The sequence below is a fragment of the Camelus dromedarius genome, chromosome 23, assembly GCF_036321535.1.
Source record: "Camelus dromedarius isolate mCamDro1 chromosome 23, mCamDro1.pat, whole genome shotgun sequence".
In the NCBI taxonomy this organism is placed as follows: domain Eukaryota; kingdom Metazoa; phylum Chordata; class Mammalia; order Artiodactyla; family Camelidae; genus Camelus; species Camelus dromedarius.
The window spans coordinates 11,416,044-11,704,401 of record NC_087458.1 but is presented as its reverse complement, the minus strand read 5'-3'; the positions used below and the strand labels follow the sequence as shown (position 1 = coordinate 11,704,401).

The 288,358-nt window shown below is 39.6% G+C and overlaps 6 protein-coding genes and 2 long non-coding RNA genes across 12 annotated transcripts; 3 read left to right on the top strand and 5 right to left on the bottom strand.

The window, feature by feature from the left end:
- The first annotated feature begins 17,416 nt into the window (after positions 1-17,416).
- On the top strand, positions 17,417-53,779 carry OLFML2B (olfactomedin like 2B). Of its 4 annotated transcripts, none has more exons than XM_010984408.3 (8): positions 17,417-18,023; positions 20,476-20,739; positions 22,739-22,846; positions 34,908-35,084; positions 40,874-41,099; positions 42,914-43,450; positions 52,002-52,178; positions 52,695-53,779. In XM_010984408.3, the coding sequence occupies exons 1-8, from the start codon at positions 17,841-17,843 to the stop codon at positions 53,294-53,296; spliced, it is 2,274 nt and encodes a 757-aa protein (XP_010982710.1). In that variant the 5' UTR covers positions 17,417-17,840; the 3' UTR covers positions 53,297-53,779. The 4 variants fall into 4 exon arrangements, with proteins under 4 accessions (XP_010982710.1, XP_031291752.1, XP_031291753.1 ...); XM_031435892.2 differs by having other exon boundaries at positions 40,871-41,099; XM_031435893.2 differs by having other exon boundaries at positions 40,868-41,099; positions 42,917-43,450.
- Positions 53,780-64,312: 10,533 nt separating this feature from the next.
- Positions 64,313-118,232, top strand: LOC116148095 (uncharacterized). Its single transcript, XR_004131573.2, has 5 exons — positions 64,313-64,528; positions 106,491-106,665; positions 108,730-108,787; positions 113,764-113,845; positions 118,187-118,232. It is a non-coding gene; the product is annotated as an uncharacterized LOC116148095 (long non-coding RNA).
- On the bottom strand, positions 73,134-239,964 carry ATF6 (activating transcription factor 6). Its single transcript, XM_031436790.2, has 16 exons — positions 239,816-239,964; positions 229,669-229,745; positions 226,790-226,877; positions 224,691-224,797; positions 218,945-219,074; positions 218,159-218,362; positions 212,630-212,850; positions 201,101-201,286; positions 199,988-200,079; positions 184,855-184,986; positions 179,138-179,251; positions 177,991-178,090; positions 174,040-174,107; positions 171,952-172,066; positions 117,076-117,160; positions 73,134-78,541 (listed from the first exon to the last, which is right to left on the bottom strand). The coding sequence occupies exons 1-16, from the start codon at positions 239,865-239,867 to the stop codon at positions 78,333-78,335; spliced, it is 1,980 nt and encodes a 659-aa protein (XP_031292650.2). The 5' UTR covers positions 239,868-239,964; the 3' UTR covers positions 73,134-78,332.
- On the bottom strand, positions 138,652-145,436 carry LOC116148094 (proteasome activator complex subunit 3-like). Its single transcript, XM_064477933.1, has one exon. It carries the CDS (start codon positions 140,350-140,352, stop codon positions 139,612-139,614), a length of 741 nt encoding a protein of 246 aa, XP_064334003.1. The 5' UTR covers positions 140,353-145,436; the 3' UTR covers positions 138,652-139,611.
- LOC135318993 (uncharacterized) lies at positions 239,958-248,632 on the top strand. Its single transcript, XR_010377518.1, has 3 exons — positions 239,958-240,142; positions 241,182-241,346; positions 248,468-248,632. It is a non-coding gene; the product is annotated as an uncharacterized LOC135318993 (long non-coding RNA).
- On the bottom strand, positions 242,910-251,813 carry DUSP12 (dual specificity phosphatase 12). The gene is made up of 6 exons (XM_010984407.3): positions 251,449-251,813; positions 250,335-250,448; positions 250,124-250,242; positions 249,638-249,734; positions 248,854-249,040; positions 242,910-246,468 (listed from the first exon to the last, which is right to left on the bottom strand). The coding sequence occupies exons 1-6, from the start codon at positions 251,790-251,792 to the stop codon at positions 246,307-246,309; spliced, it is 1,023 nt and encodes a 340-aa protein (XP_010982709.1). The 5' UTR covers positions 251,793-251,813; the 3' UTR covers positions 242,910-246,306.
- Positions 251,814-267,175: 15,362 nt separating this feature from the next.
- FCRLB (Fc receptor like B) lies at positions 267,176-274,802 on the bottom strand. Its single transcript, XM_064478147.1, has 5 exons — positions 274,718-274,802; positions 271,167-271,421; positions 269,280-269,546; positions 268,369-268,659; positions 267,176-268,031 (listed from the first exon to the last, which is right to left on the bottom strand). The coding sequence occupies exons 1-5, from the start codon at positions 274,800-274,802 to the stop codon at positions 267,616-267,618; spliced, it is 1,314 nt and encodes a 437-aa protein (XP_064334217.1). The 3' UTR covers positions 267,176-267,615.
- Positions 274,803-280,110: 5,308 nt separating this feature from the next.
- Positions 280,111-286,186, bottom strand: FCRLA (Fc receptor like A). Of its 2 annotated transcripts, XM_010984405.3 has the most exons (6): positions 286,069-286,186; positions 283,122-283,136; positions 282,696-282,848; positions 282,111-282,377; positions 281,383-281,667; positions 280,111-280,574 (listed from the first exon to the last, which is right to left on the bottom strand). In XM_010984405.3, exons 1-6 carry the CDS (start codon positions 286,145-286,147, stop codon positions 280,273-280,275), a joined length of 1,101 nt encoding a protein of 366 aa, XP_010982707.2. In that variant the 5' UTR covers positions 286,148-286,186; the 3' UTR covers positions 280,111-280,272. The 2 variants fall into 2 exon arrangements, with proteins under 2 accessions (XP_010982707.2, XP_031291754.2); XM_031435894.2 differs by lacking the exon at positions 283,122-283,136 and having other exon boundaries at positions 286,069-286,183.
- Between the last annotated feature and the right edge of the window lie 2,172 nt (positions 286,187-288,358).

Sequence of the window (288,358 nt, the reverse complement as noted above, 5' to 3'; positions counted from 1 at the left end):
TATATTTATATATTTTTATTAGGTTTACTCATTCATTTATCATTGGAGGAGGCACTGGGAAATTGAACACAGGAGCTCATGACTGCTAAACATGTACTCTGCCACTTGAAATATACCCTCACCCCTCATATTTATATTTTACAGTAAATCTTTTTGTGGCTTGATTTATTTATTTGTTTTTTGTTGTATGGGACAATCTATATATTTTTCCATTAAGTCTTGAGCATATTTATGATATCTGCTTTAAAATTTTATCTACTAACTCCACCTGGGTCTGTTTCTATTGACTGATTTTTCTCTTTGTGACAAGCCACACCTTTTTGCTTCTTAGTATGTTTAGTAAATTTTATTAGATGCTGGACATTTTGAATATTACACTGTTGATTGTATTTTGATGCCTTTCTTTAAAGAAGGTTTAATTTTGCTTCCAGAGGCAGTTAAGTTACTTGCAGATCACCTTGAGACTTTTAAAAACATTTTTTAAGGATAGACTTTCAATAGGTTTTACTCAGTAGTATTGAGAGGTTTTTTCCTCCTGATACCAACCAATTCTGACATCAGCTAGGTGTCCTACAACGCAATTCAATTCTGACACGAATTACCTGCAGGTTATGTCAGACCCCACAGGTTTCAGGGCTCAGTCCCACAAGACTGTCCTCACTTCAGACACCAGTTGCAAGTATTGAGTCCTCAGGTTACCTACACTTATGTAAATTTTGGCTATAAAGTTGAAGGTTCCCATGACTCCTCCCCCTTCAGTTTCAATAATTTGCTAGAACAACTCAGAAAACCCAGGAAAGCATTTTACTTACTGTAACTGGTTAACTATAAAGGATACAACTCAGGAACAACCAAATGGAAGAGATGTATAGAGAAAGATAGTAGGGCCCAGTGGGGTGCATCCCAACCCCACCACATTAATATGTTCAGCAATTCAGAAAGCTCTCCAAACCCCATTGTTTAGGGTTTCTCAATGGAAGTTTCTTTATGTGGGCATGACTGATTCAATCACTGGTCGTTGATGATTAGCTCAATCTCCAGCCCCTCTCACTTCCCCAGAGGTTGGGTGGCACTAAAAGTTTCCATCAAAGCTTGGTCTTTCTGGAAACCAGATCCACTCCCATCCTGAAGCCATCTAGAGACCTGGTAAGAGTCACCTCATTAGAATGAAAAACACTCTTACTACTCTTATTGCTCAGGAAGTTCCAAGGGTTTTAGGAACTCTGCGCTAGGAACCAGAGGATAAAACTAAATGTCTTTCTATGACTCCACAGGTATGCCGGTAAATGTTTAACAACCAACTTCACAAGGGAACAGCCCAGGTTTATAGTGTATGCTGATTTCCCTGATGTAAATATTCCACAATGGCTGATTTCCAGCTACCGACATGACGTCACTGAAGGTGGAGTTGGGAGGAGATGTGCACAGTTGGCTCCCACCACCTGGCCTGAGCCAGCTCCGACACCACTGCCTTTACTCTGGTCTAGTTTACTCCTAATACTAAAGCATAATTATCCTGGGGCTCTACTGAATGCATGGATGTTAGACGAGGTCCTCCACTTTGAATGGTCAGAAATTACATATCTGCTCAACGTGTGTGAACTCTAGCAATTACTCATCTTATACCTCTCCAGTAATTGCTTCTTCTCTTATAATTTTATTTGCATAGCCTTCATGGAGTTTTATGCTACATAGGTACAGCTTTGTGTTCACCCAAGGATTCAAAAGGAAATCTTATGCATATTTCTGAATCTCTTTCTCTATATAGCTCCCTTGTTTCTGGTACGCTGCCTTGCACATTTAAGGGGTCTTGGACTCCCTGAATGCTGTCTCCTCAACTCAGACTGCTATGATTTTCTTGGGTTTCCCACCTCTGCATCACATTCCAGAAAGCGCCCCCAGGCAGGAAACTGTGTTCATTGTAGGGTTCACTTTATTTGTTTCCTTTCTCTCAGGGATCATAGTTCTGTGCTGTCTGTTGTGCAATGTCTGAAGCTGTTGTTTTCAAACATTTTGTCTCGTTTTCTAGTTGTTTACCATGGGAGTCCAAGTCTGTTCTCAGTTACTCCATTGCAGCCAGAAGAGGGAGTTGTTCTGTTTCCATTTAAGTAAAGCAGATTCCTTTCTTACAGGGAGAGATCACACTTCTGATTTGATTCTTTCCTTTTACCAAAAAGGAGCTTATCTTTTATGTCTGTTTTCTCAGAAACTATCAGCTGGCTACTCTTTTACCCTACCTTGCTTTCGTGAATGGATTGTCCATGCACCCTGGAATAAGCCTTGTGAAGCAGCATTCTCAAAGAGGTACCACTTATCTGGCTTGTATTCTCTGAGCAACAGGCCTTGACTGCTGTCCTCAGGTGGGGCCTACTGGGTCCAGAATTATCCATAACAATATCAGAGGAGTTTTTGACCTCAGGAGCTTATGAAAATAGCACAAGGACTAACTGAAAGTAACTGAGCTCACATCAACAAATGAGGAATCAAGTACAATTGATAACTGAGACATTATAACTGACTATATACTTCAATAAATTTAAAAAATAAAAACTAAAAATAAATAAAAATGAAATAGTTAAATCTATCCTTAGAAAGTTAAAAAAAAAGTACAATTGGTTATCATTAGTTAAGCATGAAATAGTCACTTCAATTTGATTTTTTTTTATATTAACTTCAAATTTTCCCTATAAGGGAGATAGAAAAATCTTTACCTGAGTATGCCTAAGGGGCTTGTGTCTGTTGTGGTATAATCTGGATTTCCCTTTTCTTTCACTGTCCAGACTCAGCTGATCCTCTTCTGAGTGGCATATGTGTCTGTGCTGGAATGGAGGGGTCTATTCATCACTGCATTTCTTACCAGAGGCACAACTGTTTTGCAGCCTCTGTCTAAAATTGTCGGAGTCTTGTAAACCAAAATAGCAATGGATTTTTCTTTCTTCCAGTATAATCAGCAAAATGCCCTCCATTTGGTTACTTGTCAGCAGGGAATGGCTTGTCTTTGTTGCAGCAAAGTGTGTTACAGCTCAGTGTTATAGCTCAGTTGTGGCAGCAACCTGGATCCAGGTGAGAGATCAAGCAGCACTTGGAGGGTTGGAGAACTCAGGTTTATTACTCCAGCCGGCCCAGAGGAGTTAACACTCCAAGCTCTGGACCCCATCTGTAGGTTTACACAGGCTTTTATAGGCTACCAGTCTAGACTTTGCAACATTTTGTAACATCGTATGCAAATAAGGTATAACAAAGGTGATTAATTAGGAACAAGTTTTGTAGAAATGGGCCAATCAGGAGTGAGAGAAATGGACCAATCAGGAGTGAGGAAAATGGACCAATCAGGAATTAGCTCAGGGAACCAATAGAATCTTAGGGACAAGTTCTGCTTTCCTAGAAGTAAGCCATTTCAGAGTTTAAAAAGTGAGATAATGCTGCAGGGCCAGAGAACTGAATGGTGCTGGCAGGAGGGTAGTGGCCCTGCCGGGGGGTCTTGCCATCTTTTTCATGGGGCTTCGCACCTCATCTTTAGTGGTGTAGTGTATTACTTTCCTGTGGCTGCTGTAACAAATTGCCACAAACTTGGTGGCCTAAAACAATAGAAATGTATTCGCTCACAGTTCTGGAGGCCAGAAGGCTGAAATCAGCTTCACTGGACCAGCATCAAGGTGTTGACAGGGCTGAACTCCCTCCACAGGCTGTAGGAGAGAGTCTGTTCCTTGTTTCTTCTGACTTTTAGTGGATGCTGGAATTCCTTGCCTTGGAGCTGCATTACTCCAATTTTCAAAGCCAACATCTTCAAATCTCTCTCTGCTCCCTCCTCACATTGCTTTCTCCTCTGTGTGTATCAACTCTCCCTCGGCATCTTTCCAAGGAGGACATTTGGGGTGATAATTACAGCCCACCCAGGTAAGCCAGGAGAGTCTCCCCATCTCAAGACCCTTAATAACATCTGCAAAGATGCTCTTTTCCAATAAGGTAACATTTACAGGTTCCAAAGATTAAGACGTGGATATCTTTTTTTTGGAGGAGGTGGGCCGTAATTTTTCAGCCTATCATGTGGGGAGTTTTCCTTCATGTCTAAGAGTTTTACCTCAATTACTGTTGAATTCTGTGAGGCAAGTCTTCTGGCTATGCCGTGTCACTTTAGGGGTAACATCTAAAGAAAGAAAAAAACAGAAAAAATGAACTAAGTAGAAATAAGGCTGTTGTGGGGTCCTTGTGTAACACTATTCAGTTAAATATCCTTTCTGTCTGCAGTAACTAAAGATTTTTCTTTTTATCCATTTTGGGCCCACTCTCGTCAAGGTCCCCCTATGTCTATAAGAAGTACAGTGACATATCCCCAAGGATGTTCAGATACATTACCACCTCCATTTGTTGCAAGATCTTCATTTACTCTAGAGTTGTTCTGCACAACCTCTTAGCCTCAAGAGGACCTTGATCAGCAAGTCAGTGCTCATGGCCACCATTAGTCACCTGAGAGTTTAAGCAGGAATTAAAAAATAGAAACAGCTAAAAGAGAGATTCTGGGGCACAGATAGAAAGAGATGGAAGAATAATAAGGGAGGGAAAATAAAGGAAAGAAGTAGCCCCACCTGGAGGGGAACAGTCAAGCGATAAGGGAATAGCTTTTAATGAGCAACTCTGATAAAACAGAATGTCCTTGGCCCTGTTGAGGGACAGAAAACTAGTATGACATCATCCTTGCCATTAGAGACTCTTCAATCCAAGGAAGACACACATGTACAAATCCAATTGTCATATAAGGTTATTAATATAAGGACCATACGAAAGTGTCAAAAGGATGTGGGAAAACTCACACCCTGTAAGAGGGATCAGAGAAGGTTTCATGAAGGAGACAGTATTTGAGTGATACCTAGAACTGGCATAGATGAGACAAGAGAGGGCACACACTGTGAGGTTGAGACCTTTATAAATCTGCGGTCTGTAACCTCTGTTAAGTGAGGCTGACTCCAGGCTCTCACAGTTACTCTTTAATTCCCCCACAGCAACTTTTTTAGGCTCTCCCTACTCTCCTTAAGCTCCTTACCACACCACATCCCCCTAATTCTCAACAGAGAACTGTTGGCAAGAACATTTCCAACTTCTTTCCTCCATCTATGATTCTAACTGTGGCATCCTCATCTGACCCTGCTTCTTTCCTGGCTCAGGGAAGAGGTGCTCCTCTTCCTGTGTAAAGCCAATGGATGACCACAACACCCCGAGCTGGGAATTATTCCTCCTTCCACCTCTTAAGGGACTCTACTCTGCTAGTTATCCACACTCTCTTGTATGAAGTGGTTAAGAGAGCATACTTGAGTTCAAATCTCATCCCTACTTCCTTCTGGCTTTAACTCATATATTTCCTCTCTGGGCCTCAGTGTCCCTATCTGTAAAATGGGAATAGCAATCTTACCTAGTTTGTAAAGTTGTTGAGAAGATTAAATGAATTATTCTTTATGAAACAGAGTCAAGTCTCTGGTCCACAGGTGGTGTTCAGTGGGTGCCACTGTAAATTTTTAACCTCCCCCTCAGTGGGCACTTCAACCTCTGCCTTAAACATGTTCAAGTCATTTCTGTTCATCAAATTAAAACTTCCTCTCTGATCACCTCTCTTACCATTTGCTCTGTCTCTCTACTTCTCTTTATAACCAACCCTCTTGAAAGAGTGATTCACATGGGTAAAAGCAGCCATCTGAGCTGCAGAAAGCCTGGAGTGGATTGAAGAACAAGGGAATAGTGGAAAATGCCAGAAGGGTAGCCAGGGGCCAAGTCATGAGCAGGTTGAGATGTTGGGCTTAATTCTGCGGGTCGTGGAGAACTATTGGCTTCTGGCAGATGACTGGTTTGTTGGAACGGTACTTTAAGAATATTAATCAGGCAGTGATGTGTAGGTGAGAACCCTTAGAAATCACTGCAGTGGGAGAGATGAATTTGTGGGCCAAAAAGAGGCAGTGACAAGAAGGCAAAAGACACATAAAATCAACCTAAGTCAAATTGATAGACCTTGGCAATGGGTAGAATGTGGGAGGAGAGAGAGAAGAAATTATTGGTGATGACTGTGAAGTTTTAAACCTGATACCAGGCTGCCTGCCCCCAAACAGGGGAGTAAAGGGAAGGAGGAGAAATGGTTTAGGGATGGAGATGATTAACTCAGACTGGGAATTGCTGGGTTTGAAGAATGACACCAGACACCAGGTGTCACTCTACTCCTATTTGAAAATTTGCAAAGCAGCCACTGAGCTACCAAAGGACCATAAAAAGCAGTGATGATTGCCACCTCCTGGCTCAGGCTCCAGTCCTGACTTCCTCTCCTGTGGGGCTGGTGCAGAAGCCCTACAAGCATTAGAGACTCACGGTGTGTTACAGATATCCACGCTGCCAATGGCTCCTTGGGAGCTCTCCGCTCTGAAATCCCACCATTGAAGAACCAGTCCTTGGGCCTTTAAGGATTTTGATCTTGGGGAAGGTAAGACTTTAAACCAGTGATCACAGACTCATGTGTCCTCAGCGGTCTGGAGTTATGAAGGATGATGTTATGTGAAGACACGAGATCTGTGCAAACTAGAGTATGTGCCTTCCCTCAAGACATGCAGATTCAGGAATTAAAAATAAACAGTCACTGTGCTGGCCTAACTAGATACATCTAGAGCCAGCCACTTTGCACCTATGCCTTAGGCTTCTCACGCAAGGCGTATGTTGAGAGATACCTGACAGCAAAGCCTTGGGTGCGTAGGAGACAGCGTGGTGGGGATGGAGTAGATACAAGAAGTGGGATAAACTGAGCCTGGTCTATCAAGTCCTCTGTATACACAACTGGTTTCTCTCCTATTCAAAGAGCTCCAAATGCCCGAGAAGTTGGAGACACAGTGCCAGAAGCTCAGGGAGGTCCTGCTCTGTCCTCATGGAACCAATGAGCTTATTATCTGATTCAGTCTCCTCAAACCTCAGTTATCTGTGAAGTTCCCACCTTCACAAATTTTGCCACATCACCTGGACTGACTTAGCCCTTTTCTTTATATAGACTTTAGATCAATTGACTTTTTTATTTGGACTCTTCTGAAATATTATCTATGAAATAGTTAAGTTTTATGTGTGTAATTTTTTTTCTAGCACAATTTAAAATTAAAAAAAAATAACAGTTAAAATTAGTAAATAAGTGGGCATCACCTAAAATATTCTGAAACACCCCTGGTATGCATGTCACTTGTGGAGAAGCACTGGTTCAAGCCCTTCGGTCCACAGATGAAGACTGCAGCCCTGGTTCTGAATAAATAAGCCCACGTTCCAACCACCACTATGATTTTGGTTGGATTACATACACTTTCTGAGCTTTTGTTTTCTTCACCTATAAGATGGAGAAAACTCTCTGTCTGCCGGCAATTCTTTAAGAATGAGAGACAGTGCACGTAAAGCCATGAACTGGTGCTGTCGTGAATGCTGCTATTGGCATGCCCTCCAGACAGGCAGTGGGTGGGGCTGCTTTATAGGGATCTGGGGGTAGGGGCAGGGTAGTAGTTCTCAAAGGGTGCACAGGTGTGCTGCTCATTGCTCCAGGTCTCTGCACACGGCCACTGCTGCAGTCCTGAACTGAGTGCCCCGCACAGCACGTTTGCACACAGCCCACTGAACTGAGGTGTCGGTGCAGCCCTTCACACTAGGATCTTTGGTCTGAAGTGCCAGGTGCAAGGCCTCTGCACACGATACCCTTTGAGTAAGTGAAAATATGAGCAAGTGAAACTATGAGCAAGTGAAACTAGACTAAGCACAAAGGAAAAGGAAAAAAAAAAGTTAGACTTTTTAATCCAGATTCTATTTTTATTTCCCAGGAACTGTTAATTGGCTTTGCCAGTGACATTATCACCACTTAGCTTGTCTCCATCCCAGAGTGAGCTGGTCTGAAACAGGACTGTTTCTTCCGTTGCCTAGGCCAGAATGCATGCTCCACAAGGAGGGATCCACCACTTCTGAGTAGACCAGCCAAACTCTCCTGGCAGCAAGCCCTGGGGAAGCCTGCTGCTCTTCCCTCCGCTGCCGCCTGCGTTCGAGGTGCAGACTGCCATGCTATAATTTGAGGAAACCCAGAATGCACAGTTACTGAGGAATGTGTCGTGAAAAGCTCAGAATGTCTACCCTTCTCACATCTCAAATATTCAGCACTTTCTAGAGAGACTGATGGCCTTACAGGAACATACAAAACAACTATTTTTTTTCCTGTGGGTATCTACATTCAAGCTAACTATGTTCCAGAACACAGTACAGAAGGATCAACAAATCAAGCTGCTTGCACCAAAGAATTCAGAATATTGGGGCTGAAAGGGATCACCTTGGAAATCACTCAGTCCTACCAATTCTCTTGGAAAATAGACAAAACTAAAGCCCATGACTTCCCAAGTTCACAATAACACATCTGGAGTGACAGTATTGGGACTAAATGCCAGATCTCTCAGATGGGACATCTTACTGCCCACTGCTTCTGCAGTTGGTTAATTTTCCATAGATATGCCACCTTGCACATAAGTGGTTGGAGAACCTAAATATGGAATTCCAGAAGGAGAGATGGCATGTGTGTGAGGAGCTGAAGTTGGATTTTAAAAGTTAAATGTTGTAGGGTGGGGCGTGATTAACAGCATGAGCTTCAAGTCAAACAGACCTGAGATCAAAGCTAGCTTGCTACTTACAAGCCGTGTATTTTTGTCCTTGGGCTATTGGTCAGTCTCTCTACTTCAATTTCCTCACCCACACCCTGGAGATAACAACACCGCCACTGCAGGATGGTTGTGAGGATAAACTGAGATGCTTCCACCTGGCCATATTAGGTACTCAAACTGTCCTTAACTCCAGAGGATGCTACTGACATTGTATGGTCCCCCTGTAGTTACACAAAGGCAGTGTGTTACTGGACATACAATTCTAGGTCTAAAAGAAGTGACGCTCAGGCACTGACACTCTTCAGTGAAGGAATGGAAAACCTCAACAGCACATGTTGTTCAGGAACCACACCTATCACTTTCAGACAGCAGAGCTCTGAATGGTGGCGAGAAGAAGGGAGGAAGGAGGAACAAGAGGAAAGCAGGGCAATATCAATGAGATGACGGAGGGTTAGGAATGGTGGGGGTGGGAAGATCCCAAGATTAACTTGAACGACTTGGATAGGCTTTTCAAAAGGAAGAAAGCAATTTTTTAGAGGAAGGGGGAGAAAGAATGTCGGCAGGAGTTGGAACCCTGGGGTGGTGCCTCTGTGTCTCGGTTGTGTGGCTGCTGTTTTAGCTGCATCTCCTTGGACTGGAGCATTGGCTCTCAGAGCACATAGCTGGGTTTCCTCCTGTCTGGAGTGAGGTGCCCCTTAGGTTTTCACTCAGGGCTCAGTGTCAGACCAAGGATGCTGTGGCAGCCTTGCTCTGCTCACCTCCTAGCTCTGGGCAATGCTGTCCGTCCTCCCAGAGAAGCCGCCTGCTCTACCCACCTCCGCCCCCTTCTGCTCCCCCACTGGGGGCAGCATCTCGCTGGGCAGCTGCAGCTGCCGAAAGTGCCTGGGCTTGCGCTGCCAACAAAAGCAAGGGGCTGGCAGCTGGCTCCAGACACCTCAGGAATTGCTCAAGCTTTAGAAAATTACCTTGTTAAAGTTTAGTCCCTGGAACAAAGCAACCCCAAAAAAGGGAAAAACATGTTTACAGAAATCACAATCACCAAATGGAAAGAACAAAGAATCAAAAATGACAGTTTCCTTTTTCAGATAAGTAAACTGAGGCACAGAGAGAATTCCTACTAAGTTCACATAGTGAGCCAGAAACAGGAATAATAATGTCCCCATTTACTAAATGGCTATTATTTAATCATTCATTCAACATTCAGCAAACATTTGTAAATGTGGCAAGCTATGAGTCAGGCATTTTTATACATCCCTAATCTCCACAACAACCTGCAATGTTAGAAAACTAAGGCTCAGAAGAGAAAAATTCGCCCAAGATCACCCACCAGATGGGTGGCAGGATTCAGATTTGAGCCCAGGTTTGTGGTTCTGAAGCCCTCGTGACACTCAGACTAGAACCACCACCCCCCACCCGCTGCCTACTAGTAAACCCCCAGCTTTGTGTCAGTGTCTGGGTTTCCTCTTGATGGTAATTCTAAGGCTTATCCTTTTATTAAGCCTTCTGTGATCTTTATATTCCTCATGATTTTTAGCCTTAGAATTGGGGTTGGGGTTTATTCCTGTCAGGGTAAAAAAAGGAACACGTGGTGAGCACATAGTAAGCAGAGGAGGATATTTGCATGATCCCCAGGTTAGAGTGAGGAGACTGAGGGTCACAGAGGTGACGTGACTTCCCCAATGTCAATAGTAAGTGTGGTAAAGCCAGGATTCCACAGCCCACCTGTCTGACCGAAAGCCCAGGCTCCCCCGCGGTTCCAGGCTGTCTAACAAAGCTAAAATTAAATGACATTCGTGCACCTCTGTGAACAAGAGTACCCTGAAGAACAAATGTATGGGGCAAATATTTTTGGAGGCTAGTCTACCAAGTGATCTGTCCACACTGAGCTGAGAGCTACATGCATATGCCAGGTTAAATTTATCATTGAGTCTGGTGGCTGTAGGATGGTGAGAAGTCACATCTGGGCTAGATTCAAGCCACGCTGGAAAAGATATCACCCGGGGATGTGGATACCCAGAAGAGTTGCCTGTGACACTCCTAGGTACCAATTTGGGTTGTCTCTTATGGGGAGACGTTTTCACTTTTCTCTAAGATGATTACTTTATGTTAAGTAACTGCATCTTTGGAAGTGGAGGGGAGACAGAGAGCCAGCCAGCCATGAGCTAGAACACAGTAGATGCCCATTGATTCGTCTAGTCTAGAAGTGGATAGAAGTGGGACCTCCCACTTCTACACGGTGACCTGACCCCCTCCACATGCACCTTATGTGATCATTTCAGGATGGGGCACCCGACCTATGTTGCACCAGAGTCCCTTCCCCAGACATTTGGAATTGGGTCTGAAAAGGAGACAGCTTCAGTCTCTCTTCCAGTAACTGTAGCCTGGACACCTTCTGTCTATTGTGTGAAGTCTTTAATGTCCCTACTGGCACTGGGGCCCTTGGGTTCTGTGAGACAATCCTATATCCTTATAATAAAGTTTCCTTCCTTATCCCTTTTCTTTGATCAATCTGGATAAAGTTGCTTTGTTACTTACAACCAAGAATTTTTACTCAAGAATACTTTCACCCTTCTCTCTTCCCCATATGCAGAGAGTCACCAAGTCCTATTATTTCTACCTTTTTCTGTACTCCCTACTCCCCCTCTTTCTATGCCACTACCTTCATCAGAGCCTTTCCTATCTCATGCCTGGATTTCAACAGCAGCCTCCTAACTGGTCTCCCTACTTCAGGCCGACCCTGCAAACCATCCTCTACACTACTGCCAGGATCATCTACCACAACTCAAATTTAATTATTTCACTCCCTTGATCACAGCAATTTGGGGGTTTCTGTCCCCAGAGCCTTTGGCTCAAATTCCAAATTCCCAGCATAGCACACAGGCCTGGTGTGATCTGGTCGTCCATCTTCACCTCGACTGCTTCCCGTCCTCTTCTGTCTGTTGTAACCCCTTGCTTCAGCTTTGCTTGCATTTCCCAATAACCCATCCCCGTCTTATCATCTCTAGGCTTCTACCTGCAGTGCTCCTCTCCCCATCTTCACTGAACCAGCTTCTATGCACCTCCTAATGATCAGGAATAAGCATGAGTCCTTAAAGTTCATTTCTAGTCTAGAAGGTGGTAAAGCGCAGACCACCTTTCTCCACATTCCCCACTCTGGGGTTGTCCTATAACATATCCTTTTGACTCTGCAGAGTTTTCCCATTGCCGCTTCCCTAGTGAAATCTGTTATCAGTTATTTATACCCTGGCATAGATTTAACGCAACGCATTACCTCTACTGGGAGTATTCGCACGTAAAGACTCATCACTGAAGGCAGAACGTATTAAAAGGAAGGGACATCAGGCATCTGTAAAAAGGCAGGGGAGGTATGTGAAAGTCCTGAAAAAGCACATCACATGACAGCACATAATCTGTGCCAGAGCTGCCCTCTGTGTGTAAACATGGAGGTCTCTTAGAACCAGGAGAGAGGGAGAGGGAGAGAAGGTATAGAGAGGGGTGGGAGGTTGGGGGAGAGAGACAGAGGGAGAGGTCGACTGATCATGGTGTGTGAAAGCAACAGGCTGTATGCAGTGTGCCTGGCCTCTCCCAGGAAAGTGTCTGGTGGTTGCAGGTTATGCCTGCACGATTCTTGGAGGTTCCACTCATGGAGCTATGATGGAAGTGGCATCTCCTGAAGTTCTGCCAGGTAGCAGCCATGGGAAATTCCTTGGGAAGGCAAAGGGCCTCTGCCTATCTATCCCTCCTTGGGTCACCACGAGTCATGGAGGGCAAGGGAGCCCCCCCTGGGTCAGAGCAATGACCCTTCCAGTGCAGGACTCTGGCTTGGGCAGAGCTCCCTGGGGAGGCCAGGTAGTCTGTGAACGAGATCTGTGGTTATTGTATTGCCTTTTTCTCTGCTTTCCACTCTTTACCACTACAGTGGTGATTCATCTAATCTGCAGATCTGACGATGGCATTCTCCGGGCCCAAATCTTTTAATGGCTCCTCATTGTCTACGAGACATTCTCCCAACTCTCATACAGTTAAGAACAACTTTGTTTTTGCTAAAATATCTTCAGAGAGGAAAAAAAGCTCTTCTGTATGCCTCCCCAAGATGACACATAATCTTTCTAACATGAGTTCATAAAGGCAGGGGTTTTGTCTTCTTCATCTTTTGTGTTCAGCAGGCCATAGGGCACCTGGCTCATAATATACATTCAATAAATGAATTAAACTGAATTAAAGGAGAGAGAAAGTAGAGATCAAAGGCAAAATAAGAAGCTGAGAAAACAGCAAAGCAGAGTGAACAGGGGAAAAAAGACCTCATTTTCAGCCATGCTTTCCATCATCCCTTTCCAGCATTTTATGGCAGTTCCCTGGCAGGGCTCCCACCCTGTAGCGAGCCAGGGAAGGGAGATGGCAGAATGATGTTGCTCGTGGGATTTTGCTCTGCTCTTTGATTCTGATGCTGTGCAGCAGGTGCATTTTCTAAATTACACACTAAGGTGGCAGGTCATTTCTAGCTGCCCCAGCCCCACCTGGCAAATGAAGCCTTGGTTTTCAACAGACAGGCATTTCAGAGCTAAGCCCGGAGGCTCCCAGGTAAACTGGAAAACAGATGCTCTTGCCAGAAGCAAACTTGGCTGGGGAGGCCTGGTGGGCCCAGCAGCCGAGGGGTCCCCAGAGCCTGGCAACCTGCCAGCTGGCCAAAACCTGTCAAGGTCCTGGGTCTCAGGTTGCTGAAGTGGCATGCTCAGGGCTTTCTGAGACCCTGTTCTTTGAACATTTCCACAGTAAGTGTATCCCTCTTCGAGCCTGTTTCCTTGTTTTTAAAAAAGGATGATACTACCTAGCTCCAGGCAGGGGTGGGAAGAGATTTGCACATCAAATGACGCCTGCACACAGTAAGCACTCAGCACAGAGTGGCCATCATACAGCTCATTGTCTTGGTGCCTCAGTGACTTCATCTGTTAAACATGGAGAACAATACTTATTTTACATAAATATGCTGAGGATCAAATGAAGCAGGATCTGTAGGCACTTAGTAAAGGATGCACAGAGTTTATGTCAACTTGGATTCTCTAATGCCAAACCAAACTCATCTCAGGATCTTCAGATCAAGTTATCAGACTGACAGGTGGGAAGGATGCCACAGATATTGTATCTTGATTTCTGAAAGGTAGGTGACAAAAGTCTCTTAGGAAATGCTCTTAGACATGATGAAGACATGTGGCCTAGGCACTAGCACCTCTGACTGCCTGAACTATCACCAAAACAGTTCATATCAATAAAGAAAGACTTTTCCTATTATGTGTAGGGCTCTAGAATCTATCCCTATCTGAATGAATATGACTTTTTAAAATCAGTGATTTGAGGACCTACTGTATAGCACAAGGAACTATATTTAATATCTTATAATAACCTATAATGGAAAAGAATGTGAAAAGATATATATATACATATATATACACATGTATATATATCTGAATCACTTTGCTGTACACCTGAAGCTAACAGAACATTGTAAATCAACGATACTTCACAATAAAAATAAATAAATAAAATTAGTGATTTGCATTAAGTCAGAAACTATGCTTATTGAATTTGGAAATTACCCCCAAACTGAGATAAGAGCAAAAACAGCCAGATTTCAACAGAATGAAAAAATGAGCCAAAACCATCATGACATTCACTAGGAAAAAATGTAAAGGCCTGCCCTTGGGTTAAAAAAAAAAAAAAAAAAGGAATATAGCTGGAAAGCACCCGATGAAGAAAACCAGTATAAAATTTACTTTAAAAAACAACAGGAAAAAACTGCATTAAAAAAAATAAATCAATGTGAATCATTCGTGCAATCTAACTGCCAAAAACACTAAGGCAATCTTGGGCTGTATTAATAAAACAACAATGGCCAGAAAAAGACAAGAAATAGTTTCAATATGCTCTAACATCTCCTCAAACTGGAGCCTTTCTAGAGAAACAATAACCGGAATAATAGAAGATCTGGATGGCCGTGGGCCTGAGAAAAAGATGAATAAAGTGGAGATAAAAGGTGAAGAAAGTGTGTATAGTTAGCTTGAGAAAGAGATTTAGGAAGTACTTACTTCCTATCTTTAAGTGGAAGAAAAGCTCTCTTGCGGGAAAGGTCTAAGACATATTCTGTATTAAGACCGTAGAATTGAACTTTAAAAGGATTTAAAAGTGGACTTTAAAAGGAGATATATTCTCAGTAGGAGAAAGGACTCATGGTTATGAGACAGCTGCCACACCTCCAGGGACCACGATCAAAGTCCAAAAGTGGGGGAAGGTTGGTACCAGAAAGCTCCTCCCTCCTATTTGTTTCTGTTATCAGGAAGCAAAATATCTTCTCTAAAAACTCTCTGCAGATTTGTTTTATTCTATTGGCCAGAAATGAATCATGTGGCTACCCCTAGCTGTGAAAGACTGGAAAACTGAACGTCTGGCAAAAGAGAATGGCCAAGCAGTAACTAGAACCAGCTTAAACCAATTACAATTAGGTCAAAAAGCCTGAGAATAATACCCTTTAAATATCTAAAATAAAAACCCTTTTAAAAATACCTTAAAAACTCTAAGAACAATAGAGTGGAAAATGGAAAGAACTTGGGGTCCTTGATGACATCACTGCACTGCTGAACCGAATTTCAAATAGCCACCTCTGGTCTTAGCGTGGGAGAAGCATAAACGGCAATTTGATTAAGCCATTGTTGATTTTCTGTTCCTTGTAGTCAAATGCACGCTAATGGATACAAAGATGGTATTTATCAAGGTAATTGGGAATACATCCAATTGGAATATTTGTAGTCCCCATGCATTCAACCAATTTAATTGAGTGTCTCCTTTGTTCCAGGTACTGGCTAAACTCTGAGAATGTAATGGTGAACAAAACCAGACAAAAGCCCTGCCATCATGGAGTTTATAGTCTAGTGGTGAAGGCAGGCACTACTGAAACAACCCACCAAGGAATATAAAAATGTAATTCCCATAATTCTGCGAAGAAGAGGTACATGGTACAATGGGAGCATATAACAGAGGACGTACTCTGGTGATGGAGTCAGGAAAGTCTTCCGTGAGAAGTGAGCACCAGTCTGAGATCTGAACATGCACATTCAGGCTGGTATCTCTACCTAGAATGGCCCCTCTCTTTTGCCTACATCTTGTTGATTTATCTACTGCCTTGTTGAAACCTTCCCATCCTTCCAGTCATCTTTAGTGTCACTCGCATGAAATCCTACCTTTCAATTTGAAGTGACCTATTCTTCCTTTAAGCCCCCTTTTAGCCCCTTCTTCCTTAAGCCCTTGGGATATGCTCTTACTTTGCCTTATAATTTGAGTACTTGTTCTGTTTACCTCCTCAGTCCCACTCGACTCCTTCAGAAGACATGGACTATCTCCTGTTCCCATTAAATATCCAGCAATCTGTTGGCTTGCACTTAGCCAACATTCAATACTTATTTTAATTGAATTTTAAAACTGTATTTGATAGACATTTACTCCCATCTAGTTTTGGAAAAGATTTGATAGCTTGCACAGAGTATTGTGTGTATGTGTGAGTGAGAGAGGTATTTTCACAAGCCCAGATAACCAGAACTTTGGGGGTTTGTCCATATACTGGGATTTTTTTTTTAAGTTTTAAGATATAATACTCTGAAGTCTTTACAGCCTAAAAACATATTAATAAGGGTTATTATACTTCTGTCAACTATCATCATTTATATGAGCTGAAGTCTCCTTAGATTTTTACTTAGATCATTACAACTCTTATTCTTTAACATAAAAGGCAAGGTGTTTGGATTTCCCAAAGATGCATAACACCATTCACATCTTCTAAGGGGTCTGGCTCTGTTTAGTATTTCCAGGGTGACAGTTGTCCCAGAAGGCACAGTAAATTTGCACGTTGTTAATCTTCACAGTAGGTTTATAAAAGGGACACTGATTAAGGGACATTGTAATATAGTCGTACACTGTTGAAAGTGGACGCCCTCTTAGAAATCATCTAGTGACAGAGACCCAGAGACTTGTCCCAAACCACGAAGATAGTGAGAGATGTTCCCTTTGACGATCATTTGCCTCTCAAGGCAGTAGCTTCCCCCCACGGGGACACACAGAGTGTCAGAGATTTATTGACAAGGCCCTCTCTTTGTATTTAACACTCCCACAACTTAGGACACACTCCAGTAAGGAGTTCAATAGTTCTCCTCTGGGTGGAGGTATTACCAGGTTCTAAAGCTGTGGCAGGCAAGCAACCTACCAGTGGCGCTAAGTTCAAAGCTGCCAAAGCTCTTGCTTGCCCAGAGTCAAGTCAGGGAAAAGAAAAGTCCAAGAGCAAACGCTCCTTCTCTCCTCCAGGTGCAATAAAAAGAGGATGCCGAGGATCCTTACGGGCTCGGGCTTGGAGAGAGTGCCAGGCGCCTGCCTCCCAGCCCAGAGGAAACGCGCTCCTCTCAGGGAGAATGGGCACAAAGGATCCCCAAACTTCAGGGACCTCGCTCGGGGTAAACGTCCCTCGCTTCACCATTTGCGGCCAGATGAAAGTAAAGGGGCGCCCTTTTGAGTCACCCCCGGAGGGCTTGCACAGCAACCGAGGCCGAGTGGGGGGCGGGGTTGGCCGCGCGCCCCTTTGCCCGAGTTCGGAGCGCCTCCTGGTCCTCCTCCTCCGCGCCGTAACTGGCTGCATCTCCGCGGCCCCGGCACAATAGAGGCTCCGCCCTCCCTCCGCGCCAGCCCTTCGCTGCGCCCTCGCCCAGCAGCCCTCGTCGTCGCCGCCGCCGCCGCTGCCCGCCCCGCGCGCTCACCGGGTCCCCTAACCCCGCAGGCTCCCCGCAGCCCGCCCCGGCGCGCACCGTCCCGCCCGCCCGCGTCCGCCCGGACCCCTTCCTTCCACCTGAGTCCTCTCCAGAGGACGACGCGCTCGGCTAGCCGTGCCACCTCCACCTTCCCCGTCACCCCCTAGCCTGCGCCCCACTCTCCACCGGGGCCGCACGGTCAGGGCTGATCGCGTCGGGAAGGAGATGACCGGGGCCTCTGAGGTGCACCCTCCTGCCTCACTGAGCCGCACCCAGCTTTAGAAGGCGCACTGAGTGGCCACTCCCGGGCTGCAGCCAAGACTCCCTCTCGCCTCAGTCCTTGCTGAGACACTCGCGACCCCCCTTAGCCCAGCTCTCCTCCGAAGGGGTTGAGCCCATTCTTGCCACGTCCCTCATGGCCAAATCTCTGCTGCTAGTTCTCTGCTTCGCTCTGGCTGTGGCTCCGGGATGGGGGTCCAGCACTCGCCCCACTGAGACGACTGAGCCCACTGAGCCCCCAGACGTGCAGACTGTGGCACCCACGGAGGACGAGATCCTGCAAAACGAGGCGGACAACCAGGAAAACGTTTTATCTCAGGTAGGCTGCGAGTCCCATGCCCCACCCCTCTTGCCCCGGGTGGTGGCAAGAAAACGGGTCCTCATTGAAGCGTTCAGAGGCAGCCGTTTCTCCCTCCATTACCAAAGGGAAGGGCATTTGTTTTTCATTTATCGGAATATTTTCTTAAGTGACAGGACATGGGTCCTCCTCTCTAAATCACGGGGTCTTTCAAGGTTACAGAATCGGGAGAAAGGAGAGGAGAAGGACAGGAAAACACCGCACAACTCCCTGAGAAGAAAGGAAAAAAACAGATCAAAACCTTTTGGTTCAAGGGTTTTGGAAAGTATGGCCATCTCTTGTCTGTTTGACTGTTTGTCAGAGCTGGAATGTGAAAACAGGCGGGCATGTTGGAAGCAGGCAGATGGCGTAACCCAAGGGGAGATATTTCATGACACAGAGTGAGACACCCAGGGAGAAGACAGAACAGCAACAAGTGTGATGAATGTGAGGTGACCTCCAAACAGAGAGACGGAAGAGCAGTCCCCTCATACGAGGGAGGCAGAATGGAAATGCAAATCCACTCAGGTCTGGCAGGTGGGGATTGGGAGAAATGACAGCTGATAAGGACAGGATCTGTAACATATTCTTTTACAAAGTACTTTCACTTACTTTATCGAACTCAATCCTCACACCCCCTTATTCCCATTCTACAGGTAAGGACCATAAGACTTGGAACAGTCAAGAACCCTAGAGATGGGCAGAGACAGGTCTTCTGACAGTCTTTAGCCCAGATCTCATGACTGTAAAAGATAGTTCTCTCTAGGGTGTTTATTCCAAGCTTTCCAGAGCCGGCATGAGGATTGTGTGGTGGGTGTCACCATAATCCTGAGGATGAGGGATGGCTGAGAAAGGATACCTGTGGTGCTGCCTGCACTTCCTCTAAGCCCCTAGACTGGGGTCATTGTCCCCCTCATGTAGAAAGAATAATCAGCTCCACTTTGGCATTAATCAAACACTAGTCTCCTTACCCTTCCTATAATAATTATGCAAATACTTGTCCTATACCCACCCATAACCTCACACTGACCCCCAAATCAAAAAGATAAAAATTTTTCACACTGGGGCTCTGGAGGACCATCAACAAAAGCTTTTCCTGAAACCTGAGCCTACTGAAGGGAAGGAATCCACCCAGGGTCTCAGAGCAGGGTTATGTAGGAATCTAGGCAGAGTTTCAGGGAGCAGACAGCTACAATTTACTGTCAGCCCATAAAGACCGGCCACTTAAGTCACCCTGAACTACACCTCCTTCTTCCACTGATCCATTCTGTGTTTAACAACAGTCCTAAAACAAATATTAGTATTAGAAGAAATCCAGGCTTTGCAAGAAAAACATTACAAGCCTTCTTCCCCCCTGACAGCATCCCAGGAACATATCCACTCCAATAAGCTCAGAGCCTGCCTGCCAGAGTCATTAGTCAAAGGAAGGGAACCCTCCTCTGTGTCCACAAAGGGAGTCCTGGCTTTGGGGATGCAGGGTCACTTGGAGAGGAGCTGGGGAGGAGCCTTTTCCCCAGCAAGTGCCTAGGATGGTGGTTCCAGAAAGCTTGCTATTGCGTGTTTTCCTGCCTGGGGAGGCTGGCACGACGCACGCTCAGAAGGAAATGCTTACACTGTAGAAGCAGCAAGTGCTGCCAGTTTGCTTTCCCGGCTTTGGCCTGGGGCTTGAGGGCAGAAGCTATTCTAGGAGCCAAATGAACCCTTAGGCCTAGAAAACCTTATTGACTTCTGGATCTGTCTCTCTCCTCCCACTTCCCTTTCTCCAAATCTAACCTATCCTTTGAGACCAGATCAGATTCCACGTCCTCCGAGAAGTCTTCCCTGGTGCCCAGCTAGAGCTGCTCTCTGTGGCCCTCTGTTTGAGATCCCACTGCACTCCCATTTCAGGGGCACTTATCACTCCCTACTTTTTGTGACTGCTCTTTATATACGTCCTGCCCTGTAAGCCCTTGAGAGCAGGCTCTCTGATGGCCCATTGCTTTACCTCTCACAGCACCTAGCTCAGTCCCAAGGTGGCACTCAATAAATGGTGAAAAATTGTAAAGGAGGACAGAAGCCAGTAGTCTTGAAATTGGAATGTCAATTTTCCAATCCCTCCATCAATCCCTTCTCCCTTCCATTTAAAATCTAAATCTGGATTTTAGCTAAGGCAGGGACTATTGGAAGAATGAAGGGGCTCATTTTTTTTTCCTTTAAATGATGAAAGGCTAGGTCCCCTTGAGAAATGCATAGCTTTCCAAGATAAATGAAGAGAGCTGAACTCTGAGTGCCTTCCAGGAAATGTTACAGTCAGCAAATTGTGTTGCAGTGACCTTTTCACTCCACATCAGAGTTGTCTGAGGTCGCTGGCTTTGCAGGACATCTGACAAAGTGCAGGGAACCTGACTGATGCGTGTTTGCACACCTCCAACCTGTTCTCTCTCTCCTTGTCTAGTTGCTGGGAGACTATGACAAGGTCAAGGCTGTGTCTGAGGGCTCGGACTGTCAGTGCAAGTGTGTAGTGCGCCCCCTGGGTCGAGATGCCTGCCAGAGGGTCAATGAGGGGACCTCCAGGAAGGAAGACTTCTACACCGTGGAAACCATCACCTCAGGCTCCTCCTGCAAGTGTGCCTGTGTTGCACCGCCATCGGCCCTCAATCCCTGCGAGGGAGACTTCAGGCTCCAGAAGCTTCGGGAGGCAGACAGTCGGGACTTGAAGGTAGGACCTGGTGTGCGACGATGCCTGCGTGAGAGGGTGCCTTAGGGATGCGTGAGTCTGGCAAGGCCATTGCTGGGGATCATAGGCCTTTGAATAAGTGGGATCTGTGGTAACGTTTACAGGAGGTCAGGCCCTGGGTCTGAGAGTGTTGCATGTGGACCCAAAGCTGGTGACCTGACAAACTGGTAATTTGCAACTCTGGTGTCTAAGGGAGATGCCTGGAGCAAAGTGTGCCCGCCTCTCTTGTAAAGCCAGGGAGGCAGGGCTGGGAGCAGCTGTCAGGCCCAGTCGGCCAAAAGAACTCCGTGTTCTTCTCCAGGAGAATTACTGCCACGATTTACTGTCAGCCCAGCAGGCACTCCGCAGTGGCAAGAGACACACAGAAAGCAATAAGCCTTCCAGGCCTCAGTACAAGGGCTCAGTGACCCAGGAAGGGGAGTTCTGGGGCCTGCTCTAGGTTTAGTCATCAAGTTGTGATCCTGTGATCCTGGTCCACAGGGTGTGGCAGCTCAGGCCCTACCTGCCCTATCTGATCCGTGCCCTCCCCTCTTCAACTGCAGCGTGGGGTCTTGGGATGAGCTTGGTTTGAAGTCACGCAGACTCGGGTTCAAAGCGTTGCTCTGCTACTACTTGCTGCATGATCCTACTCAAGTTATTCAACTGGTCTGACCTCAGTCTCCTTGAATAAAATGTGGGAAGACTAACATCGACCTCGTGGGGTTGTTTTGAGAATTGATGAGATGACAACTATTGAGTACTTGGCACAATGCCTGACACATGGTTGGGGCTCAGTAGACACCAGTTCCATAGTGAGTGACCATGTAAAGTGCTACTGCTGTGCCGGCAGAGGTACACACTTAGTAACTGGTCATCACTGATATCCCTTTAAGCAGAGTAGGGTTTACCAGTAAAATGAGTGTCCCAGGATTCAGCCACATTAGTCAGAGCTGCAGCTATGCTGTGAAACTATTTTCTGAACCAGAGAGGCACAGTCACCCAGTTTTACGATTGGACTCTTGGGGGATTGGAAACAACAGTAGGCAGAATGTTAGGAATCAGAAAATCATCCCAGTACATCCTAATCAGCGACCCTTCCATGGCTGTTGCCCAGGATTCAGCCATCTTCCTCTGGTGGGGAGGAAGGCGATTTTCTAAACATGAGCATTTCATACACGGAATTCTTCATCTAATAGCAAGATTGGGGAACAAAGATTGCACAAGTGTTTCCAGCAAACTCTTCCGGGGACAGTCCTTGGCAGGGAGGCTCCGTTTAAGCGTGTCTCACCTGCCCCTTTTGCCTGCACTCTGCACGCCCTGGATATCAGCAGCGTCTCAGCCACTTCCCTCCCAGTGGCTCTGTACTGGCAGGAAGGACAGTGTTGAAAAAACTAAGAGGGCTGGGCACCCTATGACATCTTGCCATCTCAAAGATGGGCCCCTGGGTTTCTTTTACCCCAGAGGCACTTTTGCTTTTAGAGCTAAGGAAAAGCTTGTTGGTGTCTTCCAGGGACTTCACCGGACAATGAAGCTGAGTGTTTCAGAAGCATATCCTCAAGGTGTTGATGTTTGTAAGCCCCTCTGTTGAGTGCTTATAGGTCTCTCGTTTCAGGCTAGGTAGTGTACTAGGTATCATGGGGAAGCAGAGACGAAGATGACACGGCACCATTTTCAAGGAGCTCCCAGTCTAGTAGGAAACACAGACGTGCACGCAACTGATAGACTTAATAAAAGAAGTGTAAACCATTCAGTGAAGGTGTCCAGACCTCAGCTGGCCTGGTCTTGTTGGATTCTCCTATTTTCTTACCCAAGTGACCCAGTAGGCAGAATACATCTACACCGTTGTGTCTGCCTGTGTGCCACCCACACAAGTGCCAGTTTCTGAGAGCCGCCTCTCAATTCCTGGCTCGTGGCTTCCCTCCAACGTGGAGATCTCAGAGGAAACATCTGCCCCTGGCCAGTCAGCCCCAGCCGTGGACTAACACCTGCCCTTGTTTCATAGCTCTCCACCATCATAGATATGCTGGAAGGCGCTTTCTATGGTCTGGATCTCCTGAAGCTGCATTCGGTTACCACCAAACTGGTGGGGCGAGTGGATAAACTGGAGAAGGTAAGGAAGATTCTGGGTTTCCATATCTTTCTCTTGATGAGGCCCCAAAGTGTATCAAACTTCCCATACTCTTTTTTCAGAATGCATGTACTCTGACTAGACTTAATTCATTCCATACGTTGGAAAGAAAAATATATAGATGAAACTCTCATCCGAAATCATGCCAAATTGTGGGTGACAAGGTGAAATGCTGAAACATAAATGTAAATGCCTTCTTTTTTCATTAATAAGAACCACAAAACCAGTGTATACCTATTTTTCCCTTGACTCCCAGGGAACTCAGAGCTAAATGAAGTGTAAAAGTACAAGTAGCATCTTACTTCTGGTTTTAAGGTGGAGTTATCTCCCTTCTGGGTATATGGTTGCTAACTTTTTTTTTTAACTTTTCTAGTGCATGCCTGTGTGTGTGTGTGTGGTAATCCATCTCAAATCCATTTTAGAGAAAGAAGACGTAAAAATGGTTACTATTAAATAATATTCCTTATTGGAAGACATTCAGGCTGATCACCCCCAGGAGGAATAGACTGGTAATGTAATTTTTGTAGACAGAGACACCACATTTGTATGATTGGGTTCCAGAGAGATGCACAGCCAGAGCTATGATTTCAGCTGGTGTGTGATGTGACGGTGGGAGACAGAAGTCGTCATAGACGACGATAATGTTGACATTGTTTTGCTGCTGTAATGCTTTAACATAGAGATAAGAAATCATTTAGTCACCAGAAAAGGAATGATCATCATTCAGCCTTACTGGTAAGAAGCTGATGGGTATGTTTCATCGACTGGCATCCAGTTCTTGAACAGATACTTGAAACTGTGACTGAAAGAACCCCTACTTGAAGTAGAAATATATTTAATTTTCAGCATGTTAATATAAGTGGCAAATTTAATTACGGGATGACTGTAAACATAGCAATATTCCTCATGAAAAAGTGGGCTTTGGGGGGTCTCTACTGGAGGAGCTGAGACTCCCTGATGGGTGATTAATAGATGCAGGTTGTGAAAAAGGTAAGGATCTTTAGTGTGGCAGAAAGAGCACTCATTGGACTAGGAATCAGGACAGAGTGAATTACTCTTTGTTTGCCACTAACCGGGCAGCCATCCTCACTCTCTGCCGCCGTGAAGTGGGAAAGGTTCCCTATCTACTTTGTATGATTGCTGAGGGCATAGAAGTTGAGCTAATCATTTTGTAAATACTTTGAAATGGTGGCATAAAACAAAGCACTCAGGTTATGACCAAGGAGTGAGTGGAGGCAAATTTCCTTCTGTTGCTTCACAGAGAGAACTGGGGCAAGGATGATGAAACAATGTGGTTTCAAATGTTGAATTCAGTACACTCCTTACAATCCTCAAAATGTTCGTAGAAAGTGAACATCAGCTCTTTCTCCCTGACCCTTAGCCTTAGCTCCCCCAGTGCTGTGATGAAGTGTTTTCCATTTGCTCTGGGAGGGTTGGCAGAACCAGTCACTTCCATTACAAGGTCTAATGAGCAGGGTTGGGACACTAGAGCCCAAGATTTGTAGGTCATGGTGCCCAACAGGACTATGTCAGCCCACTCGTTTCAGCCCGCTCTTCTTGGAAGGGCTCTGTAAGAGAATCAGGTCACTTGGCATCTTGAATCTCTTCTTTCCCAACATTGCCAGCTGGAATGATGGAATTAGGAATGGTCAACACCATCCGACTACCAGTGGACTTCACACAGACTTGGGATTCTTTCTCCTATTTAAAAGCACTTGCTGATGCTTTCAAACAGGTTCAAAAGGAATTAAACCAGGATCCAATGGGAACTTGGAAATTAGTGCCTGTTTTTCCTTTGGCCCCTAGAACCATCCAAATGTGCAATACCCCTTTAAAAACAAAGATTGCTTTTCTATAGGAACAGGGGTAACAGCCACCTCTTCTGCTTTTACCTGACCTTGGCAGCCACATGTTTTTCATTCTGTCTGGAGAACACAGCCTGGGAAAGATAGTTCTGGAGGTAGAACACAGTGTCCTCTGAGAAGGCCAGTGGGCTGAGCTCTGTTCAAGGGCTATGACCTCTTTCCAGCCTTGTCTAGCAGCAGAGCCCTCCCTGCTAACAAAGGCTAGAAGAGTGGGTGAATTTGGTGCAATGCCACTATCCCTGCAGGATGTATCTTCTGTGCAGTCGCACAATCACTGGGTTTTTGCCAAAATTAATCTTAGTTACATTGATGAGAGTTATTTCTTTTTCAGAACTGTGGAATGTTTAGTTGCAAAAACTGGAGCTTTACAAGCATCATCATCATCCATTATATTTGTATAGCATTTATAGTGTTAAAGCATCCCATACACATTTAGCTCATTTGGTCCTGTGAACTGGACAGGATGTGAGACCTTAGGAAATGAGATGGCTTTCCTACAATCACAGTGCTCAGGAAGTGTAGGCTGGAGCTCAGGCCTTCTGGTCCTTGGTCCAGAGCTCTTTCTAATCAAGCTCAGAAGTTTCTTCAAATCATTGTTGGCTGCCCTAGGAGCATCAGTTTTTCCTAACTAGAATTTAAAGCAATAGCTCTTCCAAAGGAGTTTCTAGGCAGAACCATGGCTATATCCTATAAATCCTGTTAAACAGGATTAAAGTTGAGTTAGGGAAGGTCCCATCCAGTGAGAGATTCCCCAAACAGGCAGCCCAAGATGACAGGGCGCTGTGGTGGACAGTAGACACAGATGGCTCTGGGCTCTGGGCCCACAGAGTAGAGCAATGTCTCTTGGCTTCAGGTCCAGCCAGTCATCTCCTGGCTCTTGCTGGCTGACTCTGTCTGCAGTTAGCAGGCATTGAAAAGGCAGAATGTTGGGTAAATGGAAAAAACACTCCTTTTCCATCATGGCTCTGCAGGAGGAATGGAAGTGAAACTCTGCTCCTGGTCTTTGGATATTCTTGAATCCCAAGGAGAGTTCTTTGGAGGTCAGACCAGACAAAAGGGGTCAGATTGGAGGGGCATTTTGCCCAGAGTAAGATCAGTTCTTGGCAGAAGAAGCGGGCACACACATGTGTGTACATCCACCTCAGGTCTGTAGGAGGATGGAAGAATGGAAACTCCATTTGCAGATGAAAGAGGAAGGAAGGAGAGAGAAATGGAATCTGAACTGTTGAGAACCTTGCCTCTTGGTGAAATCCGCTCTGGGAACTCTGCTTGGTGGAGTCATTTCTGCTGGGCTTTTAAATCGTGAAAATAACACATGCACAGAAAAGTGCATAAACAATGAATGTACAGCTTAGCAAATTATTATAAAACAAATACCCTTGCAACCACCACCCAGTTCAAGAAACAGAGCAATGCTCTACCCCAGAAGCCCCCTGCATGCCCTCCCTCACTCACCACGCCTCCCTGAAAGGAACCTCTCTCCTGACTTTTATGTTATCTTCCTTACTTTTCTTTACAGTTTTATCACTTAAGGATGCATCCCTAAATACAATTGTTTTGTCTGTTTGGAACTTTAAATATATAGAATTCTACAGAATTGTATGTGTTTGTGTGTGTGTGTGTGTGTGTGCGTGTGTGTGTGTGTATGTTGGATTTCTTTCACTCAGCTTTGTTTTTAATACTCACCTGTGTACTTTTTGTGGCTTGTAGTTCATTCATTTTTATTGCTGTAAGTATTCTAGTGTGTGAATAGACCACAATTTATTGATCTGTTCTACTGATGATGGATATGGGGGTTGTTTTTAGTTTTGGAATTCACAGTAGCCCCAGGAGCACCCCTGTATATTCATATCCCATACATGCATGCATTTCTCTATGATGTATAAGTAGGAACGGAAATACTGGGCCATTAGCTATGCTGATTGTCAACTTTAGGGGATACTGTTGGCCTTCCATAGCTATGTTTCACATCATCTCTGGATTCAACCAACTGTGGATCAAAAATATTCCCCCCCAAATTCCAGAAACTTCCAAAAAGCAAAACTTGAATTTGCCACATGCTGGCAACTATTTACATAACATTTACATTGTATTAGGTATTATAAATAATCTAGAGATGATGTAAAGTACCTGGGAGGATGTCCGTAGGTTAGATGCAAAATATTACACCGTTTTATATAAGGGACTTGAGCATGCATGGCTTTTGGTATCTATGGGGAGTCCTGGAACCAATCCCCTGCAGATACCAAGGAATGACTGCATCGCCCAACTGTTTTCCCAAGTGGTGGTACAGGTTTACATTGCCTCCAACAGGGTGTGAAAGCTCCACACACGTTCTTAACAAAACTTGGTCTTGTCAGACTTTTTAATTTTTATCAGTTTGGAGCGTATATCTTAGTAGGGCCATTTAACTGTGTACCAAAAATGTAACCTCCCCCAAACATCTTTCCTATTCATCTGTTGGAGGCCTGAAACCCCATGGGCATTCCTCCAGAACTGGGCCAAGTAGAAGTAACATCCCAGGTGGTCAGTGGCCCAAGAACCTTCAGTGTGGTAGGTCCAGACTGACACTCTCCTGACAATGACTTGGAAGGGGAGGGGATGCAGGAAGTATGGGTGTGTGCTGGAGCTGGGGGGCGTGGGCACAGAATATAGGTGCCAGAGGAGACAGGAATTGCAAGTCTAGAAGGAAAAGCTGTAGCTTCAAAGGCAAAGACAGACCCTATTCATTGCATGTAGGCCTGGCAGCAGCACAGATTGAGCTCAGAAGACTTTTCTGTGAGCTCTGATTACACCCAGAGACACAAAGACTCGTAGGCAGCCCCAGCCTAAAAACGGATTCTGAAGCAGCAAGACAAGAGGCAGGAGGTACAACCCTAATACCACATACTGCTTCCAGGAGCAGATTTATTATCAAAGTAAAGAAAAAGGCAAATAGAGGGACAGATCATTAAAATAATTGCTTCTAGCATCAAGGCTTTAGCTGAATGAAATCATGCCCATAAAAATTTCAAATCTTTGTGAAGAAACGCCCCACCCCCTCAGCTGCAGGACACCTGTCAATGCTTATAAGTACTTGGATATGACCGTGTACACAAGTGCCTTTGTATATGTGTGGGTGCATATCCCAGGCTCTTTAAATAGATACATGCCTGCAAGTTTCCCAAAGTGTGGTTTCTGTTGCCCAAGCCCTGCCCCTTCAGGCTGTGTGACTCTTTTTCTCTCACATCTACCTGTTGGAGTTTGCAGACCCCATCCATGAGTACAGATGGGCACTGTGGAACCTTGCGTGTCACCTGAAGCCTTTTCTCCTGATGCTGTGTCCATGTGCGATTTAGTCTACAATGGATTTACCAGACCCAGAACTGGCCCTCTCCCCAGAAAGTGCTGGCACAGGCATTGTTGAGGTCTCCTCCCCTAGACCTAAGGATTTGGTGACTTTGTGTTTCGGGTCTGGAAGGCAAGATCAAAGAATCCTTCCTGACTCTGGGGGATATATCTTTTTTACCAACTACTAGGAAAATGTAAGTTTTGTCTGTGCAGGCCTGGCCACGAGTCAGGGGAGCTGTCTCTTTCCAAGCCTCTCCCTTCTGCCCGTCCTCCTCTCTCATGGAGACACCCCAAGTGCTCACTCTCTCTCTTGATCAAATCTGCCTTCACAGAAGGGTTTGCTGTAAGTCATTTCACTCTTCTCCTTACTCAGGTGCATCCCCGGAGAGGAGTGTCATTCAGCCAGTCTGACCACAGTGTGAAAAGGGAAAGGGCTGGAGATAATATCTCTAAGATGCATGTCAGCTCTAATGTTACTGAATTTAATTTACGTCTTAATATGGGTTCAGGTCAATATATTACCTCTCCTGGGGTTAGATATACTTCAAATCTAAATTGTCACTGTGGCATGAAAGGTGTTCTTCATGGCTAAAGGGATCTAAGGTGTGAGTGTCGGCCCTCCACCTGCTGGCGTAGGAATATCTTGTAGGGTGTGAGGGAGTGTATGGCTGTATTTAAGGGGTTTTTCATCAGAGGCCTGGGACTTCTTGCCCTTTACTTGTTCGACAGTCTTCCAGGCTCTGGACTTCTTGAGGACAACCTGGGTCGAAGTCATCTTTGTTTGCCAGGCCTTAGCCGAGCATGGGATGTGGACTAGAGGCTCACAGCTGTTCAGCTGGGGGAGTGATTGAACACATCAGCTGGCCACCCTCCTGCCATCAGCTGTGGTCAGAGGGATTGTACTGCGTCCTGCCTGTCCCGACAGCTGGAGTACCAGCTGTTTCTAGCTGCTCTCCCCCTCCAGCTCTCTTACCAGGGGCTGGAGACAGCTGTCAGCTGGGGTGGCTGTCCCAGGCCACCTGGTCCTCATCTTGTCCTGGAGGGATCCGAGAGGGGAGGGACAGGGTGAGCGGATGAGGACTCCAAGCCCTCCCACCAGGTCCAGTTACCCTCATGCTATCTCACTTCCCTTCCACAGGGAACCCTGCTCCCTCTGCCCTCAGGCTTGCCATCTGCATCTGCGCCCTGTGCACATCCAGCCATCTACTGCTAGGGGTCTGGTGGCCTCTTGGATGCAGGGGCACACCCCTGCTGCATGACATGGGGCTACACTTTGGCCCAGCTGTGGTCTTGCTTAGTCCCCTCCTACAGGTGTCTGGTGTGTCTCTCTACAACACACCAGCCTTGGGTCCTCACCTTCCTCCCTGTCCCAGCCACGCCAAACCTGAGCTCCCCTCCCCTTTCCACCTGTGTATTTGCTACTGAGATCCCAAGGGTCTGTCCCACTCCAGCTTTGGTTATGTGTCAAGCCCTGTTTTGTGCCTGGCACCGTGCCACATGCAGCCCTTCGTTCATTTTCCATACCAAGCCTGGTGAGGGAGGTATTGCCATTCCTTCCTCCTCCATCTGGGGCCTGGAGAGGTCCCGTCACTTGCCTTATGTGGTTCCATAAAACCAGACGGTGACTGTGGTGTGGGTTTCATACCTGATCTGCAGAGTCAGCACCTTCCCCACCGCACCCCTACACCTGTTTCTGGTCTGGAAAACAAGACCACAGCAAGCTTATAAGAGCTTTGCAGGCTGGTCATCTTTCCCTCAGGTCTGCCCTTTTGGCTTAAGCTGCCCCATGGTCTCACCCAGGCATGCACACACTTGTCCAACAGCTGGGCAAGGTCAGGACACAGTGTGTACCCATGGAACAGCCCATGCCGATGGCACCAGTCTGCAGACCTGGTTGTGCTGGCCCTCCACAACTCGTTAACAGCTGTACTCTGACCAACAGTGCTACCCATTGCTGACTGCCAGCTCTACCCTCAACTCCACCTACATCCAGTTCCCCTTTGCCCGGGGACCTGCCTAGTTTGCATTCTTCCTCCCCTTGGGCATCTGTGCATCTGGCTGTGGTCAGCACAGGACACCCGTCCCCATCTGGCAACGCAGGCTTGCTCTCAGCAGGCACCCTCCAATGCCCAACTGCATGTCTCCAGCCCCTGGCACTTGTTCTGTGAATCCCTCTCAGTTCCCTGGCTCTGCCTAACCCAAGGACCCACGCACAATTCCCAAATCTTTAACTGCCATGTCTGGCTGTGTTCTGCTTTCTGTGCCAGCCCTCTATCTACCTGCTCTTCTTCCCTCCTCCTTTCCCTCCTCACAGCATCAGCATCCTTGGCAGGGCCCACGTGGCGTGCTCACCCCTGCTAGATAGGCATCCTTCCTGCCTCCTCCACCCCCTTGCCAGTTCTGCGCACAAGCCAAGTTGCACACACCATAAATGTCATGGTTGCAACTGTCTCAGAGGGGAAGAGCCAGAGGCATGAGGTCATGGGGTTCACCCTTCAGCCAAGGCAGGATCAACAGTATCCTGTGTGGGTGGCATCCCCAGTGCCTCCTGAGATGTACCCCCACAAAAGTCCCTTGGTATGAAGAAGGCAGAGCCCCAGGGAAGAGTGGGGAGCCCTGCAAGGCCAGCACCCCTGGGGTGGAGGTGGCTGAGTGGGAAGGGTGGCCAGGGAGGGGCTGCTGCTCCTGCCACCCCGGGGGATACCAGCTGGCTTGGCCTGGCAGGCCGATGGGGTGATGCCACCGCCAGCCTGGTGTTTATTCAGGAGGCTGGTGGGCTTTGCTGTTCCCTTGAGGGGAATAAAGAATATTGCTCCTCTGAGTTCTCAGGGCCAGGTCTGCCTCAAATCCTCCTCTGTGGAAACCCAGAATAATGACTCCTCACTAAAACTAGAAAGAGTATTGGACATTTATAAATCAATGAGAGGGGGGCCTTCCAGGGGCCTAGAAAACCCAAGATCTAGGGGACAGGGGCCAAATCTGTGGCATTGCCCTTTCGCCTCATAGTGAGTGCCAGGGCCAATGCTGACTCTTCCAAGGTGTCAAGGAATTGGGTGGGATCTTGTTTTAGTAAAAGGCTACTTAGGCCAAGCCATTGGGTCCACCCAAAATGGGGTCCTAGGGCCACAGCTGCACAGTAGATGTGGACATACCTCAATCCCCACCTTACAGACATGTTATCGACCTTGCTAATGAGTCAGAGCCTGCATCTGTCGTATCACCCTGACTTGCTTTCTACACGGCACGTTTCACTAGATGATGCTTTCTTGTTTATTTCTTGTTTATTGCTTACTTCCCCTCAATGAGGGTGGTCTTCATTGGAGTAGGATCCTTGCAGGTCTGGTTTACCCTCAGAGCCCAGAGCCGAACCCATGAGGCAGTAACACATCGAGCCCCTGAACCCGCTGGGGCTTCACTATAAGTCCCAGGACGTGGGAGCTACAGGGGACAATGCACAGGCTTTGCTCTGAGCAGGTGCTCATGGATGTACAGACATGCTTGAATCCCACTAAGGCCCCAGAAAGAACCTGGTTCCTGTAAAACAGCCTCTCTCACACATTTGGGCCCCCTTGCTAACAGCTATACCCTAAGCTTCCAACATTTAAGACAGTGCTTCTCAAACTTTCATGTGTATGCACATTGCCTGGGGGATCTTGATAAAATGCAGCTTCTGATTCAGCAGGTCTGGGGGAGGCCCGAGCTTCTGCATTTCTAACAAGCTCCCAAGTGATGCCTATGCTGACGGCCGTTTTGAGCAGCAAGGATTTATGGGAGTCCAACACTTCTATATTTCTCTGTATATGCATATACTATTGTATATCCTGAGACCAAACTGATGTATTCATTGGCATCTGTGATGTGCTCAGTGCTGCTTGAGAGCTAGCTGAGTGCCAGGAACCTCTCCTGGTGTTCTTTTTTTTCTTCTTTTTTAAATAGAAGTATAGTTGATTTACAATATTGTGTTAGTTTCAGGTGTACAGCATAGTGATTCAATAATTTTTTTCTGATTATATTCCATTATAGGTTATTACAAGATATTGAATATAATTCCCTGTGCTTTATATTCCTTGTTGCTTATGTTATTTTATACATATAGTTTGTATCTGTTAATCCCATACTCCTAATTTGCCCCTCCCTCCCTCTGCTCTTGGGTAACCTTAAATTTGTTTTCTATGTCTGTGAGTCGGTTTCTGTTTTGTATATAGATTCATTTGTATTACGTTTTAGATTCCACATAGAAGTGATAGCTTATAGTATTGTTTTCTGTCTGACTTACTTTACTACGTGTAATATTCTCTAAGTTCATCCATGTTGCTGCAAATGGCAATATTTCATTCTTTTTTGTGGCTGAGTAATATTCCATTGTATGTATACACCATATCTTCTTAAGCCAATCATCTGTTAATGTCTCCCAGTGTTCTTAGTGATCCAGCAAGTGAACTGAAAAGCAAGAGTCAGGAGGCTGGGCACTGGATTCAGTTCTGCCACTTTTTAAAATGATCTGGGGTAGATCACATCCTTACCTTGGGCATCAGTCTCCTCATTTATGAAATGAAGGGTTAGGCTTGAGTTCTGGGGTCCACTCCAGCTATGACATTCTAGGAAAAATTACAACTACTTAGTATGTCCCATGCACTTCCACACATATTAACTCATTTAATCCTCGTAACAACCCAGAGGGAAAGTGCTAGTGTTCTCCCCATTTCACACATGGGCACACTGATGCACAGGGAGTTTAAGTAATTTGCCTAAGATCACAAATCTAGCAATAGCAGCATTTCGATGTGAACCAGACCACTTCCTTCAGAATCCACGATCTAAACCACTGCCCTTGACTGACCCTGTACACTTATCAGCAATGACCGCACACCCAGGAAGACCTCTGTCCCATGGGCTTTAGCTGTCACAGTTAATTCTGTGCAATCTAGAGAGGCTGGCTTGGCCTAAGCCCCACAGAACACTTTGAGCCTTTCCAGTGCTCAAAACTGGCGTGCTCTGAAATGCCATAAGAGTGGCATGACCAGTGGTCTGCAGCCTGGTTAGTTTTAACAAGCACCTCGTGGGCTCCTCTGGGCAGCCCATGTAGACCCACTGGAGCCACAGTGTCTGGGTGTCACCATCTGCCTTATGCACTCCCTAGATCTGAGCCACCGTGGCTTCCCTCTAGGACATTAGCAGCAGCTTACCAGGCTGCAGACTGTGCCTGGGCACCGTCTGAGCTTTTGCACTTACCGTGTCTGGCTGTCAAAGAAAGATGGAAAGCAAATTCATCCTCTGTTTTGACATGGTTGCTTCCTCTATCACCCTCATAAACAAGGCCCAAAGGAGAACATCACATTTAAAAATTCAGATGCTCATGGAAACCTTAGAATGGGGGCCAAAGCTGGAGAATGTTAGATCTCGGTGCAGTAAATGTCTCTAAAAATAACTTAGAGGAGAAAGGAGACCTCTGAGTCTGCTGACAGCTGTCCATGATTCAAATCCCATTCAGCTTCACTTCTCTGTCCCTGGTGCCTATTGCCCACTCCCTCCCTCCTTTGAACCCACATTTGTTACTTACAGAAGCTGACATGGTTGGTCATCTTCCTCCTGCAGTGAGGACCCTCTGTCCCTTATTACAGTTGTCCTCCTACCACCCCCGCCCCATCCCAGGACAAGGACCCCAGGGGAATTAGAGGCTTTCTGGCTGCCACACTGTACCCTAGACACAGGAGGTACTCACCGGTGTTGGTTGACTGAAGTGAAGCTTTGGTTCTTTTCAGTATGAACTACATCTGGAATATGGCTAATTCGCCAAGTAGGGGTCATTTAGGGAAACTTTTTGTGGGTGGATAGGAAAGTTTAAAGCCAGTCTATCGACTTCCTATGTAAATGATGATTTTAAAAGCTGGTAAGCCATAAAAAAGAATGAAACATTGCCATTTACAGCAACTTGAATGAATCTAGAGAATATTATACTAAATGGCATAAGTCAGACAGAGAAAGACAATTATTACATGAAATCACTTATATGTGGAATCTAAAAAATAATACAAAGGAATCTACATACAAAACAGAAACCAACTCACAGACATAGAAAATAAACTTACAGTTACCCAAGGGGAAAGGGGGAGTATAAATTAGGAGTTGGATTAACAGAAACAAACTTCTATACATAAAGTAGATAAGCAACAGGGATTTACTGTATAGCACAAGGAACGATATTCAGTATCTTGTAATAACCTAGGGAAATAATCTGAAAAATATATATATATATATAACTGAATCACTATGCTGTACACCCAAAACTAACACAATATTATAAATCAACTATATTTCAACTTACATAAGAAAAGAGTAAAAGAAGTGCTGGGGAATAGTTTGTGCTCATTAGAAAAGCAGATTACGTAGATTTCTTTGGCCACCTCTTTTAAAATTGCTTAGAAAATCCTTCTTTCATTAATTGAGGCACTGGTTCACATGTGTAAGGGTGCAAGCAAGTGGAATTTTTTTTGTAGTGTTACTCATCACTGGATAAGGGCATACTGTGTACAAAGGATGGAAAAATAGCAGGTGTTCCAGTATCCTGGGGACGTGGCAGTGTTATTATTAGGAAAGCTGTGGTGGTCTTGGGAAGTATTTCCAGCAGTGGACATTCCAGAGCCAAGCTGCCCTGGAAATGCTGCCTGGGACCGAGCACCAGTCCTCAGCACAGGGCTGGACACACTCTAGGTCCCCAATTGCTTCCAGCTGATTTCTCAGTCTGTAGCGTCTCTGTGTTCTGAGCAGAACATGGTTGCCAGCTCCCTCCTGCTTGTCTTTCAAGCACTTTCAAAAAATCCTCTTTTTAAAATTTTCTCTCTTCTCAGGAAGTTTCTAAAAACCTCACCAAGGAAAATGAGCTAATCAAAGAGGACATGGAAGAAATTCGAACAGAGATGAACAAACAAAGCAAAGAGAACTGCTCGGATAATGTCCTCGACAGCATGCCAGACATCCGCGCTGCGCTGCAGAGGGACGCAGCAGCAGCCTACACCCACCCTGAGGTACAGCCCCAGCCTCCAGGGGACCCTGACCACAGAAAGTGTGCCACCTGCACCTCACATGTGCATGGAGCTTTCAGGCTTTGGTCCTTCCACGGGCATGGTCTCATTTCATCTACACAACAGTTTTATAGGTCTGATGGGGCAGGGGTTGACCCCATTGTACCTTAACACTGAAGCCCAGAGAGGGTCAGCGAGTAAATGTTGAAGCCAGGACTCAAATCTGGGTTTCCTGAGTCCCAGTCCCCATTCTTTATTATAGTCCATGCTGCCTTTTCAAGCATCCCTTGTATTTATAAGTTAGGTAGCTTGTCTGGGTCCATCCTGTTTCACTCCTGCTGTCCTGGCATAATTATGAATAGCTCCTTCTTTCACTCTCAAAACTGTCCCGGTTTGGAAACAGTAAGCGATATGGTCCTTCCTATGTAAGAGGTACTTTGTGATAACACCATGTACTTTCATCACTACACCATGTGGTCTTCACCATCACTCTGGAAGACAGCCTGGGGTAGAGATCAATATCCTCACTTTGCAGATGGAGAAACAGATCCAGGGATGCTCACGGTCTCCCTTACTCAGCCAGGAAGTGGTGGCTGGGGGCGTCTTGAAACTTTATCTCTTCCCACTCACTTGTATCCTGAGCACAAAGTCACCTGTGCATGAAATGAAACACTGTCTAATGTGATTTGAAGTGATGCCAAAGGACCTGTTTGCTTAAAAATACCTCCCCATTTGATACCTGTTTCTTTTGGCTCTGGTTACTAGGTTATGTTTATGTGCTAATGGTTACATGTGTTATTATTTAATGTGTTGGGTTATCTCCTAAGTTGATGCCTGAAAGGCAGGCATTAATTTGGGAGCTAACCCCCAAAAGTGGAAGAGGAAACAGGTAAATTTTGGTAGCAGGACTTGAAGATTGTGAATATTTTTGCAAGGCAGGTCTGGATGAAGTATTGTAAGAGGGGTCCCTGGCAACTACAGAATAGCAGCTGTTAAGGGGGGCCTTGCTTACTCTTACTGGGCCGGTTGTCAGTGGTGGATGGCGGAGTGTGGATTCCAGGTGAACCACTGAGGGACCCCCAGCCTGGGGCAGGAAGGCAGGGTGTGGGCGGAGCAGGGCCTGGGAGAGGGACAGTCAGGGCCCCTGAGCTGTTCCTCTTTGTGCTGTGATGTGAAAAAGGGCTGGGAAGCATTGCTGCGAAGGCCTCTGTTGCCTGGGTCATTGAGAACTTGGGTAAGAGAGGAAGTAAGACTAGGTATGTGGGCTTGGCACTCTTAGGTAGAGAAACTCACCGAACTGGTGCCAGGTAGGTGGCAGCTGTGGGTTTCAGGAACCCCAGGCACGTGTGTTCTGAAGGCAGGATAGCAGGCAGATTAGGACTCTGGAGGCAAGAAGCCCTGAAGGGAGTATGGTGCCTACACCCTGCCCAACTTGTAACTCAAAATAAAACCAATTCCAAACCGGAAAATAAGTACAAGGATAGCCAATAATTCTCTGGCTTAGCCCATGATGACTGCTTTGATGGTTATTTAGAAATATCATATTGCTTCAAGAATTATTTTTATTCTCATTTTTGGGTGTCCCCAACATGCCAGCTACTAAGCCTGTGTTTAGTCTGCTTGGTGGGACATCCCTGAGCAGGTCTGAGCTCATAAACCAAAGAGCCAGAGGACATTTGGGCTGGAAGGGAAGTTGGAGGCACCCGCGCATCACACCTGGGGTGCCGCGGCAACTATCGCAGCCCAAACGGCATCCCCTGCCGGCCCAGCTGCCCAGCGGAATCAGACACTCCCTGCCCTCTCTGGCTTCCAATTTCCCAGTCGGCTGAGCTTGAGAATTCCATCTGTTGTCTCGATGACACATTATGTGGTATGTTCAGGAACCCAGCTCAGATTTCCTGAGGGCAAACAGCAAACCAAATCAAACACACCAAACGCTTTTTCTCCTTGCTCAGCAAAGCTCTTCTCCCTCCTGAAATCCCCTTGCACACACTGCTGAAGTTAGCACAATCCACCCCAGCCAGAGTGGTGGGGGCAGATCTAGGGCCAGGGCAGGACTGGAAAGGGGGAAGTGGGAAAGGGGGCAAGGCTAGGATCTTCCTCTCCCTTTTCATCCGTCTGTCTCTGTAGTGAACCCAGTGTTGAAAAGGGGGTGTGTGCGGTGTCTGGGTTTGGTTGTGACTTTCAGGGTTCTAAGAGCTGGAACTGCGTGCAAGAGAGGGGAGAGTGCACTGCAGGAACAAAGCTAGCACACAGCACCAGGAAGCAAGGGGGGCACAAGGCGCCCAAGAGTGATGAAGGAAGACGTCCTTATAGAACATGGCTAGAGAGGCAGGAAGGGAGGTCTTCAACAAGGGTGATGGAAGATGATGTCGGCGTTCATCAGGTGGTCAGTGGCACTTTGTTGGAGGTTTCTCTTCAAGAAGGTCCTTGCCTGGAGGATTGGCAAGGGGCTCTGGGGGCTGGGTGGGAGTGGAGAGGGCAGGGTAGAATTGGGAACATCAGGACACTGGGAGTTGAAGTCATACAACAGTTTAACAGAGAGGAAATCAAAGCTTGGTTGGTGTTGGGGGGAGCAGGGTGGGGGGATCTCTGACGCCTAGTGCAGCCTGTCGCCAGTGAATCCAAGGAAATTACATGTTCTCTGGCAGAGGCTGTCCATGGTCTTGCTCCATCTCCTTGGCTGGGAGAAGGAAAACTGTACTTCCCGCTCGTCCCTGAGAGCCTGGAATTAAAGACAGTTCCTGGGGTTTGCCACGAAGAAATGACAACTTGCTTTTGCAATGCAGAGGGAAACCAGGGTCCAGCAATTAGATGGCCCGCAGCGTCTGAGTCAAGGGCTGGGGCCTCTTGTCAGCCTCTGGGGCAGCTCTTTCCTATGGGAAATGAGGGATCCCCATGTCTGCTGGGTGCGAGCCAGACCATGGCCCCGAGGACTTGGGGATGTTGATGAGTTTTTGGATCGCAAATGAGTTAGTCCCGTGATCACAGCTGAGGACAATGCAGCTTTCATATAAGGTAGAGCACAGGCTTTGAATGTAGGCAGCCCTGAGCCTATTTAATGGCCATATGACTTAATAAGTGCCCCCTCTCAGCCACTTAATTGATTGGCTGTCAACAAAATTGCTAATTGTCTCTGAGCCTCTCTTTCCTCATCTGTAAAATGTGGACAACAATATTTACCTTGTCCCATTGTTTTAAGGCTTAAAAATAATATAAAGGGACACATCGGACCATAATAGGTACCTGGTAAAATGCCATCACCGCCAGCCAGGTATTCCCTGCACCGCTAGTTGAGGTCACGTCGCCGGCAAGAAATGGGAAGTGAGGCGGGGCAGGCAGCAGGACAGGGGGCTGCCCAGGGCACAAATCTACTGTTTCTTCTGGGCGGCTCTCTGGCCTCAGCCAGGGGATGCTGGCAAAAAAAGTGTCCCCTGTCATCCAGGAGCCAGTCACTGCTGTGCGCTGGAGAGTGAGGAACACACATGTAGGAACTGCCATGTCTGTTGTGCTATCTGGATAAACTCTCTTGTCATGGGAAAACCAGTACAGGCTTGGGGTGTGGTTGGGAATGAGGACTCCGACTTTTCTCCAGGCCAGATTTTAAAGTTCACAACAAGAGCCTGATTTGCTGCTTCCCGTGCAAAGTGAGAAAGTTGGCCATGATAGTTGGATCCCTGCCAGCGAATGTTCAGTGAGCCCGAAGGTCCTGCTCTGCCCCTCAGGGCACTGGGCCTCTAGGGACAGAGGTTTTGTTTCCAAGTGAGCTCTGCTCTCTGGGCGGATTTCACCAAAGATTTAAAGGGGCCCTCCTACCTCCTCCTGGTAAGAATGGAGCTCTCATGGCTTAGGTGACTATGGGTAGCAGCCCCTTCGTTATTCGGCCATTGGAGTCCCCATGAGAGCAGGGCTGAGCCACACCCCATTAGGTCCCTGCATGCTTCACTAAGGGGCCACTGCCCCTCAGGGGCTGGACCCCTGTCAGGTAGCTCTGATTTTGAGCACAGCCACCTCCCAGGCCCTGCACCCAAGGTTCTTTGCTTTCAAACATGGCTTATTGCGACCCTGGGTGAGGGACATGACTAGATGAACCATGGCAGGACCAAGAGACCCTGTCACACTGTGTACACAAGAGGTCAATCCCTGGGTGGCAGCTTGGAGGACAGGGTGGTCCTTCTGTGTGACCAGAACTATCACAGAGGCCTTTTTGTGGTTCCATCAAGATGTCCAGTTCATGGGCTACCTACTTTAAGGCCTCATTTAACTGGACAAAAATCCTAGTGCCAGTCACAAATGTAGGCAGTTCCTTGGGATATTGTATGATTCAAAGGTTCAATTTAAGAAATATTAAGGAGCTTCCACCCAGGAGAATCAAAGATGAGCAAGAGGTGGTCTCTACTCTTCCAGTTGCTCACAATCTACAGAGACAACATTCTTAAATAATACCTGTGGAAGGCAGGCTGGGAGAGGTGCTATCATAGAAGTACAGACTTGTAAGCACTAGGAGTTATGTTCAGCTTTGAGTAAGAGACTCGAATATAGTGCTTAACAATAGAGGGGTTTGTTGTTCTTTCATTCAGAAGATCTCTGAAGGCAGTTGGTCCAGGGCTGGTATAGTTAGCTATAAGGTGTCATTACTGATGTCAATCCTCAAAATCCCCTCATGGTCACAAGATGGCTGCTCAGCTTCAGCCATCCTGTCCACATTTTCCTGGCCATAGAAATGAGGAAGAGTACAAAAAATTCCTTCCAGCTGAGTCAGCCCCCTTTTCTAAGGAACTTTTCCAAAAGCTCTTCCCACCTACTTCTACTTATATCTCACTGGTCAGAACTTAGTCCCATGACCACTCCCACAAAATCACTTTCTCATTAAGTCAGGAACAAGGAGACAGGGGATTTGGGTAGTCACTTAGAAGTCTCCGCCACAAAGGGCAAAGTGAAGATTGGGAAGGAAATGAGATAGTCTGGGGATATTTCCTTGGGGTCCAGAAATTGTTAGCCAGGCCTTGAGAAATAAGTAGATTTCATTAAGTAGCTTTGTGGAGGAAAGAGAATGGCCTTCTAGACAGAAAACAGTCTGAACAAAGTCCTAGCATCTCAGGAGAGCCTAGAGGCTCGGAAGTTAAAGTACCTGGAATACTGAGGGCATAGGGGCGGAGGGTGGAGCAAGAGAGAGTGCTGACTGAGCTGGGTCAAGTCAGTTTGAGTTCCCAGTGTCAGGCCAAGGGCTTTGGACTTAATTCTGGCTGCACTAGGGAGGGTGTGGGGCAATTCATTCTAGTAGCAGATGTCAAAGCAATCATGCCTCATCCTAAGATGTGCATCGTGGTCCTCAGCCTTCCTATCCCAGCCACATGGGCCTCACTAGAAACAGCCAATACCAGGTGTGAGTCTCCCAGCATCCCCAGGCCAGAGCTGGGAGGACAACCGCACCCTCTGAGAACTTTAGCATGGAGTTTAGAGACATTCTGGAGCCAGATGGTCTGGGTTCAAATCCTGCCTCTACCATTTACCTGCTGCGGGACCTTGGGCAATTTACATAAGCTCTCTGTGTCTCGGCTGCCTAATCTGTAAATGGGAATGATTAAAAATGGCTCCTACTTCACGGGGCTGATGAGAAGATTAAATTAGTTACCGTACGCAAGGCACGTAGAACTGTGCCTGGCTCTTAGAAACTGCTTTAGGACTAACCGCTGTTCTTAGTATGGCCCTGGTTCCAGCACTGCCTCCACCTGACCACGGCCTCTCTGACCAGCGGCCTGACCTTCCCTTGTGTTCCCTCTGAGGAGCAGTATGAGGAGCGGTTTCTGCAGGAAGAGACTGTGTCCCAGCAAATCAACTCCATCGAACTCCTGCAGACACGGCCGCTGGCTCCACCCGAGGTGGTGAAGCCACAGCGGCCCCTGCAGAGGCAGGTCCACCTGAGGGGCCGGCCGGCCTCCAAGCCCACTGTCATTCGGGGCATCACCTACTACAAAGCCAAGGACCCTGAGGAGGAGAACGACATCGAAGAGCAAAGTGAGTTGGGGTCAGCAGGGCCGCCCCTCAGAGGCAGAACAGGGAGGGAGTCACCCTTTGGACCCTGTGGGGGTTCACTTCCCATGAGCCAAACCCCCCTCCTGCGGTCTGGTTACTCCTGTGGCCCCGCAGAGCCAGTTGAGTCATCTGAGAATTTCCTGCAGTTACAAATTACCCAGAGTACTTGCTGCCTTTCCTCACAACTTGCTGAGTGGCCTGAGGCAAGTTGCTTGCCTTCTCTGGGCTGGCAGACGATCACATGGCAGAGCATGGCTGAGCCAGAAGGGACTTCAGTGCCCTCCAGTCCAGTCCTCCCCATTTGCCGATGAGGACACTGAGGCGTGGAGGGGAATGACTCCCTCAGAGACACACAGTTGGCTTCTCTCGCCTGCCCATTCCTTCTCCAGGAGCCCTGGGCTTCCTGACTGAGACTCAGCACCTCCCCTTTGATCTCTATCCCTCTTACCTTTGCACAGAAAATAGATGCTCCCTTTCCTCTCATCTTTATCTTCTTTCCCTAATACTCCTTCTTCCTGTTTCCCTCCCAGACACCTGCCCATACCTTTTCTCCCTTGTTTCCCTGCCCAGCATGCCAGGAACCCCCCTCCCCCCAACTCTCCGCGCTCAACCAGAGCCAGTGCCAGCTCCTCCCATCAGGTCCAGCTCAGCACCCGCCTGACTCATCTCCCTGCTCTGTCTCTGCCTCCTTACATTATGTTCGCCCAGTCACCGCCATAATCATTTTGCCCATTTTAAACTGTTTGTTGTCTTTTTAAATTATTGATTTGTGGGGTTTTTATTCTGGAACAACTTTTTCTGTCAGGCATATTTATTGCAAATATTTTCTCCGTGCCCATGGCTTGCAGTTTCAGTTCCTTAATGGTGTTTTGACAAGCAGATAAAATCCAATTTATCAGTTATTTCTCTTGTGGTTAGACCTCTTTGTGTCTTCTCTAAGAAATCTCTGCCCCCTCTCCCCCAACCCCCTGCCACTCCGGATATTCCTTCTCTGCTCGAAACCCTGCCAACTCCCCTATTTCACTTAGAATAAAAACTGAAGTCCAAACACAGCGGCCAAGCCTCACATGACCTAGCTCCTGTGCTCTCTCTGGCCTCACCTCTTGTTACTCTCTCCTCACACCCTCTGTTTTGTCCACACTGTCCACCTCACTGCTCCTCAGCCTCAGCAGACATGTTCTGGCCCCAGGACCTTTGCGCTGCTGCTATCCCCCCCCCCCGGAAAACTATTCCCCCTGACAGCTGCTTGGCTGACCCCCCTCACTCCTTCAAGCCTCTGTTCATCTCTCCATCCCACCAAGTCCCATCCTGACCACTTTATCCATTACTGCAAGTTTCCCTTCCCTTCTTGCTCTCTGGACCCTCCTCACCCTACTAGATTTCTCCTATAGCACCTTCAAGTGTACAATCTGTTTATTACTCAGTGTCTCTGCACTAGACAGAAGCTCCCTGAGGGCAGAATCTTTGTTTTGCTCACTGTCGTTGTACATGCTCCATAGATAGCTGCTGAATGAATGGATGGAGGACTAGCTGCCTCCCAGGTTTCGTAGCCTTTGGCTGTGCATCCTCCTGGTGGCCCCTGGGTCCCATGTGGAGGATAGTGGCAGTCTATTCAGAGAGATCCTCCAAGAAATGCTTCCATCTGTGCTCCTTTTTGCCTTTTTCTAAACCCCAGCCGGGCTCCATCTCTAAATCAAGGCATCACGTTGAGGAAGGAAACCCTCATTAATCTGCCCCATCCAAATGCTCCTGGTTCCTCTCCCTAAGTCACAAATGCACCTTTGTTTGTTTCCCAGAAGACGAGTTTTTCAGTGGTGAACACGGAGTGGATTTGCTGATTGAAGATCAGCTTCTGAGACACAACGACCTGCTGACCAGTGCCACCCAGAGGCCAGTAGCCACCCGTCAGCGTGCAGCTGTGACAACTGATGCTGGCACTCAGACCACAGCCCAGCCTTCCGGACGGCCAGAGGCCTCAACCGCAGCTCCCGGCCTCCCTGACCCTACCCTCTCTGCCTCAGTTGAACAATTCTCAACACCATTACAAACCACCTCAGTGTTGCCAGATCCCACACGGGAGGCAGTCCTTCAACCTTTCACTCAGGTACCAGCCACCACCGTGGCCCACACAGCCACCCAGCAACCTCCCGCCTCAGCTCCTCCATCAGTGGCTCCTGGGGATGCATTTGTGGAAGCTCCGCACACGGCCCCGGTCCCTCCCCCCACAGTCAGGACAGACTCACCAGGGAAAGATGCTACTGCTGGACAGGGCACAGCCCACGCCAGCCCCACCCTGAGCCCCGAGGAAGAAGATGACATCCGGAATGTCATAGGTAAGTTCATTCTACCTGGCTTGGATCCTCTGCTCGGGTGAAAGGCTGAGCCTAGAAATACAAACATTTGCCAAGTGTTGGTATACTAGGCTTTGTGATGGATACTGGGTATTTGGTTATTTGGTGATGACTAAGTTAAGTTTTCTGCAGTACATTTACCAGGCTGTGAAATAACAAGGGATTTTTATTGGGGCGGGTGTTGGGGAAGAATCCCAGAATAACAGAAGAATGGGAACAAGGGAACAACCAGTGCAGTGGGCCCCAGGGAACAATCTCAGAACCCTGGCCTTAGAGAGCATGGAAACATTACAGCATCATGTGATAAATGCTGTAACAGAGGAGTAGAGAAACAGAGAAATGGAAGAGGGAGCAGAAGCTTGACCTGGCTGCTAGGAAGGCTGGGGAAGCTTTTCTAAGGAGGTAGCCTTTGGGCTGGGTTTTGAAGGCTGAACGGGAGTTTTCTAAGCAGAGAAGAGAAGCCTTCTGACTATTGGGCTTAAAGGAGCAGGGTATGTTCCAGAAGCACAGAGAATGCAGCCCTATTCTGTGCCTGGGGGCTCCATAGCCACAAGATGACTCTGAGGACAGTGAGACATTAGAGTGTGGGGGAAAGACAACCAGAAAGAAATGGGAGCTGGCTACAGGCATCTCTTCCAAAGAAACTAAAGGGAATATTCATTAAGTCACCACCGATGGTAATTGAAAATTAACACTATTGAAAATAGTTTCATCAAAATACTTGTTGAAAAGTGTACTGGATTTGACAGAAGACACGGTCTCCCTCATACCTGTCTTCCTCTTCTTCCCACTTTCCACTCCCCTGGCAACCTCGTTTGCGATCCCTCCTCGGAATAAGGTGCCAGCTACTGCCAGAGACGGGCAGTGGAGGGACCACCTGCCAGGAGCCAAACCCCTGGTTATAGCCTGATCTCTGACCTGGGCCAAATCCCCACCCTTCCGGAGACCTCGGAAATTAAAAATTTGCTAAGGACTGTTTCCTCCATTATATTCTATGGTTTTGTGTTGTAAGTGGCTTCTAGCCACTTCTCTTCTATACAAATCATGGAGTAGGCCACAGGTACATGCACACCGCTTGTACACCCTCAGTGATGAGACTCGTCTTCCCTTGGAGACTACCTAGCCAGCAGTGGCGTTCTCCACTGTCTCCACAGCCCACCTCCAGCCTGGCTCCCAGCACCCGAAGCCTCTCCCCACCAGCCTCCCCTGGGTGTCGCCACCAGTGGGCTTTTCAGGCTTAACTCCTGACAAGCACCTTTCCTGGGTTCTTAGGACTCCACCCCTGTCCATCAGCCTGACTGAGATGCTGATGCCCAGAGAGGAGAAACCTGTGTCCCAGCAGACACTTGCCTGGCAGTAGGAGCTGGAGACGGGGATACATTTACTCTTGTTTTTCAGTATTCTGTTCAACCAGAATGATGTCGTCACAGAGGATGTAAGCTTCTACTTAAAGCCTGGCCTGTAGGATTTTTCAGAAGAGCTGGAGTTCTTGCCTCTTGTGTCTACTGCAGAAAAAAACATGGGGACGGGGACACAACTGTCACGTTTCTTCAAACACCAAGGGATGAAAAGAGAGGGTGGCACAGAGAAGGCAGCTATTCAGGCAATGTGGAGTCTTGGCAAGTTTTTTCAAGAATCACTTTTAATCATTTACCACTGTCAAGTGCTTCTCTCAGGCTGCTGTTAGTGTGGATAGTATTTCTTTTCTGAAACCTCTGCAGACTTCCCGATGGTCTGAGCCTAGCCAAGCAAGACCATGATGCCCTACATGTAGTCATCAGTTAAATAAGAATCATTTGTATGAAACCAACCCAGGCCGCTGATTTGCTGCCTATGAAAGGTTGTTTGCTGTTTAATGAGCCTGGCCATTTTGACTTTGAGCTATTTGAGTGGTTTTAAATGGGGCTGCTTTTAAAAGGAACATCCTATCCCTTGTTTCCAAACTTGGTTTTGTGATGCCCTAAAATGTCCATCATTTTCCTCTGGGGAATTGTAAAATGCTCAGAAAAACTCCAAAAACGAGCAAATTAGAATTAACTTTTGGACAAAGCACGCTAGCTCTAAGACAGGAGGAAAGACGCTGTCAGTGGGGGTTGCCAGGGCTCACAAAGGGAAGGGCGGGGAAGGGGCCGGTCACCACGCTCAGCGGCTTGGAGAGGTCTGCTCAGGCTACCTCAGAGGAAGGGAATGCTTGTGCCACGTGGCCACGTCTCTGCGGAGTTCCAGATGCTAAGGACTGCACCTCCTGCTGAGTGTTGTAGAAGAGGTTGGTTGGAGCCAGGGGCAGGGAGGAGCAGTCATGAGGACAGTCACAGGGACAGCAATACCCGAAGGCCTGCCTCGTGGTTGAACCTAGGAAGCTTGATCAGCTGAAGACTGTCTCCCCAAAAAGCAGACGACCTTAGCAGTGCCCAAGGCGTGGCCGGCCACTCCGCTGCGTGTCAGCGGGCCTGGTCTGAGGTGGCCTGAGGAAGGTGATGCTGACGGAGGCAGGGGCCAGGCTGGCCTGACCCCCGATGGCACCCAGACTCAGGGCCAAGAATCGTCACAGTCGGCCGCCCTGAGTCATTTGTCAGGCAGCTTCCCCGGCCCCCAGCTCCTCAGGCACACTCTGCTCTCAGTCCTTGCCCACCTCACCAGCCCCCTGGAACCACTGGGAACTCCAGTCAGAGCACCAGGGCCACTGGCCCTAGAGACAAGAATATAAAATGGAGACGCTCCTTGTAAACAGAGAAGGAAGAAAGTCTACGCCTCTCTACAGGGTTAAAGGGTCATTCAGCCCTATGCCATGCTGGCTGTGAGGGTGCGCGAGCTGTGGTCACTCCCACAGAGAGGTCACCGTGGGGGGGTGCAGGTGACTGAAGTGGCCAGGCCTGCCAGCAGCCAGGTGCATGGCCCTGTGGTCAGTTCTGAGTGTGGAGCTCCATCTCCAAGGGCGGGCACCAGGGCAGAGCTGACAGCCTGAGCCGGGGTTGGGTGGGGGGACTGAAGAAGGCCCCCTCGTCCTGGCACAAACTGGGAGTCCTAAGGAACAGGGGCCAGATGATGAAGGGAGTGAGAAGTCGGGACTTAATTCTAAGAGAGATAGAGAGGGAAGACTGACCAGGAAGGAAGGAGGCACTGCAGTGAGAAGGACCACAGCTGACAGAAGGACCAGAAGTGAACCAGTTTGGTCAGGGCCGACTGCGTAGTTTGTGGAGCCCAGTGCAAAATGAAAATGTAGGCCCCTCGTTCAAAAAGCAGGAGAAAAGTGCCACTTAAGGTAGTGATTATAAAGCTGTTTCCTTTCTTCTGCGGTCTTCCGCTTTCATTTGGTGTTTTTTCTTTGCTATTTCATGCCACTGTAAGCAAAGAAACATTAAAAATGTAAATAATCGGCAGGAATTTTGTCTTTCATGTTGATACTGTGCACTGCCAGTTGTAATTGCAAATGTAGGGTCACTTAACTCATATGTGGATTCCACCAAAGTGACACGATTCGTGTTTCATAGTTCCTACATTCGTATGTATTTTGTTCTCAGTAGAACAGAGGAAACACTGCACAAAACTAACTCGTCTGTTGCTGTGTCACTTCGTGGTATGTGCACATTTTACAAGCACCCCTGGGGCTTGCTAAGTAAGGAAGGCTAAAAAGAAAAGGAACTGTGAGTTGCGCAGTCTTTCCCTCTTCAGCACCATTTTCAGCGTGAGTTGTTGGCTAAGACAAGGAAGTAACACAAGTAAGAAAGAAATGATAGGGTTGCTTGGTTATTCTTGTTTCTTAGAACACCACCGCCTTCTTTCCGTGTTCGTAGCAAGTTCTGGTTCGAACAGCATGTGTGGCCTCTGGGGCTGTCAGGCGTCATTTACTCAATTGTAGAGACAACACACTTGCCTTGTCTTCACTTTGAGTCTCTTACAAAACAAAAATTGAAGATAAAATTATTAAGAATTTCAAGATGGTGACAGCAGAGCATTAAACCAAGGGTGGGCTCTTCTGAATGAGGGCCCTGTGTGATTGCACAGGTCACGTGCCCGCGAAGCCAGCCCTGGGCAGGGCACCCATGGGGAATACAAGCAGTTAGGGATGGAAGGAGATCTCAAAGCTGGCAACCTGAGGGCCAAAGTCATCCTCAAATTTCTTGACAGCCTTAAATTCAAATGTCTTCGGATCAGCTGCTGTTCCCAGCCACCAGTCTCTGTTGCTGCTTCTTATCTCACACTCAGCCTGCTTCACTCCTCTCAGTCCCCGCTTGGCCCCTGAAGGCATTTGAGTCTGAGAACTCTGCAGGAGGGGAGGTGGCAAGAAGTAATGGCAAATGCAGAAGGGGCTGAGGTGCTAGGGTAGAACTTAGGGCTTCATGTGGTGGTTGGTGATGGTGACTTAAGGATTTAAGCAGAAAAGTGGCTCAGGACTACTGGTGGGGTGATAGGTCAGAAGGAGGCAGAGATGAGCTAGAGGGACCACTGGTGTAATTGGAATGATCCAGGCAAGAGGCCATGAGGTTTCAACCAAGCCACTGAGGTGGAGGGGAAGGGCAGAGAGGTGCAGAGGTGGGAAATGGTGACCAACGGGCGTGTGAGTGGAGGAGGGGGCCATCAGGGAGGCCCAGGTTTCCTGGCTTGGGTAATGATGTGCTGTGTCTTTCTCCAGGACAGGAAGTACAGGAGGAATGGACTGTGAACTGAAATAAGTGAATTCCATTTTTAATCCATTAAATCTGAGGAACTGGGAGGAACCAGAGAATTGTCTAGTAGGCAGCTGGCTGTCCGGTGCTCAGAAATAAACTCTGGCTGAGAGTCTCAGCGAGAGCTGAGTTTGCCCAGGGGACGCAGGAAGGACATGAGGAGATGAGACTAAAAGTGGGGCTGTAAGGGGTACCATTTGAAAGGTGGGCAGAAAAGAGGGCCAGCCAAAGACAGTATGACCAGGGAGGTGGGTGGAGACTGGGAGAGGGGTGTGAAAGCCCCCTGAGCAAGGAGGTAGGTGGGTAGGTGGGGTCTGGGGGTGGTACCCAGGTTCAGAGAAGAGACAGGCTTGACAAGAACGAAAGGAGCAGAGAACCCCCCCTGGCGGGCAGTGTGTAAGCATCTAAGGCAGCAGTCAGGTGAGGGGCTGTGGGGTGTGTGAGCTCCCCGCCCCGTGCAGGGGAGCCTGCCCCATGACCTGAGAGCCCCAGAGGGTGGGGGAGCCGCCTGTGTGCTGATTTATTTTTGTTAGGTGGCAAGATTTGAGCAGGTTTACATGCTGAGAGGAAGAGCCCCTACTTTTCAGACCCTGGGGACCTTTGACACAGGGCTGGCTATCTCCCAGGACTGTAAATGATTAAATGAGTTAATATGTAGAGACAGCCCAGGGATTGTCCCCCAAGACCACGCTCGGGGGAAAACTTCTCAGATGAATTGCAGACAGCACTGACTTCTGTCTGCATTGCCTTTGAACTGTCTCCCTCATTTCTCTCATTACCCCTGAAAAGGAGTTTGCTGACAGTTTGCTGCCAAGGGTGGGAGCATCTGAACTGCCTCAGAGTCTCAGACGGTGGTGATGCGTCTGGGCCTCATGGTTTGCTGAACTTCTCCCTTGAACCTATCTTCACATGCTCTTAAACTGCACGTATCAGTCCCACCATACCTGCCTGTGCTTGACCGCCACCCTCCACACCCCCCTGCCCCGTGCCACCAGCGTTTGCTCTGTCTGAGGGCACGTGGAGATACGTCCTGAGGTCCTGGGTATCAGGGCTTTGAGGCTGCAAGCTGGGACTCCCCTCTTCCTCCAAAAACAAAGACTCCAGAAGCTGACTCTCTCTATTAGTCACCTGTGCCTCCTGTAACAAATTACAATAAACTTAAGGCTTACACAACAGAAATCTATTCCCTAACAGCTCTGGAGGCAAGAAGGCTGAAATGAGGCTTACAGGGTGAAAACCAAGGTGTCAGAGGACTGTTTCCTTCTGGAGGCTCCAACGGATAGTCCATCTCTTGCCTTTTCTAGCTTCAGGTGGCTGCCAGCATGCCTTGGCTTGTGGTATCATCACTCTGATCTTTGCTTCCATCATCACATTGCCTTCTCTTCTGTGGTCAAATCTCCCTCTGCCTCCCTGTTATGAGGACACTTGTCATTGTGATGAGGACTCACCTGAATAATCCAGGATAGTCTCCCATCTCAAGATCTTTGATGTAAGCACATCTATAAAGGCTCCTTTGCCATATAAAGTCATATTCATAGATTCCAGGGATTAGCACCTGGATATCTTTGGGAGCAATTACTCAGCCTACCACATCATCATCAGAGTGGATTCTCCAAGCACTCTTGTGAAGGAGATAGGGCATGTATTATACTTGTTATACTGTGGAAGAAATTAAAACTCAGACATTTTAGAGACAATACAGACTTCAGAGTCAGTAGCAGGGCCAAGACCAATGCCAGGCTTCTGGCTGCAAACCCGGGGCACATACTGTAGCCCCACATTAAGGCCCTGTCATTGCATAGCCTCAGTGCTGAGACAGGACCCTGTAAGGATCTGGGGGCTGCCTGGGGCAACCCAGTACATGGAAACACAGATAAGTCCTGCTTCCAGGAGCTCATCCGCAGTTCCCATGTCTGGGCAGAGAGGTGGCATTGCCATGGTGGCCCCCTGAAAGAAACCCTTCACCTCACACAGCCAATTTGTAGGGTCCTGGTCATGGGCTGGGGGCTGCCTCCCACAAAGGGAGTCAGTGTCCTTGCTGGGCTTTTCTGGGGGAAAGGGGCACATAAAAATGCCCCCCCAAGGATGGCACACTAGGGCTCACCTCAGTGCAAAGGAAGCACAGCTTGTCCACTGGCAGCAAGGGCCCCACTCAGGGCCAGGGAATGGGACATTTTCCATCAGACCTCTGTAGCCCGGGCTCAGCCGGAGCCTTCTATTTTATTGTCTTGAGCAGACGAGCTCAGTTGTGGGGAATGAGGCTTTGGCTGTTAGGCTCTGTTGTTTGTCTTACAGAGACTGACTCCCCCCACCTCTCCATCAGACCAGAACCTAATAAACCCCACACAGAGATGCCTGAATCCTGCCAATTGCACCCAACTGTGGGGCCTGCCTGGGAAACAGTGTTCATCCTACTTTCAGCCGCCTGGCTTCCCCTGGCCCAGGGCCAAGGGCACAGTGCCTGCCCTGTCCTGCCAGCTCAGACCACTAATGGGGAAGCAGAACAGATGAAACAGGTTGGAACAGTTTGGAGATGGGGTGGCCTGGAGTTTAGAGAACCTTGAATCTGAACTATCGGCCCTCGTTCTCTGGGTCCCCTGTGAATGTCAGGGACCCAGGACACACAGTGCTCTTGCCCATCTGGGTGCCAGTTTTGATGGCAGGTGGGGGGTGTTCTGCTGCTCTCAGCTGCCGGGAGGAGTAGGGGGAAGTTGTGAGGGCTGGATTCATCTGCTCCTCCCACTGCCCCCTCCACTGCCCTCTTCCCATCTCCTCCATAACCGGCTACTGTGGGGACAGAAAGAGCATGTGCTTTCAGTAGTCACATGAGATTTTAGTATCATTCATAGCCATGTTCAATGTTAATACTGCCTATTAAGCACTCAGGCAGGCTTTTGACTTGGTTTAAAATCCATCATGGTTCTAGTGTCCTTGAGGGCCTCTCCTGTCCACTCAGAAGGACATTGGTGAGTTCCTGTCCCATTAAAGCAGACTTGCCCTTTGAAGGAGGCTCCTACAGCCAGAGTAAGCTCCTTATGAGGGAACTTGGTCCCCAACCCCTCCAGTTCCCCAGAAGGGGGCCCTGGCATCCACAATAGTGATAGGGACATAGGCTTGAGGACAGCTCTCTGGAACCTGGCAGGTGGCCCTCAGGGACATGACATCCACTACACAGTCAGGGCTGGTGGCCTGGGCCAAGACCCTCTGGGCAGCTCAGTGGCTGGTGGGGCTCCCTGTTCCTGGTCACACCCCCAGAGTCCTCTCCTCTGGTCACATTTCTCATGCTACTGTGTATATATCCAAGTTTCAGAACATCTGCTCAGGGCCTGTGACCTGCCAGACACTGTGTATTCTGAGGACTGAGGACACAAAGAGGAAAGCCAGACTCTGCTCCCTGGGGTGGGGGTGGGCATGGAGGCAGGAGAGAGATGCAGAAGCATCACTGAGTGAAGATGGTAGGTCCTGTAATAGAGGTACATTCACAGTACTGTGGGAGCAGGATGGGATCCAGTAGAATGGAATGGGTTTTCAAAGGAGGATGTGGTGTCTGAAAAGGACATTGGAACTTAGATCCTTGAGGGATGATTTGTAGGATTGAGAAGTAAGAGGACAACAGGAGCAAAGCACGATGGCATGAAGGTAGCCCAGGATGATGACAGTAGATGGCTTTGTAGGAGTAAAATATAGGATGGATGAGAGGACTAGCAGAGGATGATGCTGAGCAAATGCCTGGTGTCAGGTTGGTTATACAGGGCTGCGGAAGCCCACCGAGGATTTTGGATTCTAGTTCGGGGAGCCAGCAAGGGTTTTAGGGGCAGGGCATCCTTCCATCATCTCAACCCTTCCGTCTACCTCTTCTTCATCAGGAAGGTGCAAGGACACCCTGTCCACAATCACCGGGCCGATTACGCAGAACACATATGGGCGGAATGAAGGGGCCTGGATGAAGGACCCCCTGGCCAAGGATGAGCGGATTTACGTAACCAATTATTACTATGGCAACACCCTGGTGGAGTTCCGGAACCTGGAGAACTTCAAACAAGGTACGTGATATGGGTTCGATTCAGGGGGTTCTTCCTTCCTCACTGTCCTCCGGTTTAATCATGGCCAGATCGCGTAGGGTGAAGACAGTGGACAAGAAGGACAACAGCTTCTTCCACTTTCCTTTACATTCTCTGCTCTCTCATCTCTCAGCCCTGCCCCTCCTTCCCAGCCCCTGGGACAGGAGACAGCCTGGAGTCTGGTCCAGGAGACAGTAGTCTTTCCCATGGTCCTTGAGTTTACAGACCATGCTCACGTGTGTTAGCGCTCTGGATCCTTGAAACAGCTCTTTGAGGGGAGTGGGAATTACTTCTAAATGACAGATGAGGATGCTGAGGCTCAGAAAGGTTAACTGATTAGCTATACAGAACTAGAAAGTGGCAGAGCCAGGCCACAAACCCAGGTCTCCAGACCCTCAAGGGGTTTGCACATCCCATCACGCTGGGCTGCCCCCTCCCTGCCTGGCAGGTTGTCTCTGACCATTGCCCTGAAGCCTCCTGCCCTCTCACCGCCCGCAGGCCGCTGGAGCAATTCCTACAAGCTCCCCTACAGCTGGATTGGCACGGGCCATGTGGTGTACAATGGCGCCTTCTACTACAACCGGGCCTTCACCCGCAACATCATCAAGTACGACCTGAAGCAGCGCTACGTGGCTGCCTGGGCCATGCTCCACGACGTGGCCTACGAGGAGTCCACGCCCTGGCGGTGGCAGGGCCACTCGGATGTGGACTTTGCGGTGGATGAGAATGGCCTGTGGCTCATCTACCCAGCCCTGGACGACGAGGGCTTCAGTCAGGAGGTCATCGTCCTTAGCAAGCTCAATGCCGTGGACCTGAGCACACAGAAGGAGACCACATGGCGCACGGGGCTCCGGCGGAACTTCTACGGCAACTGCTTCGTCATCTGCGGGGTGCTGTACGCTGTGGACAGCTACAACCAGCGCAACGCCAACATCTCCTACGCCTTTGACACCCACACTAACACGCAGATCGTCCCCAGGCTGCTGTTTGAGAATGAGTATTCCTACACCACCCAGATAGACTACAACCCCAAGGACCGCCTGCTCTATGCCTGGGACAATGGCCACCAGGTCACCTACCATGTCATCTTTGCCTACTGACACCCCTGTCCCCACAAGCAGAAGTGCAGAGGGGCTACTGGCACCTTGTGTGTGTTTTTGTGTGTGTGTGTATGTGTAGATGGGTATGTGTTGTTTAAAAATATATATATTATTTTGTATAATATTGCAAGTGCTAAATGACAATTTGGGTCTATTTTTTTTTTTATCTGGATTGTAGATCAATCCACACGTGTATGTGCTGGTCTCATCCTCCATGGTTTATATTTTTGTGCAAATGAACTTCTCCTTTTGACCAGTAACCACCTTCCTTCAAACCCTCAACCCCCTCCAGCTCCCGGATCTCTATCTGAGAAGGTTTCTTCATCAGGGTTTTGCAGGTCCAACGGCACCAGGAGCAGGAGTCAAGGAGGCAAGAAAGAAGTGCTAAGGGGCGGGAAAAAAATGTTTATGTATTGGAGAAGTTTTTTTTTTTTTTAAATCAGAAAAATGCTTTTTTTTAAATAAAGAAGAAATTTAAAATCACCCCTCTCCCGCAAAATGCGTTTTTGTTTAGCACTGATGTCTGGTGGGGTTGGATCCCTCCGCCAGAAGGAGACGTGGCCTGTGTTCCATAGAATCGTCCTCACGCTGAGCTGCTCCCAGGGACAGCATCTCCCCTCCTGATTAGGGGGTTCCTTGGAGGGTATTCGGAATGAGCTGACCCCTGTGCTTGCTTTAATTTTGTGGCATTGATCCCTTCCTGTCTCTTCCACCGTCACACCAGCTTCCTTGCTCTGTTTGGCTCTTTTCTGGTCATTACCCAAGATGTAGGAGCCTGTTCATTCCTCAGTTGTCCTCCACGTGGCTGGTGGTCGGCACTGCTGAAAACAGGAAGCTGAGTGAGTGTGACCTTGACTGTGTACTTCTTAAGAAGCTTTCAATCAATCAGTCAATCAATCAATCTCTCTCCTCCCTACAATCCTCTCCTCTGCCTCGTCCTGAACACTCACTTTCAGCCAGCCCTCCTTTCCTGCTTCCCCTCAGGAGAAAGGCCTGGTTCCACGACAAGGCCCCTGAGGGAAATGTTTGCAGGATGAGAAGACCCGCCACCCCTCCCCGGGCACAGCGGAGCCCTGTCCAGTGCCTGCTGCCCACAAGTGTGCCCTTTCCTCCACATGACACAAAACAGGAGACAGAAAAGTGGAAAAAGCTAGAACAGGTGTCTCCTAAGGTTCTGGGTAGAGAGAGGAACCCAAGGATGACGTGGGAACTGAGCACATCACGTCACTACACTGTCCACGCCCCACCTCACCCCACCCCCGCTTAGGGAGCCGCTGCTGCCTGGTGAGGCCCGCACAGACCTCAGACGCCTCCCCCTCCACACTCCCCAGTCGGTCCCTGTGCCGCTTACACCTCTCTGGGCGGTGGGTGGCTTCCACCCCTCACTCCGATAGCAGCTTTCTCTGCTTAGACGATTTCAAATAACAAATGTCCTAATGACTTCTTTCTGTCTTGGGGCTGTTTGGGTCCAGGTCTCCTGAGCAAATGGAAGTGCCTGTCAGGCTTGGTGCAGCAGCATGGTTAGAGGCAGGGAGATGGTGTGTCGAGGGTTCAAAAGGTCTTTGGTGGATGGTGGTGGTAGGGCTGCCTCCCTAGACCCTGGCCCTTCTGTCAGGCCTCAGCTGGAAACAGCAGAGTCAGCCTGAGCTTTAGGTAGGCTGCTCTGAGGGAGTGGGGTAAGCCACCAGGGGAGTTGCCAGTGGGGAATTCACATCTTACAGAAATGTTTATCCATCCATCGATCCACCCACCCACCCACCAATCCATCTATGTAAAGTGATATATTTACAGTTGCCAGACTCCTGGACCAGGACTTGTCCCACTCCTCACACGTCCTGGGACCTCACTGCTGGGCTGTGCAGAGACCAGTGCTGGATGTGCGCCCCTCTTCCACCTGTGCCTGGCCCCCAGCTTAGGCTCTTTGCTGCTGTCCATATGATGCCAGGGCCTCCCAGTCTGCCCACTCCTCAGGTCTCTCCGTGAACCTTCTAAAAGCTGGGCTGCCCTGCAGTGTCCAGGAAAACCTCAGACTTCAAGGTCCCAGGAACAAGTAATCAGGGTCAGTAGGAAGGGGTCAGGGCTCGGACAGGGCCCAAGGTGTCATGCAAAATAATTCATTCTGGGAGGCGTGGCTCATAAGGTGAGGGTGTAGGGTCCCAGGACATGGGTTGTGTCTCCTGAAAAGACAGAACCTGGGATGAGGAGCCTCAAGGCTGAAGTAGCACAGCAGGGGACCAGGCAGCCGTATTGCCTAAGCCAAAGGAAGCGACTTTCCTAACTGTCCATGGCCTGGATCTGTGGGTCCCAGGGCAGAGATGGTCAGCAGGTAAGGAAGGCAACTCCTCACCCCCTCGGTGACCCTGGGATCAGGGTCCTGCCTGAAAACTCACATGGCCACTTCCTTAAGGGTCAGTTTTTCTGCTGCAGCTCCTCTGAGCCTCCTCCCAGCCCCCTCTGTGGGGCACTTCCACTTCCTGAGCCCCCAGTGAGGCGGCTGTCAGGGAGCTCCCCCTGCTGGGAAAGCCACAGGGCCATGAGGAACAGCCCCTGGGATGCCAGCTGCAGCGTGTCTGGGTGATCTAATTGCCCTGCAGCCCAACGCCCACTCAGGAGAGGTGAGGACCTGCTTGCTGGGGGCCTCCCACATGCTGGAAGGAGGAAGCGGAAGGAGAGACCGTAGGCCTGCAACTGAGAGACGCCATCTCCCAGGGCACATTCAGGACTTCTCTAAGCAGCTTCCCTCACCATGGGATTCAACTTCGGAAACAAGAATTAGAAAACAGGTTTCTCAGAAAGCTGAAGAGGCAGAGCAACAGCCAGGTAGGAACCAACCCTCCCCGGCCTTTCCCACACCTGTAAAATGAAGGGGGATTTTCCAGCCCTTAGACTGGCTGACTGAGTCTTATCCGAGCGGATAACCCCTCACCTAACCTAGGGCATCTAAATAGCTTGATACCAGTAGGAAAATAGATTTCCTCTTATTTTCCTGTTAAAGTATGGCCAATAGTATAATTTTCAAAAGTGGAGAGAGAAAAGGACTAACAATTTATCTTTCATTCTTTTTACATTCATTTATTCATATGTACGTGTATTTATTCAACAAATATTCATGGAGTCCCCAGTGGGGGTTCTGAGTGACCAAGACGAAGTCCCTGACCTCAGGGAGCATATATTCTAGTCTGGAAGAGAGAAAAGGAATATATTTATGTGTGATATGATAGGAACCAATACAATCAAGCAGGGAAAGGATATAGAGAAATATGGGAGGGAAACAGATGGTGGCTTTTTGTGGGTGCCCATCAGAGAAAGCCTGGGTGATTTGGGGACATTTGGCAGAAGGTGGCAAGGGCTGAGCATGCAGATCTCTGGATGCTGACAGCAGGGGACAGAACCAAGCAAAAGCCCTGCAGTGCCCTCAACCACCATCATCAGCCCAGAGTCCTTCCAGGTACCAGATGAGGCTAACGCACCTGCAACCAACCCTGGGCAGTGAGCAAGTTCATTTGGCTGCTGCTTGCCGTGCCAACACACCTGAACACAATTGGGTGATGGCGTGCAGGCCTTGGTCTCGTTACCACCCAGTAAAGAGGGATGTCTCCTGGAGGAAACTGTCTCCAAGGCCTGGGTCTGAGTCCTGGCTTCCCAACTTGGCATTCCTGTGACCTCAGATAAGTCACTTAGCCCCTCTGAACCTGGCTGTCATCTGTTAAAAAAGAGCACAACGTTGTTTTAGGAGGGTGGTTTACGAAACATTCAAACAAGGCAATGCAAGGAAAAGTAAGTGAAAAACATTGGCCATTATCACTGTCTGACGCTAAAGCTCTTAATTCCTCAAGCCAGCTCCTCCTCTGGACTTCCCTGCTGGTCTCCTGGTTCCCTGGGACACAAGCTTAAGGATCCTTTTTTAACTCCTTCCCGAGATACTTTCCTTCTACCCGAGGCACTTTGGGAAGCAGTGGGTTCTCGTGGACAAATCTCAGCTCTGCCCTGTTCTGGCTGTGTGATCTTGGAAAAAATACTGAACTTCTCTGAGCCCTCAGTAATGAATCTGTCTTATATGGCTGTTTGAGGACTTAATAAAATAACATCTAAAGCACAAGGCAAATAATAGGCACTCAATTGTTTTTATTGTGGCAACTTTCAATCATACAGAAAAATACAGAGGAAAGTATGAGCCCCCACCAAGAATATAATAATTATCAATATTTCATTATATTTGCTTCAGCTTTAAAAAAATTTTGCTGTAATATTTTAAAGACATCATGAATTTTACCCAAACTTACTTACTTCAGGAGGTGTCTTTTTAAAAAGGACGTTTTCCTACAGAACCTCAATGTAACAAGATTAACGATGATTCCTTAAAATCCGTAACACCCGACTCTCATTCAGTTTCCCCAGTCGTCTCAAACATGTCTTGTACATTTGGACGTTTGAATCAGATCAATCAGTGAAACCAAGAGAGGTACAGTACTTTTATTTTTTTTAAAAAAAACACAGGATGGTACATTACTATTAACTAAACTGCAGTTAGATCTCTTAGTCTAGAGTAGCTCCTTCCTGTTCTGCCCCCTTTCTTTCATGCCTTGATTTGCTGAATAAAACCATGTTGGGTTTTCCACAGAATATCACCTTCTGGCTTTATCTGATTGCTTTCCTTCAGCTATCATTTAACTTACTCCTCTCTCCCTTGTTTTTCCTTTAAACTGGAAGCTGGATCAGAAGGCTTGAATAGATCCAGGCTCACCAGTTTTAGCAAGACTGCACAGTGATGCTGCGAACCTGTTGTTCAGTATCTTCCATATTTTCCCTACTACTTCCACTGCCCCGCTTCAGCCCCACCACGCCAGGATGGCGAATTGCGGACGCTCGCCCCGTTCCAGTTCTTGCAGCCTCCTGGGTCCCCTCCCACGGATCTGTCAAGACCATCGCTGACAAATGAATCTTGCTTTGATCATATCTTTGTAACTGTCAAGTTGAACAAGAGTGCCTCCAGGCCGGCAATCATTCAGCACCTTTATTTTTCCTACCAAAATCTCTATAAATTTGTTTGGTGGACCTTATAATAAAAAGTCCTCTGGTCATTTTAAATAAATTTTTTAAAAACAGATTCAGCTAAGCAATTAAAATTGTCCAGTCAATTTTAATAGTCAAAATGTTGAACACGATTTCAAGTTGCTGCCCCCACACCATCCCTGCTTGGGCCTGTTGGGGGCAGGAAGCCTGCTGCTGGTGAGGGGGTCATTGACTCCCCCAGATGGCTAACTTTGGTCCAGAGTTGATCAGGAAGGGGAGAGGAAATTGAAAGTTGCAGGGAAGTTATGATTCGACTGGTAAAGTCCTGGTGGCCCAGCTCTTGTGGGAGGTGTTTAAAATACTCTCAGTTTGTGGGTCCTTTGAAGAGGGTCTTCCTCTTTTGATACGGACACCTGGTCATTTTCTCTTCACAAAGACGAAAGCATCTCCATTCTGGCTGTTCATCTGCCCCATCCCCAGCTCCTAGGAATCTGGTGATACCTCCAGCAGCATTCTGCTGAAATCTCTGTCCCTCTAAAACTCTTGGATAAAACTTAAGATGACCCCACATATGGCCACATCTGGTCCACAGAAAAGTTTTACACATCATTTATCCTGACCAAGCCTGGGAGTGCAGGTTGGCTTCCACATAAGTAATCTCTGCTCTAAGGAAAAGTAGCCAGCCAGCCCATCTTCCCTCCCTGGGTCTCCCAAATGGATGTCAGTCACTTGTCCACTGTGAGCCCCAAACTACAAGGAATTTGGATTAAGTGTCCCATCTGGTTCCCTTAAAGCTCTCTTCCCTTAGCCTTGAGGGGAAGGGCAGGCACTGCCTGCCCCAGGGGGAGGGGTGGACCTCTAAAAAGCTGTCTCCAAAGGAATCCTCTTCAAACACTCTCTTTGAAAAAATCCAATTCATTTTTTAAAATATAATCTTAATATAGGTGAAGAGTTTAAAATTCTCTACCCTGTTTCTGGACACCTCTGTGGTGAATACAGTATACAGTCTCGCCTCCCCTTTGTGATGGGAGATCTCATGTCTCCTCGGGCTGCAAACTCCCACCTGCACTTCTTGTGACACTTCCCAAGGTCCCTCCTCCTAGAATGCCTTCCCAGCCACCACCCTCCTTTTCTTCTTGACACTTATACTGTCTTCAAGTTCCAGTCCAAGGGAAGTCTTGTCCAACACCCTAGCCAGAGTGGCTGTAGCCCTGAATACCATGCATGGCACTAAATACATTTGCCTTTTATTGCATTTCTCTGTGAACAGGCCTTGTCTGTTCAATGAGGCATCCCTCTTCTGGAGGGCAGAGGCTGCCCCTTATTCATCTGGGGCTCTCCATTGCATTTAGCATGGAATCTGGCTCATAATGCCTGCTCATTAAGGATCTGGCCACCTGGCAGAGTCACAGGCCTCCTGGCAGTATATATTTGGGGAGTTACTTTCAAATAGTGTTTTTCTCAAGGTTGTCCTGCCCATAGACTCTTAGTGCAATGCTCAACAGACCGGGTGGCCTGAATGTGGTTGTGCCGAAGCTCAGGGAAGCTAAGACTTGAGGAGGGCAGACTCCTGGATACCCTTAGAGAGGACCCCTGCTAGGGTCACCAGTCTCTGCCCAGTGGTCATCCTTGAGCCCAGGACATGTCCATTTCATCTCACATTGTAAAGGCCTCAGTGAGAATGATAGGCTGCTTTCCTCACTTGAAACCAAAAGATACAGAATTATACCCCGTTTCCCAACCAGTTAACAATTAACAGGAAATTTGGCCATCTGGGGTTTTTACTGAGCACTGAGTCTTGGAAGGTTTGATCCTGAGTAGGGTGGTGAGGACCTCAGCATCCCTGATCACAGAGCTTGCCCCAGCCGCCCAGGCACACCCACAGTGTCAGGAATCCTCCCCATCTCCTCCATTACTTGCTGGTTTTCTCAGTCCCCTCCAGCCACTCTTGTGAAATTACAACTGGACACCAATAAAAGTTGATTGTGACTTTCCAAGAAGGCAACTCAGGATGATCTTTGTTTTTTTTTAATTGAAGTATAGTTGACTTACAATATTGTGCTGGTTTCATGTGTACAGCATAGTGATTCAGTATTTTTGCAGATTATATTCCATTATAGGTTGTTACAAGATAATGGATATAATTTCCTGTGTTGTACAGTATATCCTTATTGCTTTTCTATTTTATACATAGTAGTTTGTACCTGTTAATCTCATACCCCTAATTTATCCCTCCCCCTTTGGTAACCACAACTTTGTTTTCCATGTTTGTGAGTCTATTTCTGTTTTGCACATACATTCATTAGTATTAGTTTTTTGATCCACATATAAGTGATATCATATAGTATTTGTCTTTCTCTGTCTGACTTATCTCACTATGCATAATATTCCCTAGGTCCATCAACATTGCTACAAATGGAAATATTTCATTCTTTTTTATGGCTGAGTAATACTCCATTGTGCCTATCTGTGTGTGTGTGTACACAGATATATATCATGATATATATCATGTCTTCTTAATCCAATTGTCTCTTAATGGGCACTTGGATTGCTTCCATGTCATGGCTATTATAAATAGTGCTGCTATGAACATTGGAGTGTATGTATCTTTTTGAATTTGTGTTTTCATTTTTTCCAGATATATACCCAGGGTCAACTTCATAGTGGCTGCACTAATTTACATTCCCACCAACAGTGTACAAAGGTTCCCCTTTCTCCACATCCTCTCCAACATTTGTTATTTGTAGACTTTTTCATGATGGTTATTCTGACAGGTGTGAGGTGATACTTCATTGTGGTTTTGATTTGCATTTCCCTAATAACTAGCGATGTTGAGCACCTTTTCATGTGCCTTGTTAACCATCTGTAGGTCTCCTTTGTAGAAGGGTCTATTCAAGTCTTCTGCCCATTTTGTATTTTTTTTAATATTGAGTTGTATCAGCTGTTTGGATATTTTGGATATTAACCCCTTATCAGTCACATTGTTTGCAAATATTTTTGTTGATGGTTTCCTTTGCCGTGCAAAGCTTTTAAGTTTAATTAGGTCCCATTTGTTTATTTTTGCTTTTATTTCTTTTGCCTTAGGAGATTGATCCAAGAAAATATTGCTATGATTTGTGTGTCAAAGAGTACTCCACTTATGTTCTCTGCTAGGTGCTTTATGGTTTCAGGTCTTACATTTAGGTCTTTAAACCATTTTGCATTTATTTTTGTATATGGTATAAGAGAATGTTCTAATCTCATTGCTTTACATGTAGCTGTCCAGTTTTCCTAGCACTATCTGTTGAAGAGACTGAAGAGATTGTATATTCTTGCCTTCTTTGTTGTAGATTAATTGACAATAGGTGCATGGGTTTATATCTGGGCTCTCTATTCTGTTCCATTGATCCATCTGTTTTTGTGCCAATACCATACTGTTTTGATTACTGTAGATTTGTAAAGTACAGTCTGAAGTCTGGAAAGGTTATACCTCCAGCTTTGTTCTTTTTCTTTGGGATTGTTTTGGCAATTCTGGGTCTTTTGTGATTCCATATAAATTTTAGTATTATTTGCTCTAGTTCTGTGAAAAATGTCTGGGTATTTTGATAGGGATTGCATTAAATCCATAGATTGCTTTGGGTAGTATGGCCATTTTAATAATATTAATTATTTAAATCCAAGAGCATGGGATATCTTTCCATTTCTTTGAATTATCTTCAATTTCCTTCATCAATGTTTTATAGTTTCAGAGTAGAGGTCCTTCGTCTCCTTGGTTAAATTTGTTCCTAAGCATTTTATTTTTTGATGTGATTTTGAATGGGATTTTTAAAAATTTCTCTTTCTGATATTTCTTTATTAGTATATAAAAATGCAACCTATTTCTGCATATTAATCTTATATCTTGCAGCTTTGCTAAATTCATTTATTAGTTCTAATAGTTTTTGGGTGGAAACTTTAAGGTTCTCTATGTAGAATATATATCATTTTTTCCAGATATATACCCAGGGGTAGAATTGCTGGGTGAGTTCATAGTGGCTGCACCAATCTGCAAATAGTGACAGTTTTACTTCTTCTCTTCCAATCTGAATACCTCTTATTTCTTTTTCTCATCTGACTGCTGCAGCTAGGACTTCCAATACTACGTTAAATAAAAGCAGCAAGAGTGGGCATTCTTGTTTTGTTCCTCAATTAGCAGGAAGGTTTTCAGCTTTTTACTGTTGAGTATTATGCTGGCTGTGGGTTCGTCATAAATGGCTTTTATTATGTTGAAATACGTTCCCTCTAAACCCACTTTGATGAGAGTTTTGTCATGAATGGATGTTGAATTTTGTTAAATACTTTTTCTGTGTCTATTAAGATGATCAAAGATTTTTATCTTTCCCTCTGTTAATGTGGTGTATCACATTGATTGGTTTGGGACTGCTGAACCATCTTTGTGACCCTGGAATAAATCCCACTTGATCATGGTGTGTGATCTTATTCATGCATTGTTGGATTCAGTTTGTTAATGTTTTGTTGAGGATTTTTACATGTATATTCATCAAAGACAGTGGCCTGTCATATCTTTTTTTGTAGTGTCTTTTTCTGGTTTTGGTATAAGGGTAATGGCCTCATAGAATGAATTTGGGAATTTTTTTCCTCTTCAATTTTTTGGAATAGTTTTAGAAGAATAGGTGTAAGTTCTTCATATGTTTGGTGAAGCTGTCTGGTCCTGGACTTCTGTTTGCTGAGAGGGCTTATTATTATTATTATTATTATTATTATTACAGAATCAATTTCACTTCTAGTGATCAGTCTGTTCAAATCTGGGGCAAAGGCTGCATTGCGGGAGAAGGAAAAACACACTTAACGGGAACAGAGCCAGCTTGAGCCCGATCCTCAGGGCTTTCACTCCAGCAACTTGGAAGCAGACCCCACTCCTGATAAGACAAGACTGATAATCACACAAGTTCAATACATTTTTGAAGCTCTAAATTTGTATCCTCCCCTCCCCCACATTTTGTTCTTTGAGAGCATTCTCATATTCCATTTGAATTTATTAGCATCATATCTTTAGGAGTTGTTGGTTGTAAGCAACAGGAACAGACTTTTATTAGCTTCAGCTAAAACAAATTTATTGGAAGGATACTGGGGAGTTGACCGATTCAAAGAAAACTTGGAAAATCAGGACATGGGAGGGACAGAACCCAGCCAGCTCTGGAGCTCTGAGTAGCAGGACATTGTGAAAGTTCTTGTGAAGATACCCTCATGGGAGCCTCTGCTTTAACCATCTACAGCCCCCAACTATCTCAAGGTGTGGATTTCTAATAGAGGGTCTGATTAGTGAGCTTGAATCCCAAGCTCACCTCCATAACCAGGGTGAGATTCTGTGATTGACAGCTCACCCTCTTCACACCTTATCAGGAAGGGCCAGTTCCCCAGATAAAGCACTGCTGAGCAGGCACAAACAAAAAACAAATAAACAAACAAAAACCAAGAAACAAAACCAGATGTCTGTTACCAAGGTTTTCCTCAATAGCAACCTTTGCTTATGTACTTGAAATGTGATTCAGTTTCCCAAAATTCAGTTCATACATGGCTCTTTGTGTAACTAATCAAATTTCTCTTTCCAGACTAGCTGCTGGAGAGTGTAGCCCAATTGTGTCTTGCCCGTAGAAAGCATGTAGGATTTTTATGGTGTCCGTGATGTTTTTGCCTCTCTCCTGGTTCTATTTTATATTTTTGATGTTCCTTTTTCTTTCTCTCTAATTTACCGTCTTGGTGTATGCTGTGGTTTTTGTTTTTTCTCCTGGAATAAAGCAGAATATAAATGAGCTGATTTATCTGTGACTCTTCAGGAATGTGTTGTGGTATAAAGCAAGGTTCATCTGCACTGTGAGTTTTCCCACTGGAAGGGCTTGTCTTCTGAAAGCCAGCAGTTAGAAAGACATCGTGGCACGGTATGCCTGGAGTTCTCTACTTTGAAAGCTTTCCCAGAGTGATTAGGCGCAAGAAGTTGAATCAAACTTTTACTGCACAGCACCCCTGTGTTTAGAGGAATGCAATTTGACCTGGTAAAACAAGCCAGTTTCATGTGAGAGAGAGAGAGAAAGAGAGAACAAAGGGAAGTCAGCTGAAGCAGCTTGGGGCAGGGCTCTGCTCATGCGTTATTTTCCATGTGACCTCAGCTGAGCTCTCTCTCTCTGGAGGAGACTGCCTGGCTGGGGAGCACCAAGGAAAATCTGGCAGTGCCTGAGGGAGGTAAGTGCAGCCAACAGCAGCAGGTGCCAGGAATGGGCTGGAAAACTCTGGTGAACTTCCCAGTCACATAGCTGCTTCAGTTCGGGTTTGGAGAGGCAGGGCTGGGGTTGGGAAGATGGGAGGTCTGCCTGCTGCCCTCAGAAGAACCCCAGCTCCACCCTTCAGCCTCCGTGATAAGCTGGCTTTCCCTGCCTGAGCCCAGAGGCCAGGAGAGGCGGGAGGGTGGTGTTCTCATCCAGGATCTCTTGGTTGTGGAGAGCAGAAGCCTGCTCAGACTAACTCACATAGAAGACAGTTGTTTGTAAGGTTGCAACAGGCAGTCTGCAGATATTCAGAGGTATCAGGATCTCTCAGGGACTGAGACAGAAAATTCATGGACTGTCAGTCCTCTGCATCCCTCAGAGGCCCTCAGAGAGCTCCCTCCCTTCTGCTTCTCTCTGCTCAGTCGTCCTACACATGGCCCAGCATGGCAGCAGCATCAATGAGCTCTCTGAGCCTGAGTCCCCACTGTTTGCTGTCCCCAGGTTTCCTTCAAATCCCCTGATTGGTCCAGCTTGTCTGTTCATACTGAGCACATGGCTTGACTGCACCCAGCCCTTGTGCAGCTGGCCACGGCTAGGAGGAACAGTCTCATAGTGAGTCTCAGTTAATTAGCCCCACTGAAGGGTGTTGGTGCTGGCTATTCCTCTGGTTGAAGGGCCACTGGGGACCCTCCAGACCTTCAGAGTCCAGAGGACTCTTGTCAGGAGTATTGTGGAAGGAATTCCTGCACCCCAGGGCCACTGAGCCCAGTGACTCTGAGGACCATGAGATGGGTTCTGGTCACTGGAGGACAGCAACGTCCAGTGAAATGCAGGCTCATGTTTTGCAGGGTGACACCTAACTCCTCCTGGGTAACTCCTCAAGACAGTATGACTCCCTTGAGATAGAGCTATCCAAGTTCAAGGAAACATTTGGGGTTCTTCAAAACCAATCCCAGCATCAGAGTAGTGCTTTGAGGTACTGAAAGTTATCTACCAGCCAGTTTTACAAATCCCTGGGCACAACAAGCCTTTAACCCATGGAGCCACACTGGCCCAAGTGCACCTTCCCTGCTTTTGCTCAGGCTGTTCCCTCCTCCTGAAACACCCTGACAGGTGCCCCTCCCTAGTCACCACCTGATTGAATTCTCCCCTTCCCTTAAGGCCTTACCCCAAGCCCACCTCCTATATAAGAAGTCCCTCCTGGCTTGCCCATCCTCTCCTCTCCCTTTTCCCTCTTCACCTGTGTCTTAGCATGTGCCACATCTGACCACCCTTGCATTGCTCACAGCTGCACGTGTTTTCCTCCAGAGCTTGACTGTTGCTGGAGGATGGAAGTCTCTGTGTCCCTGCTAGAGCTCGGCCAGGACCTGGCTCAGAGTAGGTGGACTGATGTGCTGACGTGTGGCTGCCACCAGAGAACTCAACTCTAGTCATGCAGAGGGGTGTCTGACTCTCCCAACAGCCCCTGGAACCCACCAGGCTCCAGTGGCCCCTGTGTCACCTTGATGACCTCCCCCTCCCCAAGCACCTCAGCCGCATTCTGACCTCTCTGTCTCACAGTGGCCACTTCCATTATGGAGGGGGCATTGCCCTCCGTGTTGCATTTTCAGAACAAATGGGGCCCTCACAGGGACACCCGTGGGGTTACTGCATTCCTGCAGGACAGACTGTCCTAGCCGCTGCAGCTCTCAGGAGACAGGGTCCTGACCTTGGGGTCCGAGGTGCCCCTCTACTTCCCTCCTCTCCCCTGAAAAAGAAGGGCTAGTGCCTGGCTCCGGCTCCCGGGCTTGCTGTCTTTCTAACTCTGAGGGAGCCAGTCCACTTTCTGTTCCTCTGTGAGGCCAGGCCAGCGGTCAGGATGGACGGGGGGCCGAGCAGAGAGAGGGAGGCCTGCCAGTAAGTGGAGAGCCGAGGCCCTGGACCGCTCTCCCACAGGAAACCACTGACTGGAAACTCTGAAGTGCTCGGAGGCTGCTCCCAGCTGCATGTCTCAGAGCTTTATCGTGTGACTCCTATGGCCCCTGAGTCTAAGCTGGCAAGACACTCGGGTGGGGGAAACGGCCTGAGCAGCAGCACCGCGGGGCCACCCGGCCTGGCACAGCAAGGGCCAGCCTGGTGCCCAGGAGACGCTGGCCGGTGGACAGCATCCAGCATCTTGTAGGACCTGATGCTGGCATTAGTTTCCAGTAACCACAGCTGGTTCCCTGAGCCTGAACAGCGCATCACTTGACACCCTCCGATGGGAGAAAGCACTGATCCCAGGAGGGGGGCTGGGGTCTCGGTGCCTGCTCCGTCCCAAGCCATCTCACGCTCCAAGATGGGACCCGCCTGCCCACCTCCCAGGACGTGCTGAGTGTCACAGGGGCCACATCATGTGACGAGGCTGGATAGTTACTTTGCAGGGGGCTTGTCATAGACACTTGGCTTACAATCACACCCAGTCGTGAGAAGTCTTCTGATTTTGCACAGAGGAGGTGTGAAATCTTTTGTCCAGGAATTGAGGAGCCTGTGTCATTTTTCTTGGTTTGGTCTGCAAGGCTTTTTTCTCTCGGTGACTCAATATTTGGATGGCTCGCCCTGGGGGAAGCCATTAGGGTGAGATTTAAGAATCAGGGGCTGGTGTCAGGCTTAGGAAAGGGCAGCAGCCCCCCTCAGGACCCGCGGGAGCCTGAGGCCCATGTCCCTCGGGGGCACTGCCCTCTCTCCCTCAGGGAAACTTCGAAGAGGAAAGACCAGGCTTCCCAACATCAGGCCCAAAGCTCCTTCCTCTGCACAGCCAGGCGTGGAGGAGGAAGGAAAGGGGACACATGGGCAGTCAGCTACGCCTTGTCCCTTCCCCTGAGGGGCTGTGTGGTGAGAAGCTGTCCCCTCAGCCTTCTCCTGGGAAGTGATCCTTCTGGCCCAAGCCTGAGGTTGGTTGGGTTTGGGTCAAATACAGAGTCTGTGTGTTTTTCTTTTCTTAGCGGTCAATTCCTGCTCTCCCTCCTGGCTTATCTTTTCTCCTGTTGCTTCAGCTTCTTCTGGGTCAGCAGTCGCCCTCTTTCCCCTGTTCCTCATGTGAACTCAGACCATCCCCTCCTCTTCTTCCCCTACCTTTTTACATCTTCTTGTTATTTTCCCAGTTCTCCTGAGGCCTGGGGTCCAATCTCCCTCCTGCGTTCTCTCTGGCCTGGGGCCTTCCCCCTTCCCTCCCCTCCTTTTCCCCCTTTCCCCCTTCTCCCCTTCCCTCTCCTCCCTGCTCCCTCTCCTTCCAAGAATATGCCATTTCACAGAAAGTTCCATTTTCACAGCCATGGTTATTTTCATGCGTTTCCCCACTTCTTACATCGCGGAGGAATGTCTGACATCATCTCCACCAGTGACTCCAATGCCCCCCAGCCCCCACCCCTACCTCTCTCCCCTCCTTTCTTTACCAGCTAGTTGCTAAATCTGAGTCTGTCTGATGATTCAAACACATTTTTTTCTTGCCCCTGGAACCCTGCTCTACCTTCTGCCTCTAGGACTGCATTGTTCCCTAAACATTAGAACATGAGCTGGGTCTTGGCCTCAAAAAAAATTGTTCATTGGCTCCCAAACTTTTCTGCACATTAGAATCACCTGGGGAAATTTTAACATGCCTATGGCCAGGTCACACCCTCTACCAATTAAATCAGAACATCTGGGGGTGGGAGCAGGCAGGAGTATTTTTTTTTAAAAGATCCCCAGGTGATTCCAATAGGCAGCCAAGTTTGGGAACCACAGCCTAGTGCTGTACTGAAGGGGGTTAGAGCCTGCTGCCAACTGAATAAACGTCATGGAGCCTGGGGCTCAGACCTTCTTGTCTTCAGAGCTCTGAAGGTGAGAGATGGTGGTGGAGGGCAGGTCCCATGTCCCCAGCGGGGTGAGGAGCATTCTCTGTGGGGCGTCCCTGCCAAGTGCACTGAGGGTTCTGCTGGCCTCAAGGTGAAGACCTGCTCTGGGGAGAGCTGACCGCAGCCCGGGAGACCTCCCCGTTCCTCAGCAAAGAGTGTTGGTTCCAGGCAAGTCCTTTTAGGAGCTCAATCCCCGGGAGAGTCTCGGATCTGGCGGGGAAGCAAACAGGCAGGTCTGTCTCTCTTTTTTGGACGCAGCCCTGAGCCCTGGGTTTGCTGACTTGGCTGAGGGCACACCTCTGATTAAGGGCAGCTCCCCGTCTGTGGGCAGCCTGGATTTCCAGCTGCTCAGCTGAGAGTGAGGTCACCCAGGGTAGCAGGAGGCCAGGTGATGTGACAAGGGATGGGAGACTGTGGATGCTCAAGATGTAATCCCTGCAGTCTTCAAAAAGAGACTGAATGAGGAAATTCCCTAGAGCCCCAGTGACAGCAGCCCCAGGAAGTTTCATCTCTGGCGGAAGTCTGCTATCCTCACTCTTCCGGCCTCTCTGACCAGCATCTACATGGGTGGTTCTCAAACTCATATCAGAATCCTCTGGAAGGCTTGTTAAAACACAGATTGCTGGGCCCAGCCTCAGAGTGTGACTCAGTGGGTCTGGGTTGGGGCCAGAGAAGTTGCACTTCTAGCAAGTTCCACAGGGCTGTTGCTGCTGCAGATTGCGGGGAGGGGGCGGTCACACTTGCAGACCCCCTGGTCTATAGCCTCTCTCAGTCCACCTCCAATTTGCCATAGACTGAAATCAGAGGAAGAAGCAGTGGGAAGAAATAAAAAAGAGAAGGGGAAAGCTGATGTTGCCTCCTTTGTTGAGGGAAGGCAGGGCTCTCATCTTGTGTGTCCCTCCTGCTCGACACTGGCGTGGTGAGTCCCACATTGCGAGAGCACCATGAGCATCTGCATCTGGTGATGTAGCTGGTACAGCAAACACGGGCAACAAATGCCAGTCTCATGTACAGTCCCGGGAAGACAGTGTCTGTCTGTGGCTGTCTAAATGCTCAGTAACTCAACAAAAAATATTGAGTTAGCCTAAAATGCTCGAAGTATCATATCCCAAGCACATGAAGTCATAACACCACTGGAGATAAAAGAGTGAATTAGGTACTTACAGGCTTCCTGCCCTTCTGGAGTTTTCTGTCCTTCAATCAAGGATGACACTTTTTTTTCTGTTTTTCATAAACGTGCTTCATAGCATGCAGGTGGGTTTTTTTTTTAAACATTTTTTATTGATTTATAATCATTTTACAATGTTGTGTCAAAAGGGATGACACATATTAAACAAGAAATTGCAGAGGTGAGAGTTTGGAAAAGAAGCTGACTTTCTAAGAGTAGATCTTCCCCCTCTTGGACCGTTCATGTCCTGCTGACTTGTACTAGATTAAATCTTGGGGAGATGGAATTAGCCCCAGATATGCTGTGAGTTGGTATGTGCATCTAGTTGTGTTCACCTGAGTGGGGACCCATGGAGCCATTTAAAATAAGAGATTATATGTTTCAGCATCTTTCTGGCTCATACTGTTTAAATTAAGATGAATTTTTAGTTTCCCCTAGCCGAGGATTTGATGGAAACAGCCAGGCTGATGGTGTGGAGGTAGCTGTAATTCTGTCTTGCTTGAGGCTGCCAGGCTGGAGGGGGCAATGTATTGGTCTGATGTGAACAAGATGCTGAGCAGAAAATTCCAGCATATCCAGGAAACTGGAGACAATGTGGTGAAGCACAACATTGTGTGTCCCAGGACCAGCAGCCAAGCGAGTGGGTGAGCTCTGTGGCCATGACAAAGATGCTGGCCAATGAACCTTCCATCCCAAAGCTCTCCTGAGAGTAGCTTGTGTCTAACTAAACTTATTTTCAGGCTGACCAGAAATCATGCAATCTTCTGGAAATTATCTTTACTCTTCTGTGGGAAAAGACGGATGACCACAAAGACCCATGGAAGAGACACTATTCACATGTCTTGGAGGACAAGGATACTGTCTGGTTTATCTGCAGAGTTTCCCACAGATAAGTGGTAGATGCCTGAGCTTGGTCCAACACTTAGAATCTGTGGTGAAGGTTTAAATTCTGGGGCCACTAGCTTTAGCCCACTGTCTATGCAGAAATTAAGCCCAAGAATTCAAGTTCCACCCAGTCCTCAGGCAATGCAAACACACCCAGAGGCTTTGAAAGTCAAGCAGGACACCTAAGAAATGAGAGTCAGGGATGGCTTTGGAGGCTGTCAGTTATTCCTTTGCAACCAGTTGATGTATGCAGAAACAGGGCGATACCTGTAAAAAACTGGAAATATTTCTTGGTTGGCTTCACACGGTGCCCCCCATCTAAATGAGTACTGTTTTTCGGGAGTGACAGTGCTGCAAATAATCTTACAAGGTGATCCATTTCTTAACATGGTATGTTACATCTATTTTAAAGATATGTCCTTCACTTCAGGACCAAAGCACTTCAGCTTTGCACCTGGAGATTAGTGACCTCTTACAAAAGCATCTCTCTCTGTCTCATAGTTCAGCATCCACACTAGAAGTTAATTCTGCAGTGAAGACTTTCTAAAGAAAACAGAACTTGTGATCAAAAGACTAGACAGTTGGATGCACCCTGGGGATGGAGCTGAATGGTCACACTTGGGATCTTGGACCTGAGGAGAGTGGGCAGGTTGGCCAAGCATGGGTCCTTCAATTATAGGAGCACCCAGCTTGTCTTCATCCCACTAAGTAACTCATCCAAGATGAGGATCCCAAGGATTGAAGTCCAGAAGCAGGGCAACCATCCACTGTGGGCTCCGAATGCAACCGGCATTGAGTAGATGCCTTCAGAGAGAATGAGCTGTTCAAGAAAACCCACCAGCTTTGTTGGACCTTGCCTCTTAGCTATTGTCCTTCTTTCCTGAACATTCCTCAACACCCTGGTTGCCTGTGATGTGTGGCTTGGTTTCTTCTTCTCCACTTTGTCTCCTGCTGCATCCTTTAGGGCTTTAAAAGATGATTGGCAATGTACTATAGTAGAAAGACTATGGCTTTAAAATCAGGGTAGACTTAATTTCAAATCCCAGCTGTGGTATGTGCTAGTTGTCTGTTCTTAGGTAAGTTCCTTAATCTTTTGAGCTCATTTTTTTTTTTTTCATCTGTAACATCTGGATAATGATACCTATGTCATAAGGCTGCTGTAAAGTTTATAAACTAATGCTTACAAATGCTTATCATAATGTCTGGCAAAGGTTAAGTCTTCAGTTGCATCAGCTGTTATCATGAAGTCAACTAAGGGAAGGATTCTCTTTAGGCATTTGTGATAGAGTGAGTGATATAGATTTATATATAGATAAATCTACATCTATAGGAAATATATAGATTTCCTGTGGTTAGTAAAACATTGGAAGTGGTCTAAATTTGTAACAAAAAAGGACCGGTTAGATAAGCTGCAGAGTATATGCCAGCAGAGTCCTCTATTTCCAGCACCATGTATTGTGTAATCTAAATACCAGTTGCAGTTACCCTTTGAGATCCAAAATTGGCTTGAACAGTATCCCACATCCAGTGGGAAGTCCCAGGGAGACAATCCCGTAAGGATTTTGTGGCAGGCCCCCCGAGGGCAAGGGTTTGGGGGGAGCTGTGTTTCCTTACTTACCTCTGTTGCGTCACTGACTCTGGTTTATGAATTATGCTTGCTTTTCTGTCTGCATGCTTTCTTCTGCACTAGTTACACTACACTGGATCCTACTCCCATTCTTTCACTCCCCAAAACAACCCTGATGAGAAGCTGTGTGTGCAGCAGGCTTTTACTGACTATTTGAGGCCATGAAGATTTACATTTTAGCACAACAGTTTGAAGTCCTTCTGCCTTCCGGCCACCAGGTATTCTTATGAATCCCTGAGAGGCTCCAGCGTGCAGAGACCAAACCATGTTGCTTGGGTCCCCTTTTCCTTTTCTGCTGCCCAACCCCCTGGCCTCAAATGTGTGTGGACTTTTCTCTGCAGAAGAGGGTATTTGCTGTCTTACTTTCTAAAGCAGTCTAAGGTACTTAGGAGGCAAATGTACTTTTGCCTCAGAGAGAACACTGCCGTTACTGTAATTTTGTATATTCCCGTATCTGGCTCCACAGGCCACAGTGAGCTTTTATCTACATCTCAGGAGGTGGAACAATACAGTGTTAGTTAAGAATCCACGTGTTGGAGCGAAATGGCCCGGGTCCAAATACTGGCTCTGCTACTTACTAGTTACGTAACCATCTTAGGAAATGAAGTAAGATAAGTTAGCGAACTTGCAGTGTCTGAGGCATACGCTGGGTCCTCAGTAAATGAATGCCTGCATTCATTATTCCCAGATGGATTCTCTGCTGTCAGTCTGCAGTGACTAGCTTCCTGCACAGTGACATGTCACTACAATCTGGGAAGAGGCCACTGGTGTGATTGTGTAACTCAGTTTCCTTATGTAGAAGGACAAAGTATGAGTTTTTACAATTTTTTTTTCCCCTTGGTAAGACTGTATTTCAAATATCTGGACACAATAAGGGAAACTTTTACTTAATAGGTTGGGAAGAAGAGTGGAAAAGGATTCGATTGTTTCATCTAAATAGTAACAGGCCATAGAATCTTTTTAGGCTTACCTTCTCATTACTAATGACTTTACACTGAAGATTCATTTTAGGTCTTTTTTTTTTCTCTTTCTATATACAGAACAAAACAAGGCAATTTTAAAAATTCTTTATTTGAGTGTTAGACAAAGAAAGAGTATTGCATTACCAAGACTTGCTTAAAAGCATGTCATATAGTCTGTTGCCACTGTTTCTTTGTGTGTTGTAAACCAACGTAACTAATAAGGAAAACGGTACATCTTTCCTCCTCATTTTTAACTCATTCTTGATTTAGGAGGGATACAACCTTAGAAAGAAAATCCTGGTGAAATGGCATCTCTAACACTCTGTCCTCATGTTCTAATGGCTCCATGGGAGAAGCACTATTGGTCTGAGCCCAACCATGTTCCCAACATGATGAGAACAAGAAACTAGTCTCTCTAAGGCCAGTAGTGCATAGTAGTTCTCATCTAAAGTTCTATTTCCCCATCATCTCTTATCCAGATGACTGACCTCAAAATTAGGGCTGAGTGTGAGCTAAAATGGTCCAATATACATTTACCATGAGTGTCAACCCGCTAATCTCTGTCTAGGATGATCCTACTGGGTGATATGCCAAGCCTCCTGGTTTGCTTATTAATTAATGGTCACCAACTTCACTGGGGGCAAGCAGCCAAACAGTGTGCTGTTTGTTGACCCTGGCAAATAATAAAGTATGACTTATTTACTCCTTTGTTCCCCAACTTGATCTAATTAAAAGCCTTTAATGTGCTAAGTCCCTAAAGCTTCAAGTTAGCAAACTAGTACGTTGAGAATGGGGTCCACTATTCGACAGTGACCAGGCATGACATGAGTCACACATACAATCAAACGCCTGATCAGTATGCCTCTGTCATCCTTCTTTTCATAAATTCAGACAGATGACCTGACAGATATTAACAAACAGATATTAGAATAAACTGCTAAAAGTTCTAGTCTTATCCAAAATAAACTTTGTTTTTAGCTTAGTCATTAAAAATATAAGTTAACAGGATACACTCTGATTTCTTTTTGCAGGTAAGAGAAAAATGCATTTTTTAAAAATGTGCATAGTTCCATTTGGACTCCGGCAACATCTTCTTGGGTAGTCCAATATTCTGTTTCCTAGAAAATTAAAAATCAACCGCAACCCCTAGGGGTGAGGGGAAATAGAAATTGCTCCCTCCTAGGTATTATTCAGGGTGAAAATAAAAATTTCTTACAGTTCGTTTTCTTTCGTTAGGCTTTACTCTTGTTTTTAAGGTAAAAGTTACAATAAGTATTCATATTAGCAGCAAAGATCCTAATTTCTATAAATTAAAATAACTCAGGACTGACAAAAATAACATTTTGGTAAAGAATGAGGGGTCCATAGGTGGTAATAAATGTCTATCAATTTTGACATTAAGCAATCTTATTTGAGAGGTTAATTTGTATGAAAACGGCCAACAGTATGTAAGGTCTCATTTGAAGTTCAGCCCTGTGACTCTGCGGCAGGATGCCGGTCGGCCCGGCCGTGTGCAGGGGGAAGAGGGCTTTGGTGGTGGAAAACTTCCGTGGAGTCGGACCGACGGGGTATGGATCTTACTCTGGCTCTTCAGTAAAAGTGGTTACTTCTAATAAATTGTTGAATGTGGAAGCTGCTTTGAAACTAAACTCAATGTGTTAGAAAGTCAAATACAGTTATAAGTTTTCCCCTGTGGTATTTTCAGTCAAGTTTCACAATCTGAGCTTAGTAAAATGGCAAGAATCAGAAAATAGTACAAAAACTGCAAGGAGCTTGCGAGTTCTCCAGTTTTAATCACTCCAAATGCCACAGCAGCAGCGTCATCAGGTTGTCATTGCTGTGATTACTGGGGGCACATGCCCAGGAGGAAGATTCAGGGAGCCAGGAAAGTTTAATTAGGACAGCGTCTCTTTAAAAATGCTAGAAAAATCAGTTTGCATCCCAAGTTTCTTGTGTTTCTTAGTGTTTGTTCAGAACATTCAAGAATGACTCATGTAACATTGCTGCTTTCAAATACCTCCGTGTCTACTTCTTACTGAGAAGAAAAGGCAAAGAAACGCCAGCTTTGTGTTGGAGCTTTCAGTCAAAACAAAAAAACAAAAAAACAAAAAAACAAAAAACAACTAGAAGATGCTCTGAGCTTTTATAAGCACAGGGAATTTTTTACTTCGGAAAAGACAAACCCCACTCAATAATCTAATGTAAAGTTTCTAAACTACAAGCCTGGCAAGCAATACATTTGTTTCGAGATAATCCTTTTACAAATCCTAACTTTGGAAAGTGGCATTTTATACTACCATTCTAATGGAGCTGTGTCCCTGTTCTGCTCAGTGAGTTAACCCCATGGGGGATAAGCTCCTGACTCAGTAGTTAGCAGGACGGAACATCCACTTCTATTAAGCTTTAGAAACTTGGGAGTTGCAACTAGATGGAAAAATCATTTCCAGCAGTCTCCACCATCACTTCCCAAGAGAGCAGTATTGGTGACCCAAAGGGCACAAAGTCATCGAATAACAGGCAGACTTGCTTTCTCCATGAGTTTATCTAATTTTCTCATAAGCTTGCAAAATGCCACCTAAAAACTTAACAAGTTAAAAACAATTATGTATGTATAAATATACACCCACACCCACCCATTCCTTACAATTCCTGGCTGCAAGCTCCCAAAGGCAATCTCAGCAAAAAAAATTAAGCCAGAAGACCAGCTTCATTTGTTGATCAGGCATAGCAACCTTCCACTTCCTAAAGGGCCTTGTGCTAGCATACAGATGTTAAAATAAAAACCACCATTGTGCCCAGGGATTAACAAGAGCTTTGCCAGCACTTCAAAAAGTAGAATACGTCTAAAAAAAAAAAAAAAGTAGAATACTTCTTTGCACTGATCAGTTGCCTTTCACTCATTTCCTAAAACTTCACCCTGAGGAGAGTCCTGTTCCCTCATCTCAAAAAGATCAGTTCGAGAACAGGTAACAAGGAGCTGAAGGGCCAGCGAGTGGAAAGGGAAGGCAAGGCTCCCAGACCGCTCTTGGTGGTCGCTCCACAGGAACCTTAACTTCATCACTTCTGACAGCCCCCTCTCTTGGGCACGACTCCTTCCCAACCTTCACCCACACTGTCACCTGAAAGAGAGGCATTAAGGTGACATAATCAAAGTCGTCAGGCCGACAAGTTGGTAAAATGAGCACTGGAAGCTGCGAACGGAGGGGTGAAGGAAAAGCAAGTGCTGAGAACAAGAAGTCCACGTGATGGTTTATTCTTGTGAGTCAGTGCAAAGGAGAGGAAGGCAGCACCACCTGTGATCACTCCATGCACACCGATTTGCATCTGCTGTGTCAGTGACAACAGTTCCAGAAGATGAGCAGCTTAGGAATGATCACGTGGCCACTGCCTACTAACCATGGTCAGGGCCTCTTGTTCAGCTAATGCATAGGACAGAATGGGAAGGAGCAGGGCCAGGAGAAGACATTCCATGAGAGGACTGCCCTGTAACCTAACGGTCTTCCAGGCACCTGCCTTCTCCTTGGCACCTGTTAGAAGTAAAAGTGGTCCCCAGGGAAAATGGGTCTTGTCTGAAGATGGCCCAGGGTGGCCAAGTCAGAGAAGAGTGCTGCCCTGACTTAAAACGGTTTGTATATGGAGAAAAAAAGGAGGCTAACTGATGATACTTTTCAAACTCCAGATTCCCCAGGAACAGAGCAACACATCCCTCTTCTTCCCCTCAAGAGAGTTAAACTGATTTCCTCAGAAAGTACCTAACTGGCTTGAGCAGAGAGGCATCACTATCCAGAGAAGTACTGGTGATGCTTCAGAATTATTTAGGAGCCATGTCTAATTTCACAGGCAGAAAACTAACCGGCTACATGGAATCCTTGAGGAGTTGACATTATTTCTCTTTCCTTTTCTTGCAAGGAGGAAGAGATTGTTAACAGTGTAGAATGGAAGGGAAGAAATCTGACAAAGGTGAATCAATGAGGGTAAGAAGCAGTGTTTGCAGAATGACTTCTATAGAGAGATTGAAAAGTTTCAAAGGAGGAGAGAGTGAAAGATTCACTTTAGAAGTTAAAGGCAGAAATCAGAGAGAAGAAAGTAGTCAAAGCACAAGTGAACATAGTAAGTTTTTTGATTTTGTTTGTTTTCTTAAAAAAAAAAAGGGGGGGAGGACAAAGGAGTTAATTCATCCACTGCCTTTTCACTGGAGAATTGAAAATTATTGCCATATTATGGGATGCACGCCCCCAGCAGGAACCCAAGCATGTCTGTCTGCATAGTCTTAAAGGAGTAAATATCTGTCAATTAAACAAACAAGAGCTTTTTCTCTGAAGTCTAAAGTTACCTACATGCTCCTGAGCTGAATTTGGTATCATCGTATTAATAAAAAGTGTGTAGTGTGTGGAGATTCAGAATAAAAATGAAGGATTTGTCCTGTGGTCCTTGAGGATCTGCACCTGATTAATATAGAGAAGACGTAGGTATGTGTGCTAACACTCAGCGGCCTAGAGTCCTCATAATAAATAGTAGCTGTGCGTTTAATCTTAAACTGCAATCAAATCAAACTTGCAGTGTTTTAAGTGAATGTATTAATGGAGCTATCTCCTCTTTCAAAGCCCCACCATTGGCCCTTTTCTTCCATTTCACTCTCATATTTGCACCCCATCCCTGACCCCCAACACAGTTAGTCACGTGCAGTATCAGGTGTGAACCGCAAATCCCAAGATAAACTTTACCACCTGGGGGTTTTTCCTTTTACCTAAAGCTCCAAATTGTTTTAACTCTTGGGGATGCTTTTGGCTCTTCTGGTTTGGAAATGTGTTTTCCAGTAAGCACAATATCCACAACTGGTTTGCATTAAGTTGATGAAAGATCTAATTGGTGGAAACATCAGTGTACTGCACTGCTATAAATAAAAGTCTCTTTACTATACCTATAAGTGAAATGGCAGAGAGGGTAAGTGGGCCTTATTGGAAAGAAGATGACTGTTTAAACACAAAACCAATACAGAGGGAAAAGCAATTTGGAAAGGTACAGAAAAAGATCTATGCCAGGCAGCAGTGGAGGAAGCAGGGCTACTCGGCCACTGGAGAACTGCTGCTGCCCTGGCGTCTGAGGTCCAGTGCTTCCCAAGCAGATGGGCAGATGGTGAAAAATAAAGCAGCTTCTTTTCTTCCTCTTTTATCTCTTGAATTCTATTATGAGGCAGTTCTCTGCCTGTCACCAAGAAGGCAGGAGGAAGCATTTCTCTCACCCACTCTCCAGTCCCACTCTGCATTTTTCAATGGAGCCTCAGGGGACTACTGTAATGATTCAGGGATGGTGCTGACAACGTGGGCTGCCTCTGTGGCTGCTGGAGGGGAACCAAAGAAGGTGTTGGTCTGATTCCTCTGCTGATCTCGGAGGTAAGGAGGAACTGACGAGCTTTTGATGTGGAGGATCCTGGTGTCCATCACCTGACAGTCAATCTGCATCATCACTTCGTAATCCTGCCCATTGATCACATTCTCTGCAGAGAGGAATACAGACAAGGAATAAATATACAACAGAATGTGCAATTCTGCTCTGAGCTTCAATCCCAGAAAGATATCAACAAGCTTTAAGGGTGTGAACTGTCAACATGCTTTCAAGCGTACAGAGAGACTTCATCAATCACTAAGATGAGCTATGGTGCCGGGATGCCCTGTCCTCTCCTCAATTCTAGTTTCCAAACAACTTTCATTGGCTCAGTAAGGGCTGGAGCCACTGTCAGAGTTAATACCACAGATTATCTGTCTGCAGACATTATGTCTTGTATGCTTTCCATGCAGTGTATCACCATGCCCAGAGCAACTGGAACAGAAGGAGATTTTAGTGAGGAAGAGGGGGTGGTGGTGGAGGGAATAATACATAGGTCCTCCCCTCCTCGTTCAACACTGGGAAGGGATAACTGTCAAAAAGGACCAACATATCAGGTGAATGGTAAGGAGAACTTGGCCAAGAGTCCTTGTCTCCTGTTCGTAAGTAATATTTCTAATTTCATTAAGACATTCCTAACTATGAATTTAAGGGATTGCAGTTAGGAACATAAAGGACAGTGAAGACTGACAAGTTATAGACACCTGCCAATTATGCTCTTTCTCAGAGCTCACTGTCACCTCCCTTCCATGCATTTAAGGTAACCTTTAATTCCAGAGTTCTGGATTCCAGGTACAAAGAAACCAGTACATTTCCAATTTGGGATTAAAAGGAGTGCTGTAGGACTTCTAGGTAAACTACTGGCATAAGGGAACAGGAAAACCCATATCTAGCCATACTTAACACATATAAATTTAATATACACAGACATATACTACACTCCATTCTTCCTAAGAGGATGAAAGCTCTTTATTTTAGGAAGAGGGCCAAATTATTTCCTGATTTGTAATTCTGGGTGGTCATTTCCCAACTGTAGTCAATGAAAGTCAGGCCTAAAACTGAAGAATTATAAATAGATAACATCTTTCCAGTCCAGCTGGACATTCACAGCAGTACAGTTAGAAGATGTGTGATCTTGGAAGAATGCAGGGTAGTCAACGTGGCATCTCAGTTTGCGTTTCATCCATGAATCCAGGGCTGGGTGTGGAGACAGGGAAGAATGACTGCTGGCGAAGGCCTAGCTCTGTGCTGCCTTTCCATGAAGATGATACACAGCCAACCCATGATTTTTAAAATTAAACACTTGGCTTCTCCAAGACAAAGAATTGAATTTAAAAGTAGAATTCTTTCTATTCCATTATCTTTTTTTTTTTTAAACTTCTACACTGTGCATGCCGAGTATTATAAACCTAGAGGGAGAAAATCCAGAGTTTAACATTTGATCTTCAGAATCCATTATGTTTAGGAAAACTGAGCTACGGAGCCTGTCACTTATGAGGCAGAGAAAGACTTACGGAGATCATCTAATCCAGGGTGTCTTAAATTAGGGTCCAATGCATATTCAGGGAGTCCATAAGCTCCCTGAGACTGCCTGCAAAGGTTTATTTGTGTGTGCATTTTTCTAGGGGGGAGGTGTCCATCAGATTCTTAACGGGGTTTACAACCCACCAAAAGTTAAAATTTATTCAATCTAATAATCTATCAACTTTAAGTGCCTTGAGCAGAGGATTATATTCTATTTAAAAGCCAATGGGAAATATTCTTCCACTTTCATAGGCTGATTGCAATTTCTACAAGTCTCCACTGATGGTGAATTTCCCATTACAAGTCTTATAAATCTCTTTGATTACAGTTGAAGCTAATGTCGTTCCTTCCCAGCCTTACTAGCAATGAAGAGCAGTTGGTTGTTCCTGTGTATTAACTAACCCTACCTATTCTTTAAGACCATTTCTATGGAAACTTAACTCCAATTTTACAAGTCCTGCTACTTTGCAGTGGCTATCAAATCATTTATGTAGTGTCTTTGTCTGGTTTTAGTATCAGGCTAATGGTGGCCTCATAGAATAAATTTGGGTGTGTTCCCTCCTGCTCAATTTTTCAGAATAGTTTGAGAAGGATCAGTGTAAGTAGAATTTGTTAAATATTATACGGGTATTATATTCCTGAACAATGGGGAGTCAGATGAGAAAGTGTTTATCGAGTTAGATGATCCATAATAATTTCACACAAAAAAGTATATGGGCCTAGAACAATGTATATACAAACCACAAACCCTTACGGGGCACTTGTTGTGGTCATGATGATTGAAGGGAACTACTGAAATTTAATGGGCAGGGGTCAGGAAGCTGCACAGTCTGTAATGCACAGAGACAGTCATGCAAAGCTGTCCTGTCTCTCATACAATATTCATGTAGCTAAAAAAAAAAACCCTGATTATTACTATATTAATATACTCACTGTTTTACATTTAAGTATAGAGCAATTTTACATGGGTTTTATATACACTAAATTTCCAGGAATAAAACTACTGAATAATTATTTATTTAATGAACACTTACCTAGTGCTTCTGTATGCCAGACACGCTTTATCTAATTCTCAAAACAACCTCCTAAGTCAGGTATTATTATTGTTATTATTATCCCCCATTTTATAGATGAGAAAAGTGGAGCATAGAAACATCACGTGACTAGCCACTCACCTGGCAAATAGTAGAGCAGAAAAGTTCAAACACAGGTGCTTTAGAATACATTCTTATAACCACTGCACTATGCTGGGAATATTGTTTTTTTCTAAACTTAACCAAGAATTGTTCATTTCAGAAAATCATATCACCTGTGGCAAAGATACTCTTGGTATCCGGGTTACCATCAGGAAACCCTAGTCTCGGTTTGCATTTGTAGCTGCTGCACTCACAGTGAAATCATGTCAAGCACCTGATTTGTTCACTGTGTCTTCTAATGCAATATAAGCATTATAATATACAATGCCTGAAAATTATATATATTCATTAATTCAACATTTATTGAATTCCTATTATGTTCCAGGCACTGAGCAGTGAACAAAACAGAAAAAAAAAAAACCATTGCCCTCACAGAGCTTAATTCTCATAAATGGAGAGATGAAGTGGGGGGGGCTGACAGAAAATAAAATAATTACGTTAAGTATGTAGAACAGTAAATAAGTGGTGTGGAGAAAAGGAAGCGAGGGTTGGGGTGTGAGGAGAGACTTGCAGTTTTAGATGCTGTGCACAGGGGAGGCCTCTCTGAGTAAAGACCTCAGGAAGTGAGGCATGAGCCATGCAGCTGTCGAGGGAAGAACTGAGTGCACACATGTCTGAGATTCCAGGAGGACACTTTAGTGGAGAGAACAGGCAAGCAGTAGGAAACAGGAGTGAGGACTGATTGGCAGGAGAAAACAGGGCTAGATCTACAATTTGGGAATTATCTGCAGACAAGAGACAGATGGAGCCCTGAAACGAAATGGTACTCTTGAGGAAAGAATGATGGGAACATGTGTGTTAAGAAGGATGGGCATGAAGGGAAAGGGCAGGTTTATGGTTTCCTCAGAACACTAAGAGTACTTTTAACTGAGAAACCAAACTCAGTTTATAATCTTCATTCATTCATTCATTCAACAATTATTTGCATACTGACTATGTGCTAGGCATGGTTACAAACTCACTTGTAAGTATTTAGGTACCATTTTCTGTATCCATATTAAACAGAGGATGAGTTTTCTAAAGGAAAATGGACACCATATGATGGGTCACAAAACTGTCAGCCAATATATACTGAGTGTCTTAAACTGTGAGTAATTACAGAAGAAAATGAGGTTTCTTCCCTTTTGCAGCTTACAGGAGTGTTATAAAAGCAGCAGAATCACATTTAAAGTATCGGTGAAACAGTTAAACAAATGCATCTCCTCTACTACCAAAACTAGCATCCCTAAATCATGTCAGTTCTTTTCCTTCATATCACTAATCACAATGTGTAATTAAACATTGGCTTGTTTACATGTTTTAACATATGCCACCCCACTAAACCATCAACTCCATAAAGTCAGAGAGTATGTCTGTTTCATTCACCACTATGTACTCAGAGTTAACAAAGTCCCTGGTACCCAGTAGATTGAAAAATACAGAACATGGTCTCACTTTGGCTGTCCTTCATACTTGCTAGTCATGTTATCAGGTAATTCTTTACTTTCTGAAAGTTCCACCACTCTTGGCCCCAACTTGAGAAAGTGCCATCCTAGAAATGGTGATAGCGCCCAAGAATTTCTAACGTCCTCAAACACAAAAATAATCCCATTAAGACCTCTGAAACACAGCCAAAATTACGTCTCTTCAGCCTCAAGTTTATATTTTGAATTCATAACCATCAACAATGACTCTTTTAAAAGTGATCAGATGAAATTCATCCCCGGGGAAATTTAGGGGCTTTGCTACAGAGGTCTAAGCTTTGTATGGTCAAGTTCCTAGTTTTCTTAACTTTAGCCCCTCTAGGACTTTTGATAGACTCCTAGGATGATTCCAGGCAATCTGGCTATTTCCATAATTGTTCAGACTAACGGTATTAGATTTGCTTTTCTCTGGACCTGCCTATTCTTTCCCTGAAAATGCTGCCCACAAATGGGAGAGGTTTTTTCATTAGCTCACAGAAAAGAGTTACATTTCATCGATCTCCAACAGCCCCTGAAAGACCATTAAAGTGGATATGACTAACACAATTATTACTCATTTCTTCAAATTGAATTTCTAGACTTCCAAACTGAAACTTGATTATGTCATTTCAATCAGTGTCTCAAAAACTGAAAACAAGTGAAACTCAGATACGAGTAGCAACAAAGGGACCCAGGAGAAGACTGGGTTAGGATTAAAATTCATTCTGAAAGCTGAGTGAAATAGACTGAGGACTTGACTTGCTGCCCTAAGACACAGTTTTTTTTTTGTTTGCCTGGGGTCTGGGGCCCAACTCTAGGGATGGCCAATAATTTTATTGCTTCTAATAATTAAATCATTAGCACCAAGTACTGGAAAACTGTTTTCTGGTATTACAATCTGAAATTCAAGACCTGTAAGAACTGAATCAATATTCAGAAGCACTTCCCTATAAAATCTAGACCCTGTGGGACAACTACCCTGCAGGCAGATTAAGGATCAAAGCTCTGCAAATACTAACATTGGGTCAAAGAGCACTTTCTTCTGAAAAACTGTGGCTCTGTAATTGCATTTAAAATCAATGTATGGGAATTATACATTCTTCTCAGTGCATCAAGATGGCTTTCTCTGCAGTATTTCTGCCTACTGTGTTGGAAAGACTCAGTTTCAAAAAAGAATCACCAAATCTGAATTTAGAACATTAAGGACCTTATGTCCTTAAGAATATTATCAAATTACTCTCAGCCTATTAAAAAGTCTAGCAAACTTTTTATTCATAAAATGGAATCTTAAAATATCTGGGGAATGATAGTCACATAATACCAAGTATATTCAGAAAAACTCATTCATATGTTAGAAACAACTGCCAACAAGTTAAAATGAATGAGACCTGACATGGTATTACAATTTTAGACTAAAAACCATAAAGTCAATTTTCTTATATATATAGCCAGAAAGTGGTTTGTATAACACTCAAGGCAACCATTCTACATATTTTTTTAAAAACACGATGTGTCTCTTCTCTTTCACATCTGCTCGGGTATAAAACCTGTTGGAGGGCGCAGCAACAGGTTCTGGGCCCCATAAACTCCTGAGGCTTCTCTGATACATCCGCTCTTTACTAAATTCAACCTGGACACACTCCTAGGAGGAGTCACAGCAGAATGTCAGCTCCCTGAGGGTAAGGCATTGGTATCTGCTCATTCACTGCTGAATCCCCAGTGCTAGACACTCAGAAGGCATTCAGTAAACATTTTTCAATGAATAAATGAATGAATGAATGAGGTCTTGGTTGTGTGGAAGTGGCCCCACAGGACACTGACTTAAAGAGGGTGTCGGGGGCATTCTCCTCCGCCACACTCAGAGAACTGAGCTCAGCAAGAATAGAGTGAGGCAGCTCCCTCAGGAGAGACAGGCTGTACTAAGGGGTTCAGTTTTTAACTAGAGACTTCCTTCCTCCTCAAAGAAAAGGGCAGGAGTGGATGTAAGAGGGAGGTGGAGACCAGGCTCACAGGTCAATGTCCATGACATTATCTGCCCTTCTGGGTCTCAGTTTCTCTGCTGAAATGTCTGCAGTTCTCAATCTTCTCAGTAAACCTCGCTGCTTTTCAATCTCATAATGTTCAGAAAAGCCTAGACATTTGAGAACTTTCATGTCTTTACCCCCTCAGTTATTTACAGCTGATAGGTTCGTGGGCTTACATAAGTGAAACCCAGGAAACAGGTCTTCATAAAGGTGTCTGGATTTACAAATAGTTTTATCGCTCTGTTTAAGCTTTGCAACATGCAGCCCTGCTTGCAGGCAAGTTTCATTAACAATAGGTAAGGCCGAATATATGCTGAGATTCTGAGATTGCTAATTCTATCTCATCCTTAGTTGAAATTTAAGCCAGTGTTGAATCATCTAAGGTTTTACTTTTCCAGAAACTTAAAAAGTTTTAAGTATATCTGTTAGACACAGAGGTCTTTGATAACAAATAGGGTTTTTAAAAATTTTAGTTAAGAAACACAAGTAGATATCACTTGTAGGTATCTGGAAAAGAAAGAAGTGACGACTGCCTTATTTAGTCATTCCTACAAATGACTGAAGCTCACTTTGGCATTTCCAATGTTTATGTTACTCTTGCAGATGAGGTAATTAGAAAATATTTATTCTGGAAAAGATGGAAGAAAGGATTTTTCCTTTTGCTACTACTGGAAGCCAATCTAGAAAAGTTGCTGAACAACTGAGGAAAGATCTCTGCATTTCTTTAGAGAAAAAGTACTAGAGAACACATGACTGAATAGCTGGTGGAGGTCGCGACCAAGGACAACTAAGGCTCTGCCGAGAACTGATGTCCCAACCTCACCAGAATCAGAAATGAAGTGGCTGTTACTCTTCTCTCAGATTCTCAAAAGAAACGGCTTAAGGACTGTAGAATATTTTTGATTTCTATAACACAAAATAAGTTGGAATATACTGTTCTATACACGGAGTAATTTTCCATTCTGTGAATTTTGATACACTACCACATAAGTCTACAAGTAATACCACTTCTGACTCTTAAAACAAATGCCTCTTTTCCAAGAATTTATCATGATTTTTGAATTATTATCAAGTGGGATACAGACACGCCATCTCTAGCTATGGTTCTACTAGTATTCTCTGAACCATAAAAAGCCATTTCTCTTTTTAGCAGGGAAGCCTTTTTCTCTCAGTCCTATTTCTATTTCTTTCAGAAAAAGGAAGCAGTCACATTTACAAAGCTACTGAGTAAAACCCTGGTACTAAAGCTCTTGGACAAGAAGCCAAATGACATTTTGGAAAATTTTAAAGTAAATCAACCATAAAAATGCTCTGATCAATAAATGTCATCTGACTTGCTGAGGAAAAGAGTGAGAACAGAGAGTAAAGGATAATACCCAGGGATGAAGACGGGTGGAGAGAAGTCTTATTCTCTCATTTGTTTTACAAACTAGATTTACAGAAGTAAAGAGGTTGTGGTTCTTTTTTTTTTTTTTTTAAATACAATACCTGCTACATTGAAAATGATAAATACTGAATGAAAAATGGGCATACTTGAGTAAATGTCACATTCCAGTGTTCCATTCAGCTGTGAAGATGACAAACTCTGCTGAAAACCAAAAACTAAGCCTGCTCCCTCCCCCAAGGCCCTTGTGGAATGTATGCAACGCGCACTCTGAGAACAGCTTCAAGACCAAATTCCCAGAGATTCCTGGTGTCAACTATGATACTCACACCATAAAGAGATTTTTTATCAAGGATGTCATTTTGATTTTTTGAACTCCAGAGAATTTCTCATGCTCTCTCATGGGACAATTCCTAATAGGTGTCACTGCTATGGCCAAAACAATCTTCTTAGAGGATCCGTAGTTGTCTCACAAGTGTTAACCACAGGGATACAGTGAATGAGTTTCTTCCCCAGACTCCTCCTCACATTCATTCCTGTTTGTTAAAGACTCTGCAGGTTTGCAGCCAGGTATCCAGTAGTGTCTTATGTAAATACTTGGGTGGGAGACACAGAAAATGAGCTCATAAAAGCTAGTGGCTGTGGGTTCAGTGGACCCAGGGTGGTATCAGGGCAGGGACTGCTTTCAGCTGAAATGTCCAACCAAATTCCCGATTAGCTGTGATCATTCATAGAACTAGCGTGTATTCTGCTCCAAATGATCATGTAACACAGTTTCTATCTTTAAGTAGTTTATAATCAAGTCAGCAGGCAAAATACACAGGGAAGGAAAACACTGGTAACAGTTTAGAAGGAAAATACAAAAAAAATTACAGAAAAATTAACAGTGTGCCCATGTGCAACTGAAATTAACAAACAGTAAATGCATTATTAGGGTCCTAATTGTAGTTCTGTGTGATGGATAATTATTTCTCTCAGTGAAAAGTCATTTAAGAATGAATACAGTAATGATGGACTGGTGTTTTGGAAACCACAAGACTTATTAGTAAACTCTAAACACTAGCTGGTACGGCAAAAGGAGTAATGATTATAATAAATTAAGGAAACTTCAGTTCAAGCAATGAACAGAGTTGCCTTTGACCAAGTGCAGCTAAAAAAGTGCTCTGGGATAAGGAGAAATAAGAGATTAATTTCTTCTGGAGCAAATGGAAATTAAGTAAGAGAAAAATGACTGAGGATGCTGGCATTTTGTTTGATTTTCTTATAAAATCAAAGTTTTGGTTTGATTACTGCATCAAATTCTAAATTCAGTAATTAACTTGCCATTCTTACTTTCTCAAATGTGTTCTATCTTGCCATGGTCCATGGCAGGTTCCCTCAGTCAGAAACCACTGTGCAACAGTGTAACAGGGGTGGAGACGACAAACCTTACTCAGGTTGTGTGCTGAGTAATTATTATTTGTGAAGGAGCTTGGAAAGCTGTCTTCTGCTCATAAGGACATGTACACCACCTCCAAGTTACTGCACTTTATCTATAGAGACAATTTTTAACAAAGAAATGAACAGGGCTGAGATACAATGCAAAATATTGCATTTAACCTTCTTTGCCAAAACTGTTGGACAGAGTTGGACAACTACCCGCCTGACATACTGGTGTACTTCTTTTTAGTTCGGACAACCTGGTATGTCCTTAACTCAGAATGCCAACAGTGCGGGGCTATGTTGTAGACATATTTCCCTTCCTGACCCAAGTGTCACTGTACTGTTCCTGATTTAGTTCCTTGGCCTTAAGTAGCTTTGCCTTCTGCTTTGTTTGCCTCTTGGATGACTCTGAGGAAGCAGTGGCTACAGTCTCCGTGCAGCCGAGGCTGCACAAGATGATCAGCGTGCATGCCTGTCCTGTGATGTAACAGTGAGACGAAAGGCCTACATTTTGCATAAATGTAGGGGAAAGAACCAAACACATGTGCATGGGTCATCTGTGATAAAAGGGAATTGCAGGAATACACCTTCATAGTTCATCCCCAGAATAAACTCTGTGTATCTTGTATGCATAGAATTAAGCAAATTAAAAAGAAAATTGGGTACTTCATCCACATTTTTGTGATGGAGTCAAGACAAGTCAGAGCTGTGTGGGGCTTCAAAATGACACAGTCCCTTATTTTAGAGGTTTGGATTCAGAGGGCCAGAAATACCAGCTTATGCAAAGTTCTATAACCTTCTCATCGTTCCTGTTGTGGGGAGACGGTCCATAGGACAGAATGATCTACATCCCCTACGATATGGTAACTGATGACACAATTGCCTTGAAAGTACAAATTACATAAAAAGTATTCATAATTAACTGGGTTTTATATTTTAAAATCACTTACAACCTTTTCTGGGTTTGGGTCTGGGTAGGCTCCAAACTGAAAAAGCATGGAATGTGGGTCAGAAGACCCCTGTCGGTTTAAGCTCTGACACTTCTGGGCCACACTATTTTATGAGAAAAAAAAATCTGTTTACCTTTCTCATCTTCCAATTTCTAATTTTTTTTTCATTCACCAAATGCTGACTGAGTGCCAACTATGTGCCAAGCCTGTTCTAGGTGCTGGAGTTGAGAAGTGAACAGAACAGATAAAAGCATTTCTTTGTGGCACTTGTATGTCCTTTCTTGTGGGCAGGAAGAGGCAGATAACAAACAAGAGAAGTAAATACACAGTCTGCTTGAAAATGATGAAAACTAAGGACAAAACTAAAGCATGGAAGGGGCACAGGAAATATTGGGGGCTACACTAGAATTCTAGAAACAGTGGTCTGGGAAGGCCTGACCAGGAAGGTGATTTTTTTTGTCAAGACCTGACAGAACTGGGGAGCTAGTCGTGTAGGCATCTGGGGAAAGGGCATTTCAGGCTGAGGAAACAGCCAGTATAAAGGCCCTGAGTATCTGAGGAACAGCAAGGAGGCCAGTGTGACTGGGGTGGAGAGAATGAGGGGGGCAAGGAGAGATGAGGCCAGAGAGGGAACCAGGGGACCAGACTCCTTACAGGTCACACAGATTTGGGCCTTTACTCTAATCAGATGAGACACCATTGGAAGGTCTGCGCAGGAGTGTCACTGACTGACTTTAGGTTTAGTAGTAAGATCATTCTGCCTACTGTCTTGCTTATTTATTGCAAAAGATAACTACTCATATTTCCAAAGTTCTTAAGAATGAAATGTGATGAACTTTGTGGAGAACTTTCAGGCTATGAAGTGATGTAAAATGGAACTTATTGTCATTGTGTGGCGTTGGTGTGGCACAGTGGACACACCAGGCTTTGGAATCACGGATGTGGGTGTGAAGGCCAGCTTTTCTAATTAGTAGCAAGTTTCTGTAGCTTCATCTGAAATAGGGATATTATACTTGCAGGGTGGTTATGTGAGTTATACATATTAATTCAAGTACCCGACACAGCATGTAGTGTATACCTCTCCAAGGAGCAAGAACCGAAAGGCATCAGGGCACAAGAAAGAGGTGTGAGTGATCCTGAGGTCTAGCCCTGGCCTTCCGCTGCCCCATGCTCTTGTGGTGAGGAAGTCAACTGCATTCTCATAATTAATTCACTTTATCTCTCCAATGAATGGAGGTTACGGTGACTGCTGCTTTCCTGTGGTGCTACGAGGGTTAAGGGGTTAATGCTTGTGACATCGCTGTATGAAAGGAGATACTGTGGAGGATTTCTACTGTTAATACAAGTGTGATTAAGACTCACATTAAGGAGACAGTGAAAGACTCCAGAGAAAGTTGCTGCACTGGAAACAATGTGGGATTTATCTGTTTATCTTGAAAACACTATCCAGAGCCTTTCAGGTTCTATGACTTTTATTAAGAAAAAAAAAAAAATAGGGGGAAAAGAAAAGAAAAAGAAGACAGGTTTGCAGCAGCAGATCTCTATCACACAGTAGAATGGTTCCAGAGAGGAAAATTTGGCAAGTATTAAACCTTAAGTCTTCTTTTAGTGCTAAGAAAGCACTAGAAAATATGGCAAGCTTCCTATCTCTCATTTTTAAGATAAGTTATCCCAATCAGCTTCTGTAACTCAGTACTTCTCACCAGAATCCGTGACATCTCTTCATTCTGGGCTTCTTCAGTGAAACTCTTGGGGCCCGTCCTGGGTAGAACAACTGGAACCACCGTGGAGTTTATATAGGTCACTGTTAATCTCTATGGGAACCAAGCTGAAGGCTGAAAACTAGGTTGGTTTATGACTTAGAAAATGCAGGCCATAAACTTTCTTGAAAGACCCTACATTTCTTGGGATTTCTTTTTTTTTTTTTTTTTAAGCAAGACTTTAAAGCAGAGAAAGCTTGCCACTCAACCTCTTCCTCAGACTAATAGTGACCCGCTACTTTTACACTATTAGCTCATCTCATCAAAATGCCGCCAAACACAGAACACTACCCTAGACCGCAGCTGGGCATCACACATCCCAAACAACTGTTAAGTACAGTCACTAACTTTGTTTTTGCACTAACAGGCACTATGTAATCTTACCAGAGCTATGAATTTGCTCAACTTTTCTTTTTCAAGCAGGGACTAAAATACCCAATTTAATATGTAGCACAGCAGCTCTCAATTAATAGAGTGTAATAAACAAGGGCTTTTCTCAGATATATAAGGCAAGGCAGATGTTCTCCCAGTGGGAGTTTGTTCATATGATCAATATGATTCAATTACACAAATATTTACTTAGCAGCTGTTATGTGTTGGGCACTGCTGGGTGCTGGAGAGACCGAGATGAGTAAGACCTGGCCCCAGATCAAGGCTTTTACCATGTAGTAAGGGAGGCAGCTATGTAAACAGATACCACGTGGCATAAATGCTATACGGGTATGCAACGGTGTAATGAGAACAAAGAGAAGGGGTGCCTTCCCTAGCCTGGGGGGTGAGGAGGGGACAAGGAAGGTTTTCTGTAGGAGGTGCCACTTGAGTTGAACTCTGAAGGATTCTTTGCCTGACTAGAGGCAGGGAAAACTCTAGAGAAGGATAAGCATTAGTAAATACATGAAGTCATGAGGCAACATTCTGTGCAAGGTGTTGCTGAAGTTACAGTGTGAGGTGGAAAGTGAGGATATGAGGCTGGAGAGGGGAGGAGGAGTGGTTCACGAAACACTTGGAATTTATCCCAGTGGCCACAGAGAGCCACTGAAGAGTTTTAAGGAAATGAGAAACAGAACTGGGTATGTATTTTATTTAAATGGGTAGCAGTAAAGAAGGTAGAGCTGGTGAAGGTTGGAGACAAGAACAAACGGATGATTCAATCTTCAGTTTTACACATCTTGACTTTTTTCCTTTGGAGTGAAGAGGTCTATTAGTTTTGCTTTATCTCTGCCAGTGAAGAGAAACGGAGGGAATAAAGATTTTTTAATGTGTGCCCAACATCTAGAGCATAACCCCACTGATGCATGAGTCACACTCTGTCCTTATTGGGACTGGTTTGTCTCTAATAAATGTTGCTGAGACATAAGCCCAATCTAAGAGGAGTCTTAAAAGTCCAATATGGCTCTTAGACCCACAGTGAAAAAAAAACCTCTCTGCTTTTGTAATAAAGTGGCACAACTGTTTTCCCTTAAGTACAATTTTTATCTTTATTTTTATTTTTTTTAACATTCAAAATAGGCTACTCAAAAATGATTTGGAAAAACAAGGGATTATCAAGGGATTATTAAAGAATTTGCTACATTTCCTACATTGCTTCCAATTCCTGTAATGTTCCAAACTAACTTCTATTAAAGAATGCACACAGGTACAAGCCACTTCTGTGGCTATGGCTGCTCTGAAATTAACACAATTAAACCACGTAATAGCATTAAGTGGTTTTATTAGAAAGGAGTAAAGAAGTTTAGAGTACAGGGAAATAGGAAATGATATGGAAACAAGAAGAGAACTGTACCAGGTCACCTGGCATACACTGTTTCTTTTAATCCTCATGACAGTCCTGGGATGTTCCCATTATACCTGAAATCCGAGTCTGAGAGATTTACATAAATTGCCCCAAAGCACACAGCTAGAGAAGTGGCAGAATCACATCTGAATTCAGGTCTGATTCCAAAGACTGAGTATTTTTCCATGACAGCAGACTATAAGACCTCTCAAGAAGAGGTAGCAATTGAACATATACTTTATTTGGGCTCAGAAAGATCTTTTAGGTTCATTAAAATGCCCTTTATTTTAGAAAAATCTCCAATAAAGACTACATTTCCTAGAGGTCCTTTAGCAACTTGTGTTCTGGCCAATGGGATGAGAGTAGAAATGTTTAACTCCTGTGTCCTCAAGGATGGGGATGTGTCCCTCACTTCCTATTTTCTTCTTCCTGCTGGCCAGAACACAGACATGCTGTGAAGGCTAAAGCAGGCATGTGGGACCAGGAAATGAAAGCAGCATGTTGAACACAGCAGAAAAACAGGAGAAAAAGAGCCTAGGTCTCCAACATTAACAAGCTACCATATCAGTGGGATCATCTACCCACACTTTTACAGGAAAGGAAAATAAACTTTCACCTTATTTAAGCACCTGCATTCTGGCGTTTCTCTGTTACAGCGCTTAACCTATATTGTAATTGATATACCATGGGATTAAATGAGATAACTTAGGCAAAAGACCAGGGCTAAGGTCTAAGCCCTGGGATATTTCAATGTTTAGAGTTTGGGGGAAAAGAAAGAAAAGAGCCAACAAGTGAGACCAAGAAGCAGCTGCTAGTGAAATAAGATGAAACAAAACAACACTAAACAGGAGGTTACAGTGGAAATCAACTAAAGTATTTCAAGATGGTGCCAAATGCTGCTGGGAATAGGATGAGAACAGAGAAACGAGTTTAGCAGAATGAAGGTGACGGAAGCCTTGACAAGAAGTTTTAGTGGAGGGATGAGATGAAAGCCTATATGGAGTGGGTTAAGAATGAACAGGAGAGAAAGAAGAAACACAAAGTACAGATGAGTCTTTCAAAGAGTTCTGCTACAAAGGGTGATAAAGAAACGAGTGATAACAAGAGAGGGAATAAAGGATCAAGGGAAGATTTTTTTAAATAAGTGAGCACTATTATCAAAATTACGATGATGACAAGTTTAAAAAAAACAAGAGCTTACTTCACAATACCACATGATATCACTTATGTGTGGAATCTAAAAAAAGAAAAACAAACTTGTTTAGAAAACAGAAACAGACTCACAGACAAAGAAAACAAACTTATGGTTACCAGTAGGGGCAAGGGAGTGGGAAGGGATAAATTGGGAGTTCGAGATTTGCAGATACTAATGTATATATAAAATAGATAAGCAACAAGTTTATACTTATAGCACAGGGAAATATATTCACTATCTTGTAGTAACCTATGGTGAAAAAGAATATGAGAATGAATGTATGTATGTTCCCATGTGACTGAAGTTCTGTACACCAGAAATTGATACAACATTGTAAACTGGCTGTACTTCAATGAAAATATATTTAAAAAAGAATAAAGCTGCTATAACATCAAAAAAATAAAAGCATGCAAAGCTAAAAAAAAAAAGCAAGAGCTTTGAAATACAGTATGACATACTTAAATTTTTATAAAGAAGTAGTTCTTTCTTTAAAAAGATAATCCAAACTCATCTCCTTAAAGGAATGACAGCTCAAGCTGTTAAACCTGAGACCCCTAACATCAAATTAATAGCACAAATGCTATCGCTATGCTACAAATAGAAACAGGGGTAATTTGTGGGACTCTTTCTTGTTTACAAATTAGTGCCTATAAAAAAATCTTTTTGATAGTCTGACTTAACTTTCTTCTACAAACTTTTAAAATCTTATATTTTTGGTACCAATGGATTAAAAACTTTGGTGTATTTTTTCCATTGGAGAAATATGACCATTTCCCTGAAAATCCTTGTATTCTTCTAGGCTCTTGTATTTTCTTAGAGTCACAGGGAAATCTCAAGTGCTGTGAAAATCATTAACATTTAGTAGAAAAGGAGATGGGGAAGGAATCTAACTGTTCACAAAAAATACTCTGTATACAGAGGCACTTACTCCTTCAGATGTAATTCTAACATACTCAGATATGTGAGTCCAAAAGCCAAATCTACAACTGCGATTAGCTAAGAGTCCTATTAGTTCTATTAGTACATAAAATCTTGAACAAAAAAATGACAGCTGAAGATTTCACAGAGAAGATTCCTAGACAGTGAAAGAGATGAACAAAGTGCACTCCAGGCAGAAGGAATAGTAAATACAAAGGCCCTGATGTGGGAGTATGTTTGGCATGTTCTGGGAACAGCAAGAAGGACACTGTGCACAAAGAGGAAAAAAACAGGGTAGAAGAGTAGAAAATGAGGTCAGGAGTGCAGCATGTTTGTGTGTGTGGTCAGAATTATGGAGGGTTGTATAGCAACTGTCATGGTTCTGGCTTTTACTGAGTGAGACAGAAAGGTACTGTTTTGAGCAGAAGAGAGACATAATCTAATTTATGTTTTATCAGGACTACTGCAGCTGTAGTGTTGGGGAGAGACTAAAGAAGTCAAGGGTAAAAGCAGAAAATATTTGGAGTCTGCTGAAGGATCTAGGTATGATGATATCCGGTCCAAAGCAGTGGGGTACAGAGGTGAGAAGTAGCAGAGGTATGCTTCAGGGTATGTTTTGAAGTAGAGTCATCAGAATTAATTAAGGGATTAATTAGATGTGGTGTGTGGGAGAAAAAAAAAAAAAAGGAGCCATGGATGCTCCAAGGTTTTTGGCTGTGCAAACTGAAGGATACATATGCCATTAACTGAGATAGAAAGATTATGGGAGCAGAAGACTGGGGGTGGAAATGAGGGAGTCTGGTTAAGGGAGAGCTGCCTAGGAATCATCTAACTGGAGATACTTAAATAGGCAGTTGGATAACTGAATCTGGAGTTTAGGGGTTAGATTGAGGTTGGAGGTACAAACTTCCTTCCCTGTAAATTATTTTTAATGGTTCTAGAACCAATAATTGAGAAGCATAGATTCTGGAGCAATATAGAAAGAAGTTCCTGACATCTGTAGCTGTCTGAAAACAAAATGGACCATCTCTAGAGATAATCAATGCTCTTTTATTAGAAATGTTTGTGCACTGTCACTATTTATTGAGAATCTATTATGTATGCTTTCATATGTTGGACATATTATTAGGCAATTTACGTAACATAGTAAATCATTCTTCACTACAACCTCATAAGAGGAGATTAAAACTTGGAGCAAAGTGAGCAAATCATACAGTTAAGGAAGAGCTGGGATTCACACCTATGTCCATTGGTCTCAAAAACCCATGCTTATATATAAGCATGTCTCTCTTGAGTATTTTCAAGTGTGTGGTGTTATAATTGACATGGAACAAAAATATCCTGCCTACTTTATAAGTACCTGTTAATCTATAGAGCCCTGTGACAATTTCATACCAATTACTGAAACCCATCTGCACCTTTGTTTATAACTGTGTGCAGTACATATCAGAGTTCTCTGTAAAGTCAGATTTTCTCTAGCTGTAGTGGAAAGTCAATTGGAAGGAGGATAGGGAGAGAAGTAATGTTATTTCTGGGGAGAAACTTCCTGGGACTAATTAACACAATGGGTAATGATGCCCCAGGAACAAAGCTGGGAATGTGAAAGCCAGTCATGACTCTTGCCCTGCCCCCAGGAAAACACGGGTTACCTTAGGAACGTAGGTTTAATACTGTCAGTGGAAGAATGAGCTTACTCCTTGGAAAACAACGCATTTGTAACATGCTAAGTGCCATGGAAACATACTTGTTCTTTCCACACGCATGTGAAAAATACAGGGAAAAAAATAAATCACTGAGGGTAAGAACAAGAGGAAAAACAATTAGAAGGAAGCTTAGAAGAAGAAAAAGCACCAAATCATAACTCCTATGGAAAAAACTTACAGTTGAACCCACACTCCTGAGAGTTATGGGCCTTTACACAGAGGGCGTTGGCCATACATCTTCCTTAAAAGCCTGCTGTGAAGTATGTGGTGCGTCCAGCAGAAGCTCTGTCTGAACTGAAGGAGCCTCGGGAGCAACAACACACAGATGTATGGAACTTTGAAGGACTCACTCCTTCCTCTAGCTGAGTCCCTGCTACTCAGTGGGTACTAATCAGCAGGGTTTATTCCTGATAAAGAACTTCCTGCTACTTCTTTGGCATTTCCTATTTTTATCAAAGTTTTCTTTATCAGGGTTTGAGTTGTAAAGAGGCTCTGTTAAAGGAGTATGAAGGAAGGCAGCAACAATCCAGTGACATCATAAACCAGAGGGAAGATCTGGTTTTCAAAGACCATTTGTGTAGCTTTACCCACAACGAAGGTGGTCTCACTACTGGGTGGCTCACCAGGGTCAGCTCAGATTCCCAGGAGTCCTTGTGTGAAACAGACACACCTGCTTGGATAGAGCTTTTGCTTTGTATGGGGGAGGCAGAGTCTTCCTTCTCATTAAAAGGACATGTGTGTGGCTTCAACCACTGTGTCCTCATTAAAATTTTTCTTCACAAAGCAACATGTGTTACTTCTACACTAGCCAAAGGTAATTAGCCACCAGTACTTACCCACTGGCTCGATCGGTGCTTAGTTTCCAACTGTCACTCTCTATGCTGTTTCACAGATGAGTCGTCTACCACAGCATGTTTCTGCACTAGCATCCATGCTACTCCCTAATATAGTGGCCTGTATTAAAAATGAAACCTTCACTTCCCTACATGATGATAATAACATACATTCTCACAGGTAATCACACAGATGACTGTGAACTTGTCAGGGAAGTCTTAGCACAAAAGCTGGCCTCAATCAAGTTTTCACGAACTTCCTTTTTGAAAAACTGCATTCACTAATTTTCTATTCTTTGACAATAATTTTCACGATAGGATCAACTGTATTAAATCTGAGACTGCCAAATTCATCAGTTTAGAGGACTGGAAGATTCTTCATCAGGTTGACCTACTTACCCACAATAATCTCTCTGTGGTCTCAAAAACATCCTCAGCACAGATGGGTGAGGAAAAACCATGTATGAAGAAAACCTCACATATATTCCAGAAAACACCAAACCAAAACGAGTACAACAAAAATTGTCTAAAAGAATATCTAGGCTTTCAGTAGGCTACAGATACAGGCAGGGGAGCTAACCCAGATCACCACAGTAGCCTTGAATGCTTGACATGAACTCTGAAAATCCATGAGACTTCTCTACTCAAGTGCAGAAGCAGGAAGAGTGGTTTGTAATCTCACTGAACATACAAAGGTAACTGGATTGCCATTCAGGGAAGACTGACTCTGTTCATTCCTTATAATAGTAAGGCAAACCAAAAGGCTAATAGCAGATGTTTTCCATTTAAGCTCATAGACAGAGATTTCCCCTGTGCTAAATAGAAATGACCACAGAATAACCATGGAATGAAGTTCCCAGTCCTTTATCAACATGACATTTACGTTCATGAGGAACCATTTCTCTTGAGCAAGGCTCTAAGGCAAAGGCTATAGAATGGACAAAATTGTATGCAAGAAGTTGAACAGGGTCCTTTGAACCCCAGTTCAATTAAACGGTCAAGAAAAAATAATATGGTTTTGGCAGATTACTTGCTATCTTCTGTAGTGTCTTGTGTTCAGCTTATGAGTACATCATCCGAAACTTTCTTCCAGGTCAGATCATTATCAAATCACATCTGAATGAGTGTGAAAGTTCCTAATGTGGGCTCTGCTCATCCATGTCTAATCCAGCCTCTGTCTCCACACAAGTCATCTTGGACACTGTCAGCAGGTTAAACTTTCTCAAACGTTACTTTTATCACATCCCTGGCCTTTGATGGTCTTTACTATATTGTGAAGGATGGTGAACGAATGCCTCCTTACGGTAGTGATGCTGGAACAGAGAAGTAAACGATGGGAAGGAGTGAGTCATGTGATGATTTGGGTTAAGAGGTTTCCAAAAACATGGAAAGGCCTGAAGCATGATCAAGCAGTCAGGCTGAAGATGAGCATGGACTGTGTGCTGGGAATAGAATGGGGGTAGTAGTGATAGAAGAAATGAAGTTGGAGTGATGGACAGAGGTCAGCTGAGCTATGGAGGCCAAAGTTGGGAGTATGGACTTTATTACAAGTGTAACTTATAATGAGTTATGAGAATAGCTTAATAAGCCTTGTTGAGTAAATGAATTTTTAAAGTCCATTCAGAACTACTTATTTTGTTAAATTAGAACTGAAGTTTGTAGTATGATTTAAGAGAAAGGAAAACATTTTTTGCATGTTGAACATGTTTTAAAAAATCATCTTTACATTGGCCACAGTTTTCCATTACTAAAACTGAATAATGTCAATCTTTCTAAGTCAAGGGAAAAAAATGAAACTGCACATAAAAATTTCTCTTCTAACCGTGTCTCAGAACTTTAATGCCCTTTCTTGATAAAAATGAATTAACAAATAGTGGATATTCACACTTAAGATGTATTGTATATACACATAGGCATATATTTTAGGATGGAGACCTGCTTATAATACATATTTTCTGAAAATAAAATTATCACCTGTTTGCATGACAGGAATCATGTAAGTCAATATTCTGCCACCATGACTTCTGAGTACTCCATGACTGGACAACAGATTCCCTGAGTGTGATAGGCAGCCTCTAAGATCACCCCCAGTGAGCCCCACATCCTGGCATTCACACCCCTGGTATTCCCTCCAATTGAGTGTGGGCTGCATTTAATGATTTGCTTTTAAAAAGCAGAATACGGTGAAAGTGATGGGGTATCAACTCTGAAATTAGGTGACAAAGAGACTGTGGCTTCCATCTTGAGCATTCTCTTATTTGCTCATTCTAAGAGAAGCCAGATGCTGTGTTGTGAGCTGTCCTATGGAGAGGCTCACGTGGCGAGGAACTGAGGGAGGCCTCTGGCCATCAGCCAGTAAGAAAATGTAACTCTCAGGCCACCAGCTAACAAGGAATTGAATCCCACCAACAACCATGTGAGTGAACTTGGATACGGATCCTCCCTAAGCTGAGCCTTAAGAATGAGGCTGCAGTTCCAGCTGACAGTTTGACTATAACCTCAGGAGAGACCTTAAACCAGAGCACCCAACTAAGCTACACCTGGATTTCTGACCCACAAAAACTGTGAAATAATAAATGTTTTAAGCCATCAGGCTTTGGGATAATTTGTTACAGAACAATATAAAACTAATACATTGAGCTATTTATACATTTTAATGGAGATATAGATCAATTAAATTCTTAACTGTGGCTCATTCAAAAGATATTTAAAATGTCTGAAATATACATTTAATCACTCTGTAATAGCAAGTTTACCTTTATAGTATTTTTTAAACTTTGACAAATACAGAATTAGTCTAAAATGGCCAATTTGGAGAGGACAGCCAAAAAAAAAAAAAAAAAATCCAAAGGTTATATTAATGAAAAGATTTGGTCAGAAACTAAGAGATTCTAAAGAGGGAGAAATCTAAAAGCAGAAGTGAATGACTGTTTCTGGGAAAATGTCATGGGTAATTTGATAGAGATCGTATTAAATCTGTAGATTACCATGGGCAGTATGGCCATTTTAACAATATTGATTCTTCCAATCCAAAAGCATAGGATATCTTTCCATTTCTTTAAGTCATCTTTATTTTCCTTAATCAATGTTTTGTAGTTCTCCATGTATAAGTCTTTTACCTCCTTGGTCAGATTTATTTCTAAGTATTTTATTGTTTTGGATGCAATTTTAAGAGTTTGTTTCTTTACTCTCTTTTTCTGATATTTCATTGTTAGTGTAAAGAAATGCACTGATTTCTGTATGTTAATCTTGTATCCAGCTACTTTGCCAAATTCTTTTATCAGCTCTAGTAGTTTTTGTGTGGATCTTTTAGGCTTTTCTACATATAGTATCATGTCATCCACAAAATCCTGAAATTTATATGGAATCACAAAAGATCCAGAATTACCAAAGCAATACTGAAGAAAAGGAATGAAGCTGGAGGTAAAACCCTCCCAGATTTCAGACAATACTACAGAGCTACAGTAATCAAAACAACATGGTATTGGCACAAAAACAGACATATGGATCAATGGAATGGAACAGAAAGCCTGGAAATAAACCCACAGACCTACGGTCAATTAATCTTTCACAAAGGAGGCAAGAATATACAATGGAGAAAAGACAGTCTCATCAGTAACTGGTGTTGGGAAAACTGGACAGCAGTGTGAAAATCAGTGAAGTTAGAACACTCCCTCACACCATACACAAAAATAAACTCAAAATGGCTTAAAGACTTGACTATAAGACAAGACACTATAAACCTCCTAGAAGAAAACATAGGCAAAACATTTTCTGACATAAATCTTAGCAATGTTCTCTTAGGGCAGTCTACCCAGGCAATAGAAATAAAAGCAAAAATAAACAAATGGGACCTAATTAAACTTATAAGCTTTTGTACAGTAAAGGAAACCATAAACAAAAGAAAATGACAACCTATGGAATGGGAGAAAAATATTTGCAAATGCTTAATTTCCAGACTATATAAACAGCTCATACAACTTAATAAGAAAAAACCAAACAACCCGATCCAAAAATAGGCAGAAGACCTAAACAAACAATTCTCCAATGAAGACATACAAATGGCCAATAGGCATATGAAAAAATGCTCAACATTGCTAATCAAAACTACAATAAGTTATCATCTAACACCAGTCAGAATGGTCATCATTAAAAAGTACACAAACAATAAATGCTGGAGAGGGTGTGGAGAAAAGGGAACCCTTCTACACTGTTGGTGGCAATGTAGTTTGGTGCAGCCATTATGGAAAACAGCAGGGAGATGCCTCAAAAAAACTAAAAATAGACTTACCATATAATCTAGCAATCACACTCCAGGGCATATATCCTGAGGGAACTCTAATTTAAAAAGATACATGCACCCCAATGTTCATAGCAGCACTATATACAATAGCCAAGACATGAAAGCAACCTAAGTGTCCATTGACAGATGACTGTATAAAGAAGTTGCAGTGTATCTACACAATGGAATACTACTCAGTGATTAAAAAAAGAATAAAATAATGCCATTTGCAGCAAAATGTATTGGCCTGGAGATTGTCATTCTAAATGAAATAAGCCAGAAAGAGAAAGAATAATACCATATGATATCACTCATATGTGGAAAAGAAAAGAAAGAAAGAAAGGAAAGGAATGAGGAAAGAAAGAAAGAAAGAAAAAGAAAGGAAGAAAGAAAGAAAGAAAAAGAAAAAAGAAAGAAAGAAAGAAAAGAAAAGAAAAGAAAAGAAAAGAAAAAAGAATAGAAAAGAGAAGAGAAGACACTAATGAACTCAGCTACAAAAGAGAAACAGACTTGCAGACATAGTAAACAATCTATGGTTACCAGGGGAAAGAGGGTGGAAAGGGATACATTTAGGAGTTTGAGATTTGCAAATGTTAACCACTATATATAAAAACAGATAAAAAACCAAATTTCTTCTGTATAGCACAGGGAACTATATTCAGTATCTTGTAATGACCTTTAATGAAAAAAAATGAAAATGAATATATTTATATATATGCATAACTGGGACATTATGCTATACGCCAGAAATGGACACACTGTAACTGACTATACTTCAACTGAAAAAAAAAAAGAAGACTGGGTTCCAATATACCTGAGAAAAATCTAGAGATTGTTATTGGATAAAACATTAGTTGCAAAATAATATTATTTTTAAAAGCATGACAGTGGAATATAAAGAAACAAAACAAAATACGATGAATACTGGTAAAGAAAATAACCTGCACTGGCATTCCAACTTTAAAGCACTGGCATTGCTGCCTTCTGATTTTGTGCAACTCGACCTCTTCATGCATGTTTCTTTATCCGTATTATAGGAATAATAAGAGTACTTACATTTTAAGATTGTTAAGCACTCAGCACAATGCTTGGTATATGGTAAACAATCAAAAAAATTTGGTTCCTATAACAATTATTATTTTCTGTTACAGTCTTAAGTTAGAAACTAGTTCTACCTTCATAGAATTTCAGGTTACTTCACATTTTTAGATGTTTAAAAAATCTCGCAGAAAGTTCAGGAAAGCAAACTTTAACCAGAGTTGTTAATAATTAATAATAATAATAATAATAATAATAATAATAATAATAATAATAATAATAATAATATTTTATTATTGGGTTAAGAGTTCTTTATATATTCTAGATATAAGTCCCTTATCAGATATATGATTTGTAAATATTTTTACTCATTCTGTAGGTTTGCTTTTTCACTCTCTTGAACAAGCCATAGAATGAGTAAAAAATCTGCAAATCATATCTGATGAGAGACTTATATCTATAATATATAAAGAACTCTTACAACCCAATAATAAAATGACAAATAATCAAATTAAAAATGGACAAATGATCTGATAAGGCAGTTCTCCAAAGAAGATACACAAATGGCCAAAAAGCAATAAAAAATGTTCAACATTAGGCACTGGTAAAATGCAAATCAAAACCACAACTGACATATCATTTCATACCCACCAGTATAGCTATAATCAGGACAGAGAATAATAAGTGTTGTTAAGAACGTGGAGAAAATGGAACCCTTGCATACAACTTTGAGAGCATAAAAGGTACAGCTGCTATGGAAAACAATTTAGCATTTATTCAGTTGATTCACTTTATTTTAAATGCACAATTTGCTACCATTTCCATCATTAAATCAATTGAAATCAACTGAATCAAAAAAGGAAAATAGCTGACTAGTGGCCAGTGGATTTATGTCTCCAAAATCCTCCACTTTATAATAAATGTGAAAAATCTTGTATTTCATACTGAGACAAAACTATTTTTTAAAGAAGCATGGTAACATTCTAAATCATTATCATAAATGCAATTTAATCCTAATGTTAAATCAGGTCTATTTGAGAAATAGATTACTGAAACTAGGAAACCAAAGAGGCTGTAATAAAAATAGAAGCCAAAAATAATGATGACAAATTCAATGAGTATTTCCCCTGCTGCAACTTGAATGTCTAAGCTGTACTGTGTGGGAAAATACCATTGTTTTAAAAAGAAACAAATAAAAACCTAAGTGGGAGTTGAAGACTTAATTATTTGAGTTCACGAAAATTTATCATCATCAAAAAAATAAGCTCATGATTTATTTGCTTTCTAAAATACACAATCCATTTAAATAAAGATATTAGTTATCATTAGCCTATTATGTAGAAGTTATAGAATTTTAAAGATCACCTACCTCAACCTTCTTATGTTACAGATGAGGGTATTAAACTGAACTACTTGCTTATGGGTCTCACACCTGGTTAAAGGCTGAGCAGGGTGAGAACTAAGAGCTTTGACTCTGGGGGTTGTTTTCCTGAGTATTATGCTGAGACTAACCCTTTCTAGAGAGATGATAGTCCCTATATCTACAAAGAGATAATGGGCCTCAAGTGGAGTTACTTTCTTTAAGACCTTATTAACTTCTGAGAATATCAGTTATCACCTAGTCTTCCACTAACTGAATTTCATCAAAAGGTTTAGGAAAAAAGATTTTTTTTTCTCTTTCAGTGACATGAAGTAAGGCAAAATTCACCATTTTTCTCCTTTGGTTGTTTCCTTCTTCTCACCTCCTGTATTTAACCTTCTCTGATTATTCAAAATGTAGTTGATAGAAATTTTTAGTCACTTAACATCTAGCTATCTTTGTAGATTTAGAGCATCTCCTATCTCATGAGGCAGAACTTAACCTCTCACTATGTAACTTTAAGTTCCTGTGAAATAATAGAATAGACCAATATATATTGGTCTCTGCCCCTGGTTTCTGGCACAGAACTCTGGAAACCTTTGCAATTTCTTAAGTGATAAGCACACTAAGAACATCATTTGTTCTAAGATTTGGTCTTTGACCTTGGCTCCTGACACAAAGCTCCTGAAACTTTTGTAATTTCCTGGGTGACCTTTGTCCTAATGGGGCCATTCTGGGTGAGTTTCTAGATGAGGGCTGGTCACCAGAAAGACCAAGCCATGATAAGAAGCTTGGAATTTTCAGCCCTGCCTCCTCAATTCTCTTGAGAAGGGAAAAGGGCTGAAAATGGAGTTAATGATTGATCATGCCTATGTGATGAAGATGCCATAAAAATCCCAACAGTACAAGGTTAGGAGAGCTTTCAATTGGTGAACACATCCATGCATTGGGAGCGTGATGCACCCCAATTCCACGGGGACAGAAATTCCTGTGCTGCGACCCTCCAAGACCTCGCCCTATGGATCGCTCCATCTGGCTGTTCACCAGTGCCCGTTATCATATCTTTTAATAAACTGGTAGTTATAAGTAATGGAACTTACTATCTTAATCTGAGTACAAGCCTGCTTCCTTGGGAAGATACATGCTCATATCTATAGTAATGCAGACAATAAATTTATTAGTGAGAAGACAGACTGGTTATTTTTGCTATTAAATGACATGTTTTATTTTGAATGTAGAACTGATCTGTTGGTCTGGGACAGGCTAGGACAGGGAAATGACTAACATTTACTTACTAGAAAATGTAAACAAAAAAAGACTTTTGTATGTTTAAGTGCCATGGAAAAAGCAAGCAAACTTTGAAATCAATGTCTGCTAAATTTAGATGGAGTGAATTTATTTAAAAAGTGCTTTAATTCAGTAAACTTATGATGCCAAGAAAGCTAGAGCTTACAGTTTCCCAATTTGTTTCTTCATATTTTAATATACTAGTGAAAAAGTCTTTCTGGCTTATCATGGAAATTCCAGGGAACTAGTTTGTGAGCATGTCTATCTTATGAATATAAATATTTCATCTTTTAGTTGGCCACCATGCCAAATTATGTGCTTAATATTAAATATTTATGGATGACTGGGACATAAACACAGTAGCTGTTGCTCTAAAATTATGGTAACATAAACCGGCATTTAGTTCTACTGTTTTCACTTAGTCACAAACTAATTAAAGGAAAGGTTGAAGATACTATTAGAGGGCCAGAGCTTGGGCTAAAGAAAACTAACTGCAAAGGATTATTCAGAAAATTCAGTTATGGTTCTCTTAATTTCTCAGCCACTTCAACTGTAAAATGGGGATAAAAAAGTACACCATGGAGACTCTGTGAAGACCAAATGCAATTAACCAGAAATATGCTTAATATACATGGTGGACGCTCCAAAAAAGGGAGGAACTAATCCTGAATTTGTAACTTTATCTAGCAACACAGGAAAACCTGTGGCAGGGGGGAGGATTTCTAAAATATTTTAAGCTGTGAAATATGCTGAATAAATCTTGTATATGCTTAATTTATTTTCACCCTCTCATTATTCTAACAGTGTAGTTCATACTTACGTACTATTTTTACTCATTATTTATACCATAATTCTTTATTTAAACCTGGATATTATCACTTTAATATGGGAAAATTTATAAAAACATCTCACTGTCAATTATGGTGGTCCCTGCTTCAAAAAACTAAGGTATGTGACACTGCTAATTATATTCTTAGGTTTTACTAATGTACTATAACTTAGCTTAAAGTCATACAGTAATCAGTGACAGAGTGGGTCTTTTAAGAGAAGAAAAAAATGTCTTCTAAGATATTTATGTCTCACTTTTCTTTCCCCATGTCACATACTAAGTCATTTTGCTTCAAATATAAAAATGGTTTATGTTCTCAAAGAACATCCTTGGTAGTATAAATAAATTACCTTTCACATTTTACTAAAGTTCTGCGCCCGGGGACCTGAAGATCCCGGCTCTGCTCATAGCTCCAAGAGTAGCTCAGCTGGATCAGCTATTTGCTCCCCCAACCTGTTTTCTTACCTGTATGGTGAAGCTGTTGTGCTAGACTGTCCCAAAGTTTTCTTCCAGTTCTGAGATTCTCTATGATCTAAATCTATCCTGCTTCCCAGTAAGATTATTAGTTCTCTGAAGGCATAAAGCACATCTTAGAATTCTTTTGAAATTTATACATTACTTAGCATAGTGCTATGCACTGAATATCTAAATCTGAACTGCAATTATATTAGACTATAAACAAATGTAGAACCAGATTATTATCTTGTAGTATAAAACTAAGGATGATTGCAAAGTAACCATTCCTTAACATTTTCAGTGGGGTCCTGTATTACATTTCAAACAGATGCTTCCTTTCCCTGCTCTAGGTGGCAGGAAGCTAGGAGAAATGACTAATAGGGGAGTTTTTATGTGAAGTATTCTGTCCTCTCATCTCCACAAACCATGAAACCTGTCTTCTAGGCTTACTCTTTATACACTGTCATAAGCCAGTGTGGTAGGCAGCCCCAATATGTTCTCCAATGATCCCCACTTCCTGGTATTCATACTCTTGTGTCGTTCCCTGCTACAGTGAACCATGGTCAGGCTACGTGACCAGCAGCACGCAGCAGAACTGATGGGATGGCACTTCCCTGATGAGGTTTAAGAGACTGACTTCTCTCTTGGGAGCTCTCTCACTCATTCACTTTTTCCCACTCTCAGGGATGAGCTGCTCTGGAGGAAGCCCCAGGGAGAGGCCAACATAGTAAGAAGCTGAAGCCTTCTACCAACAGTGAGTCTTTAAGAGAGGTGGAGAATGCAGAGCCCATTCAGAAGAATTGAGGCACCTTGAGCCCAGGTCACAAGAAGAATGGTTTTTGAAAACTGGAAGGCCTTGGTATGTGAAGACTTAGAGGATATATAGTATATAAATAACTAAAGGCCCATCATGTAGAAGAAACACTTATATATAATCTTGTGGGTTTATCGGTAGAGTAAGGAATAGACAGAAAAGGAACAATTTACAAATTGCCAGAGCTATTTAAATCAGGCAGTTTTCATCCCACAAAGTGACTATATCCAAACTGGTTGGCCACTGAGCAAAGCATTGCAGAAGGGAATCCAAACATTGGAAGGGAGTTAGTGGGGATAGCTTTGTACTAAAGCCTTTTAAACCCTGATATTTTATGGCTTGAATACATGAATATTAATGAGTCTTTCTTTGTCCTAATCTATACTGTAGCAATGCCAAGTAGGTCATATTTCCCACAAGGTTCTCTCCCATATAGTAAGTAGAAGAAAAATGAAGAGATGGGCTTTAGATATCTTCAAAGAGGCTAACTATATGGCCTTCCTAACAACTCCATTCCCAGCAACAAATTATTTTATAGTTCACATTTGTCTTACTATTTAATCTAAATCTTATTCTTAAGGCATGCATTTGCTTCTGTAAAATCTGTAATAAACCTGGAGGAAAATATCTCTATGAATATTTAGTTGAGTTCAAAGGCAATTCTTGCCTGATGTACTCAAGATCCCCAAAGCAAAAGTTCTCTCTAATTAACTATCTGAGTCCATATTTTCAATTTCAAGATTCTGGATTCAGAAAAATAAAATACACATTTCTTAGGACTCTCTGACCTTTATTTGTAAAAGCCCAAGAGGAGTGGTATTTCATAATGTGAACAAAAATTACATCTTTGACATGTATATCCCTGAGATGATGCTGGCCTATCACCCTGTCCTCAGCTTATGTCTTAAATATCAAAGAATTTATCATGTAAGTGCTGAAAGAACTATGTAAAACTCCATAGAAAGTTATGATGCCTAGGGTTTCCAATTGGAATCACTGCAAAAGAGAATACACAGAGGAGTTGAACCTGTCCTTGTTAAGCAGTTCTTCTGAAAAACAGAAACTTGAGATTATGTGAAATGGCTCAGTCTTCTCACACACTACAAGGTTCCTGATTTTCCAGTAAAAAGATAAATCCATTCTGGGGAGCTTAATGTGTATAAAAAAATAGTAATTCAGATTTTGGACAGTTAGTAGGAGGTTCAAACCAATATTGTTGGCTTAAATAAATGATGATCTGTAGTATTTATTAGTTGAAAGCTAAACCATCTGTTTAAGTAGAAACAGATTTTTGCCACAAGGGAGAAAGAGTGAAAGTGATCTCACTGGAGCTAACGGGGCTCTGAAGGTCAGTTAGGTACAATGGGCTTGGCAATTAGCTCCTTTGGGTCAAGGAAACTGTCATGTCCTAGAAGATGCAGTGCAAGCTGGTCTAATTTAAACCTCTGGAGTCTTGTGAAAGTTCCTATAGATTAAATGGTTGATTAGGAAATCACATACAAAAAAGACAAAGTACTCATAGAAAAAAATTATCTGTGCAACTGCCAATAAATCAAAGCAATAATCATTCTCCACAAAGTGATAAGTATTCTAAGTACAGAAAGGCAGATATATCATTAATCTTGTTTTTTTCTATTTTAAAAGTCTATTTATTTTCAGATTTACTTTGTAGCAGAGGATTTAGAAAAGGCTATGATAAGTGGAGATAACCTAATGGTTTGGAATGACTTAAAAATGGATACTCTGATGACTTCAAGAAACAAAAAGGGAAAGAAAGTCAACCAGAAGAAATGAGGGTGGCAAGAAACAGCTATAGGATAGCTGTGTATTTCAAAATCATGGAATGAGCTTTTACTTTTTCCTCCTTCAATTGCCAAGCACTATAGATTTTTCCTTTGAAATTTGTTCCTTTCTCTCCATTCCAGGCCTTTAATGACCTCACCCCAAGATGGCTGCAATGTCTCCTAGCTCATCATCTTTGCAGTTTCAATTCACCCTACCCTTCCTTCCAGCTCATCTTCTCTCTTAATATTTTTATATTTACAGACCTCAGCCAGATGAATAGTCTCCTAATAGAACTTTCATAGTATTATTTTTGTTGTTTGACAGCTTAAAGTCACTTCCTTAACTCATCAATGGCCTAAATCACATAGCTGCATCCCATGCGGTAAGCATTTATTTTTCATCTCTCTTCAACATGAATCTCCTCTTTTACTGTCTACTCCCAGTAGCACATCATAGCACATGATAGAGTGCTGCAGCAAGCAGCTGCTAAGCTCTCCACCCAATATCCATTATTTCAATACCAAGAGAAGTCCACATTTTTTTCAGATCACAATATGCCTAATTAAAACATTACATCTCTGAGCCTCCATTAAAGCTAGGCATAAGCATGTGACACAGTCTATATCAAATGAGACATAAGCAAAAGTCTGCTAGAAATTTCTGGAAAATGTGCTTTCCTGATAGATGCCATACGTTCCTCCTTTTTCTTGTCTGAAATACAGATATAATGGCTTGAGCTGCAACAGACACTTTGAGAGCATCTGGGAAAGGCCAAAACAATTGCAGCAACCTAAGTACTAGCATCGTTACATTGTTGTATCAATACCAACAACTGAACTTTCACTGTTGTGGACTTCTCAATATACAAGAAAAAAAATGCAATTCTTTTAAGCCAGTGCCTAATTAGGTTTCCTGTTACTGGTAGATGAAGGCAATTTTTATATATAAAAAAAAATCTTACACTCTCCTCATCCTTATTTTCTAAGTTTCCTTTACAGTCCAGGTCAAGTTTTATCTCCCAAGGCACCAAAAGATGTTAGTCATCAAGATTTTATTATCTATCATATTCTAATTTTTGATCCCGTAACATAGGCATTGGGATTTATAACTACCTAGTACTTAATTGATCTCTCTTTAAAAACATTAGTCAGCATATTGCTTCTGGTTTAGAACAGATCTAAATCATCACTGTTGGTCCAGACATAGCTGGTAACTTACCATCAATGGAGGCTGTGAGCTAAAAAGGGACCTAAGGAATTGAGCCAAATTTTAAAAACAATTTGAGTCATACTCTGTCTCCATTAGGTGATTCTCTTTTCACTAGAAAACTGCCAACTACATCCAGTGGCTCAAAATGTAAATTTAGATCTTTACAAAGGCATTGCTTATCATAGTTAGTATGGTAAACGCTGATACTCATAATTTTACTTGTCAGTTACTGTATATATAATTAATAGATCTGTATACATTTTGAGAGAGAAAAACTTTTTTTTCAGGTGAATAGTGTGATTTTTCTCCTTTTCTCAGTAGAAATTCTTAGTATGGGAATTTTACTATTGGTTTTTTAATAGTGAGTCAAAAGTCAGAGAACTATCTGATTATGCATTTAAAAAATTAAAACATGGTTTTAAGAGAAGACTCCATTCACTCAACTGGATATAATTATATAGCACTGAAATGGAATGAAATGCAATGAATGTGCAAGGCTGTAAATACATTTAAAAAAATAGGTAACCTGCAGGCCTTTAAGGAGAAATGAGTTTATAGGAAGAAAAGGCAGAACTTTCAGGCACAACTCTCTTGGGCAACCAGCCTGCTTGAGCAGAACATGTCTAAAATAGGACAGTTTACACATATATTTTCTTTGGGATAGTACTTCTATGAAACTGTGATCATCAAAAGCAGTTGTATCAACATTCTCTTATTAATAAAACCAACCCATTTATTTGGTTGGTTTGCTTTCTGTCCTTCTATTATATCCTCTCCAACTAAGAAGGTTATTTCATTGCTAGTAACTTATTTAAATTTTTTTTTACATGGAAATTACTTTGAGATTAAATATAATCACAGTTTTAGCCTTGTGGTCATTTGTTCACCTACTTGGACCCTTAATAATGACAGGGTAGAAAGAGAGTTACAGCTTTATTTTTACTACTCATGTACCACACTAACTTAGGTACATGGCATTCAGAGGGAAAGAGAACAGTAAAACCAAATCAACAAAAGTGTTGGTCAAATTATGAAATGTATCTGCTAATGGATGTATTCATTCCCTGATGAAAGATGTCTAATAAAGTAGTTACCATTAAAAACTAATCTATTCTGTATTCTATTTTGTTGAATTATTTGTCAAGAGCAAAAGAAAGGAAATGAGCAGTTTTACCACAAGATAAGTGGAAATAATTTAAAAGCAGGAAATGCTGACAAGGTACAAGGAAACCTTTCAGAATCTTTTTTTTTAAATAGCAATAGCTTTTAATTTATTATCAACTGCTCTGCCATCCATCTGCAATCACTTTTTTAAAGCTTTTTTTGAAGCATACCTAGAGTTTTATTTTACTTCAATAATCTTTGATGTGAAGACTTCCTCAGACAAAAAAAAAGACTTTCTTACAGCTTCACTAACCTGTTTTCAACTCTCTTATGAGACAAAAAATTAAATTAATAAAGATTAATTCAAAATGAGCAATTAATTACAATGTGCATGGGGAACACGAAATGATGAGTATTTTCTAAATGGCATTAATTTCATGCCCATTTCTCACTCTCTTTAGCTATTTCTTATACAGACTTTTTTTTCTACAGCTCTAAACCACAAAGAATTTTTATACTTTATAGTTTAAGACCAGACATTGACCTGGGAATCTAATTTACTTTGCTAAAATTGGAAAATCAAATTCCTTTTCCCGAATATCCTTACCCAGGGTACTACAAAAACCAGTTGCTCAATAAAATCTGACTTTATGTCCCCTACAACTCTCTCCAAAATTCTACAGGTTCCACTTAAGTCAGAGAGACAGATTCAACGTACAACTTGTTTTTCTTTCCAAGTTACATGTAACTTTCGAATTCAGAAATGGCAGAAAATATATTTTATTCCGTTTTCTCAAGTCCTTATATTGCTCAGGATGAAAAACTTTTTCTTTTTTAATTAAGAGATATCCTCACAATGTCTCTGTTTCTTCAATAAACAAATACTCAAACTTTTTTGTGCCTATGTAACTTATACTTTTTGGATTATAAGTGATACAATTATAGTACTGCTTGTCAAATTCATTGCCTAATAAGCCAAAGGAATCTATCTCTGGATCTTGGAGAGTTCTATAGGTCAATTTTTTGCATATATTTTCCTTTGTAAAATAGTTATTGAAAAGGAGGTTAATAATTTCAATTCACTCTTTACTATAAATTTCAAACCTCAATTAGTGTGGTAGAAGGGTAACCTAGTACACATTTTAATTATTTTACATTTGAAAAGATTAGACTAAACTGTGCTTGCCAACTGTTTTTAATCATGTAAATAGTTAAAATAGTAAAGTATTTCAGGAGACCACAAAGTAATGACCAAGAAACATTTACCTTATTCTGTAATTCAACAAACATGTGTCTATCAAATCCAAAACATTATATTACATTGAATTATACCATATTGATCTCAATAAATGTGCTTAATCTTTATACCATAGGGACAAAGTGGTATAAAAATCTATCTTAAGTTCTGGAGTCCAAATATTTTTAATATTTGCATTATCTATAATACCAAAATATTTAATTAACAATATAATAATTAATCTAAAATATTTTATACAATGTATTTAAATCCTGGCCTCTGTTATGTAGTAGTTGTATAAATGGTACAAATTACTTTCTTGAGCTTCAAGGTCTTCATCTACAAAATGAAGATAACACTGAGCTGTTAGCTGAGCATTATTTAAATTAACAGAGATGAACATCTTACAATGTTTCCTGTGCCAGCCATTGTTCCAGGTACCGAGGAAATGGTTATAAATGGCAAACATAACAAATAAGATTCCTGTCCTCACAGTGGAGGAGAAGTTGGCTAAGCTGACTGAGAAGGAGATATAGGAGGAAAATTAGACAAGCCATGGTATCATGAAAGCCTACCAAATAAAGTGTTTCAAAAAAGAGGGAATATCAAAAATGCACCTGAAGAGACTTATTGTAAAGCAGCACAAGGAAACTTTTTGAATTAATGAAAATGTTGATTGAAGTGGTGGTTTCACAACTGTTTGCATTTGTCAAAACTCATTAAATTGTACATATGTATATTATACCTCAATAAATCTGATTTCTAAAAAATGTATGTCAAGAAAAACAATTTAAAAAGGGCAGAGGACATGGAAGAAACCTAAATGTCCATTGACAGATGAATAGATAAAGAAGATGTGAGAGATACACACACACACACAGACACACACAATGGAATATTATTCAGCCATAAAAAAGAATGAAACCATGCCATTTGCAGCAACATGGATGGACCTAAAGATGATCATATTAAGTGAAGTAAGTTAGACACAGAAAGACAAATATAATATGATATTACGTACATGTGGAATCTAAAAAAAGATACAAATGAAATTATTTATAAAACAGAAATAGACTCATAAACATAGAAAACAAACTTACGGTTACCAAAGAGGAAAGCCAGAGTAGGCGTGGGGGAGAGGGATAAATTAAGGTTTGGGGATTAACATATACATTCTACTATATATAAGACAGATAAACAACAAGGACCTACTGTATAGCACAGGGAATTTTATTCAATATCTTATAATAACCTATAATGGAAAAGAATCTGAAAAAGAATCTATATATCTGTATAAACTGAATCACTTTGCTGTACACTTGAAATTAACATAACATTGTAAATTAACTATACGTCAGTTTTTAAAAATGGTTTAAAAAATGGCAAAGGACCTATTTTAAGTGCAAGGAGACTAAAAAGGTGTGACAAGTAGATCCAGTGTATGATCTTTGACTGAATTTGAATCCCTCTCCCCCAGAGCTACAAAGAATATTTTGGGGCAAATGTGGAAATTTGAATATGGATTATATATTAAACTGTATTGTATCAATGTCAAACTTTTTTAAAGTGTGGTCATTTTTACTGTGCTTATGTAGGAGAATACCCCTTTCTTAGGAGATGCATAATCAAGTATTTAGAGGTAAAGTGTCAACATGTCCACCACTAACTCTCCAATGGTTTAGGAAAAAAACACACGTAAGTGTAGATAGATAAAGATGAAGCAAATGCGGGAAAATGTTAACAATTGGTAAAATCTAGGTAAAAGGTCACCATATACTCACTATGCTCATCTTTCAACTTTCCTGTAGATTGGAAATTAAAAAAAAAAAAAAATCGGAGCACTGAAAAAAAGAAGGAAGTCAACCATGTCATATACTGCTGAGAAGTCAGGTAAGATGAGAATGGAGACATGACCTTTAGCTTTGGAAAGATATTGGTCATTTGCGACCCTTTTGCAAGAGCATTTCAGTAGAGTAAAAGGCAAAAGCCAGGTAAAGGTGGACAGAGAAGAGAGTGGGAGATAAGCAAATGAAGGCAAAGAGTACAAGTAACTCTTTCAAGAATTTTGCTATGAAGGGTAGCAGAGAAACAGAATATGGAGTTAAGAGAGTCTCCCTACACCAAAAATAATATTAAAACATTTTGTATGTTGATGGGAATGATCTAGCAGATAAACAACTGATCATGGAGGACGGAAAGGTAGGTTAAAAACGCAGGCACAAAGTGTCTGAAACTATGAGAAGGACTGGGATGCAGGGTGTAAAAGTTAGAAGTCACCTTAGATAATGGTGATGATGACAATGACAGTGACAGAGGTGGTAACATAGTGACTAAACTGAAAACAGCAAGGCAATATTTAAAGCATATTTGCTCATTTAATTCTCACACAACTCTAAGAGGAAGATATTACTACTAATGTCCTTTTACAGGAAGCTGAGGCACAGAAGTTAATTAGCTTGCCTAACCCAACTATACCTATCTAGTAAGTAGCAAAGTTGGGATTTAGAACTCAATGTTAGAGACTTTTCCCCAGGGCAATAAGAGGAAAGGCAGAGTTTGCAGGTGCAGATGCAGCTGGGCTGCTGGTAGTGGTAAAACGAGACAGCTCTTATTTGATTACACCGATTTTCTCAGTGTAGCTATTTGGTGAGTTCACAGCTGAGGGGATGTTGGAGATTTGAGAAGGTTAGAAATTCTTGTTTCAGAGAGAAGGCAAGTGTATTTACTAGCAATGGCAGGCCATACTGAATATCCCTTTGGCATTAATGGTCATAAATTCGAAGTGAATCTACTTGGCCTGACTGGATACTTTTTGTAGCAATTTTCAACTCCTTGAAAGCAGGCATAAAGAGGATAGATAGCTGAGTTTAACTAGGGTGGTATTTTTGCAAACAAGTGGGACCTAAGAAAAAAAGGGCCAGGGAGGGGGTGTTGCAGGAGAGTGGTGACAGTATGGGACATGGAATGTAGACTGGGAAAGAGGGGGTTGTATGGCTATTATGGATGTAATAGACACAGAAAAAGTGATAGGGTCAGAGAACTGGAGATCTGTGAGGTCAGAGAGTAGTTGGAGTGCGGGTATTACAGCAGGAGAGTAAATACAGAGCGGGATGCTTGAAGAGGAGATTTCAAAGGGAGTGCTCTTATGGATGATGATGAGGTCTAGAGTATGACCGTGTGGAGGGGAGGCTGAGGTGGTGCAGATTAAAAGATGACTGGATCAAAAGGGGCCAGAGTGCTGGATGAATCCTCTGTGAGCATGCTGAAGTTATACACAGAGGTGCCAAGAGCAGTGGGCAGACTCATCAGTAAAGGTGGGGTAGAAGACAGCAACAAAGACAGGCAAGAGGAGTAAAGTCTGGTGCTATAAACTTGAAAGATGTTAAGGGGACTGAAGAAGAAAGAAGGAGAGATAATTCGCCAGTTGTAGCAGGGAGGAAGGATACTACTACCTACCCCACCTGTAGGCTCAGAGGTATATGCGGCAGGGAAATAAAATCAGGCTCTGATTTGAGAAGTATCCTCACTGAGAGCAAGAAGGTGGAGGGACTGTTCAGAAAAGAGGTTGAGGATGCGGCACAATACTTGACACATGGTATATACTCTCACTATTTCTTGAATTTGAATCTTAACTTTTCTAATAGTTTACTACATCCTAAAAAGGAAAACAAAACAAAATTTATTTATAAGGAAATCCAAACCAGATTAAAATGGAAATGATCCTCCAATTATTGTATTTTTCAAATCCATGAAAAGCTCATTTTCAAAAATCAGTCCCCTGGTTAAAATAATCAGAGTCAAACAGCATCTTACTGTTCTTGGCTTAATACAGATAGCTCACTGTTATAAAATAAAGCCAGGCATTCTCTTGCAGAAGAACTCAAGATCAGAACAACAAAATTAAGTGAATTCTGCCTTGTTGAAGCTTAGACAATAGCCTTTCTGGGCATAAGCTGATCAGACTTTAAATCTATTATGGTTCAAGTAGAGAAACCCAGGTACCAATAGGATAAGAATAAACAATATTTCTGAAATGTATTCTTCAGAATATAATATAATACACTTTGGAATATACTGTCCCCCTTGAAGTAGTAATATGATTGCTCCATGAAAGCTTCAGAAGTGTGCCTTTATTGAAGGGAGATAAGTTCTCAATTGGTTTTTTCCCCCCAAATGTTCTAAATGTCTTCGTAAAGACTAAGAAAATGTCATAATTCTTATATGCTTTAACAAAAAAGTTTTATGTCTATAAAGTTGCCTCCTAAGCATTTCAAATAAGCTGTCTGTATATAGCTAATTGAAACTCTATACTCCTCCATGGTCTTAAAACACATAATGAATATCTAATATTTTTTCTCTAAGGCTAAATTTTATTGGAATTTATCTAGAATCCCAATGTTGTTTTGTAATTGTTTTTGGTGACTTACTCATAATCATCAATCAGAATGTAGACTAGTTCAACAGCAGGTTAGTTCAAAGGGCTTTTTATTTTCACCTTACTCATTAAGCTATGAGGTTCTCATTACTAGACAGAACATTTACCCGTAGTTCTATTACACCAGATAAGTGGATCTGAGAAGGAGAGCCAATCCCCACTTTTATCAGAGCCTAATATGATGTGTCAGAGAAAGCAATCAGCCAACAACATCTGCAACACACAGCTACCATTTCTCTTTTCCATGAAGAACACAGCTGAGAGTAACTGCTTCTTTACTAAATTTCTTTAGTACTTTTATTCCTTATGAGGCTTTCTTTTTGGAGTACAGCGATTTTTGTGCTTGCTTTATTTTTCCTCCTAGAGTATAAGCAAGTACTCTATGCCTTAACATCTTCAGATACTCTCAAAGTATTACAGTATTTGTATTTTACTTAATACTCAGCACTAGTGGGAGAACAAAATGCAACAGTAATACTATCAATGCCAAATTCATCAGTATTCTGGATTAGATATGAATAGGCTTCTGAGATTTGGTCTGGGAATCATATCACCAATTATGTAATACAGGAAACTGCTCTGAGTTCCAAAAAAACCTAACTTATAGATTCACTCTCAGAGAACACAACAAGCTTGGTTAAAGAAAGCAATCTAATATCATTCACAAATCAAAATTCCAACTTACCATTTATGTTTATTGCTGGTAATACAATTGACATCTTTGGCCTTGTGGTCTTGTTATGGGTGGTAGCTGGTAACAGCAGGTGATCCTAAGATTAACAAAAGAACAGTCTGTTACACATAACAATTGGCTTAGTCTTGTAACAGAACAAATTCAGAGTTTCTAAGAGGCCAACATTTCATTGTGATCATTAAAAAAAAAAAAACAGTTTTTGTTTGAACTGAGTTTTGGGATAATTAACTACAAATCATTTTATGATTCACTTATTCATAATGAAATAAGCAATAAGCATTATGAAGTACTGAGTGTCTATCATTACCAGGTACTATGCAGCATTCTTGCAATACTCCTATGTCTGATAACATATGCTGAGGTAAGCTATAAAGAATATTGGTCAAGCAATCAGAATGGAGGGATTTTAATTCCAGCTCTTCCACTGAACAGCTGTATAAACTTGGTCTGTTTCTAGTCCTGTAAACTGAGGAGGCTAGTCTAGATAATGTCACAAGACACTGAAGTTATCTGTCCGATAGAGTCATTTTAAACTTCTTTTCAAAAGAAGAGGAATGGGGGTGGGCAGCGTCAGGGAAAAAAAGGAATGTTTTCCCCCCTAAAAATTCTAGTCCCAAATTATTGATATATAAAAGGAAGATTCTAATTAAAGCAGGGCCAGGATCTAAATAAAGCCTTGCCTGCTTAGCCTCCTCCTCTCTCTTTGAAGTAGCTACAGTGATTTTTTTTTGTTTGTGTGTTTGTTTTTAGTAAGCAACAGGTATACATGAAAGAAAATGTATAGTTCTTGCCCTCAAAAAGCATACAGTTTTGTGGAAGGATTAAAAACATCATAAATGCATGCCTAGTGCAATTATATAGTTCTAAATTTAATACTGCCAATGACTGGTCATCTATAAGTAACCCATGGCATCTGAGGTTTCTGGTTTCCAACCACACAAATACTGAAGTAAGAATGAGCCAAGAGGGGTTTGGCTTCAAAAAAGGGTGTATGAATGTTTTGGAAAAGGTATGCACATCTGTAAGGTATTCCAAAGCTGATTACAAATGACTTATGACTTTGACATTAACTACTGTTTTCAATACTTCATCTTTTTCCTAGCAAAAACATGGGACTGGTCACAACAAAAGGAAAAAAAAGACAAAAGAAAAAAAATGTACATTAGTGTTTCCATTTAAAGGAATATAGTTAAACTGAGATAAAGCTGACCCTCAGTCTAACCCCTCTTGCTTTCTTTTCTTATTCCTTTGTTCATCTGTTTCACCAGTCAACAAACTTCTATATGGAAGGAGTCATCAAAAAGTAGGATTTGACACAGCTGAGAGTGATAAAAATTCAATGCATCTTAGTTCAAAGTCATTGTGATTATGAAATGTGATTATCAGCAAAGCTAAGAAAAAATCTAGGCTGTGAAAAAAAATTGAAGTTAATGTATATGAACAGGACTGCATAGAAAACATTTCCAGTAACTGCTTCTACTTTGTCTAATTCGAGGCAACATCTCCATGAGAACGTGTTTTTTTTTAAAAAGAGGGGAAAGGATGAGTGAAATTGTTGTTAGAATTTCAACATTGCAGCTAAGGAGGTTTTTGGGGTTTTTTTAAAGTGCATTGTTAGACACAAAGATCACATGTTTCTGAGAGTAAGATAACATATGATAGCCAAGACAAAACAAAATTTGCTGATCTTCATGCCATGAAAACTATAAATAGCTAAACTTCTGTAATTAAAATACTGCATCAAGATCCCCAAAATCGAATGAGAAAACAAACCAACAAACTTACAAGTCCCAAATTAAGGCTATTGTAAAAATAAACACACTTAGATTCCATTGGTTATGGGTTGAGGTCAGGTTCAGACTTGAGTTCCTGCTAAGATCTAGATGTCATACTGTATGTTTTTAAACATGATTTTCCGGACATAATGCCTCCTATGTTCTCTCTTCATTAAATTTCAAACAAAGTAGTTACTTTTGCAGCAGAAAACTAAAAAACACATTATTATTTGTGAAAAAGAAAAATCACATCTTGAATGCATAAAAACTATTAAGAGTTAAGCTGCCTTACCTCTAATAAATAAAGGTTTGCAAACGGGAGGGAAAACCTATAATTTAAAAAATGCTAGTTTACCAAAGTGGCCCATACACTAGAACTACAGAGAATCAAAAATACTACAAACTCGAATTGTGCTTATTTTATATTAAAAATAATTTATACACACACACACACCTAGCACAGTAGAGTTGCTTCATTTAACATTTACTTTCACTTCCTCAAATTAAATGTTTCTTGCCACAGTGAATCTTCAATCATTTTTTTCTCTCCAACTGTGTTCATCTCACTCCCTTTTATGGCCTTTCATTCATTCTATTAGTGACATCTCCAGAAACAAAGGAGTCAATCAACAAATACTTATTGACTTCTTGCATTCATTAAACAAAATTTACTGAGCACAGTGACCGACCATGTATTCAGCACTGTGCTACAGAGAATATTTTCAGGTTTTTATTTTGTTAGGGAAAGAATGATTTTTGTAGCAGAAACAGTCATTTATGCCCAGTATCTGCTTTCCCTTCTATAATATTAGAATAGAAATAGGACCTTCCACATTTAGTTGAACAGAAAGCCACTCAGAATAAAGACTATAATCCCTAGCCTCTTCTGCAATCATATTAAGCCATACATTCAAGTTCTGGTCAATGGACTATAAGGAGAAATAGTGCATGCAACTTCGTCAAGGTGGTGATGGTGGGAGGCAACCCTCCTCCTTCCCTTTTCTCCTTCTTGCTGTCTAGAATGCAGATATGACTGCTAGAGCTGGAGCAGCCACTCTGGGCCATGAGATGGAAACTGCAGTCTGAGGTTTACAGAGCAACAAGATAGAAGGAGTTAGGGATCCTGATGATCGGGGAGCTACCAGATAGTCTCCAGAACTTACAAAATGAGAGAGAAATACAATTCTAATTGGTGTAAGCCACTATTATTTTAGATTTTCTGTCATGCATAGCTCAACCTAAACCTAATTGCTAGTTATATTATATATTTGTGAAATAACATTAACAGTATTTACTCAAGAGGAATCTCAATAAGGGTTAATATAATCAGAGATCATTTTACTCTTTTTTTTAACCACATTAAACCCCCCATATTTATTATACAGCCTTCTTGATACATACCACCCTTCACTTTTACTTATTTATTAAAGAACTTGTACAGGAAATTCAGTCCTGGAAAAGGAGAGGTGCATTCAATTAGATGAATCTTAACAAAACTCTTTCTTTCCTATTAAGTCAGTTAATATAATCCAACTGCAACAAAGATGAAGCTATTCAAAAATAAAAAGGAGAAGTAGAAAAAAGATGTCGCCACAGAGATAAATGTGATTTATTTTGGCATTGTCATTCAAAACTATGTCACTAACTTTAAGATATCTTCAAATGGACTCCTGAAAAGTCTTTAAGGACTGAGATACAAAGGGATATCTTTAGGGAGGAAACTATGTGGACAGATATTATAATAAACACTTTGTCATTTTTATTCCCAGAGGAACTTAGAGAAACACTGGTGGGAAAACACCAAAACATTTCACTGTGAGAATAAAGTATCAGTTTTCCAATGCTATGCAATTTTGTGCATGAGAAAATACACTATTTTCATATAATTCTCTCAATCCCCTCTTCTAAGCACTTTGTTAGAAAAAGAGAAAATATTAGTGCATCATAGAGCATCCAAAGTTATCAGTTTCTTCTCTTTTTAAGAGAGCTAAAGCATTAGAGACTAACATCAAAAAAATAGGACCACATTTTGTTCAGCTGAAGGTTATGATGGTAAAACACAATAAAACTGAGGCCCTACTAAGTGTTGTCAAATGTTGATTCTACATATCTGTGTCAAGTAGAAACTGACCTCAACTTAAACTGACTTACCAGTTTAGACAGCCTTTCCCATTCCTCCTCTAAAACTTACTGACTGATGCCCCTAGCACACTGAACATTTATGACTAGTTGTGTATTTTTCCTAAACTAAGCTTTCTCAAACTTCTGCTAATTGTATTTGTGTAATTTAATAAAATACTACATCGCTGATAAAATATGGTGTGAAAAAAAAGAGAGCACTGAGTATAGTTTATGCAAGAAAGACAACATGGGACTCTGCTATATCTGAACGCAAAAGGAATTGGCCCTACTTCAAAACTTGGCAAATGCATGCACGTTTATGTAAGTAAATTAAATAAAATAAAGATTCAAATATTATTCTTTTTTAGAAAATGATCCCCTGCATTAACTAATTTTGTTAATTAATTAACAGATCACCTACTAGTCTCTGTTGTACTAGGTAAAACAGCTTTTCCTGTATTAGGAAACTCTGAGTCAAGGCTGGAGCCCTTTATTTTTGAGAGAAAGGAATGTATTTAATATCTAAGGATGTCCCCTAGGAATGAGGGAATCTCAGGCTGCACTTGTGACGCTAAGCAGCTTTCATTTAGATCAACATGGACCTCTATTAGTCAAAAAGTTTTGCAGATCAGGCCCATACTAATAACAATGGCCTCTTAACATTTTATATTTGATCCATATACACTGGATTACAGAGATGAGGTTAGTTTTCCAACAAAGAAAACTGTCAAAACCAGATCAAAACAAAAAGAGCATCTATCCTCATTTCAAAAATAGCTTTGGTATGATACGTATAAAAATTGTTTAGAGTAAATCCTAAGAGTTCTCATCATAAGAACTTTTTTTTTCCTTCTTTTTCTTTTTATTGTATCTATGTGAGATGATGGACACTAACTAAACTTGCTGCAATCAGCGGGGAGGGTATAGCTCAATCAAAGGAGTGCATGCTTAGCATTCATGAGGTCCTGGGTTCAATCCCCAGTACTTCTTCTAAGAATAAATAAACCTAACTACCTCCTCCCTGCCAAAACAAAAACCCAAAAACCAACTTACTGCAATCATTTCACAATATATGTTAAATCAAACCAATATGTTGTACACATTAAACTTATACAGTGATGTATGTCAATGATATCTCAATAAAACTGGAAAAAAAGAAAAAAATAGCTTTGTATTAAATTTTCTCTTATCTGTGTTCCTACCCTCGGGAGCTTTTGTTTTCTACTGTCACTACTTCATGTACCTTACCAAGTATCTTTTAAGCTGCCAAACAAATTGAAGAACATATCAAACCTTAAAAATAAGAAGGCCAAAGCAATAATCAGAAGTAGGCCTTTCAAAATTATTTATCAAATTCACAACATTCTGAACTAATGTTATTTTCCAGTAGTTATACTAATTGTTGATCAGAAACCAAATGTGTCTATTCGTTTAAAGCAATTAAAAAGCAAAGGCAATTAGGATATTTGAAATCATTAAAATACAGACATACATAGTGATATATCCTGAACATAAAAATTGCAAAAAAAAATTAGACATAATAAAATTAAGTAGAGTGTAACCAGTTTAAAAGTCTATTAAAATGTCTATGATGTAGGACTTCCCATCATAGTAAAAACATAAGCAAAGTATATTACTCATCCCAAAACTAGAAATAGTTAATATAACTAGCTAATATGAATGCCGTTATTTGTGCCACTAGGGTAAGCAATAAAACTAGCCTTTAATGAAAGGAAATATAAAGTTTGCATCTGCATAGTACACATGTCAGCCAGTGGAAGAATAAATCAAACCTATTAGTGCACAACAGATGGCCCAAGAATGAGCCAAGGTTTATATTTTGACAAGAGGAAAATTTTGACACTAAATTTAGACATGATAAGGCAGGCAAGGTCACCAGAGGAAAAATTAGCTTGAAATCCTAGGAAGTGCAAACTCAAGTTTGGTTTGTAAGATATGGTTCTCATATCAAACTCCACAGGAAGCCCCCAAAACTGCCCAACTGACCTTGAACTCCCCTTTCAGCCACACAAAAAGTGCATGAAAAAAAGTTTATTCCTTTTCACCTTGTAGTTGAGAGCCAATGTTCCACTGCTGAATAAAAGAAACTGAGGGTGACAGGGACTTAAACAACTGATCCAAACTCTTGAACTTGTAAATGAAAGCTCTTTATAATTTGGTCCCTACTGATCTGGCCTCTTTCTGCCGTGATCTCTCACTATTCCTTTTCACAAACACTGGTGCCAACTGTCACATATATTCTCTATAAATTCAACCAAGAAAGGAAGACATCCCCATATTTCACTTCTTTAATTTAAAACATGACAGGGGAAAAATAACTGAAGCACAAGTATTCAAAGCTTCTACTCTATCTCTATGATTTTTCTAAGGATTTTTTTTTTTTAAAGAACTGCTGGATAGTGTGTGTAGTAGGGGTGAGGTTATAGCTGGAGAGGAGACTTCGAAGAAGCTAAATTGATTTAATTTTTTTTTTTTTAAAGTATGAGTTAGCAGGGGAAGAAAGTCTGGAATTTGCAAGGGTGGAAAAGAGATGAGTAAAGAGCGCTAGCCTGTGCTGCAGGCCTTTGTGTGACAGAAGAGAGACTGGGTTAGTGGCTCTCTTTGTGTGGGGTGAAGGCAAGCGGTCATTTTGCTGTCTGCTGTTTGATTTAATATTCCCTTTATGTTATCTTTAAGAGACTTCACTAAAGGGCTACATTACTTATCAAGTTTTTGAAGTTTTGGATTTGTATTTCTTTTGGATGTGTCACAATGTCAAAATTAGTCTTTTAAAAGGGCAAGCAAAAAAGTCTAGTTTTATTTGCATTACACAGATAAAGGGTCTTTTTCTCTGGGGGTGGTGGGGGGACACATAACGGTCTTCTGGCAGGGAAGCACCTTTAAAAATCAAGTTAAATTAAAAAAAAAAAATCCAAGTTAAAAAAAAAAAAAAGGCTCTCCCAGGCCTAGTTATTTGAAGAATTTGGGCAGCCACTATCTGTACAACACATGGCTTTCTCCGCATCCCTCCACTGCCAGGTCTCCTACCCTACCTAACCCTTGGCCTGGTCCAATCACTCGGCTTCTGCTGTGGCCAGAAGCACTTTTTCCGCAGCCTCAACCCAGTTTGCCTTTCCGTCTGTGGTATTTTTCTCTTTCCCACCTCCAAAGGGTCACAGTTACTCCTAATATCCATCCAGGTCTAGCTGAGAATAATCTCATGCCTATAAATGTGCTTGTACTACTAAGTTCACTAGTGTTGCCTCCATTTGGTCTGACCAGGCTGCCATCATGAATAGCAGTGTACATTATAGGGGCCCAGAATTGTGGACAGAAATAACAATGAAGGGCCTATACTATAAGGTATAAGGTAGGAGAGAACAAAGCCAAGTTTTTAATTTGATGCTCTTGATATTTAATATTGGTAAGGCAAGCCATGGATTACATCCCTGAGCTTATTAAATAATTTTCATTTTGGTCATGTGAACTTCAATTAGTTTCCCTTAATCTTTAAGATTTGGTACTTAGTTTTTAATAGTATAAGCTGTTGGTTTTGGCTATCCAGCATTCCAATAGCTTGACTACTTGTTGGTATCACCATTGAGTGGTTTTTGTGAGGAAGTATCTCCAACTACAGAAGCCTAAAGCAGGGAGCCATAGCCTCTCTCCCAGTTCTCTGGCAACTAGGCCATGAACATGTGTCCTCAGCTTGGCAGTCAGATACTTCTCTTGAATTCAAAGACTTGGGCCTTAGTGAATAAAGACTCGGAGAGATATAGATTATTCATAGCAGTGATGAGAGCCTGCCATTGGCAACAGTGCTGGCAGCTGTGGGGTGGCCAGTGGTAGGTTGTCCTAACCCCACTTCTTGAGCCGGGACAATGGCTATTCTTTGCTATGTGGCCTCCTTTGGTTCCCACCATATTTCAAGCTGAACTCTCCAACCTTCCACAGAATGTGAGAACAAACACATAGACCCCCAATAAATTCCTTTTCTGCTTAATGTAAGAAGTTTCTGCTATAATTTAAGTTACAGTAGGTTTCTGTCATTTACAACCAAGAAACAGTTACTGGCACAGAGCTGGAATTTCATTTCCGACATACTTGATGTTGCCAGTTAATGTCTGATCTAACATTTTCTGGAAACATTGATTTTACTTAGATAAATCATGCCATTATTGTAGGTAGATAAAATACAACAGATTGAGCTATAAATCAGTGGACCTCCTTATCTTACATTTGATGCCCAAAGTAATGAAAATTGACCGTGTCACCACCATTCTACTGAAAGTGTCCTCATAAATATTATATTCTAATTGTTAAAGCCCCTTGCTTTTATCCAGCCCTCACCCCAGACCCCTCTCTGCAGCGCTTGACACTCAACTTTCCCTCCTTAAACTCTCTTAGTTCTCATGTCCCACCAATGTTTCTGCTGTTGTTGCCTTCTCTTCTGCCACCTTCCATGTTAATTATTGGTGTTTCTTAGAGGTGAATTGTTTTTCAATCCATATCATCCCTTGGCATTCTAATCTAGTCCCATGACTTGAAGTATATGTCTGGTTCAAACCTCTCAAAACTTAACTGAAGACCCATATTCATGACTGTTCACTAAACATCCCCTCTGGAATATTCTATAATATGGTCCTCAAACTACAATTTATCTTCCCCCTGGATTTCCTATTTTAGTTAACTCATCAATTTCTTTAAAACAAATTTTTTATTGAAGTATAATTAATTTACAATGTTGTGTTAGTTTCAGGTATACAGCAAAGTGATTCAGTTATATATACTTATTTTTCACATTCTTTTCCATTATAGGTTATTACAAGACATTGAGTATATCACTCCCTGTGCTTTACAGTAGGTCCTTGTTGTTTATGTATTTTATATACAGTAGTGTATATATGTTAATCCCAAATGCCTAATTTATTCCTCCCCCTCCCCCACCCCACTTTATCCAGCTCATCAATATCAATTTAGCTATTCAAGTAGAAACCTAGAATCATCTTGGACTCCTCCATTTTTCTTGCCCTCAACACTAAATATGCCCCTTTCTTATTGGTGAGCTTAATGCCATTTTTTGTATTCCTCTACTTACTCCTTGGTAATCTCATTTAGTCTCAGGGTTTTAATATTATCTATATACTGATGACTCTTGAATTTACATTTCTAAGTCCAGCTCACTCCCTTGGCCTTGATTCCTATAGCCAACTGCCTACTTAAAATATCCCTTTGGATACCTCTTAAGATATCCAACACTGAGCTCCTGGCAGATCTCTCAAATGTGCTTCTCCCATAGTGTTTTCCATCTCAGTGGCAATGCCATTCTTCTCAGGTGCGCGGGCCAAAATATTGCAGTATTCTTCTCATACTCCATGTCCAATCCATCAGCTAATCCTACTGATTCTACTTTCTAGATATATCCAGAATCTAACCATCAGTCCAAGCCATCATTATCCATTGTCTGTATACAGACTATGCCTCCTTAATGATCTGTCCACTTCTGCACTTCCCTTCTTGAAGTCTATTCTCATCACAGCAACCAGAATGATCCTATTAAAATGTACACCAAAGTGCTCCAATGATTCCCAATCTCAGAGTAAAATTAAAATAACCTCAGTGGCCTTTTAAAAATATATGTTATGACCCAGCTACTTACTTCTCTGACATCATCTTCTACAGTTCTTTGCTTAAGTATGCTCTAGCTGCAGCAGCCTCCTTTCTTATTCCTCACATACAATGAGTATGTTCTTACTTCAGGGCTTTTATATTTGCTGTTCCTACTGGAATATCCTATCCTAAAACATGCACATGGCATGTGTCTTCACCCCCTTCAAATCTTCACTCAAATGTCAGCTTCTCAATGAGGTTTTTCTTGGCTACCCTAGTTAAACTATACAACACATCCCCACCAAACACACTCACATCCTTTCCCTTCTCTGCTTTACTTTTGTCCCTAATACTTACTGTCTGTCTGTATCCTCTATAAGCAAGCTCTATAAGAGTTGATATTTTTAATCTGTTTTGTTCACTGGTGAATTCCCAGGATCTATTATGGTCCTTCATATGACAGGTATACAAAAATGATTTATAATATAAATAAGTTAGCTACAGGGAAGTTACAATAATAGCTTTTAACTAGCTGCCTGCCTCAAGGAGGCAAGGGTCCTTGAGACCCTTTCAGTAAGTCTATAAGGTCAAATTATTTTCGTAATAATATTAAGACATTATTTGCCTTCTTTCACCCTCTTGAAATTTGCACTGACGGTGAAAAAGCAAGGTAAAACTGCTGGGCCTTGGCATAAATCTAGGTAGTGGCACCAAACTATAATAGTAATCATTGTATTCTTCACCGCCACACACTCTTAGTAAAAATGAATCAGTGTATGAATGTAAGTGAATTAAAAATTTTAAAGCCGAATTCAATTAAGAATATCCTTGTCAAAGCAGTGAAAATTATGAATATTCTCTGTGATGAAATGGGGAAGTACGTTTAAAAAGTTTGCTGCCTACTGAAGCATGATGGCTATCTCTGGTGGGGGAAGGGGGAGGGGACTTACGTGATTCAGTTGCCAAGCTGAACTACCCACTTTAACTTGAAAGAGTGACTGACAAACTATTGTTATTCAAGCTTGGGTATCCATTAGACATTTTCTTGAAAATAAGAGAAGTAAGCCTATCACTTCAAAGAGAACAGCTGACAATATGTATTGCAAATGATAAAATTTGAGCTGGTAAGCAAAAATCAGAATTTTGGTAACTTTGTGTCCACCATAATAAGCATAGCTTTCTTGATGTGACTGGTAGTGATATTAATGAATGTGATTTTTAATATTGTGTAATGAAATGTGTTAATATCTGGAAGATCTCCATAATTCAATGAACCAATATTTTCCAAATGACCAGTGAGTGCATGATGTTCCAAAATCATCCATGTGTAAAAGTTCCACTCAAAATGCAGGATAGATCAATGGCTTTTAATGTTATAGAGTATATAAAAGTTCCATTGATACTGTGTCAGATTCCATACTGCAACTAATCTTTTAAGAAATGATTGCCTGTTGAGTTCTGATGTAGTATCAAAAAAATGATCCACAATTATCTGAAACTCTCAAAACAATTTAACAAGAACCTAAACTACAGTTCACTCTCCAGTGTGAGATCTACTTAAGTGCTGATATGAGTAATTAATGGTGAAGCACTAGAGGAAATAAGATGTGCTGAGCGCTGCCCTGGAATGCTAGGTCAAACAAAAAATTATTCTTCATAAACAAAGACTCTGAATAGGTGGGAGGCCTTTGGCAAGATACTATATTACAAAGGTAATGCTCCTTATTCTAGAAGGTTTTTTTTTTTTTTTTTTTGAGGGGGGAGGACTTTTTTCTCTAAGTTTTGGATCTTTACTCTTATAACAAGTAAATCTTTTATTAGGAAACATGGCTATAGATATGTCCTTTAGACCTATCAAACGGTTGTGAACTCTGACATTCAAAGAAGATCATGAGAAATCACCTACAAACACAGACCTCAAATGTTGTTTAGAATGACAATATGAAATAGTGAACTGAAGTATCAGGCTAATTATAAAAAGGAGCCATAAATTAAAAAGAAAAATAAAAACCTATCATTTAGGAAAACAAATAGGTACTATTTTTAAAAACCCACCAAGGAAAATGTCCAAGAAGTGAATGCTAGATAAAAAAGGGAGGTAAAGATATTAAGTTGACTAATCTGACCCCTTTCTCTGTTTCAACATACAGTTATTAAGCAAAGAAAGCAAACTGCTGCTTTCTAAAATGTTAAAAAATAAAATAATTCCAAAGTAGTCTAAAACTTCCCTGACATTTTTCTATTCTCCCAACTCTCTCTTGTACCACTCAAAATGTGATAGCCAATAAACTGAAAATCTGGTCCCAATTTCCTTCTCCAGCCTTATCCTGTACAATACTCCCTGAATTCTAATAAACTCAGATTATTTCCTTTATTTCCTTTCTTTCAGGTACTGTAGTGAGGGTCCTGTGTCTGTGATGTCCTGACCCTTTATTATTCTATACTGGGAATATACCTTTCTGGCTTACATGATTCAGCTCATACTTTTGTTTTGTTTTGTTTTGTTTTTGAAGGCTTTGATCATCTCCCTCTTGATCTGAAATCTCGGGTGTCAAGTCTCATGTAGGAGATTTTCTTAAAAGTCTGTTATTACATTCAAAAAGTCAACCAAAATATGACAGAAATGTCATTAGGCAAAAGCACAGAGTCACAGGGCAGGAGAGACCTCAGAGATCTTGGAGCCTCTGCCCTCATTTGAAAAAGCTGAGGCCCCAGCTGGGATTTAGACCAACTCTGTCAACAATAATTTTATTCTTACATACCAACAATCATCAGATCAAAATAGATGTTTCTAAAATCACCAAGAAAAACGACAATGAGATCTTCAAAGTAGAAAATACAATTCACTCATGAAAGTCAGTATATCAAATTGCTAAGAGTGCTGGATTCTGCCCACTACCTGGATAGGTTTCTGGGATGTCCCTAATAATAAAGTCATATTTGTCTTCACATGAAATTTCCACTCTTTCCCTTGTGTTCTTCTGGTCTTTCTTTGGTGTGTGATCAGGAAGCACACACTACACCTTTAACATCACTCTGAATCATGTAAGATCAGGATGCTGAATATACTGGAGGGAAAACTGTCATTATAGATAATATTTATAGTCTCTAGGGGGAGGGTATAGCTCAAGTGGTAGAATGCATACTCAGCATGCAGGAGGTCCTCGGTTCAATCCCCAGTACCTCCTCCAAATAGAAATAAATAAATAAACCTAATTACTTCTCCCTAATAAAAACAAAAACAAAAACATAGTCTCTAATCTATACAAATGATAGATAATTACATGAAAGCAAAAACTAATTACATGAGAGCAAGAACTAGGGATGACTGTAAATAAAGGTGACTTAAAGAATTTCAATATAATTATTTCAGTATTATCAATAGGACCCTAAAATGCATTTGCATGTACAATTCTATCACAGTCACATTTTAAAATGTTACTGTCAAAATAAGTACAGGCAATCTTATTTATTAGTAATTATTCTTATATACTTTAAGTGATCAGTAGCGGAAACAGTCCTATAAGTCTGAATATTTCTACAACTCCCAAGATAAACTTTGTTCATGAAGAGAATCGAGAACTGTTAAATGACTTTCTTGGTTCATCACAAAGATGAAATAAATGTGTGACTCTACTGTGGGCAGACAAAGAATGATCAAAGTATAATCTGATGATAATTCTCAGCTGTAAAACTTTTCTAGAAAATAAAATCATTCCATTATAAAATAGTGTTTAAATTACAGTATAGTGGTTTTAAACCACCAAACTTTAGGTGAGTACATAAGTTAGCTATTTATTTACTTATAAGTTATTCAAGAGCAAGTTCAAATCTAAAAAATAGCAGCTGTCTGCTACACACATTAGTATTGCCAAAACGGTAAATATAGACCCAATTTATGGCTCACCTAAAACATACTTAAATACACTGGGGGTGGGGGCAGGGAGACATGTTGGGACTGAAGAATATGTTTGGTTAATGAAGACTAAGCGGCTTTAAAAATTACTTCACATAAGTACATTCAGATACTTCATATGTATGACAAATAGGAAAATCTGTTTCATGATAGTTAAGGATAATGTTTCCTGGTTAACAGGACAGAATAATATATGGGTGATTGACATAGTGGTCTCTCTACTGTAACTAATGTTACTAAGATTAAACAGCAAAAGTATTCCAAATGTAAATTAGTAAATGTACAGAAAGGGTTTCATATACACTTGCACAAAATAACTGATCAATAAATCCGCAGGATACATTAATCAACAGACAGGTAAAATTTCACGGTTTAATGAAATAATACTGCTTCTTGAAATTACTGAGAGAAGATCGAGATTGTAACTAAGAAAATAAATTAGCCATTAACCTGATAGTGTAGCTAAAAATTTCAGAATTAATTTCAGAGTAAATTTAGTTAGTTTAGAAAACAGTGAAGTTTCAAAGAGACTAAATAAAATAATTAAAGGAATAACCAGATCCTAGCATTAATTCATTACAAGGAACAACAATCTGCCTCTTGTATACATATGTTTAGAACAGCACTACTCTGAAACAATACTGAAAGTCTCCAACTTATTTTCTAGGTAGAACTTTTAAATTAAACCTTTTTGAATAAATTTAAATGATTTTTGAGGTAGGAATGGAAGAGCTAAAAGAAATGAGTAATATTATACTCCTTTCTGACTATGATAATTCTCATAGCCTTTTAAAGTTTTGATTTTAAAATGTCATTTTTAATTTAGAGATTTTTAAATTTTCTTATGGGGCTAAAGTTCATTAGTTTTGCGCAAAACTTTTACAGAATGAGCACGTCTCAGGTAACACATAAATTTATGTACTTGCAAAGCAAAAAAGTAGCACATACCACAAGCTATTCTGACCTCATTTGTTGCCATTACTCTAATCTTGTTTCTAAAAGTATACACAGAAATTAGATTCATAAGTAACGTTTAATATTTCCTACCTTACTAACTGGTCTTTAAGACTTCTTATAATACAGTGCAATAATGTGGAATTTAAATGCTAAAGATTATATTCAACTTATTGGCTTCTTATTGAAAATATTAACCCTCAGGTCATGAAATTCATTAAAAAAAAAAACGGGGGGCTTTCTAAGAGGCCTTTTTTCATTACTCCTCCATTGAACAGCAACCATAAAAGTATGTCAAATTTCTTCAGTCTGGATAGGTGCCTAATAGAAGTACTGGAGTAACCTATGAAATATATATAAGTAACGAGTTCAATAATTTTGTGCTTGTTTCACAGCATAAAATGTAGGGAAAAAAGCAGAGAAAAATATTCACCAATATTATAGAAGCAAAGGAGTAAGATAGTGATGTGTTGAGTTCATTATGCTTTTTAAACTGTTTAATATTTATGAAATATTTTTTAATCAGAATGTTTTAAGTCTTTATATTTATTACCAAATAAAACTTAAAATCTAAGAGAATTCCTTCTTAAGTATTTAACAAACTATGTCACTTTTAAGTATTCACTCTTTGATATACTAGACTTATTTCTCTATAACTCTTGGTTAGACAAGTAATAAAAGAATTACTGATGCTGTTAATGGGGTGAGAGAGTTGTTTTCAAATAGGCTTATGCAGCATGGGGATTCAGTACAGATGTTTGGAATAACTTGCAGCTGTTGTAGGGTGAATAGGCTTAATGAAATCACTGGGAATACTGAAGAATTGCCAGGAGTACTTTAAAACAGTTATATTATTGTGATACAAAAGAGTTTAATTAGAAGCCTAAAATTGTTTCGTTCTGAATCAAATTTTTAGATGTCTCTCATTGTTACATATTCCTAGGTATACGCCCACAAACACCCTTAATTGTAACCGAGTGCCTCACTTACTATATGTCTTATGAGAAAATAATTTTCTTTATAATCCAGTTTTGGTTCAATTCAACTTAACTCAAAATACTTTATAAACTTATTATATGTAAAACACCATGAGGGATAAAGAGTAAATTTTAAAAACTCTATTCTCAACATCTACAGAAGATATGAGATATACACATAAAAATAATACAAAGAAAAAGTATTACAGGAATTCAATGGAATTTAGGGGATTTAATTGAGTGTTCACATCCTGTTCCTGGAGGAAGAACCTGACTTTGCCTGAAATTATTTGTCAGCACCATAGGTACATTATTCTTTCATCCAGATAAAAACAGGAAAGTGTCTCAGTCTTCAAAACAAGATGTCCATCTTACCATCCATTTGGTTTCAAAAGCATATGGAGCCACCGTGAATTAGCAATACAGAATACTAGTACTCTAGGCTCTCACCAAAAATCTAGATAAAAGATATGATATTTAGAAGGTATGCTTAAGGGGCATGCTAGCCATCCAGTCTTTTAGGCATTCCAAGTTCCAAGACCAAGTTGAATTCTGAGAACGCTTGGTTCACAAAGTTTAGCTTCTCTCTGAATGACTTTTACTATATTGTATTATTATAAAGAGATGACAAAGCAAAGTCTACAGTTTATGGAATAAATGTCTCCATAATATATCATTGTAGAAGCTTTTGGTTCAGCTTCAAGACTCATCCCCATTACGTTAGGAATCTTAGCCCTAGCACATGCTGTCTAGTGCAAATATACTGCGAACCATGTATACAAGCCCATGTAAACTTTCTAGTTCACAATAAAAAAGTAAACGAAATGGGTGAAAATAATTTTAATAATCTATTTTATTTAACCCAATATCCAAAATATTATCATTCAACATGTATATAATCAATGGGAAAATTATTGAAATAGTTTCCTTTTTTTCCTTCAAACTCTAAGTCTTCAAACTTTAGTGTGCAGTTTATATTTACAGCACATCTCCATTAGGACCAGTTACATCTGAAGACTAGTGGCTAGTGTAGTGAAAGTGCAGCTCCAGAGGATAAACTTCTTTTGGAAAATGGTCCTTTGAGCCTTCCTCTTTAACAAAAAATTACAGCTTCTCTGCTTTCCTCCTTTGTTTTGTAGGTTATTAGGAACACAGCCATGACAACTCCACTTAGCAGTTTTTTGGTGGTGAAGAGTGGAGGGTGGGGGACTTGGTCAGTAGGATATTTTAAGCCTGTACATTCAAAAGTTAAATAAAATCTTGTACTAAACTCCTCCTAGTCTACCTCCAAATGCTCTAGTAGCATCACCCTCCAACACAAATGACATGGCTAAAAGTATCGAATAACGCCTCCTGAGAAGAAGTGGAACTGGAGGTATTGAAACTCCTGGATTTTGTTTAGGAAGTGTCATTTTTACGATCAAAACAGAATTACATTTAACATATAGAGATTGTTTTAGATTTTTTTTACATAATCTTTAATTAAGTAAAAATATTACAGCCCATTCTGGTTTAGAAACATTTCAATATCTCTTAAATTTTGCAAAATAAAATAATATACCACTACCACTAATTAGAGACTATGTTAATTTGTGGAATTCTTCTGGTTCACGTATTTCTGGAACTCTCTCTTAACATAATCTCAATTATTGGTAATAAGGAGGTAGTAAGGTGCAGTGAAAAGGGCACTAGCCTGAAACGGAAGATGACTAAGCTTCTAGACTTTGCTTTGTCACACGAGTTGTGTGAATCTATTTAATTGTCTGGATCGAAATTTCTTCACTTGTAAAGTTAAGGGGGCAAAAGTACATCTCTCAATCTCAAAAATCTTAACTGGAAACTATAAATTTATTCAAGAATTTCAAAATGGCATATTATTTGAAGTAATTGTTATTTCCAATGTAATGTTGTAAAACTGTAAGAGTGAGAATGAATAACAAAGCCAAAATAAATGGTCAGATTGTAAAATGAACCAAATTTTGATTGCAGGTTCAATTCCTGTTCATTAGCTCCTGCTAGCTTTTCACTAATAAGTAAAAGTAACACTTGACCTTCTCCATGTGAGAAAATTAATTAAATTCAGTTTAGTAGTGAAACATTTTAAATTTGAGTGACTGGGATCACAAAGCTTCACTGATAAAATACTGCTAATTGACCTTTAGGAACCTGAAGACATCACAATAAAGAAAGCAAAGAAAAAATATACAAATGTATAATCGTCTAATAAGAAGCACCTGTTATTACTGATGAAAAGATGTCATGAAGCTTATATATATATACATATATATTCTGCTTCCATGGATAATTTCAGTTCAGGGTAGGCAGACACTTATGTGTCAGCAGTACAGTGTTCTAATGCAGAGAACAAGGGTGGTCCAGCACCTGTTTCTGTAATTGACTGAGTTCTTTGTTTTTTTTAAAAAATCAGAAATTAAAAAAAAAAATGCCTTGATGTCAGTGCACAATAGCATCTTTCAGAAATGTTTATATGTTGACAGAGGAAGTAGGATTCCCTCCTACTCATACCAAATCATGTAAGCAGGCAGAACTCATCTAATCAGTATAAGATAATGTAATTGCTTTTTTATACATATTTATAGAGGTAGTAAAATGTATTTTGGTGGGGATAAGCACTAAATAATTAAATTATCACAGACATATTGCTAATGCCATTATGGAACCCCAATGTGAAAACAGAGTAAAATCCTAATCTAAATATCTAGACATTCATACAGTCATCCAGGCACATGTCCTCCTGGCTACACGATCTCTATTTTCCACACTCTAGTCATAATCCCTGCCTCAGATGAGTATCATTTTCACAGTTAGGTAACAGAGCCTTGAGAATCCTTGGAAGACACAACGAAAGGAGGTTTATGTATTGCTATCTCAATCTGGGGCTTTCAATCAAACGAAATTCTAGTATCAGTAAGACTGGATTTAAACATAAATGCTTATTTTTTATTGAAGTGTGTATAATCTTTGTTGCAATAATGTAAAAACATGTATGTAGCCTTTAAAATAAGTGAAACACATACATATGTTTCAATAATTTTTAAAAAAATAGTGGATTATGGGTGATTTCTCCCAGTTTGTTTTTCAAATTTCTGAGTGTTGAGATAGTCCTTCTGAAATTGAAAAAACATTTTAAATTGATCGCGTAGTTATCTATTAACGGTTTAGGCCATTTCAGCAGAAATATGAAAACCCCATAAAGACTATAAAAAATGTTGCCTCTAACAACCAAAGAATTTATAAACAATTCAGTAATTTTAAAAACCTCTGAGCTCCAAAGTTTGAGAACTTTAAATTTAAGCCTTTTACATCATTCATATGGCTTAAGGTTTCAGAATTTTACTCAGTTCTAAAAACCAGACCTACCAATTTCAGAATTTCCAATCAAATTTCAGTTAGTAGCTCTCGTGAACCACAAAAAGAATTTACAACTAAAATTATTTAATTCCAAAATGAGTTTTTCAAACCATTTCCTAAGAACGAAACATAAACACACTCTCCCTCAATTCAGCTGTCTTTTTAAAAGAAATTGAAAAGGGGCTTTGAATACTAACAACAGGTAAATGATTTATGTTGGATACCATGTTTTCACATCACTTCCTAAAATAGGATTATTACTATTAAAAGCTTTTGCAACCATTTGTAAGAAAGGGGAAAATCACAAAGAGCTTAATTTTTATAGAAGTAGGGACTTTATAAAAGCATTCCAGATCCAATTTTGTTTGATATAATGTTAGAACAGGGAGAAAAATGCAAATGCCAGAATCTTTAACTATAAAGGATATGCATATTTTCTTAGTAAAAGGCATGCTTTGGTACTAAGATGCAATTTATTTCAATCTGGCAAAGGGTTTGATAGCTTAAGAGTATAAGGAACAAGTTCTTTTGGTTGGTTAGAAGTGGGGTCTGAGTACTGGTATTTCTTAAAAGCACCTCACATAATTTTAATGTCCAGATAAAGTTGAGAATCATTTGTTGGATTTAGGGTATTTTTCTTTATTAGAAACTTCTCCAGAGATTAGGCTCATTAAACATAAGTCAAAGTTTGTATTTATAACGTAAATATCTTGTCAAATATTCAGGCTGCAATGATTTTTTCTTACCTTTATACAAAACTATATTCTCCATGTAAAAGCTGAGCTTAAGTAATATTAAGAAGTGAATAAATGCTACTATAAAGTTTATATTTTGAAGATAAAAAAGCAAGCTATAATCTATCTTCTCCCATAAAGGTTTAGAAATTGTCAATTATCATTTAGTGTAATAAATATCACCTTTATAAACCTCAACAACAAAAAAAGAGCAGAAGGAACAAGTAAAAGATGATGGTTATATTTTGTATGGAACAGATATTTTAAACATTAGATGATTGACTATGGTTGAAAAATAAGCAACAACTGAACTTCCCTTACACTGTCCATTATATACTTGTATGCAATTCAATGCCTATCAAATGGCATGAACTGATGTAGGGTTCCTGGCACTTTTCTGAATCATACATACTTTATAAGAGAAATAAAGAGAATGCTTGAGGGGGAACGTCAAATGCAAACAGAAGTCCTTCTATTAGGCATTATCTTTTGTTGGTGATGTTTTTTTAAGGACCAACTAGATTCAGGCTTTCTAGAAGTTCCAACAAAAGAATAAACTTATTCTACCTTGGTAGCATTTTTTAGAAGTTTACTTTGAAAATAAAGTTTCCACTAAACCAGTTTACAAATTTTTCTAATCCACACAGGTTACAACAGACACATAATCATATCCATTTTAGTAAGGACAGGCCCAAGTATAAGGTTATGTTCTATAACTAAGAGTAAAAATTTTTTTAAAAGGTGACTGAAACAGAATTTTATGTCTCTAATTCACTTTACTCATGGAGAAATAGTCGGTTTACTCCTTCAGGTGAAACAGATAAGGAAAATGAAAAAGCAAAAGAAATGCCAAAAATCATTAGGCACTTTCTGGACAGACACTGACACCACCTCAGAAAAAACGTAACAGGCATCACTAACCCACCTTAGGAAAACAAAAACCACCCACTGGTAATGTGGTGTAATTCAAACTAAGAAAGATTTCTTGAAAAAAAAAAGGGGGGGGGGCAAAAGAAAACATCCCTGCTTTTTATCTTAAACAATTTCTGCCGTTAAATAGAAAATGTTTTCATAGCAGCTTTTACAGTCAAGTCTGTACAATAAAGATTCATACTGGTTTTCACCCCTGGCAACCAAACACATTGTTGAAGAGAAACTCCTAAATAAAACGTCTCATTCAAAAGTGATTTCACTCACTAAGTAGGGGGAGAAGGATGATTAGGCTCAATTAAACGAATAGATAAAATAATCATGTTTGACCTTGTCTAAAACAAGATCTGAAGGTAATTTCCTTTGCAGTAAGGAATATATTCTTATAAAGACACTGTGCAAAAAGGAAAAAAAGGTAGAATTACAAATTAGTTTTAATAATAGATTCTAGACTGACTCTTGCATGATTACCTAGTTTCAGAGGGTCTTACATGGAAAAGAAATTTCACAGGGAAATACATCCTCATTTCTCACAAAAAATTAATTTAATCCCTCATAATTTCCCTACCAAAAACTCATTTGAGAAATAATTTATTGCATGAAAGTACTTCTATAAAATACATTAAAAGATTAAGGTCATAACTTTTGCATGAATAATCTCAAAAATATTATTAGGATTCAGGGCCCAGTTAGTTGAATGGAAAAAAGAGATGAAGCTGTCAATTGTACAGGAACAATCTAATTCCTACATATAAAAAGGCATAAAAAATAACTTACACTCACACTTTTCCAAGTGTCTATTGTATAATTTCCACAGGTGGTGTTTTTGAGTGATGAAGGCCCTTAAATAATACTAATACTGAAAAAAATGTTTTCAATAAATATAGTTCAGCTGGCTCAAATATCATCATCATCAGAAAAGATAAAATTCTGAACAAAAACCATTATGGAGGAAGGATTCCATCATATCACATCACAAGAAATTCTCTCTGATGCATAAAGTGACTTGGGGTGCAATAATTTATCTTACCTGCAAACAAAATCTGGAAATGATGGACTTAAAATATTACAACAGTACAGAAGACAACAATACTTTCCCCTCAACCAAACAGCAAAAGCAAGCAGGAGGAAAAACCCCAATAACATTTTAGAGTCTTTAGATTTTAATAAATGGCCCATGTAGTGTGAAAGGAAAACTCTTATGAGAGCCTATAAGAAATATCTTAAGAGACAAAAGGGGAAGGGAGATGGAAATCAGCTGAGGGGGAAAAAAACGTGACATAAAGCTTAAAGGACTTAGCAGGGACTTAAAAGCAATGGATACATAGAAGACATTCTAAATTGTGTGTAAAAGGAAAATGGAAGATGCTGAGAAGGTAGAATGATGGGCAAGGAAGCCATTTTCAAAGATTTCTCTTCCTTCTAAGGGAAGTATTGATGCCCATTTCTCTAGAACAACTAAGATCTATTACTCTTTAAAGGCTCATTTTTCTTACACATCAGAGAAAAAAATATCAGGAGTAGGAGTCCAACTAAAGAGGAGGAAGACTATACAGCTGAAAATTAAAGTTCAGATAAGCACACTTACACCATCAAAAAATGTTAAAACCAAGTTTTATTTCAATCTGCTAAACTGGAATCATACAAAGACCTAAACACATCCCTTTAAACTCCTTTGCTTTTGCAAAAGACAAATGATGGTGTGCAAAAGGAGCATTTCTGAGGTTTGAACAAAGTAACAGAGCAGAACCTTAGGAAAAGCTTCATTTAACGTTCTTTTAAACTTAAGGTTTCTTTAGTGACCCCTGAAACCAATGTCACCAATGCCATAAAAAAAAGAAACCTTGGCCAACATTCATCTTTTACAAAGCTGCTTTTAAAAATGACAGTCCTTTCTCCTTGGCCAACCTTACCACCTTCTACCAGATGGTTTCTCCTCATTGTCTCTCAGAAAGAAAAATCAAATAAAAGTTACACCTAAAGAGGATTCAGTATGAGGATAAACTGTACGAAATTGTCACTAAAGAGTAACGCACATTTCCAGTCGTTTTATCACCTGTAAAGTCATAAATAACCAGCCTTCTAGCTGCTGAACAGCTCAGCCAACTCCTGAAGAAAAGTAGGGTGAAGAAAGGTCCTCAGTATAGATTTTCAGTGTTGGTGCTCCGAGGGGTCTTGATCTTCTCTATGTTTTTGAGGATTACATCATGCAAGGTGGCATACTGGTTCCGAACATGCAGCAGGATCTGGCGCACACTCAGGTACTCGTTTTCGTCAACCTCAGCTACAGTGCGGCGATAATCTTCCACCTGGGGGTATTTCACTATCTTGGATACCAACTTGGCCCGGGTGTTGTAATAGGTGGAGAAGCGGCGGAGATAGGATGCTGCTGTGCTCTCCACGGTCCATAGCTGGTCCACGGTGTCTTCCTGGATAGACACTCCGAAATTGTTGCCGTCCTCCACCTTCGGGATGAGCAGCTGCACCCACATTCGCACCGTATTGCATTTCTCTCTCAGCAGCTCGATCTCGGGTTTTACCCGCTCAATCAGCTCCACCAGATGCTGGTTGCTCCGCAGAAGCTGTCCTTCGCCACCTGGCAGTGCTACTACTTTGTTCGAGGACTGGGTCTGCGGAGGCGGCAGATCCCGTTTGGGCCCATCGCCCGCAGTGCCTGGGGCAACCGGGGTTTCTGGGGCTGGCACTGAACGGATTTTGGATAAGTCTTGCAGGCGGAGCTCCTGGACCCGACTATCCAGCTCCGACAGCTTCTGCGGGAAGAAGGTGGACACCAGATCCTCGGCCTCCTGGGCGATGCGGGCCCGAAATGAATCTACTTTCCCCTGCACGTCCTGCTCTAGCTTCAGCGGAGAAGCCATGACCTCCAGTGGCGTCGAGTGTTGGGGCGGACACAGCCTGGGTTTCCCCCGCTCCTTGGCTGGCTGGTCAGGGCTTCCGCCGCCACCGCCAACTCCCAACAGCCCAAGCCCCGCCAGGCCGGAATGACGTCCCGGGGGTGCCGGCGGCCAGTGCGCGAGCAGGAAGCGGGAGCCTCGGGCTGATCACACCTCCGCTGCAGGCAGTCCAGGCTGAGTGCAGGGATTCGGAGGCGGGGCCTCTAGAGCATCACGCCACGTGTCAGGCGGACCCAGCCAGATCTAATTACCGGAGCAGCCCCTCCCCTACTGGCCTGGCTGGCGGGAAGCCAGTTCCAAAGAACATCGTTTAACTTCAGCTGTGAAGACCAGGCAGCGACAAGTGTACTTTACATAGGAGCTCAAGGAAATTCACAATCCCTGGATCCAGAATACACACTGTCCTTCGAAAGGCACCTAAACGAAATGGGCTCTCCAAGGCAAGGCTTAACTACTGGAGAGTCATAAGTCACACCTGTACAGGTAACCTGGGCCCTTAGAAAGTCAGAAGTGAGTTCACTTAACTACTGTATTTTAATCAAGTTAGTAAACTTCTGAAATCTTCTGTAGCTTACTTCATAAAACTTTCAGTTTAAATTACAAATGTTGTTATATGACTCTTCTTAAAACTCGTCTTTTGAGGAATAATTAACAACTGAATCTAGACTGTAGATTAAAGTTACAAAGTTTCCCGAATTTGATAAATGTATAGTGGTTACAGAGGTTAATATCCTTGTTTTCAGGAAGTACAAACTACAGCATTAAGGGATAAAGTAATATGATGTATTTAAAATCCTACTTTCAGATGGTTCAGCAAAAAAAAAAACTGTGTTTGTGTGTATAGAGAATGCTAAAGCATGTGGAGAAATAGTAAAAAATAATGATTCTGTATGAAGTGTATATGAGAGTTCAGTATTATTCTTGTAACTTCTCTGTAAGTTTGAACTTATTTCAAAATAAAAGTGAAAAAACTACCTTTTCCCTAAAGGCTTCCAGAATCATAAAGACAAATTCAGTAATCTTCTGAAATTTCACTCTATTTATATTCATTTTCCTTTCCCTAAAATATTTTCCTTTTGTTCTTCACAAGGCCACAGAGAAAAATCCATGCCTTTGACTTTTATTCTAAAATTATTGAACTTTAGGTCAAAAAAGGATTATTCTAAAGATGCTATAGCACAGCTTCAAATGTAATTGTGTCACCTGTGGGACTGTAAACTCCTTCAGGGCAGAGGCCAAGTCTTAATTCATTTCCTTTGCAGCTGGCATGGAGCAGGTGCACAATACATGTCTGATGAAATGATCCTGACTTAATAAGATTTTAGTCTGATGAAATGATCTTGACTTCATAAGAATTTTAGCTAACTATAACTTCACAAAATCTACAACTAAAAGGAAAGTATCAACAAGAAGAACATGTTGTTACAGGTTGGGTTTCCCAGCAAGCAGAGGAGTTGCTTGCCGGAAGTTTATTATGGAATGTTCTTAAGACAAAACACCTGCAGAAAAGAAGCGACAGAACAGGAAGAAGTTGGACTTTGATACAATTTCAAGGCCTCAACAGAGGGGAACTGGGAAATGCCCTTCAAGTTGTCCTGAGGTGGGGTCAAGGCAGTTCCTGAAGAGGGCTGCTTGGCAGCAGGACTTCTAGCAGTTGGGAAATTAAAACTTTAGTACTGAGGAGGGATCTGGGGAGCTCAGCATAGCTTCAACTACACGTGTAAGATATCAAGATACCTATACCAACAAACTAGCTATTAAGTTGTATTCAAATCAGCTATATTCAGCACAGGAATGTGACAAAGAAGGATGTAGTGACAGGAATTGTATGTTCAAAGGGAGGGTAATAAGGGTGTGTGTGTGTGTGTGTTGTGTGTGTATGTATGTATGTGTATGTGTGTGTATATACATATATATATATGGGGAAGTACTGGGAAACTACTGGCAAGCTGAATCTTAAGGTGTAAGTGGTAGGAAATGAGGCAGGAGAAATAAGGAAGGACCAGCTCATGGAGGCAGGGCCCTGTGTGCCATGCTTAAGGAACTCGGATTTAATAAAAGCCAATGAAAGACATTTAGGCAGGGAAAAAAATACACACAGATGGATGATTTCAATGGTGGAGGTAGATTTGAAGAAGAGACTAAAGAGAGACTGTGCCATGATACAAATGAGAAAGTATGCCCCATTTAAAGTGGCTGAAGAGAAGCATCAAGGACTATCTTAAGAGGTAAAATTAATAGTACTTGGTGATAGTTTTAGATGTGGAGAGATCAGAAAGGCAGAATTCAATACTATGTAATTTTTTGGCTTAGATAAAGAATTTCCATTTATGCTTACATTAAACCTCTCCTAAGAGGCGAATTAAATATATATACATTTTTACACACACATATTTACATTCAAATTTTGGGAATTAAATAGGGCTATCAAACAGAAAAGAGAATCTTGAAACATGATTACAGTTTCCCATATCTTGATTTTCTCCATAACTGGTTATAAAAGACTACAATGCAGCCAGCATGGATATTTCCTTTTATACCAAAAACATCCTCAATGGTATACATGGTATGTATGGTTTAACAAATGGTTACTCTGTTTTCAAAAAGAAAACATTTCTAGTTGCTTTTTTAAAGAAGTAGGGAAGTTTCTTTCTACTTACATTATGACAGTGATTAATGTAGCCATTTATATGAAATTATTTTCTTTAGTTGTCTAATGATAAAATATAAAATCCTTTGAGGGATTCAGTTGCTCTTTTTTGTGGTGTGAGGAAAGAATTTTATTTATTCATAATGTTTCCTGTCCTTGTTAATGAGAGTGGAAGTTGGTAGGAAAGTAACAGCTCCTATTTTTTCTTCCCCCATCAACCATCATCAATCAGTGGTTGTTTTTTCAAAATCATTTAATGCACTTGCGTGCCTTGATGTGACCCATGAATTAAGACTGAGTGCTAACAGGTGGAGGAAAGCCAGGGACAGATGCGTAGGGTGTTGTCTGGTTCAGGTCAGTTTCTCCTTTCTCCACAACCCAGCAGGGTTCATCATGTACTGATGCCAATAACTGACTCCCCACTCTTCTTGTAGGAATATTTACAGATTTATGAATAGATTTATCCTTTAACTATCATCCAGCTCTGAATCTATGCCCTGTGAAGAAGGGATTCTGTGGTCCTATGTACATTCCATTTACAGAACTATTCTAAGCAATTGTGTCAGCCATTGGGAATACCTGTAACTTTGAGATATGGATTGGAATTTAATCTTTCAAAATATGTGTTTTCCCATAGACTTCTCTCTGTCTATAAAAGTTAAAAGAAATACAATCAGTGAGCCTAAATCTAGATAATCTTAAGACTCTGGTGGATGGTAATATTTATCCCCTTATATTTATGAAATTTTTCATCTCTGGGCTGCAGCAGATCTTAACATTATCTAGACCAAATGGTTTTATTTACCATTTATGAATACTTCCAAGTGAGCAATTTCTAGGGATGACAAATATATCACACCATCTTCCTTCATTCCTCCTCCTAGATTGCGGCAAGTAAGGGTACAGAAATAAACGATGTAGAAGCACTCAACTCCTGTGCCCTTTTGTCAGTTGTAATTGCCAATCCAGCATCTCCAGAATCAGTCTCCATATCTAACACATGCCTGACTTTAAATGAAGAAGAGTGACAATACTGCATTGTGGTTAAAGTTATGACATTAGCCTGTCATGTTCAAATCCTGGCTTTGCTACTTACTGCCCATGTGAGCTTGGTTAAATTACCTAACCTCTCACGCTTCATTTTCTTCATCTATAAAATGAGCATTATAATAACAGCTATATCATAAAAGTTGTTCTGAAGATTAAATCAGTTAATACATGTAAAGAGTTTAACACAGTGCCTCAAAATGGTAACTGCTCAATAAATGTTAGCTATTACTGAAGGAGAGTCTTTATATTGCAAGTCTCCCTTCATTCTTTGAAATCGGGTAGAACTGTGTATTCTAGACAACCAAACCAAGATACAGTTTTCTTGTTTACTATCTCATTATTTATCAATGATGACTATTGATAAATAGTCATATTAATATGACAATTGAATAGAAGTATTTTTAAAAACTGGCTTGAATTTCTGAGATCATCAGTATTGAGAGGCCATATCACAGAGGGCATAGGTGAAGTAAGCACAAAGTTCTACTGGCTATCTTGGCTGAAAAGTGCATTTCTGAACAGAATCCCCTGGCAATAGTCATGTCTTCATCAAGTTCATGTTATTTTACCTCACAAATTACATAATTGAGATAGTTTGGAAACAATGATGTCTTACTCTAAAGGGTCCTTTAAGGTCTTTGATTTTAACAAAAATCTACTGATCTCTGGGTCCCAGATTCTTGACTTTTTAAGATGCTTTGGCCAATGACTCTCCACCCAAGTCACTGGTAGCTTTCTTGTTTACAAAATCCCTGGATGAATAATGTACTGAATGAACAATGAATCTTCTACTTCAGCATTTCTCAAATTGAAACCCACTGGTTCCCTATAATTATTTGTGTGCTTTCATTTTGATGATAAATTAATTGATGTAAGCATATTCTGGGTCATATTATAACTGCCATGCAATTTGGGGGCCAGCAGTTAGAATTTTTTATGATTATGATGGCACCACTTGGGTACATATACTTTAATTGATGAGAGAGGAGCCTATTAGATATGATGATCCTTTTTCTCCTTCTCCCAAACAACTGTTACTCAGACAGAACAAAGGTTTTCTTAGTGGTTCAGATGGAGAAAACTAGAGGGAGAATTAATTAATCACAGAGTACTCAATAATGTGGAAATGTTTAATTAAAAACTGAAAGGACTTGCACCATGGGAGTCAGTAACATCTTCACTTGTTAGCAGTGACTTTCACAAAACATGATCTGCTACATAAATTCAGGTTGTTGATTTGAATTTTATCTTTGTAATATTATTTATATTTAACTTACAATAAGTTATATTTATATAACATATTTTATTTTGGTTTTGTAGTTGTAAAACTAAAAGTGGAAGATGTGAGTTTTATGTTATATGTACTCAATAAACATAAATTGATGCTGGAGAATTTCTTCCTTTTAGAAGATTCCCTTTAAAAGTAAAAACTTATTTCCTTTAAGAGTAAAAACCTGCCTCTAATGCCTTGTGGAAACAATTCCAGAGTTACATTCCTGAAATGTGTGTCTCATCACATTTCTATCTTCTATAGGGTAAGGACCAAATTCCTTAAGCACAGCCCACAAGTTCCGTCATGATCTGGATCCTGCCATCTTTTATCTCCCAGAACCTATTCTACATTCCAACAACAGTTCTCTCATGCGTCCCATGCTTTTATATATTCACCTCTCTCTGTGTGAAATGCCACATTGCATCATCTTCCTCCCACTCGCTACCCTTTTCATTCATCCTGCTATAATCAACTCAAGAATTGTGTTCTGAGAAAACCTTCCCTGATACTACCTTCTCCCTTCCTAGATAAAGTCAGTGCTCCTGGCACAAGTTAAATAGTATAATAATATCTACCTCATAGAGCTGTTGAAAAGATAAAATGAAACTACTTATATAAAACAGCTAAGACAGTAAACTCTTCATAAATAGTAGTAGTTTTATTTGTTATCTCAAAGTATTCTGCATATATCTTTTTTATAGTTCCCATCACAGTGTTGTAACTTTGGATTTACAAGTCACTTTTCTCCACTATAATAAATCTCTTGAGGATAAGGATTTCAGCTTATTCATTTTTATATATCCTATGGTAGCAGAGTGCCTGGTAACAGTAAGTGTTTGATGAATATTTGCTGAATGAATAAATGAATGAATTAATGAAACAAACAGGATAAAATTTATCAGACAGCATCTGACTAGCAGAAAAGATAGGACTCTCAAGCAACTTAACTTTTTTTCCTCCTGAAAAATTGCTGAACTATGCTACATCATATAAAAATCCATTTTGGAGATCTACCAGCAGTGTTCTGGGCTAAACTCTTTGGGGATTTAAGGAAGAGTAGGAAACCTATTTCTTTCTTCTCCCATCAACAGCATGCAGTTTCACATTCTGCTTTTGACTCTGGTAATACGCCAGAATTACCACAGTATCGCTTAGCTCTAAAAAAGAGCCCTCACTTGAATAACTGGAGTTTGTCTGTAGAACAGTAGTTATGCATTACGATATGCTGGTGCAAAATGAACATATCAGGGCGTACTAGAGAGGTACACACACAAGGAATAAGGGTGCTGCAGGCTCTGACTAATGCTCCTACTATTTATTTATAGCTTCGTATTAGTATGGGATTTGTTTTATTTGGCAAAAATACAAGATTTCACTGACTGAGAGAGGAAGATGTAAGAAAATGCCTAAGCATAAAACTTCTACAGCTGAATAATAATCTGTAACTCAGTGCTGTATCAACAGGCTCCCCAGGGGCTGGAGCAAGCTGAAACCACTCCAGAACTACAAATTTCATGAGCTGCAGACTTTACTGCTAAAAGTAAAATAGTGGTTAACTAAAGATTTTATTCCTCCATAGACACTTCCATTTATAAATGCTAAATTCACTAGTTGGGGGTAAATTTTTTAATTAGTGTACAAAATACGTACAGTGAGTTTCTAATTTCTCTAAGTAATTTTCACCAGCAACAGCAACAGTCAAAAGCAAATTTAAAAATAGAAGCCAAAGAATTTATATGCTTCAGCCTGAAAAAATATACTTTCTCTATATTCATTTAAAATTACTCTCTGTCCTCTCACTTTGATTTTCCTTCCTTGCCCTTACTGTTAACTGAAATTCTATTATATACTTATTTGTATATTTGTTGTGTCTGTCTCTAGAACGTAAAAGCAAGATCTTTCTTGGTTTTGTTTACTGGATTCTTTGCAGTGAGAACAGCCTGGAACATAATGGCTACGTAACAGACATTCTGTTGAATGCATTACAGTAAAATTGTTTAAACCTTTTGATTAAATAATTCTTTGAGGGTAAGTGCATTTGGAAAACCTTTGTTATAAAAGTAAAGTAATTATTCAAATAGACAGTCACAACTTAGCATGAATAAAGCTTTTTGACTAATAAAGTTAATCCTTAAAAGTCTGAAGGAAAAAAACATTTTATGCTATGAAGATATCTCATATTTATGTTTTAAGAACAACAAAAGAGGCACTATTTGTTTTTGGGTTTTTTTAAGTTGCATTTTGGTATTTATCACTACAGTTCACCTTCTTAAAATAGAAGTGTTTGTTCCAAAATGAAATTAAGATTCACATTTGATAAATGGAAAATATGCCTCTTTAGCTTTCTATTTTAAACTCAGGCTGACTATACTAAATTGAGGTAAAATTTAAAAAATACAAATAAAAACAATTGAGTTTGGACTTGTTTTGATTCTAATGAGTATTTTGCTTAAGGAGATACTATATTCTCCCTAATCTAAGCTGAACACAAAACTAGTAAAGTAATCCTAGGAGGGTATTAGCTTCCAAAAAAATCAGCATCATATATGCACAGAAATTAGGTTGCCCACTTCTTTCTGTTTGGTAGAATATTATATATACTTACAAATTTTACTAAAAAAAATAAGCAAGATAAACTTTACAGCTAAAAAGCTGACCCCAAAGACTCGGTCCTAAGTGAAGCTATTTCATCAGAACAGACTTGAACTGTTTTATATTCTGAATTCAAGTTATTTTATCATTAATTTTTGATCTACTTAATAACGTATGAAATTCTATTATACATAAAAGTGTCAGGTAACAGGCTGCATTTAAAAATGAGCAACAGAATTGGAACTTTGTGCAGTAACATCTTCCTAATACTAAACCCATGCTGACTGTAACTGTTTTAAAATATCTATGATTTTGTGAATATGTTATTAATACTTACAGGAAAACAAGACTCGTTTTATGCTACAAATGAAAATAATGGATGACCTATCATATATCTAACATAACAGTCATATGACTCCTATCAATATGGAAAGAAGTCAGATTAAAGATTACATATTTTCTGTTTACTTATCAGCTGATGTCACTAAGCCATCAACATGAATGTGATACAGTCAATCTGAATAAACCCTAAAAACAGCAGAAAATCTGGTGTCCTCTGTTAATTGGTTTTCTGTCAAGTATCTAGTTTCTGTAGACATCATGTGAAATGAACACTGAAATAGAATCAATTCAGGAAATCACTCTAAAATCACTTTTTTTAAAGGCTGTAGTAAGAGGTTATAGACTACTGAGGGAGATTCGGGCTGTCCTTCTGTTTGGAAGAGCTCTTCCTTTCAAATTTATGATACGCTTTCCTCCAAAAATGAATAAAGAGTAGGTCTAAATTATCTAAATCAAGCCTTCATAAACCTAATTAGATAATGGATAGTAAAGTAGAAGCCACTGTTGTAAAATCTTGATTTCATATTCTTTCCAAATGTGCTAATTTTCTGTGTTGATGGATGATAATGAAAATAATGGCATTAAAATGAATCTTTATGAAGAGTTGGGGGTGTGGAGGGATCATGGATGACTGTGCTGCAGCTAATGAAAAACAAACTCTCTCCCCTTGTCCTATCCATTTATGGGTTCTTCAGACTATAGCCATATGCTTCAAAGGTCAATCCCCCGGTGGCAGAGAAACAGACACATACTGAACACCTAACATGTGTTAAGGACTATGCTAAGTACCCGATTTATTATTTAATTATTTGTTTAAATTTCTTAACCTAGGAAGGGAGGTAACTATTAATATTACTGTATTAGATATAAAGACACCAATGCTCTGCATTTCCCTAAAGTCTGATTTTGTCAGCAGTGGAATCTGGTCGAAATCCAAATTCATCTGACTGCAAAGCCCAAGCTGTATGATTGCCTACCAAAAAAAAAAAAACCAAACAAAAAACTGCTGTCTCAGCCCCCTAAAAGTCATTTTCTCCACTAAACTAAAAAGTAATGACTCATAGCTTAGTGGAAAAACTTTTGTTCTTATTTCTGAATAAAGCTGCAAAACACTACAGGATAAACTATCTTATTCCCTGTGTTGTTTTTCTTCTCTTAAGCCAATGCGTAAAATATGTGTAAGTGTATGTGTATGTATGTATGAAAAGGGGGGAAAGACATTAGTAGATTAGACAAAAAGTAGTAGACAGTTCTTATAAGAACTTTATTTTCAGTTCCTCTTTCACTTAACTTTTTCGTGTATTTCCTAGCACTGTGATCTATATAGACACATGTTATGTGTTTATTTCATCTGGTCTCCAGAATCTTGGGTTTGGCAATATCTTCTGCTACCCATTACACTTTTGCTATAATTATCTACAGTACATGCTATGTTTCCAGAGAGTATAAATAACATTTCACTGGGTAAGTATAAAGACTGGAAATTTGAGGCTGAAGAAGTTCAATCACAGGATACTGTTTTAAGAAGTTCCAGCAAAATGTACTACCTAACAAGAAAATTTTAAGGATAACACAAAGAAAAGTGACAGCCTAGTATACCCTTTTAAGCTTGGCTTTGCTTTAATTTTAATTCTATTAAAAGCTATTGGACACAAGGAAAAAGATTTTTTTTCTATTTCTTTAATTCTGCATCTATATGAGTTGATGGATTTTCAGTAAACTTACTATGATAATCACTTCATGATGTATGTAATTCAACTCATCATGCTGTGCACCTTATACTGTGCTGTAAGTCAATTATATCACAATAAAACTGAAAGAAAAAAAGCTATTTGAGGAAAACACAGCATTTAATATCATACAATACTGGATATCCATATGCAAAAAATGAACTTTGACCCACCCCTGCACCATATACAAAAATTAACTTAAAATGGATCATAGACCTACATCTAAAGCCTAAAACTAAAACTTTTAGAAGAAAACATGAGAAAATCTTTGTGCCTTAGGTTAAGCAAAGATTTCTTAGGACAATAAAAACAATCCATAAAAGAAAAAAGAGGATACATTGGACTTCATCAAAATTAAGATTCCTGTTCTTTTAAAAACACTGATGAGAAACTGAAAAGACAAGCAACAGACTGGGAGAAAATATATCCAAAACATGTATCTGATAAAGGACTTGTACCTAGAATATTTAAGAACTCTCAAATCAATTATAAGAAAACTAACAACCCAATTAAAAATGGGCAAAAGATTTGAACAGACACTTCACCAAAGAAGATATATGGATGGCAAATAAGCATCCATGAAAAGATGGTTAAAATTATTAGTCATTAGGGAAATGCAAATTAAAACTTGAGGTACCACTATACACCTATTAGAATGGCTAAAATTAAAAAAAAAAATTGGCCATATCACGTGTTGGTAAGAATGTGGAGGAACTGGAACTCTCATACACTGATAGTGAAAATGTAGAATGGTACAGCCACTTGGCAATTTCTTAAAAAAGATAACATACACCTACCATATAACACAGGCATTCTACTCTTACGTATTTCCACTAGAGAATTGAGAGCACATGTCCCTACAAAGACTTGTACACAAATATTCATAGTAGCCTTGACTGTAAACTCATGTTGGTCAAAGGGTACAAGTTTCCATTATAAGGTGAGTAAGTTCTAGGGATCTAATATACAGCATGGTAACTATAATTAACAATTATTTGTATTAGCCAAAAGTGAAGGTGAATGGATAGACAAATTGTTATATCCCAACAATGGACTACTAAGAAATAGAGGAATGAACTACTGATAAAACAACAATGTAGATGATTCTCTAATTATGCTGGCAGAAAAATATATATAATGTATGATTCCTTCATATAAAAATTTTTTTAATGCAAATGAAAAAAACTAGTATTAGAAAGAAGATCAGTGGTTGCCTGTGACGGGAGAAAGTAACTAGGGAAAAACTACAAAGAGGCAAGCAGAAATTTAAAACTTTCAGGAATGATGGGCATGCTGATTGACTATGGTGATGATTTCACAGATGCATACATTTGTCAAAACTTATAAAATGTATAGTTAAATATGTGCAATTTCTTGTATATCAATTATACCTCATTAAAGCTTAAAAAAAAAAACTAATCCACCATGGAAAACAGTATGGAGGTACCCCCCAAAATTAAAAATAGAACTACCATATGATTGAGTAACCCCACTTCTGGGCATATATCTGAAAGAAATGAAATCACTAACTTGAAGAGATACCTGCACCCCAGTGTTCACTGCAGCATTATGCACAATAGCCAAGACATGGAAACAACCTAAGTGTTTACTGATGGATGAATGGATAAAGAAAATGTAACACACATACACATACACACAGGAATATTATTTAGCTATTAAAAAAAAAGGAAATCCTGTCATTTGTGACAACCTGGATGGACCCTGGGGGTATTATGCTAAGTAAAAAATGTCAGAGAAAGACAATACTGTATAATCACACTTAAATGTGGAATCTAAATAAAGTTGAAACAAAATAGAATGTTACTCATAGAAAAAGAGTAGAATGGTGGTTGCCAGGGGCTGGTGGGTGGGGGAAATGGAGAGATGTTAGTTAAAGGTACAAATTTCCAGTTATAAGATGAATGAGTTCTTGAGATCTAATATACAGCATGGTAACTATAGTTAACAATATTATATACTTGAAAGTTGCTGAGAGAGTAGATCTTAAATATTCTCACTACAAAAAAGAAAATTATGTGAGGTGATGGATGTGTCAACTAACCTTACTGTGGTAATCGTTTTATATTATATATGTGTATTCAATAATTATGTTATATACCTTAAACTTACACAGTATTATGTAGCAATTATATCTCAATAAAGCTGGGGTGCGGTGAATACTAATCTTTACCTTAAAAAATGACGTTACATGATATACAAATTTTCACTATCAATTTTAATTACAAACTATGTTAAAGAATAAATATTTGTTTCATATAGCAGAGAATTAAGTCCAAACTAGCCACAAGGTTTAATTCTTACATTAAGACAATTAGAGTCTTCCAAATGGTATAGGTCCCTAATTGCTAACAAAGCTAACTCCTCAGAAAGCCATAAGGCAGAAATTCAAGTTAAACGTTAATTGTTCAAATATTCCTGATTACATAAGTTGAGAAGCAACTCTAAATTTAGTCAAAGCAACAAAGTGTTCAACTATTTCTGATTATTTTCGCAGCCAATTTTCATATCACTGTCCACCATAACTAAAATATTCTGTATATTGACTCACGTTAGGGAAAAGTGTAAAAATCATTATTACCAATTCATATTATGAAAACTTTCAATTTCAACATAAATTTCTATACCTGTGTAACTAAGTCATAAATAAACTTTTTCTTTCTTTGATTAAAAAAAAATGCCTGATTACAACAGCATAAAATTAGTATATTTATTTTGAAAATGATGAAAAAAGAACATGCCAAATAAAAACAAAATAGTATTATTAGGCTGTATCTACAAATTCATATAATTTGCTAGCTCCCAACAGCTGGAACTAAAGAAAGGTGTGAGGGGAAAGAAGAGTGGAAAAGAAAAGAAGGATGGCCCTTTGCCTCACAGCATCACAGAGTGTTAATGAGGTGCTAACTGATGATGTTAGCAGAAAGAAAACAAACTATTGCATAAGGATGTAATAATACAGTTGTGACTATCACACCTTCCAGAATATTTTTGTCACCATGAACTATGATATAATAGTTTTAGGTATCTCAGAGCAGTCATAATGCAGCAGTTAAGACCCAAGAGGATTTCCCTGCACAGGACTATGTTATAATTTAAGTATTTGTCTCTCATTCTTTAGATTATAAACTCCTTGAGTGCAAGGGCTGTGTCATATTAATCAACTGTAACCCCACACCCGCCCCATTCTTGCAGAGATTCTACTTGTCTCCTACTGCAAACTGGCACCCCTCCATGGCCTGACAATCCTCCGGTTTCTCTGGTAGGCACACTATCCATTAGCTAAGACAACTATTTCACACCTGCTCCTCTCTCCTCAAATCCCCTATACCTCCTCCAGTAGCCTGATTTGCAGCTGATCACATTGTTCTTCAGTGGGAAAACAGAAGCCATCAGAAGTGTTCTTCCTGGAACCAAACCACCTACCTATAAACTGGCCTTGCCTCTACCACAGGAGAAGAAAGGTCTCACCTTTTAGCAAAGGGCAGTCTTTCTACTTGTGATATGAATTCCACCCTTTGCCCCCCCTCAAGGACTTCATCACTTCTATTTAACAATACTCTCTTTCTATCCACTGGTTCATTCCTTAAAAATTTTAAATTGTTATCTTGGGATAAAAAAAATACCTCTTCTTTGTTCCCTTGTATAGGCAAAGTTCTTAAAATAGTTATGCTGTCATCATTTCCTTACTGCCTAATCCATCCTTAATCTAACTTACACTTCCATCTCATCACTTAAGGGCTCTGTCAAGGATACCAATGACTTTCATGTCGACGCATCCAGTGGATACTTATCTTATCTGACCTTTCAGCAGTATTCAAATCAACTACTCTTTAGCTCTTAAAACCACCTCTATTGGCTTTCCTCCTACTTTGCTGGTTGCTCCGTTTCAGCTTCCTTTGCAGGCTTATCCTTCTCTAACGGAATCTCTAATTCAGTCCTGGGCCCTCTTCGCCCCCTACACTCTACATAGATGGAATTCTCACAGACATCTCAAACTTAAATATTCCCAAAAAGAACTCTTAATATAGTCACACCAAATACATTATCCTGTCATATCCCAAATCTTTCTCTTCTCAGTAAATGGTAGCACTATCTACCTAGTTACTCAAGCTACAAATCTGAACATCTCCAATTCCTACTGAATCTATCTGTAAAACGTATTTAGAACCCATACATTACTCCACTGCCTGGCCTTCTAATCGGTCTAATCCATCTCTCTGCTTCCACCATGTCTCCTTCTAATCCACTGCCCAGACAGCAAGTCAAACCATCCTACAAACTAAATCTTTCATGTCATTCAGTTGCTTAAATCCCTTAATTGGCCCTCAGAATAGCATCCCAATTCCTTACCAAAGCTCACAGTTCTTGCATGATGTGGCTCCTTCCAGTCTCTCCAAACTCATTTTCATAACTTAGCCTCACCATCCCCATCCCATTCACTAAGTCTTCTGCCCCACTGGTTTTCTTACAATACCTCAAATAAAGCTCTTTCCTGCCTTACTCCAATGCTCTTTTCTCTGCCTGGAATCCTCGCCCTCGCTTCATGATGTCAGTTAAATGTCACCTCTCAGGAGAGTGTACTTGCTGGTCCCATTGCTGGCGATTACTCAAGCTACACTCCAGAAGCAGTCCAGACTCCGGATGATAGTGCAGCAGCCAGAATTCCCCTGACCACTTCACTGTGCGCCCCAGCACAAACCAAGTAGCAAAAGGATAAAAATCACATCATCAACTCAATAGACACGGAAAAAGCATTTGACAAAATTCAATATCCATTTATGACAAGAACTCTCCATAAAGTAGGTATAGAGGGATTATACCGCAGCATAATAAAGGGTGTTTACAACAAACCCACAGCCAACATCATACTAAATTATGAAAAGTTAAAAGGCTTCCTGTTAAATTCAGGAACAAGACAAGGATGCCCACTCTCACTACCTCTATTTAACACAGAATTAGGAGTCCTAGTCACAGCAATCATACAGGAAAAAGAAATAAAAGGTATCCAAATTGGAAAGGAAGAGGTAACACTGTCACTATTTGCAGATGACATGATACTTAATATATAGAGAACACTGAAGTCTCCACCCAAAAAGTTACTAGAACTAATAAATGAGTTCAGCAAGGTTGTAGGATAAAAGATTAATATATAGAAATCTATAGTGTTTCTATACACTAATGATGAAATATCAGAAAGAGAAAATAAAAAATACAATTCTGTTTAAAATTGCATACAATAGAGTAAAATTTGTAGGAATCAACTTAACCAAGGAAAGATCCATAGTCTAAAAACTATAAAATAGTGATGAACGAATTTGAAGATGATACAAAGAAATGGAAACATATCCCATGCACTTGGACTGGAAGAATTAACATTGTTAAAATGGCCACACTAACCAAAGCAATCTACAGATTTAATACAATCCCTATCAAAATCCCCATGACATTTTTCACAGAGCTAGAATAAATAACCCTAAAATTTATATGGAATCACAAAAAAAACCCTGAATTGCCAAAGAAATCTTGAGAAAAAAGAACAAAACTGGAAGTATAACCCTCCCAAACTTCAGACTATTCTACAAAGTTATGGTAGCACAAAAACAGACTCACAGATCAATGTAACAGAATAGAGAGCCCAGATATAAACCCACACACCTATGGCTAATTAATCCAAGACAAAGGAGACAAAAATATGCAATGGAGAAAAGACAGTCTTTTCAACAAGTGGTGCTGGGAAAGGAGCACAGCCAAATGTACAACAATGAGATTAAAACATTCCCTCACACCATCTACAAAATAAATTCTAAGTGGTTTAAAGACCTAAATGTAAGATCTGAAACCATAAAACTCCAAGAAGAAAATATAGATGGAACACACACAGACATAAATCACAGCAGTATTTTCTGGGATCATTCTTCTAAGGCAAAAGAAATAAAAGCAAAAATAAACAAATGGAAACAAATTAATAAACTTAGAAGCTTTTGCACAGCATTCACAAAGTAAAAAGACAACCTACAGAATGGGAGAAAATATTTGCAAACAACGTGACCGACAAGAGGTTAATATTCAAAATATACAAACAGCTCATACAATTCAATAGGAAACAAACAATCCAACCAAAAAATGGGCAGAAGACCTGAATAGACATTTTTCCAAAACAGACATAGAGATGGCTAAAAGGCATATGAAAAGATGCTCAATATCGCTAATTATTAGAGAAATTCAAATCAAAACAGTAAGACATCACTTCACCCTTGTCAGATGGCTACCATCAAAAAGTCTACAAATAAATGTTGGAGGAGATGTGGAGAAAAGGGAACCCTGTACATTGTTGGTGAGAATATAAATTGCTATGACCACTATGAAAAACAATATGAGGGTTCCTCAAAAAACTAGAAATAGAACTACTATTGGTTCCAGCAATTCTATTCCTGGGTATATATCTGGAAAAAACAAAAACACTAATTCAAAAAGATACATGCACCCCAATGTTCAAAGCAGCACTATTCATAATAGCCAAGACATGGAAGCAATCCAAGTACCCATCAACAGATGGCTGGATAAAGAAGACACAAGATATGTATATGTGTGTATGTGTGTGTATCATCTCACACACACACATACACACACACATGCACACAATGTAATATTACTCAGCCATTAAAAAGAATGAAATACTGCCATCTGCAGCTATGTGGTTGGACCTAGAGAATATTATGCCTAGTGAAATAAATCAGACAGAGAAAGCTAAATACTGTATGATATCACTTATGTGTGGAATCTGAAAAATAATATAAATGAATGTATACAAAAACAGAAACAGACTCACAGATATAGAAAACAAACTTGTGGTTACCAAAGGGGAAAAGGAAGAGGGGAGGGAGAAATTAGGGGTGTGGGGTTAACATAGACACATTACTATGTATAAAATAGATAAGCAACAAGAATATACTGTGTAGTAGAGAGAGCTATAGCCATTATCTTGTAATAACCTATAATAGAATATAATCCACAAAAATAATGAATCACTATGCTGTACACCAGAAAGTTGCATAATATGTTCAATCAACTATATACTTCAATAGAAAAACAAAAGACTTGCTTCCTTAACCCTCAGCTGTACTGTCTACATCTCAGATGCTGAAAGAGATAAAACTGACATATTACAGAATTCTGTGACTTGTGGAAAAGCAGAATGTGCCCACAAGAACCAAGAAACTGATTCAAACTATTAATAAGAAATGACCATATGTTGAAAGCTATCTTTGCCTTACATTATGGGCGTTAATAATTGACCTTATTGTCTCTTATGCAACAAAACATTTCAAATACTATTAGGGTGTCAGTTAAGTTCTAATGTTATTCTGAGACCAATCATGTAGAGTTTAAATACACTGAAATATCTTATGTGGTAAATTTATAATGCATTGGTTGAAGAACTAATACAATACCTGAGAGGCTAATAAAATCTTGGATAGTTGACCTTGCTCAGTGACTGCTGGATGAAAAGTCAGTAAAAGAAATCATGGCACTGCTACTTTCTAATCATATAGTAACTAATCAAACTAAAGATTTAGTTGCAAATATGAGGACTGAGTTAATAGTTCCACTATAGAATTGTGCTTTTGTTTTACAAATGAAAGAACCTACAATATTTTGTTTATATTCATTCGGTATGAACACCAAGTAATCAGCAAAAAAGATCTTTTATGGCAATGCTTGGCAACAAACACAAGCAGTACTAAAATATTCAGTGTTGAATATGTTTTTGAATTTCATCACTTATCCTGGAACAACTGTGTTGATATTTATATTGCTGCTGCAGAATCAATTTTGGTGCCTTAACGTGAATCAAGGCAGTGGTACTAAACTGCACTAGAGTTCAGTATATTATTCATCACCTCATGTTCAGATACACACACGTATGTGCACACACACAAAGTCATCTTAAGGATACCCTTGATAAAGCAATATTATTGCTTTTTAACGTTCTGTGACAAAATAGGAAATACACATAAAATATGTATTTCTGCTGCATCCAAAGTATAATGATTGTCTAGAGGAAAATCACTTGCGTAACTATTTGATTTGTGAGCTGTACTAGCTACTTTTTAATGTAACATGAGTTTTATGTAAAAGAATGTCAGATAGACAAATTATAGTTATTTTTACTTAGGCATTTGATAGACAAATGAATTAAAAGAAACTGCCACTTCAAGGAAAACAACTGACAATATTTTTGACAGTGATAAATTTGAGCCTTCAAACAAAAACTAGAATTTTGAAAAACTTGAATCTGCTACCATGAACTTAACAGCTTCTTAATACTGAAAGGCTTTTCAGATAAGATTTGTGATGGTATTAAAGAATGTGATTTTCTTTTAATATTGTACAATAAAATGTACCCACATTTGGAAGAGCTGCATAACTCAGTGAGCTACTTTTTTTTCCAAATGACCAATGTGTGAGGCTACAAAATTATGCATGGGTAAGAGATCCATTCAAAGTGCAAGATAAACCAATGGATTTTAATGTAACAGAGGGCTAAAAGTTCCTGGATTTGGTTTCTACACTGCAACTACCCTTTAAGAAACTATCTCTTGTTGAATTTTAGTGTAGCATCAAAGAATATCCACAATTATCTGAAAAGGCTTTAAAAATATTCCTTCCTTATCCAACTACATATCTGTGTGAGGTCAGATGTTCTTCATGTATTTCAAACGAAAGGAAGTGATTAATGCAAAAGCACATGTGAGAATCCAGCTGGCTTTTATTAAGCCAGATATTAAAGAGATTCATAAAAATATAAAATCATGCCACTCTTCTCAGTAATGTTTGTGTTTTGGAAAATATAAGAGTCTGAAACCAAAAAGTTTGAGAACCACTGATCTACATCAGTCTGAGGATCTCCACTTTCTTATTACTCAGTTGAGTCTGAGGCTTTTTCAGGCAAAAGAGAAGTCTGAAAATCAGAGCCTAATATATAGAAAATGAGTGGATAAATATTATCTGTGCAGATAAATGTCTGCCTGGAAAACTCTGAGTTGGATTTTTTTCATTCCAAAGCCAAGGAAAAATTATTTTTTGACTATATATCATTCTCTTCATACTGCTGTACCTCCACCAGAATAGATATCCAAAAGCTACTAATTCAAAGTACATTTAAGAGGAAGAATGTAACCAGTCTCTTCAAGAAATTTCAAAGTAGACATCTAATGCCCCTCTCCAAGGCAAACTCATTCTTAACAGAATAAAAGTTATTGAATTTCTATTCAATAACAAATAGAATGAGAAGGAAAACAGCTATAAAATTTAAACTGAATAACAGAGGCCTATTTATTCTGTATGATATATTTTAGTTTTATCACGAAGATTTATTTCTAAGTGTATTATAGTTAGACATAGATTACGCTAAATAAATTCTTCAAAATATAGGTTATGGAAGATTTAACAATTTAAGTTGGCAAGCTTTTCTTGAATACCTTACATATTTAAAATAAACACTGCACAAGAGATAAAATGCTAACATCATCCCACCCTTCTTGGATACCACAGACATACATTGTAGATGGGTCTCTATACATATGGAGTTTATTCAGTCTGCAGCTTATTAATTCTAGAGCTTAAAATAACACTTAACCGAAAAAAAAGTCTTTTTTATCCATGTACTCACTACCAGGCTCAGCATTTCAACTCTGAAACACAGAGACGATCTTACTGGATCCCTCATGCAAATGGTACCTACTCTTTTAAAAATGCCTTTATTTACTTTCTTAAATTAAAGTACAGTTGATTTAAAATGTTATATTAGTTTCAAGTGTGCAACATAATGATTCAAAACTTTTGTAGATTATACTCTATTTAAAGTTATTATAAAATATTGGTTATATTCCCTGTGCTGTATAAAATGTATTTAAATTCACTAATTTTCAAAGACTGACTTCTAGATTTACCATGAGACATAGATGGCCCTGATAAAAGTAGTCAAGAAATTCTTGACTATCACATTATGGTGATGGTATAAACTAACACAGAATATGTTGTCAAACTGATGGTATCCAGTTCATTCATTCATTCATTCATTCATGCAATATTTACTGAATACTTGCTATATGCCTGGTATTATGCTAGATACTAGGGATAACATGATGACTAAGATAGAGATGGTTCTTGCCCTTGGGTGCTTAAGGCCTGGCAAGGGAAACAAACTGTAAGCAAACAATTGCATAATTATTTAGTTAGATATATGCCACACTCCTAGTCTCAGCTAATCATCCACCCTGCTGGCTTCCAGTGTGATTCCTACACTATGAACTGGAAAACATCTCAAAGCCTACCCATAATAGGCTCTTTTTTTAGATTAGCATCAATGCCTTGAAATAAATACTACACAACCACAACTATTAGCCTTAGGATTTTTCAAGAAAAATCAACTAAGTGTCAGTATTCAGATTTGCTGATACTGTCAAACTTAAACAAATCAGAGTCCAAAATAAGCAAATTACCTCATATAGGTGAGGGGAAGAAAGGACATAAGCATTTAACACCTTAGTCCTGAGTCAGATCATAAATCAACTTTTCCTAACTATAGTAATTGCTTCCTCCATAATTAGGTTTTGTAACATCATACAAAAGCTTACACCAAATTCTGTTTAGGCATAAAATGATTTAACAGTCTGCTACTTTTCTGACTTTATATGAGGAAAAACTCCAAGACCATCTGTTCATAAATTAAATTAGAAATAGTTCTATCAACGTTTATATTTTAAAAATGTTTTACTATTATTAAAAACTAGCTCCAATTTAAGATTTAGAAGACTTCTGACATCTCAAGAAATACTATAAATATGATTTTAGTTTTAGAAATCTGGTTTTAATTCCATATTTTTTGGTAGTACTACTGCAAATAAACAAACAAAATTTGTTCTTTAACTTTATGCTCTGCTTTAAATAGAAAAACATTAATACAGATGAGGAACATTGACTTGTTTATTTTCCTTCAAAACATCTGTCAAAATAAAATATGCATTCCATTCTCACATTTATATGTACAAAAATTAACCACAATACTCTTTCTTTATCCTTTACCATTATATTTCTCCTTTCCTTAAATACATACACGGACACACAGATACACAGACACACACCCCCTCCTCAATTCTCTTCTCTTTACCTGTATTCAGGCTATCTCCCCTTCCCTTAATGCCAAATTTACCAAATCCACCTTTTTATTTCCTTCACAATCTCTCTTAACTGCTTTTAACCTGGATTCTGTTCTGATTACTCTACCATAACTGTAATCTCATCACCAACAATTTCCCTGTTTACATAGGCCAAATGTGCTTTTCTCATTTCTCATTCTCAGTGAGCTCTGTAACATTCGATACTGCTAACCAACCTCCTTTTTGAACTCTTCTTCCTTGATCTCCATGTTTTAAAATAAAATAAACAAGTTGATTTTTTTCCCTTCATCCATAGTATGCCATTCCAATTCTCCTATATCTCTAATCATTTCCTCTGTGTTTCCCTGGTAGCTCTTGTTCCTCCTACACTATTACTCTAAGTAGCACAGGGCCTGGTTTTCCACACGGCTTTGTCTTTAGTCTTGTTCTCTTTGGAAAACGACCCTGAAGCAACTCAAAATATATTTTGAACAGACAGATCAATGGAATTAAACTCCAAGTTGAATACTCTGAAAGATAAGACATTTGAATATAAAAGTTCTAGAAAGGCAATATAGAGCACTGGCCAGAAACAAAGAGTCTGGCCAGAGTCTAACCAGACTCTCTAGGTTAAATTCTGGCTCCATCATTTCCAAATTATGTCACACTGGACAAATTAACCTCTCTGTGCCTCATGCTCCCCATCAGTAAAATGAGGACAGTAATTGGACCTACCTCATAGGGATATTATGAGTATTAAAGATTGGTATATTTTAAATGCTACAAAATTATTATTAAACAAATTATAAGACCACTAGCTATTCAAAAATCAAACTCATTAATTTATGAGCCTACCTTGTAACTTGACATTTTGTTTTTGTTATGGTTGTTTTTCAAAACTCTTAAAATGTACTAACTCCAACAGACTGAATTACTCTAGTAGCTTGAAAAGAGTTTTAATACAATACTATAGATTTCTAAGAGGACAGTGTTCACACACAGGAACGCACATACACCAACACACCTACACTCACACAAATAGTTAGAAGAATACTCTAGATTTCTAGAGCCAGAATGAAAATGCAAATCTACTCTAACTTTTTCATTTTACAGATAAGGAAACTGAAGATCAAGATCTGAGAAACAAGTATCTGTCCAAAGTCAAATAGTGAGTGGCAGAATTGGGGCCAGAATGCAGATCTCTAAAGCCTGCATCTATGAATTATTTAAGAAACATTTTCCCTCATATATTCATGATATAAAGAATTTTTTTTTTAGAATGCAGTTTTGCTTTCATGAAATGTTTTCTTCCCTCATTATGAAAAATCTGAAATTTGATGAGAAGGAAATTATCAAAACTTTAAACTATAAATTATTAAATCCTACCTTTCTTAAAGGTAAATTTAGAAATCTTTCTTCAAAAGTTATTCTCCTGGGACAAGACAAGGATGTCCACTATCACCACTCCTATTCAACATAGTCCTGGAAGTCCTAGCCACAGCAATCAGGCAAGAGAGAGAAATAAAAGGGATCCAAATCGGAAAAGAAGAGGTAAAAGTGTCACTATATGCTGACGACATGTTACCATATATAGAAAACCCTAAAAGGTCCACACAAAAACTACTAGATTGAAGAATTCAGCAAGGTAGCAGGTTACAAAATTAACGTTCAAAAATCAGTTGCATTTCTTTACACTAACGATGAATCAACAGAAAAAGAAAGTAAAGAAACAATCCCTTTAAAATAGCACCCAAAGTAATAAAATATCTGGGAATAAATCTAACCAAGGAGGTGAAAGAATTATACACAGAAAACTATAAACCATTGATGAAGGAAATTAAAGAAGACTTCAAAAAATGGAAAGATATCCCATGCTCTTGGATTGGAAGAATCAATACTGTTAAAATGGTCACACTGCCCAAGGCAATCTACAGATCTAATGCAATCCCTATCAAATTACCCAGGACATATTTCACAGAACTAGAACAAATCATAATAAAATTTATACGGAACCATCAAAGACCTAGAATTGCCAAAGCGTTACTGAAGAGAAAGAAAGAGGCTGGAGGAATAACTCTCCCAAACTTCAGACAATATTATAGAGCTACAGTCATCAAGACAGCATGGTATTGGTACAAAAACAGACATATAGACCAATGGAACAGAATAGAGAGCCCAGAAATGAACCCACAAACTTTTGGTCAACTCATCTTCGACAAAGGAGGCAAGAATATACAATGGAATAAAGACAGTCTCTTCAGCAAATGGTGTTGGGAAAACTGGACAGCAGCATGTAAAACAATGAAGCTAGAACACTCCCTTATACCATATACAAAAATCAACTCAAAATGGATCAAAGACTTAAACATAAGACAAGATAAAATAAACCTCCTAGAGGAAAACATAGGCAAAACATTATCTGACATACATTTCAAAAATTTTCTCCTAGAAGAAATAAAAGCAAGAATAAACAAATGGGACCTAATGAAACTTACAAGCTTCTGCACAGCAAAGGAAACCATAAGTAAAACAAGAAGACAACCTACGGAATGGGAGAAAATTTTTGCAAATGAAACCAACAAAGGCTTGATCTCTAGAATATATAAGCAGCTCATACGAAACAATAGGAAAAAAATAAACAATCCAATCCAAAAATGGGCAGAAGACCTAAACAAGCAATTCTCCAAGGAAGACATACAAATGATCAAAAGGCACATGAAAAAATGCTCAATATCACTAATTATCAGAGAAATACAAATCAAAACTACAGTGAGGTATCACCTCACACCAGTCAGAATGGCCGTCATTCAAAAATCCACAAATGACAAATGCTGGAGAGGCTGTGGAGAAAGGAGAACCCTCCTACACTGCTGGTGGGAATGCAGTTTGGTGCAGCCACTATGGAAAACAGTGTGGAGATTCCTCAAAAGACTAGGAATAGACTTACCGTATGACCCAGGAATCCCACTCCTGGGCTTGTGTCCAGAAGGAACCCTACTTCAGGATGACACCTGCACCCCAATGTTCATAGCAGCACTATTTACAATAGCCAAAACATGGAAACAGCCTAAATGTCCATCAACAGGTGACTGGATAAAGAAGATGTGGTATATTTATACAATGGAATACTACTCATCCATAAAAACCGACAACATAATGCCATTTGCAGCAACATGGATGTCCCCGGAGAATGTCATTTTAAGTGAAGTAAGCCAGAAAGAGAAAGAAAAATACCATATGAGATCGCTCATATGTGGAATCTAAAAAACAAAAACAAAAACAAACAAACAAACAAAAACAAAGCATAAATACAGGACAGAAATAGACTCATAGACAGAGAATACAGACTTGTGGTTGCCAGGGGTGCGGAGGGTGGGAAGGCATAGACTGGGATTTCAAAATTGTAGAATAGATAAACAAGATTATACTGTATAGCACAGGGAAATATACACAAAATGTTATGGTAGCTCACAGAGAAAAAAATGTAACAATGAGTGTGTATATGTCCATGTATGACTGAAAAACTGCTGAACACTGGAATTTGACACAACATTGTAAAATGATTATAAATCAATAAAAAAATGTTAAAAAAAAATAAAATAGATTAACAACAAGTTCATACTGTGTAGCACAGGGAACTATATTCAGTATAATGAAGGAACTTATTCTGAAAAACAATATGAAAATGAATATGTGTATGTTCATGTATGAAGCATTGTGCTATATACCAGAAATTGATACAACATTGTAAACTGACTATACTTCAATAAAAATATATATATTAAAAAAAAAGTTATTCTCTTCTGCAGCTAAAGGACCACCCATATCAAAGGAAACTATATATTTTTAAATTTTCATTGTTATTCAAATTACAAAAGTAATTTCAAACATGCATTGAGAAAAGTTTCCTTCTTTGTTTCTGCAGGCCCTACCTCTAGTAATCTTTTGGATGGTGGGATATAAAAAATAAGGTTAAAAGGCACAAATAAGTGGCAGTTTGAGCCCTAACATCTATTTAGGACTTGCTCTGCACAGTCTGCAGTACATTGCAACAGACTTTGTAGAAAGATAAAACAGAATGAATAAACTTCATCCCTGCCCAGAGAGACCTAAAACAGGATATTAAGCAAATGCATATGAAAAACACACTATAAAATAAAGACTACTAAATAGAGCACATGAATAACAAATGGTTGGAAAATTATCCTTACTCAGATGGACTTGCTTACCATCCTGAGAATTTTGAAGACTTCAAATTATTCATAACTTTTTTGTGTCCATGTCTATTCTACCATGACTACTTACTAGTCTAGTTACAGAGACTCATTTTTCAAACATAAAACAAGTTATATTAGAGTCTGCAATTGAAAAGTTCAAGGAATAGAAAAATTTTTTTATGTTAGCTAGGAATCTGTTACAGAGCCAAGGAACAAATGACTAAATCCCCTGAAACCACACAACAGTAACTCTTATTTAACAAGGAGCTTGAGATCAAAAGTGTTTGATCTCAAGAATCTGGCATGCCATATACAGAATCCATAATAAAATGTATTTACACATGCACAAAAACCACACTTCTCTATGAGAAGTTCTAGAGTACTAATCATTAAAATAGTGTCTATTTTGGCTAAAAGTACTTCCTTTTAAAGACACAGCAAAGATTTTTTTTTTCCCAATTGTTTTAAAAAGAAACCAGAAACTCTGAAAGTCTATTTCTTCTATTCCCTTGGTTTGAAGTCTGAAGATATACCATAATCTTTCAGACCATTAAGTTATTCTTTACTACTAGAAAGTGTAACCTAATAAAGCACTTAATCAACAATCAGGTAATTAACAAAAATTTTTTATTGTTATGTAATAACTCCAGCAAAACTGTCTAGGAGATTTGGCAACACAACATGGTTGGCTTTGGAGGAATAGAGTAATTTTGCTGTTTAAATACACTGTAATACATCTAAAATGCAGCACCAAAATGTAATGAAAAACATTTTTGTTAAATTAGAACACCTCAATTCCTGCCCTCGTTTCACTGCTCATCATTTCTTTGTCCTTACACAAGCCACTTAACCTCTCTTTGCCTCACTTTTTCATCTGTAAAACAAGACTAGGAATACATACTTTATTATGTGTAAGGAAGTAACAAGATAATATATGTAAAAGGGGTTTGTAAACTATAATGGCTGTATACATTAAAGGTGTCAGTATTTGTATATAAATGAAATGTACAGAAAATAGATATATAAAGATAATGTTATTGATATAATTATTAAGTAAACTTATAAACCTAGTTTAAATGGATTCTCAGGCAATTCTGTTCTATTTTTTATAATGTGCTTTAGACCTGAATGACAGTATATTTCAAATTAAGCTAAAAATTATTTAGAAAAAAGCCCTCTGCAAGGTTGTTTCCTAAGTCTCTCTTCTAAGATAAGACTTTTTTTTTTTTTTAAAAAAGTAAGTATCTTTCCAAATTCATTTATTCTTTTTTTTTTTTTTTCCAGCCAGAGAAAGAATTTGGCCAAAAGGCCATAAAAGTAGAGATAAGAAAATGGCCAAACTCCAAGATTCATGTGTAGGCTCAAGTTGTAAAGCCCCAAAACAAAAGGAGCTGTATCCTTTCGAAGTAGACTTTATAAATTATTTTCCTTTCATTACTAAGGAAATTTCTCTTGCCTCTGAAGGTTTTATATAAAATTATACATACTAAACAAAAAAATTCCAAGAAATAAACATTATGCATTAAGAAAATATGCCATTCTTCTAAGCATGTACTAGGTATTAATTTAGGCATTAATTTAGAAAATATCATTACTATTCTGTGGAATTCTCTTTTATGGCCTTCCATGGGAATAAACTTTAGGTAAACATTTTGAACCAATAACATCACCAGTCAACCATTCTTCACTAATTATAGTCTTTCCTGTTCTTTGTCCAAAGTTTCAAGTTGGTTTTTTTTTTTTAATTGTAGTATAGTCAGTTTATAATGTTGTGTCAATTTCTGGTGTACAGCATAATATTTCAGTCATACATATACATACATATATTTGTTTTCGTATTCTTTTTCATTATAGGTTACTACAAGATATTGAATATAGTTCCCTATGCTATTCAGAAGAAAGTTGTTGCTTGTTTATTTTATATATAGTACAAAATTTCAAGTTTCTGACTTATGCTGACTGAATCTGTAGAGATACCAGATACTGTCTCTTCTCCACAAAAGAAAGCAGTGAGGTCTAACAATCAAATCCAAAATGTTTCCACCAAATATATATAAAAAAAAATGTGGATATGAGTACCTCAAAGTTCTACCTACTGATTATCAAACATTTCACAGTCAAACATTTCACCAAAGTGATTTTTTTAGCTTAAAAGCTTAGACTCAGAGACAAGAACAAAACTGACATATCTCTGGCTAGTACAACCATAAGGGAACAGAAGAAGGGTCATCTCTAACTGAACTTTCCGGGGAATTCAGCACTGCTTATGTCAGTAAAATAGATGCAAATTTCTTTAAGAAAACAGATGTAAAAATACCCTTTATATGATTCCGAAAAACAATGAACTTCCATCACTGTGACTTCTCTCAGTGAACCATACCTAAAATTGTCCTGTTTTATAAGCACTGAGTGGCTGGCATTGTGCTGAGTGTCAGGAGTGGTAATTAAAAAGCATATGACACTTCTTGCCTTTAAGAGGCTTATGATATAGATGAGAAGACAAGCCTTTAAGATCAAACAATTAGGGACAATACAAGAAAGAATTTTTTTTAAAAGCAGGGCTGTGTAACATAATAAACAGTTTATGAAGCTCTAAGGACGTACCAAAATCATTTTCTCAGAAGCCATTCCTTCTGCCTAAAGTTGCTGGCTTACAAAGCAAGATAATACATTTAATGAAATCAACCCTATTCCCCTGTCCTGGAATCCATCCCTGGTCACAAATGAATGGATCATGGATCATGGATCATGAGCCAAGGCTGTCACAGCAATTCTACATAAGATATAGTAAACACACACACACACACACACACAGAACAATCAGACCCTCTTTCTGTTTGGGGAATCTGAATGAGCAATGTGTGAAAAAGACTTCAGTGGAATTACTGGAGCGGCTGTTGAATCAGGAATGACAACAAGCCACTACTCCAATTCTCCGTGAGGACTAGTGTACATTCCAGTCTGTGAAGAACAAGCACAGAGGGACTACTTAGCTCCTGGACCAGTTTCTTGTGCTTCTTCAATTCCCATGTATCTTACAATAAGACCATATGGCTTAAAGTTATCCTTAAAATCCATACATATGATACTGTTCTAAGTTTTTTTTTATAAGAGACCAAGAAGATGTGAAATACCTAAATATTGTACCATGTCTAGAATACATAAAGTACTCAGGAAGAGAAGAAACATCTCTGAGGCCAGCACAGAGCTACATTAGGTATGTATCTGAAACAGATGAAAAGAAAATCTTTTGATTTGAAGGACAGGTACTGAACATGAAAAATATAAAAGAAACAAAAAGTGCTCCAAAAGTAGGCATCTATCTCTTCTAAAAAAGACATATCAAACAAGACTGAAGATTATATGGTGACCTGACATTCACAGCCATCTGAATCAAAGAGAACCTGTCCTTAATGGGAAATTGCCCTGGGAAGATAAAAAATGCCTTCCTCTGGTTGTTAATGGATAAGAAAGCAGAATCTCAGGATAGTATTTCAATGTTTATTGGAGTTATAGTTAAAGTAAGTATCATTTTCCTACCTTTCTTCTCAATGTTATCTTTTCTCCCTCTTCCCGTCTCTTTGGAATCACTTTCTCATCCTACTTTACTTGAGTTTTCCTGAGTATTTATACCTGTCCCACACTCTTGAATTCTTTTTCTAATATTCTTTAAACTACTTCCTCCCTCCCTACACTATCATATGAAAGCATTAAGAAAAAATAAACATTAAATCTAGTTGGATTTCTTATTTTTATATCAGTTATACCACATTCAAATATTAAAGTTTGAGAAAAAGTTATTTCCCACCACCTACCCCCAACTCCCCTCCAAATCACACTAAAGTAAGTCAAAGAGAGGAGAGAAAGACAAAATACTTGTAAGAAAACGAGTTATGAATACCTGGAACAAAACAAAGAAAGTAAAGGAGGTTTCTACGTTGGAGGCAGAAACTTAAATCAAAAGAACCGGAAAGGTTGGAAGCTCTGTGGGGACTACTGGGATCATAAGCATTCTTTCTTGCTGACCTATAACAGGACCTCAGTAGTTACCCAAGACTGAGTCTGCTTTGGAGAAATCATTTCAGCAGCTCAACTGTAATGAGATTAAAGGGTGCAGGAGTGTGCGGTACGAGGGAGTTTAAGTTTGGGAGAGAGCTGGTTTATTAAATAATGGTATACTAAACAGTCAATGGCCACATTTTTTTTTAGGTATTAAATATTTTGTTTAACACCTGTCCAATTATAAAATAAAACAACATGGCTTGTTTATTGGCTCTGTTAATCTGGCTTATCCTAAGCAAAACTTTAGGGCATCAGAATTCCTGTATCCCTTAATTTCTAATGCAGTCGCACAGCATTAATTACAATGATTTCTGTCAATGAAATTAAGAACCTAAGTAGGAGAAAAAGTCTATATCCTTCTGCACAAGAAATGATGCCACCAGCCTTTTTGATGAAACTGTTAGAATATTTCATACTTAAAAATGGAAAAGAGAACCAAGACATGAGATCATTTACTTCTTTCATTTGCATTTTAGCAAAAACAAAAAGAACAATCCACTGTTTAAGAATCAAATTCCTGTCCAGTGACATAGTTTATAGTCATGATGGTAAAATTAACTTCTTTATCCCTACTGCTAAAATGAAACAAAGCAAGAAAGAAAAAGTGAAAAAGAATACTGTCTCTCTCTCCCTAACTACTGTTATCTAATTAAGTTCAGGTTTATCCTTACCTTACCTTGATATAAAACACTAAGATATGATAAATCATTAATTAGGAACTGAAAACCTCAAACAGAATGTAAGATATAGTCCTAACAGTATTTTTAAACATAAGACTGTCTCTTCTGGAACATCAAAGGATTGGGGGATGGCACAGTGATAAATTATTCTCTAGTAGCACCTTTTACAGCAAACTAATAAGAAATAGCTTTTACAAATGCAAGAAATGTAATGCACATATTTAAAAAAATACCATCCATCTTCCTTTATAAAAATACAGTCCTTTTAAGGCTAGGATTATTTTCTTTGTAACAAATACTTTTTCTCTTCCATAGAAAAATGTTACTAGTCACATCAATCCGTGGCTTGACAATGGCTACTTTTAATAAATATTGTACTGTTTTTATCAAATAATAGAGAAATTATCCCAAACCTAAGAAAAAGTATTTGGCTATGTGAGTGTTAAAAATATGCTTTTGTGATGACTTCCATAACATATACTTCAACACATTCACTTTAATATCCATCAAGTCTCTTTGTGGTGCTAGATCCCATATTTAGAAGTTTGTTTTTCCCTCCATTTTAAATGTGATTGTGTCAACACAAAGTTAATATTTAGTTCTCATCAGTCAACACAGTTGGAGCCTTGCCGAAACCCTGTCCTCAGCTGCCCTCTTGCTGCTGAAAATGAACTTTGAGGCTGGTGCAGTATAGAAATATGACAATTATGTCTGCGAGAACAGGCTGAGCACAGGGAGTTTTTGTGAAAAGGCAGAAATCATGAGATTTCTATATCACTAAAGTCTTCCAAATCTCCTAGCATATTTGATTAATAACTAAAAATACATGAAATGTTTGATTTCCCTAATCTTCAAGTGTGAAGTTCTCTGGTCCAAAATTCTGAGCTGCTAGATATTTACATGTTAGGAAAAGAACTGAGTTAACTGAGAATTTCAACAGTGATAGTGAGGGGTGACAATAATCAGAGACTGAATCATTTACTGCTAGTATATGCTTATTTCTAATTATGCCCCCTCCACATTCTTTTAAGAAAAAAGAAAAAGAAAAACCTAGGATATAGACCACCAAGGAATTCTAACTCATTCATGGGCTCCTGGTTTAACTAACATACAGCACTCCAACAGAAATATTCATATGGCAACTCTATGGAGACTATATTTTCATTTTAGAGGAAAAGTAGATGGAATGTAAATAAGCTAAGCATTTTTCCCCAGTAAGTCTAACATTTATAACACTCAAAAGTGCTCATATAAACATTTCCTTCTGCATAAGCTGACTGATTATCTAACACATTCTTCACTAACAGGAGTAAATGCTTGATAAAGGGAAGAGTAAAGAAGACTAGAGAGGCTGAGGAACTTAGATCCAAACATTCCATAATTAATATATTAATCAGTCCATGATTCATATTAAACCAAAATTTGGGAAGTCTACTTTTCAATAACCAAATGAGAATATCACCACAATGCCTGAAAAGAAATTTTTATCTTTGCGCTGCTTCTTTAGTTTTAAACAAACAGTATGGCTATCAAGATGGAAAAGAATAAAAACCTATAAGCAGTTTATATTTTCTAAATATTGCCTGACATCAATTCCATGCACCTCTCCATAGTGCTGAACAGCTCAAAGTCAAGCATGTATTACAGCACTTAGACTGTTTTACTCACATAGTTTATTTTATATTGCTTCCTATCTCTTTTTTTCTTCCACAGTATTCAGCCCAGCGCCTTGTATACAGGAGGCTTTCAAAAATACTTCCTTTATTCCTTGAAAATGAACTTACCCTTCGAAACGACACAACATAAAATGTGTCTCCCCTTCTGTGGATGGCTTCAAAGAGGTCTTGATAACTTCTGGGTGAAGCATAATACACCTGTAGCTCACTCCCTGAGTTCCTGCTGAGGTAAGAAAATGGCAAAGTGTACTTAAACTAATAAATTTCTATCCTCTCAAAAATGTTCCCATTCTAAGGTGACATCTGAATTGTAAGCATCTCTCTCAATCAAAATATTAGCAGTATCTTGGCAGTAATTTTTATAATAACATTCTGAAAAGCTCAAGGTCAGGATGTCTGTAAGATCCAATTCACTAAACCTAGAACTCTCATTTCTGTATCAAGGCTCTAAAGTGCACCAGACAGTCAAGCATGTAAAAACAATAAAAGTATCAGAAAATAGATTTCTGCATTGGTTTGCGTGATTTTAAAATTTTGGTAACAAACATTAAGTCTGAAGAAAAGTTATTTTTCACCATTCTGTCAAATCTGTGAAGGCATGATTGCCTACAAGGCTAACTGAAAGGTGAAAAAAGCTTAGGATTTGGAAACAAATAGACCTGGCTCTGAATTCCCACTCCACTCCTCAAGTAGGTATTCTTGGGGGAATCAATCTCTGAGCTACCTCAGTTTCCTCACCAGTAAAATGAAGATAACCATATAAACCTTATAGTACTATTACGAGGGTCAGAAATGTTACTACCAAGCACGGGTCCTGTTCCATAGGAGTCACTCAACAATTGCTAGCCATAGATACTAAAAGTACCATGTCAGTGCCTTGATAAAATTGTAACTAAAACTATAGTACCTCAGACCCCATCATATCCCAAAAGATACACTCAAATGATATTAATATAGCTCTTAATGATATTTTCTAGGGTTTTTTTTTTTTTACTGTTTAGCACAATAAGCCAACATCCAAAAGTTAAAGGAGAGTTAAAGAAATAATGTTTCATTTTTTCTTCAAAAAGAAAACATATGTATTTCTTTCTTATATATTCTTCTTTTATGTCTTCAATCAAACTGTATTAACTTAAGAGGAGGGGAAGATTGACCTAAGAGGAAATCATACGTGAGTCACAAGAATTTCCTTTAAAATAATTTCATGTACTCAATAGGCCATTTCTGACCATAATATTTTGAATAATAAGGCAATTTTTATTATTTATGGTGGCCGATGTTCTACAAAGTCAGTGCGAACAATGAATTAGCAAATCCTAAACCATCCTCCTAAGGGGAAAAAGGGTAGGTTTCTGTGAGCCCCAAGTTACAACATTTTTGTCAACTGATCAACATATAACCTTGTTTTATGTGTTTCTATTTAAAGATACCTTCTTTAATATATACTGTTCATTCATTAACATTGAATTCACAGTCAACAGCACTGTAAATCATGCCTGAATGAAGCTCATCTAATATGCATTTTCTCCACATGGCACAATACAGCTTTCTTGCACTCTTGCGAGCAATTAGGGCAGCACTTTAGTACTATGCATGGGGGCCATTTTAAACAAAGAATTCACAAGCAAAAGCACAAAATGTGAAAGATATGGCACTAAATAGATCTCAAAAAGGACAATTTTTTTTTTACAGTATGAGAGCTGAAACAGAAGGCAGAGTACGGCTTTGTTAAATTTCAGCTGGGAATGCAAATGACCATGAAAGCACTTTTGAGTACTGATTTTGGGGTTACAAATTTTCGCAAGTAGGTGGATTCTTAAATACAGAATACATGAATAAACAAGGTAAACTTAACTTATTTAGAACATTTTTAAAAAGACTTTTTAAATAGCAGTTTCAGGTTTACATCAAGGTTGAGAGAAAGGTACAGAGATTAAGACATTCTTAACTAATGAAGAAATAATATGCCATCACAAGGATGTGTCAAAAATGGTATTTTTTAATACCCATTTTTAAATATATATACAGTAAATGAATGAAATATTCTGGTTCAGAGTTACTATATACATTTGAATTATCTATTTCTACAGGATAATGACGAGAACTAGTTTTAAATGGAGGGAAGTGTGCATTTCAACTTTACTAAAATACTAGATACTTAAAATTCCTTAGTCATGAGTTTCCACACTTTCTTACCTGATACTAGTGGTTTCTGTGTATTGGACGGCCATGAGCTGAGAATTTGAGCCCTGTCCCAGAGCACCCTGGAAGAAAAAAAATGGTTTAATGTCATATTATGAAATTATATGAAGAGTTTCCTAAATTGACTCATCCTACATTTACATTTACAAAACTTTCATTAAAGTATTCATAAAGTTTTTTTTTCATGAATATCCTGACATATTAGGTTTACATAACTAAACAACAACACAGAAACTGGAACTCTTTTGGTCATATTCTGGGCTGAGAGATGTGTCTGACGGACAGTAAGACATTTTAAGGCACTTCCCACAAAGATTAAAGAAACAGCGCAAAAACTTACTCCAAGCATCGTAAGTTCTTTGACCAACTATTGTTGAACACATAACAACTTACGTTTGTCTAAAATAATTAATTTCTCAATGAAAATTTCCTGAAGATTGAAAGGTTCGCAGTGAAACCAGACCCTATTGTTTACTGAGTTAAACACAAAGATCTTTGTGCCTAAATATACCTGTGGACTAATTCATCATTAAAGAGTCCTCATCAATGACTCCTGACCAGATCTGGAACAATCAGCGGTCTATACATACTACACTGGAATCCTGTCGCCCATAAAGCATCTGCTTTCCACTATGCCTTCTTATAGTCCCTAGAAGCTTTGTAAGCTGATCTTCAGAAAACTTTTGTAAGCGTATCAGAGTTTAAGGGCACATTACCAGTTATTACATTAGGAAGTGACCTTATTATTACCTGGTCAAATGGTGACTTAAGTAATTGTTTAATCATAAGATTATTAGCATTTGTTCATTATTGTATCCATCTATCCATCCATCCTCACCAATCAAACTTTCATAGACATGCACTGGGACTATAAAATTTAATATTTAACTTCTGTCCTCAAGAAATTTCAACTTTAACAGGGAAGACAGATATGTGGAAACCATATAGTGTGATGCTAAAACAGAAGAATATACAAAGCGTTAAGGGAAAAATAAGAAGGAACAATTTTGTTTGGTGGTAGATGCAACCAATGAATACAGGGCTTCCAATTTCTGGCTCTGTAACAAGAATCTTATTATATGAAAATCTAACATAGATCTCACATAGTGGGTGTTCAATAAACATATTAAACAAAATAAAAAGAGCACTGATAAAATGAGAAGAAAAAAAGAAATTTAGGTTCTACCAATAATATACACCTACACCAGATTTGGAAGGCAGAAGGGAGACAGAGCCCATTTTACCTCTGGCCATGGTAGCAGCTAACATGTAGGTTTTGGCAGACGTGAGTTTTTGCAGTACTGGGCATTGTATTCCAATGCCAGTAAGCAGCTTTGGGACTCTGAGGTAACTGTGACATTGGTAATGATGCCAGTAGCCTCCAGAAGTACTAACAACCAATAAAGTTGCCATAATAAGTAAACAAATGGTGTCAGAGAGACCCAGAAAAACACATACTGGATAATCGTAGAATTTCAGAATGTCAGAGCTTGAGCTCATTGAGACTAACCCTCATTATTTTATTAGAGTAAATAGTTATAGTAAATCACATCCTCTTCTTTAGAAACTTTCTTTGCTTGGGTTTTTGGACACAACTATTCTACATTTTCTCTCATTCTACTGGCCAGCCACTCCTCTTCCTTCTCAAGTGTTGATCTTCCCTGTCTTGTAGCCTCTAATGCAGGAGTTGTTCCAGGACTCAGTTCCTTAACTCTCTTCCTTCCTTTCTACTTTCTCTCTAGGTGGTATCATTCCAAATGAAATGTCCAATCTCAACCTCTTCCCTAAACTTCAGACCTGGATATCTGACTGCCCACTTGACTTCTCCATTTGAATGTCTAATAGCTGTTTCAAACTTACTGTATCTAAAACTCTTGTTTCCTGCCTCCAACTTATCTTTCCCCAGTCTCAGTCAGTGGCATCACTATTTGCCTGGTAGCTATAGCATAAGATTTATCACTGATTCCTTGTTCTTTTACAAGAGCAATTTTATCAACTATACTTTTAAACTATGTTTGGCATTCAGGTACTTTCCTCCACCTTCACATCTACCACACTAGTCTGGGCCACGATGATCTCTTGCCTAGACTAGTGAAATGGCTTAAATGGTCTCCCTACTTCCACTCAAGTTCCCTGCTATGGCCTACTCTGTGTTGCAGTTAGAGTGATCTCTTAAAAATATAAATCAGATCAAGTCACACACCTCAAACCTCTCAATGCTATCCTCTCACACACGAGATGAAGACCAAAGGTCTCACCATTGCCTAAGAGATTTGAGGTGATTTAGCCTTCTCTGTCTCTCTGACATCATCTCTGGCTCCTCTCCCCTTAGTCACTGCTGTCCAGTTTTATTCAACTTCTTGATGTTCCTCAAATACGCAAACTGTTTCCTCCTGAGGGTATTCCCTTGCTCTGGAAGATCTTTCTCCAAATTTTCTCCTAGATCTTTACATTGTTTACTCCTTCATTTTCTGCCAATGGCAAAAGCAATGTTCTACATTTACCTCACCCACAGCAAGGGAGACTGCAGTAGGGACTAAAGACCAGGCCTGATCCCTAAAACATTCTGCATAATTTTCCAGACTCTTTCCTCCCCAATACTCAAAGCTAGAAGCAAAGGATTTCAAGTTGTTGGGGCCACAATCTGGAAGAACCTGGATTCCTCAGTCACTGTTTAGAGGAAAGGCAATCTAGAGAGCTATTTCAGACTGTGAGTGGGTGAGAAACAAATGTTTAGTCCATTAAGCTACTGAGATTTTGAGGCTAGTTAAGTAGCTAGCATTAAGTACCTGATAATATCTTTCTCAAGTGGAATCTCTATAGAGAAGGCTTCTCTAACTACAATCTAAAACAGCCACTCATCTCTCAATTCAAACCCTAACCTCCAACCCTGATTTTTCTTCAGAGAACTTCTAATTTTTAGTATGTTTAAATACTTATTTACTTGTTTATTTTTTAATTTAATTTTTTCCCTTGTGATGAGAACTTTAAAGATCTACTCTCTTAGCAACTTTCAAATATACACTACAGTATTATTAACTATGGTTACCATGCTATAAATGACATCCCCATGATTTTTCTGTTTTATAACTGGAACTTTATACCCTTCACCTGCCACCTCTGGCAACCACCAATCTGTCCTCTGTACTGGAAGCTTGGGTTTTTTTTAAGATTCCACATGTAAATGAGGTCATACGGTATTCATCTTTTTCTGTCTGACTTATTTCACTTTACTTGTTTATTGTTTATCTCACCTACCAGAATGTAAGTTCCACAAAGGCAGGGACTTTACCATACTCACTACTATATTCCCAGGGTCTAGAACAGTACCTGGCTCATTATTACTACCACAGGTAACATATGTTGGGAGCTTGCAATGTGTGGGTCTAAGTGCTTCAGAAGTAGTAATAAATATTTGAACAACAGAAAGACAGTAAATGGTGCTTTGTGGTAGACAACATTAAAGACAGAAGCTCAACTAAATAGGCTCTAAATAAGAGTTGTCATTAATCTATAGTGCTACATGTCTAAGTACAAAAATGCTCTCCATGAAGACGTGTCTTCACTTCCAAGCTGTCCTATGTTTGAAAAGCTCTAAGAACAAAGGAGATAAACAGTATCATTTATTATATCACTTGTGCCAAAAACATTTGATACAGATGTCCATGCACAGGAACCCCTGGGCTTGAAAGTAAGTGTGAGGGAGACAGTAGGAAACAGCACTATGCCTGAGCAGGAAATACTAGTGCTGTAAAACCTAAATGATGCTGTGAAATATGGGAGGAGGGCTTCAGTGGCAGTGAAGCTAAATCAGAAGCAGCAGGAGGCAGCAGGAAGTGGCCAAAGTTCAAGCTTCCCAAATCTCCCAGGGAAGAGAGCAACCCATCTGGGGGAAGTCTTCTAACAAATATGCTAACTATTGCTCAAAGACAAGCAGAAACAAACCTGAAGAATTCGGGTTTTCTCTTGATTATTCGTCATTCTTCTCGACTTGGTCCTTTCCACTTCATGTCTATGAACCCACCCTCGAAGTTCATGATTTAACCTATAAAACAGCTTAATTAATTAAACGTATTTCATAGAAAAGATATCTCAACCATGGCTGGAAATGAATTTAATCATATTCTTACGTTCCAAAAAGCATTCCAAGTGCCTAATAATTCAAACTGCTTTTTGATTTGAGAAAGCTAAGATAATGTTGTTTTTAACAAGACATGCATTTTTATACAGTACCTCATCAATCATGAGTTCAAAATTCAAAGAAAATCATAGCTAAATACCTGCCAAACATAAATACTGGATGCAAAGGTTTTTCCACAAAAATGTATTTCCTGTTTCTGCTCTTGGACTATGTACACACAAATATTGGAGACACTGGAGAACACGAAACAAGTCATAAGACTCCTAACAACAGATGGAGGCATTAAAGCCTTTGAAAATCATGCTCTTTTGGGAGGAGAAAAAGAGAAAGAGAGAAATTTCAATCCAGATTTTCCAACATTGGAATTAAAAAAAAAAAAAGCCTAGCTCAAATATAACTTCCCTTTATTTTGCTTATTTTTTAGAATAGTTGTAACTATATTTACTTAACTATAGTTGATTACTATGTATCACCAAAAAAACCCCAAAACTGAAGCAGTTTTTGAGGTTCGAGGATAGGATTCAAAATCACAGGAAAAAATTCAAGGGAAAAGTAGATAAAAAAAGGTACACTAATGCAAAAGTGACTCCAGAATCACAAATCTTCAAATTATTATCTTCCCATTTGAAGAACAAGGTACCTTCCACTATGAATATTACTACCTGCATGTCTAACACTTACCCTAAATTTTTATACTAATATCATTCTGTAGTTTTCAAATAGGACATGTTTACATATACAACCCCAGTACCACCACATGAAACAGATCCATCACCATCTCTATCAGGTTGGTGGGGAAAGCAGACAACAATTGATATGCTTATGCTTATCCAATAAATAATTCAGAGATTTTCTCAGCCACTTGGTTAATCTGAACAAATACTTCTCCAGGTTCCAAAGCTAAACACAGGAGCCCACTGAGATATATCTGCAACAATCTATAAAACTCACCTGAGAGATTCTGTTGTGTTAATCAGGGGCTGACAAGGAGGTGGAGGAATATAAAGTAGTGGCTCTTCAGTTAGCACCATCAGGGCTTTGTCATTTGAAACAGAATGATCATATCTGAAACATACATGCAAAAAAATGCATCATCTTGTATCTTAAGTTCCTAAGAAGAAGTCTGCTATAAAGAAAATCACCACCAGTATTCAGTTTACACGGCGATAAAAATACAGTAAATAGAACATACTGTAAGATAGAAGCCAATGTAATGGAAAAGGAGGGAAGTATAGACCATATAGCACAAATGTCATTTTCCAATTTTCCGAGATTATCATGGTAGTTCCCATTTACTGAGCAATTGTTATGTACCAGAAACTAGGGATACAGTGATAACATGTGGTTCATGTCTTCAATGAGCTAAAGGCATACACAGTACTGCTGGAACAGAGGTGACATAGTAACGGGGGGAAAGACTCACTGATTGACAGGCAAGTACTAGATAACCAGGATTAAAGTTTTGTGGTCATCCCCAATTCTGTGATAACAGAACTGAACAGTCTCCTTAAAACAGTATGTGTCGTAAGGGGGAAGGAAAAGCATAAAATACTTGGCAGGAGAAAAGTAAACGCACTGAAAAGCTAAATGTAGGGGGGGAGGATATAGCTCAGTGATAGAGTATGTGCTCAGCATGCATGAGGTCCTGGGTTCAATCCCCAGTACCTCCATTAAAATAAATAAATAAATAAAAACCTAATTACCGACCCACCACAAAATTAAAAAATTTTTAAGTTAAAAAAAAAACCTAAATATAAATTTTAGAATCATGGAGGAATCATTAACAAAACACCAGAGTGACATTAACCAATCATTCCATTTGCTTCAAAAAAATATGCTTTCCTAACCATCACAGTGATCTAGATCATGTGAATTCATATCCAGGGTGTGATATAGGGAGCAAAATCTGAGTTGAAAATTAGAATTTGAGCTGAGGCATTATTGCCATTTATTCTCTTCAGTCTGCTATTTTAGCTTTCTTGCTAAAAAATCTTAGATCTGTCTTGAATTTCTTTATATATGATACTCTGGATTTAGAAAACTAGATATATTAAAATCCAAACAGAAAAACTACAAACATAAAATTGGACATGGCCAGGTTTGCACTTTTCTTAATTCATTCAACAAATATTTACTGAATATCAACCATGTGCCAAGTACTGTGCTAGGTGCTGGTATTCCAACAGAAAACAAAAGAAATGAAGTCTCTATCCTCAAAGACCTTAATGGGGAAAATGGACCAAATACAAGAAAACAAACACATAAAATAAATACAAGTTGTGGTAAGAGCTATGAAAGAAACAAACATATGGTTGAAATATAAAACCAATGGCAATGTCTACTTTAGATAAAATGGTCTGAGAAGGAGATAGTATTTAAGTCAGGATAAGAAGAATCAGTCCTATAGAAATTGGGGGAACAGTGTTGTAGATAGAGGCAGGTGGGAAAAAGAAGCTTTCAAGGAATTTAAGGAAGATTACTCAACAGCTGAAGAGTTGTGAGCAAGTAAGGAAGGCACAAGATGAGGTTAGAAAGACAGAGACAAGATTATGATAAGGAATTACTAAATGTAATAGGGAGCCAAAAAAGGGTGTTAAGTAGAGAAGTGATAGATTTCAATTTATGTTTGCACCGTGCTATTGTACCAAAAACAGTTCTGATGGAGGCAAAAGGGGAAGCTGGAAAACCAGTTAGGAGAGAGCTATAGCAATCCGGGCAAGAGCTGAAGATACCGTGGACTAAGCTGGTGGCACTGATGATGAAGAAGAATGAACCAATTCAAGACAGTATTTGGAAAGAATATCAACAGCACTTGTTTAAAGGAAAGAATCAGGGTTTCCGGCTTGAGCAATAAAAACGAAGAATCCTGTTGTAGAGAAGAGTTCCACCGTGCAGGTGTTAAGTTCGAAATGTTAAAAGACAAGTCAAAGAAACTACTGGATATATGACTCTGGAAACCCAGAAGAGAAGTCTGGATGGGAAACAAATTCAAGAGTCATCAGGATGTCTAGAAACGGATTGTGTGCTACATTATGAATGAGTCACCTAGGCAGAAAGAAAACAAAAAAGTTCACAGTTCCAACCTTAATATTTGGATAGAGAAGGAGCATATGAAGATGAAGCAAAGCCCATGAAAAAGAGGAAACTAAAAATATAGCAATACAAAAGGAGAACGCTTCAAAAAGGAGTGATCTACACAGCCAAATGTTGAAGAAAGATCAAGTAAGATGAATACAGAAGTTTTCCACTGAATCTGGCAACGCTGAAGTCACTGGCCCTCTTGACAAAAATAATTTTGGCAGAGTGGAAAACTAACTTCAAGGTAAAAGTTAGAGACTTCTCTGTATGCCACACACAAGGGAAAAAAAGAAACAGCTTAAGGAATACAGATCTTTCTTCCCTGCAGGTTGCACCAGAATCATTCTTGACATCCCTTCTTCTGCCTGTTAGGATTAAGTTACTTAGAATAAAATGGAGATGGTGGTACACAGGTAATGACTGCACACACAAAAGGAGATCAGCCTAAATTAAGAGTTGAGGGAGAAGAAAAAAAACTCTGCCTTACACTTGGTAAATTCTGAATGCTTATAAGAAAAGGCTGTTTGCCATACTAAAATAAATAAACAAACAAACCAACCCACCAAGAACAAAGATCTGTCATATATGTGTCATTTTAAGAATCAGGGGGAGGGTATAGCTCAAGTGGAGCACATACTTAGCATGCATGAGGTCATGGGTTCAATCCCCAGTACCTCCTCTAAGAATAAATAAGTGCTAAATAAACCTAATTACGCCCCCCACCAAAATAAATAAACTAATTAAGTATATAAACTTAAAAAAAAAATGTAGTCTCGCCTTTAAAGGACCAGATTCAGGACTTCTCTTACAAGATCTTATGGTAGCTCACAGAGAAAAAAATGTGACAATGAATATATATATGTTCATGTGTAACTGAAAAATCATGCTCTACACTGGAATTTGACACAACATTGTAAAATTATTATAAATCAATAAAAAATGTTTAAAAAATAAAAAATAAAAAAATAAAAACAGGTTTGCATACTTACAGAAATACAAATGCTGTAGTCCATCAGAAAAGTTTAAAACCCCTTTTGAAAATGTAATTCTGATTTTATTTCCATGTGATAAACTCAAGTAAATGATTTCTGCATATCTGTGCTGACTGGCTTTGTTCTATCAGCCAAAAATATTCTTTGGAAAAGGAAAAAAAAAATCTGATAGAAGAAATATCAGGGAAGAGACTGGGTGGAGTCAAAGAGGAAAGGGAGAATCTAAGCCAACACACAATCTGGAGACAATTAGGTCCGCACGACTCCTGAGATGGTCAGAGTTCTAGGCTGCTTGCAAACCATTTCATATCAACAGAAAAATTTTTCAACAAATAAATCACTAAAGTGAGGGACAGTGTTAGGTTGCTAGAGTTAATGAGAATTCCTGTAATAACTACAGGTTCTGACTTGATGCCTTATATGTAGAGTGACTATCTTCTTCCTTTTATCCAAGACAGTCCTGATTTATGCCTGGTATCCTGAGGTAATTATTACTAGCACTACTTTTCGTTCTTAAAAGTTTCACTGACAAATTATCTGGTCATCTTATTTATATACCATACATTTCTAAGACTGAATACTATATGCAGTTAATTATTAAATGATAGGCAAATGCAATATTATAAATTACAAGATTAGAATCTACTGCTTTTTTATTTGAACCAGTTCTTATAACTCTTCTCAAAAATGAAACAAAATATAAAATAAGCTGCATTAAAAAATAAGTACAAGTGTCATGGCTGAGTATAAATAAACTAGCTAAAATTCAGTTTAAAATAAATTCATATTTGGTGCTTTCAAATGTTTCACAAACATTTTGGGGGGAATCTTTTATTCAGTATTTACAGTGATAAAAGCAAGAACATCAAGTTAATGGACTGACATGTACCTAAATCTTCCAAGTGGCTCAATGATAATCTTTGATATTTCAAGAGACTTGCATGTAGCCAAGAACCAATAATCATTCCCATTTTTTACTAAGACCAGAAACCCAGATTACACACAGGCAATGGTGACTTTGGGGTGGGGGACAGAGAGATGACTTGCATTTCATGCAGTATGTTGAAAGCTGATAAATTACAGCCTAGAAGTCATTCAGATCTCTAGGCTGAATTACTATGATTAGCGTAGTATGATCTGTGATCTTTCCAGGAGCCACCATGTTACCTTACTCTAACATGGACAAATAAATGAAGACTTCTATTTATTGTAGTTAGTGCAAACTAAAGAACATTCTCACAAAGCTTTTCTGAACTGTAATTTCAGGTGTCTTATCAATAATTTGTTCTATTTTTAGCAGCAAGCTATATATTCCTAAGTGGCACACTCTCAACTCTCATAAATCCAAAGCCTATCTAGTAAAAATGTAACTGTTGATGGATCCCATGTAGACAACAGAATTCAAAATTATAGAACACGTAGGGCAAACTTGGAAAAATTATTTAGTAAAATTAAAAATATTATTAAACTCTAGCAATATTCAGGGATACCGTTATATGATCACTAAGATCAGTATTTCAGAAGTATGGCTGATTTTGCCATGTAGAAAAAAAGCAGGAAATGTTAGGTTTCCCAGCATTCTGATCTATTACTTCTATGTTGCTTTATAGTTATGACTACATAATTCTTTGGATCCTACACCACACTTACCATAGTACTTTGTACACTGAAGATTCCTTTAAAAAAAAAAATTTACACTAGCATTTTATTTTCAGGAAGACAAAAAGGAGACAAGCCTGAAGGACTATGGCAATAATCTCATTAAACAGTATGGGTGTAACAGAGTAAACATCAGAACAATGATTCCCCTATGGCCTTTGACCTGTAAAGTGTTCAGAGAGTTAAGAGTAAACAAATCTTTCATGGTTTTCAAGCATTATCCTGAGAATGGCTGCCACACTATAACCTCCCTCTGCCTTGTTAGTCAAAGACCTAGCTCCATTTGGCTCTGACAAAAATTCCAAGTAGTACAGGGAAATGTTTATCAAAAAGTATACAGGTCTGAAAAGGTCCACTATAACCTTCTGGTTAACATCATATAGAAACTGTACTGTCATAGAGTTACAAGTCTTTTACTGTTGACAAGCTGTATGGAAATTTATCAAGACAGTATTAAATTATAACAAGGGAAGGAGAGTCAATAAAGATCACAGTAAACATGTACAAATGATTTTACCTAATGCCTGTAAATAGGTTCAACCATATTATTCCACCAAATCATATCCATCAGATGATACAGTAACAAATATTAAACACATTATATGTATAAACATATGATAGACAGATAAAACGACTATATTAAAGACATAATACACCATGTAATGTGTAAATAACGCATGTGTTTCAATATGTATTATCAGTGCACACAAACTGAGGTTTAAGGTCCCACCTCCATAAGAATTCTAAAATTGGGAAAGCTTTTAAAAAGCAAATTTATTCTTGGAACTGATCTTAACAGTAAAATGTATAAATGTCCTTGTAACTTATTTGCTCTATTAGTTAAAACAGTGTATAAACAATTTAGATGTAAAGTTATACTATATAATTCTGCTTCAGTTTCATTAAATCAATTTAACAAACAGAGACATTCCATCTAACCTGTAGCTGTTTTTCTGGATGATACCATCTGATGTGTCTTGCTCCTCTTTAGCAGAAAATCCGAGAAGATGCCTCCGTTGATTTGCAGGGTTCACACTAGGATTCATTCCCCTGGAATCCTGTTCCAACAGGCTGAAATTTTAAAATGTGAAGAAATAATTGAAATTAAAATATCTCATATACATGTGTACTACATGTAGCTCTGAAGCAAGGCAGAATTCCTTCTGTAGGTCCATACACACAACAAAAATGCCAGGCATAGAAGCAAGTCAAAACAACTTACTGACATGGTCAAATTCCTAGGTTAGCATCCTGTACTTATATCAAAAACTATTTTGAAAATAATTGTTATAAGTATAGAGGTAGCTTGTTTATAAACTTTTTAAGTTAAGTCAGTGTTTTATATGCTTTAAAAAGTCTTTAATTACATGATATATACATACATATAAAGTAGAAATAGGTACAACATACATATGAACAAATTCTAAACTTAGATAATAACTGGAATATGAGTCGTCATAGATGCTGAAAACTGATGTTTTCAATGAGGAAATATTTCAAATGAAATGAGAATTACTCTCTTTATCAACAGCCAAATACATTAGCCTTTCACAATCCCAGCAGGCAGGCTATCAAATGAGGCTAACAGAAGTTGTTTTAATGCCTGTAAAAATGTCCTAATTACTTCTTTCTCTCCACCCTCTCTAATACTTTCTTCATCAATGTATGTTCTCTTGATGGGCATAAGTATTGGTGGCAAATATATATATATAAATATCAGTCAAATACTGCAATAGATATATTTAACACTTTTAACTCATTAATCAAGGGCTTAGAAATCAGGCTTATCAATAAAACATCGTGTGTGTCTGTGTTTTATTTTACAAGGCCACACATACAACTTAAACTAGTCATAATTCTGTTAATTTTCATTGCAACTGAAGCTAAAAAACAGGGAGTTCTCCAAATCTTAAAAAAGCTATTTTTCTCTGTTTATTGAATGGTTCATAGATGATTTCTATAGGCTAGTAGTAAGTGCAGGTAATTTACTAGAAACAGAAATTTGAATGGGTGAAAAAACAGATGAATAATAGTCAAGATTTAAACCAAACCAAACCAAGCTAAACAAACAAACAAAAAACCCTCTAGCAGTTCTCAGAACCAGGGATTACCAGACCCTGAGATGAAACATGTACTTTATAGTTGCAGTTTGCCAAGAGAGCCAACAAGAGCAAGAAAACAACCTGAGACTCTTTCATCCATTCAATGAACAATCATAAAACAACAACTCTTCTAAGAGGTGATGCTCATTCTTGGAATCCAGTCACTGTACCATGGAGGAAGGCCAAGCAGCTTGTGGATAGGCCCAAATGAAGGAAAAAAACAAGAAAAAACCAAGAACCATAACCAATAGCCTGGCTCAGGTCCCTGCTGAAGCCAGCACCAACTCACTGGCCAGGATGACTGAGCCATCTTGAAAGCAGGTCCTCCAACCAGAGCCATCCTCACTGACACTCCACGGAGCAAAGAAGTACTATGTCTACTGAGTCCTTTCCCAAACTGCAGATGTTTTAGCAAAGTAAATGACTGTTGTTGTTACAAGCCTTTAAGTTCTAGGGTGGTTTGTTAATAGCAGTAGGTAACTAATACACTAAAGTTACTAGATTGCTGAAGTCAATGTTTAATGTAAAAAGTTTGTGTGCAAACAACTCTTTGGTATCCTCTCACTTGAGAAAGGCACATGCTAAGCACTATGCTAAGTGTCAAAAAAAAGATGCCTATAAATTTGAGTGCAATCTCTTTTTTTTCCTCTTTTAAAGTTGTTCTTTTCTGTTAACAGTTTTTTATTGAGTTATAGTCATTTTACAATGTTGTGTCAAATTCCAGTGTATGAGTGCAACCTCTTTTATGTTATAGTCACATCAATCCCATATCAACCCATAAAATAAATATTTTCCCCTTTCACATCCAATCTTAAGCTTTGGGAAAATGGGTAAAGCTACTGGATAGAGTCCTAACTCTTCTACTTGTAAATACCAACTTCTTTTCCTCTGCATGAATGGCTATTGCTCTATTAGTGATTAACACAAGGGCTCCAAATGCAGATTATGAACCCCAGCTCTGCCACATGTTAGCTGTGATTTCAGTTGCCTCATCTGTAAAGTGGAAATTATAATACTTACCTTATAGTTCAAGGAGGAATTAATTTATATAAAGTGCTTACACTAGTACTTGGTATGTAGCAAATGTCTGATAAAAGCTTAACACAACAAAACACACTAAAATCACTACATTTACCAATCAAGCACAAATGCTATCAACATACAGCCAACCTAGATTCTGGAACTAATTGTGTCCACTTTTTTATCCATCTTTTTTCCAACTGCCTTATTTCCATTTATTTCTCATTTTCAAATTCACATCAAAAAAGGGGGGGATGGGGAGGAAAAATGAAGACAAGTAATGCTGCTTTACTGAGAATTCCAGTAAAAGGGTTGAAATAAAAAGCCATAAAAGGCACAAAGAGTACCTGTAATTCCTCAATCCTACTTCCTCCGAGATCATGGATTATGATAAAACTGACTGTGAACAAAAGATATTAATGCCAGTTTATGTTTGGAAAACACAGACACCATAAAATCTAAATGCACAGCACACACAGTTCATGCCACAGCAGCCATAATTCGATTGAAAACAATTTGCAGAATGAATCTTAAAATATAAGTTTCAAATGCTTACTGAAATGACAAAACAGGTCAGATCTGGAGAAAATAAGGCATTAATGGCAAACTGCCTAGAAGCAACAGATAATTACATATATTTTGATATAATCAAAAGTTTCAAAGTTATCCTCTACTACCTTAATATTAGGCTAGACCTTCATGTTACAAAGTAAAGCTGTGTATTTTTCTGTTATTTATGTTTTGCACAGCTTACTACTGAAAATTGTGTTTGAGAAAGCTTTTTCAGACAAATCATCCACTTGTTTTATGTTAAACTAAGATTTGTAGTCTAAAGAAAATATCAAAGTAACCAACTTAAAACTCCAACAGTTTTCTCATCTGCCCTAGTTTCTCACTGACATCCTCACAAGACAGAAGTAGCAGAATTTACTACATTACATCCTTTTATGTTTGAAAGTGACATAGTGACTTACTCAAGGTAAAGAAGGAAGTTATCAAAGGATGTAGATTTCTGATTTCAACTGCTTTTCCCTTCATTATAAAAATTCAAGTTTAGGGGAAAGGTCGCCAAGTGATATATAATAAAGCCACTGGGATACTCCTTATACACCTCTCTATATGCAACTCATATGATCATAAGACAAAACTAAAGAAAATCCTCAAGAGAATTTTCCATGGCCTCAAAACTCAGCTCTGCACTACTGATGGACTCTAAGCCATTTTTTTTTTAAACAAAAGATTAAATCTGCAGAGGCTAGAAGAAAAAAGTACCAATTACTCTGCATGGATACTTTTTAGAAGAACACGAATAGATTGGACTATTTGAAGAAAGAACTGTCCTTAGCTCCACTACCTCTCTGCAATCCTGGATTCGATAACACCTGGTATTTAGATGTATTGTATTTCTTCAGTTTATGTGTCACTTTGATAAATGTGGAAAGTACTTTTAGCCAAGAACTTGAATTAGATTTCATTTAAAAGTCTGGCTGAACAAAACTATGTATATTTGGTGGTTTGAAGCCTGACATTTAAGTTATACAGTAACTTTTAGCCTACAGCCAACAGTGATATCATACAGCAAAACGTGCTTAGCAATTGAACAGAAAAAAATTGAAACCAGATTTGGGGACAGGCTCATCTCAGGATAAGAAGCTACAGTTCTTCCTGTAAAAATACTGAAAAGCTGACAAACTTAGAGAATACTGGAATTAAAGACTATTTCTAACCAGTTCCAGACAACTCAAATTCAATACCATATTCTCTGAGGTCACCTTTTCCTTATAACATAGTCTCATAAGAAAACCAGAGTAGCTGGCCCTTGAGTAGTATGATTTACCCTTCCTCATCCAAGTCTGATGTCCCAAACTGAAAAGATTCTGGTTCTCATGAGGGGATAGCACCTAACACAGAACAAACAAGGAAAAAATACTGTCAACTTCAAACACCTGCTAATTTTTTTAAAAGCCCTAATATATTTAAAACCTTGGGATGTTGCTTTATTATTTGCAGAAAAGAAGGACGAATATAGTGACTTTTAAAATAGAAAGGGGAAAATATAACAAAGGAATCTATAAACTGCAATCCTATGTGCCAGGAAGAAGTTCCTCTCACAGGGTTATGCTGTGGATTCTATGCTGTCCAAAACACAGGTCCATAAATTTCCTCAATTATATAAGACAAACCTACAAATATACAAGTGTCTGTATAGAGATTCAATAAAACTTCTCATTTATATGTGTGTGTGTGTGTGTGTGTGTGTGTGTGTGTGTGTGTGTGTATAACCTCCTAATTTAAGGGATAAGTACTCTTAGAATTTCCATAGGGGTCAATGTATAGAAAGAACAGAAATACGAAACTATACACAGTAGTTTTCAACCCTGGACATACTTCAGAATCACCTGAAGAAAATGCTTTTTAAAAACAAATGATTTAGACCCATCTTACTAAGATTCCAGAGATCTAGGGTAGGGCTCAGTTAGCTCTCCTTTTAAGATTTCATAGTGATTATGTGCAAGCAAGATTGAAAACCACTTTGAGAGAATTTAACAAAAAAATCATCCAAACTGTTAAGGAGAAAAGGAAAATTTGCAAAATATCAGACAGACTTCTGTGATAAAAACTGTAGCCCTACCATTACTCAACAGTCAACAAAGCTCAGAACATAACAAAGCTGATAATAAATAACAAATTGCAAGTAGGGTTTAGACTGATGCTTTTCCAATAGGCTCTCAATCACCCTGTTTTATAAAGAAGGAAGTATTTTTAGCAAAACTTGCTGCTGGTTAAAATCCATGTTGCTAACAAAATCTTCTGGAAATTCTTTTCTTTCCATCAAAATTAATCAATTTTCCCTTTCTCTTGCCTTATTTTCCTCTGATTTCTTAAATTAATTCAACTTCCCTCCATGCAGAAATATTTTTACAAGTGTTTAAAATGAACACTGCTCATTTCCCCTACCTCATCGTATTTCCTGGATATCTATACAAGTCTGAGATTTACATCAACCCTTGGGGTCAGCTGGGAGCGAGTTAAACTTACCTACTGTCAAAACAGTCATGAAGTACAAACTTAAAACAATAATAAAACTTATAAATTAAACAGAACACAGCATAGAGTAGCAATGAAAAACCATGCCTTTGGTATGAACAATGTCAGGTGTGCTCTTTGACCACTGCTTCAAGGAAGTAGGAACCCATGAGGAGGAAATTATAAAAGATCAAGCCCTCTCCCAACAAAGAAAATATCCCCTTCAATCTCATAAAATTTAAACTTAATAACCATTTATGTTGTATCTTATCCAATTTCAACATCTGTTAGAAGGTTTAGTATATAAAAAATGATTAGAAGAAACTACATTTATAGTGCAGAAAGTAGTAGTAATGAGATAAAGGAATAGCTATGAAAATTAAGGTACCTTAGAAAATGTCCAACAAAAAATTTTAAATGTAATCAGTCATGAGAGGCTCAGGATTGGAAGAAAATTTTTTGCCTTTTTTATTTTTTAAGCAGGGGGACAACTTCTTTCCTATCTCTGCATTATACCTTGGTTATTGTCATGTGTCATACCCTTCCCTTGGAATGTCTATCTCTCCTCTTCTTATAAATCTTTCATTTTATTCTCCTCCGTGAAGCCTTTCCTTACAATAACTATCTTCATTTATCTCCCTCTTTTCAGTACAACGCTCATAACACACACCATATCACTTAGTACTCACTATAACATTCCCTTGCATTAGTCACTGTTTCATCCTTTTCTCCTTTGTAGCAAACGTGATGCCCTGTATGACCTGGTCACAGCCTGCCTTTTCAGCGCAATTGTTTCAGCCCATTCCCCACCATATATTCCATGCTCATTCACACTCAGTCATTCATTCATTTAGTCACTCAACCATTATCCAACAAATATTTATTAAGTAGCTACAATATATCAAGTACAACTAAAAACAAGGTGAGCTCTAACCATCCCTGACTGCGTTTTATTCCAGGTAAAAGCCACCCTCTTTCAACTCTCTAAGCATTTGTTCAGAGTATTCTCTCTGCCTGGAATGTCCTTTTCTCTTTGTCACCATGACAAAACCCTTCTTAGCAATTCAGTGCAACATGTGTCTACCATGTACTATACACATTAAGCTAGATGCTGAGAACACTGAAAAAGAAATAAGGCAGAACTTCTAGTCTTTTAAAAAAAAAACACAAGAGTCTATAGTGGTGAAGACAGATACACCAACAATTAGTAAAGTGTGATACATTCTATGATACGTATACAGGATAATTTGGGAGCATCAAGAAGAAATACTTACCCCTTCCTCTCCAGGGATGAGTTAAACTTGCTCACTGTCACTTTTGAAATCTGTAATAACAATTCCCTTGCTTTTTTTTATAGCTATACCACATATGCACATTCATTCATAATGTACAGTTTTTCTGATTTGAACTTGATATAAATGTCATCATACTATAAACATTTTTCTGCAATTTGCTTTTCCCACACAATGTGATACTTCTTTCAAGGTCTGATAAATAGCATTTTAATACCATAATTGAATACCAAATTTCATTATGATTTCTTCTTTGATCTATGGGTTTCATTATGCTTTGTAATTTTTAGTAGTATAGGAGTTCTTAGTTTCATGTTTTTGTTATTGATTTCTAGCTTAATTGCATTGACAGTTAATGTAGTCAATTATGTTAGTCTTCGAAATTTGTTGATACTTCCTTTATGACCTCGTACAGATTAATTTTTTAACACTTTCGTGTATGGTTGAAAAACTCTCTGAGGTTGATAGATGCAGTTTATATACATACAGTCATTAGGTCAAATTTAATCATGACAATAATCAAATCATTTGTATTCTTGCAGATTTTCTTATCTATCAATTACTGAGAGAGGTAGGCTAAAATTTCCTACTGTAACAGCAGAATGTCAATTTTACCCTGTAGTTTCATCAATTACTATTTCCAAGCTATATTATTAGGACCATACTAATTTAGAATTATTTTATCTTCTTGGTAAACTAAACTTTTAAATCAGCATGTAGTGACTATGTCTAATAATGCTTTTCTCCTTACAGTCTATGTGTCTGATATTTACAAAGCAACTCCAGCTTTCATTTGGCTAGTATTTGCTTTTTCCATCCTTTGGGTTTCTACTTTTCTATAGCTTTATGCTTTTAGGTATTTCTCTTATAAATAACATAAAACTGAACTTTACTTTTTCCCCTCCCCCCTGCCTTCTAAATGCAGAGTTCAGTATATTTCCACTTACTGTGATTATAGATAATATTCAAGATTCATTTCTACTATAATATTTTGTGCTTTCATAATCTAGCAGTTTCTTTCTTTCTCTCTCTTCATGCCATCTTTTGGACTGAGTCTGTCCACCACATTCCATGATTTTTCTTCTACTAGATTTTGAAATGATATACTCTAATTATATTTGTTAGAGGTTACCCTTTAAAACTTTAAAATGCCAATTAATTTTAAGTCTAGACATAATCATTATCTTTACCTACTTCCCAAACAAGAATAGAAACTGAGTGTTTTAAGTTTAATCACTCCCCTCACAATTTATCAGATATTCCTATCCAGAAATTATAGTAGTCCCCCTGTGCGATTTCGCTTTCTGTGGTTTCAGTTACCTGTGATCAACCATAGCCTGAAAATATTAAATGAAAAATTCCAGAAATAAACAATTCATAGGTTTTAAACTGTGCATTATTCTGAGTAGCATGATGAAATCTCGTACTGTCCTGCTCAGTCCCACCCAGGAATCATCCCTTTGTTCAGTGTATCCTACTCGTTAAGTCACTTAGTAGCCATCTCACAGCTACCAGGGCGACTGTATCAGCATTGCAGTGCCTGGGTTCAAGTAACCCTTATTTTACTTAATAATGGCCCCAAAGTACAAGAGTAGTGATGCTGACAATCTGTACACACCAAAGTGAAGCTCTAAAGTGCTTCCTGTAAATGAAAAAGTTCTCAACTTAATAAGGAGAGGAAAAAAATCATATGCTGAGGCTGCTAAGATCTATGGTAAAAACAAATCTATCTGTGAAATTGCGAAAAAGTAAAAAGAAATTTGTACTAGTCTTATCACCACACCTCAAACTCAAAAGTTATGGTCACAGTGTATGATAAGTGCTTAGATAAGATGGAAAAGGCATTAAATTTGTACCATAAGACAAATTTATTTTGAGAGAGAGGCCACATTCACATAACTTTTATTATAGTATAATGTTATAATTATTCTATTTTATTATTAGTTACTGTTGTTAATTTCTTACTGTGCCTAATTTATACATTAAACTTTATCATGGGTATATATGTATAGGAAACAACATAGTATATATAGGGTTTGGTACGATCCACGATTTCAGGCATCTATGAGGGATCTTGGAAAATATCCCCCAAGAATAAGGAGGGGATAATATACTCCCATCTTTATTTGTTTAACCTTACAAACTAGACATTGTTAATGTTTTATATCATTAACTTTTTTTAAAGCTTCACCCACATTTATTATTTTTGTGTTTGCTATTCATTTCTATATCTCAAAACCTTCTTTTGAGGTCATTTTCCTTCTTCCTTAATACCTTGACACTTCTGCAGATTACAAAAGATTTTGAATGTCCCCTCAATACGGATTTATCTGGTGTTTTTTCATGATAAAAATCTAGGTAATGCACTTTTAGCAGGAATGTCACAGAAGCGATATTGTGCCCTTTGCCCTTTTCAGTGCATCACATCAGGAGGTACAAGATGTCAGCGCATCCCATGACTAGTATTGTTACCTTGATTGCTTGGTTAAGGTAGTGTACCTCCAAGTCTCTTAATATCTCTCATGTTTCCATCTCTTTGTCTCTCTGTGTTATATTCTGTATAACTTCTTCTAATCCATCCTTTCATTCAATATTTCTTTCTTCAAATGTGCCTAATTTGTTGTTTTAACCTGCACATTGTTTTTCTCATTTTAACTTTTAATCATTACATTTTTCCAGATTTTTTCAAAATGTTAAAATGATCAATTCTGACAGTCTTTTGTTCTGTTGTTATATTTTAATTCCCTCTTTTATTTAACATATTTATTTTACATCTTATATCTGTTAATTCAAATATCTGTAATCTTTGAGAGTTGGATTCTGTAGTTTGTTATTTCCTCTAACTCTTGTTCATGGTGGCCTGTTTCCTGATGTGTTTAATAATGTGGGGGAGGTGAGGGGATGTGGGTTCCTGTTCAACTGGAACTCTATCTTTGGCAATTTTTTTTAGGTATCTATTTAAAGTGCCTTTCTCTTAGAAGGATTTGCATTTGCTTCTGCCAGGGGACTAGCAGTACCACCAACACAGAACTGCTTAAACTGTTTCTGGCTTGGTCTTTTTGAGGGCCACAGAGGTAGTATAAATTCAGACTCAAATCTGCATGAGTTAGGACTTGTGGTAAAGAATCTTCAGAGAAAATTTTTTCTTTACTTCCACTCTACTCCAAGTCAATACCAAGATAGGTACTTACCAACACTCTTCCTGTGTGGTATGGAAATCTACTCTTTTCCCTCCTTCTAGCAACCAAGAGTGTCATTCTTTGGAAGTTCCAGCTCTACTTGGGTGAGAGGGCTTCAGCTGTGACTTCTCAATTTGTTTGGCTACAGAGCTTTCTTTCCCACTGCTAGATGCTAGGCCAAAAGGATCAGGAAATAACTCAAGGACAAGCACCACTTCCAATGCTAATGCTAACTTACCATTATGGATTCATACTATCTTAGTATTTCTGGCCTCTGGGAAGTCCGTCCTTTTTCCTCAGTTCAGCCATGAAATAAAGGAGTTTTGATTTGTTTTTCAAGCCAGCATTTTCTAGTGTACTAAAATGCAAAGAATTTCTCTGTACCTCTAACCTACCATATTGCCAAAAATAGAAGTCCTTAAGGTTTCTTGAACAATGGTAGGAAAAAAAATGCTTTATGGTATAGTAGAAAAGGCAGTTTTTAATGATAATTTTTAAAAAGAGACCTCGGTTAAATTTCAGGTTCTTCAATGATAAAATATGACTAATAATCATACAATCAATCTCAATAAGTAGTAAGTGAGAAGAGGGTTTCTTACCAATTCACGTTTATCCTTTTAGCCATTCCCTGCTGCCTAAAGTTACTATTTTTACAGACCACCCAGAGTAGGCCAGTTCCTTGAATCCTGTGCCAAAAATAGCTAGATGCCTTCTTCACCATCCACACACTATCAATAAGGTCAGAAAAATTAACCATTTCAAGTCTATTTAGTTTATTTTCTTTTTCTGTGTGATGACTATTCAGTAACCCAAAACTCTTCAAACTAGTCAGTTTTGCTACACATTACTTTGACAAAACTCTCTTACTTTAGATGTAAGATGTATTTATATTTCATCACCAAGTGGTTTCAGGAAATGTTTCTTAAGGCATACCTATATTTGGCAAACGTGTGTTATATTTTTTTTTCACTTGGACTTACACTAATAAGGCACAAAAGTTCAATTCTACATTGAACATCTGAAACAACATTAACAACTTTATTATGGTAATGTGATCTCTTCTGAAAGAATTTAGGTTCCTAAATTTAAAATGCTTTGGAAATCTCCGATTTAAATGTCTATTGGTCTGGCCAGACTTAATTTTGTGGTACCTTAGAAAAGTTCAGTTAGAACTCACAATCTGTTATTTAAAAGCCTATGTAGTTTCTGTGCCAATTAAAACATAATAATGCTTGCTTTATACATATACAAGGCCATGGGTGTGGATGTTGTTCAATAAATATCTAGCAGGTGGTACTAACAAGGTTCAACTGGGGAGTTCCTGCTCCTCTGGCAGACTCCCAGGCCCGAGAAGACCCTCAGTCCCGCAGTGAAGAGGCTGCGGACGATGAGGTCAATGAAGAAATGCTTCTGAATAATATACGTGATGGAATATCTCCATTCCTAACATTTGGTTCAGGGGTAGATTTCAGTCTTTCAAATCACTGTTGCACTCTAAGCTGTGATATTACATTGCTTGTGCCAAATTTTCTCTAGAAGAAATAGTTTCTGGTCTTTATGAGTTTTATGGCCAGTTTCTTTCTGATTTCATTCTTGGTGTCTGGTGATATTCCAGCTTGTTAAGACATTTGGGTATTTCTGCATTCCTTCCAGCTCTTCTGTTTGTTGCTTTTCTTTAATCTAAGCCTTTTAACATGTTTTTAAAAATATGAACAGTTCCTAATTCTCCCACAACTTCTTGGCTTTCTGTTCCTAAAATCTTCACACAGAGAGAGACACATAGATCTCCTCAGGTTGTTCCTCAGGATTTCCAAGTATTTAAACTTTCTCCCATTCTTAATTCCTCTTTTTGTACTGTCCATCTAATTTTTGTAACACAAACCTTAACTGATAAACTAAGACCATTATCTCCTCCTTCCATAATGGATCGATCTACCTGTTCATGGAAATAAGGCCCATCCCCCAAGACACCCATCACCTCAGCATCAGTAAAGATCATTAATTCATGAAACTTTTTTGTTCCTGTCTTACTTTTCAAATCTCTACTGACTTAGGAGGGCTTTCACAACAAGATGTCTCCCCAACACCATCCTCACTTCCTGCAGCTTAATTCCATTCTTCTTATTCTTTCATCAAATGCTACTGCATAAAGCTTCTGTGATTCCCATTATCAGTTACTGATGTTCTTTCAGGAATATGCCCCTATCTTTATACGACATCTACATAATTCTTTCTACTACAATTGTTTACATATGTGCTTCTCTTACTAGACTTTTATTCATGTTTGCCTCCCTGGTTCCTTGCTCAGTAGCTGGCAAATAACAGTGGTCTAAAAATATTTGCCGTATGTCTGACTGAATAAATAATGCGTACCTTCTATAGCCTAGATAAGGCATGAGGAACTAAAAGCACACCGTTTTTGAGAAATAGCAAATGAACACACATAAATATGTATCTGCTCTGGGATGAACACTGTCTTGTCTCTATAGGATAAAATTAAAGAACTAGACAACATGACCTGAGACCTTACAGCTACGATAAAAAAAAAAACATGTGTAAGAAACAACAATAGCACAAAGCACAACTTCAACAAGTAGAAGAAAACGTAACAAATTGCATAAATGGTGAGAAACAGTTGAATAAAGCAATACCAAGAATGTCAGTGGGGAAAATAAAAAACATAAGTTGAGAGAGAGAAGGAAGTCCTTTCTGTCTCGGAATGGTGTAAACATACAAAAGTAGGAATTAGCAAATATATGTAGAGTATGGAAAGTGGGTTAGTTGTCAATAAACACTAGATACATGCTTAACATATGCAAATGGGTTTATAGCAACTCATACTAAAAGAAAGGACTTTTTTGGTCAAGACTGCAAGTAATCTTTTAAAAGGGAAATACAACTAGCTAAAGACATATCAAAAAATAACTTACTTCTAATGGGGGACATAGGGAATACATTCATTCATACTACAAACATATACTGAGTGACTACTACGTGCCTACTACTACTATGTGTGCACTAAGCACTGTAAAACAGAAAGAGATGAAAATCTCTGCAAGAAAGTAAAGAAAATAAATAAGTAAACTACATAGTATACTAGAAAATGAGAGGTGCTACCAGGAAAAGTAAAGGAAGAAGGGGAATAGGGAGTGTGGTGGCAGGAGCAGGGCTGGCAATTTAGAGAAGGTAGTCCTGGACAGTCTCATTGAGGTGGCATTTGAGCTAACACTTGGTGGAAGGCCACTGGGGGAAGAGAACTCCAGGCAGTGGGAATAACAAATGTGAAGACCCTGAAGCATGAACATCATTAGTGTGTGGAAGAGCAAGGAGGCCAGTGTGGCTGTAGTAAAGATAATATTTTTGATTCATAAGATCAAATATGAAATATTTAAATAAATATTAAAGCACATTTACAATAACCACATTAGGAAAGGTGTAGAGAAACGGATCTTCCTTCCACTTGCTGGTGGGAGTGGAAACTGGGACAGTCTTTCTGGAAGGCAACTTGGCATAATCTATCACATTTCAGATAGTCATACCTTCTAACTCCAGTCTACTCTCTCCACACACACACACCCCATACATACTCTTTCTCTATGTATATATGGACAATACCATATGTGTGTGTGTGTGTGTGTGTGTGTGTGTATAAACAAGTTAAAATAAGTAACTTAAATGCCTATGAATAGGAGAATAGTTACATTAATTACGGCAGCAGTTCTGAAAGCATAGCACCCTGGGGTTCCAGGTAGTCTAAAGAACATTTAAAAGGAAAAGGAGAAGGAGCAGCCTCTATAATGATCAAAATTAGACTCTTCAGGGTATACCGACTAATGGTCACCTCAAAAAGCTAATACTTAAATATAAGATAATAATTAAACTAGTGGTTACCAGTGCAGGCGGGCAACATAGGGGTTGGGGAGTGGGAGGCACAAACTACTGTGTGTAAGATAGGCTCCAGTTTATATCGTACAACAAGGGGAATATAGCCAATATTTTGTAGTAATTGTAAATGGAAAGTAACCTTTAAAAATTGTATAAAACTTTTTTTTTAATTTTAAAGAAAACAAACAAATATAATAATTAAAACCTATGGTTCTGTTTTTCCCAATGGCTGTGGACAAGTCTTGAAGGGAAATCAGTGCAAAAAGTGATTATATAAAAGAGACTTTGAAAGGAAGAATGAGTGTAGCTGGAGAAGTTTTAACAAATGGCCCAGACCCACGCAGCTCCCCTCTGGTACTGAGGGTATAAAATGCTTTTTCTCTGAGAGCTGCTGGTGACTCTATTCATTCTATAGTAATCTCATTCACTCTATTCAAAGAATTTAATTATATTTAAGTTCCTAAGTCAGGAGTACAAGGTTTTGATTAACATATCTCGTTTTTCCTTTATTAATCAAGAGATAGACCTTTGTGAATTAAAAAAGTCCCAGTCTTCAAACACAAAAATTTAAATGACAAAATAATTTTAACATGAAGAATATGGGCAAAATGTCAAGAGTAAATAATGAATAAAGTAGCAAAAAAGTTTTTTTGCTTGCTTATTCCAGGTATCTCTTCAGCATATTCTATTGTAATATGTCTAGTATAGTATGAACTTTCAAAAATAAGTCAATTCAGAATTATGACCTCTTTCCACTGAATAGTCTTAGTAAAGTAATTAAAAAGTAGACAGGTCTGTGGCACTTCATGATGGGACATCAGATGCTCTAAGGAATTAGCCCCTGCCTGATTACTCTTTGATTCCCTAACACGTGGGATGCTGGTTTTGTCTATGTATTGAGTGTGCCACAGTGAGTGGGAATCTGAAAAAGATGATTCTTAACATCTCTTTGAATTCTAATAGTCTACGACTCCAACCTAAAAGCAGACTTTCTTAGGTGTCATTTAGCTGAAAACCTGTACCAAATTCAGCTGAAATGCTTAAAATATTTATATTGATTCCCGTTCCAAACCTACAAAATCAGAAACAGAATTACTGCTCTGGCTGCTTATTTTCTAGCTAAGGAGGAAGCCATCCAAGTGCCTTCTAATCACTGATGCTCACGTATCAGAGAACTGAGGCAGGTAATAGTATTACATTACTGAGGAAGGGAAGGAACTGAGGCACAGAGAGATTAAATAACTTGCTTAAGACAACAAAATTACTAAGTGGATTAGCTAGGATTTGAACTCAGTCTGATTTCAAGGCCCATGATCTCAATCAGTTCATTATTCTGCTTCACCAGTGATCTGTTTACTAATTTAAGGCTTCCTTCATTAAAAAAATTTAAACTTTCTGCTGGACCAAGGTGAAGAACAAGGAAGAGGAACCAATCTTTCTTCTTCCTTCTTTTCTCTGAGAACAACAAAACAAATCCGTTTTTCTCTAGCTTATGAGTAGAGCTACAATAATAATGAGAATTAAAATTTTTAACATTAGTATCCAAAATACTTGTCTATACACTTACCTCATGGGTCCATAGTTCAGTATTACAAACGCCAATACTATCATCACACAGATTGCTCTTCGCTTTGGACTAGGAACTTTAAGCCTCTGGTTCTAAAAAAAAATAATGATGTTAAATACAATTAAACTACACATCAATCTCACAAAAAGCATCTTCTTTGATAAGAACTCTCCTCTTCACCAGTTATGTGAATGCTTAAACAAAAAAACAAAACTCAAAGGTGAGGAAATAGTACTTTTCAAAACACTAGAGCAGAACCTTCCAAATTCTCTGGCAGAGAGAGAAAAGGAGAGAAGAAACACAGTCACCAGTCTGTTGCAGATGCTTCTTCACCCAAAAGGAAAGGATTCAACAATTTTATATTTTTATGGATCTTCAAAGAAGTTTGAAATACTTCTGCAATTTGTCTCCCTCTTAAATCACTGTTTTCAGTAACATAATGGAATATTCCCATGTGCTCAGGGCAAGAGAGAAAGAGCAACGTAAGAAGCCTCACTCAGCAGGCACAAGACATCTACGTGGGCCAGCACCGCAGGCCCATCTACACACAGGACAGCACTGCAGTAGGAAACTCCGAAAACAGCACATTACATGAACAGACTTAAGGAAAAGGTTAACCTTGTTAAGACCAGCATGGCAACAAAATGCAAAATACGTAACTGTGGTCGTGAGAAAACACTAAAATTTTTTAAATTTTGTGTTGTTTCCTTTTTTAAAAGGAATGACATAAGGGGACTATTTAAGATCCTCAATGGGATTCATTTAGTCAAAAAAGGAGAGAGGGAGGAAGGAAGAAGTGGGGAGGGGGAGGGGGGAGACAAAAGAGTAGGAGAGGGAGATGACCAAGAAGAGGAAGAAGAGTGCTCCGGTAATGAGTGAGGAGAAACACAGGAAAAGGAGACAACTCTCGTACAAAGCTTAGGAGGTACAATTCAAAGGTTCCTCTTTCCAATACTTTATCCTTGCTACAAATGTTTTTGGGCTTATTGTGCTGGTCTTTTCTTGGTACTGTTATTTTATACAATTTAATTTAAAATGTAAAATTTCCAATTGATTTCTTAGGATAAAAGAATACTTTAACCCATCATCCCCAGCTCTACCCCAGGCACTCACCTCTGACACGACTTCATCCAGCTGCCGCTTCAATGATCCATTCTCTTTCTTCAGCTTCTCATTCTCTGAAAGGGCGGCCTTTAACCTTGCCTCTAGCCCTAGCATGTACTCTTTCTTCTTCTTTCGGGACTGACAAGCCGACTCTCGATTTTTTATCATACGTTGCTGTCTCCTTAGCACGGCAATCTAGGAAAAGTTACAGTGAATCAGAACATTTGGATTTTAGGATCAGACCAGAATATACTGATTTTTACAACTATTTTTAAACAAATTATTCAAGGCATAGGTTATTGGTTGTTTTAAAACAGGTTTTAAAAAATATTACTCTAAGTAAACTGACATCAAATGATTAATAGGACCTTCTAAAGTCTAAATATTAAATAATTTCTTCTAGTGTTTTTTAAGGCTTATTTATTGATCTTCCAATTTTTCCCTTTAGAAAAATGCTACATATATATGTATGTATACATATGTATACATTTACACCTTTAATCTATACTGCAGGTCCTGAATTAATTGACTGTTTTCCTGAATCATATATCCAACTACTTATTAAGCCACATCAACTTGCAGAGTTACCATCACTTCTATCTCAGTATGTGCAAACTCATTATCTCCCTCTACCTAAATTTTTTTTTTTACTCTACTCATCTTATGTCAGTGGTAAGTATCTCTCAGGATATAAAGGAAGAAGTGACCATTAACCTATTTTTCTTTCATTCTCTAAATTTACTCCATCTCTCAATCTTTCACGTACTCACTAAATATGTATTGAGGATATGCTAATATCCAAGTTTCTTCCAGTGAAAGTATGTCTCAGTTATTCCTTTCCATTTCCACTACCATTTTCCTAATACAGGCACTCATTGACTCATCTCTAGACTACTGCAACAGCCTCCTATTTTAATTGGCTTCAATCTCTTCCTGTCTACCATTTCTAAGATAACCTCCTTCCCAAAAAACCATTTTAATCTTGCAACTCCATTACAAAAACAAGCTAGTCATTCTTTCTAGCTACCCACCTTTTGCTTTTAAAATCTTTCATAATGTGACCACTCCCTACTGCCCTAACCCCACAACTGTTCACACCACACCCTCCAATCATATCATTAAGGCTACTGCAAAGTCTTAACACATGCCTAATTAGTTCCTTTATTCATACTGTTTATTCCAATTTGGAATGCTGTCTCCTCCACCAACCTAATTCTAAGGACCCTCCAAACTAAACCACTTGGGGTTTATATTTTGTCTGACTTTCTTATGCCCTTACAATTTGGAAGACACACTTGAACACTCTAATGGTCTCAACTGGTTCATAAATGTTAACATTTTCTCTCCAATTAGATTTTATAAAATCTTAGAAGACAAAATCATATAATACTACCCACAATATCTACCATTAATCAAAACTTACTGAGCAAATTTGTTGCCACATTTTCTAAACTAAATTATGGAACCTATTTGTTTCAGCATTAGTCTAACTTATTTGTGAGAGATGGTGAGGTAGCAAAATTAAGTCCATAAAAAGCACCAAATAATATTATATGTATTATTGTAAGTATACAGATGACTGATTTACTGACTTCTTTGTGTTTTGTAAAGGGCTTTAAAAAAAAAACATTTTACTGTGGGTATTTAATAACTTACTGAGATGGGTAAATAAAATTAAATAATTTAATACTGATTTCTTTTAACATAACAACACAATTCCCACCCCATGCTACATTTGCTAGACACAGAGGTATACCAAAGCCAACCAGGCAATCTCTCAGCACCAAACACTGTCAACAACCTTTCAATCAGAACTCACAAGGAAAAGAAACATTACATGAGATGTCAAGAAGGGTATTTTTCCTTTTTTTAACTGAAACTTCACAAGAATACTGGCTTATATAACCATCAATCTATAAATTTCCCTGTGGAATAACTATCCCACTCTTAAGTAATGCTACACACACACACCACACCACACACACACACACACACAGCAGTGGAAAAGCCATGATGGACTGATTACTCATCAATTATTCAAACTATTCTCTGGACAATGACACCCTGTTCAATCTGCTGTTATTCTTAGTGATCTTCATTGTTACTAGGAATGCCGTGTCCATAATTAATACTTAATACGAGAGTGCTGAAGTACACAGAACACTGAACAAGTACATAAAAGAGAAGGTTCCCAGATGGAAGCATTTATACTAAAAGTTAAGATAAAAGGCAATCTTACTTTAAAGGCTAGTTAATATATGGAATTTGGGGAGGCTTACAGATGGTATACCATTTAATAAATTTCAAACAAGGATTAGGGATTTCTATAAACAATAAAAGCACCTGCGTACTACACAGCATAGAGTTTCAAAGGCTGTCAATGCACACGCCTCATACAAAAAAAATGAAAACCACCTGTGGCCAAATATTCATTTCTTCCCATACAAAAAGATAGACTAGTTTTGAAAATGAAGTAAATACTACCAATAAATACAAAGGATAAATACAGTAAAAATATATAAAACCACAGGAATCACCAAACACAGAGTTTCAACTTTGTATCTCAACAAGCTATCTTCAGCTATCTGAGTAAAAAATATTTAAATTATTCTGTATTTCCTAGGCTATATATATATATATATATATATATTTTTTTTTTTTCAGGTTAAACACACACACTCATACAAAAATACTGCTTTTTTTGGTGAGGGGAGATTTTCATAAGCAAAAAGGGATTACACTGTAATTATTGTTTTGTAAGCTGATTTTTGCAAATACAATGTATTATGATCATCTTTGACATGCCATGAGAATGGCAGCATAGTATTTCAATTATCCTAATATTCCAAAATATACTTAATCTCTTCCTGTTGAAAATATTACAGTTTTCAAAATTCTTTAAAATAAGCTTCACTGTTCAATATTGTTAGAGAGTAGAAGAGTCAAGGCTAGAACTTAGGACAGCTGATTCCAAGCCCAGTGCTACTTATACAACAGCTCCACACTGCTTTTAAATACCAAATAGGAAGTCCTGCATCACAGCCTGGAACTCTAAACTAAGTGAACTGTGTGATGACTTCAATTATGTGCCCATTTGAAATCGAAGACTGATGGAACTGCTTGTATCTGGAAGCTTAATCTCCTCTGTTGGCAGTCTGAAAAGATGCATCAATACTCTGGCCCATTAATTAATTCACACATCTCCCTTATGAGCATATCAGATGATTTAGCATGACCCAAATGAGTGAATAGCTAGCCAGTCTCTGCTTCCGATCATCCTGCCTTCAGACAACTTTTCCACCACGCATTGTGCTTTGCAAAACAAAACAAAAAAAGAACTCCACAGCCACAAAATATTCTCCCTTTAGTGTCACTGCACTATAAAATACGGTGTTTCATTATTATTAAACAAACTATTTATTTAACTGTAAGAAAGACTCTCATAAAAGGAGAACTTTCACAAATGGAAAAGTACTTTTTAAAGGCTGGTCAATTTAAGAGTCAAAATTCTAAGTCTGTTTGCAGTATGTTTTTTAATTTTAAAAGTTATTGACTGATAAAAACTACAAGTTTAAAAATAAAAGAAATGAGCTTCAAAGTCCTGGATGGCAATAAATTAAAGACAGTAAAGTATAACATTTTAATGCTAAGAAATAAATTCCAACATCTCCCAGAAGCTCAGGCCAAATCAAGTACTGATGGCCTACAAGTGAATGAGCCACTGGCTTACTTTCCGTCTTTCTACCAGTTCTAACTCTCATTTTGCTGAATCTTTCTCTCTGCACTGATGTATAAGCAGAATTTGTCCCCAGTTAATCTCTTCATCACATCAAACAAATTTTTCAATTAAATTTTAAAAATAAATTTTGTCTATTTGAAACTGATTTAAAAGCCAAAGGAATAAACTTTCTTACACGACTTAAAAAATTTACATATTATTGTATATTATAGTAAATATATTTATAAATATATCCTAAAAAATGTGTACAGCTAAACTCATTGGCAAATTTAATTTACAGTCAAATTTTTAAACTTATAACCAATTTAATTTATATTTTTAATTTTATGTTCAAATAAATTAAATATTTTAATTTGATTCCTCTTAAGAATCTTAAGTATACTTTTTTTCATAAAATTGTTTAAACTTTTACTTGTACTACCCCTACACTTCTCAAATCTCATGACAGAAAGCCAAAATTTTATTTTACTCTCTATTCAGGTGTGTGTGTGTTTAGGTTGGGGGGGGGGTGTGGTATAACCAGGTTCCTACTCACCAAAAATTAAATAAAGAAGCTTCAATACTGGTAACCTGAACCATTTGATTGGCAGAGTCAAGGCAATAATTTTCACCTTGAAATTTCTCTTTCTCTTTTTCCTGAATGAAGAATGCCTTGTGACAGGTAGTATGATTTCCAGAGTGAGAAAGGATAATAGCCAAAACCCCTGCTAGACTGTAGGTCCAGGCTGCCCTATCCAATCTCATTTTCTGTGTGAAGAGAAAACTGGTAGATGGGCAAAGGCAGGAGTAACCACCAGGTGCCCTTAGGAAAGTCACATTGTGGGCAGAGCCTCCTGAAGAATGAGAGAACCTTAATCCTGAGCACAAGGACCTTCAAAGATCCTCAGAGCAATTTCTTGTGCCTTCAGTTAGTGACTCCTCCACTTTGCATGTCCCTAGAAATACTTGGTGTAGCCAAATGAGTAACAGGAATAGTAATTTAGTTATTAAATGACAACACTGGAAGTCAGGAGCTCTTAATTCTTGTCCCAGCACTGGAACAATGGAACATAATTTGTCCATAAAAGGGAATAAGTATTACACAACATTGTAAACTGACTATGACCCAATACAATTTTTTAAAAAAAGGAATAAGTACTGATACATGTCACAACATGAATGCACCTGAAAAAATACTATGTTAAGTGAAAGAAGTCATACACAAAAGCTACACTGCATATAATTTCACTGATATGAAATGTCCAGAATAGGCAACTTCAAACAGAAAGTAGATCAGTAGTTGCCAGGGGTTGAGGAGGATGCGGAATGGAGTTCCATTTTAGGGTGATGAAATATTCTGGAATTAGATAGCAGTGATGGTAGCACAACTCCGTGAATATATTAAACAACCACTAAACTATGTTTTAAAAGGGTAAAGTCTATGATATATGAATTGTAGCTTAATTAAGCTACTGAAAAAACAAACAATCAAACTACACAGAAGCTGTGGGCTCTCCAGACAAATGCACATGAACACAAAGTATTACAACAGTTATCCAAGGTAAGGAACTAGCTGAAGAAAAGGGAACTTCTTTATGGAAACATTGAAATGTAACTATGGGCTCCATTAAGAAACCCTGTGACCGGCACTCTCGGACACTGAAAGTGGAAAAACAAATCACAACTACCCCTAAGGTGAAAAATTACCTACTTTCTGATTCTCCAATTCCAATTCTAGGGATTTATCCTACAGATATACTTGCACATGAACAAAGTTAAATAAGTACCAAGTTATTCAATGGAGGTATGTTTATGAAGGAAAAAACCTGCAGAAGTCTTAAATGATTATAGCACACCTATGAAATACACTACGATGCAGCTATTAAAAGAATAAGAAAACTTTTTATGTACTGGTATGGAAGGATCTCTAAGATATATTAAGTGAGAAAAGCAAGGTACAAGACAGTGTTTATACTATGTTACCATTCCACAAAATAGGTAAATAGGTAAAAATACAAATACTTATATATCAAAGAACTGTCTCAAGAAAGATGCACAAAAAACTAGTAATAATGACTGCTTCTGAGAAGGGGGCAAAAATGGCTAGAAAGCACCTGGGCCATGGGAGGATTGTCTACCGAGAAAGGAAAATCAGAGAAAAGAGAGACATATTTAATTATTTATTGATACAACTCAGCGTCCCTTTAAAAATAACTACTATTAACCTTATCTGAAAAACACAGAATAAAGAATAAAGAATGTTGTGTTAAAGTTGCTACAACATAAATTTAACCTAACGCAACACATCAGGAAAAAAAAAAACTTTTTTTTTAATAGAGGTGCTGAGGATTGACCCCAAGACTTGTGAATGCTAAGCATGCGTTCTATCACTGAGCTATACCCACTCCCCTACCACCAAAAAAACTTTCTATTCACTTCCATTCCAAAGCTACAGTAAGCACAAATGAGATTACTTGCCAGAGTCTTTATTCAAGATAAATTTTTAGAAACCCCAAATCTCCATCTAAAGGGGAACTACGGATATTTTAACAAAGCATGTTTTTCTTTTATTTGCAGAGTCCCTGGTAGCAGCAAAGCCAAAAAGTAGTCAGCACAGAAGTAATTTTTCATGAGAATCTGACGGCTTTTCAGATCTCCAAATTTTCATGCTGTATTTGTTCTGATGGATTCCACTACCTTATAGCCTAAAGAGATATCACAATCTCAATATCTTTCTTGTTAAAGAATTTTGTTACTAAAAAGTATCTATCCATTATTTAATCTCCTTAGATCTAAGCTAGCCACATAATTTCTTAAATGTTCAGCTCACACTCTGACCTAACAGAGTATCTATTCTTGTGTGTTACAGATAAAATAAGTAGCTTAAGTGTCAGTAGAAGTTACACCCTTTTTTCCCCTGAAATAGAACACTTCATTATTCTAACAGTTTCTCTGCACTTCTTTGCATTGTAAACAGATTATTTTAGAGTCAAATTTTTCTTGAAAGTTACCCCTCTGGGGGGCCCCTGTGAGTACTGCTACTAACACATCTTCCTGGGTATAAGAATACAAGGCCCTGACCACTCTTAACTGAGGCCATTTCTCAGGGTTGTATTTCCAGCAAGAAACCTTGAGAGATGAGGTAACACCTGTCTCTGGACAATAAGGAGACTTGCTTATTGCTTGTGTTAAGGTAGTCAATTCTCAAGTTCAGCAATTTCTCCTTTGCAATAAAGCAAAGGCCTTCTAGGCCAAGATCACACCACCTCCATGCTCATAATACTAGCAATACCTGAAATCTTGAGGTTAACTGTATAACACTGTCTCCAGAGAAAAGAAATACAAAGTTCCAGTTAGGTGTGTACACCAGAGGAATCCCATTCACACCACTTCTAATACCTGCAGGCCAGTGAAAGGGGATCGGATCCCCCCAGCACCTACCGTCTCATGATGGCTCTAGTGACTCAGGGCAGGGACTCCCAAAGGGAAGGGACTGGGAAGGAAGGGGTCAAAGCCACTAAGCAAAGAATCAGACAGAGGGTCCAAAGTAATAAAGGGTTTGGAAGATGCTCAATGAGGTGAATGGGCTGAGAGGAAGATCTGAGGCCTCCTATCAGTAAAACCTGTACCCTTTCATCAGTCTCCCATCTGATGCTATTTCTAGTTCTGACCAACTTCCTCATCATTTTCTTTCCATTGTTCCTACCAATTGATTTCTGCCAAGAGTTTGTGCTCCACCTTGACCCACTGCAGGATATCTAGAATAGAATTTCACTTTTTTCCCCTGGTCAGTTGTCCCAATAACCAAAACAATGCAACTCTACAGACTTAAAACCAGGGCCATAAAGTTTCATGAACTTTGTGGAATTATGATGGGTAGGTGGAAGTACTGAGTGCAGATTTAAACAGATTGCTTGTTTCCAAGTCCTTGGTTTGATAATTGGCAACATTCAATAGCTTTGAAGAAAGATAAGCATGCTTTCCCGTGAAGCCATCTTTGTAGTTCCAAGATTGCTATTTACCAAGAAACTGCATAAGAGAATTTCTACACTGAAATGAGAGACCATGTTCATTTTTTCCATCAGGATCAGAGCCAAAAACCAGCCATATTTCTTGAAAACTTAGGTGAGGTTTCCAAGAGTTAAACAGAAGAGATTTACCAGCAAAAGGCAGGAAGAGTGAGATTATAATTTGAACCAGGCAAACTGTTTCATAACAGAAAATGTGGCACTTAATGTAGTTTGCAGAATATGGTATGCTAAAAACGCTACTTTATAGCAGTAGCAGGCCTCTAGAGAGTAAAACCAGCCAAACAAAAGAACAAAAAAGGTAGGAAAAAAAGAAGCCATGTCGGCAATACAAAGCCACAAAAGACTGATACACTTTTGTGTGTGTGTGCGCACTGAATTACAACTTTTTCATCACACTTTTGGTTTAAAAACACAGAAAATAATTGTTGAAAAAAATTTCAGTTTGGCCATTTTGCACCAGGAATTTATACTAATTCAAATTTATCCTAATTTAAAAGGACTTGAGTCTAATAAACACATGCACCACTGAGGTCAATCAAGTTACTAACACAGGAGACTACATATACGAGCAGATCAAAGTTTTCCGCATCTCCTTCTGGAACAGATTTACTCTGGGTTCCTGAGTGGCTTGGCCAGATGATAGGACAGACTGATGTTTCTTTACTTGAAATAAACATTAAGTCAAACCTTTACCAGAAAACTCATACTGAAAAGGCTTGGCTCACTTCCTGATGGGCTGGCCAAGGGAAAATAAGCACAAAAACCTCAATGCAGGTTGACTAGAAAATTTATTCTAATCGTCTTCAGGTCTCTTGCACCAGACACACAATACTTGAATCTTTCCTCTGTAAAACTGTCAACTCTAAATTTTGAAAAGTAGTAAGAATGCTAGCCAACAAATACTGCTAAGAAAAAAGCTAATATCTGTTGGTTCTATACTTTCCCATCTCACACATCCCCCAGTTCTTCAGTGTTGAGACCTCATCAGTAAATTATTCACCAAATTTACAGAGCACTCTCAAGAGTGCAAAAGCAGAAGAGACATATTCTTTCACACCAAAGTACTTATAAGGATGTCTTGCTAATAGATAATTAACTGAAATGTTTTGAGATACAAAATGGGCCAGTGGCATAAAATGATGATTACCATCATTAAATTTTCAATTAGTCACTGCCTTCTTTCATGTCTAAAATATTTCATAATACATGCTTTGAATGTCTAAACAAAAGATATAAAGACAATTTCGAATATTTTCTATTGCTAGTTCTATTTGGGAGCATTATACAAGAAACATTCAAATTCACAATTTAAAGAATATTAAAGGGAAATTTTAAAAGATTATTTTAAAAATCCTCTTTCAGAACAGAAATTATTTCAAGCATCTTTTCTGACCACAACAGTATGAAAAGAACAAACACATGGACACTAAACAACATGCTATGAAAAAACCAATAGATCAATAATGAAATCAAAGAATAAATCTGAAAATACCTCAAGACAAATGAAAAGAGAAACAACCTTACAAAAATCTATGGGATGCAGCAAAAGTAATTACAAGAGGAAAGTTTATGGCAATAGACGACTTCCCTCAAGAAACAAGAAAAGTTTCAAACAGCCTAACCTACCACCTAAAAGAATTAGAAAAAGAACTAACAAAACTCAAAGTCTGCAGAAAAGGAAATAATGAAGATAGAGAAGAAATAAATAAAACAGAGATTAAAAAAAAATAGAAAAGATCATTAAAACCAAGAGCTGATTTTTTGAAGATAAACAAAATTGACAAACCCCTACCCGGGCTGACCAAGAGAGAGAGAGGACCCAAATAAACAAAATAAAAAATACAAGAGGAGAAAAAACAACTGATACCATAGTATACCAACAAATTGGACAACCTAGAAAGAATGGACAGTTTCTAAAAACATACACCCTGCTAAAACTAAATCAAGAAGAAACAGATAATTTGACCAGACCAATCACCAAAAGTGAAATAGAATCTATAATTACAAAAACAAAAAACCCAGCAAACAAAAATCCTCTTTCATCATTCTTAACCTTTTTAGTCTCCTGTGAAAGACAAACTTTTTTTTTTACTGGTTGCACAATTTTTTAATTGAAAATATCTTGAAATATTTTTAGATTTTTATTACTGTTGTTCATTCACTTATTGTAGAAATCTTCCTAAACACCAAAAGGAAAGAAAGATTACACACACAACTTCTATGATTATTAACATTTTGCGAATCTTGTTCCTCTATCCTATGCTCATTACCTCCCCATAGAGTATTTTAAAGCAAATTCCAGCATCATATCATTTCATCTTCAACTGAAACACATACTATGCTTTAGTGCCTAATAGTTCCTATTATGTCATAAGTACCAAGCTTACCTTTTCTCAGTCTTCGAAATAAACCAGTGTAACAGTCAAGCTTAATCCTGTATTATCCATGTCTATTCTCATATAACACTAATGTTTCTCCTTCATGTCTTGGCAGGGGCTGTTTTCAATACATACATAAACTGTGGGAATTACTGCAGAACTTTGAAGTTCTACTTTCATTAGATTATATTCTTTTGTTATGGGTCTTTACAATATTGCTGATTGAGAGTACTTGCCTGTGCTTATGCAACAGTAGAGCAATTTCACAACTAAATGGGCTACTGACATGCTAGTTAATAAATTCTGGTAGACAGATCAGTCAGTAGTCTGATAAACAACCTTATGTAACTCACAGGATTTTAAAAGTACTTTGCAATACCAACGAAAAAGTGGAGTAGCAATATTAACAACCAGTAATATCCATTTTCATTTTAAAGAAATCAGACCAGACAGAAGGGTTTGCCTTCCCAATCACAATTTTAGAGATTCTGCTTTTAATTTTTTTAGTATTTGAGGGCAGGGGTAATTATGTTTTTTTTTTTTAATTATTATTCATTTTTTTTTAGTGGAGGTACTGGGGATTGAATCCAGGACCTCATGCATGCTAAGCATGTACTTTACCACTGAGCTGTACCCTCCCCACAAGACTTCACTTTTAGACTGATTATGTGACTTTAACTTCCCTTAAACTTCAGGCCCACAATGTTCAATCACTGTTAATACATAACATGAGGTATTTTGTATCACTTCTAAAGAAAGCAAGAGTTAGCTGGCAAGTGCTTTAACTGGTTTCAGGTTGTTTCAGATCTTAGGAAACTTTCTGTGATTTATAAATTACAAAAAATCCTTACAACAGAAAATCTGAAGGTTTGCAAAGATGGGAAAATACCAGATAATCATTAAGAGACTGAATTCCTAAGAGTAGCAAGTCAACATTATGCAGTGGTGGAAACCCTTCAGTAAGTCAAGAGAGAAGCTAAATGTACACCCTGACTAAAAAGCAGTCTCCAGACTCTTATCTGGGGAGTTGCCAAAAATATTTCAATCAGAAAACATGAAAGAATCCTGTAAAACACTAGTGTATGATTGAGTTAGGAGCAAAGGGCTGGAGAAATATGATGAAAAGGCTCAAAAGAAGGAGTTAAAGAAGAGGAAGGTATGTGTATTTCTCTTTTCATCAAACTACTTCAGACTTTTTTAAACCTTTTCACTTAGATTCCAATATAACAAGCCCCACCCTAATTTTCTACCACAGACTGGATGTGAATGTGCAATTTTATCACATTTGACATAGTAAAAACAAGTTTTAAAAAACAAAAACAAGGCAACAAAAAAAAAAAGTGTTTTGTCCTTGTTTTTGCTTTCATTTTTTACATCAGGCATTAAAAAAGCACTAAGCTTCAAAACTTACATCTGAACCCACACTTCTCATGGTATTTTGTAGGACAGGTTTAGTCACAGAAAGTTTTCCATTCACTGGGCTATTTGCCACAGGGGCTGGTACCACATTCACCACATGATTAGGTAGCTGTGGGGCTCCCCCAGCGACAGCAAGGACTGGCTGAGGGGAGGGCAGAACTCCAGGTGCCTGGAGTTGTACCACGGTAGGCTGAGAGAGCACCACGGTCTGACCTGCAGTGGAGAAAAAAGAAAAGGAATCAGAGGGTGCCTAACTATTGTGGCAGGGACAGCTGTTTAACATTTAGGCCTCTTCTGCATATGTAATAGGTAAGATTATACAAAGGGATTTCAAACCACCTATTAAAACACAATCAACAGCAGCACACATTCATACTGACTTCCGTTGTTTTTGTGTATTTAATGAAACCAACTAAATTCATTCTCTTTGAAGTTATCATTAACATTATATTTCCATAAATTTTTTTCAACTAACACATCTCAAAGTAGCTGTTTTACATAGGTTTCTCTAAGTATTAACCTCTGAAATTCATTAGTGCTAAAAGCATTTTTCATATTATAAATAACTTTTTATACTAAACAGAGAATCATGTATTTTAAATTGATGAGATTTAGAAATACATACAACACCAAGAATACATGAACAGAGATTCAGTAACTCAGTACTTGGGAGAATGACAGGCTACAAATATCAAAAAGTTAAAACCATTTGAGATGAATTTTTAGCTAACACGTGCAGGAAACATGAGTCCATAATTTAAAATAGCCTGCAGATAATATCAACTCCCCTCTCCACCTAACAGGTCTACAAGTCTTTTCTTAATCTTCACATTTTACCTTATTTTAAAATTATGCTAATCTGAGGAGAATTAGTATCATTAACTTAAAGACTAGTAAAATTCTTCACACTGGTCTATTAAAAATTTTACTTGCCCACAGAGTGTTTCCTTTCAGATCCGGCCAATTTTATAAGGTGTTGAAAGCCTCCCCTAATATCCACAGTTGCTTGGGCCTATCTAGCAAAATAAAGGTACTACAGTAACTGGCAACTAAAATCTCACAAAATATATTTATAATCTTCTTTAAGGAAAACAAAGCATTATACTTTCAGACAGTAAAACATGATCCATGTGAATCTCATCGCAGTATTTCAAAGGATCAAGGAAAACTAAAAATCAAAATAATGCTTCAGAACACCTGCTTGTTAAGAACATCTGTCTTAGTTTAAAAAAATTCAGTTCCATAAAATCAAAGTCTTTATGTTTCAGATGGCCTCAAAAAAAATACTAAAAGTAGAATTTAATTAATAGCATTTTATCCCAAGTAAGTTAGCAAACTAGTAAGAAAGGTCTAAAAATAATTGCATAGATTTGTAATATATACAATTTACATGGGCATAAATGATCACTAAATGTTTTGCTCTTCTAATTTTCCTTTGAAATAATTCATTTTATAAAATAAAAACATATAAAATAAGGAAATGACTCATAAGCAGATACAAATTTGTTTATGCCAAATATTCAAATAAAAATTAATAAATAAAATAAACAGCATATGACAAAGTGTTAGGTTTTCAAATATACGAAGATATTACAGTCAATCCGGTGTTAAACCAAGGGTTCCCACTCTGAATATAAATACCCCTCCTTAATATCAAAAAATATCATGGTCACCCAAGATGATCATGGTTTCCTTTCAGTTTCTGTGCACTGAGAGAATATGTGATGAGAAAAGGCTATTAAGAATTTATTAATGATATAAATTTGGAGTTTACAAATCAGAAGTATAGCCACAAAAATCTGAAAAATAGCAGTACAAAGATATATGAAACAAATTATTTATTCAGTCTACAGAAAATGCTTGACACAACATGGATTTGCAGATGCCCTTACCAAAGGCTACTACTCCTCCCACCATCCAAATCCCAGGGTCCACAGTTTACAGGTTGAGAGCCACTGACTTAAACCAATACTTTGAGAAGAGCATTATCAGAAGCAGTGTTTCACATCTTCTGAGTTTAAGAAAGCTAAACACTGTTGAATGAATTTTTGGATCATTCCAAAGAACGGAGGAGCTGTTAAACATAAAGAATTAAGTCATTTCAAAGAAAGGATCCTACCGCTAGCTCCAGCTACAGATCTAAAGTGTTGGCAGGCAACACATGCAGTTGGCTTTGCAATATTTCTTAAAACGAATTAAGAAAAATAATCCAAGTCTGTACTGTCTGTTGTCTAGTTATCACCATATCCTTGCTGAGAGACCTGCAGCACGGAGTGAGGGAGACGGAGCAATACCAAGGTAAGGTCTGTATGCCAAACGTGACTTCGGATCCTACCAGGCCACTGATGCCTCCTTTTTCTTCCATAATGCACATCAAGCCCTTTCATCCCTGGATATGCTCGAATTATCCAGCATCTAAATCAAGGATTGAAATATCCTAGGCATGTTTGGGTTTAAGGCAGAATGAGGAGAAACAACTAATTTCTATTACAATGTCTCCTGTTGACTTGCTAAACCTGACCTGCTAGAAGATGCTCATCAGATCACAAAATGCAATGCAAAGAACTGTTTCAGTTCTTAAGTAGTTAGCAGCTGAACATAGTTACTACAGTTTCTAGTGCGGAAACAATTAAAATGGACATAACAAAAGGCTGTTTATCCATGTCAGCATGCTCAAAATCCTCTCTGGCATTACACACAAATCCCCCATAATGAACCATGGCTGGATTCAATGCTGGACACCTTCGACTATGTATGACTCACTGATTGTGATAGTCAGTTTCTTCCTATTCAGTTATTTTCAAAGATTTCAAATTTTGTATCAAACATTGACTGAATGCTTCCTTTGCCTAAAATAGTACAGCTGTGTGACTGAGCAAATAATTTCTCTGTGTATTAATTTTCTCATCTATAAATTGGCGATAATAATAGCACCTATCCTCACAGAGTTGATGTTAAGGATTAAATAAGATAATGCACTTAAACACTTAGAACACTATCTGGCACACAGTAAGAGTCTTAAGTGTTAGCCATTATTATTACTACTACCACTACTACTATTTATCTACTTTTATGTATAATAATTGCTTCTATAAGGGCATCTCACGTATTATTAATTCATTAGTTCTCATAGATACTGTTATTTACCCAAGTGTAAATGTGTTGGCTCCCCAATTACATAGTAGAATTCTTGAGATCAAGGATCACATCTCCGCATTCTTTTAGAGGCAATATAGTACAGTGATTAATTACGTAGACTCTGAGCCAGACCACCCGGGCTCAAGTTCTGACTCTCTCTCTCACTAGCAGATTAACTTGGGGCAAGTTATTTTACCTCTATCCTCCATTTCAGCGATTTGCCCTATAATCTACCCAAAAAGCCCAAGACAGGAAACCTTCCTCTCTATCCTCCATCCCCCTTTCACATCATCTGATTACTGAGCCCTGTGATTCTATATTTTTTAACATCTCTACTGCCTCCGCTGGCTCTTCATTTTCACTGATATTCCGGACTTCCATTATCTCTCACCTGCACTACTCATAAGAGTCTTGATGGATGTATAGGACTCAGATACAGAAGTAGGCAGAAGCTGTTTCAGGCAGACAGAGTGGCATGTTAAGAAACAAGAAAAAACAAAAAAATTCAAGGGACGATGGCCAGACCAGTTGGACTAAAGGGTTTACAGAAAGGGTTTATTATGATGTAAAGTTAGAAAAACTAAATTGGAGCCAAACCATGATGAGTTTTACATTCCAAGCTAGAGAATTTGAACTTAATCTGGTAAGAATTACCTCTTTTTTAGTGGGAAAATATTTACTACAGATACTGATATTGATTAACTGTAAAATGCATCTCCTACACTTGCCTTCTTCTTCCCTCCCCGTTTTCAAATAAATGAAAGACATATACATAAATCTGTACATTATATTAATATCATCTCTCTAATTATACTATAAAAACAGACAAGTACGCTATATTAGCATATGTTCCCCCAAATACATACTATCTTCAGATAATGGGAAAGCACTGAAGTTCAGGATAATGTATGAGTCAGGTTTCTGAAACTGATAAACTGTTCAGAAAAGAAGTTTTTCTTCTTGCTATAGGTAAGACCTTCTATCATCAAACATAATCAATAGTCTGCTAAGATTAAATTCTTAGGAATACTCTTTGCTTTTCATACTGGTCATTTTAATGTCAAACTTCTACTTTTTATATATGTGTTTTAATAGCTTATGGGAACTATAATGAAGATCTTCACAAGTTTAAAATTTTGCCTTTGGAAAGACACAGACCCTTTTGAGATTCCGATGAAAGTTTGGAGACTATTCCAGGAAAAATCCACAAATAACACTCACTATATCTTGCATTTTATATCAGGGAGTTCATGCACACTTAACATCCATCCACAGACAACAAGAATACCATTCTACAGGACTGCTATTTTTCACAAGAAAAATGCAGCATTTTTAACTCTCTATTGAGAGAGCAGGTATTTTTTGGTAGGAATTTTTTTTGGGTTTTTTTGGTAGGAATTGATTGATGGCTTTTCACTGATCCATCTAGTCTCTCAACCAGTTCTTTTTATCAATGTCACATTGTCAATGACCATGGAATAGAACAAAGCTCACAGAGCACATGGAAATCAAATTTATGACTTTGCCCTCGTTAAAGCCACGCTCCAAAGAAATGAGATCCACAGCTGGAAATACAGCCATAAATGTAACACGGGTGTTTATTTACAACCCACACCCTACTGACACCTAGTCCTACATGGTAACAACAAGCTCAATACAGGAAAGAATGCTGCACAGGTTTTCCTTTAGTCATGTGTACACATATCAGTATAAGCACAATGATGAGATCTCTATGTGCAAATGATTCCTATGTCTGAATAGTACCAAATCCTCACACTTGAACATCTTTCCATACAGACTTCAACTCCTTGTAGAATCAACTATGTGAGGCCATCTGGTGGACAAAATATAGAAACACACATTTTTAACTACTTGAAGACAGACTTTCAGGTCTCTTAATGCCTCGTACAAGATCATGTTTACTAAACAATGCTGCCTCCTCAGAGATTAAGAGCCTGATTCTACTGCCAAAACACACCTATCAGACCTGAAATGAATCATATTATTTTAAACACTGACTTCTCCTTAAAGACAAAAAAGCTCATGGACACAAAAATCTCAGAATAAAATGGCACCAAGAAAGCTTCCCAGATTTTCTTCTTTGTTACAAGCAGTTATATAAAACTACAAGCCTTAGAGACAAGTGTTTTCACAATTAAAACTGTGAGAAAAAAGAAGTATCAGATGTAATGGATCTGGATAGCTATCTTCCTTGTTAAAACAGGAACCACATATTAGTCTCTCTAAAACATCCTCACAACCAAGGACAATTCCTGAAACACAGCATGTGTTCAGAAATTATAACCTGAATTAAAACAAATCATGACACAAGCCTTAGTGCCCTCCAATTAAATACACGCATGCTCAAATTCCATTCAGGTACCTTTAGTGGGTGTAGGATGTATACTGATAATTGGTTGTTGCTTTGCCAACGGCATAAGTGTTGGTAGTGTCTGAATAATGATAGTTTTTGCTGGAACACTGGAGTTTGTTTGAGTCTTGGGTGCTGCTGGAAGTAATAAAGGCTTGGGCTGAATTGAAGGTTTTGTACTCATCTGAATTTTTTTCTTTGGAGTCAGTCCATTTTCTGGAGAAAAACCAAACAAACCACAAATCAATTTAAGGGCAATTAAGCAAATCCTAGAAAACAGATTCTATTATACACCTTTCCCTACGCATTATCTTGACCTCTGACTATCCTTAACTGAAGTTTAAGCATAGCTACTCTATCTTAATGGACTGAAGAAAAGTCCTCAATCTGAGGTCTTTCTTTTTGACCAAGCTGCAGCTCTGGGAAAGGGACACATGAACGAGTAAAGGAGAATAGCTAAAATCACTGAGTAAAGCCTAGAGAGAATGAGGTAACAAATGTAACAGCCAAATAGCCCTAATATTCAATCTCTAACTGAAACTTTGAAATGTCTCCTGAAGATGACAGGGCCCTAACTCTAAAGTATCATTCATCTATAAAGACAAAGACAACCAAAGAAGATGATTTCTTCCCTTTCCTCCCCACATTAATCATCCACAACAAACAAAAGAGGTCTACTAATTTTAAAACAGAAAGCCAGCTTAATAAATATACACTTAATCCTACATTTTCTTTTAAGAAATGAAGCCTAAGCTCAGTATAAATAGAAATAACAGAGGCTAGGAGATGGAGTAATACCAGTTTTGCTCCTAGGACCAATGATGGGCTTATCTTCCTTCAGTGGCTCTGATGACGAGGGGCTATTAGAGCTTTCACCATATAAGGAAAGGGGAGACATCTGGGAAGTAGAAGACAAATCCAACTCCTCCTGTAGCAAAATAAATCACAAACAAATTCAGCAGGAGAATACTCTCCTTGGGCAGAAAATCGCTTAGAAAGAGAGGCAAGATTCATATGTAAACAGAGAAAATACTTCAAGACAACTTCAAGGCAAAAGTATAATATATCAGAAATATAACTATATGTAAAGTACTAAGAGACTATGAACAAACCAACATTAACCATTAATACTAGAGAGAAAATAACCAAAAATGCAGAGTATGTTTATTTTATCCTTTTATATTAAAGATATGAATCACTGATCTGATCTGCTTCTACATTTTCTCCCACAAACTTTGTATCTTACTTGGTTCCTAGTCAAATACTAGTATCATTATGAGGTTACAGTTAAAACCCTAATATCCTTTCCCCACCAACTTGTATTCAGTCCTACAGGAATCTCAAAAGCAAATTATTCTTACTATTTTTATCCTTTTCTATTTATTAACACTGTCGCAAATGTTTTGAAAGAAAAACACTGAAAGGGGTAGGGCTATTTTATTTAATGGATGGATTGATAATAAAGAGATACATAAAGTTAACATTAATCTTTTCCAAAAGTCTTTTAATATTCAGTGGCTCTTTGTTAAAATAAAGAAACTTAACATAGGATAAAAGTAGTATTTCAATTCTAAGAGAAAAAGATGTTATATCAATAACAGAATGGGCATACATATATACATGCATACATCATACATCTTCAAAAGAATCTGTAAGATTATTGAAAGAAAAGTTAAGAGGATATTTGTTTACTCTCAGCATGATATAGGCTCCCTCAAGTCAAAAAATCACTCTCAGTCATGCTGGTGAGAACGAGAACTGCTTCATTCATTCATCCTTAACACCTATTTAGCATGTAGCCTTAAGCTGGGCTATATGAACCTTACAGAGTATATTATATTTCAGAAAAAAAAAAAGCAAGAGATAATACAGGAGGAAACGATTATCTTTATGGCCTTAGATGCTTAAAGGGTATTTGAAAAAATTCAGCAAATATTCCTCATATAAATCCTAGAAAATAAGGATTGAAGGTATGCTTTCTTAACATTAAAAAAAAAAAAAGCTATGCATAACCGTATAGTCAAAGTCATACTTAATGGTAAAATACTAAATACATTACCATTAAAGTCAGGACAAGAAATAAATAAATTGTAACAAATTGCTTTTTTTGTAATTCTAGCAAAAATAATTATACTAGAAAATGAAATACAAAGAATAAATATTAAAATAGAAGAGACAGAAATGTCTTATTTTGTGAGGTGATATACTGTATACTTGGAACACATGTAAGAGCCAACTAAAAAAAACTTCATTATGAAAATATTGTATTAATAATCACTTAGAAAATATAATAAAAAATAGTTCACTCACAATACTAATAGCAATTATAAAATTCCTAGGAATTAATCTTCTAAGGAATGTGCAGGACCTATATGAAGAAAACTAGAAAACTTAACTGAGAGGCATAAAAGAAAATCTGAGTAAAGAGATATAATAATATATTATACTATAATATTATAAATAATAATTATATATAGTATTATAATATATAAGAATATACAATATTCTTAATACAATGATAATAAAAGTGATACAATTGGGTAAATTGGTTTACTTATATAGAGAAAATTAAAACTAGATTCATACCTAACACATACTAAGGTAAACTCATGGGCCTACAGGGGACATTTTGGATAATGTTCACTGCAGTGTAGGCAGAACATAGCAAACATATACTCGAAGTGTTCTGCAGTTACATGCAACAGACTAATGTAGACGGGCACAATGAATTTTTTTTGTACATATATTTTTATTGAAGTATAGTCAGTTTACAATGTTGTGTCAATTTCTGATGCACAGCATAATGCTTCCAGAGCAACATGAATTGATCTTAAAAACACTGTGCTGATTTTTAAAAGTAAGAAACAAAGAGATCTAATACAATGCCACTTATATAAATTTAAAATACATACACAAAATGGAAATCAGTGAGAAAAAGATGAACTTTTTAATAAATGGTACTGGAACAATCCTTTTGACAGTCATTTGGGAAAATAAAAAAATTGGATTTATACCATCATAAACCAAGATAACTCCAAATGGATGGGAGATCTAAATATTAAAAATAAAATCTTATGAAAAATATTAGAAACTATTTCTTTCAGAATAATTTGATCCTAAAGCCACAAGATGGGGCAGCGCCGAGACCAGCATCCATGCAGAGGGGCAGCCTGGTGGAGTGTCGGATTCCAATGTGAGGAGGTTAAGGGCAGGCAGCGCAGCATGGGAGTCAGGGCAGGGTAGTAAGGGCATCCACACTGGGTCAGCCTGATGAAGGATGTCAAAACCCAGGGGAAACATAGGAGTCAATGTGAAGGGATCTGCACTGACCAAATCCAGAACAGAGTAAGAATTGGAATAAATAATTATAGTAATGGGTCATAATCTGTTGAATAAAATAGGAAACCATGAGTCCATACTGATATAAACATATGAACGAACAAATTTTGATGAGAAACAGGATATTTTTACATAGTTTTCAAGTACCTCCTCATAAAATACTTATCTACAGAAAAGGGAGAAAGAGCAACTTCACAGTGGAACAGCCTGGCAGACACCACCTTAATCAAATGAACAAAGTGAATCTCATCAGTAATAGCACAAATTGAAATTGTGTGCCACCTCATCAAAAGTAAATGAGACAAACATAGCATCACTTCTGTGGTATTCCTGCCATGGATACAAAACCTGAATCTTATCCTGAAGAAACATCAGACAAACCCAACTGAGGGACATTCTACAAAATAACTAGTCTTTAATCTCCAAAAGTGACAAGGTCATGAAAGTCAGGGAAGAATAAACTGTTTCAGTTGAAGGAGATTAAGAGACAAGACAACTAGATCCTCCTGCTGTCTAAAGGACATCTTTGAGACAACTGGCACAATCTAAATGGGAGTTGAGGATTAGATGATAGTAAGGTATAAATGTTTATTTCCTGATTTTAATGGCTATATTGTGGCAATTAAGACATATCCTTGCTTGTAGAAAACAGACACTAAGGTATTTGGAGGTGACAGGGCATCAGGTTGGCAACTTATTCTCAAATGGTTCAGAAAAAAAAAAGTTGTTTGTAAGGTACTGGTAACATTTCTGTAAATCTGAGGCTGTTCCAAGCAAAAAAATCTATGTAAGTGAGAAAACAACAACAAAAATATTATAACCACTGAGTGGTGAAAACCTTCCTTTGAGTAACAACAACAACAACAAAGCAATTCAGCTATGGAGAAAATAAACACCATAAATAAAGCTTAAAAACAAATGACAGATTGGAGAAAAAATATTTGTAAATTATTTCACAAACTAAGTACTAATAAATTCAATATGTAATAAAAACACTTTAGAACTATATTCAATACCTTGTAATTGCCTACAAAGAAAAAGAATATGAAAAGTAATTTCTATATATAACTGAATCACTATGCTGTACACTAGAAATTAATACAACATTCTAAACCAATTATATGTCATTTAAAAAGAGAAAAATAAATCACTGAACAGTGGTTTAAACCTGTGAAATTTGAGAAAACTGTAAGTGGAGTAATTTTTTTCGAATAAATTCAGATTAAAAAACACTTTAAAAATTGAAGAGAAAAAGACCAACACAGTCCAATAGAAAAGTGAACAAAAATTTGAACTGACAGTTCATAAAAAGAAATGCAAATAGGCCTTATATATATGAGATATACGAAAAGACGTTCAACCACACTTACAATTTTAAAAAAGTAGAAAATAAAACATGCTGTGTAGTGACGATGGGATGATTGGCCGTCTTACATACTGCTGGTCAGAATACACAATTGAACAGCCCTGGAGGGAAGTCTGGCAATAACCAGTAACATCACAAGTTTATTCACCCTTATCTCAGCAATCTCACTTCTAGGAGTATATCCCAAAGATATCCTGACAAAAATGTGAAGGGACTGATGTACAAAATTATTTATAACAGCATTGTCTTGAGTCCAGAAAAGACTGAAAACTCAAATGTTCATCAATAAAGAAGTCACTGAATAAAGTATGATATATCCACACAATGGAACACTAAGCAGTCATTAAAAGAAATGAGAAAGATCCTATACCCTGAAATAGGAATTACCTCCAGGATATGCCACTAAGTTAAATAAGTAAGGTGCAAAACAGGGTATATAGATCCTACCTTTTGTGTAAGGAAGGATGGAAAGGAAAGGACAGTAATTAGGCTTCTGTGAATATACTGTGTTATACACTTCTGACTTTAAAAGTAAATTAAATTTGAAAAATTAAATCATTTAGCGAAATTGTGCAACCACAGAGAACTTCCAATAGCAGCAATCAGAGAAAAGCTTCAAGGAGGAAGTAATTTTTGAACTGGGACTTATGGATGAATAGTTTTCCAAACAAAGGAAAAAACAAAATGAGGCTATTCCAGGCAAAAAGAAGAACGTGTGCAAAAACCTACAAGGTAGAAGCAGAGATCCCACTGATCTTGTTCACTGCCGGTGTTGAGAACAGTTCCTGGCCCAGTTGCTGAATGAGTGGAGCACACAGGAGCTCTCTGGGTTAAAGCTAAGGGGAGTGTGAAGGTAGGAAGAGACAGTGAGAAACAAGACTAGAAAGGTAAGCAGCAGCCAGATCACAGAGCACCTAGACACTGGGAATTTGAATTTTGTCCTTGTAAGGGTTGGGAAGTCATGAAAAGATTTTAAGCAAAAAACTGACACCATCAAATTTGTGATTCTGAAAGATTTATTTTTGAAGATTCCTCTGCTAAGAAAGATTTGGGGAATTAGGCAGAGAGACCAGTTAAAATCTATTGCCTTAATCCAGATGAGGTGATGATGGCCCGGCAGGGGCAGAGAAAATGAATCCCAGAGATACTAAGTAGACAGAATCATCAGGATTTAGTAACTGACTAGAGGTAAATCCTGCCAGAAGGAAGATATCTGAATTTATAGCAGATATAATTAACTGAAACATTAATTTGAATTTTTCTTCTATTTTGCTCTTCTCCCTTCCAAAAAACATCTAAATCCTTTGATACTTCCTTTTCTTGGCCTCAGAGCTTTTGTCTGGATGAAGAACAGAAGCATTTTCAAGAAGCTACCAAACTTTTGTGAAAAAACCTTATTATCCCATTCAAACAGTAGTGCTAGGCATTCCTGAACTAAAGAGACCACTCTAGGCTGTATGGCTAAGGAGTTACGAAAACAGATGATCTTACAGTCTTCCGTGTCCTCAAAGAACATACATTCTAATAGGAAGAAGAAAGAGTGGCGGGGGAAAAACAATAAGCCGATAAACAAATAATATTGGAAAATACTGGTAAAGTGCAATGAAACAAATGAAACAGTGAAATTATAAAGATAAGAATGTAAGGGAAGGAGGGCAAAACCAGAGACTAACAACTTTGTAACTTCCCCAGGACCCTTCCTGGAGACTCAGCTTCCTCTGGATTAAATGAGATAATAAGGCTTATAGTAGTACTTAATAAATGTTAAGTGCCTCCTGCATATACATATTTTCCAGATATCATTACAACGAAAATCACTGCAAAAGACTGGCTACTTACAGGAACATGCTGAGTTGAAGAACAAGAGTCCACTGACTGAGGAGATGAGACTGAACAACTTGAGGAGGCTGGAGAAAGTGGCTGAGGTTCTGCCTTAATATCTTTAACTGAAAAAAACAAAGCAAAAGTTTTCCCACTGGACAATATACACTCAATGGACAATACAAAGTCAAAATAAAATGAATAAGAAAGAAGGTAAAATCTACTCTTAAAATTCAATCATTTGGAAGCTAAGGTCATCAAAATATATCACCGAGTGAAAATTCAAGATGCAGAAAATAGTGTATCTAGTATGCTTTCATTTTTGTAATAAATTATGTTTGTGTATACATATATATCTACTAGCATCTGCACTAATTCTCTGGAAAGATAAACGTAAGAAATTGGTAACAGTGGTTGTCTCTGGGAGCAGAACTTGTTGGCTAAGGAACAAGAGCCATAAGAGACATTTTTCAATTCTACAGATTTTTTGCACCTTTTGAATATTATACTATAGGAAAAAAATTATAGACTTCCCCAAAATAATTTTAAAACACACAAAATAGGAAAGATTTACTTTGCAAAGCATTTTTGACAACACAACTAAAACTCACAAAAATGTTCCTATCTTTTGAACTATTATTCTAAAATTTTATTGAGCCACTATAAACTAGGGAGTGTTTCTAGGTATCAAATTTATCATAAGGTAGGAAGGGAGGAGGGAAGAATCTGTGTGGTAGACTGTTCTCCAAAGTTATGTGCAAAACATCTACCATCTCTCGTGACCTATGTGATCTTGCTACTTCCCCATCAAGAAGTAGCAACTACTAAAAAAAAAAAAAAAAAAAAGAAAAAGAAAAGAAAAGAAGTAGCAACTACTTCCCCTCTGTTTCAATTTAGGTGGATTTATGACTCATTCAATCAATAGAGTATAGAAGTAATGCTATGTGAATTCCAAGACTGGGTTACATCAGGCAATGCAGCTTCTACTTTGTGTGCTGAAACCCTCACATTTGAGCCTTTGAAGTCTGACTGCCACGAGACCAACAGGCAGTGAGGAAGTCAGGCCATATAGAAAGACCATAGGTAGGCACTCTAGTCAGCAATCCTAGTTTTCAAGTCATTCCAGACCAAGCATCAGACATGTGAATGAAAAAACCTTAAGGTAGTTCTAGCCCCCAAATATCAAGGTACCCCAGCCTTCAAATCTTAGCTGAGGTCTGGACAACATGGAGCAGAGACAAGTCATTCCTCATGTTTCTGGACCCATAGATTCTGAGAGCGTAATAAAATAGTTGCTGTTTTAAGCCACTAAGTTTTACAGTAGTTTGTTACACAACAATAGTAACCAGAACAGTGGCCTTGTGTAGCCTGTGTTCTATGAGGGAAGACAGGAACTGAGCAAGATATACAAATACATAAAATAAAGGGGAACAGGAAATTGCAGGGGTGAGGGGGACTGCAATATAGACAGGGAAATGTGCTGGTTATTTACCCAGTGTCTCTCAGCTCTAAGTCCCCTCCTATAGTCTATGATGCAAATTATGGATATATCTCCCAGCTAGCTTCCTTTTAGGTCATGTCAATAGGGAATACTAGAAGGATGATAGACAGATAGAAGGGCAGCCTATCAGCTTCATCCCAGAAGTGACAGTTTGCTTCAGGATCCAGCTTCTTTCAGCATACAAAAAATCTACCTCATTGGGCCCCTTAAAGATACTAGCATCAGCAAGGTAGTGCCTCCTCCTCAGTAATACACACACAGGAATCCTACAGCAAGTTCCTAGGTTCTGATAATCCCAAGCCTCTTCCCTTTGATTCCCTAAATTCTAATTCTCAGTTAGATTAATCTCTTACAGAGATATCACATATAATTCAAAATCAATATTTCTGACATAAATTTTTATTCATTATGTGACTAAGACATAACGATGAAATCCTTTATATTCACTTTGGCAAGAAACTTATGTATGCATTGCCACATCAGAAGTAGAATATATAGTCCCTGGAATTTTTTAACCCATAAAAGTAGCCCAATAACTCCATCTAATTTTGACTATTACCAAACTACAAAATAATACAGATCCATTTAAGGTTTTCCCAAAGAAATACATTATTACCTGTACAGAACTGGTTGTTGATGTCCCAAATGCCCGTCTCCCAAGGCATCAAATCCAAATCAAAATCAAGATTATCAAAATTATTTTCCTGTAGGTTTCAAATCAACAAAATAATATTACAAGATTGAAATATATACAAAGAACACAAGGACCTGGGTTCAATCCCCAGTACCTCCATTAAAAGATAAATAAATAAATAAACCTAATTACCTCCGCTGCCATCAAAAAAACAACAAAAATTTAATTAAAAAAAAATAAAAGAATAAAGCAACCTAAAATTCAACAATGGGGGAAATCCAACAATTTCAAAAAAAAAAAAGATGGTCATAAAATATATACACCTAGAAATAAAACTAACAGACATAATTTGCCATAAATAATATAATTACTATTATCCAACTTGGTAAAAATAATTTTCTAAGTCTATTAGTTTGTCTTAAGAATACATGCTGGATAGCTTAGAGAAAGATCAATTCAGTTATTTTAAACACAGCAGTAACTAAGAAGGAGGTAACAGATTCAACAGCTGAAAGATTTGGTTGGTCTCATTGTTTTCAATGGAAATAGACCATTACAAGGGTCACAAAATATGTCTTCTGTCATAAGCGAGATCCAGCAAAATAAGTTTTCCCATTGCCATTAAGGAAAAAAGTCAAAACAATGCCTATTTACAATATCCTCTCTACAAACAATGGAAAGAATATAAACATATCTAAAAGACATTCAGGAGTCATAAAGAGACTTTAACTGAACCTTCAAATATTCCAAATATTAAAATGGCTATAGGAGAAAGAAGAGATCCATAGTAGGATAGGTAATTTTATACATATTTTATTTTTACTGTTCTGCAGTTTTTAAATTTCTAAAATTTTTTTAATACTAGAAAATAAAACTAAGGTTCTCAAACAGGGGTCAGTAAATTTCTTAGAGGGTCTCTTAGTTTCTTTTCATTTAGATGACTTATTTTAACTTAAATATAAGCATATTCTGGGTTATCCAGATGATTATCTTATACTACATATTAATAAAGAACTGCCACATGATTTCAGAACCCTCCTATGAGTTTGAGATCATGACAGTCTGGGGTTACAAAGATAAGAACAGAAGTAAAATTAACATATAAACAGTACAACAGAGTCAAATGGCAGTCAATATTAACTTAATGTGACAGATAATCAAACAAAAGAAAGGCTCAGGCCTAAAGTAAAAATCAATCTAGTAATTATTAACAACCATTTGGTTAATAATTTCTAGAGTAATATTATCATTTCAAAATGTCTATTATGTGGTTTATGTATATTGAGAGTTTAACAGGAGAGAAGGGAAACTGTTTTCTTACCATATTGCCCTTAACTAAGTAAATATGAGTGCGAGTTACATAAAAAGAATATGTGAAAGTTCACATTTAAAAAAAAGGAAAAACTATTTAAATTATAAAAGAATCAACTTTTAAATCAATCTCCTTTGTTTTTTCTCTTATTTGAATCTATATATCAAAAAATTAAGCAGCCTCATATTTCAGCAACCAAAAAATCCTTAAACTCTCTAAACAAATTGAACAATGATGCTTGCCTGAGTGACAGCAATACTTTTTCACATGTTCAGCAGTGGCATGACTTCAGGGATGCTTCTCACTCAATCTTTAGCCAAAAAAGTCAAATACATTTTACAGCATAAGAATTTTATCTGGTTAGAAATTTTCTGGCCCCTTTTTAAGTGAAGTGAAACATACTGATATATATCTGGTTCTTCAATGACTTCTCATGGGAAACGGTACTGCCATAGGGAAGAATGATGATTTTAAAGCTAGAAAGGGCTCTCTGAAACCATTTAATCCAATTTCTTCATTTTATACTAGAAAAATTAAGGAACTGAAAGACTGAGTGACTTGTTTAAGGTAATAGAAGGTTAGTTATAAAATTAGGGCCATATTTCCTCAAATCTTTCAAATTTACTATATTGTTTCTTGATGATATTAGGCTCTAGAGGTTATGAAAAAATACCAGTTGCTTAAGCAAGCAGCCAATATTAAAAGCCAATTTAATCAACAGACCACATTGTACAGCACCTCACAGAGTAAATGAAACCATTAAAGTCTCATGCACTGATTTTTAAAAATACCATGTACTTCACTCCCTTCTATTGATTCATAGTTAAAATTACGATTAAATTATTCTTTGAGAAATGTCTTAAAAATCACTGAACAAGCTTTATTTTTAATAAGGGTTTAAAAAATAAATGATAAACATTCAACCTGATTGATGTGCATATAAAATCACTCTGTTCATCTGATTAACTTCCAGCTGAAACAGCACCTCATCCATTAAAGAATAAGGCAAAATAAGAGTTCAATAAGCTTCACATGTACTAATCCAGGAAAAAAAAAATTTCAGATATTTTTGAGCACTCAAAGTGCAATAATTACAGCTTTTTGCAGACTTCTAACTGTTCAAAGGCAAAAAGTAAGGACATTTCTTAAGTTTCAGAGCTTTCTGCACTAAGGATACATAACTTTAAAAAAGGAAGTTGGTAAGTTCTGCTTAACTAGATCCATGACTCACATATCCCCTTTAAGATCACACCATTTCCCTTATGCAGCAAAATATCTGTGAAAACCAAGAAGCAGGCAGTTAAGTGACTTTTCCAAGGTTACTTACCCTTGGGGCCAAAGGTTGACTTCGAAACCAAGGCTTCTCACACCAAGGCCAATGCAATTTCTACATTCACTGAATACAAAATCGTTACTACCTTTCCTACTCAATGCTAAAAGTTATTCAAACTTAAATAACTAGCCTAAACCTGTTATCCTGAAATCTTCCTGCAATAATTAAAGATTAAATAACACATTATTTAGTATTTCTCCTCTAGTAAATACTTACATAAATTTCACTTGTTGACTCCAATTGCAAGTCATCAGTGTCTGTGAAGTAGCCAAGTTCAGCAAACAGGGTAGAATCTATAGACAAAAGAAAAGAATAGATATTAACTGTCAATTCAATGTTTGGACAAAAGAATAAGCACTACATCCCTATGTCAGCTCTATTGGGGTTTCTCATTAGCCATTACCATTATTGATAAACTCTAGCAATTGTGAATGACAACCAATTCAAAGCTAGTTTCTGAAGTATGTATTGTTTTCCACATAATTTTTATCTTGTCACTAAATTGTTACACCAGAGATTAAAAAAAATATATATACATCCTGTCAGGACTAATTGACAGTGACTTTCTGGAACATTACTAACACAAATTCAGAGGCTACATCTCAGCTCAGCACAAAAAAGTAACATTTGATCAACAGTGATGCCCGAAGGGGAACATGGCAACACCTGAACTACATATCTGCCGTCCACGCCTTAAGTACACAACTAATTTTCTATCCAAACAATAAAAAACTCACTCATCTAAACCATTAGACTTATTCCAACAAATCTAACTATGTTCCAATTTCCTTAAAAGATTTCACTGTAAACCAAGAAATATACGGACACAGAAAGTCAAGGTGCTGACAAAGCCAAAGAAAGCTAATTACCATACAATCTGTTAAGAGTGAATTTCTCTAACACTTTCAGAACTTCAAGCACTTTGAAGAGTTTTCCAAATCTAAACCTGCCTCTGTCCTCCCTATTATCAGGCCACCGAAACTGCTATGCTGATTTCCTCATTTCACATATATTGGAACTACACTGCCAGTCTATCACTGACTTGGCCAATGGTAGTAACATTTCATCAACCTAAAACAAAATAATATGTAGCAAAAAAATTTGTGCATAGTAATAACGAAAGGTTATTCATACAACTCTCAGAAATTCAGCTGCAGAGCACCCCCCCCCAAAAAAACCCAAAAACATGTTAAGTACATGACTGTGGCTATGTACATAATTTTGTGTGCGTGTATGTACATAGGCTAAAACTCCTTAAAAGAGTTCTCTATACCTGCTGCTCTCATGTCTTTCCTCCCATTCATTCTCGAACCTATTTCAGTCAAGCCTCCACTCCACACTATACACACCAGTTATTAATATCAACAATGACCTCTCATAAGTAAAACAAAACAACAACCTATGGAATGGGAGAAAATTTTTGCAAATGAACCCGACAAAGGCTTGATCTCCAGAATATATAAGCAGCTCATATGACTTAATAAGAAAAAAAAAAACAATCCAATCCAAAAATGGGCAGAAGAACTAAACAAGCAATTTTCCAAGGAAGAAATACAAATGATCAACAGGCACATGAAAAAATGCTCAATATCTCTAATTATCAGAGAAATGCAAATCAAAACTACAATGAGGTATCACCTCACACCAGTCAGAATGGCCATCATTCAAAAGTCCACAAATGACAATGCTGGAGAGGCTGTGGAGAAAAGGGAACCCTCCTACACTGCTGCTGGGAATGCAGTTTGGTGTAGCCACTGTGGAAAACGGCATGGAGATTCCTCAAAAGACTAGGAATAGACTTACCATATGACCCAGGAATCCTGCTCCTGGGCATATATCCAGAAGGAACCCTACTTCAGGATGACACCTGCACCCCAATGTTCATAGCAGCATTATTTACAATAGCCAAGACATGGAAACAGCCTAAATGTCCATCAACAGATGACTGGATAAAGAAGATGTGGTATATTTATACAACGGAATACTATTCAGCCATAAAAACCAACAACACAGCGCCATTTGCAGCAACATGGATGTTCCTAGAGAATGTCATTCTAAGTGAAGTAAGCCAGAAAGAGAAAGAAAAATACCATATGAGATCGCTCATATGCAGAATCTAAGAAAAAAAACAAAACAAAACATAAATACAAAACAGATACAGACTCATAGACATAGAATACAAACTTGTGGTTGCCAAGTGGGCAGGGGGTGGGAAGGGACAGATTGGGATTTCAAAATGTAGAATAGATAAACAAGATTATATTGTATAGCACAGGGGAATACATACAAGATCTTACGGTAGCTCACAGTGAAAAAAAAATGTGACAATGAATGTATGTTCATGTATAACTGAAAAATTGTGCTCTACACTGGAATCTGACACAACATTGTAAAATGACTATAACTCAATAAAAAAAAGTTAAAAAAACAATGACCTCTACATTGCTAAATTCAAAAGTAAATTTATGGTCCTCATCTTACTATCAGCAGTATTTGAAACAGTTGATCCTTTCATACTCACTGAAGCATTTTCTTCACTTGGCTTCCAAATTACCATAGTCACTTGGTTTTCCTCCCACCTCACTGGCTGACTACCTTCCTGGTTCCTCCTTCATCTCCTTAACATGAAATTATCTATTCTCCCATCGTGATCTCTGCTGAGCTCATGGATTTAAATAGCATTTATATGCCAAGAATTCACAAACACACACCTCCAGTTCAAGATGAATGTACACACCTTCTCCTGGATGTCTAAAAGGCATCTCAAACTTAACACATCTAAAACTGAGCTCCAGATCATCTCCCACCAAACTTCCTACTGCTTTGTCCTCATCTCAGTTAATGACAATTCAACTCCCTCAGTAATTCAGGCCAAAAATCCTACAGTTACTGCTTCCTTCTCTTCCTTACTCTCTGTATTCAATCTACCAGCAAATCCTGTCAGCTCTCCTTACAATACATATCGATAATCTGGCTTCTTACTTTCCTTCCTATTCTTCCTTCCCTTTCCATCTTTCCTTCCCTTCCCTACTCCTCCCAACACAGAGATGTCAGGAAAGCAAGGAGGGTGACAGGGTTTTGTGCGTCATCATCTGTGGCAATGTGCATGCTATCCAAGGAAATGGGATGATGCAAGAGAGGGGGTTGCCTAGTGGAGGTGGCAGCATGCCTCAGCTGCCAAGAAAATGGGCAGTGGGAGGAGGAACAAAGCGGCAGATGAAAGAAGCAGACTGAGTGGTTAGGAAAGTGATTATACCAAATATATTAATTGATGGAGCAAATGATTAATTATATCTAAAATAATTGGAGCAAGGTTCCTCACTGTCTGAGAAAGGATTTACAAACATGAAAAAGGAAGAGAATAAAAGAATTCTAAGACATTGGATTGGAATTAGAAGTATTAACATGAACACATTTTAAAAAACATACATGCACAGAAAGAACTATAGATACTTGTAAATGTGTGTACACATATACATACATGTATTTCCTAGTTCTGTCTGCTAAAAGGTCCTAAAAGGGATGATATCCCAGCAGCACTGAAAATCCTATGTGTCCAGGTCTAAGATACTAAATACCATCCTCTATTAAATGGAAGTCCACTAAAGGGCTCCTTAGAAAAAAGGCTGATTTCCGGGCTGAGGCAGGGAAAGTGCAAAGCAGGCTGGGAAAGTCTTTTTGCATCAGAAAATAAGGAAATTCTCAGAGAATGATGGAAACATATCAAAAGAACAAAGGAACTGATATGAATGGACACCCACTGGTCAATTCTGGGAAAATCTGAGGATCAAAATAAAGCCGGATTACAACCCACTAAATCAAATAAGAATTAATGAGACCATAGTGAAATAAACAAACAAACTGAGAAAGCTCTTTCTTACAGTATAAGGTCAAGTTATAAATGCAGACAGAATGTTAAGTGATAAGAACCCACTCGGCATTAGAGTGATAGTTGACATTATTAATGGAGGCCAGGGCTGGTGAGTGGAGGTTTAACAAAGAATAGGATATCGGTGGCATGTCAGATTATCTCCTTCAAAATACTAATCAAATGAAAAAGGGGAAATAGTGATTCTACAGTGGAGAAATCTGGCATATACTAACTTCACCATATGATCTAGGTAACATCACCTTGGTCAACACAGTGTGCCTCCAAATGTAATGCACTGAGAAGAACAGAGCATCATTTCTCTAGCATCCCTGCCACAGATGCACGGCCTGATTCTGGTCACGAGAAAACAGGGGACAGACCTAGGTTTAGGGTCATCTTACAGAATAAAAGACCTATACTCTTTAAGATTGCTGAAGATACAAGAAACAGAAGACTAAGGACTCACTCCAGATTGAAGGACACTAAGGAGACATAAGGTGTGTTTGCAGGTAGGGTCCTAAACTGGAAAGGAAAAAGGCCATTATTAAGACATAAGGCAAAAACTGAATAGTGTCTATGAACTGGGTGGTAATGTACCAGCATTCATTTCCTGAGTGGGAGGAATGTATGGCAGTAATATAGGAGAGTACCCTTGTCTTGTGGGGAGGTGGTACAAACTGTAATAAAGAGTAATGAGTTAACAACACATTTCTTTCTCTTTTTCTCTCTCAAAAGAGAGTGAAATGGAGCAAATATAGTAAAATGTAACAATTAAGGGAATCTATGTGACGGGCATGCAACAGTTCTTTGTACTGTTCTTATAACTATTCTGTAGGTTTGAAACTATTTCAAAATTTAAAATTAAATAAAATTTGAATAAAAACAAACATGTGTATACATATGCCTATGAGAATGTATGTGTATATACTCATAACCAACCACTCTATTACCTCCACTGCTCCCATTATAAATCACTTGGATTGCTCCAGTCTCCCTACTTCTGCCCTTACCCTTCTTTTCAGTCTGTTTTCAACAAAGCAGCTAGAGTGAGCCTCTGAAAACATGGGATGTTATAGGGAATCAGGATTTTCACAGTAGGAAAAGAGAAATAAGAGTATACAATACAAGAAGGTGAGAAAGAACCTGTGATACTGGCTTTAAACTGCAGGTATTAGCACGAATTCATGCTTTTTAAAGATACATACTCCCTTGTTCTTAGGAAATATACGGTGAAGTGTTTAGTAGGAGTTTCATATTATGTGCAGCCTACTTTCAGACAGTGAAAGAAGAGGGAAGTGGGGTAATACTGAGAGAAAAAGTCAGTACAGCAGGATGTTAACAGTTGGTAAATCTAGATAAGAGAAAAAGAGGTTATCACTGTACTAATCTTTTAATTTTTCTGTGGTTTGTGAATACTTTAAAAAAAAACTGAGAGTGAGTTGATAAATACATTTGTATATCTATACAATATCTCAGAAGGATCCATAAGAAAGTAGTGGCACTATAAAGTATCTCTAAAATCTATTCCCTACTTCTGTATCTTTTTCACCAATCCCACACTACTATTTAGATTTCTCCTAACAGTAGTAAACTATGGTAGCTATAAGTTTTAGTTTGCTCAGCAAGCAGTCCCACCTGACCACTATCTTGACCATTCATTTATTCATTTACTTCTTGTAAGATGAGAAATGGCCACTAGAAATCAGTAATGACCTTAGAAAGATCAGTTTGGGTGGAGTGGTAGAGCCTGATTGTAGTGGGTTCAAGAGAAAACGAGAAAAGAAAAAGTAGAGTCAGTGAACATGGACTTTTTTTCTTCTTTTAAAGAATTCTGCTGTAAAATAAAGAAGAGAAATGTGGCTAGCCGCTAGAAGGGAAGTAACATCCTAGGAGGGTTTTGGGGTTTTTTCTTTTTTTTTTTTTCACTCTACATAGGAGAAGCAATTACATGTTTGTTGACTGATAGAGATGATCTAGCAGGGAGGAAAATGATGATGCAGCCATGGAGTAGGCAGAGTTGGATTTAACAAAGGTTGTCATTTATCAAAGAAAGAACTACAAAACAAGAGAGAGATAAGGATATTGAGGGTGTGAGGGACTGGTTACAGTGATGGTCCATGGAATTTAAACCAAATAAGGGGAAAGTGATATCATAAAGGAGATGAGGGACAGTGAAAAGATGGCAGAATCTCAGCAGGGTGGGAAGTACTGCTGGAATTACAATACTGAAGGGAGTGAGCTGGTGAGACAGAAGGTGCTAGTCAGAGTGGAATGTTTGAAACTGAGATTATTAGTAATGACAAGGTTTAGGCTTATGGTTGGGGAAGTAAATGGCTGAGACAGGGTGTAAGACAAGATCACTGATGGAGAGGTCCATGAAATGAGAGGTCAGGGTATTTGAAGGATCTTCTCTGAGATTACTGAAATCAACCATAAATCATGATGGAAGGAGTGCTGAAGAATGAGACGGTAAGCCATGAAATAATTTTTTCAAACAGTAGGTAGAGTGAACCAGGAATTAGCAGATGAATATAACCTGGAGACGAAGAGGACAGCATATTGTGACAATGTGAGATTTAAACCTGGATGTTTTTAGGAAGGATGGAAGGAGAATGATCTGAAAGTAGCAATGAAGACAAGGAAGACAACTCACCCAACTTCAGAGGCCCTAATGGTAAGGCTTTGAGAATAAAAATAGCTACCATTCATCAGGACTTAAGAGAAAACACTGTCATCAGTAGAGTCAGGTTTTGACCAATGCAAGAAGGCAAAGAGAACTTTTACAGAAGAGACTGAAGTTATCAAAGAAACCACAGTGGCAGATTGAAGTTTCTGATCTTGGCACAAATATTTTACATGTGGCAGAAAAAAAGTGGCTTTGGTACAAATTCGAGAAAAAGAAAAGGAGGGTGAGAGCAAGATAAGGAAGGAGAGAGTGAAGGGAAGATATACAAATGACAAAGCATGTGGAAAGATACTCACCATCATGTTATCAGGGAACTGCAAATTAAAACAAGATACCACTACACACCTATTAAGATGGCTAAAATCCAAAATACTAGCAACACCAAATGCTGGCAAGGACTGGTACAACAGGAAAATTCATTCACTGCTGGTGGGAATGCTGGTGGGTATAGCCACTTGGAAGACAGTTTGAAAGTTTCTTACAAAACTGAACATACTCTTACCATATGATCCAGCAGTCATGCTCTTTGGTATTCATCCAAATGATATGAAAACTTACGTCCACACAAAGAGCTGCATGTGACTATAGCAGCTTTACATACAACTGCCAACACTTGAAAGCAACCAAGGTGTTTTTCAACAGGTGAACAGATAAACAAACTGTGTGCTATGTACTGAATAATGTCCCTCCAAAATTTATATACTGAAGCCCTAAACCCCAATATGACTGCACCCAGAGGTAGGGTGATCTTTAGAAGGTAATCAAGGTTAAATGAGGTTACAAAGGTGGGGCCCTAATCCAACAGAACTGGAGCCGCCTTAGAAGAAGAAGAGATATATCTAGCTCCTCCTGTCTCTCTCCCCGCATCTCATTCTCTTCCTCCTTGCCTCACTCCTTCCCATTCCACCTCTCTGCCTTATGAGGACACAGTAAAAAAATGGCCATTTGCAAGCCAGGAAGAGTAGTCTCACCAGAACTCAACCATACTGGCACCTGTACTTGGACTTCCAGCCTCCAGAACTGTCAGAAAATAAGTTTCTGTTGTTTAAGATACTCAGTTTATGGTATTTTGTTATGCGAGCCCAAATGACATTGTGGTACAACCATACAATGGAATATTATTCAGTGCTAAAAAGAAATGAACTATCAGGCCATAGAAAGACACTGAGGGACCTTAAATGCATATTGCTAAACGAAAGAAGCCAATCTAAAAATGCTCCATACTGTATCATTCCAACAATATGACATTCCGGAAAAGGCAAAACTGGGAGACAGTGAAGAGCTCAGTGGTTGGTGGGGGCTCAGAAGGAGGGAGGGAGAGATGACTAGGTGAAGTGCAGGGGGCTTTTTAAGGCAGTGAAACTACTCAATATGATACTGTCATGGTAGATACACGACATTATGCATTTGTCAAAACCCACAGAGGGAACAATAGAGTGAACCTTAATGTAAACTACAGACTTTAATGTACCAATACTGGCTCACCAATTATAACAAGTGTACTACACTAAGGCAAGATGGTACCAATAGGGGAAAGGTGGGGAGGAGTATATGGAACTCTACTAACTGCTCAGTTATTCTATGAAAATAAAGCTATACTAAAAATAAACTCTACTAAGTATTAAAAATAATTACATGAAACGGCATTTCAGTGCCCATAAATAAAGTTGAATACAACACAGTCATGCTCAGTTTATACTACTTTTGTACTACAACTGGCAAAGCTGAGTAGTTACAACAGAGACCACATGACCACAAAGCCTAAAATATTTACTATCTGAAACTTTACAGAAACTGTTTACAGACCCCTGTTCTAAATTTCATTACCCAACTTTAAGGGAAAAAGCAAATCCCATCATAGGCTGTTCTGAGTAAATCATTTTTAATTATTCACAGTTGTTAGAGTCACAAGTACTAATCATAAAATCTGATTTTAAAAATTTAACTGGCTAGCTTCTAATCCAGAAAAAAAAAAATCAAATAAATCAGTGAAGTACTTGAACACCCAAAATGGCAACTCCCAGAAAAAGAATCCATATACTGAAAAATGCTAGTAGACAGTAATGTTTCACTCCAGTGACTGTGAAATCTATCCTACTTATTGAACACTTGAGGAATCAGAATTAAAGTTTTCAACTAAGAGAAGACTATTAACAGTTTGAAGAGAGAAGTTTGGAAAACATTAGGAAATGGGCATATTCAGGTAGGAGCAGGGCAAGATACCTGAGTTGAGTTAGTGAACTGATCACAAAGAACTGAATGCTTGATTAAAGAACATTAAGACTAAAGTCAACTGATCAGATTAGTCAGGAAAATGCAGCCTGGGTATCAGAAGACATAATAATGCTATCAGGAAGTGCCCCACAATTATAATTTAAGAAATACCATGAAAATATAATAGTTAACTAGATGAGAAAACATATCATAACTACCCAATATACTAAAGTAGATTTATTAATAACCAGGAAGGTAGGGAGAGGGATCTTGGTAAGAATCAAATCTGTAGAAATAATTTAGGAAAGCAATATAGAATAGTGACTAAGTGCACAGGCTTTGGAGGTAGACAAACCTGGTTCTGATCCTGCTTCTGACACTCAATAGCTGACTCAAGACTGAGCATTCATTCTCTCTCAGCCTCAATTTCCTCAACTGTAAAATAACAATACCTCACTGGATTGTTGGGGGCATTAAATAAGGTAATGCTTGTAGGAGCTTAGCAGGGCATCTGACACAAAGTGCTAAACAAATGGTAACTGTTCCTATTACTATTACTATATTTAGATTGGAAAATACACTTGGAATAGATAGTCTAAAGTTTTTCCAGCAACTCATACAAAATCTACCCAAAGGTTGAAATAAATCTCTAACAGCATATAACTTAAGAGAAGTTCTGCCCTTGGAAAATCAAGTGAGGACTTAAGTTCAACAAACAGAGTTGAGATTACACTCTTGCTACTGAGAATGATGGTCCAAGGGGTAAGGATGAAGATCAGTATGAGTTCCCCCAAATTTTAAAGCTGGTGAATGGTATGGGTTAATTACATGACCCACCCAAGGCGTATACAATCCGAAATTTACATTGAAGCCCAAAAACAGTTTTAGTATTATGTCTCGCAAACAAGAGAGGAATAGTTTCCTCTAAACATTTAGATGATAAAGGTTCTCCACTCTCATTTCCACTGCACCCCATTCCACGCTTCCTGACCACAAAGCCAAACCAAATATCCGTAACAATAAAATTCAAAGTTGTACCTGGAGAGCAGTCAGGATTATATCTGTTTATAAGCGTTAGGTCTAGGTAATCAGGGACCCGAGGTCAGGTGCCAGGGTACTTAGCTTCTCTGCCAATATTGACATCAGCCTAGGTCAACGGTGGAAGCTTCGAGATGAGGATTCACATACTCTCACACAAATCAAACACGTACACGTACAAACACTCCAACGCAAGCATCGCCTGCATCCCACACTCTGGGGAAATAGATTGCAGCCCGTTTAGTGGTCACAGCCATCCTGCTCTAAGCTCCCTAATGACGTCGTTTTCGGCCCCACAAAGTCATCACCTGGTACTTTCCCAGAGGAAACAGTGAAAAACGATAGTAATACCAATCCGGCAACATTTTACGCTCGCTGTGGCCAGGTCAGAACCCAACCGGTTCTGCTAGACTCTACCAGGACCACGGACGGAAGCGACGAGTGGCCCTAGCTCCACGGCAGGGTTCGTCCACACCTGTCACCACCACCAGTGCGCGGAAGTAGGGATGAAGAAACCCGGAACCACCTCTGGTACATTCTCAGATTCCACTCACCCCACTCTTCATCCGGCCGGTGAGAAAGTCCCGGACTAAAAGGCGACTCCATGGTGCCGGCAACGCCAGCCGGCTCTCCCGAAACACACCTTCCGCTGCCCTGAAGCTCGGTGACTAGTATCTGGGACGGCGGCGGCAGGCGGACAAAATACTCCGTAACGCTGACGAGACGGTGGCCGAATGAAGACAAACTGCTTCCACACGAGGGACGTCAGAGATTGAGCTAATTTAAACAGATCTCTGAGTAAATAGATCCCTTTTGGAGCTTTCGGCATTTTCTGTCTCGCTGTTTTAAAGCAGGGGAGAAGACGTGTAAACACTACTTCGGTAAATAAAATCTATTAATAATATTAAATTAAAAAAAATTTTCTGAACATACTGGCTTTCCCCCAAATATCCTTAATACCACAGTATAGATATATCAGAACAAAAATAGAGACTAAGAAAGTAAATTTGGTTTTAACTTTTACGAATAAATCGCTGCCAACATAAAAATTATCCATATACACAAGTATGTGAAAGAAATACAATTATTTTGCCGCATTAGTTACAGCTGCCTCCCCACAGGCACAGTGTCTTAGATAAGCAAAAATACTATGAATCGGACTTCTAGAAAGCCTAGTTTTATTTAAACAAATTTAAACAAAACAAACAAGTTTAAACAAAATAAACTCCCCGTGATCAAATTTATCTCCTTAAATATTTATTTCTAAAGCATAGTACTTAGTAGCGAAAGTCCAAGAGAATTTACGCTAAAACTTACAATAATGTAAATTCCCAATCTTTTTATTTCCTTTTTAAATTTTTTTATTTTTAACATTTTTAATTGAGTTATAACCATTTTATAATGTTGTGTCAAATTCCAGTGTAGAGCACAATTTTTCAGTTATACATGAACATACATATATTCATTGTCACATTTTTTTTCTCTGTGAGCTACCATAAGATCTTGTATATATTTCCCTCTGCTCTACAGTACAATCTTGTTTATCTATTCTACATTTTGAAATCCCAGTCTGTCCCTTCCCACCCCCCGCCTCCTTGGCAACCACAAGTTTGTATTCTATGTCTATGAGTCTGTTTCTGTTTTGTATTTATGTTTTGTTTGTTTTTTTTAGATTCCGCATATGAGCGATCTCCTATGGTGTTTTTCTTTCTCTTCCAATCTTTTTATTTCTAAAGCTTAAGAATCGGTTTTGCTTAGAAAAATCCACATACATCATGAACTCCAATTAAAATTTGAACTGAGTTCAAATTTTCAACAGTTTGGGATAACACTTTCAAGAATGATACTTACTGAAATTTATTTTTTACAGCATTTCAGTGGTGAATATTTAACATACCTTAAGAACATGTATCCCTCTAGGACCGAGTGGAATCTTTCCTTTGGTTGCTAAACAAAACAATGCTTCCCACAACCCTCCAAACTTCTACCGGCTGGATGATTACTACAGATTACATAATCTACAACATACAAAATAGTCCTGGGATCCAACCCGGAAAAATTTTCACAAATCCCCTTACAATAAAGGTGAGTCTTTATATCATCAGATAAATAACCAATTTTAATTTCAGGTGCAATTTATAACATTTTTTGTTCCCACCCAATGGGAAATTCAAACATTTACATAAAAATTAAAATAAAACCAGTAAGAGTCTTCTACTTTGTAGGCACCAGACACCTTAGTCTTAAAAAAAAAAAAAGATCATCGTGCCTGAACTCCAGCAAGTTTACATTTAATTTTCAAAATGTTTATTTTTTATTCAAAAAGTGCAAATAATTACAAAACAAACATGTGTACTTATCACCAAGAATTAACAAATAACATTTTGTTTCATGCCAGTTTTTCACAAATTAAAACAAATATATGTATGTTCATGTATGACTGAAACATTATGCTGTACACCAGAAACTGACACATTGTAAACTGACTATACGTCAATAAAAACATATGTAATTAAAATTTTTTTAATTTAAAAAAAATTTTTTTAAATTAAACATTGCAGGTAAATTTGAACTGATTTTCCTCTGCTTCATTTCCCTCCCTCCACATAGGCAACTTGTATTTATTATTTTATGGGAATCATTACAGTCCATTTTTATTTTTACTTGTATATTTAAATATGTGTAGAGACACAGGTAGTGTCAATTTGGGGTTTTTTTAATTCACATAAACATATCATACTAATGTTCTCCAAATCACTTTTCTCATTCAATAATTACTTTTTGATGATCTGTTTTAAATGTTATATGTTATATATATTTAACTATATATTATTTGTATACGTAAGTCTTTTCATTGCCCTACTGATGAACATTTGGATTGTTTCAATTGTTTACTGTTACATAAAATATATCCTTGTACAGATCTCTTTGTGCATATATGGATGCAAGAATGTCTTTAAGATACATGCTGAGTCATGAAGTAGGAATATTAATATTTGCCAAATTACACCAATTTACATACTCGTTAGCAGTGATGAGTACTCTTTGCTTCACATTCTCATCTACACTAGATGTGCTCAGATTTTTATTTATTTTGCCTGTGAAGGGTGTGACTGTAATTTACATTTCCCTGACAATTAAAGTAGTGCATCTTTTCATGCTTATTAAACTTTATTTCCTCTTCTGTGCATTGCCTATTCTTATCTTTTTTATAAAATTTGCTATTGGATTTTTTCTCAATGATGTGCACATCTTTAGATAGCCTATTCGATTAATTTAACTAGCATGTATGTTGTAAATACCTTCTTCTATGTTAACACATCTTTGTTTATGGGGTTTTTGTCTTCTAGGCTTTAATTTCAATGCAGTCAAATTGATCAATCTTTTGTTTATGATCTCTGCTACTTGGATACTGCATAACAAATCCTTCCATCTCCTGAGGTTAAGATTTTTAAAAATTTTCTTTTCATGGTTTCATAGCTTCATTTTACACATCCTTTTAATTTAGTTATTGCTGAAACATAGTAACACTCTTGATTACTATACAGCAATCTTGTATCCAAAAACTTTGCTGAGTTACATGATTCTAATAATTTGTCTGTAAATTCTCTAGGATTTTCTGTGTAGAAAAATACTGCATCCAAACACTAGCATTTTAAAATACATTTTATTTATTTAACATTACAATCTTTATTCATCTTTAGTATGGAAAATTTCAAACAGGAGACAAGAATCTGTCATTTGTCCAGTAGAATTTCCCACTTTGTGATTCTGCTGACTGTAAAATCTAGAGGCTTGACTGGTTTTTATTTTGTTTTCTCATTTGTTTTTGCAGGATTTATTTCTGGAGACTTTTTCTTTAAATACAAGGAAACTTATTTTCAATTTTCATTAAGAAATGTGCTGTGTCTGTAGATTTTTTTATATGTACATTGTTAAAGGAAGCTTCCTTTCATTCAAGTTACCATGCTTCTTTTAAAGTCATAAATGTTGAATGTTATTGAATACTTTTAAATTTATTCCTCATTTGCTTTCAGCTTAAACCCTTGGAAGAAAAATGAATTTTGAGAGCCTAGAGACATAAACTAGCCCCTTGCCTAGATTCACACTTAGGACTCTACTCTGGCACCTGGTAATGTCTCTTCCCACAGGTTAAGAATCCACAATGCCAAAGTGATGTGCCCAGCCAGAACACATGTCCCCTTCTAGACATGCTTCTGATACCCAAATAGCTCCAAGTCTGCTTCTAGGGTTTGCTCAGGCCTCTGACTTCCTAAGGGAGAACTGTGCCAACGGTGTATGCCAGAGGGGTAGAAAAGAGCTTAGAAATGTCAGATGGGGAGTCCACATAAACATATGCACTAGAAAAATCCAGGGGTGGGGAAAAGGGGCAGTCTGTGGGTTAGGGGCCAACTCTTGACACATTTCTATGCTTTGTCATCAAACTCCACAAAGTCAGAGAATTCTAAATTCAAACCTTGTCTTCCAGGTCATTATGAAGACATATTTGTCAAGATAATGAAACATTTTACGTAATAGTTTGGTAGCTTTATTTATAATTTTTTAAATATTTAGGCAAATAGTATGTAGGTTTAGATCTGCACTCGTCTGAACCCTGCATTTAAATGTTGGTGGTTTGCCTGACTAGTAGATTTATAGCTTAGTTAAAAATTGCATTTCATTGGTACTATTAGACTTTACAATCTGGTTGGTATTTTCAGTATGACATCTTTAAGACATGTATCATCCTGAACAGTGAATCCAAACATTAGAATACAAAGATTAAAACTCAGATTTTGGAGAAAGCCAAATCTTGCTTCTAATCTAGGTTCATTTGTTAACAGTGTAACTTTAAGGGACTTAATCTTTCTAAGCCTCAATTTCACCTGTAAAATAGGAACAGATCTATCTCAGGGCTGTTGCAAGGATTAAATTAGGTAATACACATTAAGTGTTTAGGATAGTGACTGGAACATTAAGTGCTCGATAAAATGCAGCTATTTTTAGGAAGAATGCCAAATGCTACTAGCTAAGCACTATACTAAAGTTCTTTATCGGCATTATGTCACAAAAATCTTCTTAATAATCCAGATGTGGATACTGTTATCTCTATTTTATATAAAAAGGTATTAAGGCTATTGCAAATGATTTTCAAAACAATGCTGTCAGGAGGGCAGGGCACATATTAATCCATTTTGTGAAGAAGAAAAATGACTCTCAATTTTCAAGAAACCTGCTCAATTCCAGGAAGATGTAATCAGTGGAGCCAGAATTATTAGAGCCCACTCTCAACTTCTACTTCAGTGCTATTTTCGCTGTACAACATTGCCTCTGAAATGAGGTTAATATTGCCATTCTCAACAAATGTGTACATTCCAATGTTCTCAACTGATATTCCTAAACATTAAAACAAAAGGGTTCCATCTGAGTTTTTTGTTTGTTTTATTAACAAAAAGGCATAATGGAATTTCTCTCTACCTCCAAAAAGTAAAACATTAAAGTATTTTAAATCTGAAAATTTTACTTAGTGGATGTTTCACAAAACTTCAAAATTTTCATAAAGTTTCCCAAAATCATTCCTCACTGCCAAATACCAATTATCTTTCAAAAAAGGTGCTATTTTCTCTGTCTCCTGACTAGAATGTAACTTTCAAGAAGGCAGGGGCTTTATCTAGTTTGTTCAGTGTATCACCTAGAATTGTGCATATAATAAGTGCTTAATAAATATTTATTGACAACTATAAACTCAAATAAAACCTATGTCATTTTCTCTGTACTAGATGCCACAGTGTGCAATGGATAGGTATTAACTTCAACCATATGAAACTGCTGCTACTGAACTACTTTTTACCTACAAAAGGGGCAACTTCACATGGTTCAACCTAATTGTTTTCTAAAACTTTCTAGAGTGTAATATGATAAAGAAGTAAACAGATACTGTGAAAGCTAAGACAGAAGTGGAGAAATTTTTTCTCTTAAGAAAAAGTTATTAAAAGCTGCCAAAGGCTTCAGATACTATGTTGAGATATTCTTAAGAATCATCTGTAACACTCCTACACTTTTTAAGAGAATCATTATTCACATTTTTTTTGTATTTAAAATGACTCTCACTTTGGTGCTTATGTACATATAGATAGACTCACATGTGTAAATATACTAAATGCCTTAGGAACATGGACTATATTTCTCTTTATTAGCTAATTCTGATTTCACATAAATGTTCTAATTAGGTGCAATTCTCTTAGTAATGAGTAAAATAAATTCCAGTTTCCAGAGTAAAATAAATTCCAGTTTCAAAAGCTAATCTGGACATACTACCTTTTTCAATACTCTAACATATCGGGCCAAAAAGGTGATTGATACGTGTTTACTGCACATTTATTTTCTTTACCATTAGAATACACCTAACATTAATACATTTCTTTAAGTAGATCACTTCAAAAAGTATCTCAAACACAGTTTTCTAAAAATTTAGATAATTGGGATTCCTGAACAGTAATAAGACCACCACGTTTTAGTCAGTATTTTACTAATGGACTTGCCTTCTGCATGTCCAAGAAAAATCCAGACATATGTAGATTTACTAATATCTCTTAAAAGAAAGAGAAATAAATGTCAAAATATGTCCAAATAAATCTGCTTTACATTTCTACAAATAAAAGAATCTCTATTTAAACATAATTTCCAATTTTTGTATATAACTTTGTCCATCCAGAACTTAAGATTACCTAGCAAACATTCCAAAAATCAGAACTTTAAAAAAAAGTGAAAAAAAGAAAATATCTGGGTTACAGAAGATTTTAATATCAAATAAAGTATAATTTACATGATTAAAAAGTTTTCATTTTCATATGATATATTCTACTTAAATAGTGTAAGAATCCAACAAAGCATAGCTTCCAAGTCACAGCAAGTGATTTTATCTTCTCACATTTCAAATGAAATGTGGATGGCCTAAAATTAGGCACTCTGCCATGAATGACAATAAGCAAGGGTAGCACATATCATCAGCAAGTTTCTTCCCAAGTTATCAAATGTCACAAGTTCATATTTTTCTTATTTGTGATCCCAAAACCGGCAGCACTTTCATTTCATCCACTCTATTCTTATGTATTTGAAAAGCAGGTGTTATCCATCTACCACATGAGCACTGTTCACCATACCAGTTGAAAGAACCCAACTTGGCATTGCATTTGGGGCAAAGAAGCTGAAATAAAACAAATGCATTACTTCATTTATTCATTTTATACAAAATAAGTATTTATCTTTGGTAATATAGGATATAAAAACAGGTAAGACATGGCTCCTACCTACAAAGAGTTGATTATCTAATTAGTGAGATAGAATGCAATGGCAATTTATTGTAACAGATGGCGGACTACAATAGCACTGTAAGAAGCATGTACCATGGAAGTTTAGAGGAGGAATAGATTAATTCCAGTAAGAGAGGAGAAAGGTAAAGCTTGAGATGTGAAATAGAAGGTTTCCTTACTGTGATATATGTGTTGACTTTTAAATCAGTTTACAATTTAGATTTCAAAATAAAATCATCATGGCTAAAAGATAGGAAAGTATGTTAGCATTCTCATGTTCTGTTACTGATACTGACAGCATGTTAAGTTAGGCCTCAGATTCCTGGCTATTTCAAAACAGATACTCCAGTAAAATAAATAATCCAAAAAAGTTTAACAAGCATATTGCATTTCCTTCTAATGTACTTATAGCATTATTACATTTAGCTCTTTAACTTGTGCATGGTATGAGGTAGCAATTTTTATTTCTAATATTGAGCTACAGAAAGTCTAGACATAAATTCAGAAACCAAAATTAATTACATAAATATCTTAAATTTTAGTATGACAAAATATACCACAACCCTCAAAAAAATAAAACAGAGAGTCACTATATGATCCAGCAATTCCACTTCTGGGTATATACCCAAAAGAATTAAAAGCAGGGACTCAAACAGATATTTGTATACCCATGTTCATAGCAGCATTATTCACAATACCCAAAAGGGGGAAACAACCCAAGTGTCCATGGATAAATGAATGAATAAACAAAATGTAGTATATACACACAATGGAATATTATTCAGCCTTAAAAAGGAAGGAAATTCTGATACATGCTACAACATGGATGAACCTCAAGGATATTATGCCAAATGAAATACGCCAGTCCTGAAAGGACAAGTAGATGTATAGTTCCACTTTATAAGGTAACTGGAGTAGTCAAATTCATCAAGACAGAAAGCAGAAAGTACACCAGAAACTGATACAACATTGTAAACTGACTATGCATCAATAAAATAAATAAATAAATAAAAATAAACAGAAAGTAGAATGGTGGCTGCCAGGGGCTGGTGGGGAAGGAGTGGTGAGGAAATGGGGAGGGAGTATTAAACTGGCATGGCATTTCAGTTGGGGAAAATGAAGTTCTGGAGATGGGTTGTAGTGATGGTTGCGCGACAATGCGAGTGTACTCAATGCCACTGAATTATATAATTAAAAATAGTCAAAATGGTAAACATGTTATGAATATTTTACTACAATTTTTAAAAGCCCACATTCATGATATTATGTATGTCAAGTCATGCTGTAAGCCTTCAACTTACTCAGTGCTGTATGTCAACTACATCTCAATAAAACTGAAAAAAAGGTATATACCATAAAGCTGAGATAAGCAACAGACTGAAGACAGTATCTGCAATATATTAAATAAAACATTATCTCTCAACTATATAAAGAGCTCCTACAAATCAATGAAAGATAAAACCCACAGAAAAATGGGCCAAGGATATGAAGGAAATTTATAAAGAAACTGTAAATGGCTATTAAGTATATAAAGATATCAGTCCTTGGTAGTAGTCAAGGAGACTCAAATTAAAACACATTTTAGGATTTAAAATAAAATTTTTCATCTCACTGACTGACAAAACTTAACCAGTTTTACAATATCCATTATGCCAGGGGTATGAGGAAATGACTACAAGCATTCAACATCAGTGAAAGGCAAATCTGCATGGGCACTTTTTAATGTTAGTCTGGAATATTAGTAATATTTAAAATGGACACACTACTCAAACCAGGAATTTCACTTTTAGTTATATATTCTATAAAAAAATTCAAATAAGTGTACAAAGAAGTATGCACAAATGTGTCTAGTATGTTTCAAAAATGCCTTTATAAAACTTGTGTGTTTTCCAGGTTAAATAAAAGCAGCAAGCCAAAGCACAAGCCACAAAAGAAAATAAATAAATAAATAAAGTGGACTACAACAAAATTAACAACTTTACTGCTGCAAATAATACTATCAAGAATGGGAAATGACTGCTGTATAAGGTTTATTTGGAAGTGATGAAAATATAAACAATAGCGTTAAAAGAAATTAATTTAGACCAACAGCTGTCAACAAAAAATGGTTCACTATTTTAGATCAGCTGGTTTTTATTTAATTCATCTTTGATAAATTCTTTTCTACACTAGAAAGTAGTTAAAATAGATAAAACACTAGTTAAAATATGGTTCAAAATGAAAGTAGGAACGAAAATATAGATGATATGATAAAACTATAGAAAATAAAATGTTCTCACCTGTCCATCCATCACTCCTAACAAAGTAGATTCCATCCACTGTACAGGTTCAATAAAATAAGATGTACACTGAGCCTGACTCCCTGTGGTAAGCATGAAAGATGGTGTCATTCTCTTGTGGGCAAATGCTATAGGACCACTTCCTTCATTATGATCCAAAATGCTAGAACTTCGAAATAACGATCGCCTGCAACCCCCAAACAAAAGAAAACATTTGTGACTTCCACAAGGATGAAAAAAATATATTAAATGTGCAGCATTTCTTAGTGGGCAAAATACTGTGACACTGATTATACTATTTTAATTTTTGATAACTCTACAAATAACTAGATTACTTTTTTTTTTATTTTGATCTTTTTGTGGGGGGAGTTTTACTTATTTAGGTTTACTTACTTACTTTTGATGGAGGTACTAGGGATTGAACCCAGGACCTTGTGCATGCTAATGGATTACTTTTATTTTTATTTTTAAGAATCCATGTTCTTAATGGGGGAGGATATAGCTTAAGTGGTAGAGTACATGCTTAGCATGCACGAGGTCCTGGGTTCAATCCCCAGTACTTCCTCCAAAACGTAAATAATCAAGTAAACCTAATTACCTCCCCCCCCCAAAAAAATCAATTAAAAAAAAAGAATTCATGTTCTTAAAATCAGGTGTGAATGTCAAATTTCTATATTATTCAATTAGACAGACTCTTCCTACAGATTTTAAGAAACTGAAACTTCCAGTACTTTTCAGCTACTGAGACAAGATTAAAATCTCCAGAGGATACAAAATATTTTACCTGCACTTTCTACATTTGTAGAGAATCCCATCTTTCAATCCTTGTGAAATGGCAGATGGGTCAACAGCAAAGAGTTCTTGAGGTAAGTTCTGCAGTTCTACATGACATAAAACATACGTGTTAGTCAAAATCAACCCTCTGTATTTTCAGACAAAATTCAGTTAATCTCAAGCTGAGACAAGTAGTGTTAACCGCAGAAATTTAAAAACAATATATATATATATATACACATATATATACATATACATATCTCCAGTGTTGAGAAATCAGGATGAGGTAGGAGAGCAAAGTGATGAAGCGCTTGGGTTCTGCGCACAGACTGCCTGAGTTCAAATCCAAGCTAGCCAAAACCACAGCTTCAAAAGGAAATAAAAGTACCTGTTTCAAGAGATTGCTGGAAAACTGAGATAATGCACCTGAAGCATTTGGTGTCAGAGTAAACAGCATCTAGAAAGAACTCAATACATACTACCAATTATTACTTACCTGGATACTTTTCTGTAACCTTCTGTAAACGATACTGTTTATAAATTGCACTAGAGGTATCTACCTCATATCCCATTGCCTGGTATAATTTCAGTTGCCACTCAAACCCCTCATTCATCCTGTAAAGACAAACAAATATAAAGTTAAGTTTTCTTTACATAAGTAAAATCACATCACAAAAGCAGAATTAGTACTGTAACAAAGAACTCACTTAGCCTCTGGTTTGACAGTCTGGAGGTTTTCATAGGCTTTTTCAAAGGTAAGCTGGTCAGTCTTCATCATAAAAGCAGTCATTACAGCCACACTTCGACTGACTCCTGCATGACTGAAAAAGAAGTTTAAAATAAAATAGCAAATAGCAACAATTAAAAAACCAAAAAGCCCCAGCCTCCTATTAATAGTAAAGTTCAAGTCCACTTTATGTCTGCTTCTTCTACTCAAACCTTTTTTTTTTTTGCCTCTGAAATACTACCACTGTAAAAAAGAATTTAAATCCTTTACTTTCTTATTCCTTTTGAATTCTTAACTATGTGGATGTATTACCTATTCAAAAACAATTACACTAATTTTTCTAAATTCTATAATGGCTTTGGAACAAATCTAACCTTTGCTCTTGGCTTTAAGGGCCCTGGAGATCTGGGCTCAGACTTTTTTCCCTCATTTTATCAACTATCTTCCATCCTTTATGTACTGTTTGGAACAAATGCTGGCACACAGTAAAAGTGCTGGCTTAATAATTTAAACTATTGTTACTACAATCTTTTTGCCATTGCTACCACCTAACCCCATCTTTCCCCTAGGCATGGCTTAGGGATCTTTTAAGTCCTAACCAATTCTTCTCTCCCCAGTTCTCCCCTACATCAGTCATTCCCTAAACTAAAACACTGAAAATAATCTGCTCTTCCTTTGAAGTTTGAGTAACTTTAACCTTTGTTACTCTCCCTCTTACTACACACTTCGCATCCTAGTCTGCATTACAATAATCTGGGTCTGTGTCCGGCTTCTCCTGAGAGCTTTAACTCTTTAGGTGCAGGGACTTTTGTCATTTACCTGAAGACTCCTCCTGCCCCTCCTCCCCCAAACAAAACTCGAAGACTGCAAAATTAACCAACACAAGCTAGAACGGATGAAAGCCTACGAGCCATTAGGGGCCGCCTCCTGCCCACTCCTCTCTCTCCAACAAACGCCTACCGGGGAGAAAGTAGGAGGAGGTTCTAGCAGTCGGACTGGCCCTTCGTCCTCTTTGGGGGTTTCGGAGGAAAAGGATACGCGGGGGCAGGCTGGAAGCGAGGCGAGTCGCTCTCCCCACGGACCGGACCACTCACCAGTGCACCAACACCGCGCAGCCCTCGGCGCGGGCCTGGCAGATGAAAGCCACGCACCGGTCCAGATGGCTGAGCAGGTCGGTCTCGGGTTTGTCCAGCGCTGGCACGAAGAGACTCCGTAGTCCCTCGAACCCAGCCCTCGCCTTGATGTCGGGCTCCTCCGAGTCCACCGTCAGCACGGCCGTGATGCCCGCCTCCCTCAGGTGGTCCAGCTCCTCGATGGCCGCGGCGCCACCTAGAAACAGCCCCGGCCGCACTTCCAGCATCTCCCCGGCGGAGCTGGCCCGGCTCTGTATGCAGCTCGAGCGTTCGCAGCCATGACTCCCTCCCTGCGCCTCCAACATGGCGGCGCCCAGGGGCCGGGCTGTTGCGGGCCGTACCATTGAGTAGGTGGCCGGCTAGAACGTCCTTCCTCCGGGCCCACCCGGCCTGAATTGCGCCTCGGATCCCTTGGAGGACCACATCGACTGCGGGAATGTGGACTTAACTGGGGAAGGTGACGTTACAGCAGGCGGGTGGATCTAAGCCGTATTCAGAACAGCTTCTCTCTCTACCCCGTGTCTCTACCCGGCTCTCCCAACTTGGTGGTATAGGATAAACTATACCCAAATACAAGGCTTCTCAGGCTTTTAGTGTTGAGATTTTTTAGACTTTCTGCAGGAACAGAAAACGGATCCAAATTGAAATGATGGTCCCACCAACTGAATCAGCAGGATAATTGTATGCATTTGAAGTAAAACATTTTGTCAGAGCTTAGGAAGCTATTTATAGTTCTCTTGTGACTATTTTTCCTTTTTGCCTAGTTTTTTTTAATTGCTATGTGACTCCTTGTTTATGTATACTGTTCTATATATTTAAAAATATTAATGCCATGTTTTTATGTGTCAGTGCCCTCTAGCCAAAGACCACCAGGAATGCACCTGTAGTTAAACAAATTGGGTTTATTACTCAATCATGAACTGTAGAGAATTTCTGGAAATCTAGGTAAGCATATGCTTAGCGTGCAGGAGGTGCTGGGTTCAATCCCCAGTACCTCCATTAAAAAAAAAGTATTTAGGAAGATAAATTTTATGTATTTTTTGGCCATAACTTTTAAAAAGTAGCGTTAGTCATTATAGCTCAGATAGAGGTATGTTTGGTATTTTGTGGTTGGATGATGTTCATGTTTTGTCTGTATTCAGACATGATTACTGAGTGATCTTGCTTTTGTCTGATCATGATCTGAGAGTGGCCTTGTCTGATTTTGATGTCAACAGGAAAGTGAAAACACCTAACTGTGAGTGCCTGGCCGGCTCGAGCAACACCACGGAAGACCTACCTCATAGTACCAGGCCAGCTCCGGGATGCCAGGGTCTGCTTTTCTCTTTCTCATATATAACTTCATAATTTTCAAAGAGTTTGAAACTCAGGGCAGGGATACTTGAGCTCTATCCAAGTCAAATGGAAGAAGCAGCAAACGCTTCTCCTTGGGAACATAGCCCCTTGAAGGGGGCAGCTTGTAAGGACAGAGGAAGAGTGATATCTTCCCCTACTCCCACCACAGGCTGTGAACCCCTTGAGGGTAAAGACTTCACTTTTTCATCTTTGTATCCACAACAGAATCTGGGCTAATGTTGGTGGTTAATCCATCTTGTGAGTGCTAGAAGTGGAAGGAAAAGGAGTGCCAGAAGAGACATCATACACTTTCCTCTCAATGCCATTTCCTCCCCCAAAGGCTTTACCTAAAAGGCTCACTTAGTGTTTTCGCCTGAAGAGTCATATAATCAGTCTTCTGAGCCCTGGTTGAATCAACCCAGTGTTTCTCACTTTACAATCCTGGAAGCATCTGCTGTGTGTCAGACACTACAGTAGATGCTGAGGCTGCGAGAAGAATGAGTCTTTGCCCTCAAGGAACTTAGAAAAAAGCTGGAGTGAAAAATATATAAAGAGCTTAATTAGTGTTATGATAGAGACAAGAGCAAATTATGGGAGTACATGGCAGGGGCACCTAACCCTAATGGAAGAGGAATAATCAGGGATGGCTTCTCAAAAGGAGTGGTACTTGATCTGTATCTTGAAGGATGAGTGGGAATTTGTCAGGTGAAATGGAAGAAGGTGAGGAAAGAAGTTCTAAGCAAAAGGAGCAACATCTACAAAGGCACAAAAGCCAGAAAGCCCACCAATAAGCCCAGCCCATAAATGTGTCGTTGGGGAAGGAAGAAATGAGGATGGAGATGGAATTGCTTGCAGTTGTCTACAGGATACAGGAAAGATAGGCATGGCCAGATCATGAGGGCAACATGAGCCTTGCTAAGAAATTTTTAACTTTTTCTCAAAGATTATGCAAACTATTAAAGAAGTTTAAACAGCAGAATAATGCAATTTGATTTGTATTTATAAAAGCATCTGAATGCAGTGGAGAGAGTGAGTTGAGAAGAACAACACTAGAGGCAGAGAGTCCAGTTAAGAGATCAGAGCAATCATTGAGTCCAGGGAGCACAAGGACCTAGGGTACTAGCTGAGGGAACAGAGAGGAAGGGACTGTGTTTAAGAGCAATTTAGAACATGGAAGAGAGAAGGCTTTAAGATTTAAATGGATATGACAGGCAAAAGGGGGAGGAATCAGAGACAACTTTGTTTCTGGTTTGGGTGGTTGAGTGGATGATAGTTTCATTCACCAAACTAGAGAATAAGGGAAGAGGATCAGTTTGGACTAAAATAAATCCATTTGGGGACATTTCAATTCCCAACTAAAGATGACCATTGCCTGGTTGGATGCTGGGATATAACACTCAGAAAAGAGATCTGATCATCAGCTTATGAGTAGACAAGAACTGATGAGATTGCATAGGATGACAGTGTAAGAAAAGATGAGAAAAGAATTGAGAGATTGCCAGAGAAAAATAAGATTAAAGGAACAGGTATGCTGAGAGTGAAGACAGAGGTTTGAGAAGAATAGCCAGTTAGAGGAAAATTTGGCCAATGAGAGTGGAGAATGAACATGGAAGCTGATCTGTGGGAGATCAGGCAGCCAAGGGTCTGATCAGCCTCATCAGCATTCAGATCAAAAATTTAAAAGGCTTCTGTGCAGTAAAGGGTTAACCCAGCAGGCTCTGTTTGCTCAAGTCCTGCACATGCCAAAGAAAAGTCTGTCTTCAGGAGGACTGGTGCTTGAACAGTTCCTGGGTGATGATCTCTGAGCCCTCAGAATATCCTGCCTGATAAAAGTGTTTTTAAATGCCTGAGGCCTTGGGCCATGCTCTACCAGCTTGACCTCTGGGAGGCTGGAGAATGAGTAGTCAAGGTCAGTCATGCAGGTGCTGCATGCCTATGGCACTGGCCCCCAGTACAAAACCCTGGACACACTAAGCTTGGATGATCTTCTTGTTTGGCTACAGTTCACATGTGTTGTCACACGTCATTGTTGGGCGGATTAAGCACATCCCTGTGTGACTCCACTAGAGGGGAATACCTGGAAGCTTGCACGTGGTTTCTCCTGAACTTCACTCCTGCACCTTTTTTCTTTACCGATTTCAATCTATATCCTTTCACAGTAATAAACCATAACTTTGTATAACAGCTCTTCTGAATTCTGTGAATCCTTCTAGTGAACTGGCAAATCTGGTGGAGCGTGAGGGGGGCCTTGGTGGCCCTGATACAACATCCATTGTCTAGAATAGTGAAAAACTAGAAACATATAAAAGACTACAAGTAATGAATTAGCTAAATAAGTTGTTTTATCCATTTAATAAAATAATAGGCAACTATTTTAAAAAGATAACGAAGTGATCGATGCTAGCTATATTGTAAATTTTTTTAAGCTGGTGTGCAAATAGAAAGCACTTCTGAACATAAATGTATGAAAAACATTGAAAGATATATATCAAATTGTTAATAGTCATTAGGAGACTTACATGGTAGGCTTTATATACTTCTTTCTATATTATTTTAGGTTTTTTTCAACTATTGTTATTAAAATTATGTGATGTTGACAATCATAGATATATACATTTTGGAAAAAGGGGGAAAATTAAACGTTTTATCTCCTGGACATTTTATTAAGATATCCAGTAATTCCCTCAGTTATATTAGTTTTCTGTTGGAAATGAGCTTTTCTTCTTCAAATCCTTGAAATGAGTATAAATTCCTTTAAGGGTAGGAGTAGGAGACACATCTGAAATGTTATTGAATACCCACATAACCTGGCTCAGTGAATATCTGTACCTGGGTGAATAAAAATGCCTCAATCCCTGAGGCAGAAGTGTACTTACCAACTTCTGTATTTGTACTCTTAGCCACCAGGTGGCACCATGTGCCCTTTGGCAAGATATATTTTCTGTTTGAAGTAGGCAAAAATGAATACGGCAACTTGAAAGAAAAGCTGGATGTTAGGCTCAGGGAAGGAAATGTTTCTTTAGAGAGGGAGTTGGGTTGCTCCCTCTCAAGGAGAGAAGAAGAGACTCTATGTCCTAGGATTGGTAGGCCCTCACACACACTCACGCACACATGCATGCACAATTTGTTCATTTTATCACGAGTAAGCCTACAATGTTGTTGATAAAAATTAAGCAAAAATTCTAAAAGATGGTCAAGTATATCGTGGCTTGCATTTTAAGAAGACATCCACCCATTTTATGTCATATGACCTACTCATATGAAAATACGTATTACCCAGCCTCCTCATTCTTTAGTTGTTTCTAAAAAAAATTTTGGCTTCTAGTCACAACTATGATTTATCATTTTCATCTTTAAAAATATTTGCTGTATGTGCATATCTGTGCTGAGCAATGAGCAGGGAAATTTCCCCTCTTCTGCCCCATTACCTTCCCATCATGGTCCAAAGACAAGTTCCTTTTCTATCCCCAGCATGTTGCCCAAGCCCCCCACACTCATTGAGTTATCAGTAATTGTTTGCCAATTATGTTCTTAATGGGACTCAAGATCTAGGACAGTTATGAAGATATACATGAAATATACTTTAAGGTACTGTCTTTGAGGGGCACAGTCTGAAGCCAGAGAAAACCTAAGTCTGAAAACCAAACTGCATCTGGTCCTATTCCCAACAGATATGTGATCATGTGCCTTTAGAAAGTTATATTTCTCTAAGCCTCAGTTTCTTCATCTGCAAAATAGGAGTACTTATAATCATATTGCAGAGTTAATAAAAGAATTAACTTACAACATGTCTCATCAGTGGGTGAAAGAAATCCCAAACTTAACTGTTCCACGAAAAGCAGCTCAGAGAGGATGCAATGCAGGAGAGGCTGAGCTGCGGTGAGGGAGAAATGGCTGCAGAGGCTTGTCCTGTGAAAGCTGTTGAGCAGAGATGAATCAGTGAGTGTGATCAGTCCAGGAATTCAGTGGTCATGAGAATTAGTGGAAAGGGGATCCTATCTACCTACATTGCTATAACCACATCCCAAAGTCCACTTACTCATTCAGAGCCTGTGTCTTTGTAAAGATGTGTTCTCCTTCCCTGAAGTATACCTACTGTCAGGATTCCAAGGAAGGATCTCCAACTCCACAAACCCTGGGACCAGAGGTGACTGAATGGAGTTGAAGCACCCTCATTGTGAAAAGGACAACTTGGACAATTGACCCAACAACTCCTCCTGCCTTGCTTCCAGCTGCACCCTCCAACCACCCACAACCTTTGCAAACTCATCACATTGTGGGGTAACCATCTGAGAAACTGTGGGGCAGAAACTGGTTGGTGACATTTAGGTCGTGTTCTCAGTTCCTGATGAGTAGAGCAAAAGAGACCACAGATGTTCCCTGTTCCATGACCAGGGTTTGCTGGGTTACATTTTGCAGAACTTCTGTCATTTCATTCTTCCCAAGGCAATCAAAATACAGAGAATAGTCACAGTTCCCCCTTCCCAATGTCACAACCTTTGGAACTCTCTTGCTACCTAAATGTAGTCCAGTGTGTGATAGTGGAAAGAGCTCTGGACTTGTATGCACAAGTCCTAGACTTAAGTTTTGGTTCCATCATGTATTAGTTGTATAACTTGGCCAAGCCAGTTAAGCCCTCTGAATTTCAGTGTTCCCCACCAAAAAAAGACAAGGCTAATACTGCCTGCTCTAACATTCCCTAAATAATTTTAAACTATAAAAATCAGAAATCCTGTAAACTTTTGGTCAGTCCACAGAATATTTCTAAATCTTTTAAAATGCTGTTCCTTGCCCCTCCTTACTACCAAACATATGCTACTGCTTCTTCAAAGTATGTTTCATATTCACTATCTCATCTCTTCCAAAATGTATTTCTTTGCCCATTCCTACCAATAGTTTACTCATCCCCATAGGCCATTTACAAACATTCAAGTTGGCAGGAGGAAACTTCCCAAATAAAGAGGAAAAAAAACTAGTTTTGGATGTTCAGTAGCCCCAGAGTGGGGCTACAGCATGGAATAAGATGAAGACCTTAGAGTCAAGTTTCCACTCTGTAGATAGGGGTGCAAATTACCCAAACCATGTCTGAAACTGATAGTACAAACAAAATGCTCGGGGGCTCAGACAAAAAAAAATAATTTATTTTGGCTGAAGGAAACTGGGAGAAGTTCTCTGAGAAGGTGGAATTTGAGTCTTTCCCATAGGTGAAGGAGATGAGGGAGAAAGGGCTGAAAAGGTGCTGGGAAGACAAGAGAGCAGAGAGCATGAAGGCACAGAGACATGAGGGCTGACACTTTAGAATGTTTCATTAAATGTGCCCTGTATGTCTTAAGAAATGGATGATTTGTCAGGGAGGATATGTAGCTGAGTGGTGAGCCCATGCTTAGCCTGCACAGAGTCCTGGGTTCAATCCCCAGTACCTTCATTAAAAATAAATAAATAAATAAATAAATAAATAAAACTAATCATGCCCCCCACCCAAACAAAACAAAAACAAAATGAGAGTTGAATAAGTTCCAGTGCTTCATAATATAATACCCAAAATGTCCAGGACATAATTTTTAAAAATGGGTGATTCGTTTTGAGACTTCACAAGCTTAACACTGGGACATGTGTTCATTCCCACTGGCCACATCCAGCCCTACCAGTAGCCATTCTGACTTGCAGTCCCTGTGGAGGAAAGGGGCTCCCACATGTCCCTCACAGGCCTTGTGTTTCCACAGCCCCTTTCACAGCAGATCTCACAATTCCATAGTGGGGTCATTACATGGAAAATGGATGGTGGGGTACTAAGTGGATAAGCCCCATCTGCTTCTATATCTTTAAGTTATTGAATCAGTAAGGTTGTCTCTAATCCAAAATGATGCAGGTTATGGCAAGAATGTCTTGTAAACACTTATAAAAAGAAGCAGTTATATTGACTCTGATATTGTTAACTGTAGACAGCAGAATGACTATAATTAATAATACTGTACTGCCTCTTTGAAAATTGCTGAGAATAGATCTTAAAAGTTCTCATCACACAAAAAAAAATTGTGTAACTGTAGTGAATGATGTTAACTTGACTTACTGTGATGATCATTTTTCAATATGTACAAATATTGAATGATTACATTGTAGACCTGAAACTAATATAATGTTATATGTCAGTTATGCTACCTCAATTAAAGAAGAGGAAGAAGGGGAAGGAGGAAGCGGAGCAGCAGCAACAGCACCCAGTAGGGGCCAGCATGAGCTTACCCAGAAGAGTCTTGCCCCATAACCTGTTCCAATTCTGACAGAATGGCCATACAGGCGATTGTGGGGAGTACTCACAGCCTGAATCTGTACTTCTCCAGTCTTTTAGACAGAACTCCTTGTGGATATGGGTGAGAAATACAGGCTGGATATTAAAGCAATTGAGTAGGTTGGTAATTATTTAAAAAATCATACCCAAAGGGAGAAAATGAATCAATGGCAATCAAGAGAGAGATTTCTAGTGAGATAGAGCCATCACCCAAATTTCTTTAATCTGTTTTATTCAATTTTTTTTCCCAAGTTATTTAGATTATGGTACAGAAGATACGCTTATCTATTCTGCATGTGTTACAGCTGAGAAGGACTACACTGGGATCCAAATTGTCTTACTAAGCCAACAAAGACAAAATTCAAAAAAAAGGTAAGTATAAGATTCTATACTTTGGTCCCTCGAGTGAACTACAAAAGTATAAACTAGAAATCAAATAGTAGGCCTTAGATGGAAACAGTCTCTTAGGTAGGTTTGTAGGCAACAAGTTTAGTGAGGCTGGGCAATATCACTTGACTCCTGGGCAAGTGGCTCTCCTTTCAGCTACACTGAACTCCGTGTCAGAAGACCTGAGTTCTGCTTTTACCCCACCGCTAATGAGTCCTTTAGTCTCTTGGTCTCAATATCCTGATCTCTAAAATTAACAAATTGGATTAAACCTCAAGGTCTTTTACAAAGTAAAAGTCTAGGACTCATCCCTTTATTGTCTGTGGACGAGGGGTCAGCATCCACTTCACTGCCTTCTCAAGTGCCCTTCCAAATTGCAGAGCGTGGAAAGTTAAAAGGGACTGTGACTCCCTTGCAGCTAGGTGCTGGGTGTAACTTAGGTCTGGCTACCCAGAAGCCCTTGGACAACATGCGGAATGTGAGAGTGAAGCAGAGGCTATACTTCTGCAGTTTCTCCGTTGCTTCTGGAAAGTGGGTTCAGGAGGCTCTTGGTTTTTCTGTAGCAGCAGTAGCAGCGATCTCAGTGTCCAGTCTCTAGCTCTGTGATGCTAAGAGGCAGGGCCCTGCGCATCCACTTCTTGAACCATAGCAGACAGGGTATGGTCTTGATGCCCCAGAAGTAGCAGCTTCTTTCTTATCATGGCTATTTTCTCAATCACAGCACTGTCTGTGTGATCCTTGACAGGCAGTTTTCTGATCATGGAAGAGGCAGCAATTCCCATAGTGGTTCCATAGTGGGAGACTTGGCTGAAAACTCAAACTAGAGTATTTCTTCCTTTCTCCCAACTATTCTGTAGGCTACTAAATATTGTAATGAATTCCTTTCCACTCAGTCCAGCTGGAGTGGGCCTGTTCTCTGAAATTGAATCCTGATCAATACAACAATGTACTTAGAAAGTTCTTTTTAAAAGCAGCCTGGAAGAGCACACACCAAGCTATTACACAGTGATTACCACTGTAGTCACTGAGGGAGTGGGAAGGTGGCATCTGAAAGCAGACTTGAATGTTTTTCTATACAGTATGACTTTTTTCAAATGAAGACTATATTCATTAAAAATGCTATGTTTAAAAAATTAAATAAAGGCAGTGACTTGGAGGTTGAAAGGACAATTAATGGCATGATCAAAATGCATCTTTTTTATCTTTCATAATCCATTTAAAATTTGTTCAGTAGGGTAAATTTCCACTGCTCCCAGCACCCTGCTACTCAAAGTGTGGCCCAAGAACCAGCAGCATTGGCATCAATAGGGAACTTGTTAGAAATGCAGACTCTGGGGTCCTACCCGAGACCCAATGAATCACAATCTGCATTTGCAGAAGGGCCCTAGGTATTTCATGTGTACATTAAAGTTTGAGCCAATCCATGATTTTTCTGCTTCTCTTGGTAATGGATAGTCCTATAATGACTTTAGGTCACAAGCATAGTTTCCTTTTGTGAATTAGAATGCCCAGTCCTAGAGGTTAATCAGACAACCAATCTTACTTCAGAGATAACTCTTTGTCCAACTTACTCAGCTTAGGTCCTGGCTTGGGAAGGGAGCTTGACTGGTTTCTCTCTCTCTCTGTACATCTCCTCCCCGCTCCTTAGTGTCTGTTTCCTTTTCACCTCACCTAGGCCAAAGTAAGAGAGGAAAGAGAAGGGAGGATAGCTAAGGAAATAGAAAGTTCTTCTCTGGCTGGGCAGCTTCCTGCTTTCTGGGCTTGGACACGACTATAGCCAATTCTTTCTCCATGGATACTTTTGTGGACTTTTTGGAGGTGTTTATTGAGGGGACTGCTCCCGTCTGGTCCTGTACTCAAGACAGGTGCATCTCTCTTCCAGGTGTTCACTTGTACCCCTTTCCTCAGTACCTAGGAATCCAGATTCACCTTCAGCTTTCTGGTGCTTTTTTCAACCCCTCCTGGTAGCCTTATGGTATAGAAACCAAGACTACCCCATGCCAGCTCTCTGTCTTTCATGAACCAGGGAAATACATACACACATGGCTTTGCCCTGGCATATCTGTAGTGCAGAATCCCAAAACAGGCTCTTCCATCCTTCAGTCACAACTCACTTTAGCTTTCTTAGGAGTGAGGCAGGCCAGTTCCTTGTGTCTCCCAACTACAGGGAACACATTTCAGACCTCTCTGGGTGAGTCCCCGGGCATCTCCCACATTAGGCTTGGGGAGTAGAGGGTAAGCTTCCCCAAACTCCCCACTATGAGTAAGAATTGTGATGGAGACTCACATGGCAAAGAAATCTCTTCATGAACCCTCCCTCCTCTCCATACCCTGACCCTTTTTTTATCTCCTTGATGTGATTTCAGAGTCCAAAAGTCATAGAACAGATCCTCAAATATTTCCTTTGTAAAGTCTGCATATGATGATCTGGCTTCAGGATTTCACATCTGTTGTATCGTGCAATATCACTTTTGACATCCTGTCACAAGTGCAATTGCTTAATTGTAAAAAATAAAAATAAAATTCTGCCTTCCTGCCCTGGACACACCCACTTGATGAACTGCAGTCAATTGTGGGCCCCCCAGTTTAAGCTGAATATACAGAAGTTGGAGATGTGCTCAAAAAAGCCAGAATGGAGAAGGAACTCAAAATTAGGGAGAGTTGAAAACACTGAAAAAAAAACCAAGTCTTTAAAAAAAGAGTGTATCTTTGTAAAAACCTAAGTATGACCTAAACAGTGTTTTTAAACATCTAAAGGGCTCACAAGAGGACCAGGAATCAGATCTGTTCTGTGTAACCCTGGGAAGTACAGTGAGTAGAATTTATAACAAAATCATTTTGCTCACTATCTACAGGACGAGCTTTCTAATTACCAGAGCTAAACAAAGATAGGGTGGGCCGTCCTTGGGAGGTAATGAAGGCCACATCCCCCCAAAAAGTCAAGCATGGCTGCACGGCCATGTGGCAGGAGAAGTCTAGCAGGTCTCAAGAAGTGGTTTCTTGGTTGAACTAAATAGCCTTTAAATTCCTTCCAGATTTTTAAATTCACTCAAAAGATGTCCACCTTTATTTAGTCTCTGGCTACATGAAGGGTAATGTGTAACTTTTTTTTCTTCACATTTTGAAATTTGCTTTCCTAGATTTACTTTTAGGGTGCATTTTGTATTTTATTAATTCTGTGGCATAATTTTTTAAACTACATTTTAACATCTCTAAAACCATGATGCATCTTATAACTTCTGTCTTGTCATAGTTTTCATTGCTTAAGTAAGCATGACCATTAAAGTACCAGCATCATAATTTGAGAATGAGTGTGAGCAGCTTGGGAAAAATTTCTAGAGATGACAGTGACACAATCATAGGTTGTGGAGCAGTGAAGTGGGTAGTAAAGCAGACGTGTCCAGCAACACTCCTGAAAGAGAAGTCAAAAGTAAGCTGGCTCCAGCTAATTGCAAAACCAGCCTAAAATTCTGGCAATGATGACTGTTACTCTCGTTATGACTTCTTTTAAGAAATGCTGCTTTACTAATGCTCATTTACGTAGGAAAGAATACGTTACAATAAAGGAAAAACATAGACTTTGATAAATATGAGTTGAGGAGTGATTCAGAAAAGTCAGGCTCTGAAGGTGAAATAGTTTTAGGAATATCTTACCCAATTTAATTTCTGCATATTGTCCTTTTATGCATACGTAAGAGTGATTTATGATTTTTAAAATTTCTAATTCTATTTAAGCCTAAAAAAACATTTTGACTACTCAGCTGTGATTTCCTTTTGTAGTGTTCTCTTTAATGGTGCCTCTTACAGTCAACATCATTTTAGATTCTGTGAATTAGTCATAATAACAATTTACTGCTTCTGCTGTATTAGGTATGTTCTTGCATAATCTCTTTTAATCCTTCCGGCAATTTTGTAAGGCAGATTCTATTGTTACGCTTTGCAGATGAGGAAACAGAACTCCAGAGACAAAGTATCTTGCCCAAGGCTACACAGCTGGTAAGTAGTAAACATGAACCCAAGTCTATTGACCACTGAGCCAGGGTTCTTAACCTCGATACTCTGCCACTTCCAGGACCAAAGCTAATTAGCTTGGCTATAGCAACTTAGCCTGCTGCATTAAGAGCATATTTTCTATAAAGAAATGGGATAGTGGTCTCTCACATCACTGTAATATGATTGGCTCCTTTGAACTGAAAAAGAGTATCGTACCAATTCTTTAGCCTCAGATATTAGCTGAATTAGGGATGTACAATTATACGAGGCCTATTATTATAATTAGGATGTCAAGCATTGAAACCAGCTATCTTTGCAGGTGTAGTGACTGGAGAATAAATTAAACCAATATGGGCAAGCTGTAGTACCTGCTGGAAATTTGGTGAAGAATGAGGAAGACCTAGCCTGGAATAAGAGCTCTGCTTAGCAGAAAGTCCACCTTTAATAAGGAAGTGTAGTCAGAAGGGCATTTTCTTTAATTAACTGTGGACCAGCAAACAAGAATTCAGATGAATGGGTTAACATTACAGACAGGGTCATTGACTCTGGAAGGACTGTACTGCTGGGCTATTGCATAACACAATGTTAGTAATGTTATAAGGATCCAACTAGAGGCATTTAACAGTAAATAAAGAGTCAAGAGTTCCTCTGGGTCCAATTAAAAAACATAAATATGATGCTGTGCTTTCTTAACTAGGATAAGAGAGACAAGCTCTCTCATGCTTAATTGGTCGAAATACAAATCGTTACATCTCTTTGAGGGATAATTTGACAACATCTATTAAAATTTTTAAAAAGACTCAGTTTTTGATTCAGCAATTCTAATTCTAGGAATTTATCCTACAGATACATTCAAATATGTGCATAAATTTATGGGTGTAAGAATATTCATTGCAGCGTAATGTAAAACAACAAAAGTTTAGAAACAATTCAATAATCCATCAATAGGGACTGGCAGATGTCATCTCTGCAGAAAGTGATTTGTGAACATCCCTGGTGAGCTTAGTGCCCCTCCTCTGTGCTTCTAAGTATCTTGGCATCCCCTGTCTTAAAACCTCTAACAATGAAAAAAATCTGTTTATTTGTCTCTTCCTGTAAGGTTACTCTTCTTTCCCTCTTTTTACAGATGAGGGGGAATGGGCTCAGAAGGCCTGTGCAGTGCCCCCAAAGAGGTAGCCAAACTTACACGTAAAGGCATAGAGCCATGAAGGAGGCTGGTACACAGGGGAAAGAGCAAGTGGTCAGTGTGACTGAGGTATAGACTCTATATGCCACCTTAGGGAGTTTGGACTTTAACCTACAGGATTTGATTCACTCCCTTAAGAGAAAAATCATATCCTAAAGAGTTCCCTCTTTCCATTAGGTTTAGTACAGATAAGAGGACACAGAGTGAGAGAGTAAGGTTGAGATCCAAATGGAATTTGCCACACCCTTTCTGCTCTCTGGTGGGGTATGGACACCCCCGGCTTTAGGGTCTGAGGGGCCATCACAGAAGTGATCAGAGAACCAGAGAGAAGCAGCTTCCTCCTCAGGCTTCTCCAGCATTTTGTTGCTATCCTTGTTGCTTGGGAATGAGCTTGAGATCCTGGGCTAGCCAGCCTTCTGCTTCCCTAAATGCCTGTCAGAACCACAAACAGAGCTGGATGAGGGTTTTTTTTCTCCCTTCAGAGGAGAATGGCCAGTAAGTTGTCTGTCTGCTATTTCCTTAGTGCAGGTCTTCCTGGGAAATCATTAACAGATATTGCAGGGGCTTATTTTCAAGAGCGAGGGGCTTAAAGACAGTGGAGACTAGAGGACATAAAAGTCAATTCCCCTCCCCACCCCAACACACACAGAAAAGTTGAGTCATGAATGATAATCATTCTCACCGCTAAATTCTTGTTCGTTTCCAGCTCTAAATGGAGGTAGGTGGCAGAACAGGAAGAAGGATATCATGACTGCTAACAAGATGTGAATGAAGGAGATACTGAAGAGATAAAGTTCTCTTTTGAGTGGCTATTTCACTCTTCTACCTTCTTAAACAAAAATAGATCTACTGATTTTTTTTTTTAATGACTTGAGATGCTTTGATTACCTAGCCTCTTGGCACTAAAGCTAGTCACTTCCTATCTAGATCAAGGATGACAGACACCTCAGGGGAACAAAATCGGAAGGGGGCTATTGGAGTTAAGTGGGGTTAGCCAGGAAGGGCTTGTGGGAGAGAGTTCTGAGAAGCGAGATGAGTCTTCATTAGAAAGGAGGAAATCAGAGCCACAAAGACTCTTGTAAACCAGAGCCTCAGTACTGGACTATGGGGCCTAGGCATGCCTTCTCAGGGCTAAGCAAGTGTCCACTGAGATCAGTTTATTTGATTGTTCTTTCCTACTTTTAAATTAGCTTCTCCTCTAGTAAGGCTTACCGACGCCCTCAATAAGGAATGCTTCCAAATGTCCATCCCAAACATCCAATAGGTTAAAGGACCTCTTAACAAGAGTTTTATGTTCTGATTCCTTTCTACTTCCCCATGTTCATCTCCTGCCACTTTCTCCCTGAAACACACTCCCCTCCCCTTCCCCTCCCCCACACACATAAACACACATAATTCTTCAAACACTCCCAATTATTTGCAGCAATACAAATACCAGGTCTTTCATGTCTCCATGCCTTTCCTCAGCCTGCATGCCCCCTCTTCGATCTTTTTCACATCTCCACCTGGTGATTTGTTGCTTTTCCTTCAAGATTCAGCTTCCTTCTCTGAATTCCCACAGTGTTTCATAGAGCACTTACCACATTGCATTTTAGTATATGTGCATACATGCCTGCCTCTCTTTCTGTGTAATTTCAGTGATTTTGCAATAATAATCTGCTGAAGATAATACTAAGAAGAAAAGGATAAAGAATGTTGATGTTATTCTGGTTAATTGCTCAAAAAGAGATGGGAAATTGGGTTGTGACTGAATATCTATCAAATGGAAGTAAAGGATAGGAAAGTAAAGTTCTTATCAGTCCTGAACCTTAACAGTGAAGCCTAGCTGATCAAGGGTATGGACCCAGTGAGAATGAGACCTCCTGGGAACAAATCACATGAGCCCTACGGAGAACTAATATCTTTAGTAGGGTGATGAGGGACTCATAAAAATGGGATTTATAGGGAGCACACCCTTGAAATTGAAATTGAAATGCCTTCTTGCTTTTTTTCCTTCAGGTGACAGTAAAGTCTGCTTGCAGACTGGGGTATCTGTGCACATGTGTTTCTAGGTGTGTTAGTGTTAGAATGGCTGTTAGGGAAGTAAAAAACTGCTAAAAGCTAGAATTCGGCAATTTTGAGGATTTGTCTTGAACTTTCTTCAAAGAGCTTTCTTTTTAAGCAAGTTATAAACATCCCTGGGTGGAACTAAACAACCAACCTTTTGGTTATCAGCCAAGTGCACTAACCCATTTCACCACAGAGACCATACCCAAAGAGCTTTCTTGACGCAAATGGTACCACTTGTTTAATTTAGGCTGAAGTAAGCATGGTCTACCTGCTGTCACCAGAGCCCATCAGTCTGTCTAGCTACATCGGTGCAGGAAGTGCATCTGGGTGAATTTACCAGGAATCCTGACCCTTGAAACCTAGAATGGGAGTCCCACACAAGTCCATTTCCCCCTAAAACTAGAACCCAGGACTTTAAGGGAATAAATTCATCAGAAGCAGAACTGAAAGTCTTTTTAAAGGTAACATTAAATTCATGACAAATAATTACAACTAGACCCTTAAATATTCCAAAGGACTCAGTTACCTCAGTGACTTTAAGTACCGAAAAATTGCCTGTGCTAAAAATCTGTGTTGGGTGGGCTTGCATGAAAAGATGAGGATGACTAAATTCACTTCCAAACAAAAACCTCAAAGTAGTAAATAGCAGGTTTCTACTTCCTTACTGAAATCTGAGGGGAAGGAGGAGATTAGAGGGAGGGCCTTATGGTTACAAACTGCTCAAATGTGCTAGGTGAGAGTGACATAACAATCACCATACTTTATGCACGCTTCTTTAGAAACCACATCAAGACAACAGATGCAGATGGCTTTGGAAGGTCTGCCCGTGAGGGGAAGCAGGGGGTCCAGGGGTGAATGCACCTGGAGAGGGGACAATAGCCACCTCTCTCTCTCAGCTCTCCACAGTAGTGGTTTCCGGGGTTCCCCGGCTCACAGCAAAGTGGGAAGAGGAGGTCTCAAGTGTTTCCCTGTGCTCCGGGAAGGCCTGTGGCTCCTTTAATTCCAGGACCACCTGGCTGAGAAGACCTTTGAGCAGCTGCATTTCTCGGAGCAGAAGGTCCACGTCGGGTTTCAGGGCTGCATCTGTTTGTTCCAACGGCGTCAGCGGAGCGCAGGCCGGCGGCCCAGTAGTGGGGGCTCTGCCGGCGGGGAACTGCAGCCCTGCTGAAGTGGTGTTCGGGACAGAGGTGACCGACGGGACCGATCTGGACACCGGGGGCTTCCTGAAGGAAAGCGGCTTGCTACCGGGCGCCAAGGCCGCGGCCTGTGGGACCGGGGCGGTGGTGGACGCCAAGTCCAGAGGAGAACCTGTGAAGGTAACACACTCAGTATACTGGCGGCCGAAATCAGCCTCCCACCGCCTGCGGTGGAAGGAGCGGGCGAGGGGTTGGGCTGCTGGGAGGGAGGCGCCCGGCTGGGGAGGGGAGTGAGGGGAGTGAGGAGGGCTGGAATAGAGGTGGAGAGAGAGGGGAAGGGAGGGGACAGAGGGTGGGGTGCGGTGGGGTGGTGATGCGGAGTGGGTGGAAATGGGAAGGCGGGGGCGGGAGAGCAGAGCGGGAGTGTTGGGGAGACTCGCGGGTGCGGAGAGGCGGAGGCGGGGCTGCCAAGCCCGTGTGGGCATCCGGAAGGGCGTGCGTTCACTCACCTCGCCCAGAGAGCTGCAGCCACGGGCTGCGTTTCCGGACGCTGCGGGTGGCAGTAGCTGCCTCGCACCAGTAAGATTCCAGCTCCCCGACCTCGGGCTCTGGGACGGTGTACTCGGCGCCCCAGTCAAAGCGACGCACGGAGCGACTGTACTTGTAGAAGGCGAACTGTAGCGGCGTGTCGCGCTTCTGCGGGTGCAAGAGCGTCTCGCAGCGCAGCATCACCCCGCCTAGGGCCGCGCCGCGAGCCTCCGTCTGGCCCGTTACCCTCAGCACTGGCGTCTGGAATAGCTCTGCGGAGAAGGGGTCCTAGTGGCTAAGGATGCGCTATAGGCCAATGCAAGGGTCCCCGGGAACCAGGTCTCACTTGCCCAAGGTCCCACAACCCCTCTCCTCTTCCGGTTTCCTGCTGGGGCTCCTTGCCGGCAAGGGAGGAGGCCGTGTGTAAAACACGTGGAGGGAGGAGTCTTTTGAAATGTGGGAAACGAGTTTACGAGGGAAAGGGAAATCTTGAGAGGAGGCAGGACTAGTCTAGACGCTTCGCGTCACATCCCGACTGACATCCAACTCTGGTTCCCCAGCCTAGAGGGGGATCAATGCGCCTGCCTGCCCCAGTCCCACCGTGATCGCATTCACTGCTGCTGCCATTCTGGCTGGGGCTGCGGACAGAGCTGCCTCCTATATGAGATCCCACCTGGAGTAAGAAGCCTGATGTATGTTGGGGGGAAGGGAAACCCACAGGTCATCTGTGCCTTTACTGAGGAGTGGGAAAGAACAAAGTGTTCGTGGTCCGGCAAAGAAATCCACCACGTGGCAGCAATGGAAACTCTGCCCCTCCTTTCCCCACCTAGTTCCAGTCCTAGAATTTCCCAGGGCTCATTTGCCTCCCTTCCCGGTCCCGAGTCTCCCCCACCTTGCACGGTCACAGCCACCTTGGCGGAGAACATGGGCGTGCTCTCCACAGGGATGCGCATGGTCCCAGAGCACTGGTAGGGCCCACTATCGCTGGCGCGCGCCTGAGGCACGGTATAGTTGGCGCTGGAGTGGAAGTAGCGCACGGGTTGGCCATCGTGGTAGTAGTAAAGTTTGTAGACGACTTTGTCATACCAACCACGGCAGCGCAGGACCAACGGCTCGCCCTCGAACACCGCAGCAAAGGGCACTTGCAGAATCAGCCAGTCTAGGACAGTCAGCACAGACAGCCTTTCCAAGAGAAAGTCCAGCCTTGGGGAGTCTCCCATTCTTCTCTGCCTCCCTGTCCCCCATCTCCCCCTCTGCTCTCCTTCCTCTTTCTCCCCACCAACTCCCTCCCCCCTTATTGGGCACCCCAGAAGCCTTAGAACAGGAAGCATCAGAAGGGGAGAGAAAGGGAAGGCCAGTCATTTATCAGGTGCTAAGAAGGCAAAGATGCCTGAGTGTTGGTTCCAGGCTCAAAGAGTAGTGCCCATCAGAATCCAGTTTAAACTCTTCAGGATGGCATCAGGGCCTTCCTGGCCTGGCCCTTGCTTATCTTTTCAACACCATCTTAGGATTCTCCCCTGTCCCATGGCTCCTTTTCCTTCTCCACCTTCTACTCCTAATGCAGGCTAAGTCCAGCCATACTGGACTGCTGGGCAAACTGGCCCTGCTCTGAGCCCAGAGTCTTTGTACCTGCCAAGAACACCCCTTCACCTGTTTTAGTTGAGGCCTACTTATCCTGCTGGTCTGGGCTTAGATCTTAACTCCTCCAGAAAACTTACCTGACCTTCCAGGTCTGCCTTAGGCACCTCCAAACAGCACCCTTATTTACCTGATCACCATCCTCATCATAGCTGACATTTACATAGCCCTAGTGTGTGCTAGATGCCCCTTTAGTTGTTTTACAGTGAAAAAGAATTCCACAAGTAATAGCCACAATCTCTATGTTACTCTCAGTTCTGCAAGCAGTCTAACTACCATCTGTCATATTCAGTATCTTATCTGTACTTGCTATCAATTTCCAAACAAGAAACCACAGAGTATGGATATGAAGTGTAAGTGCTAATCTGAAGGTTGAGTGCTGATCTTTAAATTCAGAATGTGAAGTATAGCCTACCAGACTAAAATGACATTCCCTACAAAGTAGTCAGTCCTGTGCCCTAATGAACAAGTTTCTTTTATGTTGCTTATCCTGTTTTGAAATTTTTTAATGTCCCTTGGGAGTTAGTTTCTCTTTTATCTTTTTTTTCTAAATGAAGTATAGTTGATTTACAATGTTGTATTAGTTTCTGATGTACAGCTAATTGACTCCCATGTACACATGTGTACATGTCTGTAATAAAATTTTGATGAGGTGCTTTGTTCATCTGCTGCTTTTTTCTTTGACACCCTCTCATAATTCACTTTTAATCTTCACAAAAACCGAAGAGATAGATACTATTATTGTCCTTATTTTACTAATGGAAGACACAGAGAGGCATCACTCTGTTCAAGCAAAAGTAATTCCCCCAGCTGCACGCAACCAGCTCACTTTTCCTGCCTTTCCCTCTCTGCCCACCTCTCCCCCAACCCCTTCAGTAGAACCTCTTCGCTTCTGAGCTAGTCTCACAGACAGAAATGTTTATCTGTTGTCCACTGTGGCCAGAGGCTGAGGGGAACTTTGGAGCCAGGTAGGCCTTACTGAGTCTCTTACATAGTACCAGGCCTCTGCCTGCTCCAGAGACTCAATATAACCACACTTCCTTCCTGCCCCAGTGGGAGTGCCCCAGTGTCCCCTTCTATAGGAGGGCCAGTATCACCAGAGGAGATGTGTGCTGTCCCTCCCCCATGCTCAAACACTCACCATTGGATACAGAAAGGTGAATGGGGTCACTGACAGGGGCGCCCCGTGTCTGGCATCTATACACGCCTGGTGTCTGCACCTCAATGCTCTTCTTGTGAGAGGGCAGGAGTAGGTGGCCCAAATACCAGAGAGTGCTGATGGGCCGGAGTTCCAGGAGCAGAGGGTGGTAACCATCACACCTCAAGGTTACCCGCTCCCCCTTGAAGATTGTGGTCCAGGGTGGGTGTAGAGACAATATGGGCTTCTCCAGAGTAGCTGGGGATATATAGGAAGGGGCAATGTAAAACAAAGAATTAAGGCAATGTGCTCAAAGATGTGGTCTGAGATTGGGAAATCTAAGAAAACTCCAGTTCCAGTATCCAGCCCACATGACTAGCCCATCCCTGTGGGAGGAAAGACCACATTGGGTTACGAACTATCAGTCCCTCGGTCAGCACCCATTTGTAAGTGCACCTATTTCTAAGGACCAGTGCCTACAAGCAAACTAAGTTACAGGGATTGAGGAGGCATGGGAAGAGACACTACCCCAGAAAAGCTAGGAAGTGGGGAGTACCCTGGCAGGTCACTTAGAGGGTTGGAGTGGACACTGTAGAAAATTGGGATGTGGGATGTGGAAGACTCACCAGCTTGCCCACTGCTTGAAACTGCAAAACAAGAAATAAAGAAGGAAGAAGGAGAATGTTGGTGATGAGAGGAGAGAACGGGACTGTCTTTACCACAGGAAAGACTCAACTGATTTCAAAGCCTGTTTTTATTCTTCCTTTAATTTCCTCAGCTCTGAGAAAGCCCTTTCTTCTTTACCTCTCTAAAAATAGATAATGAACTTTGGAATGGAGGACTGAATATCCCCCACCATACACACACACACGACTTGATCGCCACTCTTCCCCACGCCTGAAGCCCTTATGCTGTTGCCTCATTGAGTACTCACCCAGAAGCAAGAGAACTGCCGGTGCCCACATGATGGATCTGCCTGCGACAGCTGCAGAACAACAGAAATGTGCTCGCATGGGCTGAGGGAAGAGAGCAAGACAGCGGCCAATATAGACCACTGGGTTCTGGGAGACATTGCTGCTTCCCCCACTCATTCCTAATTCCTGAAGATGGTGAATTGGAGAGAGCAGGAGATAGGCTGTACGTGTGTCCACCTTCAGTTGTTCCAAGCATCAGGCACCGTCCCACCTACTACCCATAAAGGCACCTCACATGTCAGGCCAGTGCCAACTCCTGTAGAGAAGGCCTGCTGAGGAGAGTCTGTGCCCTCTATAGCCCAAGAAGCCACATGGAACCCCAGGCTCTGGCAGCTGACCCTGCCTCCTTCAGCTCCCATCAATATCCCATTCCCATCCCACCTCCTCCCCATCTTCCAGCTGATCCCATAAGCCTCAACTGAGAAAGACACATCTTCATGTCCTCAAGGTCCACCCAGGGCCTTTATTCTTCTCACTTCCTGGTGACAGACATTGGTGTGAGGCCCAGTGAGGTTGACATTGGGCTCTGTGCACTCAGAGCTCACATCCTCCTATGCATGAGTAGACAAGCATGACTCACCAACCTCCTTCAGTGTCACTGCTTTACACTGTCCCAAACAAGAATAGAAATACATGTTTCCCCTATCATTCTCCTTCCTGGAAACATAAACCGTTAGGAAATTAGGTACTTCTCCTTTCCTACCCAGCCCAATGAACTCACCCTATGGCATCTCCACTCCGTTGTGCCTTCCTTCCTTTTATCCATCCCTAGTCATGCCCTGGTTCCAGTGGTCCTTACCTGCAGTAGAGAAGTCACTGCATCAGCCCCTCAGAAGTTTCTCAGATCGAACCTCCCAACTCTACTTCTTGTGCTTTCCGAGCCATGTGATCATACCTGAGCGACGGGAACCTGAATTCTCATGTAAATACTTAATGAATTTTCCAACCTGATAGTATGTCTCCTTGGACGGTCTTCTATCCTCATCTGTGTCTTTTTAGTACAGGGGCACCTCCTTCACTTGGAGCTCTGGCAGGAAGGAGATTGATTATCAGACACTGTCAACCCCCTTTAAGATAGTCTCTTCGGCTTTGCTTGCTGATGCCCAAAAAGCTCCACTCTGGGAATTCCTGTATTGTTTCTCTTAACATGCTCTTCCTTAGTAAAAATGTAAATACCACTTAGAGAATTGTGATTGGTCATTTAAATTATCCTGGCCACTTTAGATCCTGTTTTAAGAGCAGGTTTTGACAAAAGAGAGAGAGAGTCCTATGGGTCTAAAAAGTAGGGAGGTGATTAATAAGGTGCTCAGGAGTAGGGGAGGGGAGAACTGGATGCTGAGTTCTAGTACAGAGATCATATATTGCTGGCTTTAGGTGGGCCCAGGCTAGATGCTCCCAGCTTCCCCATGTCCTATCTGATGCCACATCTGGGGCTAGCATGGGCCTCCCCACATCATCCACAACCCACCCCTGAGATCTGACTTCTGCATCAGGCCACCACTCTACGATAAGAATGTAATGCATCCATCAGCTGACCCCTTAGTCTACAGAAGCTGACTCTATTTTGGCTTCTTATCACCCAGAACACAGATCTCAGCCTTTTCACCAGGTTCTGCAAGAAACTTGATCACACTCAAAATTCATGAGGTGCAGAGCCTTCCCTGAAAATCTCGAGAGTCACCCACGGGGTTGATATCATACAGAGTTCAAATTTTGGCTTGAAGAATCTACCACCCAATATTTCATTGTTCTAGGCTTTCTTCTGCATTTTTCCCAAGTTGGATCTCTTTCTCCATCCAGGACTTTTCCCTGTAGAATTTTTAATTCTTCATGCTTTTACTATGCAGATAAATTTAGCAATTAACATGTCACCCAAGCAATTCTTTGAAGCCTATCATAATGTAATTTCTAGACAAGATGTGCCATCATCTGATAAGGATTCTGATGAACAAGATGTTTTCCATGAGGATGATGATAAAGGAATAACGTTGCTGTTGCTGTTGACAGTGACACCAGCTTACTTTCAGTGAGTGCTGCAGCCACTAGTGTGTGACAAGCACCATACCAAGTGCTAAACAGATATTACTTTATTTAGTCCCCACAAGGGCCCTTTTATTATTATTATCCCAATTTTACATATGTGGTGATAGAACTGAAATTTTTTGATGGGGTTAAATTAGATTTACTTATTTATTTATTTGAATTTTTTTAAACAGAGCTATTGGATATTGAACTCAGGACCTCGTGCATGCTAAGCATATACTTTACCACTGAGCTATACCCTCCCTCCTAGAACTGAAATTTGAATAGAAGCCTGTCTCACTCCAAAATCTACTTTCTGTCTCATGCTTATAGCAAGCTAATCTTTTCAAGTTCTTTCTTTCTTTTTTTTTTACCTTCATTCACATTACTATTCTCTCTTCCACATGAGCACCCACTGTTCAATGTTTACTATGTTTCTTTATACATGTATATATTTATGCTTGAGAAATATTTAGTATTATTAATTTACATAAAAGTATTGTGTTTTAGGTTTTTTTTTTTCTTTTATAACAAAAGCCAAAGTTAAGAAGAATTCACCTCTCTTTTTTCCTGCCTCAATGTTGGAGCCGAGATATCTCATCTCGTCTTCTCCGGCCCTCAGACCAGGATTTACACCATTCATTTGTCGACATTTAGGTGGCTTTCATTTCTCAGCTATTGTGCATAGTGCTGCAGTGAACGTGGGAAGGTATATTCTCTCTTTGAGATACTGATTTCATTTCCTTTAGATATAAATCCAGAAGTGGGATTCCTGTTCATTAGCTAGTTCTATTTTTCATTTTTTGAGGAACTTTCATACTGTTTACCAGGAATGGCTACACCAATTTACATTGCTACCAACAGTGCATAAGCGTTCCCTTTTCTCCATGGCTGTGCCAATACTTGTTCTCTTTTTGTCTTTTTAATAATAGCTGTTCAGACAGGTGTGAGGTGATATCTCATTGTGGTTTTAATTTGCATCTCCCTGAAGATTAGTCACTTTGAGCACATTTCCATGTGCCTGTGTGTCTTCTTCTGAGACATGTCTACTCAGGTTCTTCGCCCATTTTCAAACTGGGTTATTTGGTTTTCTGCTATCAAGTTGTATGAGTTCTTTATTAACCCCTTATCACATATAGAGTTTGCAAATATTTTCTCCCATTTTATAGGCTGCCTTTCACTCTGTTGATTGCTTCTTATGCTATGCAAAAGCTGTTGCTTCTTCTCACAGATGTATAAATGAATAAAAGAACATGTAGTATAATCAACTTAGACTTTTTAAGAAGCATCCAATTTGGACCTAGAGATTATCATACTAAGTGAAGTAAGTCAGGCAGAGAAAGACAAATATATGATATCACTTCTATGTGGAATCTAAAAAAATAATACAAATGAATCTATATACAAAACAGAAACAGACTCCCAGATATAGAAAACAAACTTATGGTTACCAAAGAGGAAAGGGAACAGGATAAAATAGGAATTTGGGATTAACAGATACACACTTCTATATATAAAATAGGTAAGCAACAAGGATTTACTGTATAACACAGGGAACTGTATTCAGTGTCTTATAATAACCTATAATGGAAAATATTATACATGTGAAACTGAATCACTTTGCTGTACACCTGAAACTAACACAGTATTGTAAGTCAACTATACCTCAACTGAAAAAAGAAAAAAAAAGAAAAAAGCATCCAATTAAAAATATTAAAATGATTGACCTGAAGTTGAGGTCAAAAATTATTTTGTTATATCTAGAGAACTGATTTAGGTATAGAAAGATACATGGATTCTTCTCTTCAGAAATGCATAAATATTGGGATTTCTCAGGGTAGTGTTAGGCTGCACTTTAAGAATGATCTAGTTCAGTAATTCTCAGTTTGGTCTGAAGATACCTGGGGGTACTTAAGACCCTTTCAGAGGATCTCCAAAGTCAAAACTGTGTATATAATAATACTAAGAGGTTATGTGTCTTTTTCACTATGTTGACACTTACATTTATGGCACAAAGAAATGGGGGATAAAACTGTTTTCTTAGCACAATTTAAGGTAGCGGCAGCAAACTATATTTTTAATCATCATACATTCACAGTAAGAAAACAAAAACAAAACAAAAACAAAATCTTGATGAAATAATTTTAAAAATTAATTTTATTAAAATTGAGACTCATTTTTTTTAATATTCTATGCAGTGAAATGGGAAGTATGCACTTCTGCTCCATACTGAAATACCATGGCTGTCTTCAGAGACAGGTCTTGCACAATTGAGTTCTGAGCTAAATCAGCCACTTATTTTCTTGGAATACTATTTTTAATTTAAAGAATGACTGAAACACTATGGTCATTCAGACTTGGGTTTTCCACAGACATTTTCTGAAAAGAGATCAAAGTGAATCTGTCACTTCAAGGAAAACATCTGACAGTACTTATTGCCAATGATGAAATTTAAGCTTTCAAATGAAAATTAGAATTTTAGAAAAACTTGTATTCATTATCATGAGCTTGACAGATTTTAGTAATTAAAGACTTTTCTGATGATATTGGTGGTGATAGTAAATGTGATTTTAAAAATATTGTATATAATGAAATGCTACCAACATTTGAAAAATCTGCATAACTATGAATCAATCTTTTCAACTGATCAATGCATGGGTAAAAGATGCATTTAAAGTGCAAGAAAGACCAATGGATTTTTTGTAATAGAGTAAGAAATGTTTGTTGATATGGTGTCAGATAATGCAACTCACGTTTAAGAAACTACCCCATGTCAGGTTTTCGTGTAGCATCAAAGAAAAATATCCACGATTATATGAGAAAGCTCTTAAAATGTTCTTCCCTTTTCTAACCACAGATCTGTATAAGGCCAAATTTCCTCCATAAACTTCAGATGAACTCTCCGTTGAGAAAAGGGATCATGTTAAATTTATCTTTTTTTCTGATGGCACCTTGCACAGTACTTTGCACATAAATATCAAATTAATGTGAAGGTGCTTCAGTACTGGAAAAAATTAGCTGTCTTTTCTGGCCTGATTAAAGCTTGGGAAAATGTGTAAAACACTTGCAGTCATGACTTTAAGGTCAACAAACAAAGGTTCTCCAAAGCCAGCAATACTAAGAGTATAATGGGGACAGTCTTTAGTAGGTTGGTATTGTTACTTGGGGATCAGTAAAGGAAAGAACTATTTAACATTGTAGGTAATAAATTTGGTTTCTTATTATCTCTAAGAAAAGTTAAAGGCAGAAAACATAAAGGAATTTGAAGATGATTTAAAGAAATATATATATTTAAAGGAGGCTTAAATTCCTACTCTGAGAAGGTTTTTGAAATTAGTAATTTAAAAAAAAATTTCTAGCGGGGGAGGTTAACTAGATTCTTTAATTTATTTATCTTTTTTAATGGAAGTACTGGGGATTGACCCCAGGGCCTTGTGCTTACTAGGCAAGGTACTCTACCACTGAGCTATACCCTCTTCTCTGAAATTAATAACTTATGTCTACCTATGTGCTCCTCCTCTATGGTCTTCTCCACTAACCCCTCAGAAGTAGCTACTATCCTGACCTTGGTGTTTCCATTTTCATGCCTTTCTAAAAAGGTTTATCATTTGTATGAGTGATGCCTAAACAATACATTCCTTTTTATAAAGGGCATCGTACTATATGTTTCTTCTGGGACTTGCTTTTTTCACTGAATGTTCTATTCCTGATATTCTTTTATGTTGCTGCATTGTAGTTATGATTCATTATTCTACTGCTGTGTAGTATTCCATTCTGTAAAAATAATACAGCTTACCCATTTTTCTGTTGGTGGACAACAAAATTGACTCCAGAGTTTTTATTTTACAAATAGTGTTATTGCTATTATACTTGTCTTCTGGTAGCCATATACTAAAATTTCTTAGTATATATATCCAGACTTGGAATTCTGGGTTATTGGACACGCACATATTCAGTTTTACAAGATAATAGATGTGCTTGCGATCTAACATTTATTTCTAACATCCAGTGTATATGCATTAGGACCTCTGTGGGTTACAGAATCCTAAACTGCGCAGGCCATAAACCCAACCCAGTATAACAATTCTTCTTTCCTACCCCCTCCCCAACCTCCAGGCTAGACAGGCAGATGGAGACAGGTAAAAGCCCTCTCTCTTTTTCTCTCTCATTATTCCAGCTCTGTTCTTGCCTTCCTCATCTCTGATGATAGGAAATCTCCCTGAGGCTCCCAAGTCCTTGACCTAAGCCAGATCCCTTGGGGGAAAAATCTGGAGATTTTGCTGATGCCAGACGTGCCACTCCTTCTTTAAGGTTCAGCTTAATTCTCATCTTTTTCAAGATGACTTTCATTATTATACTGACCCAATTCAATTCAAGGAAATAAAATTTACTGAAAGTTTAAATATACCTCATTAAACTAGACACCACTGAGTCAATGTGAGCGTTCAGAGAGATCACCAACTAGTGAATAGAAATAAGACAGTAAAAATTAAAATGCAGTGTGATGACAGAGGTCCACACAGACACATGGGTGAGGAGTACAGGGGTGACACTTAGCCAGCTGCACCTATTTCTTCCTTCTTTGATCTCTGTTATCTGTACATGAATTCCTTATTTAGCATGAGCTTACAGAATGCATTCATGAAAATGGTACCATGTAGAATGGTTATTACATAGTGTCTTTGGAGGTACATCCAGCATAGTTCACTGGCAACTGAGTTTTCACTTTTCAAATGCACCAAATGAGATACCTCTTGTCATTTCTTGCAACTCCCATTCATACAGTTGTTAACTGATCCTCTCATGCTGCAGTGATATTTATGGATTTTTACCAATTCCCAATTGCCTCCTGATCCCCCTTGAAAGTGTTAGGAACCACCATAAAGCTTGCATTTTAGAGGGTGATAGGAACCTTAATAAAGCTCAGATTTTAACATACAGCATGATTCTATTCCTTTGTTTCTTTGTGGCATATCTGGAACGATCATATACACATCTTCTGTAAATCATTGTGGGTCAAAACTATGCACAGAATAAATAGCACAAAGAAAGATTATAGTGGATAACCTCATACCACGTGATTTAGGATAACATGGTAGAACACTTATTGGCTGAGGTCATAAAATGGTGTGCTAACTCACTGACCAAAGGCTACTGTAGAATCTGGCAGGCTAGCTCTCATTGGTTAGGGATGCACAACAGTATTCCAAGCACAGAAAAAGATATTATTATGATACCAAAATAGATTTATGTATGTTTTTAAAGAAAAATATGTCAGATCCGAATTAAATCATTGCTGTTCTGGCAATGTTATGCTCAGTCACATATTTCTGAGTCCAGTAGGATCCTGCAGGGAATTTTTTATACTCTGCTTTAATTGTTTAATGGGCAGGAGCATTACTGCCCCTTCATTCCAAATTGTAAACCCTCTACAGACAGAGATTCTGTATATGTAAACTTAACATAGCATCAACTTGGGCATGCAGCAGAGGCCAACAAAATACCAGCATGTAATTAATATTTGCTGAATGAGGCCAGGAGGGGAGAGTAAGTAGAAGAGGCAAAGGTCCACCCCAGAGTCTGACACCTCTTTTAGGCTGGGGTTTCCCAGTCTCAGCACTATTGACATTTTGGACCAGATAATCCTTTGTTGTGGGAGGCTGCTCTGTGCATTATAGAATGTTTAGTGTTTAGCAGCATCCTTGGCTTCTACTCACACTAGACACCAGTAGCACACACGTCCTGCTCACCCCAGTGTGACGACCAAAAATGTCTCCAGATACTGCCAAATATCCCCTGGGATGGGGAAGGATTGCCCTTAGTTGAGATTACTACGTTAACTCTATTTTTCAAACACCAGATTCTGGTCTGGACAACAGAAGGCAATTCCTGGTCTAGATAAAGTAGGATTATGCTGTCACATTATGAGAGAATACACAGTCATAGCTAACTTCCAATTATAACTGTACGAATTTATTTATACTCACCCATCTCTGTTACAAACAAAACATTGTGCATTTTGTAAAACTATTTTTGCAAAAGTATAAAGCAGAAAGAGGAAAAATAGACTTGGATTTATTGGGAATAGCTGAACAATATGGCAGGTTAATTGTTTATTCATATTTGGCAGCACCCTTTGTGGTCTCAGGCTTCAAGTGGCCAGACAAGTTCCTCATCTCCATGACCAGGTGACCAAGAAGAACCCTCAAATCCTGCATTTCTTTGAGGAGAACTCCCATCTGGTGATACAGATGGGGGTCTGGCACCTGCAGACAAGAGGAGAAGCCTTTATCCTTAGAAGAAGGGGTAGACAGTGGAGGCAGAGGTCCAGGGGGCTCTGTAGAAGTAGTTTCTGGAGCAGCTGGTTTCTGAGGAGCTGGCTTCATGGTGGGGGATGCAGCAGAGCTGGAAGGACCTGGATTGTGTGGTAGGAAACACATATAAGAGTGAAGTCTTACTCTAGCCCTACACTCATATTCCTGCTCTGTCTTTCTTATTCTCTGAAAGTGGCTGGCAGGGCCCAGGTTCAAATTTGAATCTGAAGATTGGTTACCTCTGCTTGAACAGCTTCATCAATGAGGCCTCATCATTAGAGGACTATGGATATTAGCCAGTTCCTCCTCTTTCAAGGCAGCATCAGATTCCTGCTGCATGCTGGGGTAATTGGTCCTAGGTCAATCTCTTATTGTGTATGATATTAGTGTAATTCCTTGTCCTTGTGTCAGCCTTCAGTGTTTTGAGGACACCTCTGCTGGTCCCTTGAGTCACCTCCTCTTCAAGATGAGCGTCTCCCCTCCCTTCCATTATTTTCCTTATGACATGACTCAAGTCCCCTCACTTCCCTGAACACCTGCTCTGGGTATATTTCAAGTCAAGTGCAGCCCTCTTAATGGGGGTCCCAGAATTGAGCATAAATTCCAGACTACTTTACCCTCACTCAAGATACTATATTCCTACAAATGCCCAGAGTTCCTGCAGGGAGTATATGATCTACAGGGCAGCAGCTGTAGAGCTGGCTCAGGTCTTGCTTGGGTGGGGTATGCATCATGGTCCCAGTTTGTGCTTTCTTCCATCACCAGGGACTCTGGCTTATTGTTCCTGCCTCCTATGTATCCTTTCTTAACCTGCTTACACTGAGCCGTAGCTCATCGATCCAATCATCCTATCTCTCCCTCCCCACCTTTTTACACACACACCGAACAGACACATACATACTAACTCACCCTGAACCCTGATCTCAACCTTGGGGCTCTGCTTCCAAATTTGGTTGTCCTCAGTGGCTGCTTCACACCAGTAAGACCCTGAGTGGGCTTCTGAAGCTGTGGGGATCTGGAATTCCGAGGAGGGGCCCCTGCTGCGCACTGTCCTGCTGTCTTTGTAGAAGGAGAAGAGGAGGCGGGTGGCTGACCTCTGCAGGGGCAGCTCTGTCTGACAGCTCAGGGTCACTGGGCTTCCCTCTTGGGGCACTGCTGAGGGTGTAGCTCTGAGAACTGGGGCTGGAAACAGTTCTGGAGAAGAGAGAGGTGAGAAAGAGTAGCTCAGCCATCCTGTATTCAGGTGGACCTATGACAAAGAAAGAACCCCAGTCACACTTTGTTTCTCCTATTTCCATACAGAAGGAGTTCTCTTAGAAAAATTCCATTTGAACCTTTCAGGTCCTCTCTCTTTTCAAGCAGACAGGACTAGAAAAGATCCAAAGATGGGCAAATCTGACAATAGTCCAGATGTCCAGCCAGTGAACATTGAGAAGTATAGATCTGTAGGATGAAGCAGTAGAAAACGTGCTGAATTTGGAGTGGAGCTGAATGATTTGAAAAGGCAATGCTGAGATACTGCCCCTCCTGAAGCCCACCTTGGACATTTGCCAGCAGCCTGTCCCTTAGACCTTCAGTGATCTTGCCATCTCCAGGGAAAGACATTTTGTCTCTCCCCACCTGCCTCTAGCTCTTACCTTGAACTGTGATAGCCACAGGAGATGCTGTTTCTGGGCTCCCAGGACCAGGACTACTGAAGGTAGCACTGCAGTGGTAGTGCCCGCTGTCTGCCTTTTGTACCACCGCAATAGAGAATTCTTTCTTGGGTCCAGGGGAACCCAGGGCTGAGCCGTCCCGGTAGAAGGTAACCTGGGTCAGTGGCCAGTCTTGCCAGGCTTGGCAGCGTAGAACCAGTGGGTCTCCTTCAAATATGGGCCTGATTGGACTTTGAAGGATCAGCCAGTCTGTGGTCAAAAGCAAGAGCTGAGTGTGACCCACTGCCTTCTTGGGAGCTCCCCCAGAGCTGCCCACCACAGACCCCGCTAAACTTTCTCTGAGGGGCCAGGTAACTCTCACCCCTGGTTGGGAGTATGGAGCAAATTCTCTAAGGCCCAGGACAGGGGGCACCCTGGCTTCTGTGGGCTGAAAATGGGAAAGAAGATATCTCATTCCATAGCCAGTTTCCTGAGGGTACCTTCCTGTGGGCTGTGGGCTGAAAGGGGAGCTTTGGGAAATGGGAGAAAGAGCAGGCCTGCACTGGTCAGTCCTTCCCAGGACCTCACCATAGGATACAACCAGATGGAAGGGTTCACTGAAAGTGTAGCCCTTGACCTGGAAGTCAACTTCCCCTGGGCCCGGCAGGTCATCGTCCATGTGGCAGCTGCTCTCCTGGGTGCTGACAGGTCCTTCACACTGGAGTGCCTCCAAACTGGCCACTGAAGGGGGGCATGGTCCGAGAAGAACCGGAAAATGACGCTGTGACTTAGAGAAGGAGGACAGGAAATTGCCCTCCACAAGGGCTCCTCCCTCTCCTTAGGGAATCATGCTTTTTAGAGCAGAATAGGAAGACACCAAAAATCTTTTTTCCAAGAGACCCATATGGGTCTCTCAGAAGGGTACTTTTGACTTGATTCTCTGGCTTCCAGGTGCTGTCAGTGAACCAACTGTGGATTGAGGAAGGGGCGTGGGGAAGAGAATGGTGAACTCACCAGCATGACATCCAGCTGCAGTTGCAGGAAACCAGAGACCAAAGACAGTGAGGACCCCAGAGCCGGCAGACACAGGACAGGAGGCAAAGGGAGGTGATCAGATTGTAACATTTGCTGTTTATCATGTGCCAGACACTGCCAGGCACTTTCACACCTTATCTCATGACACAAATCTTCACAAGGTATGTGATTTCACCCCCATTTTACAAATCTTAAATAAACAGGCTTAGAAAAGTCAATTAATATGCCCCAAATTTAAAAAGCGAGTAGGGAGCAGAGGAAGAAAATCAGGTATGTCTGAGTACAAAATCAGTGTTCTTCTCCCTTCACTGTGTAGACATGATGTACTTCAGTCCTCAGAACTTCCATGGGGACTTTCTTCCATACTTTCATTCTCCCAAAATTCACTTGGTTCTTCATCCTTGAATATGTTGTCTATCACATCGCTTTTAGTAACTTCTTCCTTGGTCATTCCTTTTTCAGCTATGTCTACCTTGATGGCCTCTGTCCCTTTTGCCCTGGCAATGGTACTTCTCTCTACCCCGACCCTCTACTTCCAGTGTGTACTGGTAATTATGGGGCAGTTCTTTCTTTGCTTTGGGATTGAAACTAAGAGTTACAGATTTCTCACCACATCTCCTCAATCTATCGCTTACCTCCATTGTTGACTCAGGCAAGGTAAATTTCTCCCCTCTCCATGACTACTTCTTGTCCCTCTTAATGCCGCTCCCCTTCTTCTGGCCTCATGGCCATTCACATATACTCAGTTTTCCACTCTGTCCTTTCCTGTGCCACTTGCTTTTGTTCCCTTCCACTCCCAAAGGCCCAATACGCTTCTTTGATCTTGTAACTTCCTTTAGCAAGGCCCCTCTCTACTTCCGAATTTTCATTATATCATTACCAGGTGCTTTCTTTAGATCCTCTGTCAGCTCCCTTCATCACTGTGCTACCCCTTTTCAGTTCCTCCACTGTCACTCGACTGGACTCAGCCTCCTTTCCTTTTGTGAAATAAAATGTCGTTGGGCTACTAGGCACTTTCACTCAATCAACAATGTGGGAGGTATTATTATTCTCATTTTATGAATAAGAAAATTGAATTCAGAGATATGAAGTGACTTTTCCAAAGTGACAGAGAGCTAATAAATAACAAAAGAGGAGCTTGAAACCAGAGCATCTGATTCCATGTCTGGAGTTCTTGCCACAGGACTTTTGCTGTATCTTAATACAGTCACCCAGTCTTGTTTCTGTGAGTTCAGTAAAACAATTCAACAAAACTATTGTGCGGGCATAAGTGCAGGGGCTGAGAACTCAAAGATAAAGAAGATAAAGTGAAAAACAAAAACAAAAAGGCATTGTCCTTGCCTACAAATAGCTCTCAGTTCAGTGGATGGCACAGGCATATGAAGAGATTGTTTCAGCATGAGGAAGAAAGTAATAAGAAAGAATTATCACAGGCAGCCATCAGAGCAGAGAGGAGGGCTCAAGGATGATTTCCTGGTAAAGATGACACCTAAGCTGAGTCTTTAGGGGTGCTTAGAAGTTTGTAAGTGAGAGAGGAATAGAGGGCAATGGAGAGAGCTTATTTCAAGTAAAGGTAGCAGTATGAGCAAAGCTTCAGAGACAGGTAAGAGTCTGGTGTGTGAATGTGTAAATATAAGCAGGTTGGGATTTATTGGAGCATAAATTTCAAGACTCAAAGGGTAAAAGAATAGGCTGAAGAGGTTAAATAGGGGTCAAGTTATGAGGGGGTGGGGCTTGAGTGCCGCGATAAGGAGCTTAGGCTGGCAGACTTAAATTTTATAAATCACTCTGGCTGCAGAGTGCAGAATTTATTTCAAGGACACAAGGCTGAGACATGGAGATTAATTAGGAAGTTATTAGACTAGCGCAAGTCAGAATTGATGAGGGCTTGTCCTGGGATACCATTACTTATGTTTCAGGGAAAAGACTAGCTCTAAGACCAATTTAGAAGGTAAACTTTGCCAAACTTGGTAAGTGATCATGTGTAGAGGTTGAAGGAGAGGGAAGAATCTAGGTTGTCTCTCCCAAGTTTTTGGCCTGGATGTCTGGGTGGATATCATTAACCAAGATCAGAAATAGTAAAAGATGAAATTAGGAGAGGAAGGGGCCAAGAGGACAGATGAGTTCAGCTTTAGTCACCTTGTACTGAGATACCTGTGAAACATGCAAGTCTTGTGCAAAGCTTGATGTTTGATTGTGCATCTCAAAAGCATGATCAGGGTTGGAGATATGATTTAGAACTCTTTGTTATAGAGTTGCAGTGGTAAAAATTATAAAGACAAATAAACTCACTAAGAAGATTTTGAATATAAAGAAAAGTAGAGAAGCAAAGATGCAACTGTAGAAAACACCAGTTCTTAAGGGGAAGAGAAGAGAAGCTACCAAAGGGACCAAGAGAAATATGTGGAGTACAATGAGAAAATGGTACATGGAAGCCAGGGGAGTAGAGATGCTGAGGAAGATTAAGTGATCATCGTGCGCAATGCAGCAGAGTAGTCTAGCAGGATAAGAATTTGAAAGTGTGCAACACCACTGTAATGGTCATTGCACCCTGGTCAAAACTAATTGCAGTGGAAGCCAGACTGTGAGAGTGGAGGAGTGAGTGAAAAGTGAGGAAGTGGAGATAGTAAGTGAAGACTACTCTTTTAAGAGATCTATCTGAGAAAAGGAAGAAAAGAGTTGAGATTGTATTTAAAGAAGGCATTACAGTCAAGGAGACTTTCAGGATGGAAAAAGTTTGTAGATTTTTATATTCAGAATGAGTCATTCAGTCCTGTACACCAAACTCTCTTTATATCAGTCCTTCCTATCCCACCTGAACACTGCTTCTCTGGAGGGCTGAAGTTACTCCATGCTTCTTTCCTTTGGAACCGTTCCACAAAGTCAGGCATATCTCCATTTCCATACATTCAAACATTTTACTTACCCAGTAGCATCTGGGCTGCCCAGAGCATTGCAGGAGAGAAGCAGAAGGCCCCAGCCGTGAGGACGCAGCCGAGCTTCATGGTGACTGTGTTTAGGTCTCCAGCTTCTAACACACTGATTTTCTTTAGCATGAAACCTCTCAAATTAGAAAAGAGGAAGTAAATCTAACTGTCTGATCTCCCCACATCTGGACCCTATTTTCAACTTTGTGATCAGCTTTTATCATTCAGATTGGCCAGGTTGGTCCCAGCATCATCAGTACCCTCAGGGCTATGGATGAAGTGATAACCCTCTCAATTGTTCAAGAATTCCCCTATAAAGCTCAGAGCCCTTCCAAAGCATGTAATTGTCTGATATCCCACTAGCCTTCACACTCTGGAAATGGTCAGTGCAACAATTATCCACTTCACTGGTGAAACAACTGGGGACAGGAGGCAGGAAACTGCTTGAAGGCTACAAAGAAAATCACCGTGAGAGCAATGATGAGAATTCAGGTGTCCTGCCCTGTCCCGTTCCAAGGTTTACAGGTTTCTAGTATGCTGGAGCCAGACAGAAGTGGAAAGAAAATTGGTAATGACACCAAATTAGATATCAGATTAGTCCCCTGGTAGGCTCTTACCATCCAAAGCCCACCCAAGTTTTTACATAAATTTCTCTACACCCATGTCTCAACTCTCTGCCTCTGCTGCATGACTAAGGCTATTCAGTCTCAGTGGAAATCTGAGAAAAAGGCAGAGAGAGTCCCTTGGGAAAGAGCAGGGCGGGGGGGGAAGAAAGTCGATTTCCAGAGGACCCAAAAGTAAGACCAGGGCTCAGGCTCATGGCCAAAGCTCAAGCCACTGATCCTGAAGAAATTAGAGACAGGAGGCATTCGATAGCTTGAGAAACCTGAGGAGACTCAGGAATAGGGGCGATATGGAAGCCACAACATCTCTCTTCAGCTCCAGGGGAACTTATGGGGACCACTGTCCCTGCCTCTAGATGGTGGCTGTTTGATTGAGGTCTCCTCAGTGGCAGAGCCCATGCCTCTTTTCACAGGGGCCACAATTCTCTCCCCTCCCCATTAGGACACCCACCAGGCCCTCAGTTGGTTACTTGGAGTTGAAATGAGCCATCAGAAATGGGGGAAGTCAGTCCTGCATGAAGGCAGAGGAGGGCCAACATGACCCTTCAACTGTGCAAAAAGCCACAGGTTAGAACAGACATATTAGCAGCAGAGACATGAGAGAGCGGATATTTCTCAATCTAAAAATAAGCATTTAAAATAAATTTTCCATTATCTGAGAGACAAATATTCTTGTGCAGGTGGCCCCAAGGAATCCAGTGGGAATAGGGGGTTAATATGGGTGGAGCAGAGGCAGTGAGGCAGTAAGCCTTGCAGGTGATATGATGTGAAAGAACCAGCAGCCTCAGAAGAGGAAGAAAAGTTGAGGCCAGCCCTAAAGAAAATTAAGAAAGTGAAATGTGTTTAGAAGGACCTCCCTCTGTCCCTAACACTCTCTAAAATATAGAATCTCAGTGTTAGACAGAACTTTAAGGGGCTTCTAAACTAACACCTCAAATCTTTCCCTTTTCATGCCACCCCTTCCCCTTTACTGCCCTTGCTGTCCTATTGCACCTGGATGGAGACCCGCATCTGTACATACCATCTGCGTCAACTCTCACAGGATCCCATTCTCAATATAGAAAGCAAAAAGGCTTCTGAAGATATGAAGTGAAGCTATCATATTCTTTACACTTAAATTTCATCTAAGCTTCTGGGAACTCTTACTCACTTGAAACCTGATCCATGAACTACTTAGAACAGTTGTAATTCACTGGGAAAAGAGCAACACTAGGCCTGCTATGTGCTTGTGGAGACTGACCTCCGTTCCTTGAATTAGTTGCACCATCCAGATCACCCCAGAGCTCTCACAGGGAGATGGAGTAAGTCCTCACCCTCATCCCATCCCAATACCAGTTAGGCCTTTGATAGCTTCCCCAGCTGCTCCTGGCTTATCACAAGTGGGCTGACACTTTTCTTTATTTTTGAGTGGATAAAAAAATATTCATAAAAGATGTGAAGGTATAAAGAATGATGGTGCAATGCAGACTTTTGTAATCTCACCCAGTTAAGGAAATAGAATGTTACCATTTGCCCTGAAGTACCATCTGGGTCCCTTCTGATTATATCTGCTTCCTTCCTTCCTCATGATAATCAACCACGATTCTGATCTTGTATTTATCACTCCCTTTATTTTATAGACGTAATAATTTTTCACTTTTGAACTTTTAATAAATTGAGTAATATT

What these genes read in the sequence shown, in the direction of transcription:
- DUSP12 (XM_010984407.3), bottom strand. Translation starts at nt 251,792, where the DNA reads ATGTTGGAGGCGCAGGGAGGGAGTCATGGCTGCGAACGCTCGAGCTGC. An exon ending in GGTTACAGAAAAGTATCCAG is followed by an intron (nt 249,735 to 250,123) that starts GTAAGTAATAAT and finishes TATGTCATGTAG; the next exon opens with AACTGCAGAACTTACCTCAA. An exon ending in TACAAATGTAGAAAGTGCAG is followed by an intron (nt 249,041 to 249,637) that starts GTAAAATATTTT and finishes TGGGGGTTGCAG; the next exon opens with GCGATCGTTATTTCGAAGTT.
- OLFML2B (XM_031435891.2), top strand. Translation starts at nt 17,841, where the DNA reads ATGGCCAAATCTCTGCTGCTAGTTCTCTGCTTCGCTCTGGCTGTGGCT. An exon ending in GAGTGGATAAACTGGAGAAG is followed by an intron (nt 22,847 to 34,907) that starts GTAAGGAAGATT and finishes CTCTCTTCTCAG; the next exon opens with GAAGTTTCTAAAAACCTCAC. An exon ending in CAGCCTACACCCACCCTGAG is followed by an intron (nt 35,085 to 40,867) that starts GTACAGCCCCAG and finishes GTTCCCTCTGAG; the next exon opens with GAGCAGTATGAGGAGCGGTT.
- LOC116148094 (XM_064477933.1), bottom strand. Translation starts at nt 140,352, where the DNA reads ATGGCTTCTCCGCTGAAGCTAGAGCAGGACGTGCAGGGGAAAGTAGAT.
- FCRLB (XM_064478147.1), bottom strand. Translation starts at nt 274,802, where the DNA reads ATGAATGGTGTAAATCCTGGTCTGAGGGCCGGAGAAGACGAGATGAGA. An exon ending in GGTGGCTGTGACCGTGCAAG is followed by an intron (nt 268,660 to 269,279) that starts GTGGGGGAGACT and finishes CCTTCTCCGCAG; the next exon opens with AGCTATTCCAGACGCCAGTG. An exon ending in GCTGCAGCTCTCTGGGCGAG is followed by an intron (nt 268,032 to 268,368) that starts GTGAGTGAACGC and finishes TTACCTTCACAG; the next exon opens with GTTCTCCTCTGGACTTGGCG.
- FCRLA (XM_010984405.3), bottom strand. Translation starts at nt 286,147, where the DNA reads ATGAAGCTCGGCTGCGTCCTCACGGCTGGGGCCTTCTGCTTCTCTCCT. An exon ending in CCATCTGGTTGTATCCTATG is followed by an intron (nt 282,378 to 282,695) that starts GTGAGGTCCTGG and finishes TTTTGACCACAG; the next exon opens with ACTGGCTGATCCTTCAAAGT. An exon ending in GGTTGAGATCAGGGTTCAGG is followed by an intron (nt 280,575 to 281,382) that starts GTGAGTTAGTAT and finishes CACACAATCCAG; the next exon opens with GTCCTTCCAGCTCTGCTGCA.
- ATF6 (XM_031436790.2), bottom strand. Translation starts at nt 239,867, where the DNA reads ATGGAGTCGCCTTTTAGTCCGGGACTTTCTCACCGGCCGGATGAAGAG. An exon ending in CCGGCCGGATGAAGAGTGGG is followed by an intron (nt 229,746 to 239,815) that starts GTGAGTGGAATC and finishes TTTTGTCTATAG; the next exon opens with ATTCTACCCTGTTTGCTGAA. An exon ending in ACATCCTACACCCACTAAAG is followed by an intron (nt 212,851 to 218,158) that starts GTACCTGAATGG and finishes TCTCCACTGCAG; the next exon opens with GTCAGACCGTGGTGCTCTCT.